We start from the raw sequence: 252,851 nt of genomic DNA, 5'->3' as shown, positions 1-252,851 counted from the left end.
ATAGGGCCTTCATCATTGAATGTTAAGGCTGATAAACCTGAAGGCAGCCCTTCTCAAGGCACCAGGCTCCTAATGAAGTTGTTGGAGAAAAGGTATTCATGGGACCAGGTTTTATGGAAGCTACAAAAAAAGCCCCATTGCCCGATCTATAACTGGCCATTGCAGTAAGCAGCATTGGAGGGCGACATAAGGTATAAACAAGGCCAAGGATAAATCCAAGGAAAAAGCTAAGCTTACTTACTGACCAGCTTGCAGACAACCAAATAAACTTGTCTTAGCCCTTGTACACACGGTCGGAGAATCCATCGGAATGTGTCCTATCGGACCGTGTCGTCGGATAATCTGACTGTGTGAGGTATGCATCGGACTGATTCCGTCTGAATATCCGTCGGACCCAATTTTCCAACATGTTGGAAATATTTCCCGACCAACTGGGCCGATCAGACATACTCCGATCATGTGTAGAGAATTTTGATCAGACCAAGTGCCACGCATGCTCAGATCAAATTCCTACATCAAAACTATTGGCTACTAGCCTGAATGTAGTCCCATCGTAACGAAATTACGTCATCACGTTCTGAGAGATCGGATTTTATGCCAATTTTGTCCGACCGTGTGTATGCAACAGTTTCTGACAAGATCCGACGGACAAAATCCGACGGGCAAAATCCGACGGATTTGGTTGTGGAAATCTCCGACCGTGTGTACAGGGGCTAACAGTATGCATTAAAAGCAGGGGTTTAGTCTGCACGCATTTGCAAATGCATGCGTAAGCCACAGAGCCTCGCCACAGCACCCTGGTATCTGTGGTCCCTAACACTAACTTATAAGTGTCTCCACAGTGGAAGCACTGCATGGATAGATGGAGGGCAGGTGGACCCCTTCTTAAAGGTAAAGGAGCACACTGAGCACCCAGCATGTAGCTCAATGGCTACAAAAGTGTCAGTGCGTTGCCCAATACACAGTGATACAAAAAAAGCACCGCTGCCCCCATCTATAACTGTAAGCAGCATTGGAGGGTGACATAAGGTATAAACAAGGCCAAGGAAAAAGCCAAGCTTATTTATGAAAGTTGTCCAAACTGGATGATAGATAATATGATAAGTGTTTTATATTATGTACCTAATCTAATTTTGCCTAATGTTGCTATTTTGAAATGGGGGAGTTCTTCCATGTTCCAGCTTTAACATATCTGGCAGACAGGCAGATGTGAGCTAGTAGTGCTTTTCCAATCCAATCCAAGCAAACGGGGCTGTCCAGGATCTGGATAAATTATTATTTTATTTTTACTCAAACAACTCAGTTTTTTAGGTTTTGTAACCCTGGAGGCCACTGACCGACAAAAAAAAAAACGACTTTTATCCAAAACTAAAACAAAAAAATTTACATTTTAAAAACCAGCCAAAAAAAGGTAGAAATTAATTTAAAAGGGAAAACCAATGGGTAAATGTATGTGAATTTACTTTTACACACAAAATACCTCAAAAATCATAATGTATATGCAGTAACTACACCCTCACTTTGCAATAAAAGTTTAGTAAATAAAAATGAAATAAGAAAAAGAATCAATGATGGAGACCATAGCCCTCTTTGGCTCTGAAGAAAGGGGGTCACTCCCGAAACGCGTTAGCCATTTCCGTAGAGGTACTCATCAAATTCCTCGGACATCTGGTCTGGAGTCGCCAAACGTTTGGTGCGATGGATTTATTTGTATTGATTTTGCCTGTGATCAATACTCGTTTGTGAGTAGCCACTTTGCTATTTGATTCAATTTTAAATAAAGCTGTTTTATGGTAATGCACTAGGTCAGTGCGCCTTCCCCTTCTTTGTATTCTCTCTTTTTAGTATTTGAACACCCAATGTTCTAAAGGAGGGCTGCAAGACGTAGTGACTACACCATTTCAAACTGTTTATATCACATTTAAAGACCAAGAAACCAGAGCGCAGGAGAATTTGCTGTTTTTGTGGAGTTTACCCCACTCCCATAAAAAAAAAAGAAGAAAAATCCAATACGGGCAGAGGACGGGTGAGTGGGTTAGTAGGATCAGAGGGAAGTTCCACTTTAATGTGCAGTTTGCTGTGTATGTGTCAGAAACCATGAAATCAGACCGAGGCACACTTGTTTAACCGCTACAATACAGGGCACTTTCGCCCCCTTCCTTCCCAGCCCAATTTTCAGCTTTCATCGCTCTCGCAATTTCAATGACAATTGCACGGTCATGCTACACTGTACCCAAATTAAATTTTTATCATTTTGTTTGCACAAATAGAGCTTTATTTTGGTGGTATTTATTTGCGATATAAGCGCAAAAAAAGCGGAAATTTGGAAAAAAAACAATATTTTCTTTTTTCTATTTTAAAAGAAATCAAATAAAATCTAATTTTGTCATAAATTTAAGCCAAAATGTATTCTGCTACATGTTTTTGGTAAAAAAAATTCTGTTAAGTGTATAATAATTGTTTTTTGTGATCATGGACATATGTACGCAAATGATCATGTACAGATGTGTGCAGGTGATCACGTACATATGTGTGCAGATAATCATTGGGACATGTGATTTTAGTGGGACATGCGTTTTTTTATTTGGGGACATGTCTTTTTATTATTTGGGGACATGTGTGGTGACATGTGTATTTTGGGGACATGTATGGTGACATGTATATTTTGGGGACATGTGTGTGTACACTGTAGGTTTACACTAGACTAGTGATCACTGAGTAAAAAGCTGTAAAAACAGCTCATACTCACTGATCACCAGCCAGCTGCAGCGATCTGCTCTCCTCTCCTCAGCGACGACTTCCGTGTGAGGAGAGGAGGAGCCGATTGCCTAGCAACCGGCTGTTTGTTTTGATCACATGACGGCTGTGATTGGACACGGCCGTCATGTGATCAGGAGGGCCAATCACAGAGCCCTCCTGCCGATCCGAGATGCGCCGTGTCCGGGTGACACGAGCGCATCGGGATCGCGCCGCTGCGCGGGCACGCACGCGCGATCCCCCTCCTTCTGAAGGAGCTGGCAATTAGCCAACAGCTGAGCGGCCAGATCAGAGAAGGAAGGGCTGAGCCCAGCCCTGACAGTATGGTAAGAGTAGCAAAAACACTGGGAGGAGGCTGCACAATGACAGCAAAGGGCCATTTTGTGAATTTCTTTCTTTTAGCTGAAAAGGTAAGCGTAGTGCCCATTTTTGTTCTATATTTAAGAAACGAACATTCCATTTATATTTTTTTAAATCAGGTAAAATATCACCTATTTACTACTTTCAGCCAAGAGTTTTTTTGCAGAGTGAATTATACACATAAAAAGGGTAATTGGAAGGACTTACAGCTCCCTCTGTCTTAGCAGGGAGAGTGTTAAAAAAAAGGGAGGGAGTTAAAATGTGAAAAGTCAGTGCTAAGTTTCATTTGTAGGGCCTGTATGCTCTATAAAAACGAAATGTTATGGATCCCTAAACTAATTACATAAAACCTTAAAAATGGCATTAAAGAGTTCATTCAGAGCCATTGCAATTCCTCTTTACAGGGGTTCTTAGTTAATTGTATACATTCATAGAGTCCCATATACAGCCAGCTTGGTTTTGGTTTAGTTGGCATTGGGAATGGCACAAATCTATAAAAATTGCTTTAAAGGAAAACTTAATCTTTAACGCTGTTGCCCTTCAATAAAACCAACTACCCCTGAGTGCAGGCAGGCCATTCTTATAAATAATGGTTTATGATGATGAGAATTAACAATTGTCCTACTGAATGGGAAAAAATACACCAAATCATTTCTACCAGCACTACAGAAGTTGTTAAGGAAGCTGCACAAGAGTTAATAATGGAGGATATACTGTGTGGTATGGGCTGGAGATGGTTCAAGTATAGCACCACATCAAAAAAAAAAAGTAGACAACTGTTCAAATATAACTGTATATTTCATTATACTTGAACAGTTGTCTACTTAATAATGGACCTGAAATATAGAGGCCTACACATGCTGACAGCTCACATCCTGAGGAAGGGGACTGTAGATCTCTGAAAGTGGTTGACAAGAATAGCTCTCAAAGACATTGTTGAATGTGCTGGAACTCTCTCAGGTGTCATTGCTGTTTGGCTGCCCACTAGACAAGCAGCACCATTTTTAAAGCTCCTGAGCTCTCGATATTCCAGCTGACATCTAACCTGGGCAAACCTTCTGCATACTTTGTGAACTTTTCAGCTGCCACACACAGTCTAAGCTCTGTATTTGGTTTTTATCAAATTTTATCACGACACCGCTCTCTGCTCTGCTCCTCCAGTGCTCACTGGAATGCCAGGCTGGGGAGAGGAGGGAATGGGCACAGCTGGCTCCGACTCTCAGTTGTGTGCTGAAAAGAAGAGCCAGCTGACAATATTGTTGGGATCCTTCCGAAAGCCTGGCGTGGCTCTGCTGATAGCAGTCTTTAATGTACTTCTGTGAATCACAGGAGAAATATGGCCAAAAAAGCTTTGGTCATACTTTGCTGTTAAACTGGCCATACACCTTACAGTCTGATTATACAATCACCTTTATATCTAGCCTGCCAATCCCATACCCCATGAGTGTTTTTGGGGATAGATACGGGGAAAGCCTTCAACTGGGTTAACTGGCAGTTCATGTTTGCTGTCCTGAAACACATCGACTTGGGGAACAATATGCTCCACTGGATTATGAATATCTACACTTCACCAACGGCACAAATTAAGGTCAACGGCGTCCTGTCATCCCCCTTCCGAGTCACAAACGTGACTAGACAGGGATGCCCATTGTCACCCCTACTTTTTGCACTTTCACTGGAGCCCTTCCTATGTAAGATCCAACTAAATCCTGATATACAAGGCTTGGGCATTGGGAGGTCCCAACATAAAGTCAATGACACACTCTTCTCTTTGACCAATCCGTTTCCCTCCCAAACTTGTTCCGGGAAATCAAATTATACGGGTCTCTATCCTATCTAAAGATTAATTTCTCAAAGTCTGAAGCTATGGGTGTAAAAGTCCCCTTCCTGCTCCGGTCTTTGCAGGTTAGCTATAAATTTAAGTGGACAGACCGGGCCTTGAAATATATTGGGACTCTTATCCCTGCTGATCGTTCCTGCACCCTTTGACCTCAACTTTCCTCCCTTTTTACGCAATGTACGCAAATGTGGAACTCCGGATTACATTACTGGTTTGGAAGGTGCAATATTGTAAAAATGAGTGTCCTAGCCAAATTCTTATACCTCTTTCAGGCCCTCCCAATAGCTGTCCCTATGAGATATTTTAAGCGGGCCCACACCCTCCTTATGGGATTCATTTGGGCTCAAACACCCAAGGATCGAGAGATTCTTGTTGTCCCTCCCGAAACAACTTGGGGCCTGGCAGTCTCAGACCTTAACAAATATTATCAAGCAGCCCACTTGGGCTGTCTTATCGACGGTGCCACCACGAAGATGTCAAACTTCGGCCACATACTGAGCAAGACCAAAGTCAGGTGTTAGTACATAAATCACCCTGGTGCTTTGAGGATTTCCCCCTCTCTTAAAAAACACCTGCTATTGGAACTACGACCCGTCTGTGTTTCCAGCTCATCTCTACAGGTAAGTGGTCCTCCCTGGAGTCTCCACTATCTCCTATACTGGGCAATCCCCATTTCATTCCAGGTCTCCATGAGGGATCTTTTAGCTCAGAGTCAGGATTCTTTCAGACTTCACACTTTTCAACATTGGGAACCTGGCCCTCGATAAAGTCTCTGGCAAACCCTAATGGCCCTTTCCATTTAGATATATCGAGAGCTCTGCAATTGCACAATTTTCTACAGACCCTTCCCGCCCCCTGCAACTGTTGCTGCAACTTGACTACACTTGAAGAGTACTGTTCTGAGAGTGGCACAATGCCTCATGCTCTTTCAGTAATGTACACACTTTTAGTTACACCATTTCACGACTTCTTGCCCCCTTACTTGGCGAAGTGGGGATCTGACCTGGGTACACAGTTCTCACAGACGCAACGCTCCAACATAAAAGAGAAACACTTTAAAACTGTTCATGAAAAAGTGATCCAGCTCCAAATATCCTGGCCACTTCTCTTGAACCCACTGCACATAGTGACATTGATGGCCTGTGTGGCTGGTGGTATATCAGTCTGAACACTGCAGTAGACAGTCCTGGAGTGAACATCCTTCATTGATCAATGAGAATCACATCTAAGGCTTCTTTTTCCTGGTAAGATGTCCCAGAAAAAAACACACTTCTCATTAGTCAGCAGTCACGTGGTCTTTGCAACATGCCATTGTAATCATTTTTCATGAAAAGGTGAACTTACCTTTTAAGTATTTGTATATAATTAAAAGTGAGCAAATGGTACCGCGCTCCCCACTAATATTATTTAAATCAACACACTAAGAGCACACTATATATGAGGCTCTATATATTACTACAAACAAATACAATTTGTAGAACTAGTAAATAATATACAATAGATGCTAAAAGTCAAGACACCACTGAGACATAAATCCCATTGATGAACAGTATTACACACTTCAAATGTTAATATATATACGGTTTTAAAACATAATATGCAAAAAGTCAAATAAAGTGAAGAAACTGTTCCCGTGAATTCCGTGTAAAGTTCACAGCAATCTCCAGTGCCCACCACCTGGGTAGATGGATCCTTAGTTTGTAAATCCACTATGTCCTATGGCAATCCTTAGCAGCGGTACTCATAAAGGTACCAAAGCCAATGGACGTCAGTGCGCACACACAGAAAGATTGTACCCTGTCTGTTGGTTGCCAGTACAACATCCAAGAGATCCTTAAGGGGGCTGAACACCCTTAATGTGCTATGCATGCTGAGTCAGTGCACTGAAAGTTGTCTTTTTTTTATTTTTTATTATAGTGTTTTTAAACAGTTCACCACTGTTAGTTTTCTAATTCCTTTATGAGTACCACCACTAAGGATTGCCATAGGAAATAGTGGATTTAAAAAATAAGGATCCATCCACCCACCCAAGGTTTTTAAGCCCCTTAAAGGGGAAAGTGCATGTTGACCTGTGGAAGGTCATTTATGGAGGTGAGCGCATAGTTTGGAAGGTGGTGGGCACTGGAGATTGTTGTGAACTCGATACGGAATTCATAGAATAGTTTCTTCACTTTATTGAATTTTTTGCATATTGTGTTTTAAAACAGTATATATAAAACTTTGGAAGTGTGTATTACTGTTCATCAATGTGATTTATATCTCAGTGGTGTCTTGACTTTTAGCATCTACTATTGTATATGATTTACTTATCCAGTTATACACATTGTATTTGTTTGTAGTGATGCATAACATATATAGAGCCTCATATATAGTGTGCTAATTGAAATATTCGTGGGGAGCCCTGTACCATTTATTCACTTTTTGTCACTGCCTACAATTTAGTTAGAACACTACTAGGTATTCAGCAGCAGACCCTAACAGAATATATTGATCACAGCATATGATTCTTTTCTGGTTATTATTATTTTAGCACAATTTATTCAAGTACACATAGTAGCAAAGGGGATCAGGTACTTATTTATATATAATTACCTGTATTTAAACTGGAAATTCCTGTTCAGATAGATTCACAACCATCAAAAACCTTCATTGGGGATTGTCATGAAAAGGTGAATTGTTGTTTGCATCCAATTAAGACATCAGCCTTGCTTCCAATAACCACTCATGACATTAGCGGCTAAAAATGTTGCACTCCATTACAATGGGAATTTATGTAATGAATAACAAATTAAACTGAGCTATTACGGAAGGGGCCCTCATTAGCTGCAATTCAAGTCTTCCCTTGCAGCACTGCTTTCCCTTACTTACAAAATTGCTTTGCTATTGTCTGCAGTTGGACTGCAAATTAAAAAGCAAGAAACAAAAGTGGAATGGAAAGCTATTACTGGAGCCTGTGCGGCAAAAACAAGGTGATCTGCACATACCCTAAGCACCCGTTGAATACTTCCAGCCAGAGCATAATTTAATTTGTATGTTGAAATGAACAGTGTCTGAAGTATTTCCTCTCCTTTCAATAGGAGATTTAAACATGAGTGCTGGAAACCAGGGTTCATATGTACAAACCTGAAATAAAGAGGAGAAATATCTGAGCACAAGATATACAGTTGTGCTCATAAGTTTACATACCCTGGCAGAATTTGTGATTTCTTGGCCATTTTTCAGAGAATATGAATAACACAAAAACTTTTCTTTCACTCATGGTTAGTGCTTGGCTGACACCATTTATTATCAATCAACTGTGTTTAGTCTTTTTAAATCATAATGGCAACAGAAACTATCCAAATGACCATGATCAAAAGTCAACATACCCCAGTTCTTAACAGCGTATATTGCCACCTATAACATCAATGACAGCTTGAAATCTTTTGTGGTATTTGTGGATGAGGCTCTTTATCTTCTCAAATGGTAAAGCCGCCCATTCCTCTTGGCAAAAAGCCTCCAGTCCCTGTAAATTCTTGGGCTGTTTTGCATGATCTCCCCAGAGTGGCTCAAAAATATTGAGGTCAGGAGATTGAGATGGTCACTCCTGAACCTTTTTTCTGCTGTAGTCAATGGCAGGTTGACTTGGCCTTGTGTTTTGGATCATTGTCATGTAGGAATGTCCAAGTATATCTCATGGGCAGCTTCCTGGCTGATGAATGCAAATGTTCCTCCAGTATTTTTTGATAACATACTGCATTCATCTTGCCAAAAATTTGGACCAAATTTCCTGTGCCTTTGTAGCTCACACATCCCCAAAACATCAGCGATCCACCTCCGTACCTTTCATCATAGGCTGGTTGACTCTTCTCCAAATGTAGCATTTATGGTTGTGGCCAAAAAAAGCTCAATTTTGGTCCCATCACTCCAAATGACTTTGTGCCAGAAGGTTTGAGGCTTGTCTCTGTGCTGTTTGGTGTATTGTAAACGGGATACTTTGTGGCATTTGCATAGTAATGGCTTTCTTCTGGCGACTCGACCATGCAGCCCATCGTTCTTCAAGTGCCTCCTTATTGTGCATCTTGAAACAGCCAAACCACATGTTTTCAGAGTCCTATATTTCACCTGAAGTTATTTGTGGGTTTTTTCTTTGCATCCCGAACAATTTTCCTGGCAGTTGTGGCTGAAATTTTAGTTGGTCTACATGGCTGTGGCTTGGTTTAACAGAACCCCTCATTTTCCACTTCTTGATTAGAGTTTCAACACTGCTGCTTGCCATTCTCAATTCATTGGATATCTTTTTATTTCCCTTTCCTGTTTTACACAGTTCAACTACCTTTTCCCACAGATCCTTTGACAATTCTTTTGCTTTCCCCCATGACTCAGAATCAAGAAACATCAGTGCAGCACTGGATGAAAGACGCAAGGGTCTGTCAGGAGTACAGAAACGCATTGACCTTTTATACACACACACTAATTACAAGCAAACAGATCACAGGTGAGGATGGTTACCTTTAATAGACATTCATACCCCTTTGTGTCAACTTGTGTGCATGTTATCTGGCCAAAATCCCCAGGGTATGTAAACTTTTGATCAGGGTCATTTGGGTAGTTTCTGTTGCCATTATGATTTAAAAAGAGTAAATACAGTTGATTGATAATAAATGGCTTCAGCCAAACACTTAACATGAGTGAAATAAATGTTTTTGTGTTGTCATTCATATTCTCTGAAAAATGGCCATGAAATCATAAATTCTGCCAGGGTATGTAAACTTATGAGCACAACTGTATCTGGGTATATCTAAACAATAGTGAAAATCCGAAAAATAACAGTATTTCATACTAATTTTAAGTCAAATGTACACTAAAAAGTAACTAAGCCCTTTAGGCTGCTGGCATATAGTTACATACTCATTAGGAAATTTACAGTATTTGGTATATATGTTAATACCAGCATAGTTTTGAAGATATTATATGACCCAGGCTAGGGCCTTAGGAAATTAGGTGCTTTTCCACTGTTGTGTAACATGTTTTAATATTTGCTTTATGCATGAGTCATTATTCTTGTCAACTTTCTATTTAGTTTGTTTTCCTGTGACAGAAAGCATAAAGAAACATACAAAAAGCACAATTGTGAAATAAACTATTGGTTGGAGGACACATGGAGTTTTATACAAAGGCTAGGGTCACACTAATGCGGTGCTGAAAACACTGTGATCCGCAAACTTTTATCGCACAGCATTTAAAATACACTGCCCTTGTAATCCGCAGTGGATGTCAGTGCAATCTTAAAGATACCCTAAATGCAGATTGCAAACGCAGTGTGTTTGCCGCCCCGAGTTACACCTGATTGCAGGATAAAAAACAACCATGCAGTGTGGTTCCAAAATTGCTGCATTCATGTCTTTTGTGCGATGTGGTATGATTTTAGCCCAGTGCCTTTTGCAGCATAATGGAGCACCTTGCCATAAGGCAAAAGTGTTAACTAAGTGGATTGGGGAACAAAACATCAACATTTTGGGTCCATGGCCAGGATACTCCCCAGACCTTAATCCCATTGAGAACTTGTGGTCAATGCTCAAGAGGCAGAGATACAAAAAAAACACAAATTCTCACAAACTCCAAGCATTGATCATGCAAGAATGGGCTGCCACCAGCGATTGACCCGCATACACTGACACCGTGCAGCACACAAGGCTATACACTTGCTGAATGCCTTGTGAAAACAGGACCTACCTGAAAACTTTGCAGGAGTGTCAGAGTCCATCTGGAAGGTGTGTTAAAGGCTTAATAGACACTGGATACTGGGCTGTCGGGTTATCTACAGACGCCATTGCTTTGAACAGCTATCTGTGGCCTTTGAGTGTCGGCTCACTAGATAAACACAGGCGCTAATGTAGCTTCACTACATCTATTTGTAATTTTTCAGCCCCTTGAGCTCCTAGTCTCTCACTGGATTCTCCAATTCACTGACCCTGAATCCCGCAAGCTCTTCAAGCTCTTCAAGCATCACTCACGCTTCCCTGCTGAATCCTCAGCTTGGCACTCTAGATACTCCTCAAGCTTCATCCCTGCTAACTGGCTCGGTCCCTGGCTTGGCACACAAGGCTGCTCTGCAAGCGTCACCTCCGCTGGCTGGGTCCTTGACTTGATCACCGCCTGAAGTTTCCCGATTCTCCACCGTGCCTGTTCGGTGAGAATGTTGCTCCGGTACTTGCTTCAGTTACTCACTGTGGTCCCTGGTAAAGGTGGCTGGCCCCTTGGTGGAGACAGCTTCCCTTCTACCTCTGACCACGACAGGTTCTCCGGCCAGCAGAACCTTCCCTTTTGGCTGGCCTGCAAGCCGCAGTCCCAACCCTGCGCTGTTCTCTTACTTCTGGATAGGCCCTCACACAGCCTGGCCAGATGCCCCCCCCAGGATAGGCCTAGCAGCCCGGGGTGTACGACAAATGTCCACCCAGACAGCAGTCTAGGTAGCACAACACATAAATCACCTGACTCCACCTGAATATATAGGTTCTCCCAGCAGGTTAAGGGATTCAAGAAAACCCCTGCCCATTGGCTGAGATATCCCATATGCCCATGACTACTCTGGTTTCACCAGATCTAATTATACCCATATACCCTGAATGTCCTTCTCACATCTAGTGCCATCAAGTGCCCGGCCACCTAGCGGTAGAAGAGAAAAGTACAACAAAGCCAAACTTAGGGAGAAATCAATGGATCTCAAACAACTATCTACAGTAGCTACTTCTGACAAGGAATTAGGTGAGGAGCTCCCTGACTAAACCCCAGGGCGCTACATATGCTTTGATTAAATTTTTCACTACCATATTAATGATTAATATTTATGAGTTTTGTGTGTTATGATGATTTATGAATTTCAGTTTTTTATTATTGACTATGCACTCTGGTTTCACCAGATCTAATTAGCGGAATATTTTCATAAGAGTTAATTATTTTTCATGTTGTAGATGTGATTTTTCATTCAGCAATGTACTGCACAGTGTTGTTTTTTGTATTAGGATTACTATTTAAGAAGACAGCACACTATTGTCGGTTCAAACATGTTGAAAAAGTCAACAGTTTTCATGGAGAATACTTTTTCACATGACTGTACATTAGATAAGACTGTAAACACCAAGCAGAACATAGATCTGCCAGGCAGAACTATCCAGGTGTTCTACAGTTCAGAGGTATTCTTTGTACATTTGTAATATGAAAAACCCTTCCTACGCTTGCGGTTGGGTTAATTCCGCCTTAAATCATAGTTTCTCCAGGTCTCATGCTTCATTTATGATTGTAAGGTACTTGCACTTTACGATTGTACTTGCACTTTAAATCTGTTTTTTTAATTTTTTTTATTGCTATTGACAGTGTGTCCTTAACCTGCCTCTTCTAAAACTATATTGCAAGATAAGTTATAGAAAAATTATTTGAAAAAAGGAGGAAAATGTTAGTTTTATTGTATTTGTGATCATAGCAGTACTCTACATCAATAGCTAGTATTTTTCCAGTAACCATGGTTATTAGAAGAATTCTGTCACACTGATTTCAGTTCAGCAAACCAAGGACAGAAGGCTATTATTGAAATATTTTATTATAACAGTGGAAATGTATTGTCTGATTCAATTACAGCTTTAGGTCATTGCCTCCAAGAGATGCAAAACAGCTGTCCAGATATTCATTTGTCACATCTTCCAGCCGTTCTGGCTTCCACTTTGGATTCTGGTCTTTATCAATAAGAACTGTCAGGGTAAAAATAAAACATCATTATTCAACCATATAATTCCTCTACAATGTAATATAATCAAAACGACTCTTGTATTACAATTCTAGAGGCATTTATATTTGATATTACCTTACAATAAAATAATAAGTCTACAATATATTAGATTGTGATATTAAACAGTAGGATATAATACTGTCAAGTTTCAAGCAAACCTGTGGCTCAACATGGTAAACTGTCTTTCAGGCTGAAGAGCCGCCACCTCCAGATGCACTGCAATATATGCAAATTAAAACCAGAAAAAGCGTGGTTACATTCTGGCCCACCCCTTCTGTCTTGTCCCTTTAACACTTGGAAAGTTCATCTGTCACTTTGGACTATGCAAGCTCTGATCCCAATCTGCCAAACAGAACACCTCTAAAAGTGCATGAAGGCACTTGGAGAAGCCCTACTTATATTCCAGCAGCCATTTCACCATATATCAGTCAACAGTAAGTGAATTTAACCATGACTGTGCCGCCCAGTAGTAATTTGACAATAAGGCTGGAGGGGACATTTGTCGTTCCAGTTGGAAGTCATATGACGTCCTCCTGGAATGTGCCTCACGTGTGCCCCATGGGCAATGCTGCAGCACAATCTGTCACCAGCTGTGTCCACTGATCACAGCCGATGACTGATCAGTGTACCGGCCTGCTGTCCATACCATGTGATTGCTGTAACCAATCACTGCAGATCACATGCCAATTGTCAACCATGGATGGCTTCCTTTCATGTCTTCCATTGTGAACAATTGTGTTGTCAGCTGTGATTGGTCACACTGATCACATGGTATAGTCAGGGCCAATCACAGCCCATCTGTACCATGTGATTAGCTGTGGCCAATCATAGCTAATCACAGCAACACACTCTGAATTAATCAGTTTCATTTAATAAAATGTTTTACTTATACCAGTGAAATTCACTGGTATAAGCAATAATAATGTGTAAACAAATAAAAATCCTGGTTACTTCCCCAGAGTAGTACAAACACTATATTGCTCTGGTCAAAGTGTGTTAAAAAAGAAAGAAAGAAAAAAAAAGGTAATAAAAAAGAAAAGAACATGATTACTTTTTTTTGTTTAACATACTGTCACCAGTTAGTATCCCTGATCACCACTACACCAGTTATATGATGACGCTGTACTGCACTGGTAAAGGTATGCCCAAAAAAATTGTGAAAAAACAATTATTTTAATTTAATTTTCTAAAAAAGTACAACTTCAAAAAACTAGCCATGCCCTTTGCTAAATACCTTGGTCTGTCTACTTTCTAAAAAGGGGTCATTTGTACTGTCTAAGCCTCAAGAAGTGAGTCAGGGTCGAACAATTTTCAGCTATATACCATAGTTTGTGGACTATTTCTTTCCTATAGACTAAATAATGCACACTGATTTGGCTTCTTTTCACCAAAGAAATGTAGCAGATTACAGTTTGGCCTAAAATCATGAACAAAGATTATTTATTTGCAAAATAAATTAAATTTTTCAAAATGTTAAGTCTTATTTTGTTTATTTAGCAGAAAAATATAAAAAACCCAGTGGTATTTAAATACCACTAAAAGAAAGCTCTATTTGTGTGATAAAAATGTCATATGGGTACAGTGTTGCATGATAGTGCAATTGTCATTCAATGTGTGACAGCACTAAAAGCTGAACATTGGCCTGGGTAGGAAGGGGGTAAAAGTGCCCGGTATGGATGCGGTTAAACATGCTTTAGGACAAACACAGGTCTAGACAAAAAAAAAACACAAACAATGGCAGACTTGATGGACCACTTATTGAAAACAGAACATTTGGGTGGAGAGGAGTGTCATCATATGCATACTATGTATATCTGTGTCGCAGACATGTTTTATAAACGTTCATATTAATTAAACTTTGACATTTTATTCAGTGGTACCATTATAGTCCTTGCTTTAGCTTCTAGGGTTTTTTGTTTGGGCCACTTATTTTTTTTCTGCTATCCCTATTTTATGTTTCTATACAAACACATCAACATGTCCATTGCAGGGTTATGGACCCTGCTTTATTCTCAATGACGTCAAGATCCTAAACGGCTGGTGTGTAGCAGAAAGACTAGTTTAGCAGCAGAAGAGGAGTAGAAGATTGAATAACTAAATGTTCTTTTATAGCTGCACATAAAAAGCATGCAAACCAGTAACCCTGAATTGCCCCTAGGCCGACACACCAAAATAGTACATGGAGGACATTTTCAGAAAATGTAATGAGAGGATTGGAACAAAACCCTCCTCCAAATGGAGCTGCGCTGGATACACAACCTCAAACCTACTTTACCACCTGGCCTCAATGAGGCTGTTTGTTTTAAGTCCTTTTTGGAAGGTTTCTCCTCTGGAAGAATGGAAAAATAAAACAGAAAAGAAAATGTAATATATTTTCAAACAATCCAATCCTCTTCTGCCTTCCTGTCACGTACCTGGTGGAGTCCAATGTGCAGGGGCAGGCCTCTCTTACAACTCTGACTCAAGAACCCCTGATAGGGCAGACAGGAGGCTTGGGAGTACAGAGTGACACAAGTGCCTGGCAGGAACCCTCGTGCTGGAGCTGACCTGTGCTTCCGAAGACACTGCGAAGATACTGGCGGTGCAGAATATGGCTGGAGTTGCAGACTGGCTGAAGACAGAACAACTGGAAGCCGGACACAGCAGTCAGAGAGGGAGGTATCCTGTAGATTGGAGCACCAGCAAGTGAAGACAGGCCGGGTCGGTAGCAAGCGGGCAGGTCAGTTACATGTTCAGAAGCAGAAGCAGAGTCATGGTACAGACCGGGTCGGTAGCAGGCGGGCAGCAGGCAGACCGGGGAGGAGGCAGAAGCGTAGTCAGGACAAACCAGGATCAAAGGCAGGCAGAAGGCAGGGATCGTCAGGAACAAGCCAGGTCAAACAGGAACAGGTATGCAGGAACAAGCAGGTAGCAGGGGTTTCCAGAAAACGCTGTAGACCGGACAGCAAGAGGCTTGGGCATCAGTCTCCTTTAAATAGCACATCTGGCGCCAAGAGTTGTCACAATGCGCACGCTCCCATACGTGTTCGTGCACGGTCTATCATGCGCGTGTGCCAAACGACTCTTCTTGTGGGAGGCCTGCGCACAGGTGTTCTTCTGCCATCTTGGTTGCTGGCTTGCCCTTCTTGACAATCCCCCTGCAGTGCTGCCCGCTTTTTTTCTTCCTTCTCCCTCCGGCGTATTGGTCCTAGCACATACGCCCCTTCCATCTGTTGTCCAGGCCCCCTATTTGCCCCTCTCCCGGGCTGCACTTCTGGCGTCCCTTCTCGCCTCACCTGCCAGCAGCCACTGCAGGTACAAAGGGAGATGTTTCAGGATTGAGAGCGGGGGGGAAGGCATTGGTAAATATGTAATTTACTGGGCCCTTCCTTTTGTGAAAGAACACAGTGAGTGATACTTATCAATCACCCCTGTGTCCATTCATCACTGAAGCACAGTAATATACTATACTTCAGCTTGTGAATGGGCAGCAAGCTCTACAGAGCAACCTATTCATTAGTCTGTGCTGCTGAGGCTGCAAAGAAAGGTTGCTGATAAGAAAGGACTGATAATCGTATGTTCTCAGTCACATTCAGCCAGGAGGGGGGGTGTCCTGTCAGGTAGGCTGTATGGGGCCCTGTGATTTATAAAAGCAGCCCTGTAAGTGAACATTGATATATAGGCTTTTAGGGAGTTGAGTTTAGTAGCTTTGGCAAAAAAACGCCTGAAGCTACTAAACACACGTTTAGGAGCTTTAGTGTACATGAATCCTTAGAATGTTGCTTATTGACTATGAAATTACAAACTCCGTCTTCATATCTACAACATGGAATCTGTTATGCCGCCTACACACGATTGGACTTTGACAGACTAGATCTGGCGGATCTGAATCAGTCGGACAATTTGATTGTGTGTGGGCTCCAGCGGACTTCTCTTTACCAAAAGTCTGACGGACCTAGAAATAAAACATGTTTTAAATCTTTCCGACGGACTCGAGTCCGGTCGAAAAATCCACTCATCTGTGTGCTAGTCCGAAGGACGAAAACCGTCGCTAGGGCAGCTATTGGCTACTGGTTATGGACTTCCTTATTCTAGTCCGGTCGTACGTCATCACGTTAGAATCCGTCAGACTTTTGAAGTGATAGTGTGTGGGCAAGTCCATTTGTTTGAAAGTCCGGCGGACCTCCGCTGCAAAGTCCGTCGGATAGTCCGCCGGACCTAGTCCGTCGAAAAGTCCGATCGTGTGTATGCGAAATTATTGTAACAGATTTACAGTCACACTTGCGGCAGCATGATTTATATGTAAGAGTGGGTCTTCTAAATTATACATCTAGTAGTGGACCAGCTTGAATATATCGTGTGTACAAAATGACACAAAAATATTATATACAGAAAGATAAAACATAGTAATATTTTTCTCTTAATTAGAATGCAGCCAGCCTTATCCCACTGCTGCCAGTTAAGCCTAGTTTTGCTGGGGAGGAAGATGCACTATACCTGTATTGATCCCAAGCTGTTAGTATTATCAGGCTTCCTGCTCATATTATGTGAGGTTATAAATCTAGATGTCATATCAAGCTGTGTTTGAACAGTAATACTTATACTAGTACACATAGAGTATTTCATGTTTATTCTCTTTATCTCTTGACCAAGCTACTACTTATTAACTAGAGCCTCTCCACCAGTGTACTGTATACTGTATGCTTCTAGGGGTACCTCATATAAGTATGGGGGGCACTCCTACTTGATCAGTTTATGAACAAGAGGATGTACAGTATGGTGCTCGATGAAATGCAATGCAAAGCCTATGCTGGGCCTGCCAGACATTAGGACACATACAAGAAAAGTGGGGCCCACTGAGGTGTGCAACAGAAAAGTACAGAACTGAAATGTTAGTGCCCACAAACACTGTAGTCCATGTTAAATTTAAAGTGTCACAGAATAAAGTGAAGTGATCGCTTCATTCCTGTGTAATGACACATCTGGTTCCATATAACTTCTGAGGTCAATACACTAGAATGAAGTATTCACTTTAGTTTAGAAAGCACATTAACCACTACAATACAGGGCACTTTCGCCCCCTTCCTTCCCAGCCCAATTTTCAGCTTTCAGCGCTCTTGCACTTTCAATGACAGTTGCGCGGTCATGCTACGATGTACCCAAATTAAGTTTTTATCATTTTGTTTGCACAAATAAAGCTTTATTTTGGTGGTATTTATTCACGACTCCATTTTTTATTTTTGCGATATAAGCGGAAAAAAATAGCAGGAATTTGGAAAAAAAAATGGGATTTTTATATACAGCTTACCTGTAAAATCCTTTTCTTGAGAGTACATCACGGGACACAGGAGCTTCATTACATAGTGGGTTATATAGGCACCTCTGGTGATTGGACACTGGTTAACCCCAATTAAGGAGAATTCCTCCCCTATATAACCCCTCCCATATGGGAGGCACCTCAGTTTTGTAGCAAAGCAATAAGAAACCACGTAAAACCCAAGAGGGGCGGGAGCCCTGTGTCCCGTGATGTACTCTCAAGAAAAGGATTTTACAGGTAAGTTGTATATAAAAATTCCATTTTCTTGATCATACATCACGGGACACAGGAGCTTCATTACATAGTGGGATGTCCCAAAGCAATGCTCAGATTGAGGGGAGGGAGACACAGATCATAATTCTAGACCGCCAGGGACTGGAGGACCTAAACTGCAGCCTGCAGTACACTGCGCCCGAAGGCAATATCCTCTTGCCCTCTGACATCCACCTGATAGAATCTGGTGAATGTGTGGACTGATGACCAAGTTGCAGCCTTACAGATCCAGGGAGGCCTTGTGATGCACTGCCCAAGAAGCACTTACAGCCCTAGTAGAGTGCGCTTTCACTTGAAAAGGAGGAATCTTCCCCTTTACACTATAGGCCTGAGAAATAACCTGTCTAATCCACCTTGAGAGAGTGGATTTTGACGCCGCCTGGCCCTTCCTAGGGCCTTCCGGCAAAATAAACAAGCAATCAGTTTTCCTTATCTGAGCAGTTGCCCGAAGATATATACTGATTGCTCTAACCACATCCAAAGTGTGCAAAGATTCTTCTTCTGCGGACTGTGGGTCCGGAAAAAAGGATGGTAGGATTACGTCTTGATTCAAATGGAATCCCGAAACCACCTTAGGTAAAAAGGACCTGTTGGGACGCATGACCACCCGGTCCTTATGAATAATTAGATACGGCTCCTTGCTGGAAAGAGCTGCTAGCTCTGATACTCTTCTAGCCATAGATATGGCTACCAAGAAGACCAATTTTTTAGTCAGGAGAACTAATGAAGCCAGATGCAAAGGTTCAAATGGTTGCCCCTGCAAAGCTGAGAAAACCAAATTCAGATCCCATGGGCATACCGGAGATTTGACTGGCGGTCTCATCCCAATGCCCCCTGGATGAAAGCCCGCACCAGGGAATGCGATGCAAGTGGCTTCTGAAAAAAAAACTGACAGGGCCGAAATCTGCCCCTTGATAGTGCTTATGGCCAAATTCATTTCTAGGCCTGACTGGAGAAAGGCCAAGATCCTGCTAATGACATACTTTCTAGGATGCCATTTCCTGAGTTCACACCAGGAAACATATGCCCTCCAGATTTTGTAATAAATAAGCCTGGAGGCCGGCTTTCTGGCATTGACCAGAGTAGAAAGGACTGGCCCCGAAAGGCCACGGTCTCTCAGAATGTGGGTCTCAGCAGCCAAACCGTCAAATTCAGACTGCGTAAAGCAGGATGGTAAATTGGACCCTGTGAGAGCAGATCTGGCTGGAGAGGGAGGATCCATGGCCTGCCTACTGCCAACTTCATGATCTCTGCGTACCAAGGTCGCCTGGGCCAAGCCGGGGCCACCAAAAGGACCGATTTTGTCTCCCTCTTGACCCTTCCCAGGAACCGCGACAGAAGCGGGCTCGGGGGGAAGGCATAGATCAGATTGTACTGATCCCAGGGAACTGTCAGAGCATCTGACCCCTGAGCAAGTGTATCTCTTGTCCTTGACACAAAATTGTCCAGTCTCCTGTTGAACCTGGATGCAAACAGATCTACGTCTGGAATACCCCACCTGTGACATATGTTCCGAAACACGTCGGGGTGCAGAGCCCATTCTCCTGGGCACAACTGTTGGTGGCTGAGAAAATCCGCCTGCCAATTTTCCACTCCTGGAATGAAGACTGCAGAAAGACACGGAACATGCTTTTCTGCCCAGACAAGTATGCGATTCACCTCTTTTTGGGCCACCAGACTCCTGGTACCACCCTGGTGATTGATATAGGCCACTGCTGTGGCATTGTCGGATTGAACCCGAACAGGGAGACCTCGTAGTCTGTAAGACCACTTTATGAGAGCCATATAAATTGCCCGGATCTCCAGGACATTTATGGGCAATAGCTTCTCGATCACAGACCATTTCCCCTGCGAGCACGTCTCCTCCAACACTGCTCCCCAGCCTGTCAGGCTGGCATCTGTCGTGATAATCTTCCATGGAAGAGGAAGAAAAGTTTTGCCCTTCAGCAAATTCTTGGTTTGTAACCACCAGATGAGACTCCTGCGTGTCCCTGGTGATAGACGCATAGGAAGATCCAAGGATTGGGGCTTCCTGTTCCAAGCCCCAAGGGTGCATCTTTGCAGAGGCCTTGAGTGGAACTGGGCGAATGGGACGGCCTCGAAAGAGGCGACCATTTTCCCTAACAGTCTCATGCACAACCGAATGGGGGAAGATCTTCTGCCCAGAATTAGGTGCACCAGATCCCCAATGGCCAAGGCCTTTGGTCTTGGAAGAAACACCTTGCCCTGAGCGGTGTCGATGATCATACCCAGGTATTCCAACCTGGTGGCAGGCTGTAGCAATGACTTTTATAGGTTTATGATCAAACCTAGGCGTTCCAGGTGTTCTAGCGTTCTGGTGACGCTGTGGTTCAGGAACGCTACTGTTTTCTCCATGAGAAGCAAATCGTCTAGATAAGCCATGACGGCTATACCCTGAGGTTTGCCAAGAGAGGGTCCAGAATCTTTGTGAAGACTCGAGGGGCCGTAGCAAGTCTGAACGGCAAGGCCACAAATTGAAAATGGCGCCGCTCTACCGCGAACCTTAGAAATTTCTGGTGTGTGGGAAAAATTGGCACATGGAGATATGCATCCTTGATATCTATTGATGCCATAAACTCTCCCCCTTGCAGGGAGGAGATCACAGTGCGGATTGACTGCATTCGGAAGGACCGGATGCGTAAAAACCGGTTCAGATCCTTCAGATCTAGGATAGGTCTGACACTTCCACTTGGCTTTGGAACGGTGAAGAGATTTGAGTAAAACCCTGAACCCTGTTCTTTTGGGTCCACTTCTACTATCACCCCCTGGGATAGTAAGTGATCTAAGGCCAGAAATAGTGGTTTTTGCTTTACTGGATCCCTGGGGATCCTTGACCTTAGAAAGCGAGAAGGTGGAATCTCCTGAAACTCTAGCCTGTAGCCCAGAGATACCGAAGAGATCACCCACTTGTCCCGGATCTCTTCCCGCCAGGCTCCTGCAAACTGCAGGAGACTTCCCCGCACTCGGCCGAGCGGGGGCGCCCCTTCACAAGGAAGCTTTTGGGCTCTGCTTGGCAGGCTTTCGCCCCCAAGTCTTTTTCTGCTCCTGGGCCCGTCCCTGAGCCTTTCCTGTAGAGGAGGGTTGAGAAGGCCGTCGCCACTGCTTAGAGCTTGATGCTCCGGGAGAGAGAGCACGCCTGAATGAAGGACGCTTGCTCCTTTTGACTGGAAGGAGGAGTAGATTTACCCCCTGAAATTTTTTGGACAAATTTATCTAATTCTTCTCCAAACAAACATTCCCCTTTAAACGGGAACCCAATCAAATGCTTCTTGCATGACAGCTCAGCTGCCCAATTCTTTAGCCATAGGGCCCTTCGCATGTGTACCAACATGAGGGACAAACGTGATGCTTGTTGGACAGAATCCAAAATCGCATCAATCATGAAACACAGAATATGAGGCATCTCTGCATACTTCTCTACTTCCTCGCTGGGAAGGAGCCCAAGCATCTGCTTAACCTGTTCCTTGAGGAACTGGCACAACCCCACGGCTGCGACTGTAGGTTGCACTACAGCGCCAGTCATGGAAAAGGAGGCTTTTAATAAGGTTTCCAGCTTCTTATCAGTTGGATCTTTAAATACCTGCGCATTATCCAAAGGACAAGTCAGGTTTTTATTCACGCAAGAAACAGCCGCATCAACAGATGGGACCCCCCACTTCTTGGTGAAACTTTCCTCCAGAGGATAATGCATAGAAAACCTTTTAGGAGGAGCAAACAGTTTATCGGGATGTCCCCAATCCTTATACAATTCATCCATTTAGGGATGAATTGGAAAGGAATAGGCAGTCTGTGGGGATTTCCTGACTCCCAGGGAAGAAACAGAGGACGTAGCGACTTCAGCAGCAGGCATTCTGAATGTGGTACGCACCAATTTAGTATAATACTGCACCTGTTTTCTGAGCGCCTGGGAGGAGGGGACTCTCTCCTCTTCCTCTGAATCATCCGACTGCTCCTGATCCCTGTCCCAAGACAGGGATCTCTCCTCATTTTCAGAAGAATCATCTGAGAGAGGAATTTCAGCAGAGGGAGGGGATCTACCCCTTTTCCTGCTATCTTTCAGGGAAGCAGAAATATAATTCATTATTCTCCCTTCAAAACCCTCCAATGTAGCCCTAAGGGAGTCCTCAGTGACATAAACCGGGGCTGGGACATTAGGAGAGGCTGCAAAACCTGACAGGGGCACTGACTCGTCTTGAGAGGCTGGCTCCAGTCTTGCAGGGGGGGATGGTAACTTACAGGCACTTTTAGAACCCCTGGACCTAGGCGGTGATTTACCAGTGCCTTTGCTACCTTCCCCCTGAGACCCTCTTACGAGGAGACATAGTCCTAAGCTACAAAGCAGAGGTACTAGTACAAGTACAATCACTGTTGTGCTTAAAGTCTCACAATAAATATATATGCTTAAACTGCACAACCTGATGCTGAGTAGGTGTCTAAGGTTTGTCTGGATCCAATCCCCTCGGATGCTTACTGCCCACAGCTCCTGTGTCTCTCACTTACAGTCCCCTGACGCTCTGGGCTTTTTAAATCTGCCGCCTGGTGCCTGCGCAGTACAGCACCGTGCACACTGATGTGCACGGTTCACAACCACACTCTCCCTCCTCCATTAGGCCGGGAACGCGCCCGGCACGCGTACACGAGGACCGCAGGATCCAGGGGGAAAGGAGAACTCCACCGGAGCTGCGTGGGACCCCCAGACTACGTGGGACCCCTGTTTTACCTTGATGTGGCAGGGACTGCAGTGGAGACGTGAGACAGCTGGAGAACCAGGCTTCACTGAGCGTGTGTACTGAAAGGCATGTAAGTATGCATCAGGCTGCTCTTACTCCCTCTAGTGGTGGAAACCAAGTAAGATATACAACTACTCAAAATAAAGAAATCCATCATATAATTATATATATAGGATTAACTTCCCTTACCTGTCCTCGCCGCAGGAATTGCTGAAACAGACAAATTCCAGCCTTCACCCATCACGGCGGGCAGTGTTAGCCAACCTTCAGGTTTATCTGGGGCTCTTTCTCGGAAGAGCCTCCTACCTGGACCATGTAAAAGACTCTGCCAGAAACTTTTGTGCGCTCTGTTTTATACAGAGCGCACAAAAGTTTCTGGCAGAGTCTTTTACATGGTTTTCCCAGAGCCCAGTCTTCCAATAGGAGAGGACTTACAGGCCAAACCTTGTTTCTTCGGCTGACGAGGCCCGGGTACCATACCATCTTGGGAGTCAAATATCGGCCGGAGGTATGGATCCGGTTTGTTGTAGCCCTTAGGCCCCCGCAGGGACCTGCATAGAGCTAAAGTTTTACGTGACCAACCACCATAGACACTGGCGAAAAAACTGAGGTGCCTCCCATATGGGAGGGGTTATATAGGGGAGGAATTCTCCTTAATTGGGGTTAACCAGTGTCCAATCACCAGAGGTGCCTATATAACCCACTATGTAATGAAGCTCCTGTGTCCCGTGATGTATGATCAAGAAACAATATTTTCTTCTTTCTATTTTAAAAGAAATCCAATAAAATCAAATTTTGTCATAAATTTAAGCCAAAATGTATTCTGCTACATGTTTTTGGTAAAAAAAATTTGGTTAAGTGTATATGGTTTGTGTCATCACGGACAAATGATCATGTACAGATGTGTGCAGGTGATCACGGACATATGTGTGCAGATAATCATTGGGACATGTGATTTTAGTGGGAGATATGTGGGGGACATGTGTTTTTATTATTTGGGGACATGTGTGTTTACACTGTGTTTTACAATAGACTGGTGATCAGTGAGTAAAAAGCTGTAAAAAAGCCGCAGTGATCCGCTCTCCTCTCCTCAGCAACGACTTACATGTGAGGAGAGGAGAGCCGATTGCCTAGCAACCGGCTGTTTGTTTACATCACGCGACGGCTGGGATTGGACGCGGCTGTCATGTGATCAGGAGGGCCAATCACAGAGCCTTCCTGCCGATCCGAGATGCGCTGTGTCCGGGTGACACCAGAGCATTGGGATCTGGCCACTGCAGGACGTTCCTGAATGTCCAGTCAGAAGGAGAGAGCTCCCATCCGGCCGTATATATACTTTGGCCGGGTGGGAAGTAGTTAAGAAATTTTAGCATTGAACTCCAGGCAAAAAGCTAAACACGTGGTTCAAGTTCATTAATGGAAGTTGATTTACTTGCCAAAAAACTTTGCATTTCTGAATATTCAGTCCTGAAACTTACAAGCTCACTTACAATGCATGACCAGCTGGTGACCTGAATTTTCTTTGTTGCAGTTAAGTAACACAGCTAGGTCATCTCACTGCCCCCTCGCCGGTGAGTGCTGACTGGTAACCATGCACAGCTGCTGCAGCCTTAATAAATCGCCACACTTCAAATTTTTTTTATAACTACATTCACTGGTGTTTTATGATCTGTATGGCTTCTGCTTTAACCCCAAATGCCCAGGAAACTTTTTACTTAGTAGGAAAATGCTATATATTTTCCGATATATTCTTTTATATTCTTTCTACAAAAATCTGAGAACTGAATATCATAATTTTGTGGTTAATTAGTGAAGGATACTGTGTGGAATAAACTATTTTTCCATCTGATAAAGCATATGAAATGGAAATAATCAGACATGGGGGTTGCTTTAGTAGAGGACTACAGCATGTTCATTCTACAAAGTACAGCTTTGTGAGTAAAGTGAAATTTTACTGCTCAAAAACTACCCAATATTATGTAGGAAAAACATAAAACAGGCCCATGACTGCAGATTCACCTCATTAACTAAATGAACTGAAAACGTCAACATGCTTTTCTTTGGTAAATCAAACCAATTGCCCACAATATCTGGAATTATATTGGGTATTTGTTGCTGAAATAAGCAATAAAGCAATAAGCTTTATGAATCTTTGAAATAAGCAATAAAATTGTCTAATATGTCTTGAGTGTCAGTGTGCAACATTAGTTTTTTCATATCAAGCAATATTAATTTTAAGGCAACTTTGGAGACTTAATAGACCGTCATTTGTAATAGTAACTTTTGCTATTGTTGCAGGGTAGTGTGCATGTATACAGTAATGCCCCATACACACGGTTGGAAATTCCGATGGAAAAAGTCAGATCGGAATATGTTGTTGGAAAATCTGATCGTGTGTGGGCTCTATCGGACTTTTTCTGACTGAAAAAGTTTGAGAGCTGGATCTAAAATTTTCTGATAACAAAATCCGATCTGACTTTTTCCGATCGTGTGTAGAGAATTCCGACGCACAAAGTACCACGCATGCTCAGAAAAAATTTGGAGACGAAAGCTATTGGCTACTGGCCTCTACGTAGTCCCATTGATTGATCGGATTTTCCGACAACTTTGTGCGATTGTGTGTATGCAAGACAAGTTTCGGCCAAAATCCTTTGGAAAAAATCTGACACATTTTGTGGTCGGAATGTCCGACTGTGTGGATATGGGGCATAAAAGTGCCAGGATACTATGGCATTCTTCTTTCCCATTTGTTCTCTCTTGCACTAATATGGCTACAATCAAGCCCAGAGAGAACAAATGGGAAAGAAGAATGCCATAGTATTCTGGCACTCTTATGCCCCACACACAGTCAGATTTTTATCTCACTAACTCTGCTGCTATCTTTATTGCCATAGATTTGTATGTGTTTTTTTTTATTTTTTTCCTCTCTCCTTTCCCTCAGAGATGTGTTTTTTCTTGTTTTGTTTTTTTACATTCTGCTTAAAAATCTGTAAATCAGTACTGCTTGGACCTTTAAGAAGGGGACATACCCCGAAAGCTTGTCCTGAAAAATTGTATGTTAGTGCAAATAAAAAAAGTATCACGGACTGTACTCAATTTTCTGTCTTGGCAATAGCTCACTGTGTATCATAGCTATATCTGTTCTTTAAAATCATTAAATCTGCTCATTACAATCATTGTAGAGACTTCACACAATCTACAAATGTCACTTCTGGTTTTGATACTGAACATGATATCAAACAAGCCCTTGCAATGGGTATAGAGTTCATTTTAACTTTTCATACTCCAGTTTAAAGTATAAGTTCACCTTTGTAAAAAAACAAAAAACAAACAATCAGTAGATTGTGGGTGCAATGCAGGACTCCTGCATACTTTTCAGTGTATTTGTATGGACCACCAGGCAGTTACACACCGACAGGAAGAAACAATGAACTACCTAGAGCGCTCAACATAGGGTTGCCACCCCATCCCTTTAAAACTGAACACATATATCAATTCCACATGTTCTGAGGCTAACTTAAAGTGACATTAAAGATTGTTATTTAAAAAAACAAAACATTCTGGGGTCCCCCGGTGGCTCTCATGGCTCCTCCCCACAGCAGATAACCCCCTAGGAGAAGTCCAGCACCTGGCATTCATAGATGCCGAATGCAGGACTCTGCCCCGTCCCGGCACTCATGTCATTGGATTTGATTGACAGCAGCGGGAGCCAATGGCTCCCGCAGGGGGGCTAGGGGGCCGGTCACTGACAGGTGATTTTTTTAAGGTGAAAAAACGAACTTTTACAATCCCTTTAATGCAGATAAGGCATGCAGTGAGTTTGATTACCACCTTAATCAGCCACAGAACCTGTGTAATTAATATGTGTTTCAGTTTTAAAGGGATGAGGTGGCAACCCTAGTTCAACAGCTCCCTGGCAGTTCATTGAGAACTACAAGACGACAGCCGCAAAGGCTGTCAGGACTTGTAGTTTCCTATTCACATAATTCTGTAAATGAATGACACGGCTGGGCGGGCACGTTTTAAAAAAAATTGTGACAGCGAGCAGGTAGACTAAAAAATGGTGGAACATATAACATGTTTCCAAAGGTGAACTTATCCTTTAGGCCTCATGCACACGAGACGCAGTTAAACGCGCGTTCAGATGCAGTTGGACAGTTTTTTCAACTGCCCCTGAACTCATTCAATGTTATCCTATGTGTCCATGCACACAGTCTCGTTTTTTTCCGTTTTTATGCAGTTGCGTTTAATCTCGTTTTTCCAGAAGCAAAAAAATGCGTTCAGAAGCAAAAATTTCCACGTTTCAGACGCAAAACGCGGTTTGCGTTTATATGCGTTTTTAAAGGTGACCTTTTTTTTTACATTAAAAATCTCAAAAATGATTGCAAATGATGAAAAACCATTAGAAAAATATTTTAAACAATTGCAATTGCAAGTGGACAATCCACAACTTGTGGCAAGTGATGTGGCAAGTGGACAATCCACAACTTGTGGCAAGTGACATGGCAGGTGGCAAGTGATGTGGCAAGTGGACAATCCACAACTTGTGACAGGTGACGTGGCAAGTGATGTGACAGGTGATGTGGCAAGTCATGTGGCAAGTGGAAATCCACAACTTGTGGCAGGTGATGTGGCTGGTGACGTGGCAAGTGGACAATCCACAACTTGTGGCAGGTGGCATGGCAAGTGATGTGGCAGGTGATGTGACAAGTGGACAATCCACATCTTGTGGCAAGTGACGTGGCAGCTGACGTGGCAAGTGACGTGGCAAGTGGACAATCCAAAACTTGTGGCAGGTGACGTGGCAAGTGACGTGGCAGGTGACGTGGCAAGTGGACAATCCACAGCTTGTGGCAAGTGACATGGCAGGTGGCAAGTGATGTGGCAAGTGGACAATCCACAACTTGTGACAGGTGACGTGGCAAGTGATGTGGCAGGTGATGTGGCAAGTCACGTGGCAAGTGGAAATCCACAACTTGTGGCAGGTGATGTGGCTGGTGACGTGGCAAGTGGACAATCCACAACTTGTGGCAGGTGGCATGGCAGGTGACATGGAAAGTGGACAATCCACATCTTGTGGCAAGTGACGTGGCAGGTGATGTGGCAAGTGACGTGGCAAGTGGACAATCCACAACTTGTGGCAGGTGACGTGGCAGGTGATGTGGACAATCCCCAACTTGTGGCAGGTGACGTGGCAAGTGACGTGGCAAGTGGACAATCCACAACTTGTGGCAGGTGACGTGGCAGGTGACGTGGCAAGTGGACAATCCACAACTTGTGGCAGGTGACGTGGCAAGTGACGTGGCAGGTGATGTGGCAAGTGACGTGGCAAGTAGACAATCCACAACTTGTGGCAGGTGATGTGGCAAGTGACGTGGCAGGTGATGTGGCAAGTCACGTGGCAAGTGGACAATCCACAACTTGTGGCAGGTGATGTGGCTGGTGACGTGGCAAGTGGACAATCCACAGCTTGTGGCAGGTGGCATGGCAGATGACGTGGAAAGTGGACAATCCACATATCGTGGCAAGTGATGTGGCAAGTGACATGGCAAGTGGACAATCCACAACTTGTGGCAGGTGACGTGGCAGGTGATGTGGCAAGTGGACAATCCCCAACTTGTGGCAAGTGACGTGGCAAGTGGACAATCCAAAACTTGTGGCAGGTGACGTGGCAAGTGACGTGGCAGGTGATGTGGCAAGTCACGTGGCAAGTGGACAATCCACAACTTGTGGCAGGTGACGTGGCAGTTGGACAATCCACAACTTGTGGCAGGTGATGTGGCAAGTGACGTGGCAGGTGATGTGGCAAGTCACGTGGCAAGTGGACAATCCACAACTTGTGGCAAGTGACGTAGCAGGTGATGTGGCAAGTGACGTGGCAAGTGGACAATCCACAACTTGTGGCAGGTGACGTGGCAGGTGATGTGGACAATCCCCAACTTGTGGCAGGTGACGTGGCAAGTGACGTGGCAAGTGGACAATCCACAACTTGTGGCAGGTGACGTGGCAGGTGACGTGGCAAGTGGACAATCCACAACTTGTGGCAGGTGACGTGGCAAGTGACGTGGCAGGTGATGTGGCAAGTGATGTGGCAAGTAGACAATCCACAACTTGTGGCAGGTGATGTGGCAAGTGACGTGGCAGGTGATGTGGCAAGTCACGTGGCAAGTGGACAATCCACAACTTGTGGCAGGTGATGTGGCTGGTGACGCGGCAAGTGGACAATCCACAGCTTGTGGCAGGTGGCATGGCAGATGACGTGGAAAGTGGACAATCCACATCTCGTGGCAAGTGACGTGGCAGGTGATGTGGCAAGTGACGTGGCAAGTGGACAATCCCCAACTTGTGGCAGGTGACGTGGCAGGTGATGTGGCAAGTGGACAATCCCCAACTTGTGGCAAGTGACGTGGCAAGTGACGTGGCAAGTGGACAATCCAAAACTTGTGGCAGGTGACGTGGCAAGTGACGTGGCAGGTGATGTGGCAAGTCACGTGGCAAGTGGACAATCCACAACTTGTGGCAGGTGACGTGGCAGTTGGACAATCCACAACTTGTGGCAGGTGATGTGGCAAGTGACGTGGCAGGTGATGTGGCAAGTCACGTGGCAAGTGGACAATCCACAACTTGTGGCAGGTGACGTGGCAGTTGGACAATCCACAACTTGTGGCAGGTGATGTGGCAAGTGACGTGGCAGGTGATGTGGCAAGTCACGTGGCAAGTGGACAATCCACAACTTGTGGCAGGTGATGTGGCTGGTGACGTGGCAATTGGACAATCCACAGCTTGTGGCAGGTGGCATGGCAGATGACGTGGAAAGTGGACAATCCACATCTCGTGGCAAGTGACGTGGCAGGTGATGTGGCAAGTGACGTGGCAAGTGGACAATCCACAACTTGTGGAAGGTGACGTGGCAGGTGATGTGGCAAGTGGACAATCCCCAACTTGTGGCAAGTGACGTGGTAAGTGGACAATCCAAAACTTGTGGCAGGTGACGTGGCAAGTGACGTGGCAGGTGATGTGGCAAGTCACGTGGCAAGTGGACAATCCACAACTTGTGGCAAGTGACGTGGCAAGTGACGTGGCAAGTGGACAATACAAAACTTGTGGCAGGTGACGTGGCAAGTGACGTGGCAGGTGATGTGGCAAGTGACGTGGCAAGTGGACAATCCACAACTTGTGGCAGGTGCCGTGGCAAGTGACACGCTAAATACAAGTACACTGCAGCTCTCACAGCTGCTGCTACTCACTCTGGTCTCACAAAATTGCTGAAATAGTTAATAATACTGTTTTTTTGAGCTGAGGAGGGTCTATGATGTTAGCTTAACTAAACGCTTCTAGACGCAAACGCGGTAAAACGCCGCTAAATCGCGGTAAAAATCGCGGCAAAACGCAGGTTTCTAAACGCCGGTTTCAACATGTGTCCAGCAGCGTTTGCATCTGCGTCTCGTGTGCATGAAGCCTTAAGATAATCACCAGTAAAGAACAAACTAAATGAATGAGATATCGAACTAGGGCAGACAACAAATCCTATGATATTACTTTGCCTGTGAGTTTTCTTTCAGATACGTTCAGAGTTCAAACATGCTAAATTATGTATAAACACTGACAAGCTAATGGAACCAATAAGTATTTAATGCAAAAAGCAAAACAGAGAATCTACTGCTATTGTTTTCTTTAGTTATGACATACTGAAACAAGTTGGAACTCTGGTGATCATGATACAAAACATACTGTAATATATACCCTGTTTCCCCTAAAATAAGACCTAGCGTGATTGTCGACGATGGTCTTATTTTAGGGGAAACAGGGTACATACAATTAACCTAAGCAGTATTTGAAAGGATTACACATTAGACATAAAAAATTTTTTTGCAGAGTATACCATGTATTTGTCCATGATGAAAAGATGAAAAGACAAATGCAGCACATACACCCCACAGCAAGAATATTATGACCATTGCCAGGTAAAGTGCAACATTGTGCATCTCACTACCATGGCATTTAAAAGTGGGTGGGATATATTAGGCAGCAAGTGAACGTGTTTTCCCTGAAGTTGAAGTGCCGAAAGCATAAAAAAATGGGCAAGCATAAGGATTAGCGCAAATTTTATAAGGGCAAATTTGTTACTGATTAGACTGCAGCTCTTGGATGTTCCTAGTCTACAGTGGTCAGGACTTGCCAAAAAGTGGGCAAACCTGTGAAAGGCTCATGGACAGTGAAGATTCATGTACTGACTGAAGGCTGGCCCATGTAGTCCAATCCAATACAAGAGCTGCTGTAACTAAAATTGTTAAAGTCAGTTCTGATAGAAATGTGTGCGAATACACAGTGCATCACAATTTTGATTTATTTAGTCTTGGTGGTGGTAGGTTCAAATTCTTCAGATACCAATCTATAGGGTGTGCTGCAAAAAACAAGTTCGATCCATACTTGCCCGACCTTGCGACTTACAGAATCGGCTACTGATAATCTGCTAGTTCTATTGGCAGATAGCATGTCTAATTTTTTTTTTAAATGCACAATAAAAACATTGTGTAGAACAATACTTAACTACGTTTTACTTCAAATGACAGTTTGTGAGTAGGCACTTACATTTCAAAAAATACAAAAATCAACAAGGGACACCAACATAGTTGTATCTTCGATCTTATAAACTAGGGTATAATGGTGTTGTGGTAACTCTTGATATCACTAGAGAAAAAACCCTTGAAAATTAGTTTGCAATAACTCCATCAGTATCACCAGCAAAGCAGCTTTATTATTATCTCATTAAAGAAGAAGAGAATTGTGCGCTGCATTTGGAGATTTTTATAATTTGCCACGTCATAAATGTTAATTCTCCATTACAAACGCTAGTTTACAAGACTGCTTCTGCTTCAGCTCATGCGTGTTTGTACTTTGGACTTTTGTACAACAGACTTGTGTACACACGATCGGAAAGTCTGACAATACACATTTGTTGGTGGAAAGTTTGAGAACATGCTAGCCAAAAGTCCAACAACAATTGTCCGGTGGAGAATACACACAGTCGGATTTTCCGCCAACAGCCTGACACCCGACATTTCCCATCGGAAAAGCCAATCGTGTGTACATGTGTGTCATGTGTCAAAGACAGTTGGAAACAGTGATATAATATATAAACATCATGTTAGCTACCTCACAAAATTGCCTTACCTGCTCTTACACCTTCATAAAAATCATGTCCCCTCTGCAAAATAAAAATAAATAATTAAATAAATATTTTTTTTTAGAAATTTTGCCTTTACCAGGCAGATAAATGATGGCAAACCATAATCAAAGCACCACATAATTAGTTTCTGTCCCATGCTATATATACGATCAAGTATTTTGTACCTTCTTTACATAGTTACATAGTAGGTGAGGTTGAAAAAAGACACAAGTCCAACCTATGAAACATGGCATGATCTGAGCTCAGCTTTATGTACCTTGCGAACTTGTCTATTCTGAATCACATACTTAAATAAAATAACTTACAAAAAAATCTTTATTTTTAAAAAAAGTGCTATGCAAGATGGCAATCTAGGGACACTTTTGGAACCTTTCAGTACAAGCAGAGCTGTAGTCTGTGGGCATGCAACATTGGAATCCAAAGAAACCCTTCCATTAGTATCACCTCTTTAATACAGAACATTGTTTTAATGGTTCTAACCTTGCTTAGAATACTGCAACAATGCGTTAAACTATGAGACAGTTGCATTTCTACTGATAATGGGGGGGGGGGGGGGGGTCATGTGATTGGCTATTCTGGCAAGAAAGAATTGCAGGCGGAGATATGTTCGCCTATACCCAGGGGTGCCAGATATTTCCAAGGCTTTAGACTGAGGCAACAGAAGAGGGAGAGGGAAGAGAAGCAGCAAGTGATCTCTTGGTGTAGAATAGTTTTAATTATAAATAGATAAAATACACTAAAATGTTCCACTCACAAAAGGTATCAGCAATACAAGTGTGAGACCGGAGAAGGCTCTGTGCAGAAGCATCCTGCCTGCAGAGGCACTGTTAGTCCATGCCACTGCGGCAGCTCCAGTGAAGGGAGGATGTCAAAAGATGCTGGGGAGCGAGCTGTCAAAGCTGGGAACACAACCTGTCAATCTGTGAGGGGAATAGCCAATCAGGACCTGTTTGTGAGGCAAACCACGCCTCCTTCCTCAGCTGCGGAAGGAGGTGTGGCTTGCTTCCGAAATGCGTTGAGGATATTGTTTGTTTGTTAGACAGAGGCCTGCAGCAGTAAGAGAGCACAGGGAAGGTGGCTAACAGAGGTTATGGGAAGCTTTATAGAGCACTGAGCTAGACAAATTTTGTTTAATGAATACTACTACATGGCTGTAAAGTTTAGATTTAAATGAAGAAAATATCTTACCATACAAGCTTGACTTAGTTTGTACTCCATTGTTAGTACCTCTTGTAGTGTTAGGGAAGAGCCATTTTTAAGCTGTCTGAATGTCATTTTTAGGGATGTTGGAGACATTTTGGAAAGTGTCTGCAATAAAAAATACAAATATAAAATGAAATACAGGATACAATAACAAAAGTCAATGTACTACCTTAAACCATACAAAAAATGCATTAGAATTACACACAAAAGTCCATGCTATTGTCCTAGACAAAAACTGCAAAGTTTACAACTACCGTGCAGAGGAATGATAATCTGTGGTGGCTGTGCTATTATATTCAGCAGCTATGAGCCAAGGGGGCATGACTTAAGGGAAAATGTAAATCCTAAGTTTTGATATATTGTTTGCCAACTTCTCAATTTGCTGGGAAGCCTGTCCTCACAGAAGTTATAGATTGAAGTGAGTCATACACCATGTAGGCAAATTGAAAGCTTCACTCTAAGGCCGCGTACACACGCGGGGACTGTTCGCTCAACTTTGTTTGTCAAACAGTTTCAGCGGACAGTCCGCTCAAACTTAGCATGGACGGACTTGCCCACACACGATGAACGAACAGTCCACTGAAACCGTGCGCGATGACGTGAACGGCACGTACGACGGGACTAGAAAACGACGTCCTATTCACTGCAATGCAACCTTTGGCGTGTAAATCCTTTCTGAGCATGCGCGGAACTTAGTTTGACGAACAAGCCTACACACGAGGGGACTGTTCGCTGAAACAAAGTTTCAGCGGACAGTTTTTCGGAAATTCCGAAAAACTTTGTTCAGCAGACTGTACGCTGAAACTGTCCGCTGAAAGCCCACACACGAGCGGACTGTCCGCTGAAACACTGTTCAGCGGACAAAGTTGAGCGAACAGTCCCCGCGTGTGTACGCGGCCTTATGAAAACAAAAGTATGATAAACAAGGAACATACCATTACAAAGATGTAAAAAAAAGCAGTTGCATTTTAAATTTTATAACAGTAGACCCTCATATGGTTTATTTGTGTATACAATATGGCAGCCAAAAGTTGTTGTGAAGGAGATGTATAGAAGAGCTGAGATTAAAGTATCAAAAGTACTTAATTTTTCATTTACATGTCAGCGTGTACAGTAGCCCAGAGTAGTGAAAGTCCTGGTCAGAAGACCCTGAACTTTCATACATAGGAAGCTGATTAAAGTGGAGGTCCACCCTAAAGTGGAGCTTCCGCTCATTGGAACCCTCCCCCCCCCCACAATTGGCCCCTTACAGGGGGGAGGGGGGTGCAGATACTTGTACAGTACAGGTATCTGCACCCACTTCCGGCATAGATATCTGCAGAGGGTACGCCCCTTTCCGCAGAATCTACGCCCCTTTCCGAAGGTCCCCCGCTGTCTGCTGGGAAACACACGGATCCCAGAGACAGCAGGGACCATCCTTATTGCGCAGCGCGACTCGCGCATGCGCAGTAGGGAACCGGGAAATGAAGCCGCAAGGCTCCACTTCCCGATTCCCATACCCAAGATGGCGGTGGCAGCACCCGAGAGACGATCGAGAGATCGGCTTCGGGGGCCGGCATCGCGGGCGCGCTGGGCGGGTAAGTGTCATTATTTTAAAAGTCAGCAGCTGCAGTATTTGTAGCTGCTGGCTTTTAAAAAATAAACGGCGGGCTCCCGCTTTAAATTAAGACTGACAAACATTTTAGAACCACTTTAAATTTAATTAAAAAAGGTATGTACTGATGTTCGAATCATGGCTAAAAAAGCAGAAGTTGTTTACCTTAATGCATTCTCTGCATTAAGGTAAAAAAAGTCTGTGTTCACTCCCTCCCTCCGGGTGCTCTGGTTTCCTCCCACACTCCAAAGACATTCTGGTAGGTTGATTGGCTCCACAGACTGGAAGTATGAAAGCAGAAGTGACGTATAAGCCCTCCCAACTAGTTTCGTCACACTGAGTTTTCTGGAACAGCATTCTATATATACCCTGCATAGATTGCTTGCTAATTAACCCTAAAAATGCCTGTTCTCATCACCTTTGCTAGCATTTATAGGGTTAATTACCAAAAAGCTATTTCCCTTTAGATGTACCTACAGTATCTCATAAAAGTGAGTACACCCCTCACATTTTTGTAAATATTTTATTATATCTTTTCATGTGACAAGAAATTACACTTTGCTACCCTACTACTCACAAGTAGTGAGTGTACAGCATGTATAACAGTGTACATTTTCTGTCCCCTCAAAATAATCCAATACAAAGCCATTAATGTCTAAACCACTGGCAACAAAAGTGAGTACATTCCTAAGTGAAAATATCCAAATTGGGCCCAAAGTGTCAATATTTTGCGTGGCCACCATTCTTTTCCAGCACTGCGTTAACCCTTTTGGGCATGGAGTACACCAGATCTTTACAGGTTGCCATTGGAGTCCTCTTCCATTTCTCCATGATGACATTGTGGAGCTGGTGAATGTTAGAGACCTTGCGCTCCTCCACCTTCTGTTTGAGGATGCCCCACAGATGCTCAATAGGGTTTAGGTCTTGAGACATGCTTGACCAGTCCATCACCTCTTTTTTTTTTTAACAGTAAAGTTTTTATTTATCAGACACAATTACATGAAGACTAGCAAGGAACACAGTACATTAATATGCAGATAGAAAATAACAGCAATATATGAACACATAAGGCTTTGACGAGGAATCATACAATAACAGTCAACCTGAAATTCTAAGGCACTCGGGGGAGAATATCCAGAAGAGGACCGAGTTAGAATGTCAGCAGGAGCTAGTTCTGGGAAGGGTAGACGGGGAGGGGGGGGAGAAAAGAGAGTCGGGGATAGGAGGGGAGGAGTCGGAGTCATAGACATCCTAGTCAGAGAAAGACTGCGTCTGAGCTCTGCTCCCCAGTTCCCATCTCAAGAGAGCCCTAATTGGCGCTTGGCCTCGCTTTTACCCAGGCCCCCCAAATCTTGTCAAATTTTTTAGGACATTTGCGGCTCATATAAGTTAATTTATATAGGGGCAAGACTGAATCAACTGTTGACCTCCATTGTGAGACTGTCAGTGGATCAGCTAATTTCCACTTAAAATTTTTTTCCTGGCATAAAAGGCTGTGTAGAAGATAAAGAGACACTTATGCTTGTTAGGAGTAGTAGTATCACAGATACCCAATAGGAGAACCCTAGGATTAACAGCCACAAGTAGCCCTGCAATATCATTGATTTCTCCTACCACTCCTTTCCAGAATTCTTGTATCAGAGATCCCTATGTCACACAGACATTTGGGGAAGCGGTCTAATTGTGTAGGGTGGATCCTAGCAAGTCTCTGAGGGGTATAGTAGGCTTTACCTAGAAATTTAAGTTGACTGTATCTGTCCCTAGCAGAGATTATCAGTGGGATGTATTGTTGGACCCCCTCATCCTAATCTTCTGAGTCAAGGGTGGGAATATCACCCTGCCAGCTGTTGTGTGTTTTTATCGGTATCCCTGGATGAGATTCTGAGATATAGTGACGAGAGAATCCTATCTGCATTGTGAGACGTCAAAAAGGACTCTACAATGTGGGAGGAAACATTTGGGGCCAGTGGGAATTGTGATTGGAGTGCAAGCCAGAGCTGGAGGTACCTGAAGAACATCCAGGAGGGTAGATGGAATGTAGTCTTTAGGGTATTGTACAGTAATTGAGTACCATCCGGCATCACATGTTGTAGCTTAGTGATGCCAAATCTAGCCCACATGATGGGATTAGGGATTGAGCGGAGGCTTGAGAACCTAGGGTTGCCCCAAAGTGGGGCAGGGGGGAGACCACCTGCGAGGGACATATGAACTTGGTCATTTGATCCAACACTCTAACCAGTTGACATTGGTATAGTCATGGTGTCACGTGCCTTCAACTCCCTAAACACCAGGTTGCTTAGTGCTGCATAAGACCCCAGTAAGGCTGCCTCCAAATTGACCAAAGGGTTCGTATCTACCTGTGCAAAGAACTAGCGAACTGTCACCAAGACCGCCGCCCAATAGTATTTTCAAAAGCAGGGTAGGGACAACCCCCCCCAGCGTTAACGCCATCTGTAGGGTAGACTTGGCTATTCTAGGAGTACAGGCCGCCCATAGGAAGTTGCTAATAATCTGGTCTAGTTTGAAAAAAAAAGGCATTAGAGATAGGGACCGGGGTATTCCTAAACACATATAAAAATTTGAGGAGAAAGGTCATCTTTATGAGGTTGATTCTGCCTACAAGGGAGAGGGATAGTGACTTCCAGGCCTGGCACTTAAGAGTTAGATGATGTAGCACTGGGTATACGTTATCGTCTAGATAGGAGGGAAGGTTAGTCTGCACATCAATTCCCAAATAGCAAAATTTAGAGATTCAAGAGAGCGGGGACCCAACCTGGGGAGGGTGTGGAGGCACACGGGATATGGAGAACAGAAGGGACTTAGACCAACTGATCTTGATGCCAAACCCCAAAATGGATGCCTTGGAAGAGGGATTCCAAGGCATCAAGTAGGTTTAACAGAGCTTCATCCATAAACGGGGAAATCTTTTTCCGTAAGGGACCAATCTGGATGCCGAGTTAAGTGTGCTACCACAGTCTATCCATAGGAGAGTCTGCCGAGAAGAAAAAGACACACATGATGTGTCATCCCTGCAGATGCATTTTCACCCAGAGGACCTGGGGGCAAAAAACATAGTACATGTTACTTTGCAAAAACAAGGCCAAACGGGCAAATTGTAGAAAAAATGAACCCCCCCTCCCAAACTGGATAAAAGGCTTCAACAATTCTCATCTTCGTCAAATGTATATGTCAGAGAGAGCATGTAGCTTACACCAGATGATGGTAGAGGTCCTTGCAACTGCTGCCAGGCAGGTCAGCAAGGCATATGCCAGCTGCTTCACAGCAGGATCAGGAACCAAAGCAGTTCAAGCATCTAAGTATTCAGTCAATAGACACCAGGGCAGGGCCCAAACAATACACTATAAAGTCAGGACAACAGGGATAAAGTATCCTGAATGCTCACTTGTGCAAGGGTGTAAAGCCAGTGGAGTAAGGGGACAGGATCTGGCAGTTCTCAGGCTCTAGGAAGGCTATCCAGCCAGTGTGAGGCACCCTCGGGAGACGTGAAGAAGCATACAGTTTCGCCATCTTGCATCTGCAGTCTTGCCGGGAAGAGCATGCTGTACTTACTTTTCTTGTTTCTGAGGTTGAGCTTGACATGATCAAAGGACCTCCTCTGCCTCTGTGTGTCAACGGAGTAGTCAGGGAAAATCATGAGCTTAGTAGCCTCATACCTAAGGACATCAAGTTTTCTGGTTTCTCGGGGGACAAGGTCCCTGTCCCTGAAGTTGAGGCGTTTCAGTATGAATGTGCGCGGGGGGCTTTCCGCAGGGGGTCGGGCAGCCGGCATCCTATGCACCCGTTCCACCACAAAGTGGGCCAAGAATGGATCCTAGGATAGCAATGAAAGGAGCAGCTGCTCCGTAAAGGTTGTAGGATCAGTCCCCTCTGGAAGACCCACAATGCGGAGATTGTTCCTCCAATTTTTATTCTCAGCGTCTTCAGCTCGAGACTCCAGGGCTTTAACTTTGGCTTTAAAGCGGAGGTCCACCCTAAAGTGGACCTTCCGCTCATTGGAATCCCCCCCCCTCCGGTGCCACAATTGGCACCTTTCAGGGGCGAGGGGGGTGCAGGTACCTGTACAGTACAGGTATCTGCACCCACTTCCTGGATAGCTCTCTGCGGAAAGGGGCGTAGATTACGCCCCTTTCCGAAAGTCCCCCGCTGCCTGCTGGGAAACACACAGATCCCAGAGGCAGCGGGTCCATCCTCATTGCGCAGCGCGACTCGAAAGGCTCCACTTCCTGATTCCCATACCCAAGATGGCGGCGGCAGCACCCGAGAGACGATCGAGAGATCGGCTTCGGGTGCCGACATCGTGGGCGCGCTGGACAGGTAAGTTTCACTATTTTAAAAGTCAGCAGCTGCAGTATTTGTAGCTGCTGGCTTTCTACAAAAAAAAAAAAACGCGCACTCCCGGCGGACTCCCACTTTAAGGGTGTGCAGTGAGGCCGCATGGTCATGCAGGATGTCTTTTGAGTCATTCACCAGGTGTTCAACTGTAGTCACTCTAGAGCGTATAGTGTCCACATTCATATGGATTAACCTGAGTTCCAGCTGCAGCAAATCAATCTTCCCTGTCAGGGTGGATTTGCAATCTGTAATGGCCTGCATAAAAGCGGTCAAGTTGCTCTGGGGGTTTGGAGTTTTTACCGGAGTTGCGTGGGATAGTGGATTTTCTCCCCTTGGTCATGCCACGCCAGGCACCAGGCTCTACCCCCTCCAGTATCGACAGTGAAACTGCAGGGATAAGGGTAAAAAATAGGACATATGGCAGGAGCTCCCCTACTGTGCTGCTGCTCCAGTCGCCATCTTGGACAAACTCTCCCCAGTCCATCACCTTTACCCTCAGCTTCTTTAGCAAGGCAGTGGTTGTCTTGGAGGTGTGTTTGGGGTCATTATCATGTTGGAATACTGCAGTGCGGCCCAGTCTCCAAAGGGAGGGGATAATGCTCTGCTTCAGTATGTCACAGTACATGTTGGCATTCATGGTTCCCTCAACGAACTGTAGCACCCCAGTGTCGGCAGCACTCATGCAGCCCCAGACCTTGACATTCCCAACACCATGCTTGACTGTAGGCAACACACTTGTCTTTGTACTCCTCACCTGGTTGCCACCACACACGCTTGAAACCATCTGAACCAAATACGTTTATCTTGGTCTCATCAGACCACAGGACATGGTTCCAGTAATCCATGTCCTTAGTCTCCTTGTCTTCAGCAAATTGTTTGTGGGCTTTCTTGTGCATCCTCTTTAGAAGAAGTTTCCTGGGAAAACAGCCATGCAGACCAATTTGATGCAGTGTGTGGCATATGGCCTGAGCACTGACAGGCTGACCCCCCACCCCTTCAACCTCTGCAGCAATGCTGGCAGCACTCATATGTCTATTTCCCAAAGACAACTTTTGGATATGACGCTGAGCACACGCACTGAACTTCTTTGGTTGACCATGGCGAGGCCTGTTCTGAGTGGAGCCTGTTCTGTTAAACCCCTGTATGGTCTCGGCCATCATGCTGCAGCTCAGTTTCAGGGTCTTGCCAATTTCTTATAGCCTAGGCCATCTTTATATAGAGCAACATTTTTTTTTCAGATCCTCAGAGAGTTCTTTGCCATGAGGTGTCATGTTGAACTTCCAGTGACCAGTATGAGAGAGTGAGAGCGATAACACCAAATTTAACACACTTGCTCCTCATTCACACATGAGACCTTTTTACACTAACGAGTCACTTGACACCGGGGAGGAAAAATGGGTAATTGGGCCCAATTTGGACGTTTTTACTCAGGGGTGTACTTACTTTTGTTGCCAGTGGCTTAGACATTAATGGCTGTGTGTTGAATTTTTTTGAAGGGACGGCAAATTTACATTGTTATATAAACTGTACACTCACTACTTTACATTGTAGGAAAGTGTCATTTCTTCAGTGTAGTCACATGAAAATATACACCAAAATATTTCCAAAAATTTGAGGGGTGTACTCACTTTTGTGAATACTGTATCTCCATATACACCTTTATTTGCTTGGGCAAGATAAGGCTTTTGACTCTGACTTGTATATATTCCCGGGCTCTGAAATGTGTTCCTGATTGGTCACTGTTCGCTGAGTTAACAGCTGATTAATTAGCATTAGCCCGCACCTCCGGGATTGTTGTTCTTATATATTGTATATTTTATTTAAGCAATCCTTGATAGAGGTTTCTAATTTACCTTTCCATACTTAGGCATAGGCAGCCTATTTCTCCAGCTTGTATATGCATGCAGCTGCCTCTGGCCACTACTTTAGCACTACTATACAGCTCCATACATTGGTTGGATAGATCATCTTTGGTTTTTAGGAAGAGTAGCGCTGAGTATATGTGTTTGTTTTTATTTCTTATTTTATTATTATTTTATTTCTGCCTATAAATGCCCCTCTAAGTTAGCCTATATGTCCTTACACACATGGAGGTTTAGATGCAGAAAAAAACCCAATCACTTTGCACGTTCAGGAGAGGAGTATCTAGGTGGAGAAAATGTTTGATGCGTCTAAACACTAGGTGCATTTAGTGCTTGACTATTCGCTCATTTCATTGGCCAGAATAAATTATTATTCTGCCCAATGGAGCTAATGAACACACAAACACTTGACGCGCTTCCAAAACACAGCTTTAGGGCCAGTTTACACCATAGAAACGCAGTCCGGATGCGCTCCAGATGCTTTTTTGCATACGCCTTTTTTTATGTGTTACAGTGCATGTTTTTGGTGCGTTTTTGATGCAGTCAAGTGCATTTCACTCCCCTTTTTTCCCTTAACCTTAAATAAGAACATGGGTGTTCCAGTGCGTTTTTGGTGCGTTTGGGTGCGTTCCCTTGAGTTTTTGTTGCTTTTTACAGCGTTCCAGTACAGTCCAGTGCAGGAAAAATGCAGCATGTTCTACTTTTTTTTCTGGAACTAGAACACACTGGAACTGCAAGCACTGGTGTAAACTATGCCATTGAAAACCATATAACCTACTTTCTATGCTTTTTTGATGCAGAAAAAAATGCACTGGACTGCATGTGGTGTGAACTGGCCCTTAGGCACGTTTTTATGTTGCTTGTTTCTCCCCTGGAACAAAGGCATCTAAGGGAGGAAGAAAAAGTTCTGCGTGCACGAGGCCTAAAAGTATTTTTTGTCACCTTCTTCATCTAAAATATAATTTACACCTAACTTTTAAAGGCCTCCAACTGTAAACTGGTGGACTCTTCTGCAATTAAAAGTACTAAAATATTATGAGCCTATTGGTCTTGCAGCAAGTGAAATTCATCGATTAAACAAGCCTGTTAGAGTGTCACAATATCTCCTTATTTTAAATGGCAAACCAAAAAAAAACCTGTTATAGTAATTACTTAAATGAGTCTGTGCTTTACCGGGGTTTCAATGCCTTTTGCATGGAGCAAGGCATAATACCCAGCTCATAAAAAGAGTGATTAGAATGTTTCAGTACGCACATCAGTACAAACATGCCCTTCATAGAGTGCTATATTTAGCTCAACCTCTCTACGGGCTGGAAACACGTACAAGCTGTTTGTTCCACAGACATTGTTAAGGCTGCACTGCCATCTATTAAAACACCCATATGGTACATGAAGACAGTAGAAAAATGAGTTCTCTAAACACTCCTAGCAACAATTTCAATGTACCAGCAGACAAAAAAATATACCCATCTAGTGACATCAGTTAAGTATGTCTATTGCATAAAGTTCACCTCTGCTCAGCTCAATAAAACAGTCAGCAAAGAAATACCTATGAAAACCTTGAACCCTGCCAGCCTTGCACAGTCACATGCCCCGTGATAACAGTACTAGTTTGACAATGTACTACATTACTTTAGAGGAATACAAAGAATTTAGAATTTATCTTAGCACATAAGTAACCTGCCACAAAATAATATACCTTAAAGAGGAGCGCCAGCCTGTACGCAACAAAATTCAAAGTCAGCAACTACAAATACTGTAGCTGCTAACTTTTAATATAAGGACACTTACCTGTCCAGGGCTCCCGCAATGTCGGCACCCGAAGACAATTCGTCCATTGGTTTTGGATGCAGGCAACTAAGGGAAACCGGCAGTGAAGCCTTCAGGTGCTTGCTGAGTGGTCCCGTCCTCTTCTGGGACACACACAGTTCCCAGAAGGCAGCGGGGGGGGGGAGGGTCCAAATCACTCATAGAAATGATGTACCTCGCCCCAGCGAAAAAGAAAAAGATAGCTATGCATTAATTGAATAGATGACATCTTAGAAGTGGGTGGAACTCCGCTTTAATAGTCTGTACTTCTAAATACATCTTGTAAACAACAACTATAAAGAACACAACCTGCCTGCTATATTTAAAGATATGGCTCATCATCTATATTAAGTATTTGTTTATTTTACCCCCCAGCATAAAACAATAACTTTTTTTGGACAAATGCAAAATTTAACCAGTCTGTTTGTCAACATGCAATTAACACTCCAGCATGAGTAAATTCTGAAATGTACTTTACATTAACAATAACATAAAATGCTCTTAGGAAATGTCAGCTGAAAAGTTCTTTACACCTCTTCTCTCCCCAGTGCAAAATACATTAGAATGAATTAAAACTGAGCAGCATGCTACCGTTTAAAGCTAGTCTGGAGTGTGGTTCAAAACTTTAACAAAGCAATAGATTATCAAAGCCAGAGCTGCATTGTACTAAGGAAGGCAGGGCAGCTCCAAGTGACTAGCTAATTGGTGGGTTCACAAGCCGGTTGATTGTTCAAATCATAATCACAAGCAAATGGAAAGGTGGTTTCCTTAGAATGCACATTTACAGGGTGTTCATTGTCCATAGTTCCATGAATACTCATGAATGCTAGTATTTGTCTATGCACTTGTGTAAAATGGAATTTAGCAATGTTCATATGTATGCTGCATTGATTCAGATACCTCATTATTGGGCTGCTCTTTGTAGATAGGAAGTCTATTTTTAATTTTTTTTTTGAGGGGGTAGCATGAAAATTGTCTATGTTCCTGCCCCTTTTTATTTTTGCATTGCTTTTTAAGAAAACCTGTCTGTTCTTTATATATTTACAACTACAAGCACTGTCTAAAAACATTATTGGAAAGCATGGGAGAATGGGGAATAGGTAAAATAGGACTTTATATGAAACATAACACTTGGGTAGATTGAATCACTCAAAGATAGTAATTAAAACATTTATTAATAACACAATTGAGCATAGTGCAATTCATAACACGATTGGTAGAAAAATAGATGATACAGAATAAAGATAAACATGATTATTGCATCATATAGTAAAATAGTAGACATTATTGCACATGGTAAATGGTAAATCAGCAGTATGCTCAAAAATGTGTAAAAACATGATAGGTAATGTAAATAATTGATTGATGGTTCAAACAAACCAAACCCATGGTTTTCACATGATTGCTGTGGCATAGCATCAAATATAAAGCTTGATGCGTGTTGTGGGTTGTCTCCACTCACCAGGAGCAGCTATACATAAGGGGTACCTATAATGGGTTGTAAATTAAATTAATAATCAGTGGTTACATTGGTGTATCAATTACAGTGGTAATTGATTAAAAAATAGGGAGAGAGGGAACAACAAACTATGGTCCTAGCACTCTTCAATATGGGTATAATTTACAAGTATGTAAATCATGATGATAATCATGAGAGGTGCTGGGGGTGAAGAAACATAACCCCCTGGGAGCTGGAGTGATGGCAATGCAATGACAGGAGGGCCAAAAAAGTACTTCTAGTAACAATGAATTATTGGTAGGTGACTCAAGTGAATGGCGAGGGCCCCTAGGGGCTGCTGCAACAATAGAGATTAGCATGGGATTAGTGACCATAGGGAGAATAAAGATAGGCATAAGGTGAGAACAGAATAAGGAAAAATAGAGCCATGGGGTAGAGAAAGTGAAGTGAGTCACAAGGGGCACCCAAAAGTAGGTGAAAAGGGTGAACAGTGTGAACAAAAATAACTAACCAAACATATCAAACCACCATACGGCCAATGAAGGAAGCCATGGCAATGAAATTACCTGAAGCTTCTAGTGAAGCGTGTGGTCAGGAAGTGATTTGTGCCACAATGGATGTGGAAGAGCAGAGTGGGTAAACTGCAGTGATATGGTGGTGAAAAATGGCCCGCCCGCCAAACAGAGCCACACCAACATCACGCAGGTGTGCTGGGAGAGAGGAGCGACCACATCCGAGCGACTATTGCTCTTAAATAGGAGCCCAACCTCCCCCATGCTGCATGGCGATGGGGAGTTATGTTTCTTCACCCCCCCCCCCCCCCCCCCCAGCGCCTCTCATCATTATCATCATGATCTACATCCTTGTAAATTATTCCCATAGGTAAGAGAGCTAGGACCATAGTTTGTTGTTCCCTCTCTCCCTATTTTTTTTATAAATTACCACTGATTATTAATTTAATTTACAACCCATTATAGGTACCCCTTATGTATAGCTGCTCCTGATGAGTGGAGACAACCCAGGAATAGCGTTGAGCTTTATATTTGATGCTATGCCACAGTAATCATGTGAATACCATGGGTTTGATTTGTTTGAATCATCAATCAGTTATTTACATTACCCATCATGTTTTTACACATTTTTGAGCATACTGCTGATTTACCATGTGCAATAATGTCTACTATTTTACTATATGATGCATTAATCATGTTTATCTTTATTCTGTATCATCTATTTTTCTACCAATCATGTTATCTATTGCACTATATGCTCAATTGTGTTATTAATAAATGTTTTAATTACTATCTTTTAGTGATTCAATCTACCAAAGTGTTGTGTTACATATAAAGTCCCATTTTCCATATTCCCCCTTCTCCCCTCCTTTACAAACCATTAGGGATGGAGATCTGTGTACTGTATAGTCATGGTCTCATATAAAGTCCCAACTTCTCATCTTTCCTTTATAAAAACATTATTGGTCAACAAAAGATAGAACCGGCAACTCCAAAGTCCATATGAAGATCTTTATTGCTACATCATAGATCCCCCTGGTGATCAATGCTATATGCCAAAATACATTATCTCTTTTTAACTATCATGTAGCAATAAAGATCTTCATATGGACTTTGGCGTTGCCAGCTCTATTTTTTGTTGACTTCTACATGTAGCAACCAGAGGCCATTTGAGCCAGAGCGCGCTCAACTTTGTATTTCATTTCTGACTTTCCTTGCTCAGAGCGCTGCACCTGTGCCTGCTTTTCCTAAAAATATTATTACCTTTGTTAGCCAGTAAAAGTATCACTTTAAGCTCCACCTATCTGTCAATTTCTTGTCTAATAAGTGACTAATTCATATTAGTTAATGATATGAAAAAATAATCCGATATACATAAAAGGCACATTCAACCCTAAACCAGAAAAAACTTCATCTAAAGCACACATAGAAAATTCATGCTAAAACATTCAATACATGCACCACAGCACATTATAACGTGTCAATAAAAAATAATATTAACCACTTCAGCCCCGGAAGATTTTACTCCCTTCCTGACCACAGCACTTTTTACAATTTGGCACTGCGTCGCTTTAACTGACAATTGTGCAGTCATGCAATGCTGTACCCAAATGGAATTTGCCTTTCTTTTCCCACAAATAGAGCTTTCTTTTGGCGGTATTTGATCACCTCTGCGGTTTTTATTTTTTGTGCTACAAAACAAGAAAAGAGCTACAATTTTGAAAAAAAAGAAATATTTTTTACACATTTTGCTATTATAAATATCCCCAAAAATGTTTTTTTTTTTTTAAATGTCTTCATCAGTTTAGGCCAATATATGTTCTTCTACATATTTCTGCAAAAAAAAAAAAAAAAGAGAGATGGGCAGCAGACAGCCTACAATCACAACATGAAATTTGATTTTTTTCAATTAAGCTTGCATTTGGACTGTAAACAATAATAAAATACTGAATGTACAGTAAGCCCCTTTTAAACAGGAGGATTTAACAAAGCCTCATTGTTAGATTTTACAGTTATGGCCTTATGTATTGTATTTCTCTACCTTTTCTCAAAGGATCCTAATTCAAATAGGAGCTGACACAAATAAATTACATCTGCCAATAATTATGTTAGCTTGGACAAAATTATTAGCAATCTTTTGAAATGAAAATGCATTATTGGATTTTAGTGATCTTTCAAGCAGGTTATTTACTTTGGCAAAGTTTGTTTTAGTTATAGATAAACTGGGAAAGTGTTAAGCTTGCCCATACATGGATCGAAATTTTGCCATGTATGGGCAGTCTGGTTGTGCAAAAGTACAACCAACTGTTGGGTTTTTCCTGATTGATCAGTGCCCCTGGCTATAGCTGGCAGCACTGATCAGTGTATTCTGACAGCAGGGAAGTCTCTCCACTGTCAGAATACAATAATGCCTGGTTCACTATTCAGGTTGCAGTTTGCATATTCCAGGTGTATTTTGTGTTTTTCAATACACATTTTTAATCCATTGAAGTCTATGGGACCACTAACCAGAAAAAAGTCCCTGGCCCTTTCCATAAAAGGCATAGATGCGAACATGACCCATAGGAAACCATGTTAAATGGACTGTAGTACGTTTCTACAAAACTGAAAACACAATAAAAAATGTATAGGTGTGAACCAGGCCTAACTCAGAGGGAAGGATTCCCCATCCAGATTGAGTGTGTGGATGGGGGAATCCATCCATTTTTTTGTTTAACCCACTGGTTGAACAAAAAAAAAAGAATAATGTTTGGACTGCTCTAGACATTAGTCAAGCTTGTATTGCTGCTAATACCTCATGGGGAGATTCACCCCTCTACTTGTACTGTTGGCTATTGTCATCAAAACAGAATGTGAAGGAAAGTCCAATATTGTAAAGTTTTTCCCACAACAAGTGAAAACTTTTTTAATAGGGACAACTGTCTAAGAGGGAAATTCCTCTCACTTTGGGAAATTTCCACTAACTTCCTGTTGCATTTCTGAGACAGGAAGTGAAATGTCCCCAGTGGTACAAAGACAGGAAAAAAATAACCTGCCAGTGGTTTTACCCTTTTACTGATGCCTCGTGTGTATTACAACACAGTAATAGCAAAAAGTAAACAAACTCACTGCTGTTTGTCTACATTCTTGATGTGATTCAAGCCATGTGCCCTAGGTTTATTTGTCTCTCCTGTGTGCCCAGGTCATACATGGCAGGTGTCAGGATGGAGAGTGAAACATACATTCGACAATCTTCTATGGGCAGTATAAACATGGAAGTGCCAATTGTAAATACTTTCCGGTTCAAGCTTTTAAACCCCAGCCTCTCAAGCTGGAAGATGATGATCAAGCAGAGTCAATATGAGCACAGCTCCAGTAAAATAAGAGCTTTTTGGCAAGTCATGGAAGCTCTATGTTTACAGTAGAAAATAATATGCTTTTAAAGAAAATAACACCATCTTTACTATTAAACATGGTGTAGATGCCATAATGTTATGGAGTTGCTGTGCGGCCCCTGACACTGAATGCCTCTAATATATGCATGCACTAAGAAATCCGATTATCAAGACAATCTAGAATGAAAAACAGCGTCTATTGTTAAAAAGGTCAGTCAAATCACAGGTCATAAATCGTTTAGCAGGATACAGACCTAAAATAAACATACAAGGAAACCCAAGAATGGGTAAAAAGCAATACTGAACTGTTCTGAAGTGTTAAAAACAAATATTGGACAGGCCTGATCTGAATCAAGTACAGCATTTTCACTGGGAAAAGTAAAACATCAAACTTAAAGCTGGCGTTTAGTCTGCTTATAGTTTGTCTTCCCTGGTTCCTCCTTTCCCCCTCATTAACTAGTTAATGAAATTATTCAATAAAGCATTTCTTTATTCATTACATGCCTTACTTTAAAATCAGTGACATCATCATAAGGCCTTTGTGCTTCTCTAAGCAATGCAGGTGTTGTGTTGAATACTGTCCCCCGTTGGATAGTGTCCGCCCTGTACTGCGCTTGAGCAGTACAGAAGACAAGGACACGCCAAAAGTCTCCGAAGATGAACGGACAGAGTTAGAATAAAAGCAATAAAATGCAAGTGGACAGAATTAGAATAAAAGATTGCAGAGCAAAGCGAGGGGCCCTGTACCTAAGAGCTACCGTATGTCCACTTGGATGGTAGGGCTTGAACCTGGACTCAGTGCGCAGGCGCCGTTCATCTTCGGAGACCTTCGGAGTCTCCTTGTCCTCTGTACTGCGCAAGTGCTGCGCCTGCGCAGTACGGGGCGGACACTATCCGATAGGGGGACAGTTTTTGGCAGAACACAGGCAGATCATAGCTGGTGGGAGGGGCCAGAAGAGTGCTGTACACAGCTCCCTAAAACAGGGAGCCTCAATGATTAAAAAAAATCCAAATCCCAATGCATGAAAGGGGTGGGCTGAGGACTGTAAGTCTATGCAGAAAAGGGCATCCTCCAGCCAGAAAATGAAGAGGGCTATATCTGATTTCTGCAAATTTTAATGTACACTGTGAAAAGCTCACAGTGTGCAATGTAATCACAGCAAGAAATTTCAGTACAGAAGAGGAGACTTTCCAACTATGCAAGACAAAAGTTAAAGCTAAATTTCAGATTCAATACAACTGAGGCAATTTGGTCAAGAAGAGTGGGACAAACTGTCAGGTGAGAGGTGTAGAGGTCTCACTACAGCCTACAGGAAGTGATTGATTGCCATTATTGTCACAGAAGAGTATGCTATAAAATATTGGGATAAGAGTTCCAAAAATGATGTCCATGTCATTTCCATTTTAACCACTTGACCTCCAAAAGATTAACCCCCTTTATGAATGGGCCATTTTTTGTGATACCCCATTGCATTATTTTAACTGATCATTGCGAGGTCATGCAACACTGTAGCCAAATAAAATGTATGTAATTTTTTCCCACAAATAGAACTTTCTTTTGGTGGTATTATGACAATGACAATATTTTTTACATTCTACTATAAAACATATGCAATAAAAAAATGTAACAATCAAATATCTTCATAAATTTAAGCCAATATGTATTCTGCTACATATTTTTGGCACAAAAAATTGAAATAAGAGCATATTGATTAATTTACACGAATGGTAAAAGGTCTACAAACTATGGGATACAGCAGGGCTCGACAAACCCCAGGCGCCAGGTCGCCAATGAGACCAGAAATCGCAACCTGGCGCCTAAGCTGCCACCAGCCCACTCACTATTGATGCCCCAGACATGCAGCAGCATTAACACTGACTGCCGTCCTCCTCCCTCCTCCACACTCAGCAACGCCGCGCTATGTGTGTGAAACTGACAAGCAATGGAGAGAGGAGGATCTGTCAGATTTCAGCTTGATGTCGGTGTGGGCGGGCCCGGCCGGGGTGGGCGGAACCCGGCCACGGTGGGCGGGACCCGGCAGCTATCAAACACCAGCCAATGGAATCTGGGCGGGCCGCTACGTGTATGTGGCCCGCCCCTTTTCTTAAGCAGCCCAATCGTTGGCCAGTGTTTGATAGCTGCTGAGTCCCGCCCACCCCAGGCCGGGTCCCGCCCACCCCGACATCAAGCTCAAATCTGACATATCCGCCTCTCTGATACTTGTCAGTTTCACACCCCGGCTGGGTACCACCCATTTCGACATTAAGCTCAATTCTGGCAGCTCCTCTGTTACATTTCAGTAACAGAGTTCTCCGTGTGAAATCTGCCAGTGCCACCTGCCAGCGCCAATCAGTGCCACCTACCAGTGCCAACCAGTGCCACCTGCCAGTGCCAATCAGTGCCACCTGCCACTACCAATCAGTGCCACCTGCCAGTGCCAACCAGTGTCACTGCCAATCAGTGCCACCTGCCACTACCAATCAGTGCCACCTGCCAGTGCCACGCCAATCAGTGCCAACTAGTGCCACCGCCAACCAGTGCCACCTGCCAACACCAACCAGTGCCACCACGAATCAGTGCCATCTGCCAGTGACAACTAGTGCCACCGCCAACCAGGGCCACCTGCCATCACCAACCAGGGCCACCTGCCACTTCCAAACCAGTGCCACCTGCCAATCAGTGCCACCGCCAGTGCCACCTGCCAGTGCCAATAGTGCCACCTGCCAGTTTCAAACCAGTGTCACTTGCCAGTTCCAAACCAGTGTCACCTGCCAATGCCAACCAGTGTCACCTGCCGGTGCCATCTGGCAGTTCCACGTGCCTGCCAGTGGCAACCAGTGCCACCTGCCAGTGCCAGCCAGTTCCATCTGTTGCCAGCCTTACTCTTTCTGGTCAGCCCATAACCCTGATGTAACAGCGTTTCAATGGAGTTATTGACTGGGTGCTCCATTGTGAGTTACTGCATGCGCAGTACGGGGCAGCAGAAGCTTCGGAAAATCTCCAAAGATGAATAGCGCCTGCGCCATGAGTGGAGGTGGTAGCCCCACCATCCAAGCGGACATAGGGTTCGTAAAATTATAGGGCCCCTCGCGGGCGAGCTTCGCTCGCCACGCTTCGGGCTCGGCCTCGCTGCGCTCGGCTCTTTTATATTCCTACTCTATGTCCACTTGGATGGTGGGGCTAGAACCTGGACTCATGGCGCAGGCGTCGTTCATCCTCGGCTATTTTCGGAATCTGTGTGTGCTGTGTACTGCGCATGCGCAGTACACAGCGGACACTATCCAATGGGGGACTGTATGTGATAGGACACCAGCAAATGTAGATCGGCTTTTGCTGTGAATAATCACAGCAGAAGCTGCCTGCCTGTGGTACGTGCACCCACTCCAGGGCGGATGTGCGGGATCGCGAATATATTCGTGATCTGTCGCACAGCTGCCGCTCTGCTGCAGTAAAACTGCTATAGAGCGGTCAGAAAGTGATTAAAGTCATAAAGCAAAATGTCTGCTGTATAATGTATGGAAAATGGTGGATGTAATAAACTTGTGTCTGTTCAACTTATTTCATAGCAAATTGGGATTTTAGTTTGGTTAAGAGCCCATTCACACAGGGGCAACACGACTTGTAGGCGACTTGAGTCAGGCAACTTGGACACGACTTGAGTTAAGATCACAGCCCGACTTCAAAACGACTTGTGATGACTTCAAGCCCGACTTGGGACGACTTACAAGTCGCCCCAGGCCAGGCGACTTTTGCCGAGGCCAAGCAGAGAATGAGCTCAAGGGGGAACTCCACGGCAAATTTCTGAAAAAAATTTGGCGTGGGTTCCCCCTCCGAGAGCATACCAGGCCCTTAGGTCTGGTATGGATTCCAAGGGGAACCCCCTACGCCGAAAAAACGGCGTGGGGGTCCCCCCCAGATCCACACCAGACCCTTATCCGAGCACGCTACCCGGCCGGCCAGGAAAGGGGGTGGGGACGAGCGGGCGGCCCCCCCCTCCTGAGCCGTACCAGGCCGCGTGCCCTCAACATGGGGGGGTGCCTTGGGGGAGGGGGGCGTGCGGCCCCCCCACCCCAAAGCACCTTGTCCCCATGTCGATGAGGACAAGGGCCTCTTCCCGACAACCCTGGCCGTTGGTTGTCGGGGTCTGCGGGCGGGGGGCTTATCGGAATCCGGGAGCCCCCTTTAATAAGGGGGCCCCCGGATACCGGCCCCCCACCCTATGTGAATGAGTATGGGGTACAATGTACCCCTACCCATTCACCTGTGGAAAAAAAGTACCAAAAAAAAACACAACACAGGGAAAAAATATTTTATTGCACAGCTCCGGGGGTCTTCTCGCCGGACTCCTCCGCTATCTTCTTGTAGCTCTTTTACTAGCGGAGGAGTCCGGCTTTCTTCCTCCCCGCCGCCGGCCTCTTCTCCCGACTTCGGGGGTCTTGTCCCCCTCTTCGGTTCTTCTGCCGGGCCACCGCGCCTTCTTATAGCTCTTTTACAGGCGGTGGCCCGGTCTTCTGTCGTCGCCGCCGCCGCCGCCGTCGCCGCCTTCCGTTCTTCTTCTTCTTCTTCTCCAGGAGATGTTGACACGACGCTCTCTCCGGCCGGAATGCCAGAGCCGCCCTGCGCTGCCACTTATATAGGGACAATGGGGCGGTGTCACATGGGTTGATGTCACATGGGTTGGTCACATGGGTTGATGTCACATGGTGACCCCACCCCCTTACCATGTGACATCAACCCATGTGACCAACCCATGTGACATCAACCCATGTGACACCGCCCCATTGTCCCTATATAAGTGGCAGCGCAGGGCGGCTCTGGCATTCCGGCCGGAGAGAGCGTCGTGTCAACATCTCCTGGAGAAGAAGAAGAAGAAGAACGGAAGGCGGCGGCGGCGGCGGCAGAAGACCGGGCCACCGCCTGTAAAAGAGCTATAAGAAGGCGCGGTGGCCCGGCAGAAGAACCGAAGAGGGGGACAAGACCCCTGAAGTCGGGAGAAGAGGCCGGCGGCGGGGAGGAAGAAAGCCGGACTCCTCCGCTAGTAAAAGAGCTACAAGAAGATAGCGGAGGAGTCCGGCGAGAAGACCCCCGAAGACGGAAGACCCCCGGAGCTGTGCAATAAAATATTTTTTCCCTGTGTTGTGTTTTTTTTTGGTACTTTTTTTCCACAGGTGAATGGGTAGGGGTACATTGTACCCCATACTCATTCACATAGGGTGGGGGGCCGGTATCCGGGGGCCCCCTTATTAAAGGGGGCTCCCGGATTCCGATAAGCCCCCCGCCCGCAGACCCCGACAACCAACGGCCAGGGTTGTCGGGAAGAGGCCCTTGTCCTCATCGACATGGGGACAAGGTGCTTTGGGGTGGGGGGGCCGCACGCCCCCCCTCCCCCAAGGCACCCCCCCATGTTGAGGGCACGCGGCCTGGTACGGCTCAGGAGGGGGGGGGCCGCCCGCTCGTCCCCACCCCCTTTCCTGGCCGGCCCGGTAGCGTGCTCGGATAAGGGTCTGGTGTGGATCTGGGGAAGACCCCCACGCCGTTTTTTCGGCGTAGGGGGTTCCCCTTGGAATCCATACCAGACCTAAGGGCCTGGTATGCTCTCGGAGGGGGAACCCACGCCAAATTTTTTTCAGAAATTTGCCGTGGAGTTCCCCCTTGAGAGCTGATAATTCTGTCAAAGTCGCCTCCGTATAAACGGAGATCCGACTTGGAGGCGATCTCCATTGAAATCAATGGGTACCGGTCGCCTACAAGTCGGATAGAAGTAGTACAGGAACCTTTTCTGAAGTCGGAGCGACTTCAGTAGTGTGCATTAAGACGGCTCTCATTCACTTACATTGCTTTTTAAATGTTGTCCGACCTGAGGCGACCTGAGGCGACTAGGGGCGACCTGAAGTCGGATCAGGAGTTGCCCCTGTGTGAATGGGCTCTAAGGGTGTAGGAGTACTACAAGTTTTGGCCACAATTGTACAATAAATTTACAAAATAAAAGAAAGCAAACACTTCAAAGAGATTTACCTGCAACTGTCGTTGAGCAAAAGATGAACCATCTTTCTTCAAATTTTCAAATATTTCTTCAACACTGTTTGCTGTAAACAGACTAAGTAAAATACATTTAATTAGAAAGTTATTTTACTAGGAGATATTTTCAGTAGAAGTAAGGGCATACACAGCCAAATGTTTTATTTCATTTTGGAAAGTCCATGTCTTCCTGTCCTGGTGACAACCATACCACCACACATGGATAGAAAGTAAAGGAAAGCCTTCTCAAAGGGATTACAAACAGAAATAAAAGCTGTCAGAAATTGTAACCCTTCCCAATATTACTCAATATTTAAAAAAATATCTGGATGAAAAATTTAAGAAAGCAAAGGAACATTTTTAACATTTCATACAGTATTTTTTTTTTTTTTAACAAAGATTTTTATTTATGTTTCAAACAAAAGAAAAACAGAAAACAGACATGCATCAGCAGGGTACATACATATTTTGAGTAGGCAGATAATCAAATTGTATCACATAGAAAGCACAGACAGTTCTTAACAGTGTGTAGAGTCACTAATCATTGCAGCATAGAATGCAACACCTCCCCGAGACCTCCCCCCACTACACAAAAAACCACAGAAATTACAAAAAACGGGAAACCCCCCCCCCCCCCACCCCCCACTCCCCCTAGCCTAAGCAATGGTCAAATGCTTCGCCTCAACCCACGCCGCCCAAATCTTTCCAAATTTCCCAGGGCAGTTCCTGCCCAGATATGTGAGTTTGTAGAGCGGCAAAGCCGCGTTCACCAGGGACTGCCACAGTTGTTTAGTAGGAGGGAGAGGTTGATTCCATTGCAGTAGTATTGCTTTCCTCGCATAGAGTGTAGTGTAAAAAATAAACAGTTTCTTCCCCCAGGAGATATCCAAAAAATCACAGATACCCAGCAGGAGAGGTAGCGGGCTAAGTGGAATCGTAAGCTCCCCCACAGCATTAATGTCGGCCAGGACCCCCCTCCAAAATCCCACTACCCCAGGGCAGGACCACACCATGTGAAAAAAGTCAGCATCATCTTCGTTGCATCTGGGGCAGGTAGTCAATCGGTCAGGGTAAATCCTTGCCAGGCGTGCCGGTGAAAAATATACCCGGTGGAGGAACTTCAATTGTATAAACCTATCCCTTGCAGAAATCGCCAGGGTCAGGTATTGCTGTAAACCCTCCTCCCAGTCCTCCTCAGTAAGCTCCGGAATGTCACCTTGCCAGAGCTCAAACAAATGGGAGATCCTAGTCTCGTCCAATACGGTCAGCGCGGCATACATCGTGGACAGTGTGCGCGTCCCTCCCCCGCAGGACCAAGCGCCTCCTCCACCGCCGACACCCCCAGAGTCACTCTAGATGGGAATTGAGATCGGAAGGCGTGTCGCAACTGCAGAAATCTGAAAAACATATGGTTCGGGAGGTCCCTGGCCTGTTTAATAGCATCGAAGGAGAGTAGCTGCCCCTGAGACACTATGTCCCCTAGTGTTGTAACTCCATGCCTGGCCCAAACAATCGGATCAGGGATGGATTGAAAATGGGGCAAGCGGGGGTTCCCCCAGAGGGGAGTCCCCGGGGCCCACACCCCTGCGCCCACCAACCTTTTGTTCACCAGATCCCATATTTTAAGAGTCGTACGCATCGGAAGAGTTATCCCAGGGTTAGATCGGGGTCCCCTATAGATCAGGTTCCTGAAATCCGCATAAGAGCCCAACAACGCCGCCTCCAACGAGGACGCAGGGTTGACTGGGCCCTCGGAGAGCCACCACCTGACAGTCACTAGGACTGCCGCCCAGTAATATTTCAGAAAACAGGGCAGTGCCAGACCGCCACGCACAAGGGGCCGTTGGAGGGTTGTTTTAGCTATTCTAGGGTGCCTACCATTCCAAACGAAGGACGAGACAATGCCATCTAGTTTCTTAAAGAATCTAAGCGGGATGTGGACTGGGGTCTGACGGAAGAGATAGGTAAACCGAGGAAGAACCGACATTTTAATTAAATTGACCCGTCCCACTGGTGAAAGCGGCAAGGACCTCCACCCAATACACCTCTGGGTCAACTGGGTGACCACCGGACTCAGGTTAAGGGTAATAAATTGTTTCAAGTCTCTGTGTATTTCCACTCCCAGATATTTAAATTGAGAAACCCTCTGCAGTTGCCCATCCACCCGGGAACCACCCGCACCATCATGTAGTGGGAATAAAATTGATTTCGCCCAGTTTATGCGTATACCCGAGAACTGTCCAAACCGGTCGATATGCGACAATGCCGCCTGTAGGGAGGCTCCGTCGTCCTTGAGATACAACAAGGTATCATCAGCGTATAACGAAACTTTTTCCTGCAAAGGACCCCGGGCAATACCCCGAACCTCAGGAGAGGAGCGGAGGAGAGCCGCCATAGGTTCAATTGCCAGTGCAAAAAGCCCTGGGGACAGGGGGCACCCCTGCCTGGTTCCCCTGTGGAGGGGAAAGAGCGGGGAGAGGACCGCACCCGTACGCACTCTGGCCGTGGGAGCTCTGTACACCGCCCTGACCCACGAGATAAAGGCTGGACCGAATCCAAATCTACGAAGGACTGCCCACAAATAGTCCCACTCCACGGAGTCAAAGGCCTTCTCCGCGTCCAGGGAGGCCACAACCTCCTCCCCGCCTTCTGCATCCCCCGAGGCCAAGACAGTAAAAAGCCTGCGAATATTAATATCCGTCCCCTTCCCTGGCATAAAGCCAGACTGATCCTCATGGATCAAGGTAAGTATAACCTCATTCAGTCGCCTGGCAAGGATTTTGGTCAGCACCTTCGCGTCCGAGTTGAGCAGGGAGATGGGTCGGTATGACGAGCACAGCTGGGGGTCCTTCCCAGGTTTAGGGATCACCACTATGATGGCTTGTGCCATAGATGGAGGAAGATCTCCCTCCCGGAGGGACGCGGTAAGCATATCATGCATTCTAACTGACACCTCCTCCAGGTAGTGCTTATAAAATTCCGGGGGTATCCCATCCTCTCCAGGGGTCTTCCCCGGCTGCATGGACCCCAGTGCAAGTCGGACTTCATACAGTATTTTAGTAGTGTTTTATTTACCTTGGAGAAATAACTAAAATTTATATAATCTTTAGGCCAGTTGCATATTAAATTGTTATGTGAATATTAACAACTATGGCATAGACAATACTAAACACAAATGTGAAGTCTGGGAAAGTGCACAACAGAACATATTGATGTACAAGAATTGTTAAATCACGTTGTGTGATCATGTCCTGATGCACAGTATCTCACAAAAGTGAGCACACCCCTCGCATTTTTGTAAATCATTTATTATATCTTTTCATGTGACACTGAAAAAATTACACTTTGCTACAATGTAGCGAGTGTACAGCTTGTATAATAGTATACATTTGCTGTCCCCTCAAAATAACTCAACACAGCCATTAATGTCTAAACCGCTGGCAACAAAAGTGAGTACACACCCCTAAGTGAAAATGTCCAACTTGGACCCAGAGTGTCAATATTTTGTGTGACCACCATTATTTTCCAGCACTGTCTTAACCTTCTTGGGCATGGAGTTCACCAAAGCTTCACAGGTTGTCACTGGAGTCCTCTTCCACTCCTCCATGACGACATCACGGAGCTGGTGGATCTTAGAGACCTTACGCTCCTCCACCTTCCGTTTGAGAGTGCCCCACAGATGCTTAATAGGGTTTAGGTCTGGAGGCATGCTTGGCCAGTCCATCACCTTTACACTCAGCTTCTTTAGCAAGGCAGTGGTCATCTTGGAGGTGTGTTTGGGGTTGTTATCATGTTTGAATATCAATCTATGAAGGGAGGGGATCATGCTCTGCTTCAGTATGTCACAGTACATGTTGGCATTCATGGTTTCCTCAATGAACTGTAGCTCCCCAGTGCTGGCAGCACTCATGCAGCCCCAGACCATGACACTCCCACCACCATGCTTGATTGCAGGCAAGACACACTTGCCTTTGTACTCCTCACCTGGTTGCCGCCACACACTCTTGACACCATCTGAACCAAATAAGTTTATCTTGGTCTTATCAGACCATAGGACATGGTTCCAGTAATCCATGTCCTTAGTCTGCTTGTCTTCAGCAAACTGTTTGTGGGCTTTCTCGTGCATCATTTTTAGAAGAGGCTTCCTTCTGCGATGACAACCATGCAGACCATTTTGATGCAGTGTGTGGCGTATGCTCTGAGCACTGACAGGCTGACCCCCTACCCCTTTCCCAAAGACAACCTCTGGATATGACGTTCAGCATGTGCACTCAGCTTCTTTGGTTGACCATGGAAAGGCCTGTGCTGAGTGGAACCTGTCCTGTTAAACTGCTCTATGGTCTTGACCACCATGCTGCAACTAAGTTTCAGGGTCTTGGCAATCTTCTTATATCCTGGGCCAGTGATGGCAAACCTTGGCACCCCAGATGTTTTGGAACTACATTTCCCATAATGCTCATGCACTCTGCAGTGTAGTTGAGGATCATGGGAAATGTAGTTCCAAAACATCTGGAGTGCCAAGGTTCGCAATCTTTGGCCTAAACCATCCGTATGTAGAGCAACAATTCTTTTTTTCAGATCCTCAGAGAGTTCTTTGCTATGAGGTACCATGTTGAACTTCCAGTGACCAGTATGAGAGAGTGAGAGTGATAACAAAAAAGTTAACACACCTGTTCCCCTTTCACATCTGAGACCTTGTAACACTAACGAGTCACATGACACCGGGGAGGGAAAATGGCTAATTGGGCTCGATTTGGACATTTTCACTTAGGGGTGTACTCACTTTTGTTGCCAGTGGTTTAGACAATAATGACTGTGTTTCGAGTTATTTTGATGGGACAGCAAATTTACACTGTTATACAAGCTGTACACTCACTACTCTACATTGTAGCAAAATGTAGTTTCTTCAGTGTTGTCACATGAAAAGATAGAAGAAAATATTTACAAAAATGTCAGGGGTGTAATCACTTTTGTGAGACACTGTATTTCTAGGGTAGAATCAACATAGTTGAATGCTAGTTTTTCATTTTTACTAACAGCTGAATTTTCAGGACAAGCTATGTTGGTGTATACCCCCTTTTTCTAAGATCTACCCAGTACTGATGTACAAGGTATTAACAAAATGTTCAGATCAACAATCTTTAAAAAAAAGATTACAACCCATTAGGATATACAAGGAAGGTTGTCACTGAGAGGCAGTGATTACTGTGTAACAGCTTGCACCCTTTCTATGTAACTACATCTATTTATATAATTTGTTCACAAAAAGAACGCACTGCAGTTCAATTACATATTGAACTTCTTCTCTGCATATACTGCCCCCTGACTTATCCCCCACACTCCTCCCTCACACATATTCCCCCTGTCATACCCTCAGCACACCTGTCTTGTACACACTGCCCACTGCTATACCCCCTGCATGCCTACCCTTCACATACTGCCCTAGGCATACCTTCCGCACGCCTCCCCTTCACAAGCTTCCCGCTAAAACACTTTTTAGCATCACTTTTAATATAACCATCATTATTTGTCTGGAATGGGTACACTTTTGCTAGTACTGATAAAGTAGCAACAGAGCAAGGCATCATTATTCAGAAACTGGAGCCTGCTGCATACATCTGTGTGTTCTAGGCGAGAAGCAACCACATTTTATGCTAAATTTATTGAGTGATATAAAATTATTGAACAATAGCATACAAGTCTAAAAGATATCTTCATGGGGATCTATTCGGAATTAAAACCTGTCTGGTCTGCCCGAAAAGTTTAAAAAAACACAGGCAAAGCTGTGTTTTAAAAAGAATGATGCACGCGTATAATGCAATTTGTTCCAATGGCCAGTTTAGGTGCTGTACCGTTAGAGTGAAGAAAGCTATGAAAAGCTTAAAGACAAACACATGACTTCATCTAGCCATGTTTTTTAGAATAATACTTTTATACTAATTTTTCTTCTTCACAGTGGTGGCACAGCAGTAATTTTCAAGCTGAAGATATTTATGCTCGAGCAGAGGGAAGATCTGAAAGGGTTTAAGGAGCTGCCGATTAACTGTAAGGCTTAGAGTGCTGATGGATATTGCCTTTCTACATTTTAATTGCATCTAGCGAAAGTCTTCACAGTAATTGTCTGCTACCACCCAAACAACTGGGTTTGGTTTTTAACATCATGAATAGTCCACAAGTTAGAGGGTCAGTACATCTAAAACTGATATTTAAGTTTTTGCTTGATGCTGCAGAGTTAAAATCACATAACATACAACTTTTGGGGCTATGGTAAAGTTCCAGTGCTTGAGATCCCACCTATAACAGATACTTTACATTTGGGTGGACTTGCTCTTTAACTTCAACTATTGTGCTTTAATAATCACAACTGTGCTCTGAAATCAATGTGGAATGGGTATATTCAATGCTGTATCCCGGCCTAGGCTGACAAGGCCCAGGCCTAGGGCAGCAGTTTGCAAAAGGGGCAGCACAGAAAGAGTCCCCCCTGGCTTGCGCTGTTAGTGTAGCACCAGTCTTATTGGGCGGACTGGGCTGAGAGGCAAATAAGTCTAGCTCTCCCATAAAGCATCTGCTTTCGGTATGCGGGCAGCTGGCAACTTGGGGGGGGGGGGGGCACCATTTCTAATTTTGACTGTCCTATCATCCTGGACCACAAACCCTCCTCACTGTGCTATATGTTTTCTGCTGCACCAATGGCATGGTTATATCTTCTTGGTCCTCTCCATAAGATTATGAGAAATTTGTGTTTAAAGTAGAACTATAGGCAACACTTTTTTTTTTTCATTTTGGAAAGAGTAAGGGAGGGTTTTACCCCGTCAGTTTATCTTTTACCATCCCAGTCCCATTGCAGAGATTTCCTTTCACTTCCTGCCCCATAGCCAAGCAGATAGTAAGAGGAAATCTATGCAAATTAAGGGAGTCTATCTTAGGGCGGGTCTTAAACAGCAAGGGGTGTGGCCTTGACTGGAAGGGGTGGGTCATATTTAAATTGGGGGGTGCACGAGTTTAGTCAGGCCTAGGGAAGCACAAAACCTAAATACACCACTGGGTATATAAGAGCCTTAATTACCTAAAAGGGAATAAATCAAGGGCTGGTCTACATGAGCATTTGCTTCGGAAACCAACTTGTTAAGTTGTCTTGAGGGATATGGAATCCAATGTTTGAGGTCTCCACTAGACCTAATGGTAATTTATTCTTGCTTTTACTGTCCCTCACTTTCCTCCTATGACTCCATTTAAAAGATTGTGAATGCATTTCAAATGCATCTCAGAATATTTTCAGATATATGTGGTTTGCCTGAAAGGACATGTACTGTATGCTGTATTTGACTCGCTTTTTTTTTTATTTTTATTTTTTTAGGGAGATGAATCTCTTTCCTGACAGATTCTGACATAAATTCGAAAGCTTTTATGTTTCTCTAAGCTGAGGATTGCTTTATTCAGCCACCCTCCCTATGTGAAACGCAATTTTAATATAAATGGTACTGACTTGCTCCATCTGTATTTCAACAGTTTAATACCTACTTCTGGTAATGAACATTATACATTACAATTTCATCTGTGATCAACTTAATCAATAGATTTGGCAAATGGCATTTGGCATTCAATTCAATGACTGGCTTGATGGAAATAATATTTTGTTATGGTCTCCACATTCAAGCACACATATAATCAATCATCCCTAAACCATTGAATGTGATATAAAATACTTACTGAAGGAGGCATTTACAAACTAAGTTCCATCAAATACCCCGCCATCCTATGAAAATGTGTGAGTCCAAAATCTAGAAATTTATATTCAAGCATTTATAACTACAATTCTTGCTACTGTATTGATACTGTATTTTAAATTAAAATGCAAGGACAGTTAGCCAACACCAGCTACTGTAATTATGGATTAGTTGTCTATGAACCTATAGATAGGAATGAGGACAAAGCCATTTCTTTGTTTTGTTACAGTATTTATGCTTGCAGGAAAGAATAAAGGAAAAACAATAAGTGAACGAATTTGACAGCTCATTCATTCTCTCCAGCACAAAAAGTCACGTTTCTGCCTAGATGCTTAATAAAGCTGAACAACCCTACTTTTCTGGGTACAGAATATCCTACCAGTAAGTAATCTGCCAACTGTGCTCACAAAATATATTAACCACTTGACCACTGGGCACTTAAACCCCCTTAATAACCAGACCAATTTTCAGATTTTGGTGCTCTCCCATTTTGAATGACAATTACTCAGTTATACAACACTGTACCTATTTGAAATTTTTGTACTTTTTTCACACAAATAGAGCTTTCTTTTGGTGGTATTTAATCACCAGTGGGTTTTTTATTTTTTGCGCTATAAAAGAAAAAAGACCGAACAATTCTGTAAAAAGTTCATTTTTTTTGTTTCTGTTATAAAATTTAGCAAATTAGTAATTTTTCTTCATATATTTTGGCCAAAATCTATACCACTACATATCTTTGCTAAAAATAACCCAAATCGGTGTGTATTATTTGGTCTTTGTGAAAGTTATAGAGTCCACAAGCTATGGTGCCAATCTCTGAAAATTGATCACACCTGAAGTACTGACGGCCTATCTCATTTCTTGAGACCCTAACATGCCAGAAAAGTACAAATACCCCCCAAATGACTCCTTTTTGGAAAGTAGACATTCCAAGGTGTTTAGTAAGAGGCATGATGAGTTTTTTGAAGTTGTCATTTTTTCCCACAATTCTTTGCAAAATCAAGATTTTCTTTTCTTTTTTTCACAAAATTGTTAAATTAGCAGGTTATTTCTCACACACAGCATATGCATACCACAAATTACACCCCAAAACACATGCTACTACTGCTCCTGAGTATGGCGATACCACATGTGTGAGACTTTTACATAGCGTGGCCACATAGAGGCCCAACAGCAGGGAGCGCCATCAGGCATTCTTGGGGCATAAATTACACATATCATTTCTTGACTACCTCTTACATTTTTGAAGGCCCTGGAGAACCAAAACAATGGAAACGCCCCAAAAATTACACAATTTTGGAAAGAAAACAACCCAATTTATAATCTATGAGGCATATCAAGTCTTTTGAACATGTCATTTTTTTTTTTCTATAAGTTTTTGGAAAATGTGTAAAGGAAATTAGAACGCATTTATTTTACACAACGTTGTCCATTTACACAATATTTCTAACACATAACATGTACATGGCAAAAATTACACCCCAAAATCGATTCTCCTACTCCTCCTGAGTATGGCAATACCACATGTTTGAGACTTTTCCACAGCGTGACCACATACAGAAGACCAATATGCAGGGAGCACCATCAGGTGTTCTAGGGACATAAGTTTCAAATTTAATTTGACTACCTATTACACTTTTGTGAGGCACTGTAGTGCCATGGATGTGGTATGGATGAGCATGAATGGGGATGGATGAGCCGTGGATGGGGATGGCTGAGCATGAATGAGTATGGCTGGGTACGGCTGAGTATAGATGGGATGGCTGGGTATGGCTGAGTATGACTGAGCACGATTGAGTATGGCTGGGTATGGCTGGGTATGGCTGGGTCCGGCTGGGTATGACTGAGTACGATTGAGTATGGCTGAGTACGGCTGGGTACGGCTGGGTATGACTGAGTACGATTGAGTATGGCTGGATATGGCTGAGTACGATTGAGTATGGCTGGGTATGGCTGAGTACGGCTGGGTATGACTGGGTATGGCTGAGTATGGCTGGGTATGGCTGGGTCTGGCTGTGTACGACTGCGTACAGTTGAGTATGGCTGGCTACGGCTGAGTATGGCTGGGTACAGCTAATTTTGGATGGGATGCCTGAGCATGGATGGATGAATGGATTAGTATTGCTGAGGATGGATGGATGGATGAGGTTGGATGGATCCACAGGACCCGGCGCATCACGGATCACGGTAAACGCCCGCTCATCGCGGCCGTTTACCACGTGATCGCTCCGTCAAATGACGGAGTGATCACTTGTAAACAAACCGGCGTCATGTTATGACGCCGGTTCCTCCCTCCCCCTCTCTGTACCGATCGGTACAGCGGAGGGGGAAGAGATCAGTGTCAGCAGCACTGTGGGCTGCATCTGCAGTGCCCACATCGCTGCTCACCTAAAATTAACCCCTCAATTCCCTGCCATTACTCTGCAATACTCTGCAACACTCTGCAATACCCTGCAACACCCGCCAATACCCTGCAATACCCGCCAATACCCTGCAACACTCTGCAATGCTCTGCAACACTCTGCAACACCCTGCAACACTCTGCAATACCCTGCAACACTCTGCAATACCCTGCAACACTCTGCAATACCCTGCAATACCCTGCAATACCCTGCAACACTCTGCAATACCCTGCAACACTCTGCAACACCCGCCAATACCCTGCAACACTCTGCAATGCTCTGCAACACCGGCCAATACCCTGCAACACTCTGCAATGCTCTGCAACACCTGCCAATACCCTGCAACACTCTGCAATGCTCTGCAACACCCGCCAACACCCGCCAATACCCTGCAACATTCTGCAATGCCCTGCAACACTCTGCAATGCCCTGCAACACTCTGCAATGCCCTGCAACACTCTGCAATGCCCTGCAACACTCTGCAACGCCCTGCAACACTCTGCAACGCCCTGCAACACTCTGCAACGCCCTGCAATACCCTGCAACGCTCTGCAATACCCTGCAACACTCGCCAATACCCTGCAACACTCGCCAATACCCTGCAACACTCTGCAATGCTCTGCAACACCTGCCAATACCCTGCAACACTCTGCAACACCCGCCAATACCCTGTAACACTCTGCAATGCTCTGTAACATCTGCCAATACCCTGCAACATTCTGCAATGCTCTGCAACACCCGCCAATACCCTGCAATGCTCTGCAACGCAATACTCTGCAACGCCATACTCTGAGATACCCAGCCATACCCTGAGATACCCAGCCATACTCGGAGATACCCAGCCATACTTGGAGATACCCAGCCATACCCAGCCATAGTCGGTGATACCCTGCAACACTCTGCAACACCCGCCAATACCCTGCAACACTCTGCAATACCCTGCAACACTCTGCAATGCTCTGCAACACCCGCCAATACCCTGCAACACTCTGCAATGCTCTGCAACACCCGCCAATACCCTGCAACACTCTGCAACACCCGCCAATACCCTGCAACACTCTGCAATGCTCTGTAACACCTGCCAATACCCTGCAACACTCTGCAATGCTCTGCAACACCCGTCAATACCCTGCAATGCTCTGCAACGCAATACTCTGCAACGCCATACTCTGAGATACCCAGCCATACCCGGAGATACCCAGCCATACCCGGAGATACCAAGCCATACTCGGAGATACCCAGCCATACCCGGCCATAGTCAGTGATACCCTCTAATACCCAGCCATAGACATCCCCCCCCCCCCTCCGGTGCTTCTACCGACTCGCCAATACGATCAAAGCCAGAATCTTTTTATTTTTCAGGCTTCCCAGCTTAGAGGTGAGATGCGGGGTCTTATTGACCCCATATCTCACTGTAAAGAGGACCTGTCATGCCATATTCCTATTACAAGGGATGTTTACATTCCTTGTAATAGGAATAAAAGTGATCCAAAAATTTGTTTTTGGGAAAAAAATGTCAAACTAAAATAAATAAAGTAAAATGAACAATAAAAAAAAAATTTGTTTTTTAAAGCACCCCTGTCCCCATGTGCTCGCATGCAGAAGCAAACGCATACGTAAGTCCCGCCCACATATGAAAACGGTGTTCAAACCACACATGTGAGGTATCGCGGCGAACGTTAGAGTGAGAGCAATAATTCTAGACCTCCTCTGTAACTCAAAACATATAACCAGTAAAAAAAATGTAAATCGTCGCCTATGGGGATTTTTAAGTAGCGACGTTTGGCGCCATTCCACGAGCGTGTGCAATTTTGAAGAGTGACATGTTAGGTATCCATTTACTCAGCGTAACTTCATCTTTCACATTGGGCTAACTTTACTGCGTTTTTTTTTTTAAGCACAAAACTGTTTTTTTTCCAAAAAAAAGCATTTGAAAAATTGCTGCGCAAATACCGTGCGAGATAAAAAATTGCAACGACCACCATTGTATTCTCCAGGGTGTTTGCTAAAAAAAATATAGAATGTTTTGGGATTCTATGTAATTTTCTAGCAAATAAATGATGATTTTTACATGTAGGAGAGAAATGTCAGAATTGTCCTGGGTGCTCCAGAACGTCTGATGGCGCTCCCTGCATGTTGGGCCTCTGTATGTGGCCACACTGTGTAAAAGCCTCACACATGTGGTATCACCGTACTCGGGAGTAATAGCAGAATGTGTTTTGGGGTGTAATTTGTGGTATGCATATGCTGTGTGTGAGAAATAAACTGATAATATGACAATTTTGTGAAAAAAAAAAAGTAAAAAAAATCTTGATTTTGCAAAGAATTGTGGGAAAAAATGACAACTTCAAAAAACTCATCATGCCTATTACTAAAAGTGTGATAAATTTTCAGATATTGGCACCATAGCTTGTGGACTTTATAACTTTCACAAAGACCAAATAATATCCACCAATTTGTACTTATTTTTACCAAAGATATGTAGTAGTATAAATTTTGGCCAAAATTTATGAAGAAAAAATTACTAATCTGCTAAATTTTATAACAGAAACAAAGAAAAATTCATTTTTTTACAGAATTTTCTGTATTTTTTCTTTTATAGCACAAAAAATAAAAAACCGAGCGGTGATTAAATACCACCAAAAGAAAGCTCCATTTGTGTGAAAAAGGGACAAAAATTTCATATGGGTCCAGTGTTGCATGACTGAGCAATTGTCATTCAAAATGTGAGAGCACCGAAAGCTGAAAATTGGTCTGGTTATTAAAGCGGTAGTAAACCCGCTAATTTATTTATTTTTTTACCACCTGCAAAGCAAAAGGCATAATGAGCTAGTATGCACCGCATACTAGCTCAATATGAAATACTTACCTTAGAACGAGGCCCCGACATCTGGCCCGATCCACGCCGAGGGAGCTGACATGCTCCAACAAGGCATTTCTTCCGGGTATCGCGGCTCCAGCGCTGTGAGTGGCCGGAGCTGCGATATCGTCACTCCCGCGCATGCGCGCGGGAGATTTCATCCTGGCCGGGCCGGCCACTGCCGGACTTTCAGCCGAGAATCCCCTTGTGCGCATGCGCCGCTGCAGTCAGCGGCGCATACCGAGGGGAATATCTCCTAAACCGTACAGGTTTAGGAAATATTTTTTTACCTACAGGTAAGCCTTATTATAGGCTTTCCTGTAGGTAAAAGTAAAAAAAAAATGAGTATACAACCACTTTAATGCCGCGTACACACGGTCGGAGAATCCGTCGGAATGCGTCTTATCGGATCATAATGGCGGCGATCAACGATTTTTATTGTGCCTGTGACATTATGGCGGACACATTTTTGGGACCGTTGTCATTTATACAGCAATCAGTGCTATACAAGTGCACTGATTCCTGTGTAAATGACACTGTCATTGAGGGGGTTAACCAGGAGGTGGCAGTGTAGGGGTTAAGTGTGTCCTAGAGGTGTGTTTATAATTGTGGGGGGCGTGGCTGTGATTTACAGAATACTGATCTCTGCTCCAATCACAGGGAGAAGAGATCAGTGTCACCTGTTGTTAGGCAGAACGGGGTGATGCTGTTTACATCGGCATCTCCCCGTTCTCCCAGCATTCTCTGGGACTGTAACATCATAATGGGCGGGGACATCATCCGATGATGTCCATATATAAGTCGCCGCACGCCGCGTCCCTGCCATTGTGACCGGAGACAGCGACGAGGCAACATTTCCAGAAGAGAAGAACAGAAGACGGCGACAGAAGACCGCTTGTAAAAGAGCTAGAAGAAGGCGCGGTGGCCCGGCAAGAAGAACCGAAGAGGGGGACAAGACTCCCAAAGAGGAGGACAAGACCCTCGAAGTCGGAAGAAGAGGGCGGCGGCGAAGAAGAAAGCTCCTCCGCTAGTGAAAGAGCTAGCAAAAGAGCAGAAGATAGCGGAGGAGTCCGGCGAGAAGACCCCCGAAGACGGAAGAAGACCACCGGAGCTGTGCAATAAACTATTTGTGTTGTGTTTTTTTTTTACTTTTTTTTCACAGGTGAATGGGTAGGGGTACATTGTACCCCATACTCATTCACATAGGGTGGTGGGCCGGAATCCGGGGGCCCCCCGCCTGCAGACCCCGACAACCAACGGCCAGGGTTGTCGGGTAGAGGCCCTTGTCCTCATCAACATGGGGACAAGGTCCTTTGGGGTGGGGGGGCCGCACGGCCCCCCTTCCCCAAGGCACCCCCCATGTTGAGGGCACGTGGCCTGGTACGGCTCGGGGGGGGGGCGCTCGCTCGTCCCCACCCCCTTTCCTGGCCGGCCGGGTAGCGTGCTCAGATAAGGGTCTGTTATGGACCTAGGGGAGGACCCCCACTCTGATTTTTCAGCATAGGGATTCCCCTTTAAGTCCATACTAGGTGACGGGGCCAGCGACGCCTCCTTCACTGGCCCCGGCTACCTGGAGACGCGCTCAAAATGAGCGGACTTTCCTCCGCGTGTGTGGGCGAGTCTGTTCATTTCAAAAGTACGGCGGATAGTCCGGCGGACTTAGTACAGCGTATTAGTCCGCTGAAAAAGTGCCGTGTGTGGGTAAGTAGCTTGTTCGGAAAGTCCGGCGGACAGTCCAGCGGGAAGTCCATCAGACTAAGTCCGCCGGATAGTTGGCTACGTGTGTACGCGGCATTAGAAATAATTCACTTAAATCAAACAAGAGTCTAATGGACATCCCGGGTATGATAAAATTTGAAATATGAAATCATACATTTTAATATAATATATATATATATATATATATATATATATATATATATATATATATATACACACATACATATATAAAATATAATAAATAACTATAATAAAAATAAAACTCAGAGACAAATGGGTGCACGACATTCCCACCTTTGATAATGATGATTGGGATGACATGTGGGACTTCCCTTTCAGATCCCTGGTCTCCCTGAGAGACCGGCTAATACAGTTTAAGATGGTCCACCGAGCATAAAATGAACCCCGCCTCCCCCCCGGGGTGTTGGCGTTGTGGGACAATACCGGGGGACTTCACTCATATTTTTTGGACCTGCCCAGCCATTGTCGACTATTGGAAGGAGATACTAAGGGTCATAACACAGGTCACCTCCATATCGCCCTGGTTGGGCTACTTCTCTTCTACGCCCGCAAGGCCATAGCCCTCAGCGGGCGTAAGCCAACTCCTCCTCCTCTCTCCCTGTGGAAAAAACTGGTCAACGGCAGCCTGCCTCTTTACAAAGACTGCTATGTTAATAGGGGTTGCCCGCAAAAATATGACAAGGTCTGGTCCAACTGGCTGGCAGGCGCCTCCACAGCCTCTGACCCGCAGCCTACTTAACATGTTATCTTCTGATAATAAATAGGAAACTGCACCAGTGAAAATGTCGTGTATCTGAGTAGCATGTTTTAGCTCCAAGCTGTCCTGTTGCACATGGAGTCAGCTCTCTGTGGCCATTGAGGTGCCATAGACTCTCTGACATATTTTGTATGTACCAAACTGTCTTATATTACAACTCTTTTTTTTTTATTATTCTTTATTTTTGAGGTTTTACAAAATTTACACACAACCATAGTATATATAAACCATTTCACATAGTAATAAATACAACATCATTTCTTTTAAGAGTGGTCTTCCTTTTCCCTCCCCCACCCCCGAACCCCCCCCCCCCCCTCCCCACCCCTCTCTCACTCGATCCTTACCCAGGGGTTTCTTTTTAACTAACATTCCAGCATCTTCAAATAGTTTTCAGTTTTTCCATATTGTACCCAAAGGTGTCACTTATTCTGGTACCTCCCCTCCAAATTATCCAATTTGTACATTGTCTCTTCAATAATTTGTGTCCTTTCTAATCTTTCTACCCACTCCCTCATCGAGGGAGGATCAGATCTTTTCCATCTTTGCGGTATCAATGATTTAGCAGCGTTCAATAAACAGGGGATCAAGGAATACCCATACTCCCTCTCCCCTTATTCCAGGTCGTGAAATAAGCATACCCATGGATCCCTCCTAATCCGTTCACCTGTTATTTAAAAAATAGCTTTTATTATTTTATCCCAAAATGTCTGCATCTTGGGGCACTGCCACCATATATGAGCGAATGACCCCACCCCCAAGCAACCTCTCCAACATGACCGGGGGGTCTCACTACATATTTTATTTCCTTGTTGTGGGGTTATATACCATCTTGTTAAAAGTTTATACGACATCTCTCTTGTTTGTGAGTCTATAGCAACCGAGTAGGTTCGTCTAATTATCCTATTTCTATGATGATCATTACTTAAGGACCCAATTTCATTTTCCCACTTTTCTAGGCAGGGGGGGTAGTTTTGCTCTATTACTTCTATTAGGATTTTATAAAGTTTTGAAATCCTTTTTTCTAGGCATTGACGGTTCACTAATAGCTTCTCCAATGGTCTAAATTGTTCCTTACCCCGTAATGGCTGTGATAAAGACTGAGTGAAATAATATAATTGATAATATCTCCATTTATCTAATGGTTTGTGACCCCATTTCCCTATGATTTCCTCATATGTGCATATCCTATTTCCTTCCATCACCTCCTGTAGTTTAATATTATCTTTCTTAACCCATCTACTATAATATAAATATTCCTCTTGACCTGGAATAAAAAATTTAGTGTCCAATAGTGGCATTAATGGTGAGTTGTGCTCCCAGTTATATCTCTTATTTATTGTGTCCCAAATCTGAAGTAGGTTTTTTGTCAGTGTACTTGTGCTATGGCCTAATTCTCTATATTTTGCAGGTATCCATATTATTTCCCCTAATTCCCTTCTACTTAACTTAATTTCTAATTCCACCCAATCCTTTCCCTTTTTATTGTGTATCCAATCCGGGATTCGTGAGATTGCTATGGCCTCATAATACTTTTTAAAATCAGGCATTGCCAACCCTCCCCTATCTTTACTTCTTATCAAAGTGTTCAGTGCCACCCTCGCCGCTTTTTTTTTCCATATAAATCTTTTAATCATAGTTTTAAGTTTGCTTAGATAGACCTGTGGTAACGCTATTGGGATCATTTGGCATGTATAAGTAAAAATTGGTAAGATAAACATTTTAACTACATTTATTCTACCTATCCATGATAGAGCTTTATATTGACACCTTTCCAAATGTTGTTTGATTTTATTTAATATGGGGATATAGTTGGCCTCAAACAGGTCACCCATCTCTGCTGTCAACCTTATTCCCAAATAGGCCAATTCCTTCCCACACCATCTAAAGGGAAATTTAGATTGGAGGATACTCTGCTCTACTATTGGCATATTTAAGTTCAAAATTTCGGATTTAGTTATATTAACCTTAAAGTTAGAAACTTTCCCAAATTTCGATAGTTCTTCCATTATCACCGGTATGGAAGACCCAGGGTTGGAAATATAGAGCAAAAGGTCGTCCGCAAACGCCGCGACCTTGAACTCCCTCTCAACAGCCCGTATCCCATGGATATTTTGATTCTTCCTAATGGCCATCAGCAGGGGTTCTAGCGACAATATAAATAATAATGGGGAGAGCGGGCAACCCTGTCTTGTCCCATTGAACAACTCAAGGGGACAGGACAGGGCCCCATTTATTCTTATTTTAGCTTTAGGGTGGGTGTATAGGGCTTCTATCCAGCCCCTCATCCTCTCCCCTAATCCATACCGTTCCAGCACTTCGAACAGGAACCCCCACCCTACTCTGTCAAATGCCTTTTCCGCATCTATCGACATGAGCACCGTGGGGGCACCCTGTCTTACAGCTTCTTGGCATAACATAATGGTCTTTAGTGTGTTATCTCGTCCTTCTCTCCCTTGAATAAATCCAACCTGATCCTGCTGTATCCACTCTGACACATGGGGTCCTAATCATTCAGCGATAATTTTTGCAAACAGTTTAATGTCTGAATTTAGTAAGGAAATTGGCCTATAGCTTTCTACTGCAGTTGGGTCCTTTCCCTCTATCAAGATCAGGACCACATGTGTTAAGAGTGTTTCTTCTCGGAATCTTTCGCCCTTCCCCACTGAATTAAAATAGTCGCATAGTTTTGGGACTAGCTGTTTTTGGAATTGCTTGTAATATGAAATCGGGAAACCATCAGGCCCCGGGCAACCTCCCTTAGCTGTATTTTTAATCGCCCTCTCGACCTCACCCATTGATATTGGGGCTTCTAATGCTTCCATTTCTATTTGCTTGGCCCTGGGGATATCTATCCCCTTTAAATAATCCTTTATTTCCTCCCGTCCTCTATTCTCTGCCTTATCCTGTTGTCCGATATTATAGAGGCCCCTATAATATGTATAAAATGTGTTCACAATATCATCTGGCATATTTTGTATATCCCCCTCAGCATTTCTCACTTTTGGGATAAAAGTTCTACTTTTCTTTTCCTTCACCCTCCTAGCCAGCCATTTACCTGGTTTATTCCCCCACTGATATCTTTCTCTTCCCAAGATATGGTAGGCCGTTCTCCTATCCTGCTCCAAGCAGTCATCTAGCTCTCTTTTTTTTATTATTAAGTATTGGGTGTCCCGAAGTCCCCTTGGTCTCCTCATCTGCTCCAGTCTCTGGATTTCCTCATATAGTAGGGTTTTCCTCCTCTCTCTCTCTCTCTTTTTCCCTGCACCGATCCCTATTAATACCCCTCTTTTTACTGCTTTGTGCGCTTCCCATAATACAGGACTAGAGGTTTCCGGTATGTCGTTCAGTCTAAAAAATTGTTCAATCTCATGCTCAATCCTTCCTACTGTATCCTCATCCTGTAGTAGAGATTCATTCAATCTCCAATTCGTCCTCGGTCCATGATCCTTCCCAATCTCCAACTGGATCAACACAGGTGCATGATCTGAGACTGTTCTTATTTTTATTTCGGCCTTCTTAAGTGCCCTTAGAAATGAATGTTCCAAGAAAATATAATCTATTCGGGAGAAGGAACCATGGACCGAAGAGAAACATGTATAATCCCTATCTTTTGGATGCAGTGTTCTCCAGGTATCCTGTAATTGGTATGAGGTTAACGCCCTTAAAAACATTCTCTGTTTATTTTCAGATATCCTGGGGCCCGCCCCTGTAGTATCTATTTTAGGGTTCATACTCCAATTGAAATCCCCTGCCAGGATTTATTTCCCCTCTTTAAAGTCTTCTATTTTATTCAGTACTTTCTTCAAGAATCTACCCGTATTCTTGTTTGGGGCATAAATGTTGACAATTGTACATTTAAAATTAAACAACATACCTTTTAGACACAGGTATCGACCCTCCGGATCCACTAGTCGCTCTTCTAGATTAAACCCCGTTGTTCTGCTGAAGCCTATCGCTACCCCTCTAGAGTAGGGGGATGGGGAGTCCCCATAAAACCATACCGGAAAATTAGCCGAATTCAATCTAACCCCAGAAGTGCATGTTATATGCGTCTCTTGAAGACATACTATATTTGCTTCCATGTATTGCAATTCGTCATTTATCCTATATCTTTTCCTTTTTGTATTTAAACCCCTTACATTATAAGTAATAACATTAAGTACTACCATACCTCCCTACCCGGGGTAATTCCCTCTCTTTTTTTTGGAGCGTCCAGTGGATCCAGTGGTACCTGTCCCTACTAACCCTATGGGAGGACCGAGTGAGAGCCCCAAGAAGCAACCAAAAACACCCCCCTCCCTCTCCCTCCCTCCCCCCATCTCCCCTCCCTCCTCCCCCCTTGTCCTATAACGGAACGTCTTGTGAGACTGGGTAGGACTCCCCCTTCCCGTTAGGCCTATGGCACTGGTGGACCGATATTTGTATTCGCCTCACCCCCATAGTATCCCTGGGGCTTGCACCCTTATCCATTCTCGCGAACATCTCAGAGAGCATCTCCCTAATTTGTGGGGGCTGGGGGGTTTCCCTAGGACTATCCGAAGCCATTTCTTCTGCCTCCCTGTTCACCACCTCCACCTCTCCCCGGGAATTATTCTAACCTACATCTTCATTCTGTGGGTTTACTCCACTTTTTTTTTTTACCTCGCTTGACTTTATGGCAGGATTTTTTGCCCCCCTACTCTCTTCCCCCTTCTGTCTACTTGGGCCCAAGCGAGATGGCTTTTCTATCCTGGGACTACCGGTCTCTTCATCTTCTCTTATACTAGAATTTGCGGCCATGTATTTTTGAATTCCGACCGGACTTGCAGCCGGGGTGATCGTCTTATTTGCTTTACCTGTTTTTCCTCTCATTTTGGCAGGACCAAGACTCCCCTCCCGCTATCTAACTATCACCGGGTTATTCTCTTTCCTATTTTCCCCCTCCCTTTGTTCCCCACTACCTCCACCCTAATCTGATATATCCCCCTCCCAAACCACTAAAAATCTCCTAAATATCCAAAACCACCCACAATGAAATTCAATTAGATCAAAAATATCAACAACATCCGTTAGCTTACTTATTAATTTTCACAAAAAAAAAAAAAAAAAAAAAAAGGGGGGGGGAATAATTCAATTGCTTTCCACGTTACGAATAAATCCTCTGTCCAAGTCCAAACCGTATAACTCCACGGTTTACTTATAGCGTAGTATACTAGGTGAAGGAAAATGATTAATATTGATATTGTTATAGCTGTTATGATAAATTCGTCTTTCAATGGTAATAAATTATAACTACTTAAAGTCAGAAAGCGATATCAAATATATCCAGTCCTTTAACCGCCAGATGAAGGAGAGGAAAATATTCACACAGCAAAGGAAGGGCATAAATCCATTTTTCCAGCGGGAGAAACTCTTGCGTCAACATCAAGATACATCCAGCTCCCACTGTTCAAAGCGGCACAAACTTCACCCTTTGGTTATATACATATACATTAAACTGTTCTTTATGTTCAAAGGGGGGTTCAAAAGATGGAGCAGGTTCCAGCAGCAAAAAGTTTTTACTTTTCTCTTCTTATCTCTTCCCCCTCTCGTCTCCCAAAGCACTCAAAACATAGCAGCAGCAGGTATGGGACATTTGCAGGGGTAATACTGTCCTTGGGGGGTCCACATTCAAACCAGCCTACTTATTCCATAGAGGAACGGGGGGGGAGGGGTACACTCCCAATAAGCCAGAGATATAGCCAGGGGGATATCTTCCTATCTGATATAATGTCCGTGCCCACCTCCAATCAACCTTGGGTTGCCCCCGTCACCATCTGAACGCTTGCCTTACCGCTGTCCCAGCACCATGGATCGACCGCCGAGCACAGCTCCCTAGATCAGCAGCTCCCCTCCAAGCGCCAGGTTCGGATGTCTTTGAACAGGGATCTTCCTCGCTGACAGGGGGGCATCCGCTGGACCATCCACCGATTCACGGCACCGAATAGAAGCAGACTATGAGCGTTTACTGCATGCTGGAGCTCAGGCTGCACCGGCCAGCCTACTAGCGCGCGCGCCGGGAGCACGAGAACCGCCGAAGCCGCTTCGAATCGGCGCGGCGTTGCTGACACTCTCCGTGAGCCAATGGAGTGGCACGCAGCGCAGCATCGAGTGCGCGGCGGGGGGGAGACAGAGCGAGGCCCTCAGGAGATCCGGCGAGCGGCTGCTCCTACGTCATGGCGCTCTGCCCCCTTATATTACAACTCTGTATACGCCACGCCTGTAACTCTAGTCGTGACCACTGTATGTGTTCTTTTTTTTGTTAGTTTGCTTGCTGTTTGTTTACTGTCTAAATCTCAATAAAAAGATTTGCAAAAAAAAAAAAAACTATAATAAAAATGATTCAATAATGTAATCAAATCAAAAACACTGAAATATGCTGAGTTGCAGAATTGTCACTGTCTTTACTTTTAGTGTTTGATGTCGAATTTCCCCACTAATTACTATCGCTCAATTCTGCAAGTGATTCTAATTTATTATCTCTGTTTTCTAGCTGGTCTATAACCACTTTTGATGTAAACTGACATTTTTTGGTTGCTATGGACAATCTCCAATTTCTTGGCATAAAGAACAGTATTTATAATATAAAACTGCATGCAGGACACTGGACAAACCACTAGGGACAAAGGGGATGTGTAATTATTTGATACAGTACTATAATCTGTAAGATTACAGTATACTGTATCTATACTGTGTTTTTGAATTTGGGACCGAACTCCGTACCCATGCGTCGCAGCGCTCGCAGGGAACGGAGCTCGGCACTGTGACAGATCGAGCGAGACACGTGGCTCGCAGATCACAGAGGGGAGATGGGACAAGGTAAGTAACCCCTACATGGATCTTGCGATGCGATCCCGAGTCTGGCTCGGGAATACCGCTTATGGTAATTAAATCTCACCCCAAGCCAGACTCGGGAATACAGCCAGGGAGGTTAAAGTGAAAAACCTTCAGTGGGGCGGCTGCCCCCCAGAGCCCCCCTTTTTCTTATCTAAACTCAATTGTTCCAGCGATGAGAATGAGTCCAGCAGCTCCATCTGCTGTCTTGGGTCCTCATTGGATAGATTGATAGCAGGAGCCAGGGGCCAAATCAGTGACACAGGAGCCAGGGGCGGTGAAGAATCCTGCTGGTTGTGTCAATGGAAACAGCAGCAGGACTCGGCAGTGCACCCGCAAATGTGCCCCCATGGAATGCGGCTCTCCGTGGGAGCACTTGATGAGAAGGAGGAGCCAGTAGCACCGCCTGGGGACCCCAGAAAAGGAGGATGGGGCCACTCTGTGCAAGACCCTTGTACAGACCAGTTAAGTATAACATGATTGTTATTTAAAAAAAATAAAAACCATTTACAATCACTTTAAATTACACACAGGTGGACTCTATTTACTAATTAGGTGACTTCTGAAGGCAATTGGTTCCCACTAGATTTTAGTTAACATTATCAGAGTAAGGGAGGCTGAAAAAAGCATGCCCCATTTTTCACATATTTATTTGTAAAAAATTCTGAAAACCATTTATAATTTTCCTTCCAAATTACAATTATGTGTTGGTCTATCAAATAAAATAAATTTATGTTATTTGGTTGTAACATGACAAAATGTGGAAAATGTCAAGGGGTGTGAATACTTTTTCAAGGCACTGTATTTTCTTTTGTGCTTGATAGATGGTTAGGTAGACAGACAGACAATAAGTATATATTGTACCTGTTTATTTTGTCCAAGTGTTCGGCAAGAATAAAAGGCTTCTCTTCATCTGATGTACTCTGTTTAACAGGGGTTGAGGGGACATGTCAGTGATTAAAGTATTACTGAATGTTAGTTTTCATTTATAGTGTATCAATAGTTAAGTATCCAACAATGGCCAAATTAAAGAACCCGGGGTTGTGCAGCCTACTTGCCCATGTGAGATGGGAATGGTGGAGCCTTGGAACCCAAGTCATTAACCCCTAAGGGGCTGAATAATCACCTAGAGGATTCATAATGTGCATACAACCTGATAAAAAAAGGCTCATCATTGGTTTAAAATTGATCACATAAAAAACATAAAAAAAACATAAAAATACAGTCAATGATAGCAATTGATCAGTGCTGCAGTAGACAATAGACATTAATCATCAGATGATTAAATAAAAATAAAAATAGATTAAATGAATATAAAATGAAAATAAGAAAGATGTGATAAAAAAAACAACAGATAATTAATTAATAAAGGTCACATGCACACTCAAAAGTGTAAATATAATTAAATATATAGTACAAAGAGTAAAAAAATCAAGCCAAGGAATTTATCCGCAGAATTACAAGTCTACATCTGTAGTAGTAAAAAGGAAGAACTCCACTAATATTCCATGTTTCCTTTAGGCCCGCAATATTATGTACAGACCAAAGACATTATTATGTCCGGACGGTAACATTGTAGTGAAAACTGAATTGCAAACCAAATACTAAGCTAGAAAATGACGAAGGGTCCTGAGCTATTTATATTATGCTGTGCGTCTCTAGTTCCTCATTTAAACCATTGGGCGATAAAGTATTTCATTTAAAAATCCAGAATTTCTCCCTCTTACAGAGCAAGGAAAATTTCTCATTATTAGTCAAAGTTCTATCTGAGATATATTCGATAGCTAGAACTTCTAGACATTTTTTATTGTGGTGGAACAAAAAAATGTCGGGGAATGATGTGTTTGTCGCAGCCCTTTCGAATGAACCTCCTATGTTCGCCCACTTGTTTGCGTAATGTGCGCATGGTGTGACCAACATACAGTAAATTACAGGGGCACCGGAGCACATAGATAACATATTCAGATGAGTAGGTGATGAATGGCTTGATAGTATACAACTGACCACCTGTACTAAAAAAACGATATCTACCAAGTTAGATGAACTGCCATGTTAGACATCCCCTTTTTCGGTACTGAAATATACCTGTCCCATGGTCGAAAAAGGCCCATGAGATAAACTTTCACTATGGAACTATAATTTGTTCGGGGCAATGGTGTTACTGAGTGACCTGAGGAACAACAGGCAATGACTCTACTAATTTTGGGTCCAATTGTAGGATACTCCAACAATTGCAGATTTTCTGTTTAACCTTTTTATATTCATCACTGTAACCAGTAAAAAATCTATTATTATTTTTATCTTCTCCATTTCTTTTTCTGTCCCCACCATGTATATCATCTTTTGAGCAGAAGGACGTGGGAGCTATATGCTTTTGATAAGCATCTTTCAGTAATGCATCCAGGAAAACTTTTTTCCAGAAATTTGTTTTTTAGGACCTGACCCTGCCTTTCATAATCCTCTACTTTGGAACAATTGCAGCGTAGCCTATGGAACTGTCCTCCTGGGGTATTGTTTCATCATGAGGGGTGATGGCAACTGGAGTAGTGTAAATAGGAGTTGGCGCTAGTTGGTTTACAATGATTTGTGAGATAATTCTACCATTTGCATGGGATAATTTGAAAATCCAATAATACTAGTTTGTCTGGGTCCACTACATGTGTAAACACTGTAGGCCGAGCTGATTATTGTTACAATGGGAAACGAAGGAGGAGAATAGTTCCACACTCCCATTCCAAATGCGCAGAACATCGTTAATGTACCTGCCATAGTACACGATGTGACGCATGAACGGGTTGTGGTTCCAAATGGCCAATTCCTCCCAGTACCCCATTGTAACATTAGCATAGCAAAGTGCAAAATTAGCCCCCATAGCTGGAGAAAGAATTGGCCTAGGAACATAAAATAGTTATGTTGCAAGCAAAATTGAGTCCCCTCCCTGCATTCATTAGAGATTACAATCATATTCTAGAAATATTACAGAATTATCACTGGGAAGAAGGCTACTTATGGGCATCATTAGACTTCAGTTCACTCTACACGTCTATTCTCCCATACACTAGGTCTGCGAGCCTTGCAATATTTTTTATATAGAGACCTTTCTGTCAACTCTTGACAAGCGCAATTTTTGCGAGAGACATTTTGGTGGTTGCTTCTATGGTTTACGCCCCTCCCAGGGGTTGTCTTCAGCTGCTAAGGATCCGTAGAGCTATTTGGGAATATTCTTCCTAGTAATCTGTCCCATTGGCGTCTGACCTTTTTGTGGTACTTTTTACAGTGACAAGCTCAGGCTCCCACTGATTCTCCATTATGGTGAGTTTAACTCTTTTATTATATTTTAATCAATTATTGTGTCAGGATGACTGAAGCCCTAACACCTGCACAGATGCCCCCTACCCGATCCTGGGCCAAATTTTCCCTTGGCAAAATCGATCCAGGGTGCCAAAAAGGTTGGAGACAGCTGCTTTAAAGAGATTTTATAACCCGCTGCATCTTTCAGACAGGAAATGAATGGAAATCTCCAAAGTGGGAAACAGACAAATAAAAACCTGATTGGGGTTTAACCCTTCCTTATTCTATTTCCAAAAACAAAGAAAAAAAAATTGGCTTTACATAGACTTTGAAAAAAATTGTAATGCCCTGTATAGCAGAACTTACACTGTAAGTAAGAGGGCAGTTACCCTGAGCCTGTCAGTCTGTACTGTATGTACATGTGCTATCACGGAATATGCTGACAGAAGAGTGCTAACTGGGCAGTTGGACGATTCATCAATCTACTGCCACTTGTTCTTTATACAATCACTGCATTCTGGGGACAGGAAGGTGACCAAACTGTAATTCTTTACTGCAGTAAGAATGCCAGCTTCCAAACCTTGCTGTGTTGCCTGACAGGAGTGGTGTAAAACCTGCATTTAGAATTACTTTAAATAGGTCTAGCAAACAAAAAAAATGGGTTGGCCTGATGCATGCCAATTCATATTCATACTAGTTTCTGAATACTTGGACTACATGGCTTTAGTAACCTTTCCTATAAGGCAAAGGCTGGCTCCACTTTCCGCTATAATGTGATACTGTTTAAATTAAATTTACTCTGTAAAATAGGCTGTCTTCCCTTGAAGAAATGACCCTTTAGTAACTCTTCAACTCTCTATATACACCTTCTCTTTTTAAGCCTTAAATACTTTGCTTCTTTTCTCTCGTTCCCTTGAACCACAATGCTGAGTGAATAGATTTTATTCCTTCTTTCTTCATTTTTCATTTTATTTAAAATATTAGTTTACATTTGTGATTGAGATTAGCCACTAGGACAGATAAATACATACAAGGGTATTCAAATACCTTTGTCTGATAGGTATCAAGTACTTCGGCAACATCTTTTTTGGTTGGTTCTTTCAGAGATGTAAGGTCTTTTTCAAGGGATGGAATCTAATAAAGCAATTAAATAAATTAATAAAATACATGAAAAAAAGCATCTGATCACAAAAAAAACACTACATTCTATTAGGCCACAATGTAACCACAAAGCTTTTACACTGCAGTTATATAGAAAGTCCTGATAACACCAGAGGCTCAGTTCACAACACTTTAAGACAAATATAAGGATATTTATTTCTGCCATGTGATTGTTATTTTTAAATCTCATTTGACTCCGCTAAAAATACCTTATTCTGATCTGTTAGCATTGTGAGCTGTGCCTTATGTCTAATATCATCAGAGTTTTGCATAAGCTCTAAAAGCCATGAAGGAGGAAAACAGATCGGATATAACTCTTTTTTTGCTTCTCTTTGCAGCAAACGATCCCCCCAATTACAGGGTTTTTTTTTGTTACCGTAAAATCCTTTTCTTCGAGTTCATTGAGTGACATAGGATTTAGGCACATTTGGGCTATACTGAGGCCTACAGGAGACAAGACAATATGTCGTGTGGTGAGTACCGCAGCGTCTCCACAGGCTTCGCTTTACTTCCTGGTTCACATGTCCATCAACCTCCTGAGAGGAAAAAATGTGATGACGTCACAGTCGCAGGCCCCACCCTACGTGTTTCATCACTACCGGACATCGTCTGGGCATCTGTCAGGAGACTGTGTCATCACGTATATCATTTATATAATCCCACGGCGTCATCTTAACTACTGGCCGCTGGATTTATATAGCAATAGATACAAGCGGCAATGCCATTTTAACTGTTGGCCACCCATTAAGACAATGAAAACAAGGAAGTAAATAGTAAATATAAACAAAGAACCCCGTCATCTAGTGGCAGAAATATAGAATAACCAAATAAAAAAATTGTTATTAAAACAGTTAGCAAACTCAGAAAGGAAGCCGAAGACCATATAGGTGCTGCATATATATATATATATATATATATATAAGTAAAATAATGATATAATTCACACAAAGCAACAATCTTAGTAATGATATTTGTCAATACAAATTAAATAAAAATAAATATAAATGTAAAAATGAATCCTTAGGCATTATTTATGAAACAATGAATGTCATCTATGGACTGAAATTTCGAGACTCTGCTTTAGTCTTTCACTTTTAGCCTTTTTTTACTTGTAATTTGTGCAATTTTGCAATGCCACTAGCGCTGCATCTATTTTGTATATATATATATATATATATATATATATATATATATATATATATATATATAAATTTGTTTGAGTTTGTATTCGATTTTGGGGTGCTAGCAGCTGCGCTCATATATAAAAAAGTATTTTTATTGATTGTTTGTTCTAGCGCAGCAATAGTCTTTGGGCAGTTTTTTTGACACTAATACAGTGATCAGTGCTAAAAAAATATGCACTGTCACTGTACTAATGACACTGGCAGGGAAGGGGTTAACCTCAAGGGTGAAAAAAGGGTTAGATGTGTGCCTAGGTTGTGCTTACGCACTGTGGGAAGGTAACTAGGGGAAGGCAAAGATCTGTGTTCCTGTTTTGCAGAAACACAGGATCAAAGCCTTTCCTGCTGACAGAACAACAATCTGCATTGTTTACAGACTGCCTATGTCCCAAATGTCCCGGCGGACATCAAGTCGGGAGTGGTTTGCCCACAACGCACGTACACCAGACCCGGAAGTGTCAGATCATGTACTAGGTGCGTGATCTGACACAGAGCAGCACCCTGCCACAGTAAATGTACGTGGAGCAGTTGCTAAATGGTTTAGGGATACAGGATTTAAAGACATCTGGGCCATTCAAAAGCACCCCAACTAAAAGGTGGGCAACACAGCAACAAAATTCTATCAAGCCTAACAATAAACAAACATCCACCTGGTAAAACATGTGAACACAATACTAGAGGGCAGCCTTGCAAATCTTGGAAACAGTTGGCCGATTTGTCTGAGCCACTGAGAATTGTTGGAAAGAGACGCTGGATGGATGAACAGGAAAACTTCAGCTTCAGTGGAGGCAGTGGCTGCAAGGCAGACATTTAAAGCTTGAACTACATCCAGATAATGAAGGGAAATCTTCTAATGTGCTGGAGCCAGACAAAGGTATGGTAGCACAAAAGCCTGGTTAAGGGGAAAGGCTTAAGTCAACTTAGGAAGGGAGGAAGTTCTAGCCCTTCAATACCCCCTTGTCCTTGTGTAATGCATGAAAGGGTTCTTTATTAGGACAAAGACATAATTTCAGATACATGCCCTGCAGAGGTGATGGCAACAAGAAAAACAACTTTGTGAGCGTGGAAAGAGTAATATCCCTGATATGTTGGGGGGCAGTTTTGAAGTGCCAAGAGAAGCAAATTCAAATCTCATGGAGATACAAGTGGGTGCATGTGGGAGCAACATGAGAAACATCCTGTATGAAGGTCTTAATCAAGAATGGGTGGCTAACGGTTTTTGGAACAAGGTCAAAAGCACTGAGATCCTTGATAGTACTCAAGGCCTATTAGTAAAATGGTCAGGATTTGTTTCATTGAGTATTTTATTTTTATTTCCTTGTACCAATCATAGAATGCCTATTATGTATAGTCAATGGTAGATCTTACAGAAAGTGGACTTCCTGGTTTTTAACACTGTATTGGATTTCCACATCAGAAAAGGCCCTGTTCCATAAGACCTGGTGTACATTTGGCACCCCCCACCTGTGACACAGGTTCTGAACACCCCTGGGTCCAGGTCCTGCCAAGTGTGGTAGTCTGTCAGCCAACTGTCCAATCCTCAGTGGACAAGGTTGGAACATGACGTTCTGGCTAGGACCAATTTTTTTCTACTTCTTTTGCAGCGGCAAGACTTCTGGGTCCTTCCTGATGGTTCATGTACATCATTGCTGTAACATCTTCCAACTGAGTCCAGATCAGGAGACCCTCAAGTCAAGATGTCTGGGGTTGTAGAGACAACCAAATCGCACAAAGCTCCAGAATGTTAATAAAGAATAGAAATTTGCAAGAAGCCACGCATTGGTCTCCGTTTATTAATGAGGCCGAAGGCAGTGGGTGGCCTGGGCTTCCCGAATTTCAAGCTTTATGTCACGTACCTTGTTGGAGAGCCCAAGCGTGCAGGGAGCGGCGCCTCGTAAGGCCCGGCTCGAGAGCCCCTGGAGATGGGAACAGGGATTCAGGAGTCCGGAGGGCACAAGTACCAGACTGGTCAGCTGGTAGAAGAGACCGGAGCAGATGGTGGACCGGAGCGGAAGGTGCAACCAGCGCGGGAAGCTGGACAGGAACTGCTGGACGGCTGGCACAGGCGAACAGGCAGGAGCTGCGGGAGTAGTAGTCGGTGCAGGTCCGTAGGCAGGCTGGCAGAAGTAGTCAGGGACGAGCTGGGTCGGCAACAATCGGGCAGCAGAGGTACAAGGCAGAAGGCAGAAGCGTGGTCAATCAGGCAAAGGGTCGGAGGCAGGCGGCAAACAGGCAAAGTCCAGGAACAGGCCGGGTACAGAATCAGGAACACACACACACAGGAACAGATAGCAGGAGTCACAGGAACGCTGCAGACGGGACAGCACAGAGGAGCAGGAGCAGGTCCCTTAAGTAGGCAACTGGGCGCCAAGAACGGTCGCACGGTACGTCTACGTACCCCCGCGGGTGACCGTGCTCCCGTTCGTGACCCCGCATACCCGCGTACGCCCGTTCGGCTCGTCGCGCACCCGCGTGCGCTCCGTTCGGTTCGTCGCGCACCCGCGTGCGCCCGCTCGTGTCAACGCGCACCCGCGTGCGCCTGTTGGGGACTATGTGCACTGGCGTGCGTTCGTTAGCGCCAACCCGCGTCCGAAGGCACCGACGATCCCCTCGTACAGGGAACCTGCGGGTAAGTCTTACTTGGGTGACCGGGGTGGTGGAACGACCGTGACATTGCCCCCCCCCAAGGGGCAACCTCCGGATGCCCAACTGTGCCATCTTATCCGGGTGAGTTCTTTTGAAGGCATGGATTAGTCTTTCAGCATGCAAGTTGGACTCCGGTTCCCATGAATTCTCCTCAGGGCCATATCCCCTCCATTTAACCAGAAACTGGGTCTGGTTACGTCTCCTCCTGCAATCCAAGATAGCCTCAACCTCAAATTCCAATTCCCCATCAATCATCACGGGTTCTGGGGGGTTGGTACTCCGGTCGGCAAAGGGGTCCGGAACCGCAGGCTTGAGCAATGAAACATGAAAAACCGGATGGATCCGGAATGACCCCGGGAGCTTTAGCTCAAAGGCTACTTCATTTAGTTTCCTCAGAATGGGGAATGGACCCACGAACTTCGGACCCAGCTTCCTGGAAGGGCAGGCCAACTTCAAGTTTAACGTAGACAGCCAGACCTGGTCCCCGACCTGGAGGTTAAGCTCGCCCCTTCTCTTCCTATCGAAGACTTCCTTATAGTGTTCCTGGGTTTTAGCCAGTGTTTCTTGAAGGATCCTGTTATTATTCCTGAAGAAGTTAAGGTCCTCCTGGACCGCCGGTACTGAACACTCAGGAAGATTACCGGGCAGAAAAAGTGGGTGGAAACCGAAGTTTGCAAAGAAGGGGGACTGCTTGGTGGCCGAATGGACGGAATTATTATAAGCAAATTCTGCTAAAGGTAGAAGCGATACCCAATCGTCCTGGGAGAAGGAAGAGAAGCAACGCAGATACTGCTCCAGCGTTTGGTTGGTTCTCTCGGTCTGGCCGTTAGTTTGAGGGTGATAGGCCGAAGATAGGCGAAGCTCTATTTTCAGGGCCCCACAGAGAGCCTTCCAAAACCTGGACGTGAATTGAACTCCCCTGTCAGAGGTGATGTCAGCAGGAATGCCGTGGAGCCTTACTATTTCTTTAATAAAAGTCCTGGCCATCTCTGTGGCCGATGGAGTCCCCTTCATGGGTAAGAAGTGAGCCATTTTAGTAAATCTGTCCACCACCACCAGAATCGAGGAAAAGTCTTCAGAGGGGGGCAGTTCCACGATAAAATCCATGGATATCATCTTCCACGGCCTATCCGGGATGGGTAATGGCCTCAGCAAGCCCCAAACCTTCGACTTACTCCCTTTATTCCTAATGCAGGTGGTACACGCTTCTACATATTCCCTGCAGTGTTTCTTCATCTGGGGCCACCAAAATGTGCGTTGAAGTAGGTCTAAGGTTTTGAATGCCCCAAAGTGACCGGCCAATGGGTGGTCGTGGCAGGAGCTGAGGACCGCAGTACGTAACTCCTGGGGGACAAAGATTCTATCCTGGTGCCAGAGAAGACCGTCCTTGGAGGTTAAAGAGGTGTCAGAAGATAGAGCCGGATCACTGGAGGCCTGTTTAATTCGGGACAAGAGATCTTCTTGGAGCAGGAGAAAGTTTCCTGGGGGAAGAATGGTGTCTGGCGTAGGAGATAACACTGGCTCATTGTACATCCGGGAAAGAGCATCGGGCTTCACGTTCTTCGACCCGGGCCTGTACGTGATATGGAACACGAACCTGGAAAAGAAAAGTGCCCACCGGGCCTGTCTTGGCTTCAGTCGCTTGGCAGATTTAAGATACTCCAGGTTCTTGTGGTCCGTATAAACCAGGATCGGGTGGGAAGCACCTTCAAGGAGGTAGCGCCATTCCTCCAACGCCGCCTTGATTGCCAGTAATTCCCGGTCCCCGACGTCGTAGTTCCGCTCAGCTTCTGAGAGTTTACGGGAGAAAAAGGCCACCGGGTACAAAAGTGACTTAGGCCCCTGTCTCTGGGATAATACCGCCCCAACGGCTACTTCCGAGGCATCTACCTCCAGGATATAGGGCAGCGTGGCGTCGGGGTGTCTCAGGATCGAAGCTGAAACAAATAGATTTTTCAGGGTTTCAAAGGCTTCTTGCGCCTTGGGAGTCCACAGGAATCTTTGACCCTGTTTGGTCAGCTCCGTGATGGGGGAGATAATGGATGAAAATCCTCTGATAAACTTTCTATAGAAATTGGCAAATCCCACGAACCGTTGGACCCCTTTCCGGTCCGAGGGAGCGGGCCAGTCTAGGATGGCTGAGACTTTCTGGGGGTCCATTTCTATTCCATTTACCGAAATGATCAAGCCCAAGAATTGAATGCTCTGTTGCTCGAAGACGCACTTCTCCGGTTTGGCGTACAGGCCATGGAGACGGAGACGAGCCAGGACAATCTTCACATGCTCCCGGTGTTCGACTAAGGAGGAAGAAAAGATTAGTATATCGTCTAGGTATATAACAACAAACAGGTCTAAGTACTCTCTGAAGACATCATTGACGAAATGCTGGAATGTAGCAGGGGCATTACAGAGTCCAAAGGGCATGACGAGATACTCGTAATGCCCGAAGCGGGTACGAAAGGCGGTCTTCCACTCATCGCCTTTGCGGATACGGACCAGGTTGTAGGCGCCACGCAGATCCAGCTTGGAGAACACCCTAGCCGACCCCAGTCTCTGGAACAATTCAGGCACCAACGGTAGAGGGTAGCGGTTTTTCACAGTAACCTTATTGAGTGCCCGGTAGTCTACACATGGTCGTAGGGAGTGGTCCTTCTTCTGGACAAAGAAAATCCCTGCACCTGCCGGGGAAGTGGAAGGCTGGATAAAGCCCTTCTTTAAATTATCATCCAGGTAGGTCTTTAGAGCTCCCAGCTCGGTCTCAGATAGGGGAAAGATTCTCCCGAAGGGAATCTCCGCTCCCGGAAGCAAGTCTATCGGGCAATCATATAGTCTGTGGGGAGGTAGAGTCTCTGCGCCCTTCTTACTAAAAACATCCAAAAATTGGTGATAGACTTCGGGCACTGCCAGTCGGGTCTCAGTGTCTGTCTCCAAGCAGAGCAGGGAAGGAGGGTCCGTCTTGATGGCTGGAAGGCAATACTGATGACAATAGGCAGATGGAAACTCGATCTTTCCAGTGAACCAGTTTATCAGGGGATTGTGGGCCTTCAACCAGGGTATGCCAAGAATTATGGGAAAGAGAGGAGACTCGATAATGTCCAGACACAGGTGCTCCTGGTGGTCCCCCGAGATGGTGACAAGAAGGGGAGATGTTTCCTGGGTTACAGGTCCGGATCTCAGAGAGGAACCGTCGGCCAAATAGATTGGAAGTTCCTTGGCCCTGGGCCGAAGGGGAATGTTGTTTCTCAGGGCGAAGGATAGGTCCATAAAACCGCTACAGGCCCCAGAGTCAATGATCGCGTTGACGCTGATAGTCTTGCCGGAGAACTGTAAAAGAAGAGGCACAGCCAGGTGAGAGATGGTACTGGTACTAGGTGGAGTAGGAGGAGAGGCGGGAGGTATAAGCAGGCACTTACGCGACTTGGCGGGGCAAGTGCGAACATAATGTCCAGATCCTCCGCAGTAGAGGCACAGGTTACCAGATCTTCGGCGTTGGCGCTCTTCGGGGGTCAGAGGTGAACGTAGTAATCCCAGCTGCATGGGTTCTGATAAATCCGGAGAAGAAGGACCAGGAAGAACCGGTGGATTGGCACTTGGAACCCGTGGCATCATCCAGACTGGGCGAGAGGTGGAAGAAGAGCGCTCCAGACGACGCTCTCTTAACCGCCTATCGATCTGGACAGAGAGGTCGATGAGCGCTTCCAGGGTCTCGGGAGTTCCTACACGGGCCAGTTCGTCCTTCAAAGCCTCCGAGAGTCCCATGCGGAACTGGTAACGGAGAGCTGAGCTGTTCCACTCTGTGTCGGCGCTCCAGCGCCTGAACTCAGACACATAGTCCTCTACTGGCCTGCGACCTTGCTGGAGTGCATGCAAAGCCGCTTCTGCGGTGGCTGCGAGCTGGGGGTCCTCATATAGACGAGACATGGCTTGGAAGAAGACATCTAAGGAGTCCAGAGAGGGGTCTTTTCGTTCAAGGAGGCGATGTGCCCAGGCCTGGGGTTCGTCGGTAAGCAAGGAGATAACGAACCCTACCTTCGTAGCCTCAAGAGAAAAGGTCCGGGGCTGAAGGGCGAAGAAGAGCTCGCAGGAATTCCGGAAGGCCCTAAACTTATTCCGGTTACCGGAAAAACGGTCTGGTGTAGGGACCCTTGGCTCTGGTGGCAACATGACCACTGAAGGAGGACCTGGGGATCCGGAGGCAACTGGAGCTGCGGCAGATAGGGCTTGAACCCGTTCCTCCAAACGACCATAACCCTCTTGCAGGTTCTTCACGGCCTGGGTGAGGCCGGCTAGATGGTGGCACAGTTCATCCATCGGAGACGCTCCCTGCGAGGGCTCGGACATGGCTGTCCCGTACTGTCACGTACCTTGTTGGAGAGCCCAAGCGTGCAGGGAGCGGCGCCTCGTAAGGCCCGGCTCGAGAGCCCCTGGAGATGGGAACAGGGATTCAGGAGTCCGGAGGGCACAAGTGCCAGACTGGTCAGCTGGTAGAAGAGACCGGAGCAGATGGTGGACCGGAGCGGAAGGTGCAACCAGCGCGGGAAGCTGGACAGGAACTGCTGGACGGCTGGCACAGGCGAACAGGCAGGAGCTGCGGGAGTAGTAGTCGGTGCAGGTCCGTAGGCAGGCTGGCAGAAGTAGTCAGGGACGAGCTGGGTCGGCAACAATCGGGCAGCAGAGGTACAAGGCAGAAGGCAGAAGCGTGGTCAATCAGGCAAAGGGTCGGAGGCAGGCGGCAAACAGGCAAAGTCCAGGAACAGGCCGGGTACAGAATCAGGAACACACACACACAGGAACAGATAGCAGGAGTCACAGGAATGCTGCAGACGGGACAGCACAGAGGAGCAGGAACAGGTCCCTTAAGTAGGCAACTGGGCGCCAAGAACGGTCGCACGGTACGTCTACGTACCCCCGCGGGTGACCGTGCTCCCGTTCGTGACCCCGCGTACCCGCGTACGCCCGTTCGGCTCGTCGCGCACCCGCGTGCGCCCGCTCGTGTCAACGCGCACCCGCGTGCGCCTGTTGGGGACTATGTGCACTCGCGTGCGTTCGTTAGCGCCAACCCGCGTCCGAAGGCACCGACGATCCCCTCGTACAGGGAACCTGCGGGTAAGTCTTACTTGGGTGACCGGGGTGGTGGAACGACCGTGACACTTTATTAGTACGCCACACATTTGGCCAGAATTATAGATTGGCACTGTCATACTGAGAATAAGGATTGGGTGGCCCTGGAGGAGACTGTCTCAAAAACCCCTTTAAAATTCACCCCATGAAAACCCTGGGCAAAATGCCCCCCAGAATTTTTGCGGCACCCACTCATTAAAGCCACTTTACAGGTCTTTCACAAGACCGCCTCAGATCATCAGATTGCCACCTTGCCGGGACCCTTAACACCCCTACTGAATAATCTGGATTTCCCCCCGGGAATGGGCACGAAAACATTTGCCTTGAGAGGTACATCACCCCTTCTGGCCTTACACCTGACACGAGCTGGACAGATCCTCTCGTATGATAGTCTGCTGGGTGACCTCGCACCTTGGGAACTTCCTTTTTGGAACTATAGACAAGCATGCCACTACTTACTCACCCCCATAAGGCAGAAGAAGATATTGAGGGACCTTACCCCCTTTGAATCAATATTATTATTATTATTATTCAGGATTTATATAGCGCCAACAGTTTGCGCAGCGCTTTACAATATGAGGGCAGACAGTACACTTACAATACAATTCAGTACAGGAGGGATCAGAGGGCCCTGCTCGTTAGAGCTTACAATCTAGAAGGGAGGGTCAAGTTGAAACAAAAGGTAATAACTGTGGAGGATGAGCTGATGGAGAAACTGAAAATACAGTTAGGTGTGGGTGGGGTAGGCTTCTCTGAAGAGAAGTGTTTTCAGGGATCCTCTAAAAGCTGATAAAGTAGGAGATAAGCGGACAGATTGGGGTAGGGCATTCCATAGGATTGGGGAGGCTTTGGAAAAGTCCTGGAGGCGAGTATGGGAGGAGGTGATGAGGGAGCTAGAGAGCAGGAGGTCTTGAGAGGAACGAAGAGGACGAGTAGGTTGGTATTTAGAGACTAAGCTAGTGATGTAGCTGGGGGCCGAGTTGTGGATGGCTTTGTATGTAATTGTTAGTATTTTGAATTTAATTCTTTGGCTGAGCGGAAGCCAGTGGAGGGATTGACAGAGAGGAGTAGCAGACACCGAGTGATTGGTAAGGTGGATGAGTCTGGCAGCGGCATTCATAATGGATTGAAGAGGTGATAGACTATGTAGAGGTAAGCCAATGAGAAGGGAGTTGCAGTAGTCAAGGCGAGAGATGACCAGCGGGTGAATTAAGAGCTTTGTTGTCTCATTGGTTAGAAAGGGGCGTATTTTGGAGATGTTGCGGAGGTTGAGGCGGCAGGATTTGGACAGTGATTGGATGTGTTGCTTGAAGGAGAGTTCAGAGTCCAGGACTACACCTAGAACCTTGGCATGAGGGGATGGGCTTATGGTTGTGCCATCAATTTTGACAGTGAGATCAGGGGAAGGGGCATATGGGGGAGGAAAAATTATAAGTTCGGTTTTGGATAGATTGATTTTGAGGAAGTGATGTGACATCCAGACTGATATATCTGATAGTAAATTAGTGATACGTGAGGAGACAGAGGGAGTGAGCTGAGGGGTAGAGAAATAGATTTGGGTGTCGTCAGCATAGAGGTGGTATTGGAAGCCGTGGGAGGCTATCAGTTGACCCAGGGAGGAGGTATAGATTGAAAATAGGAGTGGTCCAAGAACAGAACCTTGGGGGACCCCAACAGAGAAAGGAAGAGGAGAGGAGGAAGTAGAGTTGTAAGAAACGCTAAAGGTGCGGTTGGATAAGTAGGAAGAGAACCATCGTAGAGTATGGTCACGGAGACCAAAGGTGTGGAGTTTTTTGAGAAGGAGGGGGTGGTCAACCGTATCAAAGGCAGCAGAGAGGTCCAGGAGGAGGAGTACAGAATAATGTCGTTTGGTTTTGGCCGTTAGTAGATCGTTTGTTAGTTTTAGGAGAGCAGTTTCTGTGGAGTGTTGAGGACGAAATCCAGACTGAAGGGGATCAAGAAGGCTATTATCAGCGAGGTGGTCACTCAGTCGGTTGTAGACCAGACGTTCGAGTAGTTTGGATAAAAAGGGGAGCAAGGAGATGGGGCGTAGGTTGTTTGGATTGGAGGGGTCCAGTGAGGGTTTTTTAAGTATGGATTTGACAAGTGCATGTTTTAGAGAGTTGGGGAAGGTGCCAGAAGAGAGGGAGAGATTGAAGATGTGAGTTAGAGAGTGTAGCATAGAGTCAGAGGGTGAACGCAGCATTTGCGAGGGAACAGGATCCAGAGGGCAGGTGGTAAGGTGGACATTACCAAGTAGTTTAGCAACTTCATCTATAGTGGTGGGGTTGAAGGAGGGAAGTAATGATTGTGCCTGTGGGCATGATGTGTAAAGCGTGGAGGGTATCAGAACAGTAGAAATCTCTACGCGAATTGTATCAATCTTCTGTTTGAAGTGATTAGCAATCTCCTGGGCAGTGAGTGAGTTGGCGGGTGGAGGCGGAGGAGGACGAAGTAGGAGAGTTGAAAGTAGAGAAGAGTTGACGGGGACGGGATGATAGGTTGCTGATGAGAGTGATAAAATAGTTCTGCTTGGCAGAGAGGAGGCTAGAATTGTAATTTTGGAGGGCAGATTTATATTGGTTGAAATCTCTCTGAGACTTCGTCTTGCGCCACAGGCGCTCATGAGCACGACTAAGTTTTTTCAGACTTCTAGTGGCATCTGTTTGCCAAGGTGCTCTGAGGGCAAACCTGTGGAGAGAACAACCTCACTTATGTACGCATGTCTCCAGCAGCACGGCAACACGGACCCGGGCCGGTTTAGGGACCAATGGGAGGCAACACTTCAGACCCATTTTACTAATCTGCAGTGGCAAAACGCGTGTATCCTGGCACATAAGTGCTCTATCAGCACTAGGCTACAGGAAAACTCCTACAAGCTGTTGTCACAATGGTATGCCACTCCAGAGAAAGTAAAGAGATGGTACCCTGCTTCCACTGGCCTCTGCTGGAGGTGTGGTGTGGCTAAATGAGACATGCTGCACATCTGGTGGAACTGCCCCCAGATCTCCATATTTTGGGGGAAAATTTGTGACTTAAGTTTACGCATTACGGAAACAAAATTGCAACTCACACCAGCCTGTTTGCTACATATCTCCAATTTCCCCCTTGGTAGATATAAACAATCCTTGTCAAAGCACCTCCTCATTGCCGCTAAATCCCTGATCCGTAGATACTAGAAATTTACATCAATTCCAACAGTGGGAGAATGACTGAGAGAAGTCAACCGCATTTTTGCAATGGAAGAAACCCTGGCTATAGCCAATGAATCAACCGAAAAATTCCATAAAACTTGGTCCCCATGGGTACAGTTTAAGTATTCAGATGCTTATGATAGCCTGTCCACTGGCTGAGTGGCCTCCTGACCCTAGCGGAACGTCCAATACTGACTCTGTTTGGTCCTGCCTGGTCTCCATTAGGAAGCGAGCGAAAGACTTCCTCAATGAGGAACCCCTTGTAATACAGTCTTACTCTTCTCTTATTTCTATTCTATTCTTTTCTACCCTCTCTTTGTGATCCCTTATATTTCTCCCCCCCCCCTCTTACCAATCAATTAACCTACAGGTGTGCTGTGATATTAGTTATTGCTGGATACTGTACTGTCCATAAAGGCGGTATCACAAACTTCTTTCTTTTTTTGCAAATGAGGTCTTAGCTGGTCCTAGACCCGAGTCATTGTATGTGTGAATGCAACAGAAATAGACATCTGTATTTGTTATTTGTTGAGATTACGATATATTGTGATTTTTTTTTTCTGTTCTGTTATCTCACTTTAATAAAAAAATGTATTGGCAAAAAAAAAATAGAGTAGAAATTCCTCCAGCGTTCCATTCCCCAGCACCCTCAGAATGTTTAGGACTCCTGTCAGGCTGACATCCATCGGGATGACCTTTGAAGAGATCAGAAAGATGGACTTACCCAACTCCAAAGCTGGATTCCTGAGCCATGAGGCAAGAGACAACCTGGTCTTTAGTATCAGGTGAATTGGCTTGTTCTAGGACTAAACTAAATTGCTCCATGATGACAGGATGTTGAATTGTAGGGGTCTGTAGTGAAACTGGACAAAATGAGACTGCCTCAAAAAAGGCTACCCTAGGCAAGGCAGAAGCAAAGAGTCAGTCAAAATATGGACAGAGGAGTCAGAGAGGAGAGTTTGAAGGTTTTCTTGTGGAAGAAAAACTCTTGCTTAAGGTGTGTCCAGGATCAGACTCTGATATTTCAAGTAATGATTGGCTCCAACACAGACTTACGAAGGTTCGGGATCCAACTGACATGTCTAAAGTTCTGAAAAATCGGAGCCACGCCATTGGTCAGAACCAGATATCCCACAATAGAGATGCTCTAGGAATGTAACAAGGCAAGCACAGGGGCTAGAACTTGGTAAATACACAGGGTGTAGAAGAACGTCTGAATAACTGGGTCACAAACGGGAAGTGTTGAGGAATTACAGCAAAGAAAAAAAAATCGCACCAGTTGGTTGGAAGACATAAAGCTAAAAATGGGTATGGAAGTAGAATTGTATCTTATTGCCTGTAGAAACCACTTCCTATACTATTTACTTATAAATGAGTTTTCAGGCTCTAGGTCACATCAGAGATTGTGCCATGGCTGTGGACCTTGAAACCATTTAGCGGCTAAAAAAGTGCGCAGAGGTCTGGAAAGTGCTACATGGAGAGCTCAGTGCTAGGTCACATTTCAGGCAGGTCCCACAATCGTTCAGTCTAGCAGGCTCCAGGTAAGGCTTCCAGAGTGTCAGGCCACCTGAGGCCAGGTGACAGATGCACACCGTTGGGATCAGGAGTGCATCGCAAGGTAGTGGACCCTACAGCTGACTGCTGCGGATGGGAGTCAGGGTGGTAAAGGATGGCAGGGCCACTAGAATGCCAACATGGATCCCACTGGGGTTAGAGCGTAAGATTCCCTAGGGCTCGGCGTCCAAGAGCCAGCAGGTGTTCACCAGAGACTCTAGTGGTGAGGATGGACTGGGCTGCAACTGGCTCCAGGTTGTGACCCCCAGGGTCCTCTAGCTCACACTCACAGTAGGCAACAGGAGGATAGGGATAGTAAGGGAATAAGCCATTGTCGGGGCAACTAGCAGACGAGGACAACAGAGTACACGCCAAAGGTTCAGTATCACAAGCAAACAGGGATAGTCAGTGACACGCCAAAAGGTCAGGGTCACGAGCAGACAGGAATAGTCGAGAACACGCCAAGGTCGGTAACAGAGGCAAACTTAGAGCACAGGATAAGCAGGAAACGGGAAGCCAAACACACAATGTTGATCAGCAGGGCTGGCCTGCAGTGCACAGGTTAATATAGAGTTCTCTGATAGGAGCTGGGGTGGAGCCATGCTTAGAGGAGAGATTATAAAAGCAGTCAGGTGAGAGTGGCTGGTCTCTAGAGATGCACACATGATGAGAGGTAAGCTGACAAACTATTGCATAACCATAACCATGAGCTATTGCTGAAGATATGTCTATCTGGATAGACGCTTAAAAAGACTAGGTCAAGCACCATTAACAATGTCTTGATTGAAGAAAACATTAGGAAAAAGAAAATATAGCTAGTAATTAATTTTCTCAGTAAAAAAAAAAGAGGTCCATCCTCCTGGAATACTAGAAAAAAACAGAGATGCTGGGAGTGGAAGGGGTTAAACTAGGCTGGTCACTGTTTTTTTGCCAGTGCCTAAATCCTCTTGTAGGCAGAATTATAAGCCAAATGTTTCTGAATCCTGTGTTCTGTTGAGGTAAAGGTGATATTGTCCTTGACTTGATCCTACCCTGCCAATCAGTTTGTCAAAAAGTAACAATGACAATAGGTTAGATGCACAGGATGACATTAAAACTTGTTGCATCAAACATACCAGCAAAATCAGGTCAGTCAGTCAGATCTAAATGGACCGCCTGTCCATTTACACCTGAGGGCCATCTGATCCGATCCACTAGACCATGGGTCTTCAAACTATGACCCTCCAGTTGTTCAGGAACTACAATTCCCATCATGCCTAGTCATGTCTGTGAATGTCAGAGTTTTACAATGCCTCATGGGATGTGTAGTTTCGCAAAAGCTGGAGGGCCGTAGTTTGAGGATCCCTGCACTAGACGGATGGAGAACAGATCCCCATCTGGCTGTTTTTAGTTGATAGGATCGGATTTCGGCGGATGTGAACGGACAGGCTCCATAGAGGGCAATGGAAAGTCCGATCAGATCCGCCTAAAAATCTGGCTGGCGGACCCCTTCAGTCCAACCGTGTGAAAGGGGCCTTGCATGTATCACAATATAATGGCAAAAGAGAAAAAGCTCTCTGAAAATTAAAGATGAACTTTGACTTTGAGCTGTACAACCCTACTATGTTACATAAAAATCAGGCTTACAGGCAAGACTCGCAGCCAGAAGTCTGTGCTATTAATATAACATTTATGTTGGAAAAAAATGTGCTTTTTTCCATTCCCAATTAAAACACAAGATAAAATATATACGCAATAATTGATAGTGCCCGGGTGCACACAGAAATCAATATAAAACATTAGATGTGATGTAGTCAGTCATGGGATAAGGAGTATGAATGATGAATGAGAACCTTTTTTTTTTTTTACATAAACAACCATTTCGGTGGGATGCAACTTTGACAAAGAGGGGCTGTGTCCCACTGATACTTCAGTTGTCCATTACATATAGTTTTTTTTTTCTCATCAATACTTCATGTGCCAAGTCCCAACTGCCTACATCACTTGGGTGTATCTTAAAGTGATTCCATGTCTTTTTTTCAGTATCCTGTCTAATTTTTTGCCATCTGTGTCTCATTGAGGATAGTTCCCTTAACTTCCTGTCCTGATGACACAAGTAAAAGAAAATCATAGTGAAGGAAATCCCCTCTTGGATAATTGTCATTGGTTTCTCCACTGGAGGCTTTTCCTTCTATTCTTGTTCTAGTGTAACTAATAGTCTTCAGCTACAGCTGTTCTGTGAAGCCCCTCAGAAGTTTGTTAGAGAACTTTAGTGAACAAACAGCATTATGAAGGTCAAGGAACACACCAGACAGGTCAGGGATAAAGTTGTGGAGAAGTTTAAAGCAGGGTTAGATTATAAAAAAATATACCAAGCTTTGAATATCTCACAGAGCAATGTTCAATCATCATCCTAAAATGGAAAGAATAAGGCACAACTACAAACCTATCAAGACATGACCGTCCACATAAACTGACAGGCTGGGCAAAGAGTGCAATGACCATAGAAGCAGACAACAGGCTGATGGTAACGCTGGAGAAGCTGCAGAGATCCGCAGCTCAGGTTGGAGAATCTGTCCACAGGACAACTATTAGTCGTGTACTCCACAAATCTGGCCTTTATGGAAGAGTGACAAGAAGAAATTCATTGTTGAAAGAAAGTCATAAGAAGTCCTGTTTGCAGTTTGCAAGAAGCCATGTGGGGGGCACAGCAAACATCCGGAAGAAGGTGCTCTGGGTAGATGAGACCAAAATTTAACTTTTTGGCCTAAAAGCAAAATGCTATGTTTGGCTGAAAACCACACTGCACATCATCCTAAACACACTATGCCTACCGTGAAACATGGTGGTGGCAGCATCATGTGCTGATACTTTTCTTCAGCAGGAACAGAGAAGCTGGTCAGAGTTGATGAGAAGATAGATGGATCAGGGAAATCTTAGAAGAAAACATGTTAGTGTCTGCAAAAGACTTGAGACTGGGGCAGAGGTTCACCTTCCAACAGGAATTTCACTCTCTAGAACAAAGCTGGTGGAGACATCCCTAAAAAGACTTGCAGCTGTAATTGCAGCAAAAGGTGGTTCCACAAAATATTGACTCGGGGGGGGGGGGGGCAAATACAAATGCACACCACACTTTTTCACATCTTTATTTGTAAAAAATTCTGAAAAACATTTATCACGTTCCTTCCACTTCACAATTATGTGCCACTTTGTGTTGATCTATCACATAAAATTCCAATAAAATACATTTATGTTTTTGGTTGTAAAATGACAAAATGTGGAAAAGGGCTATGAATACTTTCTCAAGGCACTGTATCTGAATTTCATATCTTTGTGACAAAACCTTAGGTTCCACAGCTGCCGTAAGTGAAAAAAGAACATCTTTCTCAAGCACCCACTCTTTATTTTATTTTATGGGACACAAAGTTAACATCTGTTGCCTACATAGCACAATTATTTTCACTGTTCCATATCTTTTTTGGGGCGTAAATCCATAGTAAGAGCACATACTCAGTACTTCCCAGAGTTGAACAGGGTTATAATGTTGCTCAACCCCAAACAGATAAGATCTTGCAACACCAATATAGCTTCCTTATTAGAGAATTAAAAAAAAAATCATAGGTAAGTGAAATTGATCACGTATATACTATTGGTGGAAAGAATTACTATTGCTAAACATTGGAAACAGTCGGTAATTCCTTTTGATTATGTTAAGTGTAAACTTAACTGGATTATGTTCAAGGATAAGCGCACCCATACACTTCATAACAATACTGAGAAGTTCAATAAAATATGGGATCTGTGGATCCAATATATCACTGTTACCTGATTGACTCTTCTCTCCTGTCCTTTTATTCATTTATTTTACTCCTCTTATTCTGATTTCTCTTCTCCTTCTTATCTGTTGTTAATTCTGGATTATACCAGGTTGTCTTTGTGGGCTTACATGGCTCTATTACTGACCCCCTTATACGGGGCATTTATTCCTATACCTTTTATAAAACTCAAGTTATTGACTAGAATTGTTTTGTACCTGGTCGCCTGAGGCTCAGGGTCATGTTTTTTTTATCTTCTGATAATGATTATTATCTTTTTCATATTAGAATATATACATAAGAACATTCTATTGCAACTCTTTGTTTATTTGATGATGGTCTATTTTATTTTTGTTTGCTCGTTCTCTACAGAAATATGCTTATGCTATAATGACAACCCATGCATGGGCAATTATTTATTTGATATACTTGTTACTGTAAGATCTTTTTCAATAAAAATATAAAAAGAATCATTTACTAAAACAATTATTACTTAAAAAGATAAAAGAAAAACCTTTTTGTTTTATTTTTTACATGCCAGGTCTTCTTACAGTTTTATACAGACATAAGAAATCCTACCTTTTCTGATGCTACAAAATGAGTAGCAATGCCAGCTTTCTGCACATCTCTTCCCTTTAGACGGAACCCAGTAAGAGCAATATATAAGCCAAGTTTTCCAGGAAGCCGTGGTAAGAAATACCCTCCTCCAACATCAGGGAATAGTCCTTTATTGGAAGAACAAAATCAAAGATGATATAGATACAGATTTCCATATATGCTACACAACAGTCAAAACACCAGACAGGGAGCATTTTGTTCAAATTATTATAGAATAAGAGGACCCAAGGCACCATCTAGCATTGAACTCTGACATATATAAACATTTAAAATATAACCTAATATCTAGCAACTCAACAGCATAATCTATTAAATATGTATGCTTCATTATAAACCAAACATAAAAGAATAATCCACTGTAGTTTACCAAATGTAGTATTAGAAACTAACCATGCCAGAATGATATACTATGTCAAACTTCATGTCAAAATCGGTACAAGAATTGGCTACTTTGTTATAGCCATGCCATCAAAAAACAATTACACAAAAATTACTGTGCAATTAGGAAACCTGTACATAAAGAATATGACTACTGTCATTGATTTGATTTTAAGTGTTTTTAGCCTTTGTAAATTTTGCTTCAATAAAGAGAACTATATGCATGAGTGCTCTTGATAGATCTTATATGGGGTACATTTGCTGTTGAATTGTGACAAGTGAACACTGAGATCCGCGGAATGCCATGCAGCAAGTTCTCTTGAAAACAAGAGTTTGCTTCTACCTCCATTACCTGTGAGCACCATGCAAATTTTTGTTCCAAGGCTACAAAACTCTCCAGGTATCTTTGCAGGAAAACTAGAAACTTTTCATTGTTTCACAAGTACCAGTACTTTTACTTAAACTATTCCTACAAGGTTCATATCACTTTTGATGCCTAACTTGCTCTACACACCTGTGATTTACTCCTGCTAATAAAAATGTATCATAATAAAAACCATAAGAGCTTATATTTGGTAAAAGCACAATACCCAATACACAGTACTTAACTGACCAAACAAGTGGGAAAATAACAAGGCTTTTAGATAATAATTACAGTTGAATGAATGCTTTTACAAAATCTTCAGCTTGTGATTCAGTAAACAGTTTCAGAATGAGTATAATGAAAGAATTCAGCCCAAGTAGACCGAAAAGCATTCCCTACCATTTAATGTGGAGGGTCAAACAGGGACAATTAGAAAGGGTAAAGCAGCATTCCTCAGCTAACTATTTATCTGTCAAGTAAAATAAGCCTTTTTATCTCCTGGCAAGAGTAAGAGTATGAGAAGTCTCTTACCCGAAGGACACAGCACATGCTATAGTAAAACCTTCATATTCTAGCTAAGCATCTAATATTGCAGAAGCAGAAGAGTTTATTTGAATTCTATTTAAACTAAATACACAATCAGCATTACATCTCAACTTTCCAATGTAATAGCTCAAATACAATTTTAAAAATAAATTAAGATGGCTCAGTAACATATCAATGTAGAAACATTATGTATACACCAATTCATTAACCACATGCCGACCGGCGCACACCGATATACGTCAGCAGAATGGCATGGACAGACAAATGGGCGTACAGGTACGTCCCTTTAAATTTGCTGTCGTGCCATCACGTGCACGCCGCCGGCCGGGACCTCCGTGAGTAAGTTCGCAGGTCCTGCGGATTCGATCGCCACAGGGATACCCTCGATCATCTCATGGGGAGGAAGAACGAGGAGATGCTAATGTAAACAAGCATCTCCCCCTTCTGCCTAGTGACAATGTCACTGATATCTGCTCCCTGTGATCGGAGCAGAGATCAGTGATGTGTCATACACAGCCACGCCCCCCACAGTTAGAAACACTCCCCAGGGCCCACTTAACCCCTACACTGTCACCTAGTGGTTAACCCTTTCACTGCCAGTGTCATTTACACAGTCAGTGCATTTGTATAGCACTGATTGCTGTATAAATGACAATGGTCTCAAAAATGTGTCAGAAATGTCCGATGTGTCCGCCACAATGTTGCAGTCATGATAAAAATCGCTGATTGCTGCCATTACTAGTAAAACAGAAATATTAATAAAAATGCCATAAAACTATCCCCTATTTTGTAAATGCTATAACTTTTGCGGTAACCAATCAATAATCGCTTATTGCGATTTTTTTTTACCAAAAATATGTAGAAGAATACATATCGGCCTAAACTGAGGAAAAAAAACGTTTTTTTTATATATTTTTGGGGGATATTTATTATAGCAAAGTGTAAAAAATAATGCGTTGTTTTCAAAATTGACGCTCTTTTCTTGTTTATAGTGTAAAAAATAAAAACCGCAGGGGTGATCAAATACCACCAAAAGAAAGCTCTATTTGTAGGAAAAAAAGAACCTCAATTTTGTTTGGGAGCCACGTCGCACGACCGTGCAATTGTCAGTTAAAGCGACGCAGTGCCAAATCGCAAAAAGTGCTCTGGTCTTTGGCCTACAAAATGGTCCGGGGCTTAAGTGGTTAAAGTGGTCTTGAAACACAAAACCAAAAATGTCAAATCTTGCAGTTTACCAACCATTAGATGTGGTAGCTGCAACTGGTTTATTTTCTTAGGCTTTTCTACATGTTTTCACCTGATAATCTGGCCAGTAATACACCTCCTGTATTAGAGTGCCCCCACTCTGGATGAAGGAGCACAGGGGACACATTTGGACAACAGCATTGTAAATTTGGGGAGAGGGGAGTGATATATGTACCAACAGATTTAAATATACAAACAAATTGAAACCAAACTCCAGATAATATTTTATAAGCAGTTACAGCAAACTGTTTTTCTTTTTCCTTTTAGGATAAAAGTTTTACATAAACAAATACTAGCGGGTCATTGTAAGCACTCCATGACAGTGTTAAATAGTTTGTCTCAGCTCTGTAACTGATACATTCTGCTGGAGAACGTGTTATTTTAAAAACAATAGACATACTGGCAGGATCACCAGGTAAAAACACAATAAAGAAAGCCTAAAAAAGAAAATAAATGCAGCCATCTCATCAAAGCAGTGGTAATCTGTAATAGAAGAAATGTTTGCTTTTGGGTTTAATACCACTTTAATACTAGAGCTTGTAATGTAAAATTCTTTGAATAATGTTTATTAAATACAAAATAGAATGTACAGATTTACAGCATATATTTAGCTGGTACAATAATATGCATTGATACAATCCATTATTGAGTTTTATTGGATCTTTTGTGTCAAAGGCTAACGCAATTGCCTAAGGATAGATCGATAGCAAAACAAAAGTGCACAATGAATCATGTTACTGGAGCTAACCCTTTTAAAGCTAGGGGAAGATATAGGAGAGTATAGGAAAGGAAGTGGGGCAGGAGGACTGAGTGCCTCATGGCTATAACAATTAATTTAAATTAGTAAATTGTGGCAGCGGAGTAAATATGATCATCAAAGGTCTATCAATCATTTACCAAAGTCTGTCAGTAGAAAATGTGAAATTTCCAAGTTTTCTTAAACATTAAATAATTGAATTTAGTCAACTTTTTATTAGAGAAGGTGTTCTTAACTGATATTTTGTGAGGCCTTCTAGTTTCACATTTCACCGGGTTCATTAGGTATTTATTAACATAATAATGCTAATAAATGTATACCCGCTTCCACAGACATTGTGGAAGGCACATTGTGGGCATGTCCACTATGTATAAATACTAGAAATTAGTTGGTCAGTGCAGCCCCAAAAACAGCTTCCTGTACAATGCAGAAAGAAATGAGCTAATCGGTAGGCACAAGATACCAGCAGTGTAAGACTTATTTTTATTTTTCCAATGATAGGACATGTTGTGAACAGGACTTATAGCAGGGGTGGCCAACCAGTGGCCCGGGGGCCACATGTGGCCTGCGGAGCCCTTTGCTGTGGCCCGCGACCTCCTGCTCTGGAATGGCAGGTTAGCAAGCCCAGATCGCAGGTTGCCGACCCATCATACCACAGCATCAGTGTTGTGAATGAAGCTGGTGGTAGAGGAAGAAAACGGCTGCAGAGCAGAGACCATAAGCTGATGCTTCCTGTACAGCACTGGCTTTTGTCACAGGCAGAGTCTATGGCAAAGTTCAGTAAACCCACAGGATAGACACAGGTGCACTACCCTGCACTCGCGGTGTGGGTAATCATCAGTGTGAAAGCAATTTAGGCCCTTTTCACATGATCGGCCCTACCTAATCGGACTCTCAATTCATCTCTACAGAGCAGCAGATGTAACTTTTGTCAGTTTACTCCCGCCTGCCTCCAATCCGGTCCTAAATATCCGCTAAAAAAATAGAAGGGAGTTTGCCCCCTTCCCTCTGGGTGGATCGGATCGGAGGGCCTATAGAGTAGCCGTGACCTGTCATCCGTACGCTCTGGTTATTGTGTCACGCGACTGGTTACCAAGTTGCTTAAGTGACCCTCGCTCTTAAAAAGGTTGGGCACCCCTGACTTATAGTGTCCTAAATTTACATCCACAGGTCCCGTTCAATAGTGATCTTGAGGTCCACAGCCCATTTATCCACATACGAATGATGTGGTAAAGAAAGCCCACAGAGTAGCGATTTTTACAGTACAATAAAGAAATCAGCTTTGGAAAATGAGGATTGTCTCAACATTTCTGTTAAATCCTAAATTCACATTGGTATGATTTGTTATGCAATTTGACATGTCAAATCGCATGCCAATCGGCAGCTATTGCAGGCAATGGTACCGTTCAAATTGGTGGGGCTCCACACCGATTCCCAAAAGTAGTTCCTGTACTGCTTTTGTCAACTTCGGGGGGGGGGGGGGGGGGGGCGATTTCTATAGACATCTGTGCAGGAACCCACATAGATGTCTGTCAAATTGCTGCTGAAATCTGACTGCACTGCCAGGTTGAAATCGTGCGAGTTCAGCTGAACTCGCACAATTTCTAACCCGCAGCAATGTGAACCTAGGCTAAAATAGCTTAGGGTTCTCCCATTGGGGATTATTAATAGTGTTAACAAAGTTGTAGATATTTGAAGTTATAGGTGGCCTGCAGGGCAGGAAACTACATGATCCCTTTAGTAGTCGCATGGTGGTGGAGGAGTGCAATACCAAGTCTGGTCGAGCGTCTGAAAACAAACAGTGCTTCAAAACCCCGCACAAAGGATGGGTTCAAGACACAACATCAGAGGCAAGTGTGATTACATAGGGCCAACTGAATATTTGAGAGTGCCCTAAGGTTTCAGACAGTGGACCGTATCAGATTTTGTAGGGCAGCTCTGTCTTTAGGGAGGAGCCATGACAATTTATTGAACATCCATCCTAATCCAGCAAATACAGCAAAACAAATATGAGAATACCCAGACTTTAAGGTTAATTATAATATAGGCACATTCTTAGAAAAAGCTTATGATATTCTCAAAAAAAAATACTACCATTTTCCAGAAACATCAATAGATAACAGTTTTTCTTTTTTTTATACCTGCAGCATGTTCATGTGTGATGTGCGCTGCGTGGAAGGCATGTGGGACATCAGGGGTCTTTTAGGTCCCTGATATCTCATTAACCACTTGCTGTCCACATACAGCAAGTAGTTATACCATGATCCTGGTATTGTTTTTTTCAGCCAGTGGTCAGCTTTCTTGTAAATGTAATCAAGGTGGCTCTACAGCACCCAGAGCCCGATCGCTTTTACAAGACAAAGCCCCCATCCCAATCTAACAGGGAGCCCAGGACCACTGTAAGCTGTGGTAAGACTTCAAGGTTAATTATAATATAGGAACATTCTTAGAAAAAGCTTATGACATTTTCACACCGCACAAAAAAAATACTACTATATTTTCCTTAAACATCAATTCACCCCTTGTGATAGCAATAAAGTTAAATGAGAAATAAATAAATAAAAAAAGGTGTAAAGAATACATTTAATTAAATTAAATAAAAATCAAGGAACCTCCATCCCCCCATGCTAACGAGCAAATGCAAACCCCACTCGTAGGTCTGGCATGCATATGAAAACAGCGATTGCACTGCACATATGAGATATCACCACGATTATCAGGGTGAGAACAATAATTCTAATAGCTCATGTTCAACGCTAAACTTGTAAAGGCTTTTAGGGCATCGCCTATAGGCAATTTTAGGTACCATAAGTTGTCGCCAATTCATAGGCGTGTGCAATTTTAATTCTTGACATGTTTGGTATCTATTTATTCATCAAGGGATCTTCTTTTATTTGTTACCCAAAATGCTGTAAACCATTGTGCAAATATTTGGCAACATAAAAAATTGGAACTACCAGTAGTATTCTCCAGGGTCTCAGATTGAAAAAAAAAACTGAAGAGCCTCACTTTCTGTCCTATGCTTGTTTTATCTGCAATCCTGTAAGTGTGGCTTCTGATTGCGCAAATAAACCTTTTTATACAGTACTTCACTATGAGCTTTTACCGTATATACTCGAGTATAGGCCGACCCGAATATAAGCCGAGGCCCCCAATTTACCCCCAAAAAAACTGGCAAACTTATTGACTCGTGTATAAGCCGAGGGTGAGACATGCCTGTCCATCCCTGTGTGTGTGTCCGTCCATCCCTGTGTGTCCGTCCATCCCTGTGTGTCCGTCCATCCCTGTGTGTCCGTCCATCCATCCCTGTGTGTGTGTGTGTCCATCCATCCATCCATCCATCCCTGTGTGTGTGTGTCTCCATCCATCCATCCATCCATCCCTGTGTGTGTGTGTCTCCATCCATCCATCCATCCATCCCTGTGTGTGTGTGTCTCCATCCATCCATCCCTGTGTGTGTGTGTCTCCATCCATCCGTGTGTGTGTGTGTGTGTGTGTGTGTGTGTGTGTGTGTGTGTGTGTGTGTGTGTGTGTGTGTCCAGCCTACCTGTGTCCCGAGCCTTTGTCCCGAGCCTCCGTCCCGTGCCTTGCCTCCTTGCCTCCGTCCCGTGCCGTGCCTTGCCGCCGTGCCTTGCCTCCGTCCCGTGTCGTGCCTTGCCTTGCCTCCGTCCCGTCCCGTCCCGTGCCGTGCCTTGCCTTGCCTCCGTCCCGTGCCCTCTTCGTCGGCGCCTCGGCGGCCATTGTAAAATTCAAAAGCCTCCGCCTTCGCCTGTGATAGGCGGAACACTGAATTTCCCAGCAGCCTGTGTTCCGCCTATCACGGACATCGTATCATCCTCGTCCGTAGTACGAGGATGATACGATGTCCGTGATAGGCGGAACACAGGCTGCTGGGAAATTCAGTGTTCCGCCTATCACAGGCGAAGGCGGAGCCGGAGGCGCGGCTTTTGAATGATAGAATGGCCGCTGTCTGTCTGCTCGACACGCTGATCGAGCGGGCAGACAGCGATGACTCGAGTATAAGCCGAGGGGGGCACTTTCAGCCTCAAAAAAGAGGCTGAAAATCTCGGCTTATACTCGAGTATATACGGTAACTGTTTTGTCGAACCTGATGGATATCTTGGCTACCCCCAAGACCTATATATTTGGAGTTTTTACTGAGGCATTCCAGAGGCTCCTCTTCCTAACACCAGAAATAAGCATGTTTGACCCCCAGGTACATTTTTTCTGGCGAGTAGGGACATAAGAGGGGAGTGTGGAAGATGGCACACCATGTCTACATGAAGCACTTCAGCACCTTCTAAACCTTTTGGAGCACCGAGCACTTTATAAGAGACTTTTTGTCAATGATTTATACATTATCACTAACTGTAAGCGCTATATTTTTTTTTTAATCTTCAGGCTTAAAATTATTTTTAAACATATTTGCAAAAAGGCTCTGACAGCAAAAGGGTTAAATGCATGTACGTCAAAGACATACATTTTAATAACTTCTTCTTTTAAGTCCAGGAGCCCAGAAGCTTTGTAGAGCTTTGGGGGGGAATAAAGCCCCTTATTCTATGTCCAAATCTTACCTGATAGCTATTAACCAGACCTCATTATTAGGCTGTGCACAGGCCCTATATCTAGTATTGATTCGTTTTAACAGACATTCTTAGTTTTACAAGGGATGGTAAATCGTCCTACTATATACCAGAGAGTTTTTGAATACTTATGAGGCCCTTTTGCCCCTATGTCCACCCACCAGACTTGTTTAGCATGTTGACATCTTGCCATGTTATATGTGAGTGCTGTGAACACACTGTCCTTGTATGTACAGTATATATGATGCATTATATATATACAATGAGTAATATACTTTCTATTTATCTACTACAGATACCCCATTTATTATGGTCCTGAAGAAGCTACGGAGTAAGTGAAACGTGTTGTCCGCTGGATGGGACTCATACACCTTTACCTATAGTTTCATGTAATAAAGTCCATACCATGATAGGATATTTTTCGGCAATCTCTTCTTTGTTTTCATATATATGCAAGCTGACTGATGCTCACAGCTCTCTTTCATTGTACTGTGGGAGCCTGCTGCTATGTGAAAAGGCTGAGCGCTGACAGAACACTAAAATGGTACAAGTTGGGCACCATGTTACAAACTGACCTGGCTTAGATAAGCAGATGTTTGGTTTGTTTTATGCTATGGACATGCTGTACCTTGTTGAAATTGTGTGTGATAGCTGACTTGCTGAAAAAAAGCGCAGGACAAACCTGCTTGTACTCTTTCTGGGTGTTAATGATAAATTAGGCTACCTTTGTGTCCCTGTCTCATCCATGGGTTCAATATCAGTTAAGCATGTTCCCTTTACAATATATACACCCTTATCCCTATTTGGGTACTATACTGTAGATTAATGTAAGACCAAAAATTTCATGGGAACCTTAGACGGACCACAGAACTTTACATATATTTACAATTAACCAAAACCTTTGCTTTTAATCGAAATACTCAAGTTTATAGTTGAAGTATACATATAACTAAAACTTTTTTATTTTTTTTTGGATAAAGTAGGAATGAGTTCAAACTCCTGTCTGTTTATTTTTTTGTTGGGTCCTGTTGAGGTGATTTCCTTTTATTGTCCTAGATATACAACAGGAAATAAGAGAAAATCTCAACAAAGTGAGAGGATTTTGCTTCTTAGACAATTATCATCTAAAACAGATGTGTCCATTGTAATATTTCCTTTTGTTCTGGTGACAAATGTAACTATTTGGATTTACCATCACTTTATGCCTTTCTAAAAATGGACATCAAGCAAGCTAGAGAGGATAGGTCTATTCAGTGAGGACACAGACGGCAATAAAAACTTGGCAGGGGTGACCTTCTCTATCCAAGTTGTGAAAAATAATTTTCACTACACATACACCTTAAAGCGGAGTTCCAGCGAAAAATAGAAGCTACACTTATCTGCCTTCCTCTTTTTAACAGGTACCGGTCCCCACTTCTGAAAGATCTCGCCGTGGTCACATCCCTTGGAATTTGCCCCCCCCCCCCTCCTTCCCACCATGCCGGGCCATTCAGAAAGCGCACCGTGCTTCTCGCATGTGCAGTAGGGAGCCGGTTTCCCTAAGGACCCACACTGGGGCATCAGTGGGAAAGCGCCACTATTTTTAGCGGTGCTTTACCGTTGTTTCTGCAAGGGTTTTCAGCCACTAGCGGGGCGGTTTTAACCCCTGCCGAAAAAGGCTTAAAGTGACCCGCAAATCGCTGCTGCAGCGGTGCTTTTGCAGCGGTGCCCATTCAGTTCAATGGGCATGAGTGCAATACACCGCTCCAAAGCTGCTGCTTGCAGGAGTTTTTTTAACGTCCTGCAAGTGCATCGTAAAGTGCTTTAGGGTGAAAGGGGTCTTACAGGCAAAGGCAGCAGCAGCATCGGAGAGCCCATGGAAACATCAGCTGGGGTGCCGACATCTCTGGATTCCAGGACAGGTAAGTAAGTGTCCTAATATTAAAAATAAGCAGCTACAGTATGCTGAATTTTTATTTTTTGCTGGGGGGGGGGGGGGGGGCGAAACTCCACTTTAGGTTCTTTTTGAAACAAAATATTTTAGGCACTATACAAATGATACACAGATATATACATGGAACAAAATCCATAAACAAAGAAAGGCTGTGTCCACGTACCATGTACCAAGCAGGTGCTGGAGGGGAGAAAAGGGGATAATCCACTCGGGCAGAGTCACTCAGTCCCCTGGATGGTGAAGTAACCAAATGGTACCCCTGTGGAGCACCTGATGGCAAAATGATCCCAGAGACCAAGGGTACCGTGGTCGGTAACCAAATGTCCTGTCAGCACAGCTAGAGTGATGTCAGCTATACAGCGGTGCTGTGAGCCCACTTGTCAGCCTGGGACTGGAGGCAGGACACACAAGCAGAATGTGAATGTGTATAGCCCGGGCAGCGAGCCGGATAGGACGTCAGGGCCTGCGGTAGTCACTGGATCCACATTGCTGACCTGAAGATGGGCCACGCCTGAAACGCATTGTCCTGGCGCTATTTAGTAAGGAACTTTGTGTTTGTATTTTAAGTTCTTTTTGGTGGCTGGCGTGATTGAGAGCTGGGGAAGTTTTATACTGTTTATTATTTTTTTTAAGTTGCTAAAAACACTGGAAATAGAAAAACAGAAGTGCTGACTTCATCAAAGTCATATTTATATTCTTTTCTATTTTTTTTTTTTTTCCTTTTAACAAAGACCATTTCAGCTATACTTGCAAACTCACAAAAGTACAGTGACGCAAATGCAGATAAAGTTGTATAAATTACTAATAAAATAATGACAACTAAAATGTATTCAGCGAGAATGTGACACATTGAATAATGGCATTTTACATTAAATAAGCAAGCAACTTAGTACAGATACAGATTAAGAATTAAGAACAGTACAAATAAAACCTCTATGAGCTAAGAGATATGTCTAGTGGAGTCATGGAATCAGAACATAATCCGCCCACTGACAGCATTTGTCAGTCACCTCTTCCTCTGACAGTGCACTAAACTGATCTGTAGCCCAGTTTCTTATTTTGCTTGTAGTGCAAGATTATTGTACTCTAGTGGATGTTGTGATCCATTTTGGGAATGCATTAGAGCTGGCTAAGAAGCTGTGGTTTTCATACACTTATTTAATGACTAAGGATTTCCATATGATGCTCTATTATACAAATAGTACAATGTTACTACTGTATCCTTACACAAAAATTCTATATACATAATAGAGCAGGCAATATCATCTCTTTTTCAGTAAAACGTAAGTGCATATTTTTTCTGCTGCAATCCTGTTTTTTCATGAATAGTTTAACCACGTGTCAGATGAAATATTCATGCTAAAGCTACTATTAAAGATTAGATGACAAATAATGTGAGATTCTGTGAAATCCTTAAAGCTGCAGATCAGACAGGCCATGCAGAGGGGATCTCGTTCTCCTGGTGTGGATTTAAAGCCCTTCAGGGATTGCAGCTGGAGAGACATGCTTGACACAGATTTTCTCAGATACAGCACTACCGACTTTGCTGTGTTGCACTGCTGGATGTGACCTAATTAATTTCTGTTTTCCCTAAGCTTGTATGACACAAATGTCCTGAGCATTCCACTAGAGCAATAGACTTTGGCTGATGAAAAAGATAGGCAAGCCTAAGCAATTGTTTCTCTCATATTTAGGGCTCTAACATCCATTATATTTACCATACAGGGTTTACAGTAATTTAGATGTAAGCAATCACTGATAAACTGGCCACACACTGTTAGATTTTTTATATCGTGGGACATTATACCATGACATCTTAACCTGCGGCTGTGAGAATACACTGAACAGCAGCTGCAACTGAGCGGCTGCAGCCACCGATCAAAGGCCTCTTTCACACGGACGATCCGTTCAGGTTCGCCTGTCAGTTTTTTAGGCAGACCTGAACGGATGCTCCATAGACCTCTATGGAGCGTTGGATGTCTGCGGTGACACGTCCGCTGACATCCGACCCGCTCCGATCCGAAAAAGTGTGACGGAGGAAAGTGTGCAGAGACAGACCTGTCATCTTCCTGCTCAGCGGGGATCGACGGAGCAATCCCTTCTGAGCAAGCGGATGTTCACGGGGCTGGTCATCACGGATCTGTCCCATGTGAAAGGACCCTTAGGCCGCGTACACACGGGCGGACTGTCCGCCCAACTAGGTTCGTCAAACAGTTTGACAAACAGTCCGTTCAAAATTAGCATGAACGGACTTGACCACACACGACGAACGAACAGTCCGCTGAAAACTTGCGCGATGACGTGAACGGCACGTACGACGGGACGAGAAATTCGAAGTCCAATACACTGCAATGCAACCTTCGCCGTGTAAATTCTTTCTGAGCATGCGCAAGACTTAGTTTATCGAACAAGCCTACACACGAGTGGACTGTCCGCTCAAACCAAGTTTCAGCGGACAGTCTTACGGAAATTCCGAAAAACTTTGTTCGTCAGACTGTCCGCTGAAACTGTCCGCTGAAGCCCACACACGAGCGGACTGTCCGCTGAAACACTGTTCAGCGGACAAAGTTGGGCGAACAGTCCGCCCGTGTGTACGCGGCCTTAGAGTTTCCAACATGTCTCTTTGACTATTGTCTAGGGAAGGACTAATGTGTGGCCAACTTTACTCCTGCTAATTATCAATATAATTTGAGGCATCACTTTATCTTTTTAACACGTACAACACAGAAACAAAAATGTCATTTTAAAGCTAAACTCCGGCAAACAGCTAAATGAAATAAATGAATAGATGTGAACAAATTTAGATTTATATAAGCTTGTGATCCAGGCATAATTGCCAGGCAGCACAGGTACTGGACCTCTCTCCTCTTTAACCTCTTCAATACATGGCACCTTCACCCCCTTCCTGCCCAGGCCAATTTTTAGCTATCAGCACTGACACACTTTAAATGACAAGTGCGCGGTCATGTAACAATGTGCCTATATGACATTTTTCTTCACACAAATGGAGCTTTCTTTTCTGTGTTTTTTTTCTGATAACTGAAAAAAGGCAAAAAAAGAAAAAAAAGTGTTTTTCTTTGTTTCTGTTATGACATTTTGCAAATAATCTTATTTCATAAATTTAGGCCAACATTTACACTGCTACATTTCTTTGGTAAAAATAACCAAAATCAGTGCTTACTATTTAGTCGGTAGGAAAGTTCTAAAAACCACAAACAATGGTATATATCTGTAAATCCATCAATCCTGATGTACACCTTATTTTTTTTGAAGCATGTAACACCAGGACAGTAAAAATAACCACCAAATGACCCCTTTTTGGAAAGTAGATAGTCCAATACATTTAGTAAGTGGTATGGTGAGTTTTCTGATGTTGTCATTTTTTGTCACAATTTTTTGGAAGATTAAGACATTTTTTCATAACTTTTTACATATTGTGCAGTACAGCATTATCATATAACTGGTTTGGTGGTGATCAGGGGCACTAACTGATGACTGTATTTAATAAAATGAAATAATAATACATGTTTAATTTTTTATCAAATTCTTTTTCTTGCAAATTCTTTTTATTGTTTATCAGTATTATGCCGCATACATGCACCCGGACTTTCGACCGAACGGACTTGCCCACACACGAACGGACCAAAGTCCGTTCGTTTTGAATGTTATGACGTACGACGAGACTAGAAAAGGAAGTTCAATAGCCAGTAGCCAATAGCTGCACTTGCATCGTATTTGGTCATCGGACCAGCATACAGACGAAAGTTTTTTTAGAAATTGATTCCGACGGACAGATTTGAAACATGTTCTATTTCTAGGTCCGTCTGAATTTTTGAAGAAAAAAGTCAGATGAAGCCCACACATGATCGTAATATCCAACGGAATGATTCTGTCTGACCTTTTCTGCCGGAAAGTCCAGTCCTGTGTACACGGCATTAGAGATACAAAACAGCCTGTGGGCATACCTCGGCCCACAACATAAAAACAAAATCTATCAAGAAAAAACACCAACTAAAGTTGAACATCCCACTGCTTGCTGCTAAAAAAATGTGTTGGGAAAAGTGCTCGAGCACACAGAGAGTATTATCAATGAAGATGATGGGAAACTTTTGCATCCTTAAAGGTCATTCGTCACTCCATCAACTGCAGCCCAGGAGTTTGAAGACAAAAAAAAAAAACATACTTGGACATACAATATAATATAGTTACAAGACACAAGATCCTTCAAGTCCAATCTTTGTATGTGATTTTATGTCACTATTACATTGTATATCCCTGTATGTTGTGGTCGTTCAGGTGCTTATCTATTTTTTTTTTTTTAATAACCATGCCCCCCAATGAAACCACTGCCTTTGGAAGGGAATTCCACATCCTAACTGCTCTTACAGTAAAGAACCCTCTACACAGTACAGAGATAGTTGTTAGGCTAGCAATGAAACTCAGTAAACTTGACCAAAATACCTGCAATGGAGGGCAGTGCCGAATCATGTGTAAATAAAACCAATCACAGCTAACAACACAATCATACACAATGAATGGCATGAAAGGAAGCCATCCATTGTGTACAATTATCATGTGATCTGCTGTGATTGGTTACAGTGATCACATGGTACTGGCATTGGGCCAGTACACTGATCAGCTGTGTCTGGTGGACACACTCTGTGACAGATCGCCAAAATGTGGCCCATGGATGATAAATGTCCTGCCTAGCCTATTGTCCAGTGACGGATGGTTGTAAACCCTCACATATGCCCAATTGAACAGCCTCAGATGATACACAGAAATCAAATAAATCCTCCTACATAGGTTTTACTTGTTTATCTGCATCCCTCTCTATCCTACACCACTTAAAAAGGCAGAAAAGTGTTAAACTCTTTCTTCATCTGTCAGGAGCACAAAGGAGGGGTGGGGGGGCTGCAGTAACAGTGTGTGTGTGAGCTGACTGGAGGAAAGGCACACACACCCCTCCACACAACAGAAGAACCGTACTCTGAATAGGCAAGCTGTCTGCTGAGCTCTTACCCCCCCCCTTTCCCTCTCGACACAAGGCAAACTTCTCAGAAGTGACTAATGCTGATAACAGAGGAACGAAGCCCCAGAGAGAAATTACACTTAGAGCTTTGGAGAAAGGTAACACTAATGAGATCGCCCTTGAGAGTCTCTCCTCATGTGCACTATCTTGGGTGATAGTGGCCCTTTATATGCAACATTGGGTCGTCAATTTTAAAACGGACAATTTCGGTGTTGAAAGTGAGAAACCCAGTGTCTCTGTGCCTACAAAAGTCATGAATTTTGGCATCTACTTTGCTGCAAGCTTTCTCATTTCCAAGTCATTGTGGATAATGGCACCAACTCTCTCGTGTGATATTCCCAGATATGTAGAAATACTTTTAGCTAATATTTGGCAGTCCTCTATGATCATGTCATGAATGGCTTTCAGATTTGCAGCCACAGACATAGGTCTTCCACTGGGTTTCTAACTTTCAACACCAAAATGGGCAGTTTTAAAATTGGCAACCCAACGTTTAACTGTTGCATATGAAGGGCCACTGTCACCCAAAGTTTGTGACATTTCATCATGGATCTGCTTCGCCCCTTTCCTTTGGAGAAAAAGGAACTTGATTATGGTCAAATATAACAAGTGGAGGCGCAACAACTTAAAACCATATGTGACCCAATAAAAATCTGTAATAAAACTGTAAACAATTTGTAATAGATCTGTGATCAATCCGTAATACATGCACAGTCTGTATGAGTCTATGTGCAAATGGTGAGAAGGGGTTAAATGTCCATAACATGCAGGGCTGCCATCATGTTAGAACAGAAACCATGTTCCAGGGAGCTGCAGAAAAACAAGGAGAGAGACGCCTCTGGGTGCAGACGTTTTTTAACAAGCTTTAATGAACATATAATGGTCAAACTCACATTACAGCAGAAAGCGACAGGCATTAAGGTGTTAACATGGTTATGTCAGGGTGGCGATCCATGATGTTTGAAAAATGCGTCCACTATTGGTGATGTCATCCCCGGCAGCCTGCAGTTCCCTGCGCCTCACACCTTGTTCTAAGGTTGTCTTCCGGAGGCGGCCCATCCATCCAGTGGCAGACACCTCCCTGACCAGAGCATTCTGACAGAGTAATACAAGGCCCAGGATCGCCACCCTGACATAACCATGTTAACACCTTAATGCTTGTCACTTTCTGCTGAAATGTGAGTTTGACCATTATATGTTCATTAAAGCCTGTTAAAAACGTCTGCACCCAGAGGCTCCTCTCTCCTTGTTTTTCTACTTGATTATGGTCCTATGCTCTTCCACGTTGAATTTTTCTGGAGGTGTTGCCATGTTCACTTTGGAGTGAACAGTCAGGTAGTTGATTTTTGCACCATTGAATACAGACAAATTGGCAAGTACACCCTACAATTTACAACTTCTTCGCTCAATTTTTTCTGGGTATGCCTCAGTACTTATGAGCACTCACTTGTATCAGCCTACCTCTTGTAGTTATTTGCAGGCAGCCTGTAGCAGGTGAACCCATTGAGTACCTCCCACATCTCTGCTCTATGTACAGGCTATGTGGAGCACAGTGATGATGTCAACACTACTTTTACAAAGTAATAATTGGGTTTTCAAAGGCATTTGGTGCACACAAAGTGGTAGTATAGTTTTTTAAAGTGGTTGTAAACCCTTACAAACCACTTTGACCTACAGATAAGCCTAGATTAAGGCTTACCTGTAGGTCCAAGCAATATCTCCTAAACCTATATGGTTTAGGAGATATTTGCCCGAAAACGGGCACCGCTGTCTACGGCGCATGCGCCGTAGACAGCGGCGCGCAGGCGCACTGAGCGCGGCAGTTCCAAGAATGGACCTGCCGCATTTGTCGACTCCCGTGCGCATGCGCGGGAGTGACGTCATCACGGCTTCGCCGAATGACAGCGGCGGAGCTGCGAGACGCCACCAGCAAGATGGATGCGGCGGACTACAGGGGACAGCGGCTACTTCGCTGGCTCCTGTGTCAGGTAAGTGACACATAATGGGCTACTATGCGATGCATAGTAGTCCATTATGCTTTACCTTTGCAGGGAAAAAAAGAGGAAGTAAACTCATCAGGGTTTACTTCCTCTTTAAGAATATGTTTAAAGGAAAACGCTTCTGCTCGGAGTTCATCTTTAAATATAAAGATGATTGCGCATCATTTATAAACTTAAGCTTAAAGTTCAATACCTAAAATTGTAAAGCATAATGCCATTTATCAGCTTAAACAGCAAAACTGAAATTGTGGTCCGATAATTATTCTACGGTTTCTAATTTGTACAGAATGCGATATTTTAGTGAGTTTGGGATCACCAGCCAGCCAAAACAAAGAAGAGTCTTTATTTTCCAAAAAGATAAATGAAAAACAGCTTACTTCAGCATGAAAACAAACACAAAAATCCATCCACCTCCAGTATAAGGGTCTATTCACACTAGGCTTAAAAAAAACACCAGTTCCCTTGGCAGAAAAAAACGCTCATTTAGAGCGCTTCTGTACAAGCATTTTTTTTTCTGCCAAAAAACCCTTCTCAAAAATGCAATCTAGTAGGGGTTTTTTTCTGCCTCTAAACGCTGAGCTCAAAATATGCCTCTAAACGTCTTAACATGCATGGATACATAGGATAACATTGAGCTGCTTCTACAGGCAAAATGCAAAACTCCTTTATAAGCAGCGTTTTTTTGAGCCCAGTGTGCATGGATCCTGAAACAAAACTTTGGCTCACAGCCAGTATAAACTAGTCCCACACTAGGGTTTATGGTTCCTGCCTGCATCTGGGGTCTAGAAAAAGAAGCCCAGGCAGCAAAGCCAGACCAGCCGCAGCCCTTACACAACACCTGACAGAACCTGTTGACTGCTTCCTGCCATTTCCAGCCCTCTCTTGTATGTGGATTGACCTCTTCAGGACCACAGTACACATTGTCAGGACTAGAAGATCTTTCCCACCCAAACTTTGCCTTCCATGACCCATGCGTGACAACCTGTACAAGAGATAACTAGTATGCAAGTTATGCAGGCATGTATATACGTGCTCCCTATTTCCATTAATGCCTGTTTTCATGCAGTATGCATGTGTTTAGTTATTTCAGTTTTTTATTTATGCAACAGATATACACAATATATATCTATATATTACAGTGCATCTCAATATTTATATTTCTCTCTCTCTATATATATACTGTATATATATATATATATATATATATATATATATATATATATATACACACACACACACACACACACACACACACACACACTGCACACACAATGTATAAAGAATGTTATTACTATCACAGGGGTGGAAAAAAAAAGGGTGTCAGGCCTTCTTTGTGACAGCATACAGTTGTGACTATTTCTCTTTACGTATACAGCATCTACGGTATCTCACAAAAGTGAGTACACCCCTAACATTTTTTGTAAATATTTTATTATAGCTTTTCACCTGACAACACTGAAGAAATAACACTTTGCTACAATGTAAAGTAGTGACTGTATAGCTTGTATAGCAGAGTCAATTTTCTGTCCCCTCAAAATAAAACAACACACAGCCATTATTGTCTAACCCGCTGGCAACAAACGTAAGTATACCAAATGTCCAAATTGGGCCCAAAGTGTCAATATTTTATGTGGTGTCAGGACTGGACTCAGTCCTTCCTTCTCAGAGCTCTGTGCTCAACTGTTGTTAATTGCCAGCACTCTTCATTCCACAGTGACTCACCTGGTCTTAATTTCCTGCTCATCAGATAGCTCTGCTAGCGATTTAAACTGCATGGATCAGATCTTCTGTGCTTTCCCCTTGGTCAACATATCCGGACTCTTTCTGCTGTGTTTTCCCATGAAGACTTTTGCTTGTCTGACTTCCCTACTGGTTCCTGATCCTGTTTGCTGCACCCGACTTCGCTGATCTCTGGACTCCTGTTTCTCTGGCTTGTTCCGACTACCTGACTACCCATCTCTTCTTGTTCTGACTGTTCTGACTACCTGTCCTGGTTACCAAATTCTGGCTTGACTTCTGTTTTGACTACGTTTGCTCTGTTTATACCATTTTACCAAATAGTGTGATTTTTAATGCACTTCTGTCTCAGTCTGATTCATGGTTCCTGACACTAGGCGAAGGCCATGAATTCAGGAGAAGGCAATCCACTTATTGGTAATATTTTTTCCAGATTGGATGAGCAGGAACACCTCATAGATCAGTTTGCCATAGCGTTACAGACACTCCTGAGTCACACTGCTCACTTAGATCCTCCCACTGAGGCTGCTCCAGTAATACCTGTGTTGCAGGCCATCACTGCTGATGCTCCAGTCTCTGTGCAGGCACCTGCCTCGAATATTACCTCTATAAGAGGTATGTCTGGTTCCGGTCCACTTCCCCAGCGATTTGGGGGTGATCCAGTTCAATGCAGAGGGTTTCTCAACCAGGTTGGGATATACTTTGTATTGCTGCCCATGTGTTTCACACGGATAGAAGCAAAGTAGGCTTCATGATTTCTTTGATTTCTGAGAGAGCCTTGGCCTGGGCAAACCCTCTATGGGAGACGCAAAACCCTGTGGCCCTGCGTTACCCTGAGTTTGTGGCTTCCTTTAAAATGGTATTTGACGTTCCCGCATGCTCCACTTCTGCTGCCAAGAGCTTCATGTGCATCAGAGTATGAGAACTGTTGCTGATTACACCATTCTGTACTTTGGCAGCAGAGGTTGCTTTGAACAATGAGGCCCTCGTGGCTGCTTTTTCTCATAGTCTCTCCGATACCATCAAAGATAAAATAGCAGTGCGAGACATACCCACTGAGCTGGAGAAGTTGATCATGTTTGCCGTTCTCATTGACTCCAGACTCTGAGAGACTTTCCTTTAAAGAGCACTTGTGGAAGCATCCTGTACATTTTGCTCCGAGCTTGGCAGTCCCACCTGTGCCTCCCTCTCCTGCCATACCTCCTGGTACTGAGTCTGCCAGTGAGGTAGAACCCATGCAATTGGGCTTCACACGTCTCTCTGCAGAAGAAAGGGCCTTTAGGAGGAGGGACAGATTGTGCCTTTATTGTGGCCAGGCAGGTCACTTCCTGAAGTCTTGTCCTACACATCCGGGAGAACGCTTGCACCTGTAGGGGACAGACCTTGGGGCGAACCTGCTGATGTCATTGTGTTGACTTTCAGTCTTCTTACAATCGCTTTTTTATCTACTCAAATGTGAGTGTTCCTCAAATTTTAAATACATTTCCTTGTTATGCGGATTCCCACTATGTGGAATTTTTATTTCACTTATGTTTGCAGTCTGTGAGCATATGGAAAGGTTTTGATCTACCTATCTCTGAGTTTCCCTCCTTGCTGTGAGTTCCCTAAGGGACAGTGTGAACATCATCTTCCTGTGTCAACATCCCCAGATGTGGATGTCCCTGTGCATTGGTGCGTTGTCACCACAAGCCTTGACGCCTCATTGGGCTTATGCCTTGTTGAGCCCATTAGCTCTGGTAAGACTCTCTTATGTGGGTGGTGGCTTCTCCCATTGTCTTCTCTTCACATTTGTTTTCTCATTGATGTCTGGAAGTTGATATTCATCTACCTGGATCAACATCTCATCTCAGTCTTTGATCCGTGGATTATTTTCACTTATTCACTATCACAGTAGTGTCTATTGTTTAGAGTGTTTAATCAGTTCCCTACCGCCGTTCCTCCCTCCGGGTGGGCGTCATATGACGTCCTCTGCTTCTGGGGACCAGATGCGCGTGCCCAGCGGCCGCGATGTCTGCCGGGCACCCACGATTGCCTGGTAACAGAGCAAGGACATGGATCTGTGTGTGTAAACACACAGATCCACGTCCTGTCAGGGGAGAGGAGAACTGATCGTATGTTCCTTGTACAGAGAAACACCCGTCTCCTCCCCTCATCAGTCCCCTCCCCCCACAGTTAGAATCACTTCCTAGGACACACATTTAACCCCTTCAGCGCCCCCTAGTAGTAAAAATAAAAATAAAATAAAAAATAATAAAAATGACAAATTTCCTATTTTGTAGACTCTATAACTTTTGTGCAAACCAATCAATATCCGTTTATTGGGATTTTTTTTACCAAAAATATGTAGAAGAATACATATTGGCCTAAACTGAGAAAAAAATGTTTTTTTTTTTTTTTTTTTTAAATTGGATATTTATTATAGCAATAAGTAATAAATATAGATTTTTTTTTTTCAAAATTCTCGCTTTTTTTTTTGTTCATAGCGCAAAAAATAAAAACCGGAGAGGTGATCAAATACCAACAAAAGAAAGCTCTATTTGTGTGGAAAAACATTTATTAGTGTACAGTGCCACCTATTAGTGCCCATCCATGTCCATGCATGCCACCTATCAGTGCCCATCTGTGCCGCCCATCAGTGCCCATCCATGCCACCCATCAGTGCCCATTAGTGCCCATCAGTGCCACCTCATCGGTGCCTATCAGTGCAGCCCCATCAGTGAAGGAGAAAACGTATTTATTTACAAAGTTTTGTAACTGAAACAAAAAGATTTATTTTATTTTTTTAATTTTTGGTCTTTTTTTATTTGTTTAGCAGAAAATAAAAATCCCAGAGGTGATCAAATACCACCAAAAGAAAGCTCTATTTGTGGGAACAAAATGATAAAAATTGTTTGGGTACAGTATAGCATTGTCATTCAAAGTGCAACAGTGCTGAAAATTGGTCTGGGCAGGAAGGTGTATAAGTGCTCTGTATTGAAGTGGTTAATGTAAAACCTTTCTTCCAAAAGGAACAAAACTGGTGTTATACCTGCGTATACCTGCAGTGTGAACTGGAATTTGGCTTCAATTTTTTAGTGTATCTAAATCTGCAAGTACATCTAACATTCACCTCTCCACAGACTAACAATGTTGCTGTCCAAAGTTGCCCATGTGCTTCTTCACTCAGAGTTGGGGCACTCTAATACAGGAGGCGTGTTACTGGTCAGATCACAGAGTGAAAACAGAGGGAAAAAAGCATTAAAAAAAAAAAGAAAACAAATGTAGCCATCACATCTAAGGATTGGTAAGCTACAATAAATTCGATTTTTGGTTTAATATCATTTTAAAGTATAACTGAAGGCAACACTTTTGTTAAGGTTTTGGATAGTGTAAAAGTGAAAGAAAATTCAACATTTTGGGTTGTCCCCACAGCAGGAATACAAGGAACATCTTCTAATGAGGACACTAGTTCTGGTGACATCTAGATATCCAGGAAGTAAAAAATGGCATTTCCCCAATGGGTCACAGATAGCAACAAAAAGTATTATAACCCTCCACACGATCCCGAAATAAAAAAATGCCTTTAGTACCTATTTTAATTGCAAAACAAAACATTTAGATTGGTTTCTATGATCATTTTAATTATATCTCAAAAGCAACTCATTCTACTGAAACTAAGCAAGCTGCCACATAGTTGGCAGTCTTTTCTATGAAATGTGGAAAACGTGTAAACGTGACAGTGTGTATTCCTACCTATTGCAGTTTCTGGCATTGCAAACAGAGTCTTTTCAGATGCCACTCTAAAATGTCCATGAACAGAAAGACCGACACCCTGAAAGAAGAAAAAAAACTGATTATTGTGCTTCCATTGTAATGTATAATATACTACTAAATACATGACACAAGAGTATATGGCGCACCTTGCTTAAAAGAGCTTGCAGTGTAAATGGCACATTGTCTAAATTCCAAATGACAGTAGCCCCAATAATGCATAAGCTGGGACTTCCAATCACAGGCCAGAAACCTCTCTTTTCCTGGCAATTCCAGGCAACATGTAAATCATTAAACTCCCAAAGAATTCTAGCAAACCAAATCCATGCTAAAATCAGAACTGCATTAACAAACCACCTTGTAGGATTATTATCCCTCTCTGCTTCCTAAATTATCAATCACACACTAACTTCCAAGGCTGATATGATTGTTGGATTCTAACAACTTAATACTAATTGCATATACAGTATCTCACAAAACTGAGTACACCCCTCACATTTTTGTAAATATTTTATTATATCTTTTCATGTGACGACACTGAAGAAATGACAGTTTTCTACAATGTAAAGTAGTGAGAGTACAGCTTGTATAACAGTGTAAATTTTCTGTCCCCACAAAATAACTCAACACACAGCATTAATGTCTAAACTGCTGGCAACAAAAGTGAGTACGCCCCTAAGTGAAAATGTCCAAATTGGGCCCAATTACCCATTTTTCCTCCCCGGTGTCAAGTGACTCATTAGTATTACAAGGTCACAGGTGTGAATGGGGTGCAGGTGTGTTAAATTTGGTGTTATCGCTCTCACTCTCCCATACTGGTCACTGGAAGTTCAACATGACACCTCATGAAAAGAACTCTCTGAGGAGCTGAAAAAAAGAATTGTTGCTGTACATAAAGATGCCATAGACCAGGGATATGCAATTAGTGGACCTCCAGCTGTTGCAGAACTACAAGTCCCATGAGGCATAGCAAGACTCTGACAGCCACAAGCATGACACCCAGAGGCAGAGGCATGATGGGACTCTTCAGAGCAAGAAAAAACAAGGAGTCCTGGAAGTGATGGTTTGGCCCCCACAGAGCCCTGACCTCAACAACATCAGGTCTGTCAGGAATTAAATCAAGAGACAGAAAGATCCGAGGCAGCCTACATCCACAGAAGATCTATGGGTAGTTCTCCAAGATGTTTGTAAAAACCTACCTGCAGAGTTCCTTCAAAAACTGTGTGCAAGTGCTATTGTACCGCTCTCCAGGCCTTCACAAACAAACTGCCTCCTGCTACTGCCAAGTATTTCAAATGTTGACTCATCAGTCCAAACCACCCACTGCCATTTTTCTGCAACCCAGTTTCTATATGTTCTTGCATAGTGGAGTTGCTTAGCTTTGTTTCCATGTCAGAGGCAGTCAGAGGTATGGCTTTTTGGCCTCAATTTTTCCATGAAGACCACTTATGACCAGACATCTACCGACAGTAGGTATACCAGAGCCCCACTGGTTTCTGCCAGTAGTGTGCAGATGGCACCGCTGGAAATCTTCTGATGTCAAAGGGAATTAAGCATGATGTGTCTTTCACCTGCTGCATCAACTTTCCTTGGCAAACCACTGTGTCTACAGTCCTCAACGTTGCCCCTTTCTATGTACTTCTTGAAAAGAGCTTGAACAGCACATCATGAAACCCCAGTCTGCTTTTAAATCTTTGCCTGGGAGAGACCTTGCTGATGCAGTATAACTACCTTGTGTCTTGTTGCTGTGAACAATCTTGTCATGGTGTATGACCTGTGACATAAAAAGGTGTTCCACAACTTCACATTAGTAGCAGGGTTTGGCTGTGTTTCGCCCAGTTTTAAGCCACCTACACAGCTGTTTCAGTTAATGGCTGTTTTAACTTACATATGAAATAGATGATCATTAGCCCCTGCTTGGTATAATTGGTTATTAATACCCTTACTCTTGTAATTCTACAAAATCTCTGACTTTGTGTGAGTGTACAAGTGTAAGAACTGATGCTGGTTTGAAGCTAGGGGGTAGTCACACCAGACATTGATTTGATTTAGATTTTTCTTCTGTTCGCTTACTTTGCATTTTATAAATTGATAAAAATAAACAATTTAAATATATATTTTGAAAGCATTCTTACTTTACTGCCTTTCTTCACAGGAAAAATGAATGTGAAAGGCAGGGAGGGCATTCTAGTATGTCAAGAAGGTATTTCAATCTCACTAGATTGCCAACAAATGGAAAAGAATGGAGCAAGTTGCACGGCCGATACAAGACATGGTTGAGGCTTTTTTGAACAAAGCTGTGCAGTGCTGGACAGGGGCACCCAGTGAAAATCTCCAGAGTGGAGCTGAAGGAAATTAGTTAGCCATGTGGGTTAAATTTGAGGAGGGTGGGGTCAATATAGGTTTTATGAATTTGGTAATGTCAGACTTGTTCGTGGCTTTCCAAGTCATCAGAACTAAATGTCACTAAACTTTCAACTTGTTCCTGAAACAGATTTTTTTGAAGAAAAATAAAAAAATCGATTGCACCGAAATTTTGTCCATCGAAAATAGGATTTTCAGCATTGTGCCAAAAGAATAGAAATGCAACACGTATGCAATTTTGATGCGTTCTTGCTGCGTTTTCAATGTATTTTAATGGGGAGGTGCGTTTTTGGTGCAGTTTTTTTTAAACTGACCAAATATGCACCAAAAATGCAGAAAGCATAATTTTTAACACCGCTTCAAAAGGTGCCAATAATGGCCGTCAATAAATAAATATTGAACCATTTGCCTCCCGCCGGCTGCCATATGACAGCCAGGTGGCGCAGCTCTCGCTGTGGGAGGGCGTCCTATGACGTCCCTCCATTTAAACAGGGAATGCGAGCGATCGCCAGCGGCTGTTTACCACGTGATCAACTTTCACAGCCGATCACTAAATGTCAACAAACTGCGGTAACGAGATGTTACCGGGTTCTCTTCCTCACACAACGATCATGTGTGAGGAGGAGATTTCGGTAACATGTCGTTACCACTTACAGTGTACACCAATCACACCGATCCCCCCCCCCCCCCTGTCACAGTTCATCTGAGTAACTGAGTACCTGTCACCAGCCCATCAGAGTACCAGAGTACCTGTCACCAGCCCATCAGAGTACCTGAGTACCTGTATGCAGCTCATCAAGTTGCCCAAGTACCTGTCTCCAGCCCATCAGAGTACCTGAGTACCTATCTGCAGCCTATAAAAGAGTACCTGAGTACCTATTTGCAGCCCATGCCTCATAGAATATACGTTGGGGTGTTTGCTTTACAAAATGGGGTCATTTTGTGGGCAATTCCACTGGGCTGGTGCTCAAGAACCTTCAAAAATGTAATAGGTGGTTGAGAAATAAGATGTGTCATTTATGCTCGAAGAACACCTGAAGGTGCCACTTCTATGTTGGTCCTTTGTATGTGGCCAGGCTGTGTAAAAGTCTCACAGATGTGGTATTGCCATACTTGGGAAGAGTAGTAGAATGCATTTTGGTGTGTAATTTTTGCTATATACATGCTATGTGTTAGAAATATTTTATAAATTGACAACTGTAGTTTCATTTTTTTTTCCACATTTTCCAAAAACTTCTGGAAAAAAATTAACCATTCAAAAGACTCATTGTGCCTCATAGACTATATGTTGGGGTGTTTGATTTCCAAAATGGGGTCATATTGTGGGCAATTCCATTGTCCTGGTGCTCCTAATGACTAATGACTAATTGTCATTCAAACTGTGAGAGAGCTGAAAGCTGAAAATTGGTCTGGGCAGGAAGGGGGTGTAAGTGCACTGTATTGAGGTGGTTAAATTCATTATATTAATTAAAAAGTTGAATATGATACAATTATTTATAAATATATATAATTTTTTTAAAAAACATAAATTTCGGTTTTGGCCAAGTACATCCTGAATTTTCGGTTTCAATACCGGCAATTTCATTCCAGTGCACCAGTAGTAGAAATTAGACAAGACATCAAACAAAATGCAAAAATGTTTAGCAAAAAAAAATAAAATGTTCTTAACTTTATCGAAAATATGAAATCACTATCAATAATAAATGTACAGCCTTCAGCCTTTACCAATCATATCAATATGGCTACCAACGCTCTGTAATGTAAACAAAATCATACGTTATATTCTCCCATGAGAAGTATAAATACCTAACTGCACTTAGTCTCTCATCACATACTTTCAAAGACCTTAAATGGCTATTGCACAACATCAAGATAGGACACACACCTGATAAACATAGATATGTGACAATGGTTGATAAATGTCCAGTAATATATCATTCAATATTGGACAATTTCCAAATAATCTACACAATGTTGTACTTCCTCATGCTGAATGTTCATAGTGACCAACGTGGTCAGCCCTACTCAATCAAGATCTTCAGCAATATCAGATGAGATGCCAAATTCTGTTAAACATAAATATATTAAGACATTTACAAGTCCAAAAGTCAAGATCAATATGTCCCAGAGTAGAGTCAACACTGCAAGCCTTGCCAATTTTTAGTATAATGAAGGATATAGTCAATATTATGGCATAAATGTGAATTGCAGTCAGAATCATTTTATATTTTTATTCGGCAGAACACACAAAATCATCACTTGACACTTCAGCTGTTACAGACAGAAAATAAGAATCACAATATACTATACACTTAACTGCAATTTATGTTGTTACATACAACTAGAATTCATTTAAAAATGTGAAAAAAATGAAAAATAATGTTTTCCAGAATGATTTTTTTTTTTTAACTACTCTTGAGATTAGTGGATTCTTGTGAAAAAGCTGCTGTTTTAACTACCTAATCCATGCATTTTACTCTGCTAAAAGCACAGCTAATCTTCACGATAAACATATCCAATGTACTAATAAGATTTTGCATAATGTATGAGTATGTCTAGATCTCCTTCCAGGAACAAGGTTTACAAAATGTTTCCCATAAGCACCCACAAAATGCCTTAGGCCAAACCACAATCTCTTCTCGAAACAATTTATGGTACTCGTCTGTAAACTCAGGTATAGTGAGACAACTGTTTGCATTAAGCAGCCATGTAAGGGAGACTATAGACTTTATGTTCCTATGTACTGTACATGCAAAAGTAAGTGTAACTTTACTTATGTTTCTATACAACTATTTGTTTAGTTAAAGCTGAACTCTAAAGTATGCCATCTATATACCCCTTATGGACCAAAGCTATTTTTACATTTCTGCTATACTGTAGGTCTGTTTTTTTAATATACTTTTCCCATTATCTAAGTAAACAAAGAAATATATACATATATTGTTTTTGTTCAGGACAAGCAAGACTTTATTTTGGTGATACTGTCTTACATTATTTTATTTAGTAAGTGAGAGGATGTCTTTCGAATGCGAGAGATATCCTATTTCAGACAGTTTTCACAGGAGCAAGTATCCCCATAGGAAAATGTCCGCTCTTGTCCTGTTCTGCTAGTAACTTAAAATTCTGGATTTACCTTTATTTTCTTGGCCAATGAAATTGGTGACAAGGACAGTTAGGCCTCATTCACACCTGAGCATAGCGTTTTCATGCAGAAAATTGCATGATTTTACTGCAATCTTGTGGTGTTTTTTACCGCAATTTGCAGCATTTTTTTACCACGTTTTGCCATGATTTTGTGCAGGGCGAAAGGTCACCAATGTAAAAAGAAGAAAAACGCCCAAATCTGCCCGATTTGAGCGACAAAAAAGTCTCCAGAACTTGTTTGAGCTTCAGGCGACTTGGAGTGGAGATGTGAACCATCTTCATTGAGAATAATAGATTTTTTCCCCTCCACCGTTTTGGAGCTTCAGGCTTCAAGCTACAAAATGCTCAGGTGTGAATGGGGCCTTATGCCGCGTACACACGGTCAAACTGTATGACGTACTTAGTCTGGCGTACTTTCCGCCAGACTGTCCGTCCGACTTTCCGAACGGGCTACTTGCCTACACACGGCACTTTTTGAGCGGACTAATACGGCGTACTAAGTCCGCCGTACTATCCGCCCTACTTTTGAAATGAACGGACTCGCCCACACACGCGGAGGAAAGTCCGCTCATTTCGAGCGCGTCTCCAGGTAAGCGGGGCCCGCGAAGGAGACGTCACTAGCCCCGCCGCCTGGTATGGACTTAAAGGGGAACCCCAATGCCGAAAAAAATCGGCGTGGGGGTCCCCCCCAAGTCCACAGCAGACCCTTGTCCGAGCACGCTACCCGGCCAGCCAGGAAAGGGGGGCGAGCGAGCGAGCGCCCCCCCTCCTGAGCCGTACCAGGCCGCGTGCCCTCAACATGGGGGGTGCCTTGGGGAAGGGGAGGGCCGCGCGGCCCCCCACCGCAAAGCACCTTGTCCCCATGTTGATGAGGACAAGGGCCTCTTCCCGACAACCCTGGCCGTTGGTTGTCGGGGTCTGCGGGCGGGGGGCTTATCGGAATCCGGGAGCCCCCTTTAATAAGGGGGCCCCTGGATACCGGCCCCCCACCCTATGTGAATGAGTATGGGGTACAATGTACCCCTACCCATTCACCTGTAAAAAAAAGTACAAAAAAAAACACAACACACGAGATAAAATACTTTATTGCACAGCTCCGGGGGTCTTCCGTCTTCGAGGGTCTTCTCGCCGGACTCCTCCGCTATCTTCTTGTAGCTCTTTTGCTAGCGGGGGAGTCCGGCTTTCTTCCTCGCCGCCGCGGCCTCTTCTCCCAACTTCGGGGGTCTTGTCCCCCTCTTCGGTTCTTCTGCCGGGCCACCGCGCCTTCTTACAGCTCTTTTACAGGCGGTGGCCCGGTCTTCTGTCGCCGCCGCCGCCTTCCGTTCTTGTTCTTCTTCTTCTCCTCCTTCTTCTCCAGGAGATGTTGACTCGACGCTCTCTCCGGCCACAATGCCAGGGATGCACTGCGCGGCCACTTATATAGGGACAAGGGGCGGTGTCACATGGCTTTATGTCACATGGGTTGGTCACATGGGTTAATGTCACATGGGGACTGTGACATCGTAAGGGGGCGGGGTCACCATGTGACACCAACCCATGTGACAAGGCACCCCCCCATGTTGAGGGCACGCGGCCTGGTATGGCTCAGGAGGAGGGGGGGCGCTCGCTCGCCCCCCTTTCCTGGCCGGCCGGGTAGCGTGCTCGGACAAGGGTCTGTTGTGGACTTGGGGGGGACCCCCACGCCGATTTTTTTCGGCGTTGGGGTTCCCCTTTAAGTCCATACCAGGCGGCGGGGCCAGCGACGTCTCCTTCGTGGGCCCCGCCTACCTGGAGACGCGCTCGAAATGCGCGGACTTTCCTCCGGACGGGAAAAGTCCGCTCATTTCAAAAGTACGGCAGACTGGCATACACACGGCCGGATTGTCCGCCGAAATGCGAGTACGACGGACAGAATTTCGAAAAAAATGAAATTCTTAGTACGCCGGACTGCATGCTGAAAAAGTCAGCTGAAGCCCACACATGAGCGGATTGTCCGCTGAAATGTGTTTCAACGGACTAAGTATGCCATACAGTCCGCTCGTGTGTACGCAGCATTTGAGAGAGTAAATCCCCCGAAATAGCGACACAAACAGCAATAAAAACCTTAGATACACAGAAAGGAGTGTCAGACCAAAACCTGATTTTAATTATTGGTAAAAAAAAATTAAATACAGCCAACGCTTTTCGGGGGCAACACAATTCCCCCTTCATCAGGGCTCACAGCTCACAGGGTAAAACATTCACTTTACAGATCTATATTAGAACCAGCACTGAACTCTCCATGTGAATAGAAACTTGACAGCAGCTGCTGATACATCTAAAATACAGTGCAGTAGTCATGTTCAGCTGGACTTGCTCTGTAATGTTGAATATGTGTCACACTCATTCAAGTGGCGTTCATTTCAAATCAGTGTTGGGAACATACTATGTCGGAAGTTTGGGATAAGTGGGAGCCTGATAAGAGGTGGTACCCTACTCCATGTTTTTTTTTTGTTTTTTTTCATATGTTGCTCCTACCAAACATATAGCAAAATCTGTGAATTTTATGGTTCTTTAGTTCAAGTAAATATTTCTTTGATACTTATTTTTGTGGGTTCAGACATGCCCCAGTAAGATTATAGGTCTTGCTAACCACATGATTAGTATCATTGTACTCACAGCCCTTGTACACACGGTCGGACATTCCGACAACAAAATCCATTGGATTATAGTCCGAAACTGGCGTTGCATACACACGGTCGGACAAAGTTGTCAGAAAAGCCGATCATTCGTAACATGATGGCGTTATTTAGTTACGACGTGACTACGTTCAGACAAGTAGCCAATAGCTTTGGTCTAGGAATTTGATCTGAGCATGCGTGGCACTTTGTCGATCGAATTCTCTACACGATCGGATCATGTTGTCGGAAAATTTTTATATCCAGCTCTCAAACTTTGTTGGTCGGACATTCCGATGGAAAAAGTCAGATGAAGCCCACACACGGTCGGATTATCCGACAACACGGTCCGATCGGACATTTTCCGATGGAATGTCCGACCATGTGTAAGGGAACACAGTATACTGTACATGGATGCAAAAAGAGCTTTAATATTGTGATATTTTGTTTGTTATTTTTGTAGGAGTATCTGAACAGGAAAATGTATTTATTAACTCTTTATATGTAATTACATTGATACCCCTAACAAGATCATATATGAGGTTTTTAAGCGCAGACCTGGGTCTTATGTTCTTCAAGGGAATGTTCATAGGAACATACAAAATAGTTTTAAGTATGTTTTAATAGTTTTTGCGTAGTGTGCAGTGTTTATAGGTTTTTTAAACTATTATTTAATAAAAGTGACACTTTATTTAGTAAAGTCCTAGTAATTGATTAGTGTAGACTGCTCTGTGAATTTCTGAAGTGTATGTAGTTTATTTTTTGTTTTTCTTATTTTCAACTTTTTTTTTATTAGACATAAATTGGTGTCAGTGCCAACTTATTCTAAGGGTGTACAATGTTTTTTGATAAAAACCTACAAGCTTCATTAATTATTTTAATTATTTTAGAGGATTCAGTTTACATTAAATACACCAAATAACTAAATTTTAATCTCTTCAGAACTGCCCACTAATCTTAAGCTTCAGAAAAAGCAAATGAAATAAGCTTAGTGTGGAAAACAGCTGGTACATATTGACAGAGGTGGGTCAATCACATATGTCTTCCACATCCAAAATATTTTTTTTTGTCCTACAATATGTTGCACGTAGCAATTCTTTATTTCAGTCAATTGTTTGCCAAAGTCTGAATCCATTAATCCTTAAAGTGTAACTATGGGCAAAATAAAAATTACATATATGAGGCAGTCATATAGTCATCTTTTTATTTTGCCCCTATTTACGGTTTAAGGTCGTCACATATAGCAAAAAAAGGTCAAATGTGAGGGCAGTATTGCAGGGTCTTTAAGTACGAAGTTTAATCCATGGAGCAGGGTGGAGGGAGGGGTGTTAGAGACGGCTCTGGCAGGAGGCAAGCAAGAGTGATCAGGGAAGCTTTTCTAACTTATATGAACAAAATATTATCTAAAAGAAAAAAAGCCTCACATGATGGTGTTTGCAGGAGTCTCTTAGAAATTAGATCATTGTCGTAAAGAGAGAATGTTTACCTGGGCAGATCTCATAGGTGACTACAAGATCAAAGTGACTGCCCTGTGCTGGCTACTACTGTGACTGTCAGAATGGACTTGTTTGTGTGCACAAGATCCCTCTCTTCGCGTGTGAAATTATAAACCAATGTTAATTAGCAGAGATTGTGCAGTAAGCAGAAAGGAAATTTGCAACCTATTTGGTGTCCAGTAAAGGTGAGACCAATGGCGATAGGCGCTGGCACTAATTATGTTTCCCAGTTATATTCAATGAAAGATCATTTTAAACTGCTGCCTTGGGTACTAAAATTAAAGTAATATATATTTATCTCATACATGCAGCTTACAAGCATGAATATACCTCAGTAGAAAAAATAATGGCAGATGTTCTCGCGATTACTTCATGCAACAAAGGCATGCCAGGCTGATATAGGCTGTTAGAAAATGGTCTGTGGACAAGATTTGGAGAATGACTGGGATAAATAGCCATAACATTTTTTTAGTTTGGGATACAATGGGGAAGGGTTGAGCACCTGTCAGGTTTTACTGCTATCTTGAGCTCTGTTAGATTGTCCATCACTTTCTGTGCTGGGAACAAGATTTTATCAGGCCGAAAGAAGGAAGAAGAAAGTGAGGGAAAATCTGCTACGGAGAAACAGACAACAATAAAAAGTTGGCATCGCCCTACCTAACTTAAAATGCATTTTTAATTCTGCCTGTATTGACATGTTATCTACAAAAGCCACCAAGGACATTATTAGTAAAGGATACGTTATTGGAAAAACTCCACTGAAGAGCTAATATATTACATTTAAAAGACACAAATGTAAATACATTTTTTTTAAATTTTTTGGATGATAAGTAACAGATCCATACAGGGGAAAAACATAATTGCATTTATTGAACACTGAACATATTTAAAGTATGTAAATGGTAGAATGATTTAGGAACATAAATCTTTAATATAATTGTGTATGTAACAAGTGTATGACATTTTATAAAAGATTATGTCTGTTCAGTTTTATTGGTTACTATGTTTGAATTATTTCATAATGTAAAAACACTGGAATATATGTAATTTAACCATTGCCATATGGGACTATTGGCATTACATTCTCTTAAGAATAATAATAAAGCTCCAGTGCACATTAAGAGAAGCAGATGGAAATCCATCCCTGTGCTTTCCTCAGAGCAGTTCATTGTCATTAATTTTTGATCCTGAACTAATGCCCTGCACAGTGCAATACATCTGGTTATGTAATACAGCAGCAGATATTTTGCCCAAAAGGATAGGTTTTAGCGTTTGAATCAGTAGAACACAGTGGCATTATTTATAAAGTCCTGGTGAATCTATCACTACAGTTATAAAGCACATTGGCTGACCTAATACATGTGCAAATTCACTGGATTCAGCCACAATTGCTAACATTAAAGTGGTTCTAAAGGCTTACCTTTTTTTTTACCTTCATGCATGTATGTCTGTATTCAGCTCCCCCTTATACTTACCTGAGCCCCATCGTGATCCAGCGCTTTGCATGAGAGCAGCGTCTCTCTCTGCGCTGTCCCTTCTCACAAAGTAGATCCACAGCATAAGAGCACTGGAGGAAAAAGAGGGGCCAGGAACACAGACGTGGGACTCAAGAAGAGGAGTATTGGGGCTGTTCTGTGTAAAACCGTTGCACAAAACTGGTAAGTATAACACGTCCGTTAACACTTTAATATCTGGATAGCACCATTGCTCTACCATATATGTAAACGCAAAATCAATGCTTAGTTAAAGTGGTTGTATGGTAATTTTTTAACTTTTACCTACAGGTAAGCCTATAATAAGGCTTACCTGTAGGTAAAAAAAAATCTCCTAAACCTGTACAGTTTAGGAGGTATTCCCCTCGCAATGAGCTGCTGACTGCAGCGGGGCATGCGCACAGGGGATTCTCGGATGCGTGAGAGTGACGATATCGCGGCTCCGACCACTCACAGCGACGGAGCCGCGATACCCAGAAGACACATCGAGGGAACATGTCAGCTCCCTTGGCATGGATCGGGCCAGATGTCGGGGCCTCGTTCTAAGGTATTTCATAATGAGCTAGTATGTGGTGCATACTAGCTCATTATGCCTTTTCCTTTGCAGGTAAAAAAAAACAAAAAAAACACTTCAGCGGGTTTACTACCGCTTTAATAAGGGACATGTTAAAGTTGTTCTAAAGGCAGAAGTTTTTTTTTACCTTAATGTATTCTATGCATTAAGGTAAAAAACCTTCTGTGTGCAGCTCCCCTCCCACAAGCCCCTCTTATACATACCTGAGCCCGATCTCGAGCCACCAATGTGCATGAGAATGAGAGCAGTGGCTCTTTCAGCTCTCTCCCTCCTCATAGGTTTAGAGACAGCAGTGGGATCTATCGGCTCCTGCTGCTGTCTAACACAGCTTGTGAGGAGGGAGTAGGGGATGAGGCGGGAGCGAGCCTGCATGAGTGCCCTCATAGCAAGCAGCTTGCTGTGGGGGCACAGAGTGGGGGGGGGGGGGGCACGAGCACCGGCGGTAGACCAAAAATAGGAGGATCGAGGCTGCTCTGTGCAAAACCATTACACAGAGCAGGTATGTATACCGTGTTTATTATTTAAAAGAAAAATACCTTTACACTCACTTTAATGGAGAAAGAGAGAGCATGTGCAGCCAGCAGCCAATGTCAGTAACTACTAGACATGTGTATTCACTATCGTCCGAATGCATTTTCGTCCCATTTTCTTGTTAGTTTTAACAAAATAAGGAACGTGCAGAATCCCAAATCCAAAAGATTTTAAATAAAAAAATGCTTTATTTTCGTATCGTTGCGACAACAGTTCAATATAGATAGGTAGAAGATTCAACATGACGGTGACAATATCGATCTGCGGTCGAATGTGCCTAACCAAACTCTATTAGTCCAAGATTATTTTAAAAATTCAACATTATAGAGACAATAGTAAAAGAGCTGTTAGTGGTCACTACTGGAATGGGTGGGGGAAGTAAAATGATGATGATGAATGTTATTGGCCGATTGGTGGTGCGGCTGCCTCCATAGAAGGGCCAGGAACCTCCATGGGGTCGAACTGCCTGGAGCCACCATCAGATGCTGCCATCACCAGTGTGAATCAGAACCGTTAGGAGTGTAGAGCAAACAGGAAGGAAGTTATATGCTTGAATTTCGATACAACGCAATTCCATTAGCTGTTGGGGTAGACCGTTTGCAATGAACAGAAACAAATATGTATAATACTGTTCAACATGAAGATTCGACGAAGCAGCTAAAAACATACTATCGCCGCGAGCGGACATTTACGGTGAAATGCTCCACCCATAGGCTATAGAATTCTAATGTTGTTTGACTAGTAATAATAATTAATAATTCTAATTATTACTAGTCAAACAACATCAAAAATTCTACTATAGCTTGTGGGCAGAGCATTTGACTGGAAATGTACAATGGCTGCATCATACAGTTTAGCTGCTTCGTCAGATCTTCTTAGAACATCCGACAGACACCATAAGCCTTTAATTTTCCTGTTCAATATACACCCTGAAGAAGGAGATATCAGTATTCCGAAACGTGTTGGGTACAATAGGATCATATCTGTCATGCATTAGATGGTGACAATGTTATAGATGCATAATACACTCCTTCTTCATATGTCTGTTTTACTCAATATGTTTAATAAATAATAATTTTTTTAAATTCCATCATAGGAGTTTTCTCGTTTTGGCTATGTTTGAGCTGCATTCCTCTTAACATTTAAAAATGAGCATAGGAATATACCCCATGACAGGTTGGTTGCATTGTTTTTGGAGCAGAAGCCAGCTAGATTAACCGCTTCCGGACCAGCCGCTGCAGTTACACTGCTGCAGGTTTGCTCCGCTGTGCGAGCCTTCGTAGCTGTACATCAGCTCTTTAAGACGCTTCCGGCACCCACGATTGCTGGTTACAGAATGAGAACGGAGATGTGTGTGTGTGTAAATACACAAATCCAGGTTCTTTCATGGGAGTAGAGACAGATTGTGTGTTCATACAAAGTATGAACAAGGATCTCTCTCTTCCCCTAGTTAGTCTCATCCTCCTACAGTTAGAACACACTTAGGGAACACAGGTAATCCCTTGATCATCCCCTGGTGTTAACCCCTTCCCTGCCAGTGTCATTTATACAGTGCATATCAGTGCATTTTTATAGCATTGATCGCTGTATAAATGTCATTGGTCCCAAAAATGTGTCAAATGTGTCTGATTTGTCAGCCGCAATATCGCAGTCCTGATAAAAAATTTTTTTTAAATCGCTGATCACCGCCATTACTACTAAAATAATAATAATAATAACAAAAATAATAATAATGATAATAATAATAATAATAATAAAAAAGACATAAATCTATCCCCTATTTTGTAGACGCTATAACTTTTGTGCAAACCAATATACGCCTATTGCGTTTTTTTTTTACCAAAAATATGTAGAAGAATACATATCGGCCTAAACTGAGGAAAAAAAATGTTTTCTTCTTTTTAAATTTGGGGTATTTATTATAGCAAAAAGTTAAAGATATTGGGGGTTATTTACTAAAGGAAAATCCACTTTGCACTGCAAGTGCACTTGGAAGTAAAGTCGCTGTAGATCAGAGGGGGACATGCAAGGAAAATAAAAAAACAGCATTTTAGCGTGCACATGATTGGATGATAAAATCAGCAGAGCTTCCCCTCATTTCAGATCTACCCCTTAGATTTAGAGCGACTGCACTTCCAGGTGCACTTGCAGTACAAAGTGGATTTGCCTTTCGTAAATAACCCCCGATGTGTCACATTCAGGAGCCATTCATTCTACAACGTACATAAAAAAGCGCCTCGCATTTTCGTGCATCTTGCATTTTTATGCATGCTTTTCTGAATATATTTTTTTTTAAAGGCACGTTTCCTCTGACCTATTGGTGTGAGTGAGAGGTACATTGTGGTGCGTTTTGATGCATTTTTTACACATTTTTGTGTGTTGCAGTGTGATATTATGCAAACTTGTTTCAACTGCTATGGAACAGAGAACCACAGTATTCTGATGTGAACATGACACAGAAAACTATTGTTTTCTATGTGTCTTTGCAGTTACCTGCATTTTTACACTCAGGTAACTGCCACGTGTGTAAATAGGCCCTAAGAGTCAGCAGAGGCAGAGCTGAGGAAGAGAACAACATATCTGCACTTATCAAAAAGATATAATAAATCCCTTTCAATCGTAAAAGAGAGAATAAAGAAGTTCACTGTTGGCTTATATATACACTTTAACTATTATTGCTCTTTAGAAGGACAAAGAACAATCACAAAAAAGGAGAAGTAATCAAGTGTATACTTTACCAAGTCAAAGAAGAACATGATAAATGAACCATAAAGACAAGTAGTGAGTGGTGAAAACAGCAAATGAAACACCACATAGTCGATGAACGATTGTAGGTTTCACTGATCCATGGAATCTTTGTTGACAGCATAACATTCTGTTTTCAGGATTTGGAAGACCCTTATATTTTAAGGCCTCTTGCACACAATACTCCTGTTTGAGCATCTACTTTTTCAGACCATTTTTTTGTATGTATTTTCGTGCAAATGTGTTTTTGCCATTTTCACACACATTTCCACGCATGTGTGGAAGCTTGTTCTCGCATTGACAATGTTAATGGACAAAACTGTGCAAATGTGCATGAATGCACGCATGAGGCGTAAATTACTGACCAAAAATGCAGATTTTTCAATTATTTATTTTTTTACTGAAGAATACACAGCGCTTGTTTACATGTGCATAGGTCCATTACAATTAATGGGCTGTATTTAAGCTCAATAAAAACATAAGCTGTACTGAGCTTTTTCAAGCTGCAGTGTGCAAGAGGCCTAAAGCTACTGTTTCATAAAATTAAAGGGAAACAAATTTAGCATATTAATGAAAGTATTGGGATGCCTGTCTTTACACACACACAAACTTTAACAGCTTAAAGACCGACTGCTGTTGTTTGATTGCCATAGGTGTATGGTGGCTTGCGCAGACTCAGTTGCGGGCGGAGTGTGCCCACGGGTCGAGAGGACTGGATGTCCTCTGGTGGTCCGCAATTGCCTCGTAAACAAGGCATTTCCTCGCTCTGACAGGAAATATGACAGGGATCTACTGTTCCTAGTAGTCGGGAACAGTGATCAATGTCATGTCCCAGTAAGCCCCCCCCACAGTTAGAAACACTCATAGGGAACACAATTAACCCCTTGATTGCCCCCTAGTGTTAATCCTGTCAATGTCAGTGACATTTACACAGTAACCAGCAACTATTTATAGCTCTGATCGCTGTATAAATGTCAATGGTCCCAAAAAATTGTCAAAAATGTCTGATCTGTCCACAGCAATGTCGCAGTCACAAAAGAAAAAAATCCAATGGTCATTAAGGGTGTAATAACTTCCAAAGGTGAAGTGGTAAATGGCATCCCAGTCTTAGTCCATAGTGTTCAGTATTGATTTGGCCCACGCTTTGCAGCTATAACAGCTTCAACTCTCCCTACAGCCCAAATTCGTGTTAGTGGTACACTAAGTGAGCCATTTACCCTATTTAAATGGCACTAGACAGGGATGTTCCCTTTCCCCCATTTTATTCTATCTCTAGAACCTTTCCTGGCAACGATTCGCCACAATCCCAACATACATGGCATTCAAATAGGTAGATATGAACATAAATATGCTGCATACGGTGATGACATCTTATTCTACATAAAAAAATCTTTGGAAAACAGCGCTGTCCAAAAAATTGCTCAATTATTCAAAAGAAAGCCTATGCCAGTGAGGCAAGCTTTAAAAATAATAATAAAAATACTAACAAACTAAATATAAATTTTTGCTGCAACACAATGTGAGATACCCACAATATACAAAGACCAAAAAATAAAGCTGCGCTAGAACTTATAAAGTGCCAAAATTATCTTGTGACATATTAAATTCTAATATCAAATACTGAACAGTGTATATGACCATAAAAATGTGCAAAAAATACTCAAAATTAAAACACATAAAAAGTCCAAAGAGGGAGAGAAACGCAAAAGAAATAAATTCAGTCCATTAGAGTGACTCTTTAAAACACCCTTCAGATGTATAGCAGGTGCGCCCAGAGAGAGAGGTTCATCCACCACCAGATTCAGTAAGGCTTACCAGCTGACAAGATCTCTTTTTAGGGAGATCATACAAGCTTGAAAACAAAACGATCGCTCCTGGTCTCTCCAATAGGTTCTGCTGGCGTCTCCAACTCCTATATCTCTTTCTTAGAGCGTCTCACATTCCACCATAATTGTTTGGTAAGAAAAAAGAGAAAGGCTCCCATAGCATAATTCCATATAAAATTTTAATCCGAGTGTAATAAAAAAGTAACAAACTCACAGATTTCCAGCTGAGTACAAGCGTGTGTATAATCACGAGCCGGCCGGCTCTCTCCTATTTACACTGCCCACCCTTCCTGGTCAACGGGGAATGGCGGTGACGTCAGCACGCCGCTCACCCTACGTCGTTTCGTCAAAAATGACTTCTTCCTGGGGTACGGGCGGCGTGCTGATCCACCGCCATAAATACTCACTGGCAAAGAACGTAACCGCCCACTTCCGAGCTCCTGGCTACAGCTCCTAATTCACCATTTTGAAATAGGGCAAAATTGATCGTTCGCCCTTATCCTAACTATTGAATGGTAAATCCACTCTAGGGAACGGAAAAGGACCATTTCCCAGATGGGTCTACATTAACCAACTCCACTATGTCCCTTAATTATCCCATCGGGAGCATACGATCGGATAGAGGCGTCCCTCCATGTCTAATCGCACAATTCCATTATATGCAACCAAACACGAAGGGACCCACACTCACTTCCCCAACCCTACTCTCCCCCATGGATAAGGGACATGTGCCTAACAGATCATCAGATTGTTTTAAAAATATAAAAGTTCATAAAACTATATATATATATATATACGAAGAAAATGAACGTTCTCATGTAAAAAACATTATTCCAATTAGCCTTATAAGCAAAGGACTATTAGAAAAATTATATTTATACATACTAAGATATATGCTAAATAAATCAAAACACCCCCAAGGGGAACTTAGTTGACCCAGTCCCACAAAGGGGATTACTATCCCATGTTTTACCATGGGTCGCCAACCAACTAAGATAAATTAAGAATAAAAAATTAATTAAAATCAGAAAAAGCAAGGAATAATGGTTGGAATAAATGGTGTCACAAAATCACAAACCATACCCCAAGATAATATAATATTGGTGCTAGCTCATACTGGCTCATATCAGGCCACAAGCCATACCCCAAATCTATAATTAACCTTTAAAATATATCAGGGGTTCAATGCAATCCCCATATATTAGATAAAAAAAAAAAAAAAGGCAATTCAGGCACACCTCATCACCCACCCAAAAGGTAAAACACCTTCCTTGGGTAGCCTCAGATGGTGTTAAGAGTGGCCAAGACTACGACCCCTACCAAAACCTACTAATCAGTAACAAACGAAATATACCCATCACATCTCTTCACGGGGGATGATGTCGGTTAGATGGATATAATCTCGCAGGGCCTTTAGGTGATTAAAAATAACCGCCCATAACGATTGTCAGAAAGAACCGATAAACCCCTTTCCCTAATCAAGTCAAGACTAAAACAATGGTCCCGACCCAGGAATTCGGAAGTGGTTCACATTAGAAAAATATAACCATTATCTATAAAAGCGTTCACGTCGACATCCACATTAAGACCATAAGGTGTATAACATCATGTTTTATGTATCCACATCATTTCTAGTCTAGACAAGTCGCGCACCAGGGAACTACCCCTCCAGTGCGCACTGAACTTGCCAATACCTAGAAACAAAGTATTTGCTGGATTGCAACCATGATGTAAGTCATAGTGTTTGGATACCGAATGGAATTTATACCCATTCTTAATGTTTGTGATGTGTTCTCCTAAGCGAACCTGCATGGCTCGCTTGGTTCTCCCTATGTATTGGAGCCCACAAGGGCATTGTAAAAGATATATGACACCCTTAGAGCTACACGTTATGAAAGGTTCGATTTTATGCTCCCTCTGAGTGCTAGTAGAGACGAAAGTCTCTGTTTTTCTCTTTTTACTTTTGTTTAATGTACAGCTCTGGCACCGGCGACATTGGTGGTACCCTGTTAATTGTTGAAAAAAGGAAACTTTCTTAGTGGGGGGATCTATTACATTAGGGGCTATCCTGTGTCTCAAAGAGGGAACCCCCCTGAAGATAATCTCTGGTTTGGCTGGAAGAAAGGTACGGATGATTCTATCATTAGACAACAGATGCCAATGTTTTCGCAACATCTTTTTAACTAGATAATGTTGGGTAAAAAAGGTTGTGACAAAAGGGACAACAGGCTTCTCCCTTTCTTTACCCAAACCAGCCTTCAACAAGCAGGTTCTATCCCCATCAGCACTTTTGGCTCTACTGTGTAGATTGGAAACACAGTAGAGCCAAAAGTGAAGCACATGGCAGCTCATGACAAGTGTCAGGGTAACAACTGAACTGAGATAAGGCTCAACGTTCGTTTTTATGTAAGTGTATTTCTACTAATTAAAAAAGCATTGAAGTTTTTTACACTATGGGAGGCTTCTTTTCTTTTTATACTACGAACGTGAAACTGGGTTACTTATGAGAATGTGGAGTGGCTACAGTGTATGAATCGTTCGTTCCTGAGGGATAAAGGATAAAGTGTCCGGTGGAGGCGAGGAGCTGTCGGTGGCTTGGTACTCTAAACGCTCCTTGTGCTTTTACCATCTGGTAAGCGCACTGTTTTGTCGGTGGTGGGACACTATAGTGATAAGGAAGTGTGGAATCACTGTGGTGCGATCGTCTTCCTTTTTTGGATAACAAAGTTTCCATGGACTTTTCTTTATAATTGTTTTTTTTTTATTTATATTATTTGGCGCAGCTCTTTTGTTTATTTTCTAAAAGCTGTGAATACTTACTGTATATACTGTGATTTTTTTTTTGACTTTTCATTTTTAATAAATTTGCAAAGATTTCAAACAAACTTCTTTCACGTTGTCATTATGGGGTATTGTTTGTAGAATTTTGAGGAAAATAATTAATCCATTTTGGAATACGGCTGTAACATAACAAAATGTGGAAAAAGTGAAGCGCTGTGAATACTTTTCAATGCATTGTATATATATTTGGAATTGTACATTTGAACACTGTTCTCTGCAGTTTTGGAACCCAACCTGATCCTCATGTCTCACATCTCCCTTGTCCAGGCAGCAAGTTAAAGAAAATATTAGAAGTCACAGAAGTAATTAGATGAAACAATGAAAGTTTTGGATTTTCACTAGCCAGACACTCTGCATGTTCTTAAAAAGCAGAGAATGGGGTGGACTCTGATCAACTATAAACCATTAAATTCTGGGCTTACTGCTATAGACACCACTGTGCAGAAGCATTATTAATAATAAAAGTTGGATTTATTTTTGGTATATAATTCCTGCAGGAATGAATTACGCATGAACACATAACTCTTGCAAGAATTGGCACCATTCTTTTAATTATGTTTTTTTATGTTTTACTAAAACTACAATTGAAAAAAAGCAAACAATTTGGTACCTTTATTTTTTAAAGTGGTCTGCAAAGTAATGGGATATATTTTTGGGTTTAGCAGAAACATCCTTTAATACTGAACAAGACACAAGAAAATTCTGTGGTAGAGCTGGGATTTTTTTAGGTGGCAATAACTTAGGTCACAGCATCTGATAAAAATCAACAGGTAAAATCATAAAATATTTTAAAAAATTGCACCATTTCGTGTTTAATATCCACATTGCAAATTGGTTACAATTGCTTGTCGTGGCGCAACAATCCCGACATGTTTCGTCATTTAAAAGGCTTCTTCGGGAGATATACCACACTTGGACAAATAAATCAAATAAATGGATGAATATGTATACAGATGAGCAAATGATGCAATCATCATCAACCTTAATAATGTACCTTCTGGTATTGGCAGTGCTATTCTCTAAGCCAGTTGTTCTCAACTTCCGTCCTCAAGTATCCCCAAAAGGTCATGTTCTGGGAAGTTCTCTTAGATAAAATAGCTGTCCAAAATATCAAGCCATTGACTCAGATTTAAAGCACCTGTGCAATATAAAGGAAAACCTGCAAACATGGCCTGTTGGGTGAGGACTGAGGTTGAGAACCACTATTCTAAGCCACCACGAGGTGGCCTTGTGTGGTTCCCCACTCTTCCCTTATGGATAAATCTATCTGGGTGGTGGACGTGCAATGTCACGGGACGTGCATGCGCTCGACAACTAGGGCCGACGATGTGACGAGGATGGGTGGACTAGATTTACATCCATCTCCCGTCATGACGTCTGGATGGGAGGGGTTTATCAGGGGAATGTCCCGGTGGCTGTTTGCGTTGGCGGGGGCCGTGACAGGCATGGACGTGGTTGATGGCGCTCTTATTAGCAAGATGAGGTGAGCACTGAAGATAACCTGAATGTGACAATTCGGTTTATGTAGATGACTGAGCAATGAACATGCTTCTCCCCCAACCCCCCCCCCTTTCTTTTTGTTTAGTATATGAAATACTACAGCCTGAATAACAATATTTTGGTGTAATTTCCTGGTTCTAGTTACTAGACTGGATCGGGTTTGAATCTTGGTCTGTTTGCTGTATGCATTTGGGGCTGATTTAAAGCGGTAGTAAACCCAGTTTCAAAAAACACTTACATTCCCGGCATGCCGGAAATGCTCACTTTCACATTGGTTGTGCTCTCAACCAAACTTTCAAACCATCCAATGGCTGGTTTCATAACTGATCACATGTGCAGCATTATGGCAGTTGAAGAACCATCAGAGGCCAAGATGGCAGCTTCCTTGACTGAAAACGATAGAAGGGTTTACTTCCACTTTAAAAAGGTATATACTTTTATATTGCATCACTAAATGTCTATACTGACTCCTCTGCTTATCAGCTCCATGTATAGGAATGAATGAATGAATGAAACACTTGTATAGCGCACAATGCGAACTGAATCGCCTCTAGGAGCACAGTATTAATAAGCCTTTTGTGAATCATCTGTGCCTTTTCGTTTGCCTTGTTTTCTCCTCCTGTGGCCAATCACATTACAGCTCCCTCCCCTGTGGCTCATGTGGATGGAAAACATCTTCATCCCTCCTTTCTTTTTGCTAAGTTTGTATTTCAACCTGTCTATCTGAGGAATGTTTTTTGGATCAGTGTTTGCATAACTATTTTTGAAATTAGTAAGATGCCCTTCATCAATATTTCTGCCTGGTTTGGTACACTGATAAGATGATCTTTGTTGATGTTGCAATATTTCCAGATTATTATTAATGGATATATAATTTATTTGATGTTTCCTTGATGTACTTCTGTTTCAAGCTCCTCCATATACATATTCATCCATGTGATTTGCGTGGTAGCACATATGTCCTGAAGAAGCCTTTTAAATGGCAAAAAAATTTGGGATTGCTGCGCCACGACAAGAAATTGTAACCAATTTGTAATGTGGATATCAAACATGAAATGGTCCATATTTTCTTATTCTCTTTACAGTTTTTTTTAACATATAATGTTATATATTATGAATAAACGTATTGATTTTTAACAGATGCTGTGACCTAAGTAATTGGCGCCTAAAAAATCCCAGCTCTCCCATAGAGCATTTTCTTGTGTCTTGTTCAATACTAATTTGGATGCCGTGCCTAATGTAAAAACACAATATCACACAAGTATTCCTCTATTCAAAAAAAGTTCCATTATCATTGTCCAAGAACTTATTCACATCCGAAGCCTTGGGCTGGTCTCTATTGTGAGGGTCCATACCAATGTGCTATGTTGTTGTACATTAAAAAAAAATGACATAAGCAGTATTTTATTCCATGCCAATGCATTGTGACGCACTGCTGCCAGTCACAAATCACTGCAATATGTGTTGTGAAAAAACAGTCTCTTATTATAAAATAGCACAGTGCTGCAAAAATGCATCAGTGCATGCACAAATGCACAGCAACATGCATCTAAATGCTGCACACACAAAAAAAAACTGCAGCACGCATCATTGTCAATGGATATGCACTGATACAAAAAACAAAAAACATTTTTTTTAATATGTTCAGGTGTTTTTATTCTTGAATGTAAAGCATTTTAGGGTGTGCCCCCAAAGTATGTTTTGTGTATATTGTATGGACCCTGACCAGGTCTCTTGGGCTGGAGCACCCCTCCTAGTTACCTCCAGTGCATAGGAGGAATCCCTTCAGTTCTCCCACATAGAGGAGTTTTTCTCCCATGGTTGAGACACAGGTTCATTCATTCTATTACTAGGGCAGGACCCACTAATTTGGGGTACTTTGTCGCAGTAAGTGGGCTTAGGACTATATGACCATATAGTGTGACCAAACCCCCATATTTTTTTGAATATGTTCAGGTGTTTTTAACTAGCCTTGCAGGATAAATGTCATTTTTGTATGTGTGCGCTGTACAGTAATCTGTTTTGTAATGGATATGCACTGACATGCATGTTTTGGTATAAACCTACCTTGATGAGGGATATTAAATATTTCCAGTGTTTAAGTAGAAGAGGCTTTCCCATAGGCTGAGGGCAGGTAGGACATAATGCAGAAGACACAATCACAGCTGGTTTTGAATACCATACATCAACGTCTGTTTTTCAACCGTTTCAAATACGGCTATACTTAAAATACTACAAACAAATTACTGCTAAAATAATGGTCTTTTACAAATTACAGATCCAGCATGATGTTTTGTTGTATTGTGGTAACAGAATTTAGATCCACATTTAAAACCCACTCAGTCCCCATATCCAGTACAAATTGTGTAAATGCGCTTTGTGTTATTTCCAGGAAAAATTAATACTAGCATACAAACAATTTCATCTTGCAACTATTAAGGTTTATTTGCTGGACTGCCATTCTAATATAAATTAAGATGAGGTGAAGGTGCGCCCTCTGCTGGTGCATGTGATATACTACACTGGGTAGAAAACCTGTACTCCCAATATACTGTATATTAAATATGTAGACAGTGTACAGCACGCTGGGAGTGTGGCCTGGACAGCAGGTATGTTCTCCCATTATTTGGATCGTGGACCCTTTAAGGGAGAGTGCAAGGGACATTGAGTACTCAGCCACAGGGTTCCGCAGCAGTCTACAGTTGGAAAGAGGCCTCTCAGGATTGCCAAGTACTCATTTGAAACTTGGAATTCAGAGGTCCAGGGAGACTCTGGGTGGGAAAGAACCCCCAAATCCTGGTGACAGGGACTTTGGCTCTGAACATGTTAAACCACCTACAAGGGAGTCTTGAAAGGCAGCAGGAATCAACCAACAGGTATCTGAAGTTGAGTATGAAGCAGAACTTACTTACGAGCAAGAGGGGTGGTGTCAGAAACCATGAATCAGACCGAGGCGAAAGTACAGTTTTTTTTGTTTAATAAATGTTTATTAAAACATTAAAAGGCAAACAATTAACAGGGAATATGCAAATTTTACATGTAAAGTGCAATAGGTTACCTGAACAATTTATGGCCTCTGGTGACCAGATACAAACAAACATGAGCTCTATGCTTATTAAAGTTTCTGCACCAGTGTGTACGACATTTTGTCAGGTAAAAGTATGCTTCTATGCATATATTTGAGGCAAAGAATGTATGTAGGGTTTATCAGGAAAGGAGAATAAGTTCAGAGGGTGAAATGGGAAGAAATGGGAGAGCAATAGGGAAAGGGGAAGAAGGTGAGCGGAATGGAGGAAGGGCAGTGGCTGGCATGGCAACATATGGAGAGTAGGTGTGACAAAACCTTTAGGGTCATATAAGAGAAGAAGTAAGCCTAGACTTCAAGAAAAACAACCTTCGGGCAGATGGAGCCGTCAAGACATGAGCCCAGGTGACAGATGCACACCGTAGGGTTTAGGGGTGCACCGCAAGGTTGTGGACCCTATGGCTGACTGCTGCAGACGGGGGACAGATCCCACTGGGGTTAGAGCATAAGATTCCCTGGGGCGCGGAGTCTAAGAGCCAGCAGGTGTTCACCAGAGCCTCGAGTGGTGAGGATGGACTTGGCTGCAACTGGCTCCAGGTCGCGACCCCCAGGGTCCCCCAGCTCACACCCACAGTAGGCAACAGGAGGATAGGGATGGTGAGGGACAAAGCCAAGGTCGGGGCCACAAGCAGACAAGAATAGTCGGGTACACGCCAAAAGGTCAGGATCACAGGCAAACAGGGATAGTCAAGACACGCCAAAGTCGGTAACGGAAAACAGTAGCAGAGCACACGGCAGGAAACAGGAAGCTAACACACAAAGGTTGATCAGCAGGATAGGCTAGCAGTGCACAGGTTAATATAGAGTTGTCTGACAGGAGCTAGGGTGGAGCCATGCCAGAGGATGGATATAAAAGCAGTCAGGTGAAGCTCGGCTGGTCTCTAGAAATTAACACATGCAGACAGGTAAGCAGACGAACTCTATTGCATAACCATGACACATGTTTGGGAAGGTGGTTGCAGCTCAGTGAGTTTGTGTTATGAGATCTTTGTAATAAGAAGTGGTTGTGAATTCCAACCAAGGGGTCCAAGTTAAAGTGTCTCTCTGTGAGGTATTCTTATTGTTGTTGGTAATGTCTTCCATAAGGTGCACTTCCGATACCCTTTGCAGCCAACATTTCATTGATGGAATCTTGGATTGGCCCCAAAGGGCAGGTATTAAGGCCTTGGCCGTGTTTAACAAGTGAGGGACGAGTGAACGTTTATACGCTCCAATGGGTTCGAGACAGAAGTACAGTTAAATCACACTTGTTTAATAATAAAAGTAAATGGAACAAACGTAGTCAAAATATAGCCAAAGTTCGGTAACCAGATTGGATAGTCAGAAAAGCCAGAAAGTCAGGAAGCCCGGGAACAGCGTAGTGGAACAGCAAGCTGAACAGCAAGCAGTATCTGGAGCCAGCAGGAATGTCAGCCAAGCAAGTCTTTAACAGGAAAACAGGAGATAGCCTCTGTGATGTTGACCAAGGCAAAGGCAGAGATCATCTGCGCTGGACAGCTTAAGTAGGCAGAACTGACGAGCAGTATATCATCAACAGGTTAGTCACTGTGGAGAGATAGGAGCTGGCAATTAGACGACAGCTGAGCGGTCAGCTCAGAGACGTTAGAAGGAAGGGCTGAGTCCAGGCCTGACAGGGGACTGCTTTTGACTGCCTTTGGCACCCCAAATTCAGGCAGGGACATAACTCTGTCAAGGGACAAGTATTTTGGGTGGTGAACCAAGAAGCTTGATTTGTACCAGGAGTGTGGACTGTTTTGTTTTTACCAATGTACTCTGCTGATGATCTTGGGCTGCTAAAGATAACAACTGGTGAAGGATGTGGGTAATTTAGTCATAAAAGCCATTAGAAGCGAAACTGACATTTAAAGGGACAGTGCTCGTTTTTTGCATGCCCTAGGTCAAAGAAGCACAAGTGTTTCAAACCTCTGAAGGTGGCATGGAAGAAGTTTTAAAAGCCCTGGTTCAGAGCATGGCAGCCCATCAGGAAGCCACCTGGGAGAAAATACCCGCTCAGCAGCAGGCCGCCGTGGAAGTCAACTGATGCCATGAGCATACTCAGACATGCCAGCAGGAGATATTTGAAAAGGAAAACAGCTGCCATGAGAGGCTGGCTCAACAACAAGCCCTGACACAGGCACAGCAGGAAAACACCCACTTACTGGCTGCCCAGCTTACAGTCCAGCAATAAAATCACTCAAGTACACATGGTCGCCTTGCAGGAAGCAATGCAGCATCTCTCTCAAAGATGGGAGCAAGTGTCTGTTGCTCCTAGCGACCAGGTAGCCACAAGAGTCAGCTACTATCTGCAGAAACAAACTCCTCGTGATGACATGCAGGCATTTCTGTATACTTTTGAGAGAACAGTGGAGGGGGGCAAGAACAGCGGGCTGGCCTTATTGCCCCTTTTGTCGCTGGAAATCCACAAAAAAAAACTATTTTGACCTACTGTCTGATGATGTCAATACTTATGTACAACTGAAGACGGACATCCTGGCCCAGCTTGGGGTGACTGCCACTATGTGGGCCCAAGGGGTACACCGCTGGAGGTACCATCCAGACTGGCTGCTCAGGTCCCCAATGTACATCCTGGCTCATTTGGTCAAGAACTGGATGCAGCCAGAGGCGTTGTCTGGTCCTTATAGGGTGGAGCGAGTCATGTTGGACTGGGAACTTGTGGTCCCTGCCAATGATCCTCAGCATTGGTGAGACCATTTGTAAAAATGGTCTTAGAACACATACACTGTGGTGGAGAACCTCCCAAAACCTGCCAGGTCCAGAGGAACTCTACCAGCGAGGAAAGCAAAGCCACACCCAAACCTGGGAACTAGCACTCATGAGAGCCAGGGAGTGACCACTCAAGTGTCTCAGAGTTATTCTTTGGTAAACGGCAATGAGAACCTGCTGTGCTGGCAGTGTCACTCCTGTGGCTTTATCCAGGCTCAGTGTCACCTGCATGAGGAGCCCATGGAGTGCACAACTAAAGTGAGGATTTCCTGCTACACTTAGAGGGTCTGTGATGCCCACCTGTATCTAACTGAGGGGTGCTTATAGTGTGACATCTGGGTGAATAAGATTCACATCAAGGCCTTACTGGACTCGGAAAGTATGGTTACCCTTGTTCATACTGGAGTAGCTGGGAGAGTTGGCCCCATACATAAGACCCTCAAAGTAATATGCATACACAGGGAAACTAGGGAGTATCCACTGGTGCCAGAAACAATAAGTATTGTTTGTGGCACCGGTACCCAAGAAGTCAGGGTGGTATCCACCTTTTACATGACATCATAGTAGGACGGGACTGTGTTTGTGGAACTGTGAGACTATGTGGGTGAAGAACTGCATGAACAGTGTGACCTATCTACAAACAGATCCTCGTGAGCAGCCAACTATACCTCAAACTAAAGCAGTGCTCTTAAACAAATACTCAGTGATTGCTACCACCGTATGTGTTCCCACATCTGGTATATGATAGAATTAGTTTTGAATAAGAATGTGTTGTGCTGCTGAGATTAGAATGCAAATAATAATATAAATTAAAAATACCAATAAAAGTGTTGTATTAAACAAAACAACATTTTCATAGAAATGAATATCCAAACACATATGTGCAAAAACACATTAAAGCGGAGGTTCACACAAAAATTGAACCTCTGGTGTCACATTTTGTACCTTTCAGGGGGGAGGGGGGTGCAGATACCTGGTATTTGCACCCACTTTCGGGCATAGACTCCCACAGGAGTCTACACCTCTTCCCGTCCCCCCGCGCTGTCTGCTGGGACACACAGGAGTCCCAGAAGATGGCGGGGACCAGTTAAGACGCGCAGTGCGACTCGCACATGCACAGTAGGGAACCGGGAAGTGAAGCCGCAACACTTCACTTCCTGATTCCCTTACAGAGGATGGCGGCGGCAGCTGCCGAGGGCCGAAAAGACTAATAGGCTTCGGCTGCCGACCCTGGGACAGGTAAGTGTCCATTTATTAAAAGTCAGCAGCTGCAGTATTTGTAGCTGCTGGCTTTTAATATTTTTTTTTTTAGGTGGACCTCCTCTTTAAACACAGTGTAAAGCCCCACACATACGATCAGAAATTCTGCCAGCAAAAGTTGGATGTGAGCTTTTGGTCAGAAATTCCAACCGTGTGTATGCTCCATCGGACTTTTGCTGGCAGAATTCCAGCCAGCAAAAGATTGAGAGCAGGTTCTCTATTTTTCAGTCGGAAAAAGTTCCAATCGGAAATTCCGATCATCTGTACAAATTCCGACGTGCAAAATTCCTACTCATACTTGGAAACAATTCTACGCATGCTCGGAAGCATTGGACTTCATTTTCTCGGCTCGTTATAGTGTTGTACGTCACCACGTTCTTGACGGTCGAAAGTTCCGAGAACTTTTGTGTGACTGTGTGTATGCAAGGCAAGCTTGAGCAGAATTCTGTTGGAAAAATTATCCAAGTTTTTTCTGACAGAATTTCTGATCATGTGTATGGGGCATAAGAGTCCTAAATAAAATAATTGTATTCAAGCCAAACTTCTACATGTGAAGAAGTGATGCCGCAACTTCAGTGCTGTACTCCACACTCAAAAGTGATCCACCTATGTGGCAAGATGAGCCCACACTGTAGATCGTGGATCTATATATAAATACAGGTTAGACGTGCCTTCCCCAGATCACAGGGACAAAATGATAGGTTTGGGGTCTCTTCCAATTTACGCTTATCCACTCCTTCCATAAACAGGTATGTATCACTTTAAGGGATTGGTTCTATTTACCCAGTCCAAGTGCTCAAAGCAAATAAAGGCTGCTATAGTGTAATATTGCCATAAAAGACCAGTTTATTAGAAGAGATTGCACTCACATTTGAAAAAGATCAAAGCTGCATATAAAAAACACACAGGATAACATAGATCCCATTTCCGTGCTGCTTATGGTCTACGTGATGATGCTCCTAGGCTCTACCCAACGCATTGCATCACTCATCATGTGACTTCCATCAGAGGATGGGCTGGGTGACATGTGCCAAGTCTAAATACTGCTTGAATGTTTACCCATCGCCATAACATCCAAGCGCCAAGCCTATGTAGTGTTTACAATTATAAAAATAAGCAAATACTTCCAAAACCATTCCACAGAAACATCCACATTGGAAAATAAAGGGCTGAAAAAGATTGCAGGATATAATATACATATCTTAATGATCGCACTTTGATGATGGCTAGATTGAGGTAAACAAAAAAAAAAAAAAAAAAAAAAAAATGGAATTACGTACCGGTAATGTCCTTTTCCAGGAGTCTTTCAGGACAGCCACCTTAGAGAGACACCGGCTCCTCCCCTCTGAGGAAACACCGCCTTCAATTTCATAATTTAAGCCTCCTCCTCCCTTCGTTCCTCAGTTCTTCCAGAGTACCTCCGGCCAAACTGGGGAGACACAAGAACACGTCAAACAAATAAACTTTTTAAGTCTTACCTGACGATCTCATGCAATGAGTTCCCGATGATCTGCAACAATTTGGGTGGGAACCGGTGCTGTCCTGAAAGACTCCTGGAAAAGGACATTACCGGTACGTAATTCCATTTTTCCCCAATCGTCTTTCAGGACAGCCACCTTAGAGAGGATAAGCGAGTATATTACCTTAGGGTGGGACTACTGCCTGTAGCACCTTTCGACCAAAGGCTTGGTCTTTGGCTGACAGAAGATCCAGTCTATAGTGTCTCACAAACGTAGAAAAACTGGACCACGTTGCAGCTCTACAGATCTGTTCCGGAGACGCACCAGCCCACTCTGCCTGAGAAGTTGCCACGGCCCTGGTTGAGTGTGCTCTAATGCCCGCTGGAGGATCTAATCCCCCTGCCACGTATGCCTGCCCAATGGCTAACCTTAACCATCTAGCTATGGTACGTCTAGAGGCTTTGGAACCCTTCCTGGCCCCTGAAAATAAAACAAAAAGTGAATCTGTCTTTCTGAACTGACTTGTGCAGTCTAAATAATAAAGAACACATCTTCTAACATCTAGTCTGTGAAACATGTGTTCCTGTTCTCTAACTGGATTTGAACAAAATGTAGGTAGCACAATCTCCTGCATCCTGTGGAAACTAGAAGCTACCTTAGGCAAAAAGGCCGGATCTATCTTCAAAACCAGACGATCCGGAAAAGCCTGAAAAAAGGGAGCCCTGACAGAAAGGGCTTCGAGTTCACTTACTCTTCTTGCTGTAGTGATCGCCACCAAAAACACCGTTTTGAGAGTGATCAGCTTTAATGAGCAAGATTCTAACGGCTCAAAAGGTTCCCCTGTGAGAACCTGTAAAACTAAAGAAAGATCCCAAACCGGGAAGGGGGAGCTTGAAGCTGGTCTTTGCCTACCTAGGGCCCTGAAGAACCTTACGACCCAAGGATCTGACGCTAGATGTTTCTCTAAAAACACGCTCAAAGCGGAAACCTGAGCTTTTAGTGTTCCAAGCGCTAACCCCTTATCCGCCCCTGCCTGCAGGAACTCTAGAATGGCTATAGGGCTATGCACGTTGAAGGAACCCTCTGAACACCAGCTGTTAAACCGTTTCCATACCTTTAAGTAAATGGACTGGGTTTCCTTTTTCCTACAGTTTAGAAGAGTGGCTACCAACCGGTCTGAGAAGCCCTTGGCTTTTAGCAATTCTTCCTCAGAAGCCACGCTGCCAGGTTCCATCGTCCTACCTGAGGGCAGAACACCGGACCTTGAGACAGGAGATCCTCCTGCACTGGGAGAATCCAGGGGGGTTCTACAGACAGGCCCTTCAAGATCGAGAACCACGGCCTCCTGGGCCAGTGAGGTGCAATTAGAATGAGGGTAGTATTCTCCGCTTGAAATTTCCTTAATACTGCTGGAATGAGCACTGGAGGGGGGAAAGCATAGCACCTGGAGAAACCCCAACTCTGTGCTAGTGCGTCCACCGCCAATGCCCCGTCCCCTCTGTTTATGGAGAAGAACGTTGCTACCTTCGCATTTTCCCTTGCGGCAAAGAGATCTATTGCAGGAATCCCCCATCTCCGGGTGATCATTTCGAATATTTCCTGCTTGAGAACCCAATTGCCTTCTCTCAGAGTTCTCCTGCTGAGAAAATCTGCCACCTGATTTTGTTCTCCCTTCAAGTGGATTGCTGAAAGGGACAGGATATTTGCTTCGGCCCATCTGAGGATGGCTTCCGCTAGGGCCCATAAGGACTTGCTCCTGGTGCCCCCCTGTCTGTTGATGTAAGCTACCACCGAGGAGTTGTCCGACCTTACCCTTACGTGCTTCCCCCGGAGCTCCTTCTGAAAGGTTCTGAGAGCTAGATCTACTGCCCTCAGCTCCCTCCAATTCGAGGATCTCCTCGAGTCCCTCTTTTCCCAAATACCCTGTATTAATTGGGAGTCTAGGTGTGCCCCCCAACCTGAGCTGCTTGCATCGGTCGTGACCACCCTGGAGGTTGGCATGACCCACTCTAGACCTTGGGACAAATTTGCTCCCTTCCTCCACCACCAGAGGGACCTCTTTACCTGATCTGGAATCGAAACCAGAGAATCCAAAGATTCCTGGCTGTGATCCCAAATCTTCAGCACAAATAATTGTAGAGGGCGGTAATGTAACCCTGCCCACTGAACCGCTGGAAGAGCGGATGTCAGCAACCCTAGCGCTGACATGATCTTCCTTATGGAGATCTGGTGGTTGCCCTGAAGACACAACAGAGCCCTGTCTATCTTTTGAATTTTTTCCAAAGGAAGAAAGACCCTTTGTACTGTTGAGTCCAACTCGTACCCTAGGAAAGTGACCCTCTGGGAAGGGATTAAGTTGGATTTCTCCAGGTTCAGGAGCCAACCCAGGCTTACTAACAGGTTTCTTGTGACCTGTAAATCCTGAATTAATTGTGCTGGGGAAGGGGCAAACAGAAGGAGATCGTCGAGATATGCGATCACCGAGATTCCCCTGAGACGCAGAAATGCCAGAACTTCTGCCATCACTTTGGTGAAGATTCGGGGGGAAGAGGATAGTCCGAAAGGAAGCGCTCTGAACTGAAGGTGTAGTACTTCCATTGGAGTTCTCACTGCCAGTCTGAGAAAACGCTGGTGGGACTCTGCGATTGGAATATGCAAGTATGCATCTTTCAGATCTATTGATGCCATGAAGCAGTTCGGAGGTAGGAGTGCTTTTACTGAGTAAACCGAATCCATCCGAAACCTTCTGTAGGTAACTGAGACATTCAGGGGCTTCAGGTTCAGGATGAGCCTGAACTTTCCCGAAGGCTTGCGAATCACGAAGACGTGAGAGTAGAAGCCTCTGCCTGTCTCTCCTACTGGAACCCGTACTACCACCTCCTGTTCTTCCAACTCCTGAAGAGAGGAAAGAAGGGCAGATGATTTTTCTGCGCATTTTGGCAGCTCGGTGACAAGGAACCTCAGAGGAGGGAGTTCCGAAAACTCCAAATGGTAACCTCCTCTGACGATCCCCAAGACAAACTGATTGGAGGAAATCATTTCCCACTGTGGGAGGAAGGCCCCCAATCTTCCTCCCACCGTGACCCTGTCACTGAGATTTTTTGGGCTGTTCAGGAGGGCGAAAAATTGCTCCCCCGGGGCCCTTGCTTTTGAGTCCCCAACTTTTCTTCTGCTGAACCGTACGGGGTGGTACAACCCTTTTCTGGGGACGAGTCTTTCTTTTGGCTTGTTCCCCAATTTTCCTTTTAACAGGAAAGGCCTTTCTTTTGTCTGCTGTGCGATCTAGCACCGCTTCAAGGCCTGGTCCAAACAGTAGATCTCCTGTAAAGGGGATTCCACAAAGTTTAAGTTTGGATGCATTGTCTCCAGGCCAGGTCTTCAACCATAAGGCTCTCCTGGCAGAGTTGGTCAGGGCCAAGGACCTTGCCGACATCCTCACGGATTCCGCCGAAGCGTCCGCTATGTAGGCTATCCCTTTAAGAAGCATGGGAAAGGAGGATAGAATAGTCTCCTTTGCTGTCCCTGCTTCAATGTGTGCGCTAATCTGGGTGAGCCAATACTCCATGTTGCGGGCCACCACCGTGGTTGCCATGGCTGGCTTAAGATTTCCCTGTGACGAATCCCAGGCCTTCTTAAGAAGGTAATCCATCCTTCGATCCATAGGGTTAGACAGTACCCCCATATCCTCAAAAGATAGATCAGTGTGTCTGGACACCTGGGAAAAAGCAGCGTCTAGTCTGGGAGATTTATTCCAGACGAGAGTCTCTTCCTCCGAAAAAGGAAACCTACGTCTTAATGCCCCAGAAAAGAAAGGTTTCCTTTCGGGATCCCGCCATTCCTTCTTGATGGTATCGATCAAGACGTCATGCACTGGGAACACCCGCTTCTTTTGTTCCCCCATGCCCTTGTACATCCGATCATGGAGTGACAATGTCTTAGTTTCTTCTTGAATACCTAAAGTGGTATGAATCGCTCCCAAGAGCTCATCCACCTCCTCCAGGGAAAGCTTATACCGCGAGATTCTGCTGGATTCCCCATCCAGCATCTCTGCGTCAGACTCCCCCTGGGAGTCTGAAACGACACTGTCAATTTCCTCCTCAGCTTCCTCCCTGGGACCCTCTGAATTCTCTCCCCTTGCAGGAGGAACATCCACAGGGCTGGATGGTACACTCTGCTGCGCTGGTGTAGGAGTGCTCGGAGGCTGGGGCCACTGAAAACTGGAAAAAAAGTTTTGGAAGGACTGAAAGGTACCAGAGAGTTCCTTCATAGAAGCTACCAGATCTGCACCCTGCTCTACTGCCTGTTCCTTAAGTAAATCCTCAACACATTGTTTGCAAATAGCTTTAGACCAAGAGTCTCCCATAGACGTTCTACACGAAGGGCACTTCTTCTTAGAACCATGGGGGGACTTGCTCGTGGCTTTCTGAAAGACACAAAATACAGGAAGGGGCAGCATGAGCCTAAAAAACAGCAACACCAGCGCTACATAGAGGACCACCGGGAGTGCCCCCCCTAGGATCAACCATCACCAGGATCCCAGACACACTACCCTTCCCCCCGACCACCAAGGAGGAACACCAGTGGAGCTACTGGATACAAGTAAGGGAACACCTCCCCAGGTTTCCTCTTACCTTCGAGTGGCTGGTGCTATTATCTCCAGGAGTTTTTGAAGCCTCTGCCTCGGACATTCTCCCGTTGAGGAAGCGTGGTACGAATGCGCCTCTAACAGCTACCTGTGCAACTGTGAAAAGAGAGGCCGCACCAGCCGAACGCTAGGTTCCCTTTCACGTGCCGCGTCCGGAACCGGAAGACGCGGATCGAACGAAGGGGTCCGCCCCCACCGGAACTGACGTCGCCCGCCTACCGGTCCGGCTTCCAGCTCCCAGCCGGCTGCGTACGCAGGGGGGCCCTGGACGCCTTCGTTCAGCACCCCACTGGGCGAAACGCAAGGATGAACCTCTCCAAAGACTTCCTGCTTTCCCCAAGCGAAGATTGGAGTGCGTGTAAAGGTCAGTCGAGTATTCAGCTTCCCCAGCCGACTGGACTGTTTGTTCCGTTGAAACCCCCGCGGGTGAACGAACGGACGACCCCATAAACTTCCCGCTTTCCCCAAGCGGAGTTTAGGGTATATGGACAGTACGAACACTACAGCTCCCCGCTGATAGGACTGTCCTGGACCGACCGATGAACGGTCGGATAGCCGAACGGGGCCAGGGCTCCGCTCGGGTGGCTTCAGTTTCACCAACCGAATTTAGCCTAAGGTTCCTTGGCGATGTCTCCCCGCCGGAGGAAACACCATAACTGAGGAACGAAGGGAGGAGGAGGCTTAAATTATGAAATTGAAGGCGGTGTTTCCTCAGAGGGGAGGAGCCGGTGTCTCTCTAAGGTGGCTGTCCTGAAAGACGATTGGGGAAAAAACATAAAAGGCAAATATATAGGAAATAAAATAATAAAAATTATAAAAATTGCAAATGTATATGAGTGCAAAAACACAATTTAACAACAAGCCCAAAAAAGCCTACACTCCATCTAGTGGTCATACAAAAAATAGCCCACCATAAAATAATAAAAATAGATAGTTTGAAGACAATTCAAGGGAAGTAGACATAAAAATTTAAAACTTAAAACCGGTAATGATAAGTATGCTACCTAAAAAAAGGGGAAGTATAAAGTCAAATAAGTTACCAAAAGCTTAAACAGCCTGAACACTCCTATACCTAAAGATCACTGATGAAACAATTAAGTCAAACTAAACACTGAGTCCTTTGGGACATTCAGGTTATTACAAAGAAACAGTAGGCACTCTTTGTGTCTGGAGAAAAAGAGATTTAACCTCCACATATGGAAAGGCTTCTTCTCAGTAAGCAGTCAGTTGCTCCCTCGGGCTGAGTTCACACTAGTGCGAATTGGATGCGGCATTCCCCTCATCCAATTCGAATGACAGGAGCATGTGACCGGCTCTCAATGGAGCCGGTTTATACATCTCCGTGGCGGCTGCAGAGCAGATTGCACAGGGGTCCTGTGAAGATTTGGCTCAGTTTCAGGTCCGAATTCAGGCAAAAATTTGGGCCTGATTCGTCCCCGAAACAGAGCCAGTCACATCCGTATTAAGCATGAACCCAGCCTCAAAAATGCATTCCAAATGCATTGCCTCCAGGGGAATCAGGATATAATTTGCCATTTGACATTGCAGGTTACAGATCAGACAAATTTTGACACTTTTGATATTTATACAGCGATCAGAGCTAAGAACAGCCACTGATTATTGTATAAATGTCATTGGCAGGGAATAGGTTAACACTAGGTGGTGATCAAGGGGTTAAATGTGTGTCCTAGGGAGTGATTCTAACTGTGGGGGGATGGAACTGCCTGGAGGAGGAGACCGATCGCTGTTCATACTTAGTATGAACAATAGATCTGTCTCCTCTACCCTGACAGAATGGAGATTTGTCTGTTTACATTGACAGGTCTCCATTGTGTCTTTCTCATAAGCGATCATGGGTGCCCGGAGGACATCGAGGCCGCCAGGCACACGCTCCCTAGTGGTCTTAAAGTGGCCGACGTACAGCTATGGCGTTTTGCCCAGGAGAGCCAACCTGCCGCAGTATAATTGCGGCAGCTGGTCCTTTAGTGGTTACGTTGTTTTTTTTTGCCTTTCTCTGGATCAACTGTAGGTACAGGATTGCGTATGTGGTGGTTTTCTATTTGTTTTTTTCTATTGGTTGAACTCTTTTTTTTTTGACCTGACTATGTAACTATTTAAGTTACCTTTCTGTACACAGTGTTCGTGGTTTTGTGTTCTACACTTTTGCATGGTTTATTGTGCAAAGTAAAAAAAAATATCAAAATGATTTAAGTGATGTGTGTTTAACCACTTCCCGACCAGCGCACGACGATGTACGTCGACAGAATGGCACGGGCAGGCATATTGGCGTACATGTACGTCCAATATTCGTTGCCGCCGTGCCATCGGGAGCGCGCCGCCGTGAGTCCGGTCGCGGGACCCGCGGACTCGATCGCCGCGGGCATCCCCGCGATCGTCTCACGGAGCGGCCGAATGGAGGAAATGCTGTATAAACAACATTTTTCCATTCTGCCTAGCAACTAGTGACGCTGATCTCTGCTCCATGTGATTGGAGCAGAGATCAGTGTACACTAAATGAAAGCCCAACCCCCCCACAGTTAGTAACACACCCCTAGGAACACTTAACCCCTACACTGCCACCCACTGGTTAACCCTTTCACTGCCAGTGTCATTTACACAGGAATCACTGCATTTATATAGCAGTGATTACTGTATAAATGACAATGGTCCCAAAAATGTGTCAAAAATGTCCGATGGGTCCCCCACAATGTCGCAGTCACAATAAAAATCGCAGATCGCCGCCATTACTAGTAAAAAAAAAAATAATAAAAAATTATTAATAAAAATGCTATAAAACTATCCCTATTTTGTAAACGCTATAACTTTTGCGCAAACCAATCAATAATCGCTTATTGCGATTTTTTTTACCAAAAATATGTAGAAGAATACGGCCTAAACTGAGGGAAAAAAATGTTTTTTTATATATTTTTGGGGGATATTTATTATTACAAAAAGTAAAAAATAATGCGTTTTTTTCAAAATTATCGCTCTATTTTTGTTTATAGCGCAAAAAATAATACCCGCAGGGGTGATCAAATACCACCAAAAGAAAGCTCTATTTGTGGGAAAAAAAGGACGTTAATTTTGTTTGGGAGCCACGTCGCACGACCGCGCAATTGTCAGTTAAAGCGACGCAGTGCCGAATCGCAAAAAGTGGTCTGGTCTTTGACCAGCAAATTGGTCCGGTCTGAAAGTGGTTAAAAGATCTGTTTAGTGAAAGGGCCAAATTTAGTTCCTGGAGGGAAGCACTTAAAGTGGGGTGGCCCTAAAAAAAAAAAAAAAAGTCAGCAGCTACAAATACTGCAGCTGCTGACTTTTAATAGTCAGACACTTACCTGTCCCAGGGTCCAGTGATGCGGGGGAATGAAGCCCACCCTTGTTCCCGCTCTGCTCGCGGCGCCGTCATTTGTATTGTGGGCACCCAGCTGTGGCTTCACAGCCGGGCACCCACTGCGCATGCGCGAGTGGCGCAGGGTGCCGTTATATGCCACACAGTCATCTGGGACACGTGACAGGTCCCACATGACTGTGCGGCACGAGGGGAAGTGATGTCACCAGCCCGGGCAAGGAAGAAGGCAGACTACGAGGGACCCCCTAGCAACAGGTATTTAGAAGTGAGTAAAAATGTTTTTTAATCACTTTTTTATTTTTTGGTGGCAACACCACTTTAAGGTTAGATTGGCCACTCTTACACAAAATGGAAAAAAAAAAAAAAATAAATAAAAAAAAAAAGGTAATCACCAAGTTTACACATCAAAGTCCATTTATTGAATGTCATTGAAATTGACAAGTTATATATACATAGAAAGGTTAAATGATCGATAAATTTGAATTAAATACATGTAAATAGTATAATTGGTCTGTTCTCTCAGTGACAGGCACACATTTTAAATGGGCTTTTCTTGCAGGGGGCCCAGGGCAATTTCACCATTTGCCCCCCTCCCCCCTCTTTAAATCCAACACTGGTTTCCAACACATTTTACAGTGTTAAAACAGTTCCTTTATATGGCATTAGCACCAAAGTTTGCAGCCTATTGTTTAACAGTAAAAACAAACATCTCTCAAGGTAATATGGTGCATTATTCTTTGTTTGCTTTCAAGATCAATCCTTCAACATACAGTACATCACTGCGTTTTTTCCAATCCTCTGATTGTAAAATGTCAGAACAGTAACAATATTGGCAATTGTGTACATAAATGCTTACAGTTTACTTAGGCATTACCGAGTGGTCTTCTTTTTACGTCAGTATTTCAACTTCTCACGCAAGCAAATGCGTTATAGCCGAGCATGCAATCAAGTTCAAACAAAGCAGAATTTTGCCAGATTTCTAAAATTGTCTTGAAACATTTTTGCAGCCTCTTTATACTGTAGGCTCCCTTCTTCCTAATGCATATCTACATTGTTGGTTCTAATAAATGCAATGGCATGTGGATTTATGTAGGAGTTGCAGGACGGAGTGGAGCTCTATTTTATGATACAGAGGAGCCTGAAACACAGATCTACCTTTTATTTGACATAGACTTGTTTAACTAGTCAGTCATTTTAAAGCCAGCTTGGCCCAAACAAACTATTTAACCACTTGCCGACCGCCGCACGCCGATGTACGTCGGCAGAATGGCACGGGCAGGCATAAGCACATACATGTACGTCCTTTGCCTCCCGCGGGTCGGGGGCCCGATCGGGCCCCCGCCCGGTGCCTGCGGCGGTCGGTTTTCGTTCGGGAGCGATCCCGGACGAGGGGACGGCCATTCATTCATGGCCACCCCCTCGCGATCGCTCCCGACGAATGGAAATCCCCGGTGACATCACTTCCTCTCCTGTAATGTAAACACAGGAGAGGAAGTGATGTATTCTCTCCTCCGTGTCGGTATTTTTCGTTCCGACACGGAGGAGAGCGGATCAGTGAGTTGCACCAACACATCCCACACACAGTAGAACATGCCAGGCACACTCACACCCCCCCTTTACCCCCCGATCACCCCCCCCAATTACCCCTGCCCCCCAGTCACAGTGACACCAATGTCATTTTTTTTTTTTTTTTTTTTTTTTTTGCATTGGTGTCATTTGTGACTGTAATAACTGTTAGGGCAGTTAGGGTTAGCCCCCTTTAGTTCTAATGTACCCCCCTAACCCCCCCAATAAAGGTTTAACCCCGTGATCACCCCCCGTCGCCAGTGTCACTAAGGCTGGGTTCACATTGCAGCGGTTTATGAGAACGAATGTGATTCGCACCGCACTGCAGTGCAAATCACATCCGATCTCTGTGCGATTCGAGTTCAGCCATTCGCCGCACCCGCCGCACCCGCCACACCCGCCGCACCCGCCGCAAATTCGCACGGGACCCTTTTTTTGGCCCGCAGCAGAATCGGATCGCATGGGTGTTCACACCATGCGATCCGAGTTTGCAGATCGCACTGCGATATGCGAACTGATCTGGGGGTGTCATTAACATTTCACTGACACTCCCAGCAGTTCGCATAGGGCAGTGTGAACTGCCGCCGGGAGGCATGCGATGCGGGAACCCGCCGCGCATTCGTGGCGTTCCCGCATCGCTCCAGTGTGAACCCAGCCTAATAAGCGATCGTTTTTCTGATCGCTGTATTAGTGTCACAGGTGACGCTAGTTAGGCAGGTAGGTATTTAGGTTCGCCGCAGCTTTTTATAGCGCCAGGGACCCCCATATACTACCGCATAAAGCCCCCTGATTGCCCCCTAGTTAACCCTTTCACCAGTGATCACCATATAACTGTTACAGGTGACGCTGGTTGGTTAGTTATTTTTTTATAGTTTCAGGGCACCCGCCATTTATTACCTAGTCTCACTAGTGTACCCCTAAATTTAGGGGTGTCTACTTTCTAAAATGGGGTCATTTGGGGGGGGGGGGTTTGTGCCATCTTGGCATTTTATGGCCTTCAAAACTGTAACGCCCTTAGAAAGCCTGAAGGCGGTGCTTGGTTTTTGGGGCCCCGTACGCGGCTAGGCTCCCAAAAAGTCCCACATATGTGGTATCCCCGTACTCAGGAGAAGCAGCAGAATTTATTTTGGGGTGTCATTTCACATATGCCCATGGCATGCGTGAGCAATATATCATTTAGTGACAACTTTGTGAAAAAAAAAAAAAGTTTGTAATTTTCCCGCAACTTGTGGCAAAATATAAAATATTCCATGGACTCAACATGCCTCTCAGCAAATAGCTTGGGGTGTCTACTTTCTAAAATGGGGTCATTTGTGGGGGTTTTGTGCCATCTTGGCATTTTATGGCCTTCAAAACTGTAATAGGTAGTGAGAAGTGAACTCAAAAAATTACGCCCTTAGAAAGCCTGAAGGCGGTGCTTGGTTTTCGGGGCCCCGTACGCGGCTAGGCTCCCAAAAAGTCCCACATATGTGGTATCCCCGTACTCAGGAGAAGCAGCAGAATTTATTTTGGGGTGTCATTTCACATATGCCCATGGCATGCATGAGCAATATATCATTTAGTGACAACTTTGTGAAAAAAAAAAAAAAAAAAAAAAGTTTGTAATTTTCCCGCAACTTGTGGCAAAATATAAAATATTCCATGGACTCAACATGCCTCTCAGCAAATAGCTTGGGGTGTCTACTTTCTAAAATGGGGTCATTTGTGGGGGTTTTGTGCCATCTTGGCATTTTATGGCCTTCAAAACTGTAATAGGTAGTGAGGCGTGAAATCAAAAATTTACGCCCTTAGAAAGCCTGAAGGCGGTGCTTGGTTTTCGGGGCCCTGTACGCGGCTAGGCTCCCAAAAAGTCCCACATATGTGGTATCCCCGTACTCAGGAGAAGCAGCAGAATTTATTTTGGGGTGTCATTTCACATACGCCCATAGCATGTGTGAGCAATATATCATTTAGTGACAACTTTGTGTAAAAAAAAAAAAAAAATTTTTTTTTTGTCATTATTCAATCGCTTGAGGCAAAAAAATAAAATATTCAATGGGCTCAACATGCCTCTTATCAATTTCCTTAGGGGGTCTACTTTCCAAAATGGGGTCATTTGGGGGGGTTTTGTACTGCCCTGTCATTTTAGCACCTCAAGAAATGAGATAGGCAGTCGTAAACTAAAAGCTGCGTAAATTCCAGAAAACGTACCTTAGTTTGTAGATGTGACAACTTTTGCGCAAACCAATAAATATACAATTATTGACTTTTTTTTTACCAAAGACATGTGGCTGAATACATTTTGGCCTAAATGTATGACTAAAATTGAGTTTATTGGATTTTTCTAATAACAAAAAGTAGAAAATATCATTTTTTTTCAAAATTTGCGGTCTTTTTACGTTTATATCGCAAAAAATAAAAATCGCAGAGGCAATCAAATACCATCAAAAGAAAGCTCTATTTGTGGGAAGAAAAGGACGCAAATTTTGTTTGGGTACAACATTGCATGACCGCGCAATTACCAGTTAAAGCAGCGCAGTGCCAAAGTGTAAAAAGACCTCTGGTCATTTACCAGCAAAATGGTCCGGTCTGAAAGTGGTTAAAGTGATAGCAAAGCTCAAGTTAGGTTTTAAATATTTAAAAGGTAACCTTCTGCCATAGAGCAGCCATTAAAAAGAGGTGTCTACTAATATCTTTATTAGGCAGAAAAGGCTCTTTTATGTTCCCCACTGGATTGTTTTACTGTATTACTTGGGTGTAAAGTCGGGGTTAAGTTGAGAAAATTAATCAGTAGTTTTTGACATAATCTAGGTGTCTGGGTTTTTGGTGCAGTCAGTTTGTTTGCGTTTTATCAGTCATATTTTTTGGTAACATTTTTAAGCTCATTCTTTGCAATGGTAGTTTTTGTATACCTTTTGCAATGGTGATAATCAGGTAATTACAGTTATGAGTTTAGTTTGAATTTAAAGGTTAGCATTAAGTGAAGAGTTCATATTAAAGCCCAACTCCAGCTATCTTTCTTCATTGGGGAAGGAATAGAATTTCTGTCTGATTTTTATTGCAATCCCCTCACTTTTCATGGACAGGAACAGATGAGAAATATCTTATACTTACAAACAAGTTGGCAGACGAAGAGAGCATGTCTCTTGAAATACGTTAGCTACCACATCTGCCACAAAGTGTCCCATGAGTCTGTTTCTTCACCTGTGTGGTCCACTGTTAGACCAACCATTTGGTTTACATTTACACCCATGGCCAAGCTGGTTTGTGAGCAGATTTCTTATGTATATTCCTTTTCAATAATGCACCAGGCTGGTTTGCACTCTTTTTTGTTTTTCATGTCTAGTTTGAAAGATTTTCCTGATCTGAAGAGGGCAGCAAGGCCTAAAACACATGTCAATCAAGGCACACTGGCCGAATCCAGCTCGACAGTCTTTGTCATGTGGCCCTCGCACCCAGCTTTGAAGCCGGGAGGGAAATAGATCTCTATTCCGCCACATCCGGCTTTCACCCTCCTCTTTCCGCTATCCCTTGTAAACACAGTAGCCTTCTGTATTTACAAGGGACAGTTTTGCTCCCAGCGACTCCTGGATCAAATCTATGCATGCACACACAGTGGGGACAGATCTCCAGAATCAGAGCGAGAACGATCTCACTGCAAGGTGAGGCAGAGCCACATACACAGGGAGGTACTAAAGCCAGGCTAAGTAGCAGAGATGCGAGGAAGCTTTGGGGGGGAGGGGGTTGGGGTTGCACACAGTGCATAGCACACTCCTAAACCCTGCACCAGGCGCACCTCTGAACTCGTAACGCACTGCTGAACCCTGCACACTGTACACAGTGCACCCCTGAATGCTGCACCCTGTGCATAGGGCACCCCTGGAACTGCACTCTGTACATAACGCACTCCTGAACTCTGCGTTCTATGTCATGGGTGCTCAACTTGTGGCCCTCCAGTGGTTGCGGGACAACAAGTCTCATGAGGCATTGCAAGGCTGACAGTTACAAGCATGACTTCCAAAGGCAGAGGCATGATGGGACTTGTAGTTCTGCAACAGCTGGAGGGCCACATGTTGAGCATCCATGCTGTATGTAGTGTAATCCTGAACTCTGTACATAGCACACCCTAGATACAATTGGCCCCTTCAGGGAAACCATACTGCTGATGCAGCTAGCGATGAAATGGAGTTTAACACCCCTGGCCTAGAAGCCTCCCTGACTATTTGTGGAAACATGAATGTTTATGGAAGGATGATCAAAACTGTTATACACACTTGTTTCTGACACTTTAGCGCTAAAGTGTTTTTTTCTTCTAGTCACAAACATGTATTAAAAACTTGGAGCTCATTAAAGTAATAGATGACTTTTAACAAAATTTCCATTTTGTGTCATTATATAACAGGTACACATTTTACTTACACCTCCCATCGTTATTCCATCAATTAAAGCGATATAGGGTTTTCTGTATGTTCCTGGCAAAAATAAATAAATACAAAGATCAGAATTTAATTCTGCAGCAAGGCAGAACTATAATAGGTAGCTGATACAATTATTTGTGTGTTTCATTGACTAGCACCATAGGCGCATGCATCAGTTTGACATTGATTGTAGACGCTTCCGAGATCATTCTTAATTTGTAGGTCTTAATAGGTGCATTTGACCGACATTTAATCTTTTTCAAGTAGGTTTTGCATTCCCATAAGCTTTTTTGGGAATCCAAAACCCATCTGAGGCTAACAAAAGCTTATCAACACAGCTCCTAATGCCACTGCAACTGCATGTCTACAAGAGTTGACACCTGCTTGAAAGATAATTATTACTCTTCTACAGCATGGCTATATTTCAGTACATTATGGTAACAACATGGCCCTTTAAAGCTGAAACAAAAAAAGCATGTCAGGTTCAGAAACTGTGGTCTAATGCCCCGTACACACTGTCAGATTTGGGAGCTTTTTGTTGGAAATTCCGACCGTGTGCAGGCTCCATCTGACATTTTCCATCGGAATTTCCGTCACACAAAAATTTAGATCTGGATCTCAAATTTTCCAACAACAAAATCTGTTGTCGGAAATTACGATCGTGTGTACACAATTCAGACGCACAATGTTCCACGCATGCTCGGAATCAAGCAGAAGAGCCACACTGGCTATTGAACTTCGTGTTTCTCAGTTCGTCGTACGTGTTGTACATCACCGCGTTCTTTACGTTCGCAATTTCTGACCAACTTTGTGTGACCGTGTGTATGCAAGACAAGTTTAAGCCAACATCCGTCGGAAAAAAATCCATTGATTTTGTTGTCGGAATGTCCAGATGTGTGTACACAGCATTACTCTACAACAAAACTAATAAAGAATAAGTATGGGAGGCTATTAGTAGAATAAAGGACTGGCTTTAAACAATTAACATCTTGCATTTGCAGTCATTTGCCTCTCTAACTGCTTAAACCCTTTCCAGTGAGCATATGCATATATGCAGTTTTTTTCCATGGGGCTGCATATATGCTTTTGTGCATTTGTGCTGAGAGCACAATGCTCTCTGATTGGCTATCACAGTAATCAGTCACTGTACAGCCCCACTCCCGTGCTTTTTTGTTGCTGCTCTTGAATGGACAAAAAAAAAAAAAAAGATACGGGGGGGGGGTGGGGGGGGGGAGGTGAGGTTACCAAAACTGGTGCACACAGAAACTGGTGCAGCTGTATTATGTACAGCTGGTGTAGCTGTACATAATAACCGATCAACTTCTAATTTCAGCTTGTTCAATTAATGAAACACTGATTGGTTACCATGCAGAGCTTTACCAAATTTTGTGTGCACCAGTTTTAGTAGGCCTCCATCACACTGATGGACCAATCAGCTCTGCCTGTCAGTTTTTCAGGTGGACCTGATCGGATCATCCATTGCTCTCTATGAAATGTAGGATGTCAAGGGACATGTGTCCATTGAAAGCCACCGACATCCCTTCCCCATCCGTCTTGCAGATCAAATCGGATGACAGAAGGATGGAAAAAAACATAAGGTCCGTTTACATCCAACCACCCATAGACAGTGGGCTATGTCCGTTCTGCATCAGAGAATTTATTGTGTGTTGCTAGGTTATAGTAATAGCAAGAAAAAAAATAGAAGATATCCATTACCAATACCACCAATTGAAAGCCCAGTTTGTACTGAAAAACGTATAATTCAGCTGGATACACTAAGTAGGTTTGATGATATGTACAGTTTAACCACTTGCCGACTGCCTGCCATCATTGGATGGCACTCCTGTGCAAATTGTCGTAGCTGTACAGCGGGCGCGTTAAAGGATTATAGAGTTCCTAAGGAGCTGATGGGCGTGCCCAGTGGCCACGATGTCTGCCGAGCACCCCCGATCACTCCTGACAGAGAGGGAATGGGGATTTGTGTGTGTGTAAACACACAAAAGATACCGTAGAGGTAAAAATCACAGGTGAACAAATACCACTAAAAGAAAGCTCTATTTGTGGGGAAAAAAGGATATCAATTTTGTTTGGGTACAACGTCGCGCGATCGCGCAATTGTCAGTTAAAGGGATGCAGTCCTGTATCGCAAAAAATGGCTTGGCCAGGAAGTGGTTAAAGTGGTTGTAAACCTAGTTACACCACTTGTACCTACAGGTAAGCCTATAATAAGGCTGACCTGTAGGTAATGTAAATATCTCCTAAATCTGCATGGTTTAGGAGATATTTACCATATACGCTTGCGCCGACGTCATCGGCGCATGGGCCCTGAAGAAAGCCGTCCAGCTGTCAGTGCCAGGCCAGGGGTAACTTAAACAGAGGATTAAGCCACGTTACCCCTGAATAAAGCTATGAACCAAAGAATGCAAAGCAAGTGGTTGCTGAAATAATACCGATAAGGCAGAGGACCTGGCCTTTGATACTACACAAGGCCAGCTTCATTTCCAACCCCATCTACAGAAAGTCAAGGATTCTACCTAAGACATACTTCCTGGGGTGCCAACCCCTGGATTCCCACCAGGAGACATATGCTTTCCATACTCTAATGTATGACTCTGGAAGCCAGCTTCCCTGCATTAATCAAGGTAAATAACACTGGACCCGAAACAGCCCACGTTTCTTCAAAATGTGGGACTCAATAGCCAAACCATTAAAATTAGTGTTTGTAAGGTAGGATGGAATACCAGACCTTGCGAGAGAAAGTCTGGACATGGTGGTATAGTCCAGGGGTCCCCTACCACCATCCTTATGATCTCTGTATACCAAGATCTTCTGGGCCACAAGAATCACAGATCTTCCTTCCTGCTTGACCCTGCGAAGCAGTCATGGAAGCAGCAGAATAGGAGGAAAATGCATAAATCAGTGAGAACTGATTTCACAGGAACACTAAGTCATCTGTTCCGCATGCTAGTGGATACCTTGTTCTTGACACAAAGTTGTCAATTTTCTTGTTGAACCTGGATGCAAACAGATCTTCGTCTGGGATCCCCCATCTTCGGCATATTGCCAGGAAGATATCGGGGTAAAGGGAACATTCTCCTGGGAACGACTGCTGGCGACTCAAGTAGTCCGCCTACCAATTTTCTATTTCCGGAATAAATACTACCGATATGCAAGGTACATTGTTTTCTGCCCAAGTTAAGATATGATCCACCTCTCTCTAGGCTGCACGACTTCTTGTGCCCCCTTGGACTGATATAGGCCACTGCTGTGGCATTGTTGGATTGGATTCTGACAGGACAATTCCGTAATCTGAACGTCCAGGCCCTCAGGGTCAAGCGTACTGCCCAGATCTCTAGAATGCTGATGGGCGTGGTTGTTTCTGATCTGGATTATTTCCCTTGGACAGTCGCCTCTTCCAGGACTGCTCCCAACTCGGAAGGCTGGCATCTGTTACCATCTTCCAGGTAGCTGGTAGGAAATATTTTCCCTTCTGCAGATTCTTGGTTATCAAACCACCAACTGGGAAATCTAGAGCTTGGACCTCCTTGTTCCAAGCCAATAAGATACTGTTTTGCAGCAGCCTCAAATGAAACTGAGCATAAGGAACAGCCTCGAATGAAGCCACCATCTTTCCCAACAACCTCATGCAAAGTCGAATAGAAGGATTCTTCTTTGCCTTGACCACCTGAATCAGTTCCTTTATGGCACTGATCTTCGCCTGGGGCAAGTATACATTTTTCTGGGCTGTATCAATAATCAGACCCAAGTATTCCAATCTCCTTGATCGTTTTTTAAGGAGGACTTCTCTAGTTCTCTAGAGAATCCAACCTAGGTATTCCAGGTAGTTGACTGTAGATCATACTTTGGTCTAAGCGGGCTACCAACTGGTCTATCAGGAGCAGATCGTCTAGGTAGGCTATAATTGTTATACCTTGGGGCCTTAATCCAGCTACAGGAGGGGCCAGGACATTTGTAAATACTTGAGGTGCAGTAGCTAGATCGAAAGGCAGAGCTACAAACTAAAAAATTTGATTTTCTACCTAAACACGTAGATATTTCTGGTAAGAAATATAGGCACATGAAGGTATGCATCCCTGATGTCTATTGACGCCAGAAGTTCTCCACCTTGTAGGATGGAGACCACTGATCGGATTGACTCCATGGGAAAAGAGCAGATATTCATAAACCAGTTCAGATCTTTGAGATCTAGAATGGGTCTGACATATCCACTTGGTTTTGGTACCGTGAAAAGGTTTACATAAAATCCCAATCCCTGCTCTTGCATAGGAACCACTAAGATCACATTTTTGAGACAAAAGATGGTCCAATGCTTGAAAGAGAGACTTCTTTCCCTCTGGAATCTGAGAAAACGATAAGACGGGGACTTTCAGAACTCAAGTTTGTACCCTAGAGTTATTGAGGAAGTCACCCATCTGCAGCCTACAGCACCTGGTATTTCCAGGCGGTCTCCCGTCCAGGTACTGACCAGGCCCGACTCTGCTCAGCCTCTGAGATCAGACTAAATCAGACACATTCAGAGTGATGTGGCCGTAGGCTCCGACACTCATCCTGCCAGACCACTGAGAACTGCAGAAGTCTCCTCCCCCCCCCCCCCCTCGAGCACCCCCTCAGAAGGAGACTTCAGTTTCCCTCTTAGACTTGATGGCGGAGGCCGTCGTGACTGCCTGGAGGCAGATGCTCTTGGCACTGGAGAAGAAGCTTGTTAGATAAAATAGGTTTACTCCCTTTCCTAACTAGCAAAAGGGTACTTTTTCCACTAGAAACTTTTTGGATGTATTTATCCAAATCGTCCCCAAACAGCCATTCACCGTGAAAAGGAAAACTAGCCAGGAGCTTTGCATGATGCTTCGGCTGACCAATTTTTCAACCATAAGATTCTATGCCTATGCACCAGCCCAAGAGTAAGGTGTAAGGCTTGAAGAATAGAATCTCTCATGGCGTCTATTGCCAAACATAATGCCGCTGGTAACTCAGCTAAATCCTGGGCCTGCTGATCAAGAATAACCTTGAGCACCTGTTTAAACTGGTCTCTCAAAGATTGACATACACCAATTACTGCTAGCGCAGGTTGAGTCATTCAGAAAAAACTTAGTTTTTTTGTTTTGCTTTTAATAGGAATTCCCATCTTATTATCCGTTGGATCCTTAAGCATTTGAGAATTGTCTATTGGATAAGTCAAACTTTCATTCACAGAGGATATAGCAGTGACAATTGCTGGTATCTCCCACTTTCTAGTGAATTTTTCCTCCATAGGATAAGGTATTAAAACGTTATAGGAAGAAAAAAACAAAATGCTTATCTGGGTGATCTCATTCAGAATACATAAGCCTTTCCAGCAATGAATGGACAGGAAAGGCATGCGCAGCTTGAGGAGGCTTTAGTGAACCCAAACAAAAAGTGAGCATATCAACCAACTCAATGAAGAGTAGCAAATATGTGGAGTGGACAAATTCAGTAAGAATTGCACCATCAATCTTTCAGATTGCGAAGCTGATCCCCCCCCCCCCCCCCCCCCCCGCATTTAACCCCTCAGAAGAGGAGTCATCAGCCTTTTCCCGGTCCTCTGAGGGAAATTCATTATCTCCTGCCCCCACATCCTCAGTTTGAGGGTCCTCCGTCGCATTTTATCCCATTCTGGGATGCAATTAAAGCTGCTAGCCAATCCTATCATGGCTTAAGGAAAAACCCTCTTCAGTAATATAGACAGGGGCTGCAGTGTTGAAAACAATTGCAATATTTGATAGCCCCGATCGCTTACTCTGACTGGCCACCCCAGAACTCTCAGGGGAGGATGCCAGTGTAGAGATGAGTTTAGGCTGTTTAGCGCTTGAAGGAGTTTCTTTTAAGCCCTTTTTGGGGGTGTTTCTACCTCTCCTTCTGACCTTAGCCCGATGAACAAATGCAAAGGTACTACCAGAAGAAATTGAATTTACTGCTTGAGCAAATAGTCCAGCAACTGTTGCTACTATTAACACTCAGCCTAATGCTTCTGTAAATGTGCCAAGGAAATGCCTGTCACCACTGACATGTCCCTTTTTTGCTTTTGTGTCTCTCCGACAGCTGCAGTCAGCAAAAATTGAGTCTTTTAAAAGTACTCCCGCGCTGGACGTTGCTGCACGCCAAAGCCACGCTAAGCTACGCCCACTCCGTATTCCCATAGCGCTCCCCTCCTCTTTTAAAAAAAAAAAGAGTATTTTCCCATGCGAGCGCGGGCCTCCGATCCGATGGGATTGGCATGTGTGTGGAGGGAGAGGCGGCGAGGAGGAGAGCTGTGACAAATCGCCGTACAGAGGTGGTGGGGAACGGAGCGGCATCCACTGATCGCTCTGGCTTCTCCCTCTACTCAGGGAGAGGTAGAGAGCTTTTGTCCAGGTGTTGGGTGTTTTTTAAGAAAAATCTCCCCCAACATCTTACCGAAATCCTGTGACTGACACAGCAAACAAGTTTTTCTTTGTTTCTGTTAAAATTTACTTTAATTTAAAGGCACTGATATGGCTGCACTGACAGGCACTGATAAGGCTGCACTGATGGGCACCGATGAGGTGGCACTGACAGGCACTGACGATGGGCACTGGTATGCAGCACTGATGGGTACTTATGGGTGGCACTGATGGGTACTTATGGGTGGCGCTGATAGGTGGCACGGATGGGCACTGATGTAACTGATTGGCGGCACTGCTGGGCATCATGATATATAATGGTGCCAGTCAGCGCTTATTTGTGGGCACTGACTGGCACAGATTGGGCATAATTTGCACATGTGGATGGCCATGGGATACACACCTGGCCATCCACATGTTGCCCCCTTCCCTGGTGGTCCTTGTGGCTCTCCTGATGGTCTAGTGCGGGCATCTAAGGGGGGCTGCACTGATAAATAATCAGTGCAGACCCCCCCCACCAGGAGAGCCGCCAATTGCTCTCCTCTACTCACGTCTGTCAGGCGCAAGTGAGGAAAAGCCTATCAACGGCTTTTCCTGTTGACATCGTAATCAGCTGTGATTGGATACGGCTGATCACGTGGTAAAGAGCCTCCATCACAGGCTCTTTACCAAGATTGGTGGAGCGGTGTGTCAGACTGACACACCGCTCCACCAATCGCCGAGATGCGCACCCCCATAGACGCACGGTGGCTGTTATCCTGAAGGATGTCATATGGCGCCCAGTAGGGATGCACCGAATGGGTTTTTGGTGCCGAAACCGATACCGAAAATTACACTAGGCCGAAAACCGAAAAACCGATACCGAAACAGCACCGATACCGAAAATGACTGTTTTTAAAAAATATTTTTATACAGGAGATGGTCAGAGACTGGGGACATGGTACAGGAGGTGGTCAGAGACTGGGGACATGGTACAGGAGGTGGTCAGAGACTGGGGACATGGTACAGGAGGTGGTCAGAGACTGGGGACATGGTTCAGGAGGTGGTCAAAGACTGGGGACATGGTTCAGGAGGTGGTCAGAGACTGGGGACATGGTTCAGGAGGTGGTCAGAGACTGGGGACATGGTTCAGGAGGTGGTCAGAGACTGGGGACATGGTTCAGGAGGTGGTCAGACTGGGGACATGGTACAGGAGATGGTCAGAGACTGGGGACATGGTACAGGAGGTGGTCAGAGACTGGCGGCATGGTACAGGAGGTGGTCAGAGACTGGCGGCATGGTACAGGAGGTGGTCAGAGACTGACGGCATGGTACAGGAGAGGGTCAGAGACTGGCGGCATGGTACAGGAGGTGGTCAGAGACTGGCGGCATGGTATAGAAGGTGGTCAGAGACTGGCGGCATGGTACAGGAGGTGGTCAGAGACTGGCGGCATGGTATAGGAGGTGGTCAGAGACTGGCGGCATGGTACAGGAGAGGGTCAGAGACTGGCGGCATTGGTACAGGAGGTGGTCAGAGACTGGCGACATGATAAAAGAGATAAGTGTGTTGTCCGCTGTGCAGCCAGTGTGTTTGTCCCCTGTGCAGCCAGTGTGTTTGTCCCCTGTGCAGCCAGTGTGTTTGTCCCCCGTGCAGGCAGTGTGTTTGTCCCCCGTGCAGCCAGTGAGTTTGTCCCCCGTGCAGCCAGTGAGTTTGTCCCCCGTGCAGCCAGTGAGTTTGTCCCCCGTGCAGCCAGTGTGTTTGTCCCCCGTGCAGCCAGTGTGTTTGTCCCCCGTGCAACCAGTGTGTTTGTCCCCCGTGCAGCCAGTGTGTTTGTCCCCCGTGCAGCCAGTGATGCAGCAAAGAGAGAGCAGAGCCGCCTCCGCCGTCTGGTTCAATAGAGCGGCGGGAACATCACAGCTTTAATTTCAATAGCTGTGTGTTCCCTCGGCTCGCCGTCTGCATACAGCCCCTCCCCCTTGTCTGGGGAACTGTGATAGACAGATCACCCTTCCAATCTGGAAGGGTAATCTGTCTATCACAGTTCCCCGGACAAGGGGGAGGGGCTGTATGCGACGGCGCGCGACGGGCGAACACATAGCTATTGAAATTAAAGCTGTGATGTTCCCGGCACTCTACTGAGCCAGGCGGCGGAGGCGGCCCTCCTGCGTTATAGCTCTCCCATGATGGGCGGCACCAGGGGCGGGGGCGGAGCTCCGCTCCGCCCAGGCCCTGCCCCATTTTCGGCTCAATTATCAGCCGTTTTTCCTTTCGGCAAATTGCCGGAAAGGGTATTTTCGGCCGATATGTTTCGGCGGCCCAAATTTCGGTGCATCCCTAGTGCCCAGTCAGGATAACTCAGGATAACTGAACCACCGCCTGGCTGTCATTTTGCTATAAGCCGGGCGGGAAGTCGTTAAAGGAGACAATTCATAAGAAACTTAAAAATTCCTTAGAAATCTTCACTTACTTTTCCCGCCGCAGGGATTTCTGTGGTAAAATCCGTTTTCATTTTTGGTTTAAAATGAAAACCCCCCCACTATTATAATTCCTGATTAGATGTGCTTATTTCCACCATACAATGTAGATAATCCTGTCCTTGCAAAAAACTTAGTAACTTGTTGTAATTATAAAACATGTTGTAAACCTGAAGGACGGTCAAATTATTGCATAATGATGCAGTCTGCTTACATATAATACATTCCCTTGTGTAATGAGGAACAAAAATTTTAAACCAAATTAAACAAATAGAAACAAGTATAGTCAGGCATTATACAAACAATCTCCATTATTGTCATGTTTTCTTGTGATCAGAAATATGATTTTGCAGTATAATAGGCATAACAAAAGACCCACTGCTCTCTGTGATTTACACAGACCTGGTCAGGCACACCTCACCCCCTTTTCTGCAATACAGGTCAGTGGGAAAACACATTTGATGAGGGATGTGACCAGTCTGCCAGCATAGACCGTTGCAGTATTATGCCAGGAAGCGGCATTTTCACTGAACGAAAATGTAATTTGACACTTTTTGTTGCAAAAAAAAAAAAAAAATTAACATTTGGGAGCACAGGAATATAAAGAGATAAGTTGTGGAATATAATTGGGCTTAAATGGAAAAAAAATTTAGTCAATTAGGTCTGTTTTATTTGTAATTGTATTGATGCATGGTGGTATATAGCCCATTGTTATTTACAGACTTGTATACTAGTTGTCTAGACTAGTTGTCTGCCAGGGCATTTTCAAATTTTCTTAACCACTTCAGCCCCGGACCATTTTGCTGGTCAAAGACCAGACCACTTTTTGCGATTCGGCACTGTGTCGCTTTAACTGACAATTGTGCGGTCATGTGAGGTGGCTTCCAAACAAAATTGGCGTCCTTTTTTTCCCACAAATAGAGCTTTCTTTTGGTGGTATTTGATCACCCCTGCGGTTTTTATTTTTTGTGCTATAAACAAAAATAGAGCGACAATTTTGAAAAAAACGCATTATTTTTTACTTTTTGTTAGAATAAATATCCCCCAAAAATATATAAAAAAAACTATTTTTTTCTCTCAGTTTAGGCCGATATGTATTCTTCTACATATTTTTGGTAAAAAAAAAAAAATCGCAATAAGGGATTATTGATTGGTTTGCACAAAAGTTATAGCGTTTACAAAATAGGGGATAGTTTTATGGCATTTTTATTAATAATTATTTTTTACTAGTAATGGCAGCGATCAGCAATTTTTATTGTGACTGCAACATTATGGCAGCCACATCGGACATTTTTGACACATTTTTGGGACCATTGTCATTTATACAGCAATCACTGCTATATAAATGCAGTGATTCCTGTGTAAATGACACTGGCAGGGAAGGGGTTAACCAGTGGGTGGCAGTGTAGGGGTTAAGTGTTCCTAGGGGTGTGTTACTAACTGTGGGGGGCTGGGCTTTCATTTAGTGAACACTGATCTCTGCACATCACATGGAGCAGAGATCAGCGTCACTAGTTGTTAGGCAGAACGGGGAAATGCTGTTTACAACGGTACAGCATTACACTAAGTGCCGGTTCACACTAACGCGATGCCAGACATCGCATGTAATTCGCAGCGCACGGCTGTTCACATTACATGCGATGTCTGTGCGGGTCCGATGTCAGCCATACAGATAGTATGGCTGATATCGCACCGCATTCGGTCCAAACGCGCACAGGATCCTTTTTTCCGTTCGGACCAGAATCGGATTGCATGTGTGTTCACACATATGCGATCCGATTCATGTCCGAACTGTCAGTTCGCAGTGCGATATGCGAGCTGAAATGGGGGTGTCGTTAACATATAATGACACTCCCCATGAGATCGCATATGGCAGTGTGAACTGCCGTGCGTGTCAAGTGCGATGTGGGAACCCACAGTTGATTCGCAGGGTTCTCGCATCGCACTAGTGTGAACCGGCACTAATGCTCTGCCCTATGTGCGAGAAATGCCCCAAAGAAGCTCCAGAATCTTTTTTTGGAGTGGAGTGTGGCGTATTTTTTCATTGCACAGTTTGGCACCTCGGTAGCCTAGTTGCCATGTGACAAAAGGTGTGTCTGCTACACACACATGCAGTGCCAAGAACAATTTATGGCACTGCAAGCGTGATGCGCATTTTTCTGTTCGCTTTGTTGTGCATTCAAGAAACAACAGGTGTAAATGGAGCCTCAAAAAGAATACAGACAGTCTCAAGGGGAATAATCGATTGTGGGCTAAAGTGTGTGATTCAGATAAAGAAAACTAACTGCGCCAAAAAATAAAAATTACAAAAAATCACCCCTATAAAATAATTAATTATATAATCAAAACAGTTTTGGTGACTAATAATCTCCAATATGAATGTCCTCAACAGTAAATAAACTTTCAGGAAATGTCTTCCACACTGCAACAGTTCATTTAAAAGGAGGGGTCATTGCAATGAAAACAATCCTCTCAGGTACTTTGTAATATAACACCACGGCGATTCATACATATATAGGTGAAAAGGAGATGCCCGACCTCCGAGATGCAGATGTGCTTACGAGACGGCAAACAATGGGGAGCATTTAAATGTATTCCTTCCACATCCTTAGGATTAATCAGGAACTATAGATCACCCTGGAACGGACCATCTAGACCAGGGGTGTCCAAACTTTTTTCAAAGAGGGCCAGATTTGATGAAGTGAACATGCACGAGGGCCGACCATTGAACCATTAAAATTCTGTCTGCCTGTTCACTCAAGCACTAATACACTGCCCAGCAAGAATTCTCTTGCCTCTGCTCTTTAGGGGTACCATTAATTCTTAATGGTACCCCACACATTGGAAAACGTGGGGTTCTTTTGGTGCAGTTCAATAAAAAAAAAAAAAAAAAAAAAAAAAAAGAAGATTGGGGACTTCTTTCCCTGCATTTTTGTGAGTAGGGAAGTCCATTGAAATGAATGGGCTTCCCTACACGCAGCACGCAGCCACACAGATGTGAACCAAGGGCATGTCAGGTTGGAGGGGCAGTAAAACGACATGGTTAAGCTGTTTTTACCACCCCCAACTTCTCCCCCTTTAGCTGCAGAGGGAACCACTGGGGGTGTACACATGATATGGCTGCAGCTGGAGGTATACCCAGGGTGAATGGGCCTGCACTGCAACTACCCCGCAACTGTGTGCATTGCACAGTTGCGGTATAGTGATGCTGCATTTACGGGCTTATAAAACAGGTGGTGAGGAGGCAACATAATGCCTCTTTACTACCTTTCAAATGCCTCTGAAAAGCGATCTGTGCATAGATTGCTTTGCAGAGGAGCAGCAGTTCTGGCTGCTATCACACACAAGCCCTACAAAAGCAGTTCTGATAGTACAGGAATGGGGTCTGGATTAAAAGTAACATACATACAGACACACACAGACTGACAGACGATTGGCCCGCGGGCCGGACTTTGGACATGCCTGATCTAGACCATGTTTAAGGGCTCCCAGACTTCATGCTTCTATTGTGTATATTGCGGCACTGAGCTCCCCTCCATAATAACAAACGGAAAACACGGGCACACCATTCCACTCCACCCGCTCTTCCGTTAGTTCTCCTCCAGCACCAACAACAGGCTGTTGCTGGAGGAGAAGTAACGGAAGAGCGGGTGGAGTGGAGTGGAATGGTGTGCCCGTGTTTTGTGCAGTGTCAATATCGGACAGTGCCACTGATACTGCCTGCTGGGAAGTGATGTGGTAATCCCAGGAGGCAGCAGGTGGCCAATCTACAGCATCCTCACCTAGGCGAGAGAGTTCATTCCATGAAGAAAGGTCCGCTTTAAGTTTATAGTAGCCCTAAAGCTAATTGCACAGATTTGATTGTGCAGTCTCCTTTAGTTTTACAAACAACTGTAACATGCAGTCATCTGTCTGAACAACCTATTCAGTTTATATTTATTTTGGTCAAACTGATCAAAATAAAAAAATATAGCATATACAATTGCTACACAAGCCATATTGTAATTGAATGTTATTAAAAATTACTTTTCAAGCTGCAGCATCGTAGTTTTTAAAAAAAAATGCAATGCAATATGGCTACCTGAAGGTGTTCCGTACAACTTTGGTGTACATTACAACCCCAGAAATGTCATTTTCTGCTTATACGATTGGCTCACTGATTTTCTCAGAAGGCTGCACTAAGATAAGTCAGATTTTAGGCACCATCTGCAAAAAAATTTAATTTTTAGTGAGATACACCCAAAGGGTTAATCACATCTAAGGGGATTCCCAGCCTGCCACTCTCCTCATAAGAGCCCTGAAAGTGCATTAGCGGCTTGATAATAAAAGTCACTACCATTCAGATTCACTTTACACATTGACATAACCAAACAGCTATTTCTTAAGAACAACAGAAGGTAGGAATCTGTACCACTGCACTGCACATATGCAAACATGCCATAGATCTCTGCTAAGTCTTTGGGACCCTATAGAGACCTGTGGCATGTCTGTGCATGCGTAGGATTTCATTCCCTGTGCATGTGCAGACATGTGGCAATCTCATATCTTTGAAACTAGGCAGAGATTTGCTGCATGTCTGGACATGCATGGAATGAAAACCAAAATAATTTTCAAGATAGTGGTGTGGAAGCATAGTAGCACAAGGAGAACTTTGTCTGAGAGAAGACAATGCTGGACTCCAATAACTAGTAAAAGTAATACCTAGTAAGACAGTTATTAAAAAGATTACATTTAAATTTTACTTAGGTAGGGTGACGTTTCTCTTCAAGAGTGTATGCTTTAAATCAGGGGTGCCCAACCTTTTAAAGAGCGAGGGCCACTTAAGCGACTTAGTAACCAGTCGCAGGCCACAATGAGTGGAGCGGGCGGATGACAGGTCCATGTCCACCCTGCATATGCACATATATATGACATGGCTTGCTCTACTTTGTGGGCCCTCAGATCTGATCTGCCATGATGGAATGGGACGGATCCCCTTTCTGTTTTCTTAGTGGATCGGATTGGAGGTAGGAGGGTGTATACAACCACAAGTGCGTTTACTGTGGCTCAATAAAGGTGAACGGAGGGTTCGATTGGGTCAGACCATTTATGCCAAAGGGGCCTAATGCTGCTTCCACACTGACGTGCTGTGGTATACCTGCACTGCAGGTGCAGTGCAGTACACCTGTGGCTCTCCTGCAGGTTAGCTGCACTTTGATTTAGACTTCTATTATATCCTGCAGGTTCGGTGCACTTTCTGAAAGTGCACCAAACCCACAGGTGATAACAGAAGTTTATGGCTCAGTGCAAGTAACCCACAGGTGTTCTGCGCTGCACTTGCGGATCAGTTTGAAAGCAGCCCAGTAACCACTGCAGAAGAGATATGCCCATATATACACTGTGATTTTAGTAATAAACGTACCTTTAATAACAATCTTCCATTCAGGTATTGTCGGCTGTTGCTGTCCCAGGCAGAGTGCATTTGGTATCACTCTGCCTGCGACAGGAGGCAGTGCTATACAGGAAGCACTGGTTTATGCAGCTCTGTAGCTACATGCTTTCTCTACTGCCAGCTTCATTAAAAACACTGATGCTCTGGGATGGCAGGTCAGCAACCCACAATTTGGGCCTGTCAACCCACCATTCCAGAGCAGGAGGTTGCGGGCCACATCAGAGAGCTCTGCGGGCCACTGGTTGGCACCCCTGCTTTAAATTATCCACAGAAAATGTTTTATTGGCAGTATTACCAGGTGAAAATTATAGAAAAAAGCCACAAAAAAAAACTAATCGAGCCACCATGTCTAAGACCTGCTAAGGTGCAATATGTATGTTTTTTGGTTCTAGGTTTAAATACACTTTAACACTCCTAGGCAATCTTTATTATCCATTAGTAATTGGATGGTTGCAAAATTTAAACAATTGAAACAACTGATTTTGAGTTATAAAAATTGCCCATATTGAACCAACATCCCCAAACATGAAATTTAAAATATGAATTACAATGTGTAATAATTTTGAGCCGTACCAATAGCATTGTTTAGGATGTACTCTTCTCTGAAGAAGTCTTGGGCAAGCCGGTCTCCTGATTTTCCAGCATTAGTAATAGCTAATTAAATAAAAAAGAAAAACAAACTGTTTATTTGAAAAAATTCAGTATGAAGTAGTTTTTATTGATGACTTTTACAATAAAAATCTTGTTAACCAGATAAATATTACGTCAGAGACTCACTAGACTGTAGCAAATTTTACATTATTATTTAAATAAGCAGCTAATTACCATGTAATAAAAATTAGAAGAAAAGATACATACATACATACCTATATTATATATATATATATATATATATATATATATATATATATATATATATATATATATATATATATATATATATATATATATATATATATATATTGTAATCTTTACAATGAATGTAAAGCAAAGGTACAATGTTTCAAGGTAACATCTAGTAACAAAGAGGAGGAAAAAATGGTAACGGGTCTTTAAAGGTGTGACCCCTCAGCAAATGACACACACAGACATAAAATCAATATTCTTTATTAGTGCACAAAAAATGAAAAACAATACTAAATATGACCATGAATGACAATAAACTGCAATACCGTATATACTCGAGTATAAGCCGAGATTTTCAGCCTCTTTTTTGAGGCTGAAAGTGCCCCCCTCGGCTTATACTCGAGTCACCGCCGTCTGTCTACCCGATCAGCGTGTCGAGCAGACAGACGGCGGCCATTCAACTATTCAAAAGCCGCGCCTCCCTGTCTGTGATAGGCGGAACACTCAATTTCCCAGCAGTCAGTGGTCCGCCTATCACGGACATCCGCTCATCCTCATACTACGGACGAGGATGAGAGGATGTCCGTGATAGGCGGAACACAGACTGCTGGGAAATTGAGTGTTCCACCTATCACAGACGGAGGCGCGGCTTTTGAACAGTGGAATGGCCGCCGTCTGTCAGACGAGAAGAGGTGCGGCGATCCTGGCATGGCCGCCGTATGTGCAGAAGCACACAGGCTCGGGACGCAGGCTCGGGACACAGGTAGGCTGCACACACAAGGCTGCACACACAGGGATGGACGGACACACAGGGATGGACGGACACACAGGGATGGACGGACACACAGGGCTGGACACACAGGGATGGACGGACACACAGGGATGGACAGGCATGTCTCACCCTCGGCTTATACACGAGTCAATAAGTTTTCCCATTTTTTTTGTGGTAAATTAGGGGCCTCGGCTTATATTCGGATCGACCTATACTCGAGTATATACGGTATATTCACACTCAGAACAGGCTATATCAAGAACCAGTTAGTATTAGTATGCAAATGGCTATACAGAAGTAAATAAGAGAGTTGGCACCAACAGATAGAGAGTATGTTCAAAACCATACCATAAATATATGAAAAAAAGACAGCACATAGGGGAATGGCATATCCCAGTGTGCGAGGCAGTAGGGAGTCAATTCTAAGAAAAAGTCAAAATATTTATATAAAAAAACAAATTCAACTGCCCGAATACAGACCTGTTCATCCCCGTACAACAGGAAAAAATTGGGAGATTACTAATGCCCTCCAGTCCAGGCGGTGTAACAATACTAAGCCTAAATGACTTGTTAAATGGCGCCCTGTTGAAGGTTACCCCACCCTGGATGCACTGGCCTTGATTGGTATCATGTTCACAATAAGCAAACAAAACAATACCATTCACATACTGTAATGATCTCAGGTATCTTCACAATTGAAGGACAATGACAGAGATTATAGACATTTAGTACTCAGCGGTGTCTCTATGAGCATTACTTCCTGTCTTCACTCCTTCACCATCAATCAGTTTGACTGAACATGGTACAAAAATTGGCATACAAATGGGCTCTTTCGGCACACATATTGGAGATGTAGGGGATATGGGGACTCCGCAGCAGCGAGGTAGCGTAAGGTATATACTTCACTCAGAACGCATATTCTTGCATGGCAAAAGGTACACTGGTGATATTTTCATGATTTGGATTGGCACCAAGAGTGAACTCAGGAGTTTTATAAACCACTTTGCTGAGAATTCTTATAACTTAAAATTCACATTGGATTGTAGCAAGAAGGAAGTTATATTTCTGGACATCCGTATGCCAGTCCATACAGATGGGATGCTGATGTCTAATCTATTTAGGAAAACAACAGCAACAAACACTATTTTACGCTCCATGAGTGCTCACCCTTGAAGAAAAGCATCCCTTATAAGCAATACTTGCATCTTTGAGGTAGGAGGATTTTACACTTTAGGCCAATCTTTTATAGGCAAAAGGGTATTTTAGAAGGCCTGTCGAAAATCAAGAGAAGCCCTGATCTATGTTAAAACTGAATGTCCATCAGAGTAATCTTACCATACTCAAAACAGCATGCCAAGATTAAAGACTTCCTCCAGAATCCTTGGTATCTGTTTATTTATATATACACACACACACACACACTCCTCAATCATGATATGTATCATGATCTGCAGCTATAAATCCCTCTATGTCTGAAAAGCAAAAAAGGGCCTTCTAAAGGTGGCTAAACGATTTCTTGTGTTTGATTAGGAATGGTACAATGATCTCCCCTATAGCAAGACATAGGGCTTTATTACAACATTTCATATTCTGCATTGTTTATTTGTTTATAGTACCCAACACCTGATGAAGTTGCAATGCGAAACATGTTGAGTGGGAGGCAATTTTTACCTAGATACCAGCATTATTATCTTGTTTGTGTTGGCTTAATTACAGTACACTTTTTGCACACTAGTTCTAACTGGTTCTTGATATAGTGTATTCTGGGTGTTAATATAGTACAATTTCTTGTCATGCATTGTGTTTTTAATTTTTGTTCACTACTGATTTTATATCTATGTATGGATCATTTGCTTAGCGGGGTCACACCTTTAAAGTCTCGTTCCCCTTTCTTCTTTTTCTTTGTTATTAATCTTGTAGGATGTGGTGTTACAGGGTGCTCCTTACCATACCCCTAAGTCTTTGAAATGGCAACATCTAAATGAAAGCTAAAATAAAACAGTATTTTTTTCCACAGGTAACATATAACACATATGAGTGATAATAAAAATGCAAAAGGAAAATAAAATAAAATATTCACTATTTATTCACTGCTTTGCTTTCTCAGTATATTTCACTAAATATAATATAGTATAGTAAAGTTGAAACAAAATACTGTCTAAGTCTGTTAACCGCATACAGTACTGTTCCATTAATAACATTTTTAGCAAATTATATTTAGATCAGATGCAGCTCAAAGAAATATATTCTGTGTTGTAATTTTGCCTTTTAATAATGTAATTTTGTATCAGCCTGAAATAATTAAATTTCAAGAAACCTCAGAGATGTACCAAAGCATTTATAAAACTAGCCCCATGAATCTGTTTTGAGTTATACTATATTACTAAATTACTCTGCCTATCGTGGGAATACCATCACTTTAGCAAGGACAAGCTATGATACTGGGTTTCAGCTGCAGACTCCATTAAAAAGAAATCTGATATCACATTTACTGCAAGAGAGGAAATAGAGGAAGGTAGCCTCTACCATGTTGCTTTGAGGAAAATAATTGGTCATGCTTTTCAATTAACATTACAGTAAAAATCAGAGATCCTGCATTATTTATATAATGCTACTATGAAATTCGAAAGCATGGACAGCCATTTTTGTTTTCAGTCTTGATTAGGTAAGAAAAGATTAGAAACCCTGTTAAAATCTATTGATATATTGGGACCATTAGAGAGTTTATTTCCCTTACTGTCACAGTGACAAAAATGTCACCAGACAGGAAATGAGGGAAATTCTCTAATAGCAATGCAGTTGACAAGTAAACTAGAAAAAGGTCAGAACCCCATCTGAACATCCTATTTGCAGATTTGCCCTAGCTTGTTGCCTGGTGAAACTGTTGTCACCATGAGAGTAAATCTGGCCTTACACATCCACAGGGCTGAATAATAACCAAAAGGATCATACCAGATCATGCAGGTCAACCAACTGTACAACAAAGATAAATGTATTTCCTGGACCTCCCCATGTCAGCATACTATGGGTCAGCTCCGCCCCCTCTGACCCCTCCAGGACCACCTTTTTCCTAGCCCATAAAAGGTGGTTGTCTGCCCACACCAGTGTTCTTTTTTTGTCCTCGCTCCAGACGCCTTTTAAAGTTTATTTTTATTTATTTATTTATTTTTATTCTTTTTTCTCCATCCACCCTGTTCGGGTTAAGCCTCTCCCGGATCAGAAGACCCCCCCATATAGGCTGTAAATATCCTGAGAAGGTGGGTTCCCTTGGTGCTGGGATAATAAGGTGCAGTGTAAATGACTGTGTATTACTGGCAAAGGTCACTGGCAGTATAAATGACTGTATATACCTTCGTTAGGCAGGTGCTGGCACTCTCTCCTTCCATGTTTTTGTGTGTTCAGGCAGTGGTTTGGCTCACTGGGACTTGTAGTTCACCACCTCCACATGTATTCCTTTCAGGAAGCTCAGAGTTAGTTTCCTCTCGGATTGCCTAGCAAACACCAGAATGCTCACTGCTGATTTGCAGCAGGCTCTGTCCTCTAATCTCAGTCTCCAGCTGATCAATCTGCTACTCTGCTCTGGTAAGGGCCGGTTCACACTGCGACGCGACGCGAGGCGACACGGCTCGCCTCGCCTCGCTCCCGCAAGTCGCCCCCATTCAGTGCTATGGAACCGTTCTGAGAGGAACGACTCGAGTCGCTCCGACTCAGAAAAAAGGTTCCTGTACTACTGCGGGGCGACTTCGGGGGCGACTTGCATTGACTTCTATGCAGAAGTCCTCTGCAAGTCGCCGCTGAGGTCCGTGCAGGTCGCGGCGAGGCAAGTCGGAGACGCCTCGCCGCGCATCGCTGTGTGAACCGGCCCTAAGCCTGATTTCCAGGACTCTCATTTCTTACTGCTGTGTTACTTGTCTGTCAGAGTGTTTTTATTATCCTGTGCCTTTATAGATCTGGGGAGTTTTGCCTGCCTGCCTAGCTGCCTTAGCACTGAAGATTCGGATGGAGAAGTTTATTTTATTTATTTATTTATTTTTATTTATTTAAAAGAGAGAGCCCATTCTCTGTTTTACAGAGAGAAGGGCCCAGTGTGAGCTAAACGCCCACAAAGAGGTTTCCTAATCAGCACTCCAGCCTCAAAGGAGTAAAAAGGGGACTAGACATGACAAATCGCAGAGGCATGCAGCTGGATTGATGCAAGTTGTCACAGCATTCCAGATCTCCCTCACTTCACTTTAGTCGCTCGGACCCGAGCCAAGAGAGGTCCATACATCAGAAAGCCTCTAGAAAGTTCAAATCCGGGCGCAGACAGAGAAGAAGATCCTCTTCTTCGGATAGGTCTTCATCACCAGCCCAGGCAGAAGAAGGATCCGGTTGGGCTTGCTCGGCTGAGGTCATCAGAGGAAAGTAGGTATGTGCATCTTGCTTCAATGAGGTGGCTCAGGACAATGCTGCGAAAGGACGCCAGGTTAAATCCTACATTAGGCACGCAGTCATGGAAGGGTTAAACAGTGTTTCAAGGAATCCTGCTCATTCTGCTGTATCTTCAGCATCTGTCAATAGTGATTTAGATCCATCTGAGGCGTGATGGTTTTGGGATGGTTTCGGAATCGCATACGTTTTATTCTTGCACTGCTTCCCCCCTTGGTGGAGGCTGTTAAAGATACGATGCAGTGGCAGGAAGAATTGTCGCCTTCAAAGAAACAGCAGAGATACTACCCATATTTAAAGAAATCTTTACCTTCCTTCCCATTCATTTCTGAAATTAAAAAAGTATTTGACGATGAGTGGGCGGGGCCTGAGAAGAAGCTCAATGTGCATTATAGAGTATTGAAGCTGTAACCCTTGGGACACTACGCCTAAGGTGGATGCTTCATTACCTAGATTTGCCTGCCACATTCCGCTTCTGCTGTAGGATTCAGTCTCCTTTAGGAATCCTATGGATCGCAGAATAAAAACGCAGACCTAAATAGGTTGTATAGTTTGGCCAAAGCAGCTTGCAGGCCGGCGGTAGTGCTCACTTCTGTGGCAGCAGCACTTGGGTTGGATTTGCACCTGTGCGTTTTTTGTTGCTTTTTGCAGTTTTGCACTACCGTTCATTTACCATGGTCTCCTGTGGGACATTTTCTGTGGTGCGGATCTGTGGAATGCAGGGAGCGCTGGGAGTGCATGGGTGTGAATCCAGCCTTAGACTGTGGGTAGCTGAGCTGGTGGATGGATGTTCAGATGAAAGTCTGGGAAGTGGCAGTTCTTCTCTTTTGCAGTTTTCAGGACTGCTGTGGAGTTTGTGGCTGAAGTGGCTGTTGACCAGGTCAGGGAGCCGGTTCAAAAGATGACAGCAAAGATAATGGGGTAAGCAGCCTGGTACAGCTCAGGAGGGGGGGCGCTTGCTTGTCCCCACTCTCTTTCCTGACCGGCCGGGCTGCATGCTCGGATAAGGGTCTGCTATGGACTTTGGGGGGACCCCCACACCATTTTATTCGGCATAGGACTTCCCCTTTAAATCCATACCAGGTGACGGGGCTAGCGAAGTGTCAATCTCACCGATGGAGGCGGTGACATTCACTCCCGTCATTAGTTCCGTCTACCTGGAGCCATGTTCAAAATGAACAGACTTTTCTCAGTGTGTGGGCAAGTCCATTCATTTCAAAAGTCCAGCGGACTAACACACAGACGGGCAGATTGGACAATTTTGAGTCAAAACTTCTTTCTAAGTCCGTCTGACTTTTGGGAAGAAAAAGTTAGCCGGAGCCCACACACGGGTGGATTGACCGCCGGATAGTCTGATTGTGTGTACGCAGCATTAGAATCAGCAATTCAGCGGGTTTCTGGTGGCAGATCTAGCCTAATCCTGCAGAAGAGAAAAAGACAACAGCAGCTCTTTCGGTTTAACAAGAGATCCAAAGAAGGATTCAGCGAGGCCAGTACTTACAGACAGTTTTTCATGGAAGGGAGTCGGTTCAACCTTCCAAGCCCAGAGCCAACAAAGCTTCTAAGGCTTCAAATACGTCCTTCTGAAGGTGTCTCCACTTAACCCTCTCAAGTAGGAGCAAGACTACCCTGATTCGGGGGTTTGGGCGGACAAATTACAGGATGCCTGGATTGTAGCCATCATTTGATCACGTTATCGTCTCAAGTTCAGAACAAGGCCCCCCCTCAGACCTTGTTCGTAGAAACGGGGCTTCCTACAGATGTTTGAGAGAATATATAGGGGAGCTGTTGGCAGCAAGGGCCATCCTTCTGGTTCCAAGGCATAAATTGGGTCAAAGAGTATATTCCCCTCTGTTTTTGGTCCCAGAGGCTTCAGGGGGTTTCAAACCAGTTTTTGACCTCAAAGTCCTAAATTCTTTCATGAAGGTTCCACCATTCAAAATGGAGTCATCCAGGAGACTGGATGGTTTCCATAAATTTGGCGGACGTTTCCATAAACGCATCTCACCATCGCTTTCTCAGGTTTTCCGTGAAAGGCTTTCATTTTCAATTTTAATGTCTACCATTCTCTCTGCACAGCTCTGAGAATGTTCTCAAAGCTACTGTCTGCTGTCTTCGTGACTTTCAGGGTTAAAGTAGTGCAAATATTCCATTATATAGACAACATGCTACTTCTGGGTCCATCAATTGAGCTCCTTCTACTTCATGTGAATTTCACCTGCAAAACACTAGCTCACTTTGGTTGGTTATTCAACTTTCGGAAGAGCCAGTTGCATCCGACCCAAATGTTGGAGTATTTAGGAGTACAATTCAACACGGATCAGGGTGGTGTTTCTCTTCCTCAAAGGAAGGTCCAGGAAATTCAGTCTTAGACAAAAGCAGTGATAGCCAGGTATGGTATGATGGTGAAGGAATGCATGCAGTATCTGGGGGTTCTATCAGCCACAGTTCCAGTAGTCCCATGGGCCAGGTGGCACAGAAGGAGGCTTCAATGCAACTTTCTTCTTCAGTGGGATTGTCACTCCTTGTTCCAGAAAATCTATCTGCCAATTACAATAATCTGGTCCCAGGTTTGGTGGTCAGTAGCTCGCAATCTTTCCCGCAGGGGTTCCATTGAAGACTTCAGAACCAATAGTGGTGACGACCAATGCCAGTCTGGCAGGCTGCGGGGCACACTGCCTGAGACAGCAGGTTCAAGGCCAATGGAACTTTTGTGAATTTCCTGGGATTGGATGCTGTCAGACGCACGCACTCTCCGTTGCGAGGTCAAGCTGTCAAGATTCTTTGGACAACAACTATGGTGGCTTATGTGTCTCAAAGGGGCACAAGAAGTCGCCCTCTCCTTCAGGTGGCATGTCAATCTTCCTATGCGCAGAGAAGAATCTCAGCTCTCTTACAGCATCTTATCTCCCAGGGCCTGGGAATGTTTTAGCAGATCACTCGAGTCGAGACATTGAGGATCACAACGAATGGGGCCTGAATCGATAGATCTTATGGCATTGGAGGAGAATTGTCAACTGCCTTGATTCTTCTCCCGGACCTGGCATCCACAGGCGTTGGGTCAGGGTGCTCTGTCCAGGTCTTAGAACTTCCCCTTGGTTTATGTGTTCCTACTGCTTCCATTGGCTCTCAAAATCCTGATGAAGATTCAGCGAGAAAGGATCACAGCAACAGTAGCCTTACCTTACTGGCTCAGGGAGCCGTGGTTTCCTCTGGCTTGGAGGATAAAGTTGGGCTCGCCACTCCCACTGCCTCCTTGTCAAAATCTCCTTCTGCGGAGTGGGGCCTGAGACCCAAGCTGCAGGAGGATGAAGTTAATAACTGGGAAGTAAGAGGGAGGCTTTAACTGGCTTGGGTCTCTTGGGTGGTGTAGTGGAGACATTATTACAGGCTCGTAAGAGGTCCACGAATGTAACCTCCCCAGATCTGGAATACTACAGAAAGGGGTTGGGATCTTGGCTCTCCTTCAGTATCTAACATTTTGGAGTTTCTGCAGAGTGGTCTCTAAGGGTTAGCTTATAATTCCCTGAAGGGTCAAATCCCCACTTTGTTGGCTATGTCGTGTAAAGGATATGCTCTACATCCGTTGGTGATCTGATTTTTAGGGCAGCCATAGAAATCAGACCTCCATTGAAATAGTTTTTTTCCAAAAGAGGACTTAACACTAGTCTTGGGAACATCGCTGGTTCCTCCATTTGATCAAGCTTTCTCTTGTTCATTATTTATTTTAACAGTTTTTTGTTTTTGTTTTTTACTAGCCGTTGCCTCGGCCAGAAGAGTCTCCGAGTTGTGTGCTTTCTCATCTAAAGAACCATATTGTTTGGTGCTCCCAGACAAAATAGTCCTTAGGCCGATACCAAGCTTACTACCTAAGGTTGCCATATAATTTCGTATGAACTAGGAAGTCATTCTCCCAGCCTTTCCGGCGGATATAGCTGATGATGAGTGGAGTAGGTTAGACCTGGGCTCTGCGGTTTCAACCTACATGAAATGGACTAAAAGCTGACTAAAAGCAGCTGTAGTTTTTCCCAATGGGGCCTAAAAGGGTATGCAGGCAACATCCAGAGTTGTGTCTTCCTGATTTGTCAAAGACCATACATACAGTGGTGTGAAAAAGTGTTTGCCCCCTTCCTCATTTCCTGTTCCTTTGCATGTTTGTCACACTTAAGTGTTTCGGAACATCAAACCAATTTAAACAATAGTCAAGGACAACACAAGTAAACACAAAATGCAATTTGTAAATGAAGGTGTTTATTATTAAAGGTGAAAAAAAATCCAAACCATCATGGCCCTGTGTGAAAAAGTGATTGCCCCCTAAACCTAATAACTGGTTGGGCCACCCTTAGCAGCAACAACTGCAACCAAGCGTTTGCGATAACGTGCAATGAGGCTTTTACAGCGTCCTGGAGGAATTTTGGCCCACTCATCTTTGCAGAATTGTCCTAATTCAGTTACATTAGAGTGTTTTCGAGCATGAACGGCCTTTTTAAGGTCATACTACAACATCTCAATAGGATTCAGGTCAGGACTTTGGCTAGGCCACTCCAAAGTCTTCATTTTGTTTTTCTTCAGCCATTCGGTGGTGGACTTGCTGGTGTGTTTAGGATCATTGTCCTGCTGCAGAACCCAAGTTCGTTTCAGCTTGAGTACACGAACAGATGGTCGGACATTCTCCTTCAGGATCTCTTGGTAGACAGCAGAATTCATAGTTCCTTTTATCACGGCAAGTCTTCCAGGTCCTGAAGCAGCAAAACAGCCCCAGACCATCACACTACCACCACCATATTTTACTGTTGGTATAATGTTCTTTTTATGAAATGTAGTGTTCCTTCTACGCCAGATATACTTGGACACACACCTTCCAAAGAGTTCCACTTTTGTCTCATCGGTCCACAGAATGTTGTCCCAAAAGTCTTGGGGATCATCAAGATGTGTTGTGGAGAAATTGAGACGAGCTTTGATGTTCTTTTTGCTCAGCAGTGGTTTTCTCCTTGGAACTCTGCCATGCAGGCCATTTTTGCCCAGTCTTTTCCTGATGGTGGAGGCATGAACGCTGACCTTAACTGAGGCAAGTGAGGCCTGCAGTTCCTTGGACGTTGTTGTGGGGTCTTTTGTGACCTCTTGGATGAGTCGTCGCTGCGCTCTTGGGGTAATTTTGGGCGGCCGGCCACTCCTGGGAAGGTTCACCACTGTTCCATGTCTTCGCCATTTGTGGATAATGGCTCTCACTGTGGTTCGCTGGATTCCCAAAGCTTTGGAAATGGCTTTATAACCCTTTCCAGACTGATAGATCTCAATTACTTTCTTTCTCAATTGTTCCTGAATTTCTTTGGGTCTCGGCATGATGTGTAGCTTTTAAGGATCTTCTGGTGGACCTTACTGTGTCAAGCAGCTCCTATTTAAGTGATGCCTTGATTGTGAACAGGTGTGGCAATAATCAGGCCTGGGTGTGGCTAGAGAAATTGAACTCAGGTGTGGACAGCCACAGTTATAGTATGTTTTAACAAGGGGGGCAATCACTTTTTCACACAGGGCCGTGATGGTTTGGATTTTTTTTCACCTTTAATAATAAACACCTTCATTTACAAATTGCATTTTGTGTTTACTTGTGTTGTCCTTGACTATTGTTTAAATTGATTTGATGTTTCGAAACACTTAAGTGTGACAAACATGCAAAGGAACAGGAAATGAGGAAGGGGGCAAACACTTTTTCACACCACTGTATTGCATGCAAAACGCTGGGCCTTCCTCCTCCTTCAGAGATCAAAGTACATTCGATGAGGGGTATGGCAGCATCCTGGGCAGCATACGCAAAGGTCGCCCCTGAGGTAGTTTGCAGAGCAGCAAGCTGGAGCGCGTCCAACACCTTTTATTAGGCATTACAGACTTAATTTGGCTTGTCTGCCTAAGGAAACATTTGGCTCTATGGTTATTACGGTGGCTGTCACCCATTAAAAATTTGAGTAACATTGCATTGAGGGTTTGACTTATTTTTTGTCTTCCCTCCCTTTTTAATATTGCTTGGTACATCACATAGTAGGCTGACATGGGGAGGTCCAGGAATAAGGAAAATTGCCATGTCAGCCGGAGGATTCCCACCCAGTTTATCCGTCGCAAGGCGGGTATTTTTTGAACACTGGTGTGGGCAGACAGTCGCCCTTTATGGGCTAGGAAAAAGGTGGTCCTGGAGGGGTAAGAGGGGGCGGAGCTGACCCACAGTAGGCTGACATGGGGAGGATCCAGGAAAGGAAAATTACAGTAAGTATGGACAACAATTTTCCTTAATTTTCTATTTCAATTTTTGCATGTAAAATGTGTGAAATAAGGCTCTATCTGGGCAAGGAGGTGAAATCTCTGTAATGTTTCCAGAGTGCTAATGGGAGGAGGAATTAGTCAGCACTTTCAGTGTAAATATTTCCTTGATGGAACAGGCTCCCACTCTAAAAGACACAGACACCCGAAAATATTTAGTGCTAGCATCTTGTGATTGCTTATCAAGCATGCAGACAGCAGGCTTTCTAGACTTCTGCAGACCACCTGCAATCACCTGCAAGGTGATTAATGTGATCAGTCTCTGGTCGGAAACCAAACCTGCTTTAAACCAGCCAAACACTCACTCGCATGCTTGTGATAGAGAGTGATATGTGTGTAATTCTTGATCAAGCCCCCTGTCTGTCTGCCCTGCTCTGCTAGATTGGATTTCCCTGTGTATGACCTTGGACCGGATTTTGGACTATTCCCTAAACTCAGCCTGCCTTTTAGCTGGACTGTCATAGAATCACGCTGCCTGTCTGCCAACCGCAAGTACCTGTTTACTCTGCTTAATTTGCGGTTGCCCTGGCGTGCTAGCCAGGCACTATAGCATTGTGTATAAGACCCGGGGGCAACCGAGAACCGGTAGGTTTCGTTGCCTTATGCAAAAGGGGGCTGCTATAGGTGAAGAATACAGTAACCAGCTGTAGTGTCTGACCACCTGCGTTGGGATAGATGTGACAAGAAATCACTGCAGCAAGTTCTCCTTTTTTTCACTAATGGTTAGTGCCTGGCTGAAGCCATTTATTATCAATCAACTGTGTTTACTCTTTTTAAATCATAATCACAACAGAAACTACCCAAATGGCCCTGATCAAAAGTTTACATACCCCAGTTCTTAATACTGTGTATTGCCCCCTTTAACATCAATGACAGCTTGAAGTCTTTTGTGGTATTTGTGGATGAGGCACTTTATCTTCTCAGATTGTAAAGCTGCCCATTCTTCTTGGCAAAAAGCCTCTAGTTATTGGAAATTCTTGGGCTGTCTTGCATGAAGTGCATGTTTGAGATCTCCCCAGAGTGGCTCAATGATATTAAGGTCAGGAGATTGAGATGGCCACTCCAGAACCTTCACTTTATTCTGCTGTAGCCAATGACAGGTCGACTTGGCCTTGTGTTTTGGATCATTGTCATGTTGGAATGTCCAAGTACGTCCCATGTGCAGCTTCCTGACTGATGAATACAAATGTTCCTCCAGTATTTTTTGATAACATGCTGCATTCATCTTGCCATCAATTTTGACCAAATTTTCTGTGCCTTTGTAGCTCACACATCCCCAAAACATCAGTAATCCACCTCCGTGTTTCACAATAGGAATGGTGTACCTTTCATCATAGGCCTTGTTGACTCCTCTCCAAATGTAGTGTTTATGGTTGTGGCCAAAAAGCTCAATTTTGGTCTCATCAATCCAAATGACTTTGTGACAGAAGGTTTGAGGCTCTTCTCTGTGCTGTTTGGTGTATTGTAAGCAGGATACTTTGTGGCATTTTCATAAAAATGACTTTCTTCTGGCGACTCGACCATGCAGCCCACCTTTCTTCAAGTGCCTCCTTATTGTGCATCTTGAAACAGCCACACCACACATTTTCAGAGTCCTATATTTCACCTGAAGTTATTTGTGGGTTTTTCTTTGGATCTCAAACAATTTTCCTGGCAGTTGTGGCTAAAAATTTAGTTGGTCTACCTGACCGTAGTTTGGTTTCAACAGAACCCCTCATTTTCCACTTGTTGATTAGTTTGAACACTACTGATTGGCAGTCTTTCCTGTTTTATACAGTTCAACTACCTTTTCCCACAGATCCTTTGACAATTCTTTTGCTTTCCCCTCGAGTCAGAATCCAGAAACATCAGTGCAGCACTGGATGAAAGAGGCAAGGGTCTCTCAGGAGTCCAGAAACGCATTGACCTTTTATACACACACACTAATTACAAGCAAACAGATCACAGGTGAGGATGGTTACCTTTAATAGCCATTCAATGCCATTCATTATGATTTAAAAAGAGTAAACACAGTTGATAATAAATGGTTTCAGCCAAGAACTATGAGTGAAAGAAAAGATTTTGTGTTATCATTCATATTCTCTGAAAAATGGCCAAGAAAGCATAAATTCTGCCAGGGTATGGAAACTTATGAGCACAACTGTATATTCTGTTGTGTAAAGAGCTGCTTTTCCAAAGCTTCAAAGCAAATCTCAAGTAAGAAAATAGGCATTTAAAGCTGGCTTACACCAACAGAATTTGCTTGAACATTTGCACATCCATTCTGAAAAATCCTGCGTTAGAGCATTTAATCGTACCATTATTTTGTCAATGAATTTCATTTAAAGCTCTGCAAATTTCATCCAGACATGCTGCTTGAATGGAATCCTAGTTGTATTTAACATGTTTCTTTTACATTTTCTCACCACTAGGGTCAAACATAATTTTATTTGGAACCCACTAACCATTAAAAAAATTGAAGGAACTTTCCGAAAACGTAATACTAGCACATTATGTGAAACCTACCTTAAAAACGAAGCCCTCACCACTGACAGGTCTTTCTTCCAGGTTCGCAGACTTCGTTCCTCTGAATTGACAAGCCACTATGACTTCACTCAAGGGGATGCACACAGGAGTCACTGTTTACAGCACTGGGCTCAGAAGGAACGGCATGAGTATGCTGTTCTTTCAGAGAACATGCGCCGGTGACGTCACCGGCAGCTTCACAAGTAGAGTCCACCTGTCCCAAAGCACCCTCCCCCCATTTTAAGGGCATGTGGCCTTGTATGATTCAGGAGGGGGGCTCGCCCGTCAACTCTCTTTCCGCACCTGCTGGGCTGTATGCTCAGATAAGGGTCTGGGATTGATTTGGGGGGGGGGCACCATTTTTTTTCTTTTATTATTTATTTTCTACATTCTGCTGTCAGCAGGGAGTTGATGACTCATTTGGCTGTTAAGGATGTGGCGGCCAGCTTCCTGGCACACTCCTTAACAACCATAGTTGGTTAAAGAGAAAAAAATTAAAAAGCAAACCACCTAAACGCATGTTCAAAAATGCAAAACTGTCTGGTGGTTGTGGGGGTCTGCGGACGGAAGTCTTATTTGGAATCTGAATGCCCCTTTAACCAGATCGCCTAGACCTCTGCCCCCCCTCCCCCCATGTGAATGAGTATGGGGTACATAGTTTTGACAAGTACCTTTCTGGCTCATTTTGGTGTGGGTCAGCTGAAGTCTATTACACGCAAAACGCAATCTGCTGCAGGAAAAAAAGTCCCTGACCCTTTCCAAGAACATGTACCATAGGAAACTCTATTGCAAACACATCATATCATATATATTTACTGTGATATGTACAGCGCCATCTACTAAAATCACCCATTACCAAGGTCAAACACTGAAAGAAGTTGCAATCCTCATCCTCTGATTTATTGTACCTCAGAACTCCACATTCTGTGCATCGTTTCCTATTTTACTTTCTTCTGAATACCCTACTCTGTATGTTGTGGTGTAGTTAATGTTACTTATTAACAAACCATTTTAAAGGTATGCTTCTGAATACCCCACTCTCTATGCTGTTCTGTATGTTGCATACAGAACATTCTCTCTGATCCAAATTAGTCACACTCAATTTTCACTGTGATGCACCAAAGGCATTGCTACCCATGTCACCCTGGTAAGTTTCTCCCTGGGTTGACATCTTGTGACATTTTGTGATAGTACAAAAGAAGAAAACATTTAAATTCAGATAGCCCTTACCAAGGATGTCCCCTCCAGCACAAAATGCCTTCCCTCCAGAGCCTTTAATTATAACTAGAAATGTTTCTGGGTCTTCTTCCCAAAGCTAGAACAAAATAGCAAAGGAAGGTATGTAACTCAAAAAAATAAAATAAATCAACAATGTTGGATACAAAATTCAAAGTATGGTGCTAATAAGAAGGAATGCATGCAAACACGTGGTCACAGAATGCAATATATTCTGTTATGCTAGCATGATTTTTTTTGTCATTAGCAATTTATGATTGCTTATGCAATGAATTAAATATTATGTTGAACATTACCAACAAAGCGCACCGTAACAAAAAGCAAAATATGCACCTCAGTTTATCGTCTATTTACTTACTTTAAGTTGTTGATAAATTTGGCGAGTCATGTTAAGGTTTAAGGCATTCAGAGCCTTTGGTCTGTTCATTGTGATCACTGCTGCACATCCACTCTTTGCTAGAAGAACCTCTGCTTCTGATGGAGAGTGGCCGGACATGGTCTATACAGAAAAACAAAAAGTTTGTGTTCTGGAAACCTAATATAATGAAGGCAAATATTATCTAAAAATAAAGGCAGTTGAAGACTATACAAAAGAAAAAAAAAAAAAACATAGGAACTGCCATTGCTGAATGTTTAAAGAAAAAATTATAGTGCTTTAATGCTGATCCTGGCATCATTACCTAGTGCAGTGGTCTCCAAACTGTGGCCCTGTGCTTGCTTTTATCTGGCCCTTGGAGTAATAGCTCATCTTCTGACACCAAAAATGATGCCCTCCACTGACACCAAGGAAGGGGCACAATTCCTCCCAATGACACCAACGAAGGGGCACAATTGCTCCCAATGATACCAACGATGGGGCACAGTTCCTCCCAATGGCAGCAATGATGGGACACAATTCCTGCAAGTGACACCAACAATGGGGTATGAGTCTTCCCACTCAGTAACACCAAAGATGGGGCATTTTTTTAAAAAAAAATCTATTTTTTGTAACGGGTGGGAATCTGGGCTCCGACCTCGTTCGAATGAATTGGTAGTTCGGTGGTTAAACCAATGGAATCTACGATTGGACGTTTTTGTCTCTACCTATGGCAGGGCTCCTTACCTTACCCACAGGCTATAAAAGGGTTTAGCACAAGGGTGTGGGCGTACCCCTGATGACGTCAGATTTTGACGAAACGATCGTCGGGTAGTTATGCTCACCCTTTGTGCTTTAGCATTCGTTCATTTTATTATTTTTTTTGCTAGCAAAATTGTTCATTTTATACGTTACGTCTACTTTTGTATGGCTCAGTGGAGTCATTTGTAGCGCTTAACATTATTTGGTTGAATAATAAACTTTACGTGTTTAAACTTTATTACACGATTGGGCGCACTTTTTTATTTTTGTTTTTATGGTGATACGATATCCCGAGACTTCTGAAAGGACCGGAACGGACCTGGGAACTGCGAAACACTCGAAGGTGTGGGCTGACTTTTGGCTTCCTACATCGAAAACTCTACGCGGCTGTGCAGATCGTCCTGTGAGAGGACTCAAGCCGATTCGGTGACTGTGGAACGTCTGAGAGACTGGGTCGTTTTCCGGCTGTCCGTTTAGAATCGTTTGGGTATTCGTATTTGTGTATACTAATTGGTGATCTGGTAAGCCTCCATTTCTTACTGATTTGTAGCTGTGAAGGGTCCACGTGGTCAAGCACTATTTTCTGAACAAACAGGATTAACTACATTTTTTTGTTCACTTATATAGGACACTATTATACACTTTTGAGATTTTTTTCACATGTTTAAATGCACTGGACTTTTGAGTTTTAGATGATTGTTGTTTTTTATTTTGACAACTAATTTTTTGAAAACACTTTTCACTATTGATTTTCACTATATTTGGATTCACTAACATTTAGGTTTTTTACGAAAGTTTATTCATTTATACTTAGTTATATGAGAATTCACCTAGTGGTAAGCGCTGCACTTTTATTTCTTTCAAAGATGGGGCATTGTTTACTCCTGATGAAAGGACATTTGTTACTTCCAATGGCCAAAGTCCTCCCTCCTAAAGTCTGAAGGACAGTAAACTGGCCCTTTGTTTAGAAAGTTTGGAGACCTCTGACCTAGTGGCTCACTGACCTGAAACAAGCATGCAGAGCTGGAATCTAGGCTACACAGACTTCACTGTCTGCATGCCTCTTCCAGACCATTGAATTACTAGTTAAAGAAGGTAGAAGTGGGACAACAGCCCTGGAGCCTGTACTATTAAAAACAAGCTGGCAATATAAAATCTCAATCTAAAATCTCATAATGACAGCTGCAGCAGCCTATCGCTTGCCAATCCTCAGGGCTCTCAGCGCCCTTCTCCACAACTCAGAAGTTTGGAGAAGCAGTAGGAGAGCAAGGACCATACTACTTTAATGTTCCAATATCTGGCATTAAAGGATGACTAAACCCAAGAACAAAAATGCAATATAATGTAGCTTACAATCCTTAAAATGTGATTGCTGCATTGGTTTTCTTTTTATTTTTATTTTTTTTAACAAAGAACATTTTCATCACATACAAAAAAATACTCTTTGAAATACAATGTCCTTGTCACTTCCTGTGAGCTTTACCAAACATTATCTTCCTTCCTAGTTATATTCTCTAAACTGCAGTTATGGTTCCCCCCATAGACTGCCCACCCCAAAACCGAATGATCAGTTTTAGGTGGACTAATTCATTCATTTACATCCTTATATAGTAACACAAAATGGAAGTCAGATCACAGTATCAGCAACACACATCTCTCAAGTAGGCGCTGATGGACTTCTTTATCAGTACCCAATCAATGTGCCTCTCCACCCAGTGTCAATATGGTAGGCAAGCCAGGCAACGGCACCCTAACAGATCATGTTTTCAGGATTTCCCTCAGATGAAACGGCTGTGGTAATTACTAAGGCAGTGAAAGTGATCAAATCACGTGTGCAGAATAATGGAAAGCCTTAAAACCTGACTCGTTGGGGTGCCTTGAGAACTGGAGTTGAGAAACACTGTGGTAGGCAATCAACTTCTACGTTTTATGGAAGAACTTGACATCTGCTAAGAAATAAATAAAGCCAATTATGTATTCCCACAGCCTATAACTATGGAATACTTGGATGCACACTAATAATAGAAGGACCTATGTTTACCTTCGATTTTGGAGTTGTACCTACCAAATGTTGTGAAATATTGTGTAATCGGTTTAGGGACATCAGCCTAAAACACAAAAATACATGGCAATTACTACTCATATATTTAATTTATTAATACGTTCTTTCTGTATTTGAGTAAGCATTCAAAACAAAATGAAATAACATATTTTAATGTTAGAATACTGCATAAAATTGTAGTATGCTTGGTAACCAAAGTAATGCTTTTAAACTTTTGTTTAGAAAGCTGTTTATCGTTTCTCCATTGAGTATTTAACCACTTCCATATATGGACACTTTCACCCCTTTCCTGCCCAGGCCAACTTTCAGCATTTAGCACTGTCACACAGTGAATGACAATTGGGCGGTCATGCAACATGTCTAGGGCGCAAGTAAACAATTTTATTTCTTTTTTAAAGCAAAAGTTACATTTTTTTTTTTTTTGATCTTTTGCTTTTAAAAGGTAAAAGGAAAGATTTGGGGTCTTTTTGACCCCTATATCTCTCCATAAAGAGGACCTGGCATCCTTATATCTACAACAAGGGATGTTTAGGTTACCTGTAAAAAAAAAAAATTAAAAAGTCGCCTATAGAGATTTTTAAGTATCGTGTTTTTTTGCCATACCACGAGCGTGCGCAATTTTAAAGCGTGACATGCTATTTTCTCTGCGTATCATCTTTCATATTTTACAAAATATTGGGATGTATATTGTAATTAGATTTTTTTTTAATTCATTAATGTGTATCCCCCGCCCCCCCCCCCAAAAAAATGCATTTGATAAACCACTGAGCAAACACTATGACATCAAAAATTGCAACAAATGCAATTATTTTCATAGGGTCTCTGCTAAAAAAAAATGTTTATATATATTTGGGGGTTATACGTAATTTTCTTGCACAAAAATACTGATTTAAACTTTTAAACTTGTAAACAAAAAGTGCCAGAAAAGACTTGTGCCGCGTACACACGAGCGGACTGTATGGTGTACTTAGTCCGTCATACAATCCGACGGACAGTCCGTCATACTTTCGACTGAACGGACTTGACCACACACGGATACCCAAACAGTCCGTCAAAAGCTTGCGCGATGACGTGTACAGCACGTACGACGGGACTAGAAATAGGAAGTCCAATACACAGCAAAGCACCCTTCCGCCGTGTAAATCCTTTCTGGGCATGCGCCATTCTTAGTTCGTCAAACTAGCCTACTGACGAGCGGATTGTCCGCTGAAACCAAAGTATGACGGACAGAATTTCGAAAAATCCGAAATACTTAGTACGCCAGACTGCACGCTGAAAAAGTCCGCTGAAGCCCACACACGAGCGGACTGTCCGCTGAAATGTGTTTCGACGGACTAAGTACGCCATACAGTCCGCCCGTGTGTACGCGGCATTGGTCTTCAAGTGGATATCACTGTTATAAACAACAATTTTTTTCTGAATGAAATACATTCAGTGTGTACTATTGTGATTAGCTATGATTAGTCACAGCTAATCACATGGTACAGATGGGCTTTGATTGGCCCTGTCTGTACCATGTGATCACTGTGACTAATCGTAGATCACCACAATAGTACACAATGAATGGCATCAATGGAAGCCATCCATTGTGTACAATTCTCATGTGATTTGCTGTGATTGGTCACAGCAATCACATGGTACCAGCAGCAGTACATTGATTTGTCATTCACTGTGTCCGGTGGACACAGCGAGTGACAGATTGCTCTTTAGTGCAGCCCATAAGGCACATGTGAGGCACGATCCTGGGAAAACGTTATATGACGTCCACCCAGAACAGCAAAGCCATTTTACTATAGGCCAGGCAGGAAGCAGTTAAAGAGTTTGCAAACTTAAAAAAAATTAATTAGTTAAAGTATCAGCTATACAACTTATAGGCTAACACGTTCCTTAGTATCTTTTATCATTCTCTGAGAAACACACTTCCTTTCCTAGGGAAGGTCACTCATTGTACTTTACCTAAGAAATAGTGTTGTCACCCACAAGGACTGGAAGTGTGTTAGGACTACAGAACATCCCCCCTCCATTAGGCATTAGAAATGGCTCATGCAAGATGGCGGCCTGCATACTTCCTGTTTGCAGTGTGAGATCATAGGCGCCTCCCAGCACATCGCTTTGGACAGATTCTGCCATCTGAGCTGTGGATCTCTGCAGCTCCTTCAGAGTTACCATGGACCTCTTGGCTGCTTCTCTGATTAATGGTCTTCTTGCCCGGCCTGTTTAAGTGAACGGACTAAGTACGCCGGACAATTCGCTCGTGTGTACGCGGCATAACAAACCTCTGAGAGCTTCACAAAACAGCTGTATTTATACTGAGATTAAATTACACACAGGTGGAATCTATTTACTACTTCTGAAGGCAATTGGTTCCACTAGATTTAAGTTAGAGGCATCAAAGTAAAGGGGGCTGAATACACATGCACGCCACACTTTTCAGATCATATTTATTTGTAAAAAATTTTGAAAATCATTTATCTTTTTCTTTCCACTTCCCAATTATGTGCTACTTTGTGTTGGTTCATCACATAAAATCCAAATAAAATACATTTATGCTTTTGTATTTAACATAACAAAATGTGGAAACTTTCAAGGGGTGTGAATACTTTTTCAAGGCACTGTACCAACAGAATTTTGTCACCTTGACTCATGGCGGTTTGATTTTGGCATGATAGCTTATCCACCATAACTTTTGTCTGCAACTGAACAGCTTTCTTTCATCCATCAGTCTTTCCCTCACTGTTCACGCTTGCTGGCTAGCTTTCATGTGTGTGCGGTCATACAGGTATCAAGAAAATATGATAATTGTACTCACCATAAAATCCTTTTCTCTGAAGTTCATTGACGGACACAGCTCCTTTAATTCTTGACCTTAGGTTATCACGCCACCTTCAGGAGAGGACTAGGCAGAACATGTAACACATGTAAAAACAGCAAGACTGCAAAGCACCGTCCAGGGGGCGGTCCCCCTGGCTATAACCTCTCACCCTGCTTCCTGCAGCTCAGTTCGTCAAAAAGCAGTACAAACAAATAGTGGTGGGTTCTGTGTCCATCAATGAACTTCAGAGAAAAGGATTTTACGGCAAGTACAAAAATCACATTTTCTCTTTCGTTCATTGACGGACACAGTTCCTTTAATTCTTGACCTTAGGGATGTCCCCAAGCAGTATAAAAAAAATGAGGGGTGGAAAAAGCAAAACATAACTTCACCCACAACAAAAGGAATACCTCAACAGAGATGTTGCCATCTTAAACAGTGGCCATCAAAACCTGTGGCTAACTTATGCATCAAAAGATGCGTTCACAACAAAACTTAAGAAAGCATAATTTGCAACCTTACACAGCTGCCTGCAAAACCTTGCGGCCAAAACATTCGAAGATGTGCTTATATCAACTTTGTAGCATTTTGTGAAATTGTGAAGGGATGACCAAGTCCCCACCTTACACACCTGGGAGACAGACGCTTGATGTTGGAAAGCCCAGGAGATTCCAATTGCCCTGGTGGAATGAGCCGTGACAGGAGAAGGGGGCCCCCGCCCCTTTAAGGCATAGGCCTGAACCACAATCTGTCTGAGCCACCTAGAAATGGTGGACGACGAGACTGAGACCTTTTTTCGGACCAGCCACCGAAAAAAAACAGAGCCTGACTTCCGGAAGGGAGCCGCAGCAGACAGATACACCCGTAGAGCCCGCACCACGTTCAGGGAACGTAAGGCAACTTCTTTCGGGTGTGTCAGCTTAGGACAAAGGGATGGTAACATAATGTCCTCATTTAGATGGAATGCCGAAACCACCTTTGGAAGCAAAGAGGGCTGTAGACGTAGTACCGCCTTATCCTTGTGGATGACCAGGTAGGGAGACTTGCATGACAAGGCCACCAACTCAGAAACTCTCCTGCCAGATGTACTAGCCACTAGACATGTGCAGAGTGAAATATTTCGTTTCGGATTTTTGTCCGAAAAATACATTTATTTAGTTACTCCCGAAATTAGTTTTTATTTTTTTCGTTCAAAAATTGCATTCATCTGAAAATCCACATTTGGTTGAATCTGTCTTTGAAGGCTTATGGTGTCTGTTGAATGTATAAAGAAGATTAGATGGAGCTGCTAAACTCTATATAGCCTATAGGCGGAGCATTTGACTCCAGAAATGTAAGATTGCAGCATCGTACAGTTTCGATGCTCCGTCGAATATTATTATAAACGTGTGTGTTTTTCGTTGCTTTGTCGAATCTCCGTCGTTCATGTTGAATGAATGGTCTAAGTCTCACAGTGTCAGGTGTCAGATAGTGAGTGACTGATAATAACGAATATAACATTCATCATCATCATTATTTTTATTTTACTTCCCCCACTAAGGATGAGCCGAACACCCCCCGGTTCAGTTCGCACCAGAACCTTCAAACAGACCTAAACTTCGCGTGAACTTTAGAACCCTATTAAAATCTATGGGACTCCAACATTCAAAATCTAAAGTGCTAATTTTAAAGGCTAATATGCAAGTCACTGTCCTAAAAAGCGTTTGGGGACCTTTGGGGACCTGGGTCCTGCCCCAGGGGACATGTATCAATTTAAAAAAAGTTTTAAAAACTAACGTTTTTTCGGGAGCAGTGATTTTAATAATGATTAAAGTGAAACAATAAAAGTGTAATATTCCTTTAAATTTCGTACCTGGGGGGTGTCTATAGTATGCATGTGAAGGGGCGCACGTTTCCCGTGCTTAGAACTGTCCATGCACAAAGTGTCATTTCTGCAGGAAAAAAAAGTCATTTAAAATCACTCGCAGCTATAATGAATTGTCGGCTCCCGTAATACAGAGAACACTCATTGAAAGTCATTGATAAAAAAAAAAAAAAAAAAAAGCGTGGGGTTCCCCCAAATTCAATTACCAGGCCCTTCAGGTCTGGTATGGATATTAACCACTTTCAGGCGACCGGACCAATTTGCTGGTCAAAGACCAGACCACTTTTTGCGATTCGGCACTGCGTCGCTTTAACTGACAATTGCGCGGTCGTGCGACGTGGCTCCCAAACAAAATTGACGTCCTTTTTTTCCCACAAATAGAGCTTTCTTTTGGTGGTATTTGATCACCCCTGCGGTTTTTATTTTTTGCGCTATAAACAAAAATAGAGTGACAATTTTGAAAAAAACGCATTATTTTTTACTTTTTGTTATAATAAATATCCCCCAAAAATATATAAAAAAACATTTTTTTCCCTCAGTGTAGGCCGATACGTATTCTTCTACATATTTTTGGAAAAAAAATCACAATAAGCGATTATTGATTGGTTTGCGCAAAAGTTATAGCGTTTACAAAATAGGGATAGTTTTATAGCATTTTTATTAATAATTTTTTATTATTTATTTTTTTACTAGTAATGGCGGCGATCAGCGATTTTTATTGTGACTGCGACATTGTGGGGGACCCATCGGACATTTTTGGGACCATTGTCATTTATACAGTAATCACTGCTATATAAATGCAGTGATTCCTGTGTAAATGACACTGGCAGTGAAGGGGTTAACCAGTGGGTGGCAGTGTAGGGGTTAAGTGTTCCTAGGGGTGTGTTACTAACTGTGGGGGGGTTGGGCTTTCATTTAGTGAACACTGATCTCGGCTCCAATCACATGGAGCAGAGATCAGCGTCACTAGTTGCTAGGCAGAATGAAGAAATGCTGTTTACAATGGCATTTCTTCATTTGGCCGCTCCGTGAGACGATCGCGGGGATGCCCGCGGCGATCGAGTCCGCGGGTCCCGCGACCGGACTCACGGGGGTCCCGACCATCGATGGCAGGGCGGCAAATTTAAAGGGACGTACATGTACGCCCATTTGCCTGCCCGTGCCATTCTGTCGACGTACATCGTCGTGCGCTGGTCGGCAAGTGGTTAAGGGGAACCCTGGGTCAAAATGTTTTAAAAAATTGACGTGGGGTTCCCCCTAAATATCCATACCAGACCCTTCAAGTTTGGTATGGATATTAAGGGGAACCCCGCCTCAAATTCTATAAAAAAAATTGCCGTGGGGGTCCCCCTAAACATTCATACCAGACCCTTTATCCGAGCACACAACCTGGCAGGCCGCAGGAAAAGAGGTAGGACGAGAGAGCGCCCCCCCCTCCTGAACTGTACCAGGCCACATGCCCTCAACATTGGGAGGATGATGCAGGTTTCCGTTACATCAGTGGGGGGCGGGGTCACCCACACGTCATTGAGGGGGGCGGGGTCAGGTGACGGGTGGCCCCGCCCTCCGCATATAAAAAAAAAAGTCATGCCGCCGGGATCCCGCAGTGTCTCCTCTGTGGAGACAGAAGATGGATGGATTTGGTGTGCTGGATCAGATCAGCCATCGCTGGACCCCGGAGAGATGATCATCCGTCGCTGGATAGCAAGAGTGGATTACCCCCACTGGAATCTTTTTTTATTTTTTAATAAAGGACTTTTTCAAAAGTGTGTTTGTCTTATTTAACAATTTTTTACACTTTCTTTGTGAAATGGTAGGGGTACTTTTGTACCCCCTTACCATTTCAAACAGGGAGGGGCCGGGATCTGGGGGTCCCCTTGTTAAAGGGGGCTTCCAGATTCTGATAAGCCCCCCGCCCGCAGACCCCAACCACCTGCCAGGGTTGTGGGGATGAGGCCCTTGTCCCCATCAACATTGGGACAAGGTGCTTTGGGGGGTGCCCCAAAGCTTACTTCCAATGTTGAGGGCATGTGGCCTGGTATGGTTCAGGAGGGGGGGCGCTCTCTCGTCCCCCCCTCTTTTCTTGTGGCCTGCCAGGTTGCGTGCTCTGATAAAGGGTCTGGTATGGATTTTTAGGGGGAACCCCACGACAATTTTTTTTTTTAATTTGACGCAGGGTTCCCCTTAATATCCATACCAGACTTGAAGGGCCTGGTAATTGAATTTGGGGGAACCCCACGCTTTTTTTTTGTTTTTTTTAAATCAATGACTTTCAATGAGTGTTCTCTGTATTATGGGAGCCGACAATTCATTATAGCTGCGATTTTAAATGACTCATGCGCCCCTTCAAAGGCATACTATAGACACTCCCCAGGTATGAAATTTAAAGGAATATTACACTTTTATTACACTTTTATTGTTTCACTTTAATCATTATTAAAATCACTGCTCCCAAAAAAACGGCTGTTTTTAAAACTTTTTTTGCATTGATACATGTCCCCTGGGGCAGGACCCAGGTCCCCAAACACTTTTTAGGACAGTAACTTGCATATTAGCCTTTAAAATTAGCACTTTAGATTTCTCCCATAGACTTGTACAGGGTGTTCTGCGGCTTTTCGAATTTGCCGCGAACAACCCAAATTGTTCACTGTTCGCTTGAAGCTCATCCCTATCACCCACCCAATTCCAGAATATTTTCGGTCTGTCGAATATTTTCTCCCTGTCGAATATTTTCTCTATATAATCTTGGACTAATAGAGGTAAGGTTAGGCACATTCTACCACAGGTTCAATAGACACAGATTGTTATTGTCAGAGTCACGTTGAATCTCCTATCTATATCGAACTGTTGTAACAACGAAAACGAAAATAAAGCATTTATTTATGTCGGATCTTTCGTTTTTCAGATTCTGCACATTCGTTATCGTTTGTCAAAACAATAATGAAAATACCTGAAATTGGGACGAAAATGCATTGGGACGAAAATTAATGCACATGTCTACTAGCCACTAGGAAGACTACTTTCTGAGAAACAGACAAGGGAATCTCCCTAATGTTTTCAAATGGTGGTTTTCGGAGCGCCGATAGGACCAGATTCAGATCCCATGGAGGTAGTGGAGGTCGAATCGGAGGGACTACGTGTCGAACCCCCTGCACAAAAGTACCCACCAATGAGTGAGTCACCAAGGGACGTTGGAAAAAGACAGCCAAGGCTGATATCTGTCCCATGATGGTGCTTAACCACCTTCAGACCGGACCATTTTGCTGGTAAATGACCAGAGGTCTTTTTACAATTTGGCACTGCGCTGCTTTAACTGGTAATTGCGCGGTCATGCAATGTTGTACCCAAACAAAATTTGCGTCCTTTTCTTCCCACAAATACCGTAGAGCTTTCTTTTGATGGTATTTGATTGCCTCTGCGATTTTTATTTTTTGCGATATAAACGTAAAAAGACCGCAAATTTAAAAAAAAATGATATTTTCTACTTTTTGTTATTAGAAAAATCCAATAAACTCAATTTTAGTCATACATTTAGGCCAAAATGTATTCAGCCACATGTCTTTGGTAAAAAAAAAGTCAATAATTGTATATTTATTGGTTTGCGCAAAAGTTGTCACATCTACAAACTAAGGTACGTTTTCTGGAATTTACGCAGCTTTTAGTTTACGACTGCCTATCTCATTTCTTGAGGTGCTAAAATGGCAGGGCAGTACAAAACCCCCCCAAATGACCCCATTTTGGAAAGTAGACACCCTAAGGAAATTGATAAGTGGCATGTTGAGCCCATTGAATATTTTATTTTTTTGCCTCAAGCGATTGAATAATGACAAAAAATTAATTTTTTTTTTTTTTTTACACAAAGTTGTCACTAAATGATATATTGCTCACACATGCTATGGGCATATGTGAAATGACACCCCAAAATAAATTCTGCTGCTTCTCCTGAGTATGGGGATACCACATATGTGTGACTTTTTGGGAGCCTAGCCACGTACGGGGCCCCGAAAACCAAGAACCGCCTTCAGGTTTTCTAAGGGCGTAAATATTTGACTTCACTCCTCACTACCTATTACAGTTTTGAAGGCCATAAAATGCCAAGATGGCACAAAACCCCCACAAATGACCCCATTTTAGAAAGTAGACACCCCAAGCTATTTGCTGAGAGGCATGTTGAGTCCATGGAATATTTTATATTTTGCCACAAGTTGCGGGAAAATTACAAACTTTTTTTTTTTTTTTTTTCACAAAGTTGTCACTAAATGATATATTGCTCATGCATGCCATGGGCATATGTGAAATGACACCCCAAAATAAATTCTGCTGCTTCTCCTGAGTACGGGGATACCACATATGTGGGACTTTTTGGGAGCCTAGCCGCGTACGGGGCCCCGAAAACCAAGCACCGCCTTCAGGCTTTCTAAGGGCGTTACAGTTTTGAAGGCCATAAAATGCCAAGATGGCACAACCCCCCCCCAAATGACCCCATTTTGGAAAGTAGACACCCCTAAATTTAGGGGTACACTAGTGAGACTAGGTAATAAATGGCGGGTGCCCTGAAACTATAAAAAAAAATAACTAACCAACCAGCGTCACCTGTAACAGTTATATGGTGATCACTGGTGAAAGGGTTAACTAGGGGGCAATCAGGGGGCTTTATGCGGTAGTATATGGGGGTCCCTGGCGCTATAAAAAGCTGCGGCGAACCTAAATACCTACCTGCCTAACTAGCGTCACCTGTGACACTAATACAGTGATCAGAAAAACGATCGCTTATTAGGCTGGGTTCACACTGGAGCGATGTGGGAACGCCACGAATGCGCGGCGGGTTCCCGCATCACATGCCTCCCGGCGGCAGTTCACACTGCCCTATGCGAACTGCTGGGAGTGTCAGTGAAATGTTAATGACACCCCCAGATCAGTTCGCATATCGCAGTGCGATCTGCAAACTCGGATCGCATGGTGTGAACACCCATGCGATCCGATTCTGCTGCTGACCAAAAAAAGGGTCCCGTGCGAGTTTGCGGCGGGTGCGACACGAATTCAGCCATACTATCTGTATGGCTGAACTCGAATCGCACAGAGATCGGATGTGATTTGCACTGCAGTGCGGTGCGAATCACATCCGTTCTCATAAACTGCTGCAATGTGAACCCAGCCTTAGTGACACTGGCGACGGGGGGTGATCACGGGGTTAAACCTTTATTGGGGGGGTTAGGGGAGTACCTTAGAACTAAAGGGGGCTAACCCTAACTGCCCTAACAGTTATTACAGTCACAAATGACACCCGCCGGGTGATCAGGGGGTTAAACCTTTATTAGGTAATAAATGGCGGGTGCCCTGAAACTATAAAAAAATAACTAACCAACCAGCGTCACCTGTAACAGTTATATGGTGATCACTGGTGAAAGGGTTAACTAGGGGGAAATCAGGGGGCTTTATGCGGTAGTATATGGGGGTCCCTGGCGCTATAAAAAGCTGCGGCGAACCTAAATACCTACCTGCCTAACTAGCGTCACCTGTGACACTAATACAGCGATCAGAAAAATGATCGCTTATTAGGCTGGGTTCACACTGGAGCGATGCGGGAACGCCATGAATCCGCGGCGGGTTCCCGCATCGCATGCCTCCCGGCGGCAGTTCACACTGCCCTATGCGAACTGCTGGGAGTGTCAGTGAAATGTTAATGACACCCCCAGATCAGTTCGCATATCGCAGTGCGATCTGCAAACTCGGATCGCATGGTGTGAACACCCATGCGATCCGATTCTGCTGCGGGCCAAAAAAAGGGTCCCGTGCGAATTTGCGGCGGGTGCGACACGAATTCAGCCATACTATCTGTATGGCTGAACTCGAATCGCACAGAGATCGGATGTGATTTGCACTGCAGTGCGGTGCGAATCACATTCGTTCTCATAAACCGCTGCAATGTGAACCCAGCCTTAGTGACACTGGCGAGGGGGGGTGATCACGGGGTTAAACCTTTATTGGGGGGGTTAGGGGGTACATTAGAACTAAAGGGGGCTAACCCTAACTGCCCTAACAGTTATTACAGTCACAAATGACACCAATGCAAAAAAAAAAAGCAATTGGTGTCACTGTGACTGGGGGGGCAGGGGTAATTGGGGGGTGATCGGGGGGTAAAGGGGGGGTGTGAGTGTGCCTGGCATGTTCTACTGTGTAGTGTAGTGCTTGTGCAACTCACCGATGCTCTCTCCTCGGTGCCGGAACGAAAAATACCGACACGGAGGAGAGAATACATCACTTCCTCTCCTGTGTTTACATTACAGGAGAGGAAGTGATGTCACGGGACATTTTCATTCGTCGGGAGCGATCGCGAGGGGGTGGCCATGAATGAATGGCCGTCCCCTCGTCCGGGATCGCTCCCGAACGAATACCGACCGCCGCAGGCACCGGGCGGGGGCCCGATCGGGCCCCCGACCGGCGGGCAGGCAAGGACGTACATGTAAGCCCTTATGCCTGCCCGTGCCATTCTGTCGACGTACATCGTCGTGCGGCGGTCGGCAAGTGGTTAAAGCAAGTTTCTGATCCACTCCTCGCTGCAAAAACAGCAGGATCCTGGAAACTGAATAAGTGCGCGGACGCCACCCCATCTCCTCACACATGGAGATGTAAGCCTTCCATGTACAATGGTAAATCTATTGAGAAGATGACTTCCGTGCCCTCAGCATAGTGAAAATTACAAAGTCTGACAGACCTCGGTCCCTTAGCACCTGGTTTTCAACAGCCATGGTGTTAAAACCAGTGATGGTAAAGCAGGAGTATCAGACCTTGCAATAGAAGGTCCTCTCGCATTGGTAGCTGCCAAGGAACATCTGCCACCAGTCATACTAGGTCGGCGTACAAAGGACGCAGAGGCCAATCTGGGGCAATCAGAATTGCTGCAATCCCCTCAGCCTCCACTTTGCGCAGCAGACGTGTTTGAAGTTTGAGTGGGAGGGGAAGGCATAAATCAGCTGATAATGCCCCCATAGAGCCACCAACGCATCTGGCACGTCCGTCCAGGGGTCTCTTGTCCTGGACACAAACCTCTGCACCTTCCAATTGAGCCAAAAGGCTAAAAGGCCCACATCTGGAGTACCCCACCTTAGGCAAAGGAGCTGGAATACATCTGGATGCAACGACCATTTCTATGGGTCCAGCATCTGATGGCTTAGGTAGTCCGCCTGTCATTTTTCTACGCCCGGAATGTATATGGGCGACGGGGCTGGAACGTGTCGCTCTGCCCACTGGAGGATGTGAGCGACCTCCCATACTGCAGCTGAGCTCCTTGTTCCTCCCTGATGGTTGACGTACGCCACGGCCGTGGCATTGTCCGACTAGATCCTGATCGGATGCCCTTGTAGCCTCCTTGACCATGTGGAGAGACACAGCCTGATCGCCCAAAGCGCGAGCACATTGATCGGCAGTTGGGATTCTTTCCGCGACCAAAGGCCATGGGTCGACTGTACTCCCAGAACTCCCCCCCAACCGGTCAGGCTGGAATCCGTTGTGATCACTGTCCATTGGAGAGGAAGGAACAATCTTCCAGACCGAATGGTCACCAGAGAAGGGAATCCCGGACTAGCTGGCTCACCCAAATTTGACAATCCAGGGATAATGGAGATTTGTCCCATTTTGACAAAATCTCCTTTTGTAAGACTCGAGTGTGAAATTGAGCTTACGGTACTGCTTCAAAAGTGGCTACCATGAGGCCCAGAACTCACATGCAGAAGAGCTGTGACAACCACCTGCGGTTCACCAATAACCTCACTGCAGCTTGAAGAGTCTGCAGCTTGTCTGAAGGGAGAAAAACTCTCGCTTTTGAGGAGTCCAACAGTAAGCCCAGGTACTCCAGGCATTGAGTCGGCACCAACACTGACTTCTTTAGGTTCAGCACCCAACCAAACTCCCGGAGAGTCTACATGGTGATCGCTACATCCTCCCTGAATTCTGAGACGGAAGCTGCCCTCAAAAGGAGGTCATCTAGGTAACCCACGATTGCGATCCCACGTTGCCTTAACAACGTCAGAATTGGAGCTAACACTTTGGGAAAGACTCGGGGTGATGACGTCAGCCCAAAAGGGAGAGACACAAACTGGTAGTGTTCTTCCCCATCACAGAAACCTCTGAGGCATATGGGTACCGTATATACTCGAGTATAGGCCGACCCGAATATAAGCCGAGGCCCCCAATTTACCCCCAAAAAACTGGAAAACTTATTGACTCGTGTATAAGCCGAGGGTGAGACATGGCTGTCCATCCCTGTGTGTCCGTCCATCCCTGTGTGTGTGTCCGTCCATCCATCCCTGTGTGTGTGTCCATCCATCCATCCATCCCTGTGTGTGTGTCCGTCCATCCATCCCTGTGTGTGTGTCCATCCATCCATCCATCCCTGTGTGTGTGTGTGTGTGTGTGTGTGTGTGTGTGTGTGTGTGTGTGTGTGTGTATCCATCCATCCATCCATCCATCCCTGTGTGTGTGTGTGTGTGTGTGTGTATCCATCCATCCATCCATCCATCCCTGTGTGTGTGTGTGTGTGTGTGTGTGTGTGTGTATCCATCCATCCATCCATCCATCCCTGTGTGTGTGTGTGTGTGTGTGTGTGTGTGTGTGTGTGTGTGTATCCATCCATCCATCCATCCCTGTGTGTGTGTGTGTGTGTGTGTGTGTATCCATCCATCCATCCATCCATCCCTGTGTGTGTGTGTGTGTGTGTATCCATCCATCCATCCATCCCTGTGTGTGTGTGTGTGTGTGTGTGTGTGTGTGTGTGTGTGTGTCCATCCATCCATCCCTGTGTGTGTGTCCGTGCAGCCTTGTGTGTGTGTCCAGCCTACCTGTGTCCCGAGCCTCCGTCCCGAGCCTCCTCCGTCCCGAGCCTCCTCCGTCCCGTGCCTCCTCCGTCCCGAGCCTCCTCCGTCCCGTGCCTCCTCCGTCCCGTGCCTCCTCCGTCCCGTGCCTCCTCCGTCCCGTGCCTCCTCCGTCCCGTGTCGTGCCGATGGATCGCCGCTCTTCTCGGCGGCCATTCTACAATTCAAAAGCCGCGCCTCCGCCTGTGATAGGCGGAACACTCAATTTCCCAGCAGCCTGTGTTCCGCCTATCACGGACATCCTCTCATCGTCGTCCGTAGTATGAGAATGAGCGGATGTCCGTGATAGGCGGAACACTGACTGCTGGGAAATTCAGTGTTCCGCCTATCACAGGCGGAGGCGGAGGCGCGGCTTTTGAATTTTAATGTCCGCCGTCTGTCTGCTCGATACGCTGATCGAGCAGTCAGACAGCGGCGACTCGAGTATAAGCCGAGGGGGCACTTTCAGCCTCAAAAAAGAGGCTGAAAATCTCGGCTTATACTCGAGTATATACGGTACATGTAAGTACGCGTCCTGGATATCCAGGGATGCCAGGAAGTCCCCCTGATGGAGTGCAACGACCATGGAGCGAACTGATTTCATCCTGAAGCTTTGCACTTTCACAAAGCAGTTGAGGGCCTTCAAGTCCAGGATTGAACGTACCCCTTCCTTTTTGGGGACTACAAACAGATTGGAGTAGAATCCCTGAAACCTTTCCAGCATTGGTACAGGTACTATCACCCCATGCAGTAGCAGGTCCTGTACTGCCCCAAACAGGGCTTCCCGATGAGCCGAAAGTAGAGGTAGGTTGGAGGGAAAAAATCTGTTTGGTGGACAAGAAAGAAACTATCTTGTATCCCGATGAAACCAGTTCGCAGACCCATTGGTCGGACAGTAGAGAGGTCCACTGAGCTGCAAACTCCAGAAGGCGACCCACACTCGAGAGTTGGGAGGGGGCCTTCATGCGGTAACATTTTTGCTTGCAGACTTGTTTGGCTTGTGAAACCAGGGATGCTTTTGTCCTTCAGCAGGCGTCTTGTCGGACTGGGAACGCTTACCTGCCGACCCGGGCGGGCGAAAAAGCCGTTTGAGTGGAAAAAAGAGGGCCCTTGCCTACGGCGTGGCTCCTTACCCTTCCTGGACTGTGAGAGCAATGTGCTCTTTCCACCGGTAACATTTTTAATAATGTCATCCAGCGAAGCTCCAAATAGCCTCTCACCTTGGAAGGACAAATCCGCCAGTGCTTTTTTTTAGTTGCTTGGTCCGCAGACCAGCATGTCACCCAAATCAGGTGCCGTAGCACCACTGCTGAAACTGATGCTCTAGAGAGCAGGGGGACCGTATTCAGGGCCACATCACAGACAGACATACTTAAGGCCATGCACCAACTGGTCTGCCAGCCCTAAGCAGACTGGGGGAGACTGTTGCTTCTCCAATTCACAGTGCAACAACTTTGACCATTCAATAAGCATCTGTGACACCAAGGTCGTGGCCAGCACAGGTCATAACGCTGACCCCACTACCATAAACATGGACCAGGCCACTGCCTCGGCCCTCCTGTCGGCAGGGTCCTTGAAGGCAGGAGTCCCTTTTACCGGAATCGTGGTTAATTTATTTAACCTGGATACCGGGGGGGTGTCAACGACCGGAGACGTCCATTTTTTCAGGAGGCTCTCCTCAAAGGGGTAACGCACCACCATTCTTCTTGGGACTGAAAAGGCCTGCTGCGGACTTCCCCATTCCTTGCAGATGAACTTATCAAAATGAGTCAAATACGGAAACACCTTAGGCGTGCGGGCCGGTTTGCAGTGATAAGTGCTCCTACTAGCACTTTTTCCTGCGCTAACCCGGACAGAGAGTCATTCTCACTGTCCGAACGGCCCTGGTCCGCATCCTCTTGACACGTCAGAACATGGGCCGCCAGTCACTGTGGGGCCCGAGTCTGAATCAGAACTCTTCCCAGAAGACGGGCCCACGTGCCGATTCCACCCTGGACAACAAAGGTCTCCAGGACCGCCGACAGAGCGTCCATGGGCACTACAGTTTTAGCAAGTGAGCCGGTTGCAGTACCAGGGATGTCTGGGGAAGAAGCGCCAGCTTCTGATGCCATGCTGACCCTCACTCTCCTACCACAACTTAGGGACTTAAGGCAAGGTACACAATCCCACCCTCCTAGCTGCTAGCAGACCCAGGGCCCCCCGCCCAGGCGGTTATGTGCTGACAACATCACTTTACATGTGACCCCTTTGCACGGGTGTTTGTGGCTGTTTTTAATTTTCACAGCTTTCTTATATTAATATTTATCTTTGTGCATAATTTATGTTGTATTGCGGTTTATTTTGCTTGTTCTTTTTTTTAAGCATTAAAGGCTTTTTTTAACAGTATTTCACGATTAGAGTCTGTCTTTTTCCCCTCTTACACTCGTGGCCCTGATCCCGGGTGCATCTTTTTCAGATTAGTGGATTCACTGGCTGCACTTTTGCACTTGCCGCCTCTTGTTGAAGTGACTTTTTGCCTATCAGCAGAAGACGCCAAACATATGAGGGACTGATGAGCCTATCCACCAGCTGATCTTCATACTGCCCTCCTCTGTCGGGTCTCCTTGTCTACCTTCGGAAGTGGCTGGCCAGACTTGAAGCATCAGAGATCCATCCGTCCCTGCAGAGGGCAGAATCTGCTTGGGATTGTGACTCCGCTTGCAAGGGAGTCCACTTGCTCTGGTAAGGACACTCACTTACAGATTTTTTTTTTCAAATAGCTGAAAGTTGATGGGCATCTGTATTTGCTTTCGAATTGGACTGAAGTGCTTTTTTTTAATCTTTATTATAGCGTCTTTTCACCATTGTTTTGCTCACTGAATTATATATGGACACTTTTTTGATGAATTTCAATTGGGACATTTTAATATTTATACACTGTATCATTTGACTATATGAAATCTATCTTTTGTAGCACAGGTTTGCTGTTGTGCCATGTTCTTTCCATTTGCTTATGATAGATTTGATGGTGCACCTAGGGATCATCAAAGATTTGGATATGTTTTTATTTTTTATTCAAGTTCCTTGGTCTTTATGGCAGTGTTTGGTTAGTGGTGCCTCTTGCTTAGGTGTTGCAGCCTCTGGGGCCTTTCAAAAAAGTTGTGTATATGTAATGACAGATCATGTGACACTTAGATTGCATACAGGTGGACATCATTTCACTAATTATGTGACTTTTGAAGGTAATTGGTCGCACCAGAGCTTTTTATGGGCTTCATAACAAAGGGGGTGAATACATACGCACATGCCAATTATTTTTTTATTTCTGAAAAATAGTTTTATATATATATATTTTTCTGATTTTACTTCACCAACTTAGACTATTGTGTTCTGATTCGTCACATATAATTCAGATTAAAAAAAACATTGAACTAAAGGCTGTAATGTAACAAAATATGTAAAAAGCCAAGGGGGTGAATACTTTTGCAAAGCACTGTATATACATTTTTTGCCTTTGAACTTGCAAAGCATTGCAACCACAATTAGTGGATCAGGAGGTGCAATGCACAGACTCAGCAGTCCACCCACAGGTTCATACCAAGGTACAAACCTTGAATTAGGGGTAGTGATGGGAAGTTCGGATCTTTAAAATGAATCGGTTCATTTCGAACTGCTCACTGAAATGAACCGATTCAATGAATCGATTCTTCGGTTCTTCGGTTCACTTGCTGAGTCTACTGACAAGCAAGTGAACGGAAGCTCTGATTCAACCTTCTTAAATGAGTAGAATCAGAAGAGTGATTCACACAGAAGGTTGGCAGGTCCTGGTAATGTTTACTTTGATTTAGTTCATGGGCGCAGAGCACAATTGTTGTCAATTATTCCATTGTTGTCAGATTAGCGCAGTGTCATGCATTTTGGTGATACACAAACAGCTGTGTTATTCTGGGTTCACACTTGTGCGATGCGGGAACCCTGCGATTCCACGACGGGTTCCTGCATCGCACCAGACTCGCACGACAGTTCACAACGACATATGCGAACTGCTGGGGAGTGTCATACAATGTTAATGGCACCCCCATTTCAGTTCGCATGTCGCACTGCGAAGTGTCAGTTTGGACATGAATCGGATCGCATGAGTGCTATGCGATCCGATTCTGGTGCGGACCAAAAAAAGGGTCCTGTGCGAGTTTAGTCCGAATGCGATACAATTTCAACCATACTATCTGTATGGCTGAAATCGCATTGCACAGACATCGCCTGCGATTTGCACTGCAGTGCAAATCGCATGCGATTTTGCACTATGCTGCAGTGTGAACCGGCCCTGAGCCTAGGTTTCCGCAAATTTGATGGATAGCAATGTTACCTGTGAAGTTGCCCCAGAATGCAGTTCACATGCACACAAACCCCGCTTTTCATTTAGGCTCTGTTTCCACTTGTGCAACTTGTCCTGCGACTTGGGACTGCAAAGTTGCATGACAAGAAGTACCCAATTTCCAATGAGTACCATTCATATCTGTGCGACTTCAAGTCACAGCGACTTCAAAGTAGTCCCTGCACTACTTTGGTCCCATTGTAATGTGACTTGAGGTCCATAAACCTCCAGAATACACAGGCATTGCTTCAAGTCGCAGCAGAATCAATGCAACTTTCTGGCTTTTCAGGCTAACGCAGCCTGAAAGTTGCACAATTCTGCCGCAATTTTGATGCGACTTTAAAGCAATGCCTGTGTATTCCGGAGGTCTATGGATCTCAAGTTGCATCAAAGTGGGACCAAAGTAGTGCAGGGACTACTTTGAAGTCGCACAGATACGAATAATACTCCTTGGAAATCATAGAGTACAAAGTCGCAGGACAAGTTGCACAAGTGGAAATGGAGCCTAAATGAAAAGTGGGTTTTTGTGCATGTGAACTGCATTCTGATGGGCCAACTTCCCAGTTAACATTGCTAGCCATCAGATTTTCCCATAGTCTTTACAGTGCATGCGCAGGAATGATGATCAGATTTTACTACCACTACCATGGGCGAAGTACCCCTGGTAGTAAAATCCAATCGTTAAGGCTATTTTCACACTTGTGCGACTTGAAAGTCAAGTGCTTTTGCCATGATTTTTGCCATGACTTGAAGCAATGTCTGTGTAATCTTGAGGTCTCTGCCACAAGTCGCATCAAAGTCAGACAAAAGTAGTACAAAAACTACTTTGAAGTCGCACAGATATGAACTGAACTCATTGGAAATCACGGGGTGTGGCTTGTCATGTGACTTTTCAGTCTCAAGTCGCAGGACAAGTCGCATGAGTGTGAAAGGGCCTTAGGCTGTCCGTACCACCTGATCACTGCTGCTACCTCATTTGTTTAGTGTATTGTTTTACTGGTGGTGACCCGTGGTTCTTTCAGTGTACTGTGTTCTAAAAACTGATACGATTCTTTAACTCGGTAACTTGTACGATTCTTTAACTCAGTGTACTGTGTACTCCTGACTCTTGTTTTAAAGAGGAAGTAAACCCTGATGGGTTTACTTCCTCTTTTTTTCCCTGCAAAGGTAAAGCATAATGGACTACTATGCATCGCATAGTAGCTCATTATGTGTCACTTACCTGACACAGGAGCCAGCGAAGTCGCCGCTGTCCCCTGTAGTCCGCCGCATCCATGTTGCTTGTGGCGTCTCGCAGCTCCGACGAATCACAGCGGCGCAACCGCGATGACGTCACTCCCGCGCATGCGCACGGGAGTCGCGTCTCGCAGCTCCGCCGCTGCCATACGGCGAAGCCGCGATGACGTCACTCCCACGCATGCGCACGGGAGTCGACAAATTTGGCAAATCCATTCTTGGATTTGCCGCATTTAGTGCGCCTGCGCGCCGCTGTCTACGGCGCATGCGCCGTAGACAGCGGTGCCCATTTTCGGGCAAATATCTCCTAAACCATATACAGGTCCTTCTCAAAAAATTAGCATATTGTGATAAAGTTCATTATTTTCTGTAATGTACTGATAAACATTAGACTTTCATATATTTTAGATTCATTACACACAACTGAAGTAGTTCAAGCCTTTTCTTGTTTTAATATTGATGATTTTGGCATACAGCTCCTGAAAACCCCAAAATCCTATCTCAAAAAATTAGCATATTTCATCCGACCAATAAAAGAAAAGTGTTTTTAATACAAAAAAAGTCAACCTTCAAATAATTATGTTCAGTTATGCACTCAATACTTGGTCGGGAATCCTTTTGCAGAAATGACTGCTTCAATGCGGCGTGGCATGGAGGCAACCAGCCTGTGGCACTGCTGAGGTGTTATGGAGGCCCAGGATGCTTCGATAGCGGCCTTAAGCTCATCCAGAGTGTTGGGTCTTGCGTCTCTCAGCTTTCTCTTCCCAATATCCCACAGATTCTCTATGGGGTTCAGGTCAGGAGAGTTGGCAGGCCAATTGAGCACAGTAATACCATGGTCAGTAAACCATTTACCAGTGGTTTTGGCACTGTGAGCAGGTGCCAGGTCGTGCTGAAAAATGAAATCTTCATCTCCATAAAGCTTTTCAGCAGATGGAAGCATGAAGTGCTCCAAAATCTCCTGATAGCTAGCTGCATTGACCCTGCCCTTGATAAAACACAGAGGACCAACACCAGCAGCTGACATGGCACCCCAGACCATCACTGACTGTGGGTACTTGACACTGGACCTCAGGCATTTTGGCATTTCCCTCTCCCCAGTCTTCCTCCAGACTCTGGCACCTTGATTTCCGAATGACACGCAAAATTAGCTTTCATCCGAAAAAAGTACTTTGGACCACTGAGCAACAGTCCAGTGCTGCTTCTCTGTAGCCCAGGTCAGGCGCTTCTGCCGCTGTTTCTGGTTCAAAAGTGGCTTGACCTGGGGAATGCGGCACCTGTAGCCCATTTCCTGCACACGCCTGTTCACGGTGGCTCTGGATGTTTCTACTCCAGACTCAGTCCACTGCTTCCGCAGGTCCTCCAAGGTCTGGAATCGGTCCTTCTCCACAATCTTCTTCAGGGTCCGGTCACCTCTTCTCGTTGTGCAGCGTTTTCTGCCACACTTTTTCCTTCCCACAGACTTCCCACTGAGGTGCCTTGATACAGCACTCTGGGAACAGCCTATTCGTTCAGAAATTTCTTTCTGTGTCTTACCCTCTTGCTTGAGGGTGTCAATGATGGCCTTCTGGACAGCAGTCAGGTCGGCAGTCTTACCCATGATTGCGGTTTTGAGTAATGAACCAGGCTGGGAGTTTTTAAAAGCCTCAGGAATCTTTTGCAGGTGTTTAGAGTTAATTAGTTGATTCAGATGATTAGGTTAATAGCTTGTTTAGAGAACCTTTTCATGATATGCTAATTTTTTGAGATAGGAATTTTGGGTTTTCATGAGCTGTATGCCAAAATCATCAATATTAAAACAAGAAAAGGCTTGAACTACTTCAGTTGTGTGTAATGAATCTAAAATATATGAAAGTCTAATGTTTATCAGTACATTAGAGAAAATAATGAACTTTATCACAATATGCTAATTTTTTGAGAAGGACCTGTAGGTTTAGGAGATATTGCTTGGACCTACAGGTAAGCCTTAATCTAGGCTTACCTATAGGTCCAAGTTGTTTGGAAGGGTTTACTTCCTCTTTAAGTTTGTATCCAGTTCCTGAGTGTCACTGTGCTGTGAGTCAGCTGATTGGTTGCAGGGAGGGGCCGAGCTCTCTCACTCTAGGATCATATTACCACTGCCAGCTCTGCTGCTCTGCTATGTACTGAGAGCAGAATGAACTGTTTCAAACGAATCAGTTCACTGAAAAGAATCGATTCAAAAGAACGATTCGTTCATGAACTGGACATCACTAATTAGGGGGCTGGAGCAAGGATCAATAGGCTACTAGAGGTCTGTCTGTAAAAAATTCTGGAAGGGATACTGAGTACAGGTATCCAGCAGCAGCAAGGATGATCAGTTCAGTGTAGCTGTATTTAGGAAACTGAAATCAGACTACGTAAGAATAAAATAAAGTTTATTAATGCAACTATCACCAATCCAACATCAACACACCATAAGAAAAAGTGAAAAATAAACGTGACAGTGAAGCAAAACTGAACAACCCAACTAAATTACACTATATACACAAATGGAGGAAAGCTGACATAAACAGGGCATGACCAAGAACTAAGGGAGCAGAGATAGTGTAACAGGGTACAGGATAAGGCAAGGATCAGGAAGAAGGAATATAGCAAACAGGCCAAAAAAATTAAACACTGATGCAAATCAAGGGAGGGGTTCTATACTGTTCCAGCAGCCAATATCAGGTGGAGCATAATTATTGAGATCTGCTGGTGCTCACTGAAATTGCACCCTTCAGCTCTAGGAACCACAGTGCCATCACTGGGCAGGCTGGACATTTTCCCTGTAATTATTGCAATAGATTAAAGGGGTTGTAAAGGCGGAATGTATTTTATCTTAATGCATTATGTGTATTATAACAGAGTTCCATCAATTTTTAGTTTATTAAAAGTCAGCAACTACAAAAAGCATAGCTGCTGACTTTTAATAAACAGACACTTGTTGCACGGTCCAGCAATGCGGCAGCCCGGAGCCTCGCTCCTCCCCCACTTCTCGGTGTTTCCATTGATACTGTGGGCACCCGGCCGTGACAGCTGACAGCTTCATGGCCCGACGCACTGCACATGTTGCGCTGCGCTCTGCTATTGGCCAGACGATCTTCTGGGGGCTTTGTGTTGTGTCCCAGAAGATCGCTGACAGGAGGAGTTGCCTAGGCAGCCGAGAACAGGAAGGAGGAAGTGGGACAGAAAGTCCCACTAAAAAGAAGGTACACCCCCCCCACCCCGAAAAAAAATGACATGCCAAATGTGGCATGTCAGGGGGGCGAGGAGTGCTTAAAGCAGAAGTTCCACTTTTGGGTGGAACTCCGCTTTAGGATAAAAACCTCCTATGTGCAGTAGCCCCGCTCAGCCCCCCTAACACTCTCCTGAGGTCCCTCTCTGTCCAGCGATGTCCACGAGTGTCTCAGGCGTCCGAGATTCTCCCTCCTGATTGGCTGACACAGCAGCGGTGCCATTGGCTGCCGCTGATCAAAGTCAGCTAGTCAATCGGGGGAGAGGGGGGCTGGGTTTCTTATAAAAATAACATGTTTGATATTTTTATAAGAAAAAAAATTAGACTTTACAATCACTTTATTTCCTATGATTGTCAACTCCATCTAGTGACCAAAATGTAGTATAGTTTTCTGAACTACCTCAATGAAAAAACATGCTGCACTTTGGCCACTAGATGGTGATCGTAGGAATTACTCTATTACAAAGAATATGAGGAATTTTTGTCTAATTTGCCACTCAACCAAGGAATGTTTTATTAACAGACCCCAAAGTGTGGTGAAGTCACTACACTTTTGGTAGTTTTTTCATTCACAGGTTAACGGGCAAAGCCACACATAGCCGACCCGACTGCAAATAATAACAGGAGCTGGTGAGCAGAGGAATCTTTGATTCAGTAAGTGGGGTGGGGGATTTGGGGCTTCAAACTGTGACTATGTTTTTTTGTTTTTTTTTTATGTTACACCCTAAGGGCTAGTTCACACACAAAAGATGTGTTCAGGAACACACGTTTGTACAAGTTCCAGTGTGGTGCATTTTCCACAGCCCATTACATTTAATCTTTTGTCAAACGGCATAGGCATGATTTTTAAAATCGCACTGTACGAGATTACAGGATACTGCAGTACCATGCACTTTGGAGGTTGCGAACACACCTGCGTTTCCTAGATGTGTGGGGGTGCAATTAACAGTAGGGGTGCAACGGATCAAAAAACTCAGATCGTTCCTCTGATCGGATAATTTTTCGGATCAGCAAATAATTTAATTTGCAAAAACCTGTGAAAATTCCACCACCATATAGTCCCCACTGTAATATCCACAATCTCCCCCACTGTAATATTTGCTGAGTATGGCTGGGTACGGCTGAGCATGGCTAAGTATTGCAGAGTATGGCTGAGTATCGCAGAGTATTGCAGAGTATTGCAGAGTATGGCTGGGTATCGCAGAGTATTGCAGAGTATGGCTGGGTATGGCAGAGTATTGCTGGGTACTGTAGAGTATTGGCAGGGTATTGCAGAGTATTGGCAGGGTATTGCAGAGTATTGGCAGGGTATTGCAGAGTATTGGCAGGGTATTGCAGAGTATTGGCAGGGTATTGCTGGCTATTGCAGAGTATTAGCAGGGTATTGCAGAGTATTGGCAGGGTATTTCAGGGTATTGCAGAGTATTGGCAGGGTATTGGCAGGGTATTGCTGGGTATTGCAGGGTATGGAGGGATGGCTGCTTCCATCCGATCTCTCCCCTCCACTGTACAGATTAGTACAGAGAGGGGAGAGAGGAACTGGCGTCATGCCATGACACCGGTTTGTTTACAAGTGATCACTCCGTCAGAGCGATCACATTGTAAACAGCCTGGGTGTAGAAAGATGGCCGCCGCTTCGGAGCTAGGCCGAAGCCGCGGCCTTTCCTAATGCCGAAACCGGGGAGCGCGGCATGTGCCGATCCGAGCGGGGTGACCCGTTCGGATCACGGATCGGTGACGATCAGTTGCACCCCTACTGGTCAGAGTAGGTGACCCCGGCATTGCTCCGTACACTGGTCAGAGTAGGTGACCCTGGCATTGCTGGGTAAACTGGTCAGAGTAGGTGACCCCGGCATTGCTGGGTACACTGGTCAGAGTAGGTGACCCCGGCATTGCTCCGTACACTGGATAGAGTAGGTGACCCGGCATTCCTCCGTACACTGGACAGAATAGGTGACCCGGCATTGCTGTGTATGATGGACAGTTTAGCTGACCCCGGCATTCCTCTGTACACTGGACAGAGTAGGTTACCCCAGCATTGCTTCATACACTGGAAAGATTAGGTGACCCTGGCATTGCTCCATACACTGGACAGATTAGGTGACCCTGGCATTGCTCCATACACTGGTCAGAGTAGGTGACCCCGGCATTGCTCCATACACTGGTCAGAGTAGGTGACCCCGGCATTGCTCCGTACACTGGTCAGAGTAGGTGACCTCGGCATTGCTCCATACACTGGTCAGAGTAGGTGACCCCGGCATTGATGGGTACACTGGTCAAAGTAGGTGACCCCGGAGTTCGTCTGTACACTGGACAGAGTAGGTGACCCCAGCATTGCTCCATACACTGGAAAGAGTAAGTGACCCCGGCATTGCTCCGTACACTGGTCAGAGTAGGTGACCCCGGCATTGCTCCGTACACTGGTCAGAGTAGGTGACCCCGGCATTGATGGGTACACTGGTCAAAGTAGGTGACCCCGACATTGCTGGGTACACTAGACAGAGTGGGTGACCCCTGGCAGTGCTGTATTATGGACAGAGTAGGTGACCCCAGCATTGCTCCGTACACTGGACGAAATAGGTGACCTTGGCATTGCTGTGTATGATGGACAGATTAGGTGACCCCGGAATTGCTTCGTACACTGGTCAGAGTAGGTGACCCCGGCATTCCTTTGTACACTGGACAGAGTAGGTGACCCCGGCACTGCTCCCTACACTGGACAGAGTGATCCCAGCATTGCTTTGTACACTGGTGAGAGTAGGAGACCCCAGCACTGCTCTGTATTATGGACAGAGTAGGTGATCCCGGCATTGCTCCGTACACTGGTCAGAGTAGGTGACCTTGGCATTACTCTGTACACTGGTCAGAGTAGGTGACCCCGGCATTGCTCTGTACACTGGTCAGAGTAGGTGACCCCGGCATTGCTCCATACACTGGTCAGAGTAGGTGACCCCAGCATTGCTGGGTACACTGGACAGAGTGGGTGACCCCGGCATTGCTCTCTATTATGGACAGAGTAGGTGACCCCAGCATTGCTCCGTACACTGGACGGAATAGGTGACCCCGGCATTGCTGTGTATGATGGACAGATTAGGTGACCCCGGCATTGCTCCGTACACTGGTCATCTAACAGTTAATGGCACTCGTGAGTATCTGCAGTGGGCAGTGTGCGTGTCCCGCACTGCAAGTGGTGTGAAACCACTTGACCACTGGGCACTTAAACCCCCTTCCTAACCAGACCAATTTTCAGATTTCAGTGCTCTCACACTTTGAATGACAATTACTCAGTCATGCAACACTGTACCCAAATAAAATTTGTGTCCTTTTTTCACACAAATAGAGCTTTCTTTTGGTGGTATTTGATCACCGCTGGGTTTTTTATTTTTTGCGCTATCAAAAAAAATAAAAAAATCTTTGTTTCTTTTAAAATGTATTGCAGAGTATTGGATAGTGTTGCAGAGTACTGCAGATTATTGTCACTGAGCAGCGCTGTGGGCACTACAGATCCAGCCCACAGCGCTGCTGTCATCTCTCCCCCTCTCACTGTACCGATCGGTCATTTGACGGAGCGATCGCGTGGTAAACGGCCAATATCATTTACCGTGATGCGCTGGGTCCTCTGGACCTGGCGGTCACGGATGTTCCCGGGTGAGCGCCCCAGGGTGCACGGGAGCAAGATTCCAGGAGGACGTCCACCCAGTAAAACACGACCGCGCTGTACCGTCTTTTGGAGATGGATGGGGGTATCCTCCCTGCTGTGCTATTGTGTGTGGACAGTGGGAAGACTACCCCACCATCAGAATACACTGATCAGAGCTTCTAGTTATGGCTGTTGATGCTGATCTAGTAGCAAAAATCCAACAGGGCGATTGTAGAGAAGTAGATCAGTAGATTGACTTCTGTACAACCACCCTGTCCATACATGGATCAAAGTTCAGCTAGTCCCTGCTGAGCTGGAAATTTAGATCCATTTATAGCTGGCTTAATTTGGCTATAGCAGGTTAAGTTGACCATACATGGATTGAACTTCAGCAGAGACCAACTAAATTTGAATCCACGTACGGGCATTTTAGTTGTACAGAAGTCGATCTATCGATTGACTTTTGTACAACCACTGAGGCTTTTCCTGCTCTACCAATGATGCAGGCTGTGTATTCTGATGGTAGGGAAGTCTCCCCACTGTCAGAATTCACGGGATCAGCTCGGAGGATTCCCTCATTCACATTGAGTGTGTGGATTGGGCAGTTCAAGTAGTATTTTTGCCTGCACCCTTCTGTGACACATCACAAGTGCCAGAAGACTGTGGGACCATTTACATGGGCATCAGGCATGCGCAGTAGGAAACAGCCAGTTATCCTTAGTTAAACCGGTAGTAAACAACCACAATAATAAAAAAAAATTTAAAAATTAAAAAAAAAGAGGCCCCCTGCAAGTTTAAGTCATGATGTATTAATATGCACCGCATACTAGCACATTAAAGCAGATTTACCTGGACACAGAGACCTTCAGCACAGATGCCGTCATGGCTCCCTGGTGCTTCCATCATCACCCGTTCTTCCATCTGGGTTCAAGGGCTCTGATATTACGTGTGGGAGCCCCGGTACGGTATGCCATCCCTTCGGAGCACATGCGTCAGAGATGTCACCAGCTGCATCCCGTGTGAATATCTCCTAAACCGAGGGTCAACAACCTGTAGCTCGCAGACAGATGGCTGATACATCACGGCCTGGGCTTGCTGACCCGCAATCCCAGAGAATCAAATAGAGTGCAATGCAGAGGGACTACTGGTAAAGTTGGAGCTGTAGTAAGGATAAGCTCGGGCATGTTCGCAAGTCCACATGCCTCTGCCCGCCAGGAAGCTGACACCTCACAGCACTGCGGAGTGTCAGCTTCCTGCCGAGCGCGGGCACGTGGACTTACAAACACACCTAAGCTCATCCTTAGTATGGAGCATAAGCCACATAAGCCAATGCCTCCTCTGTAGTGCTGGCTCCTGTCCCATACGGATTGATACCTACTGCACGCCACCTCTTATCCCAGCTAGCAGTCTCCAGAGTGGTTGCCAGCAACAGGAAAGAGGAGATCTTCAGGTCAGTGTGAAGCAATACATTGGGCATGATAGTATAAGGCTGCTTTCACACTGATGTGCTCCGGATTCTCCAGTGCAGTGTACCTGCAGCTTTCCTGGTGCACTTTCTGAATGCAGAAGTTTTGGTGAGCTTTCAGAAAAGTGCACCACACTTGCAGGATATAATAGAAGTCCAGGGAAAAGTGCAGCAGACCCAGGAAAGTTGCAGATGCAGAAACAGAAATCAAGGATCTCTCCAGGTATTGCCGCCCCCCCCCCTATAAAACATAATTGATGTTTACAATGTGTATAACTCTCTAAAAGTTGAAAGAGGGGAGGGTACGTAGGGTGTAAGCTCTCGGTGATCCCGTCATATATAACTCAAAATAAAAAACCTGTATGAGCTCATACAGGTCAAAGTTGCAGATGCACTGTGCTGCAACCGCAGTGCAGATAAACCACAGCACATCAGTGTGAAAGCAGCAGCAGGGGACTCAGAGAGAGAGAGACAGAAGCTGTCAAAACTGAGGTTGAATGTCGGGGGTGGGCGGGACCCAGCTATCCAACACCTGCCAATGAAATAGGATCTGGGCGGGCTGCTACGCATATGTGGCCTTGCCCTTTTCTTAAACAGCCCAATCATTGGCTGGATAGCTGCTGGGTCGGTGCCGGCCTCCTGACGTGATCGGGCATGTGGGATTTCGAACACGCCTGAGGCTCCCCAGCCCATCTCTAGTGTACACCTTTGGCTGCTGCCTCAGGGTTTTACCACCCCTCAACTTTACGTGTGAGCGAGCCATAAGTGGGCTGTTGCCGAATGCAACTGAGGGCTCGTTCACAGGTGCAGCTGGCCCTGCTGCCCCTCTGAAAAGCGATCTGAGTGCTTTTGACGGGTGGCGATATGTTGCTTCCTCACCACCTGATTTAAATCCATGATTCTGAAGTGGTAGTACGACAATTAGAGGTTTAAATCAGATATTGGGAGAAAATAAAAAGCCTTATTATAGACTTACTTATAGGTACAAGTTAAAAAAAATTGAACTTTACTTCCACTTTAAGGCCCAGTTCACACTATTGTGATGCGAGAACCCTGCGAATCAACTGCGGATTCCCGCATCGCACCTGACACGCACGGCAGTTCACACTGCCATATGCGAACTGCTGGGGAGTGTCATTATATGTTAACGACACTCTCATTTCAGCTCGCGTATCGCACTGCGAACTCACAGTGCGGACATGAATCGGATCGCATATGTGTGATCACACATCCAATCCGATTCTGGTCCAAACAGAAAAAAGGGTCCTGTGCGTGTTTGGACCGAATGCGGTGCGATATCAGCAAACTATCTGTATGGCTGACATCGCACCACACAGACATCACATGTAATGTGAACAGCAGTGCGCTGCGAATTACATGCGATGCCTGCCATCTCAATAGTGTGAACCGGCCCTAAGATGCCTGCGCTAGGGACCCAAAGCCCAGTGAAGAATGAGTACTGGACAGGTAAGTGTAATGATGTGTATGGACGGCACTGGACACCTGGACAGGTAAGTGGCTTTCTCTTAAAAGTCAGCACTCAACAGTTACAGTATTTGTAGCTGATGACTTCATTTTTTTGGAGCTCCTCTCATTCATTTATGAGAGCCCTCCGTGCACAACCTCTTTTTATCTTAGCACACGCAGGACAATGAAATGGTAAGTGTGGGACAATATAAACATTATTTTATACATGTTCCCGGCACAGGAGCACGGAAATGCGTGTAATGAATATAGTTCAGCGTACCTGAACCGGGACGCCAGCATTGTTGTCAATTGAGTTCCTGCAGTTGCCGAGCTCTATACACAGACTGACATTGGGAGCTGGCAGTGCAGGGAGTCGCAGACCAATGACGTCACGACTTCACTGCTCTCTGTGCTTTCTTTTTTTTTTAAATCTATCTCACAAATCTTTATTGATACCACGTATAGACATATTGTACTGTGTACCTGTGTATGTTTGCAGTCTTAGCTGTGCCCAAATAGAAGTACTAATCAGAAATAGGATTCACTGAGAAACTGTGTTTAAAAATAGCAGCTACTATTACCAATTAACCAACTGAGACTTATTTTTATTGTTCTTATCACAGATTTCAGCCTGTTGGGGGTTCAGGATTCATCATATCACTGGCTCCTGTGTTTTACCTTCACTGCTATCTGCATAGAGTTTGTATGCCAGCTCTGTGTATGATTGTTTTCTTTACACAATGTGAAGACATACTGACACTGATCAGACACTGGTCTGTGTCTGATCATACAAAGCATAAGCCCTTGTGTGTATAAGTGTGCTTCAACCGCTGAATCACAGCATGGTGGTAGTGTGCAGATGATGCCCCATTCATTTTTTTATTACAGTGTTCTGTATTCGTCCTATAGGTCTATATTTTGTCTGATTTTCCTTCTTGCTGTGGAAGGCTAGCTGCGTGGTTGGACAGGACCTCCCACCCCCAATCGGTCATCCAACAACAAAGCTACTCTGTTTCCCCAAAAATAAGACCTAGCGTGATTGTCGGTGATGGCTGCAATATAAGCCCTACCCCCCAAATAAGCCTCTAGTTAAAGTCCTTGTAGGTCTAATTTTCAGGGAAGGGCTTATTTGGGGGAATAGGGCTTATATTGCAGCCATCACCGACAATCACGCTAGGTCTTATTTTTGGGGAAACAGGGTAGCAAGGAGACTGCTAAATCTATTGCCAGCCCTCATTTCTATCTCCAAGTACTTTCCCAAAACACAAAAGACAGAATGCAGAGGGAGGTGGGGCGTGTCAGCCTTTGTACCTCTGCATTCCTCTTGCTGACCCTTGGGAAAGTGCTTGCAGCCATGGGGGAGCGTTGTCTAATACTGTAGCTGTGTAGCTCCTTGCTAGCTGTGTTGTCAGAAGGCCATGGGAGAAGAAGGGTGTCCTGTCCTACTAGGCAGCTGACCTTCTACATCATATAGGAAAATGGGACAAGATACCAAATGGTACTTTGTCCCCTGGGTGATAGAACACTCATATATAAAAAATTTGATTTCTTCTTTAAACCCTTACCTATACCCCCCAAAATTTTTCAGGTGGGAACGAGGGACACCTATTAGCAAAGGTATGTAGGCATAGGACAAACAACCCTGTCATGCCCCCTTAAAAGGATAATTAAAAATAAAATAAAAGAGTTAAAGTAGAAGTCCAGCCTAACACTAAAATCCCTGCATCAACAATCTAACACTAACCTATCTAACCCTGTAAAGAAAAAAAAAATAAGCATACAGACCTTTTGCGGCTTCACTGCGGTGGTCGGTGCAGCGGATACATCCAACAACAGAAACCCGTTGTAAGTCTATGGGTAGCGTCACCCCCCATTCATTTCACAGACGTTGGCTGTGTCCTCTGCTTTATAGAGCTAGATAGGTTAGTGTTAGATTGTGAATGTCTGTAGATGCAGGGGTTTTAGTGTTAGGCTGGACATGGTTCTGACTTTTCAACCACTTTAACCCTTTCATGACTAAGCCTATTTTCGGCATTTGGTGTTTACAAGTTAAAATCCATATTTTTTGCTAGAAAATTACTTGGAACCCCCAAACATTATATATATTTTTTTAGCAGAGACTCTAGAGAATAAAACGGCGATTGTTGCAATATTTTATGTCACACGGTATTTGCGCAGCGGTGTTTTAAACGAAACTTTTTGGGAAAAGGGACACTTTCATGAAAAACAGTAAAATTAGCCCAATTTTTTTGCATAATGTGAAAGATAATGTTACGCCGAGTAAATAGATACCAAACATGTCACACTTTATAATCGCACGCACTTGTGGATTGACGACAAAGTACGGTACCTAAAAATCTCAATAGGTGACGCTTTAAAAAATGTTTACGGTTACCAGGTTAGCGTTACAGAGGAGGTCTAGTGCTAGAATTATTGCTCTCGCTCTCACGATCGCGGCGATACCTCACATGTGTGATTTGAACACCGTTTACATACGCGGGCGCGACTTCCGTATGCGTTTTCTTTGCTTCGCGAGCTCGCGGGGACGGCGGGCGCTTTAAAAAATTGTTTTTTATTTTATTTATTTTAAAATGACTAAATTGTTTTAAAAAAATAAATACAAATTTTGATCACTTTTATTGCTGTCACAAGGAATGTAAACATCCCTTGTGACAGTAATAGGTGGTGACCGGTACTCTTTATGGAGGGATCGGGGGTCTAAAAGACCCCCCACCCCTCCTTTACACTTCAATGTATTCAGATCGCCGAAAACGGCGATTCTGAATACCGGATATTTTTTTAAAACCGGCGCCATTGGCAGCCGAGTAAACGGGAAGTGACGTCATGACGTCGCTTCCGTGTTTACTATGAGGAGACTGGAACGAAGCCGATTACGGCTTCGTTCCAGTTCCTCCCCAGTGGCCGGAGGCAGCGCAACTTGAATCGGTGCTCCCGATCGAACGGGAGCACCGGTAACAGCGGCGGGAGGGGGGACGTCCCCTCCCGCTCCTCTGGCATAACAGCCGAGCGGCTTTTAGCCGCATCGGTTGTTATGGCTGGAAAGCCAATCGCCTGCTGAAGAAAACGGTACTGGAATGATGCCTGCAGGTGCGGGCATCATCCCGGTATACCCCCCGGAAGCCGAGTACGCAGATATGCGTACGCTCGGCGGGAAAGGGTTAAAGTGCATTCAATGCATTAAGATAAAAAGCCTTCTGTGTGTATCAGACACCCCCCTAATACTTACCTGAGCCCTAGCTCTATCCAGCGAAATCCACTACTGCCTCTGTCACCTGGGACTCTTCTTCCTGAATGGCTTCCTGCTTTCAATCAATGTCAGTGGGCCAATCAGGAGGGAAAGGGGGTGGGGCCAGGCTGCAGCTCCCTGTCTAAATGGACACACAGAGCTGCAGCTCAAGTCGGGTGCCCCCAAAGCAAGCTGCTTGCTGTGGGGGCCCTCGACAGGAGGGAGGGGCCAGGAGAACCGAAGATGGACCCAAGAAGAGGAGGATCCGGACTGCTCTGTGCTGAATCACTACACAGAGCAGGAAAGTATAACATGTTTTGTTAAGGAATCTAATGTACATAATGCTAATCAGAAAATGTCTATTTGCTTATGTGTATACATGTTCCTTACTTATTATGTAGTATACAGATTGACTCTCTGTTCGGAGTTAAAGATGGCGTCTACACCCTACATCCCACGCGTTAGAAGAATGCATTTGAGATAAGGGAACCAGCTTCAACCAAACTTCAAGCATCAAGTTTCTCCATTTCTCTTGTATTTTAACCAATAAGATGTACCAATTAGACTGACATAGCAATGACGTATCTTTCTGTATAAAATATCAACACCGCCCACGAATAAATCAGAATTTAGAAGTAGCCGAGCTAAACGTATCTCAAAGAGTGTTTACTTCTAATGTGCATGCACATTTATACTTTTCAATTGGAAATAGCAGCAGATAAGCTCAAACTAGTTTGTAGTTCTTATCCATTTCATCTGGCGCTCTGATGTGGGGGCTTCAGGCTTCAATCGAAGGGAGACCGCATTCCAGGACTGAAAAGCTGGCCAGATCAGAGAAGGGGGTTAAGCGCGCAGCCCTAACAGTACGGTAAGCATATTTATCCTTACCATTGTACGACTTCTCTGGTTGGGCCGGTTGATTTTGTCTTGTTGGCTCCTTTCGATTGTTTAAAGAGGCAGGTAACTTATTTCTCACCTGGAGCGGTTTTAACAAACCTGCTAATGGTTTTCTGCTGACTATTATCTGTTCAGTGTCTGTCATTCTGAAGGACTGCGGATTTAGCAGACTGAAAGTGCAGCTGCAGGCGTGTGTCCATCCTCACCCCTAGATTCTACCTCTAGTGGTGGGGTGGAATTCTGCAGGCGTTTATAGACGGGGTTACTCGAGGTTGGCTGTGTAGGACCTCTGAGGGTTAATCTCAGCTGCGAATTAGGGCAGTTTGAAAGAAGGCTTGCGGAATTGGCAGTCTTGCAAACGTCTATAAATGTTCTTCTCGGGTGAGCTATTCCTGAGGGTTAATCTCAGCTGCGGATTGGGCAGACTGAATGAAGGCTCGCTGGAATTTGGCAGTCTTGTAACTCAGGTGAGCTTCTCCCGAGAGCTATCTTTGCAGTTCAAAGAGTGTCAGCTGTAATGTCCTGTCCTGAGTGTATTTGTGGATTACTGTTTGGCATACACGAGGAGGGTTGGGGATTGGTGAAGGTGAGAGAAGGTGGCTACCTGAAGGATCAGTTGGGCCATAAGCCACTGCTCTCCACAACCCCTGACCTGCTAGTTCTTACCCTCGAAGAGATAGAACAGCCAGGAGCCTGCGAGGAGACAGATCGCTCGCATGGATGCGAGCCCCCACCCTAAAAATTCTTTGATAAGACAGCAGTCAGAGGAGTATTAACCCATTAGTTGCTTGTATTCTCCTCTGAAGCCGTCTGCTGAAAGGGAAAGAGAGAGAGAGAGTGAGTGAGAGAAGGGAATGCTAGCATGTGATATTGTGAAGAGGAGAGAAGATGTTGCAAGAAGCAGAGGAATGGCGTGTGCTGATAAGAGAACAAAGGGGCGCTCTGTGTGATAACGGCTTATTGGATGTGACAGAAGCATGGTACAGGACGGCAAGGGCATTGCACAAAGAGGGTTGGATAGAAGAGGAAATCAAGAAAGATGCAAATTGTACTATGTATGTGTATCACAGAGTTGATAATGTGGCTGTAACCCCCCATATACTAAAACTGGAACAAAGAAGGAGAGGGAGAACCCTGCCATCCGCCTTACACCCACTCCCTTCTCAAAACTTCAGCCCAAGCACAACCCACTGTGACAACTCCACCCGGCAGCCATCTTAGTGCACCCATGCCTTCCCTTTCTGCCAAGCCAAGTGCACTTCCTGCCGGCGGCCATCTTGGTACACCCAGTAGGCCCAGCCATGGCCTATACCCAGTTCTTCCTGTTCTAAACCAGGATGGTTCCTACCACACACCTGTCTTCCCTAATATGGAAGCACTACCTTCACAGGCTGGGTATGTTAATGATGAAGAAGCATCTGAGTGGGAAGGCCAACAACAGGCAGCAAGGCCAGCTGCTGATTTAACCCCCAATCCGGCTCCGGACTCACAGTTCCGAGAGGATCTCAAACGTATGCTGACAACCATAAGAAACAGTGCCCATTCTCAGCCCCCGTCCCAACACCAGTCTCGGTTACCAGAAGGGGCACTAGTGAAGTATGTTGCTTTTACCCCGTCACAAGCAGCAACCTTAGTGACAAGTCTGCCTGACCCAGAGAAACAGCCAATGCCCTTCTACCGCAGGATAGTGCAGATACAAGAAACTTACTAAGCTGCCTGGAGAGACTTGATCAGCCTATGCCAAATTAAAGCAGGACATGTCTTTTGACCGGTTATGCAGGCGGCCCTACTATGATGTCTGCCTGACAAGTGCCACTTCTTACACCTCAGGCGTGGAGTTCTGTGCACAACTCCGCGACTGGGCAAAGGAGAAATTGGCAGATCAGACCACCACAATCCAAGATATTGCCCAAGATAAAGGGGAGTCTGTGGAGAAGTATCATGCTAGACTCATACAGGCCTTTGATGATCTGGGCTTCTCCCTCTATGAAAAGACACACACACACACACACACACACACACACACACACACACGTTATCATCTGCTTTTGTCTCAGGACTCAGAGGATATCAGAAAAAGCCTGATGGTGGCCCGCCCTGAATATCGCTCAATGAAAATGTCCGATTTACTGTTGGTGGCCAGAGGGATAGAAAACAAAAAGGGGAAAAAACCAACGCCCCTCATGGTAACATAAGACGAAGATCCCGCCAACACTCGCCCACCGCCACTGCCCAATACCTGGGAAAAGATCATCTGTTATAACTGTGGGAAGCGGGGTCACACCAGAAGAGCATACAGAGCCCCAAGACATCCGAGACAAGACAGGGATCCCCGTGAAGGGCAACGTGGACATGAACCTCCACCACCACGCCCCAACTCACGCTAGGAAATGGGCAAACCCGTGTCACCCCTTATGACAGTGTCCTCAAATGAGACTGAGGGACCCCTAGCAAAGGTCACGTTACCTATACAAGGAAAACCTACCACTTTTCTCATTGACATGAGTGCAGCCAGGAGTGTATTGAGGGCTGAGGACCTGCTTGATAATTCTTTCCTTTCCACTATTGATGTTTCCTGTGTGGGAGTGGATGGGGTGCCATACCAATTGGGGACATTTCCTGATTTGCTTGCCAGATTTGTGGTGTCCTCTACATGTCCTTTGAATCTACTAGGAGCTGACGTGCTGTCCAGACTACAGGCGTCAATCATTTTCACACCTGAAGGGGGGGTGAAGTTACATACTCCCCTATCCTTGGAAGACTCATCTGCTTTGTATTATCTGCCTCTCCTGATGACACTTCATGGAGCAATAACTCCAAGTTCAATACCGCATGAAGTACTTAACAGAATCCCTGCGTGCCTATGATCCACAGGACCGGAAGACAACTGTCACTTAAAGGTGGCACCAGTTTCAGTCAAGTTCAAAGAGGGCGCATCATTGCCCCGGAAACCACAATACCCCCCCTAAAGTTAGCTCAATCTGCAGCTATTTTGAAGCATGCCAAGGCCCTCGTGTCAAATGGAGCCCTGATACCCTGCGCACCTCCATGCAACACACCTCTGTTCTCTAGGAAGAAGAGAACCCCTAAAAGAGAACCAGCTACTTGCGGGGGTGTCCCTGACTGAAAAGTACCTCACAGTGGTGGACCATTCAAACGCTCTCTTCAGTGTCCACTCCTCCAGCTGGTACCTTTTGCATTCACCCACGAAAAGACAGCAACATACCTAGACAGTTATGCCAAAGGGGGCACAGAACTCTCCAAACTAGTTTGCAAACGCTATGGCTATCATCCTTGACACATAAGAGGATCACCTGGAAGTGATTCTCCTCCAATATGTTGATGACCTTCTCCACTGTGCAGCTGACTTACCCACTGTTGAAGTCACCTCAGAAAGCCAGTTGTGCTATCTTGCCAAACAGGGTTGCAAAGCCTCAAAGCCCAAATTGCAGTGGTGCTCAACATCTGTAATTTTTCTTGGACACTGTCTTGTCCCATGGGACAAGACACCTCACTGAAGACAGGGTGAAAGCAATCTCCGACATCCCACTGCCACAAGGCCAGAAGCCCCTTCATTCCTTCCTTGGACTAATTTCCTATTGCAGAGCATGGATTCCAGAAGGCTCCCTACTGATGCAAGCTTTGTATGATGCCCTGAAAGCAGACCCCTTCCAGAGGTCTCCTGAAGCAATATCCAACTTTGAGGCCTTCAAGCACACCATCTTTGGCACTAGGACTCCCAGACTACGACAAAACGTTCAAGCCCTTTGCATCCGAACATCTGGGATATGCTACAGGTGTACTCACCCAATCACACGGCATCTGCCTACGCCCTATAGGATATTATTCCTGTCGGCTGGATGCGATAGCAAGAGGAGGCCCATCGTGTCTGCGAGCTGTCTTTGCTGCACAAGCCTTGTTTGACAAAACTTCGGGCTTGGTCCTCGGACTCTGCCTCGTTCTGCTTGTTCCCATGACATTGCTCCCATACTCAACCAAGATCCAGCCGAAACATCCGTCCACTGCCAGACACTTGAGACTCCTGTGTTCCTACCTTCTAGACAGCATTACTCTATTACGTTGTCAAACACTGAAACCTACCACCCTTCTTCCACTTCTCGAGAGGGGAAAGGAGGAGGAGTCGAGTCTTGACTTGTCACCCCATGACTGCATCAAACTAATGTGGCTGGAAACCACGCATCTCCCCACCGTGAGTGAAATACCCCTGCAGGATCCAGGGGCGGATCCAGAGCCTAGTCTCGGGAGGGGCACTGCCAGAAAATAAGGTGTTGCTTATAGAACACGTTTGTATTAAAATATATGTATTTAACATATCATACAGTCATAACCTTGTTTAAAACAGTGACACTGTTTTAAAGTGTTAGATGCATCCCCATGCCGGCATCCCATTTATTTGTATTCTAACACATGGCTGCATGGACACAGCCACTATGTCCCAATATGACATGCTGGTGTGGGTACCTGAAGGCACCTGGCAAGCATTCTGAGACCCACGCAGGACATATTGGGACACAAAAGCTGTGTGTGACATTAGAAATAAATGGGATGCCAGCACAGGGCTATGTACAAAACTTTATTGGACATTCCTTTTAGTATATCCCACACTTTATCCATCCCCAAGTCAGTTAAAGACAGCCCGCATGTCTGCAGCATGCCCCCTTGTGTGAATGAGGCCTAAAGATGAATTGCTGTGGCTCATGATGATGATGATGATTGGTAATTGTAATACACAGCATGGAGGGGGGTAATGTACCGACTGACGCATTTGTGACCAATGGCAATTAATTAATCCCTTTGTGCTGCATTAGTAGCATTGTTTTTTTTCAACCCCATCATGCTGCAGCATAAAAGGGGTTAATTAATAATGATGGTGCCACTGCCACTAATGCAGCACAAAGGGGTTAATTAATTGCCATTGGTCATGAATGCATCAGTGAGTACATTACCCCCCTCCATGCTGTGTATTACAATTACCATTCTAACTGCATTAACACCCCTCCCCCCTCCCCTTCCCTCCAAGTGTTAACCACTTCAGCAGTTCACACAGCTAACACACTGTTAAGGAGTTAAGGCAGTTAAGTGATCACTCACTTGCAGACAATGCAGATGGGCTCACAGGTCGGACAGCATCTTGTCTTGAATCTCGCGCTCCCGGCCTCTGAAATATGACGTCACGCCAGCCGGGACTAGGGAGCTCCTGTCGGGTGGAGATCACTCCGCCTGACTGGGAAGTAACACTGGGCACGTCCGCACTGCTCTGCAAATAATACTACACAGCGTGTAGCGGCGACCCCAGTTTTACCATGGTCTTTACCCCCATAAGGACACCACCGCCTGGGCCCCTCTAAATGAACGGATGGGGCACACTGACTATGTCTTAAGCCATCTTGGAGTGGGGGAAGCAGAAATAAAGTCCCTGCAACTGCATTTAGACGATTCCTCGCCAAACGTAAATAGGTGGCGGAGGGAGAAAGCCTTGAAGTGAAATATTTTCGGGGGGGGGCAATTGACCCGTTGCCCCCCCCCTGGATCCGCCCCTGGCAGGATCCAGGTCACCACTGAAAACTCGGTTCTCCAAACTGAAACCTTACCGCCGGTGATGTCTGCACAGGTGGCAGAGCTGCAAGCACTTACTACAGCATGTAAATTGGCAGAGGGAAAAAGAGCCAATATTCATACGGACTCAAGATATGCTTTCAGCGTTGCCCATGATTTTGGTGTTATCTGGAGGAACAGAGGGTTCCTGACGGCTGAAGGAACACCTGTGAAACACAGCTCAGCCATCAAGGACTTAATGGACTTGATGGAAACGGAGAGGAGGAACCTTCAGAGATGGACTATTCGAGTGCAAAAAAAAGCCTTGTCTACCCAGGAGTATGTACCCAGCCATGGTGCAATGGGCAAATGGAGCTGGCCACTTGACAAAGACTCTTATGAACTTATAAGTTACTCCATTGACCAACAACTTCTGCAGATCATGCACTATCTGCAACAAATGTAACCCAGAATGTACAGAAAAGGCACAGAAGAAGCACTTGGCAAAAGCCCTATACCCCCTTCCAGAGGATACAAATTGATCACTCCCAAATGCCTAAGGAGAGACAGATTCGAATATACCCTAGTGGAGGTGGACATGACTGCCAGGACCACAGCTAAGAAACTACTGAGTGAGATAGTATGTAGATTTGAGGTCCCAGAGGTGATAGAGAGCGATCAGGCCCAGCCTTCACAGCAACCCTTACAAAATATTAGGGTAGCACTGGGGGTTCAGTTGGCTCTACACACTCCTTACCACCCTCAAAGTAGCGGGAAGGTAGAAAGGATGAAAGGGACATTAGAAAAACAGGATGTTAAAGATGGCCCAAAAGACTAACATGAGTCGGCCAGACAGTTTGCCCATTGCCCTGTTCAGTGTCAGACACACACCCCGGGGGGAAACATGCCCTATCCCCTTATAAAATTTTGTTTGGTTCAGCCCCCAGACTTGGCTGTCACTTTCCCCCAACAGTTACAGTTGCAATCTGATGTGTTGACTAATTATGTAACCGCGTTATCACGAGAATTAACCCAAATGCATGTCCAGGGGTTTTCTTCCATTCCAGATCCTGAATTAGATACAGGAACACACCAACTACTGCCTGGAGATTGGGAGCTGGTAAATACATTTGTGAGAAAACATTCTCTTGAACCCATATATGATGGTCCATTCCAAGTTTTGCTGACCACAGCCACCTCAGTCGAATTGGCCGGGAAGAATACCTGAATACACGCTTCCCACTGCAAGAAAGCTCCAACCATTGAGGACAAGATCCCGCCCACTTCATGATGACCATGCTGCATATCCTTTTTCTGTTTGGTCTAGGGGGGAGGCCCAGGAGGTGGCCATCACAAAAAAATGATAACATAATTACATTTTGGTATAACTCTTCAGGTACAGTGCCTTGCGAAAGTATTCGGCCCCCTTGAACTTTTCAACCTTTTGCCACATTTCAGGCTTCAAACATAAAGATATAACATTTTTATATTTTTTGAAGAATCACCAACAAGTGGAACACAATTGTGAAGTGGAACGAAATCTATTGGATTTTTGAAACTTTTTTAACTAATAAAAAACTGAAAAGTGGTGCGTGCAAAATTATTCGGCCCCCTTGCGTTAATACTTTGTAGAGCCACCTTTTGCTGCGATTACAGCAAGTCGCTTGGGGTATGTCTCTATCAGTTTTGCACATCGAGAGACTGAAATTCTTGCCCATTCTTCCTTGCAAACCAGCTCGAGCTCAGTGAGGTTGGATGGAGAGCTTTTGTGAACAGCAGTTTTCAGCTCTTTCCACAGATTCTCGATTGGATTCAGGTCTGGACTTTGACTTGGCCATTCTAACACCTGGATACGTTTATTTGTGAACCATTCCTTTGTAGATTTTGCTGTATGTTTGGGATCATTGTCTTGTTGGAAGATAAATCTCCATCCCAGTTTCAGGTCTTTTGCAGACTCCAACAGGTTTTCATCCAGAATGGTCCTGTATTTGGCTGCATCCATCTTCCCCTCAATTTTAACCATCTTTCCTGTCCCTGCTGAAGAAAAGCAGGCCCAAACCATGATGCTGCCACCACCATGTTTGACAGTGGGGATGGTGTGTTGAGGGTGATGAGCTGTGTTGCTTTTACGCCAAACATATCGTTTTGTATTGTGGGCAAAAAGTTCGATTTTGGTTTCATCTGACCCGAGCACCTTCTTCCACATGTTTGGTGCGTCTCCCAGGTGGCTTGTGGCAAACTTTAGACAAGACTTTTTATGGATATCTTTGAGAAATGGCTTTCTTCTTGCCACTCTTCCATAAAGGCCAGATTTGTGCAGTGTACGACTGATTGTTGTCCTATGGACAGACTCTCCCACCTCAGCTGTAGTTCTCTGCAGTTCATCCAGAGTGATCATGGGCCTCTTGGCTGCATCTCTGGTCAGTCTTCTCCTTGTCTGAGCTGAAAGTTTAGAGGGACGGCCAGGTCTTGGTAGATTTGCAGTGGTCTGATACTCCTTCCATTTCAAAATGATCGCTTGCACAGTGCTCCTTGGGATGTTTAAAGCTTGGGAAATCTTTTTGTATCCAAATCCGGCTTTAAACTTCTCCACAACAGTATTACGGACCTGTCTGGTGTGTTCCTTGGTCTTCATGATGCTCTCTGCGCTTTCAACAGAACCCTGAGACTATCACAGAGCAGGTGCATTTATACAGAGACTTGATTACACACAGGTGGATTCTATTTATCACCATCAGTCATTTAGGACAACATTGGATCATTCAGAGATCCTCGCTGAACTTCTGGAGTGAGTTTGCTGCACTGAGAGTAAAGGGGCCGAATAATTTTGCACGCACCACTTTTCAGTTTTTTATTTGCTAAAAAAGTTTAAATTATCCAATAGATTTCGTTCCACTTCACAATTGTGTCCCACTTGTTGGGGATTCTTCACAAAAAAATTAAAATTTTATATCTTTATGTTTGAAGCCTGAAATGTGGCAAAAGGTTGAAAAGTTCAAGGGGGCCGAATACTTTCGCAAGGCACTGTACATATGTGACCACCTTTACCTTTTATTACTGTGACATAGTACCTTGTCCGTTTGACTCTTTCATGGCAATGCCATTGGTACAGTGACATCCCTGATGGTAAGGATATATATGTGTGTTTTACAGACAGTTACTGGGGACAGAATTGTGGTTTCTGGGAGGGACAGTGGGTTGGAACATAGGTCCAGATTAGAGGGTATCTGGACTGGTGAATGTGCCCTTGCAAAGGTCATTATGCCCCTCCATATCCTAGCAGAAGATACTCCTGATACATACACTGACCCAGCACACAGTCAGAGGAGGAAGCGAGCAGTTCTGTCCGGAAGCTTTGACCCTCATGTGTACATAGATGCTATAGGAGTTCCAAGGGGGGTCCCTGATGAATTCAAATCCCATAATAACTGTGAACAGGAATGTAGATTGGATCAATTACATAAACTATAACCAACAAAGATTCCTGAATTACACTAAAGATGCCTTCCAGGGAATTGCTGACCAGTTAGCCCCCACTTCCTACATGACATTCCAGAACCGTATAGCCTTAGACATGGTGTTAGCTGAGAATGGAGGTGTCTGTAAAATGATAGAAAAAACGGGAACCTGTTGCACCTACATTCCTGATAATACCGACCCAAATGGTAAAGTAACTTTAGCTATAAAGAAATTAGAAGATTTTTCATTGGAGTTGAAGAAGAACTCCGGTATTACAGACCCATGGGATCAATATTTTAGCTGGATGAGTGAGTGGCAGAAGGTGCTCGCCCAGATAGGGGTAACGGTACTAATAATCCTGGTTCTTTTAGCCCTGATTGTATTTTGTATTCTACCTTTCGTAAAGAAGTTAATGAGCAAGGCTGTAGACAACAGCACACCTACATTTCTCCACCAAGAAGAAGAGGACCCTCTTATGATGGAGAATGACAAACCCTTCACTCCTCTACAGTCACTCCCTGTCCAAAATCTCACAATCCTATAGGGTTAGCTAGCACCTGATTGCCCTTCTCCAGCTGTATCGAGGGGGGTAGTGAACTAGTTGCTGCCCAACTCTATATACAGCTTAAAAAGAGTTGCTGAGAAGAATGGGCCAGGTGAGTAGGACCTTTAGATGAGGGACAGAAGAAAATAGCCATTTTAGGGGGGACTGTTAAGGAATCTAATGTACATAATGATAATCAGAAAATGTCTATTTGCTTATGTGTATACATGTTCCTTACTTATTATGTAGTATACAGATTGACTCTCTGTTCGGAGTTAAAAATGGCGTCTACACCCTACATCCCACGCCTTAGAAGAATGCATTTGAGATAAGTGAACCAGCTTCAACCAAACTTCAAGCATCAAGTTTCTCTATTTCTCTTGTATTTTAACCAATAAGATGTACCAATTAGACGGACATAGCAATGACGTATCTTTCTGTATAAAATATCAACACCGCCCACGAATAAATCAGAATTTAGAAGTAGCCGAGCTGAACGTATCTCAGAGAGTGTTTACTTCTAATGTGCATGCACATTTATACTTTTTAATTGGAAATAGCAGCAGATAACCTCAAACTAGTTTGTAGTTCTTATCTATTTTAGTTTGTTATTTTAAAAAAAAACTGAGACTTTACAATCACTTTAAAGCCACAAGTGTTTTTTTTTTACCAATACCATTACCTTATACTGGCTTTTGGAATATAGATGAAAGCACTGGGAAACACTTTTTGAAAGATAACAACTGCAATTTATATTCAACTATAGAGATCAGGCCAAAATGAGGGACAAATGAGGAAGAAAGAAGGACAGAGGGACTTTGTTCCAAATCAGGGGCAGTCTCTCAAAATCAGGGACAGTTGGGAGCTATGCTTACCTTCAAATTTTATGAGATTCAAAACAGAGACTCCTTATAAACACCAAATTTGTTGGCAAAGGACATGCCCACATTCCCACTTCCCTACTGCGCATAGTCATATGATGGCGGCAGGAACCCTTTGTCCCTCCGGGCTGCCCTCATATATACTTTTAGCCTCTAGGGGGAGCGTGCACCATGTCACTAGGCACCTGATGCCTGTGCCCGGTGGCTGCAATATCCGCCGGGCACCCGCGATTGCCCATGAACACAGCAGGACCGTGGATTTGCGTGTGTAAACACACAGATCCACGTCCTGTCAGAGGAGAGGAGACCGATGGTGTGTTCCCAGTACAGAGAAACACCGATCGGTCTCCCCTTGTGAATCCCACCCCCTACAGTTAAAATCATTCCTTAGGATACACATTTAACCCCTTCCTCAACCCCTAGTGTTAACCCCATTCCCTGCCAGTCACATTTATACAGTAATCGGTGCGTTTTTATAGCTCTGGTTGCAGTATAAATGTGAATGGTCCAAAATAGTGTTAAAAGTGTCCGCCGCAATATCGCAGTCACGATAAAAATTGCAGATCGCCACCATTACTGGTAAAAAAAAAAAATGGCATTTTTATTGTTATCCCCTATTTTGTAGACGCTATAACTTTTGCGCAAACCAATCAATATATGCTTATTACGATTTTTTTTTAACCAAAAATATGTAGAAGAACGCATACTGTATCTGCCTAAACTGAGGAAAAAGGTGTTTTTTTTTTTAATAGGATATTTATTATACCAAAAAGTAAAAAACAATTGTGTTTTTTTCTAAATTGTCACTTTTTTTGTTAGTGCAAAAAAAAAAAAACGCAGAGATGATCAAATACCACCAAAAGAAAGCTCTATTTGTGGGGAAAAAATTATCTAAATTTCATATGGGTACAGTGTTGCATGACCGCACAATTGTCATTCAAGGTGTAAAAGCGATGAAAGATCATGAAAAGTTATTATTGGTAAAAAAATAAATAAAAAATTTAAATTTTAAATCAAATACTGACTGTAATTTTCCTTTCCTGGCACCAATCCATGGCAGCATACTACCACATGAATGCTGCAATGTTGGTGCCAGAAAGTGTTTTTTCATTAAATAATTTCTCAGGCTGGGTTCACATATATGCCAATTGGTGTAGAGTAAACTCTCCGCTGAGCGGCCGGCACGGTCTGTCTCCATTTTTTTATTTTTTTAAAAGGAAACTGCTTTGGCATATCAATCCCCCGTAGTGGAGAAAAAAGCAACATTGGGGCGTAGGAGGAGAACCAGACCCCCCTTTCTTACCGTAGGATTTGTTGTGGCCGGAGGAGAGGAGAAATTAAGGCTTCTGCGTTGTTTGCAGCATCAGGTCAGTGAGTGCTCAATACAGCCCCCAGTGGTGACCCATAGGCATGACAACATTATACATAGAAGGAGAAATTTCTGAGAAAATCTCCCTTACCTTTCCTCGCAGCAGGGTTATCTGAGATAAAAATCCAATCTTCACCCTTCATGGTGGGCTCCGAAAACCTTTAGGAAACGGGGAATCTCAAGTTACCCACAATCCTGGACCTGCGACAGCACCCTGCCAGTAAAATGGCAGTATAAGGCCGCCAGCGCGGCGTCCTTGTGTAGTGTGTTGCAGCGTTCATAGAGAGAAGGATAGGCAGGAACAGTGTCAGCTGTGCTTTACTTATTTAGATAGCTCTGTTGTAGTGAGTGTAGTGTTCAGGGAGAGCAGGATAGGCAGGGACAGTGTCAGCTTTGCTTCCTAACCTAGTGCTGTTACAGTGGGTGTAGTGTGCCTCCTGCACAGCATACACTTGAATCTACCCCTCCCCCCTCGTTGCTGGTGTTGTGTAGTTCATTTGTGCAACACAGGCATCTGCCTAATATTCAGTCAGTGTAGTGTGCCTCCTGTACAGCATGCACCTGAATCTACCCTGTCGTTGCTGGTGTTGTGTAGTTCATTTGTACAACACAGGCATCTGCCTAATATTCAGTCAGTGTAGTGTGCCTCCTGTACAGCATGCACCTGAATCTACCCTGTCGTTGCTGGTGTTGTGTAGTTCATTTGTGCAACATAGGCATCTGCCTAACATTAACAGAACATATATTGGGTGTGGGGTTCCCCTTAATATCCATACAAGACCCAAAGGGGCTGGTAATGGGCTGGGGTAGGGGGGGCTGATGGGGTAGCCATGCCATTTTTCTCAAAGATTTTCATCCATATTGCAAGGACAAGACATTACATTAAAGCCGCAAGCAGTTTTAAATGGCTTTTTTTTTCCTTTACAAATGTCATTTTGTGCAGGGACTGTTCTAAACATTGGAAACACATGCGACTTCACAGGCATACTTTAGACACCCCCCAGGTACGATATTTAAAGGAATATTTCACTTTTTTTTCCCACTTCATGCATCATTAATATGACTGCTCCAGATAAAAACTTCAGTTTTTAAAACTTCTTTTTGCATTGCTAGATGTCCCTTGGGGCAGGACCCGGGTCCCCAAACCCTTTTAGGACAATAACATGCATATTGACCGTTATAATTAGCACTTTAGATTTCGAACGTTCCCGTCCATTGTAATTAATAGGGTTCTAACATTCGTGTGAACTTTCGGTCCGTTCGCAGGTTTTGGTGCGAACCGAACCAGGGGTGTTCGGCTCATCCCTACCGCCGCCCTTGGTTCTGCAAGATGGCCACTCCTGGAAGCAATATTCTGGAAAAAGTCTTGAGTATGTGGAAAGGTCAAAGGCGAAACTCTCAGAAGCTTGGGCGTACCGAAGTGCGTATGTACACATCAACTAGATCTAGAGAACCTGTAGCTGCTTTATCTGATGGTTTGAGTGATTGTTCATAATGACTCCATATGACTTTTTTGTTTTGGATCTTGATCCTTCGTTCCATATCTTGCCTAAATCTGCTTTCCGACTAAGAACAATGGGCCAAGGGTTCCTGTTGAACAAGATTTGGTAACATTTGCTTAACCGGTTCCCGACCAGCGCACGACGATGTACGTCGACAGAATGGCACGGGCAGGCATATTGGCGTACAGGTACGTCCAATCTTCAATGCCGCCCTGCCATCGGGAGCGCGCCGCTGGTGGCGCGCTCCCGCACTGGTCGGGACCCCCGTGAGTCCGGTCGCGGGACCCGATCGCCGAGGGCATACCCACGATCGTCTCACAGGACGGCTGAATGGAGGAAATGCCGTGTAAACAGCATTTCTCCATTCTGCCTAGCAACTAGTGACGCTGATCTCTGCTCCATGTGATTGGAGCAGAGATCAGTGTTCACTAAATGAAAGCCCAACCCCCCCACAGTTAGTAACACACCCCTAGGAACACCCCTACACTGCCACCCACTGGTTAACCCCTTCACTGCCAGTGTCATTTACACAGGAATCACTGCATTTATATAGCAGTGATTACTGTATAAATGACAATGGTCCCAAAAATGTCTGATGGGTCCCCCACAATGTCGCAGTCACAATAAAAATCGCTGATCGCCGCCATTACTAGTAAAAAAGAAATAATAAAAAATTATTAATAAAAAAACTATAAAACTATCCCTATTTTGTAAATGCTATAACTTTTGCGCAAACCATTCAATAATCGCTTATTGCGATTTTATTTACCAAAAATATGTGGAAGAATACGTATCGGCCTAAACTGAGGGAAAAATATGTTTTTTTTTATATATTTTTGGGGGATATTTATTATAACAAAAAATAATGCGTTTTTTTTCAAAATTGTCGCTCTATTTTTGTTTATAGCGCAAAAAATAAAAACCGCAGAGGTGATCAAATACCACCAAAAGAAAGCTCTATTTGTGGGAAAAAAAGGACGTCAATTTTGTTTGGGAGCCACGTCGCACGACCGTGCAATTGTCAGTTAAAGCGACGCAGTGCCGAATCGCAAAAAGTGTTCTGGTCTTTGACCAGCAAAATGGTCCGGTCTGTAAGTGGTTAAAGCCTTGATATATCTAAAGAACCAAAGTGGTAATTTGAGGAATTGGAAGAGTGGAAAGAAATTCTATTGACTTTCTTACTGCACGAAGTACAACTCGCCAGCACACCATGAATCTTCCGTTGTTGTTCCAAGGTTTTGTTGCAGACAGATAACATCACAAAGACAAGTGCTGCACAGGCCCCACTGATCCTAAGCCTCCTGCCCAAATTTGCATTCAATTTCTGCAATATAACACCTACAGGGCACATTTGAGTGAAAAGCAACTTTGCTGCTCCTCGAGAGGAGCAAGCTTGGGCTTAGGCAATTATGGATCTTCTAATCTCTTCTCAGGCCATGTCACCACTCTTTGTTCTGGGCCTAGGTGACTAGCCTAAGGGATTAGTCCCTGATCTGGACATCACTGATTCCATCTTAAATCCCATTTGACTTAGAGGTATACGCAGTCAGTGGGTTAAGCCATAGGCCTTGACTACCCTCACAGAATAGGAGGAGGAACAGCCTGCTGCCTCCATAGTGGTTGTACTGCCTCACTGGTCACTCCAATTTCACTCATGGATCAAGCACCACAGAGGCGTACTCGTCTTCTGAGAACCAAATAGTGTTCTCTACTCCCTAATGGTAGTATAAACCTTCATTTCCAAATCCTAAGGCCTCTTTCACAGGTCCGTTCAGATCCGCCTGTCAGTCTTTCAGGCGGACCTGAATGGATGCTCCATAGAGGTCTATGGAGCGTCAGATGTCAGCGGTGACAAGTCCTGCTGACATCTGATCCGAAAAAGTGTGACAGAGGAAAAAACAATTTTTCTATCCATCATCGGATCGGGTGACGACAGACTCTGCGGTCCCTCGTCATCCAATCTCCCATAGGGGAGAGTGGCGCTCTGACAGGTCCGTCCCTGCGCAGTGTGCAGAGATGGACCTGTCATCTTCCTTGCTCCAGCAAGCGGATATCCACAGGGTGGATCATCACTGATCCGCCCCGTGTGAAAGAGCCCATATTGCTGTTCCTATGCCTCTGCGAAGGCTATTGAATCATCCACTGGCAGACTGCCACTTCTGGCTAGTCCAACCGCCTCTGCAGTAAAAGTTGGGCTTTACAGAGGGGATCTTGCATCCTCTGTTAGCATGGAGAGGCATCTGGCCAATCTGATGAATGCTCATTGGCCTGCTGTTTTTGAGGCAGGAGGTACCCTTTAAACAAACTCAGCTGTTTGATTAGCTTAGTACCTGAGCGTTAGCAACTAGAGATCCACCCAGTCAGTTTGCACTTGAGTGAACATATTTGCCTTTGGCCCCTTTCACGTGGACGATCCGTCCAGGTCCGCCTGTCAGTTTTTCAGGCGGACCTGAACGGATGCTCAATAGAGGTCTATGGAGCGTCGGATGTCAGCGGTGACAAGTCCACTGACATCCGACCCGCTCCGATCCGATAAAGTGTGACGGAGGAAAAAGCTATTTTTCTATCCGTCATCGGATCGGGCGTAGTGTCCGTCGCAGTGTCCGTCGTCACCCGATCTCCCATAGGGGAGAGTGGTGCTGTAACAGGTCCGTACCTGCGCAGTGTGCAGAGACGGACCTGTCATCTTCCTGCTCAGCGGAGATCGTTCCGGCGATCCCCGCTGTGCAAGCGGATATCCACGGGCGGATTAGCACTGATCTGCCCCGTGTGAAAGGACCCTTAGTGTTCACTGCCGCCTGATATGCAACCTGACATAGTATATTGGCGGGCATGCCAGTTAACCACACTCGGCATTCTGCCCAGGATGGTCCTTATTGTGATTTCCTTTAGTCTACCCCTTCTGACAGCACTTGTATGGCAGTTTTTAGAGCCAAACAGGACCTGTCACTGTTGGAAGAACAAGTTGCCACTTTTTCTTTGGGGAGTGGTGCTGGTATTTAAGGGCTGGAGAGTTTTACAATCCATAGTGCCCATGCACTCTTTATTTTTTAATATATGATAGTATATTTAACTGACCCTCACCTTATTGATCGTGGCTGGTCTCTGGGTAAGCTTATGGCTCAAGATATGAGCTGCAGGTTTGTGGTCATAATAAATACCTGGAAGTACTGGCTAGGACATAGCCTTAATACAATATCATTGGCCATCCACACACCCATTTGCAGACATTGAAGCAGCAAATGGACCTATATGCTGTGAGCAAGGGTTAAACCCTTAGACAGGAGCAATTACATATAGTAGTGTAATAAACCAATTACTTAAAGCACCGTAACTTAAGCAGAACACAGTTCTTTCACGCTAGCATTTAGACATAATAGGTTGCATAGCAATCATTAAACACATCGCACCCAAAAGCAAACCTTAAATGCATAACAGCAACATAAATGCATGGCAGTGGCATCCATACTGAAGCATCACTCTGTCATAAGCAGCACAATGAAGGGTTAAAATACCTGGCAGCATCACCTACCTTAGGCGACTGCCCTGTAAAGTTTAAAAACAGCAAATCCAAGCATTAGAGCATTGGCACAGTGATCCCAAATCTGTGAAGCCAGGTCTTGCTGAATAGGAAAGACTCAACTTTGCAGCAAACACCTGTATATCAGTCCATGCATTAGTGGTCCTACAGACAGACAAAACCTGTGAACCAAATGAAGCACACAGAACTATACACAGTAGTTTAACCTACTTTGGCAGTTTGTATATTAACATCATAATGATTCAGACACACCATGACAGCCCATGTGAAGCTTACCTTAAGGTGACCAGATTTTTAAAATGAAACCCGGGGACATATTATACTAGTAATGGCGGCAATCAGCGCTCTCTGCCCATCGTCGCTGCCACCTGCCTCAAAGCCTGTCATATATTACTCTCCAGGCCCCGGCTACTACTGAGTGGGGAGCAGAGGAAAATCACTCTGCCAGGGAAGGCAAGGAGATAAGTAGGTAGGTGGCTGGTCGGGACTTGAGCCAAGGCAGAAGAACATACGAGCAGAGCTGGATGGGCATGCACCCGAAACTGAAGAAATATTCCCTCAGCTCTGACCAGAACATGATCATCAGAAAGGGGCACAGATAATGGAAAAAATACACTCCCCTAAGCTAGTAGGAGTGGCAGAGGAGGGGTGTAATTCAGATTTTTTTTTTTTAATTCTGCATTGACTGTCTTTGTATTTGAACAGGAGCTGGGGCAATTTCAATCTGGGGACAGACTTGGTCCGGGGACAGTGTCCTCAATCCGGGGACTGTCCCCAGAAACTGGGGATGTCTGGTCACCCTAGCTTACCTGCTATGTGCAGCACCCCTCCCTGACTGACTCTAAGGAGGGATGGGAGAGGCTCCATTCCTGAACACAGGTGGCCACCAATCCATTCCCAGGCAGCCGCCTGGGTCTCCCAGCCACTACTACAGCAGGCCAACAGTTACCCCAACATCATATTGCTGCTCCCTGCCAACTGAAAGCGCAGCCCAGCCACAGGAAGCAGACAAGTGGGCAGCCCTGACAAAATATTCCAGCCATCTTTGCAAGGGAAACCAACATATCCATACTTGCCAACTGTCCTGAATTAACCAGAACATTCCTGGGATTTAGACCCTTTTCCTGGATTTCGCCATTCCTGGGAAATTCTTATTTTCCTGTTTTTTTTCCACCGCCGCCGCTAGATTTCCATGGCCGACGGAGACAATGTCTGAAGACCACAACAAACAATTACTGTTTAGTAAGGATGAGCTCAGGCGTGTTTGCATGCTCCACGTGCAGAGCCCACCAGGAAGTCAGCGCAGTGCTGCACTAATCACAGGCAGTGAGACATTGCCCCGATGCGCGGCTGCAGAGATCGGGCAATGTTTCACTGCCTGTGATTAGCGCAGCGCTGCGCCGACTTCCTGGCGGGCTCTGCACATGGAGCATGCGAACACACCTGAGCTCATCCCTACTGTTTAGTAATGGCCGGGTCCCTGCCAATAGAATTTGAGCTGTGGCACCTCCCGCCCTGCTGTCGTCTGTCTGTGACCTGATGTGGGAAAGGGCGGGGGAGGGCGGCGCCACAGCTCAATTGCTATTGGCAGCCACTCATCTATTTTGTCCCATTCTGTTTAGTAATGGTGGCAGAGAGAGCCTTCATGGCTGGGAATGCCTGATGAACGGAAAGGAGGGCTCCATTGGTCGGATGCCTGGTGTAAGGGAGGACTCTGCTGGCAATGTCTGATGTAAAGGAGGACTCTGCTGGCAATGTCTGATGTACGGGAGGACTCTGCTGGCAATGCCTGATGTAAGGGAGGACTCTGCTGGCAATGCCTGATGTAAGGGAGGACTCTGCTGGCAATGCCTGATGTAAGGGAGGACTCTGCTGGCAATGCCTGATGTAAGGGAGGACTCTGCTGGCAATGCCTGATGTAAGGGAGGACTCTGCTGGCAATGCCTGATGTAAGGGAGGACTCTGCTGGCAATGCCTGATGTAAAGGAGGACTCTGCTGGCAATGCCTGATGTAAAGGAGGACTCTGCTGGCAATGCCTGATGTAAGGAGGGACTCAGCTGGCAATGTCTGATATAAGGGGGGACTCCGCTGGCAATGCCTAATGTAAGGGGGGTGTCAGCTGGCAATGCCTAATGTAAGGGTGGAGTTAGCTGGCAATGCCTGATGTAAGGGAGGAGTCAGCTGGCAATGCCTGATGTAAGGGAGGAGTCAGCTGGCAATGCCTGATGTTAGGGAGGATTCAGCTGGCAATGCCTGATGTAAGGGGGGACTCCACTGGCACTCCGCATTAACTACATGAGCAATCATTCTGTAGAGCAAAGAAACAGTGGAAACATACTACATACATAAAGTAACAAAGCTGTCCTGTGTATATAATATATCTGCTGATACCTCTCCAGCACTCTGACCCCTTTACACCCCAGAAATCCCCCCCAGTATTCTGACTCCACTACACCCCAGATATCCCCCCAGCATTCTGACCCCACTACACCCCAAATATCCACCCCCCAGCATTCTGACCCCACTACACCCCAGATATCCCCCCCAGCATTCTGACTCCACTACACCCCAGATATCCCCTCCCAGCACTCTGACCCCTCTACACCCCAGATATCCCCCCAGCACTCTGACCCCTCTACACCCTAGATATCCCCCCCAGCACTGTTACCATATACCATAAGATACCCCTTGTATTGTGACCCCACTACATCCCTGATACCCCCTATACTGTGGCCTCACTACGTCCCTGATATCTCTAGCACTATAGCCACCCAAGATATCCCAAGCATTACTAACCCCTATACATCCCAGATCCCCCCTCAGCATTGTTTTCCCCAATACACCCTTGATATCCCCCAGCACCATCCATGCAGTACCCCCTTTTTCAGTGGAGATACTGTGCATGTGTCAGAAAAATAGCAGAAGCCGAACTTGCCAGTATCAGCACTTTCCCATGTGCATGCGCAGTAGAATGTCACTCCGGCGCATAGCTTGATGGCGCGTGCGCATTGAAGCGTGCATAACGTGGAACCGCCTTACTGGCCTATAAAATGCTGCCCAGCCCCTTGTCTAATTGCTGGTTTGTCTCTCAGCTTCCTGTCTCAAGTTCTGCTATCCGGTGATTACCTGTTGTGACCTGAATTGATCCTGACCTGCTCTTATCTTATTCAGTACTTTGACTCCGGCTTGCCTAAGGACTCCTCTACTCTACCTGCCTCCTGTGTTTGACATCGGCTTGTTTAAGAACTCTCTCTGCTTGACTTCCTGAGTATGACCCCTGCTTGTATTAAGGACTTGCTTCTGCTGGACTTCCTGTATTTGACCCCCAGCCTCCATCAAGGACTCATTCCCAGTCTCTACTTCTGAATCTGTTGGGTTAGAGTCGCAGCCAGACTTTTTACTCCACATTGGACCCAAGCCTACCACTGAACGTGTTCCAGCTCAACTGGAGATCTGCACTCAAGTCCCATCTACCTGCTGGTGACTCGTGCCTCTTTATGCCCTATACCCTCTGTACCATTTCCAGGGGTAAAGTGCGCTCAGCTGCAAGGGGAGCTGCTCTCAGCATCTTGGGCTTGGTGAGTACCCTGACAGCATGTAAACTTTTGGCTATGTGCCCAGCTCCAGCATTGGACTCACCTATACCAATCAAGCAGGCAGAAGGCGAGGCGGAGGAGGAAGCATCCCTCCGGGCATTCCAAGCCCTTAGGTGCAAACAGTGCTGGACAGCTGGGCTCACCATGACACCATCCACAATGCTACTTCCGCAGGTGGGCTTTCAATGCTGCCATCTCAGCAGCTCCTACCCTGCAGCCTTTGAGTCCTGAGCATTCAAGCTGCATGGGGCGGGGTCAGAGCATTACTGGCGCTATGGCCCTGCCCCTCTCTGCCGGCTGTGAAATAATTGGTATCGTTCTGCACAATGCGGCACACAGCTACCAGCATGTCTCCCCTGTGTATCCATCACTCTCAGTGCCATCATGGGATCCCCAATCTTGGGGCAGCATGGGCTCATGGACCAGCTGCTTTGGGGAAAGTGCAGGGGCCCCTCATGCAGCTGGGGCCCCTGGGCAGTGCCCAGGTATGCCCACT

At 44.2% G+C, this 252,851-nt stretch overlaps 1 protein-coding gene and 1 pseudogene across 2 annotated transcripts; both read right to left on the bottom strand.

Annotated features, from left to right (window-relative positions):
* Positions 1–12,368: 12,368 nt before the first annotated feature.
* Positions 12,369–228,157, bottom strand: HIBCH (3-hydroxyisobutyryl-CoA hydrolase). Of its 2 annotated transcripts, none has more exons than XM_077448677.1 (14): positions 228,043–228,157; positions 198,820–198,886; positions 196,020–196,160; positions 195,656–195,740; positions 180,136–180,216; positions 165,278–165,330; positions 121,623–121,701; positions 99,277–99,422; positions 81,094–81,180; positions 77,620–77,678; positions 54,415–54,496; positions 33,421–33,540; positions 32,217–32,250; positions 12,369–12,684 (listed from the first exon to the last, which is right to left on the bottom strand). In XM_077448677.1, exons 1-14 carry the CDS (start codon positions 228,060–228,062, stop codon positions 12,569–12,571), a joined length of 1,170 nt encoding a protein of 389 aa, XP_077304803.1. In that variant the 5' UTR covers positions 228,063–228,157; the 3' UTR covers positions 12,369–12,568. The 2 variants fall into 2 exon arrangements, with proteins under 2 accessions (XP_077304803.1, XP_077304804.1); XM_077448678.1 differs by having other exon boundaries at positions 198,844–198,886.
* On the bottom strand, positions 169,714–169,832 carry LOC143925890 (5S ribosomal RNA; annotated as a pseudogene).
* Positions 228,158–252,851: the final 24,694 nt, after the last annotated feature.

This window comes from Lithobates pipiens, unplaced genomic scaffold (genome assembly GCF_037356315.1).
Source record: "Lithobates pipiens isolate NorthernLeopardFrog02 unplaced genomic scaffold, aLitPip1_a1.2 Scaffold_22, whole genome shotgun sequence".
Lineage (NCBI taxonomy): Eukaryota > Metazoa > Chordata > Amphibia > Anura > Ranidae > Lithobates > Lithobates pipiens.
The sequence above is the reverse complement of the archived record's forward strand: the minus strand, read 5'-3'. Positions and strand labels throughout refer to the sequence as shown.

What these genes read in the sequence shown, in the direction of transcription:
- HIBCH (XM_077448677.1), bottom strand. Translation starts at nt 228,062, where the DNA reads ATGCTGGCGTCCCGGTTCAG. An exon ending in CATCCTAAACAATGCTATTG is followed by an intron (nt 165,331 to 180,135) that starts GTACGGCTCAAA and finishes TATTTTTGCCAG; the next exon opens with GAACATACAGAAAACCCTAT. An exon ending in CACTTGGACAAAATAAACAG is followed by an intron (nt 54,497 to 77,619) that starts GTACAATATATA and finishes TATTTTACTTAG; the next exon opens with TCTGTTTACAGCAAACAGTG.